Genomic DNA, 288358 nt, shown 5'->3' with positions numbered 1-288358 from the left:
AGCCCCATACACAACAAACCGACATTCACTGTGTGTTCTGACACCTTTCTATCAGAACCAGCATTAACATTTTCAGTTATCTGAGCTACAGTAGCTCTCCTATTGGATCAGACAATATGGGCCAGCCTTCGTTCCCCACATGCACCAATAAGCCTTGGCTCCCAATGACCCTTTGGGCAGTTAGCCAGTTTTCCTTACTTGATCTATGCTCTGACCACTGTAGACTGGGAACATCCCACAAGAGCTGCAGTTTTGGGGTTGCTCTGACCCAATTCTCTAGCCATGACAATTTGGCCCTTGTCAAAGTTGCTCAAATCCTTAAGCTTGCCCATTTTTTCTGCTTTCAACACATCAACTTTCACATGTTAATACAGTATGTTGTCTAATATAGCCCAACCACTTTCAGAAGCCATTGTAATGAGATAATCAATGTTAGTCACTTTACACCTCAGTGGTCATATGCCCCGTACACACGATCGGACATTGATCGGACATTCCGACAACAAAATCCATGGATTTTTTCCGACGGATGTTGCCTCAAAGTTGTTTTGCGTACACACGGTCGCACAAAGTTGTCGGAATTTCCGATCGCCAAGAACGCGGTGACGTACACCACGTATGACGAGACTAGAAAAGGCCCTTTCAGAACCAAGTGCGACACCCTTTGGGCTCCTTTTGCTAATCTCGTGTTAGTAAAAGTTTGGTGAGAGACGATTTGCACTTTTTCAGACTCGTGGTTTTCAGATCGTTTTCTGCTGTTCAGTTTGTGCTTGTGGGTTTGTATCTGCTGTTCAGTGCGTGCAGCAAGTGACGCGTGACTCTTGTCATTCTGTTCTTGTTCGTTCGTTACTGTTTTTCAGGTCGCTCTTCACAGGCCTTGCTGTTCTTCAGTGCGTTCTGTTACTTCTGAGCAGCCGACCGTTTTCTAGCCATGTTGCGTATATGTACTCCTTGTAGAGTTCGTGCTGTGCGGGGGCTTGGTGTTGGGGTCCTGACCTTGACACAAGTCCAGTCCATGAACAGGGTGGGGAGGAGTTCATGGACCAAGAATTGGTTGCTTCAGCGTGACCAGTTCTGTCATATGCCTTTGCTCCGTGAGATCCATGAGAATAATCTTGATGATTTCAGGAACATTCTCCGGATGACAGACCCCGTATTTCACCGTTTGTTGGCTTTGCTGACCCCTTATATCAGCAGGCAGGATACCTGCATGAGGCAAGCCATCACTCCAGAGCAGAGGCTGGTCGCCACCCTCCGGTACTTGGCGACGGGGAGAAGCCTGCAGGACCTCAAGTTCTCAACAGGCATCTCCCCCCAGGCTCTGGGGATCATTATCCCAGAGACCTGTTCTGCCATCATTCAGGTCCTGCAGAAGGAGTATATTAAGGTAAGATTTTTATCCTTTAATATCACATTTTATTGTATTTAATGTTTGCTAATGTATTGTATTTCTTTCCTCATTCCCTAATTACCATGATTGTAATATGCTGTGAATGTCCCCTTTGTCCTCATGTATGCTGGCTTTTTAGGTAATTATTTTTTTTTCTCCTTCATACATATTTTCCTTCACTTACCTCCCCAGCATGGTCTCCTGGCCCTATATTCACCTCATGTAGTCACTTAACAATGTATTTTATCAGCTCCATAGTAGTGCTTTACCCCAAACACCCTAAAATGTTTTAAAATGTGATTTGTGCTTTAAATTCAGGCAGAGTGCCAGAGGCTTTTTTTGGGGGGTCCCCAAATTATTTTTAACCCTCCCTCCCCCCAACTGCTAAGTCAGCTGATACCAATTCTCTATCTATCCTCAGTCATCTATCTGCTGACTTTGCCAAACCAATACACACTATACTCACCTCTTTTGTGGTCAGATTTATGGATGAATTCCCCAAAGCATGTAGTGCAAGGGCCTGCCTGTATACTTTCAAATGGTACTGTTTGAACTTTCTGTATACTATTATTATCTTGATAGGTAATAGCAGAATGTCCAAATGTGCTCAAATGTGTACAATGTGTATTTATATCTTTGTATTATGACACTTCTTACCTGTCCAGTGGGCTGCCAATAGTGTAACTAAAGAGGGGCTGTTCAAAGTAATACCCATTATTTAGGCATTCATCTCTCAATGAAGTGGAGAGGGTTACCTGTCCAAGAGTCCCCCCCCTAACGACTAATTTTTTTTTGTTTGACTCCACAGTTTCCTTCCACGCCACAGGAATGGCAGACTGCCTCCTACTTTGCCCAGTGGTGGGACTTTCCTAACTGCGGAGGGGCAATTGATGGGAAACACATCCACATCGTCCCACCACCCAACTCGGGGTCGTACTATTATAATTATAAGGGGTTCAATAGTATTGTGATGTTGGCGGTGGTGTCGGCTACTTATGAGTTCCTGTATGTGGACGTGGGGAAGAATAGCCGGATGTCCGATGGTGGAGTCATCGCCCAGACGGAGTTCTACAGGCGTCTCCAGAATGGCAGCTTGGACTTGCCACCTCCAGAAGACAATGTGGAAGGACTCCCATTCGTCTTCGTTGCAGATGAAGCGTTTGCGCTGGGGGACCATCTTATGCGGCCATTCCCGATGAGGACCCTCACCCCGGACCAGAGGGTTTTTAATTACCGGCTGGCCAGAGCCAGAAGAGTGGTGGAGAACACGTTTGGAATCATGGCCAGCCGGTTCTGCTTATTTCTTACACCCATACACATGGCGGAGTACAAACTGAATCATATCATCCTGGCGTGCTGTGTTCTACACAACTTTTTACGGAAACATTCTGACAATTATGCTGGCTCAGTTGGGCCTGAGGTCGGAATTCAAAATGAACCAACCCTGACGGCGCTTAAAGTGGCCGTCCTGGCTTGCCCCCCCTGAGTGCCCGTGATGTCCGTCTAAGATACCTTGAATACTTTGCGGGTAGGGGGGCTATCAATATGCCAGACAATGTCTGAAACCTTTTTCAAATAAAAAAAAAATTACCTACTAAAATCTTTGGTGACATTTACTGCTTGTGTTTCTTTTAGCTGACCCTGACAGAAATGTGGTGAGTCCTGAAAATGGCGTGATTGTGTATAACATTACAAAGCATTGTTGGGTGTTATTTACTAAAGGCAAAGACACTTTGCACTACAAGTGCACTTGAAACTGCACTGAAACTGCACTTGTAGTGCAAAGTGGATTTGCCCTTAGGAAATAACACCCATTGTCACAGAAAACACCAATTAGAGCACCACAAAAGTGTAGTAGCGTTGAGACAATAATCCACACATTCTTGATTAACAATCTTTTTAATACCAGCACAATCACATGTGCATTTAGAAAAGGTTTTTTAAAACAAACCAACATGTTTGTTGTATAACAATTTTTGGAGTCACATTAGAAAAAGTAGAAATGTCCATTTAAGATAAAACAGGCATGTTTAAAACCAACAAGAAAGACACAAATCTTGAACTTACAAAGTTCACTTTTGGTATAACTTGAAGGCAATATCAGACATGAGTATTTACAAACTGTGTTTGATATTGCGTTCAGATGGGGTGAGGTCACCCCAGGAAAAGCCAAATTTTGAAGATGCACACAAATTTACGAATGTCAACATGTGCTACCTGCCATCACGGGGGATCAAAGGACGTGTTTGGGGGTGCAACCCCTTCCTCACAGCTACTTTATTATTGAGGAAGGGGTTGCACCCCCAAAACGCGTCCATTGATCTCCCGTGATGGCAGATAGCACATGTTGACACACTGTGAGCCTCTTCAAAATTTGGCTTTTCTCTAATTTGTCAAAAAATGTAAAAAATTTGTAGCACACAAAAAAACAAAGGGATTTGGAGAGGTTTTAAACTCTCCCTAAAACATCAATGATGTTCTTCATTTTTTGAAGAACATCATTGATGTTTTTCTTGATGTTTTCCAAGTCCCTATTACACCCCATGATCTCCCCGATCAGGATCTGTGCACTTTCCGAGGTGAAAGGATCTGGATCCACAACATCACAATCACCTAAAAAGATAGAAACCAAAAAACACCATGTATTATAAATATGCCAGCATCCATCTCTTACCTGAGCCTGTGGTCGCAGACACTCACCTGTTGTGGTGCCAATTTCCACCACGTCTTCCTCCTCCTGCTCTGCTGGTCTTGGGTGGATTTCCCCTTCTTCCAGAGGTGGGGGGTCTGTGGTCTCCTCGGATGAGGGGTGTCCTCCGAGTCTTTTCTCCCCTATGTAAAAAAAAATTGGTGTACTTAGCACACAGATATTTGATGGCAGAACTATAAACATGAAACATTGCTTGGAAGTGGGGTACAATTGTCTATTTTGGCAGAGTTCCAAGATGTAGAATTTTTAGTGTCCTTTGTCAAGCTTCAATACTTTACCTGTTTTGTACAAGCTTCAGAGATGGAGACACCCCTATAGTATACACTGGAGCACCTGTATGGTCCCCCTAATAAAAAGGGTGTTCTTGTGTCCCACACTAGTGCTCCAGCGTCCAGATGTGTAACCAGCTGCTGAGTGTCCTCTCCTTACACAGAATCTAGTTTGCATTTCATTCTAGTAACAAACACATCTACACAACCAAATTAGTTTCAGACAAGTAGGCCCTAAAATGTGGGCAAATGCATATGGCCAAAACAAATGGTGTTTTCTAGGCCGAACGAACAATGTTTTATACGAACGAATAATGTGCCCATGAACATATAAGTTGCCTTTTGAAACTGGATAACAGTTAGGAAAAGCACATGGAGCAGCACGAACGTAATAAACATAAAGAATAGGAACACAGGACAACTACTTACTTTTTTGCAGCACTCTCCGGATCTTTCTGTACTGCTCATGCTCTCTCTCTAATTTGAGGTCCGACCACCGTTTCCTGAGCTGATCTTTCGATCGTCGTACCCCGAAATTCCGGTGCAGACTCTTGACCACTTTCGCCATGATCTTGGCCTTTCTGACATTGGGGTTGGGGTACGGTCCATACTTCCCCTCATAGTCGGCCTTCTTCAGGATGTCGACCATCTCCAACATCTCCCCAAAGGACATATTCGATGCCTTAAATCTTCTCCTTCTGGATCCAGATGTTTCAGGCTCCGGGCTTTCCTCCCCCTCCTCCTCGTTGCTGTAATTAGCACGCACCTGCTGTGTCTCCGCCAAGTGCTCTTTCCCCTCTGCCCCGAACGAAAAGGGGCGGGGAATAGACTAGAAAGAACGTCAGGGTCAGGCGGAGTTACACGCATGCACAGTGTGTATAAAGCGTAACACACGTGCGTAGTACGTACGATCTGTGAGCGGAGGAAGGTGTATCGGAGGCGCCGATCGTGATAACGAAGGTAAGATCTAAACTTGGGCCTATACTGCTTCTACATTGAGGCCTATATTGTAACAAGTTTAGAAGAGTTTTGCCTGACATTAGGGTTTGTCTCGTGTTGTGTTTTGCAGAGAAAATGGATGGCTTCAATGACCACAACTTCCTCCCCTGTTCATAGATAAGTACAGGGAGCTGCCCTGTCTGTGGCAGGTGAAACATCCACATTATAATCATAAACAAAAGAGGCAGACAACGCTGGAAAAACTGCTGGAGTTGGTGAAGCCATTGGTCGCCATGGCAACCATCCCCTATTTAAAAGCCAAAATTAGTGGCCTGAGGAGCACGTATCTTAGGGAGCGCAAGAAGGTCACAGATTCCCAGAGATCAGGAGCTGCAGCAGATGACGTTTATGTCCCCAGGTTGTGGTACTATGACAGACTGTGATTTCTGTCAGACCAGACTGGAGTCAGGGACTCCCTCTCCACTCTTCCTTCCACTCTTCCTTCCACCCCAGCTGAGGCTTCCGATGTCCAACCTGGGACTTCCAGCCAGGAAGAAGTGGATTAGCCCAGATGGAGCCAGGTATAGCATTGTTCTACAGATTTCTGGTCAAGAAATAAATGATGTTTACTAGATGTTATTATTGATCACTAATTTGCTGATTTAATACAGTTTTTTACATATCAATAGACAGTAGTGGGCAAAAATAATTGGGACAAGAATGAAAAATGCTGGGCTCAGAAGGATAGTCTGTTATATTTGTTAACATTCAATTTGCAACAGTCATGAGGTGAAAACTGTGTGTGATTGATGAAGAAAAAACTAAAACTGTCCCTTTTCATACACAGGAAGACCTCAGCCAGGATGAGGCTCTGGAATGTGGCACACAGGAGGAGGCTCTGGAATGTGGCACACAGGAGGAGGCTGTGGAATGTGGGAGCCAGGAGGAGGCGGGGGTTAGTGGCAGCCAGGAGGAGGCGGGGCTAAGTGGCAGCCAGGAGAAGCCTGGGACCAGTAGGAGCCTGACTGAATCGCAAGTTCCTCCCCTCCGCCTTCCAAACAAAAGACCCAGGAAGGGGAGTCACGTGCAGGATTCAGCACTCAGGCTCATTCAGGAGGCTTCTGCATCCCTCAGAGCCTTACCCACTCCTGAAGAGGCCTTTGCCTGCATGGCTGCCACCAAACTGAAGGGCATGCAGGAGGGTCAACGTCTCATGTGTGAGAAACTTCTTTATAAAGTCCTAACTAAGGGGGTGAGTGGCGAAATCACACCTAATACCGACGTGATTGAGTTGGACCATCCTCCTCCTCCTCCTCCTCCTCCTCCTCCTGCCACAACTACACCACCACGGCCACAGCGTGGGAGGAAGCGTGGAAGGAAGACCAGAGAGTGATGGCCCTGGGTTCAGTCTGGTGTGACAAAAGATGCAGTCTCTTGTATGACCACAGCCTGGGGACACAGATGTCTTCTGCTGCTTTCAGGATCTCTGGGACTTCTGGACCAGACTGCACTCCCTTATATATGGACTCCTCAGGCCACCAATTTTGCTGGAAAAGAATTGAGCGTTGCCTCCCTCTTTGTTTGGTTCTGAGCCCTTAATAAAGGAATTTTTGTTTCAGTTATACTCGCCTATGTGTGTTTTCCTTCAAAAAGGACAGTTTGTTTGTGAGGAGGCAGGTACATTTCAAAAATACAATGTGAAATTAACAAGGGACACCAAAACCAAGCAATCTCCTTGAGATTAAATAATACAAGATATCAATGGTGTTGTGGTAACTTGACACACAAAACACACACAAAAATATTATGAAGTAAAACCCCCAAAAAAATAAAAAAATACATCAGCCTGGAAAAAAATACATCAGCCTGGAAAAAAATACAAACACAAAAAAAAAAAAATCAGCCTTGAAAAAAATACAAAACAAAAATAAAACAACAAAAAAGAAATTTGGTCAGATGTGACAAATCAAAATATATTGAGGGAATCATGATAAATAATAAAGAAAGAAGTTTGTGAGAAGTCTGTGTGAATATGAGCAGCAAAACTACTTAATTCTTCTCACATTATAAAGAAGAAGAGAGTGCGCTGTATTAAACAATTTAAAACATTGCAGCGTGGCGAAAGTGCTGTATCCATTCCGAATGCTAATTTTACCAGACCGAGCTGTTCCGTCTCAGAATTTCTTCTGAGCATGCGTGGCACTTTGTGCGTCGGAATTGTCCACACACGGTCGGAATTGACGCGATCGGATTTTGTTGTCGGAAAATTTTATAGCCTGCTCTCAAACTTCGTGTGTCGGAAAATCCGATGGAAAATGTCCGATGGAGCCCACACACCGTTGGAATTTCCGACAACACGCTCCGATCGCACATTTTCCGTCAGAAAATCCGACCGTGTGTACGTACGGGGCAATAAAGTTATGGTTGATTAGTGTATGTTTAAATAGCATGCTTTGCAAAAAAAAAATAGAATCTTATAATAAAGCAGCGCTGTCTCCATTCTTCTTTAACAATCTGACCTTAAACTTATTAAAGTGGAAACTACCTTTTTAATCTTTTCCCCAAATTAAAGTTCAACATACATACATGATATCAATACTTGTTAGGTCATCAACACCTCTCTTTCTTCAATATTTTGGCAACTGACGTAAACTTGCACGTGTTCAGTTTTCTATCCTTTCCATGCCATGTCAGAATCTTCACAGAGCTTTGCCAGGATGACAAAGTTCCAGCATGGCCACTCATTCTTGTGCACTTAACAGTTTGCCTTTAGGCTTAGCTCTGTTGTTTTGCAGATACGCAGGGATTTTGGATGATGTCCATTGTGGGTGAAATGATGCTGGCTTCAGGAGGAGCAGGGACTGTGTGGGCTAAATCATTACTATGGGTAAGATAGCAAATATTTCCCTACTGATCATTTAGAAGAAAATTGCATTAAAAAAATCTATTGGGTTTGAGGTTTATTTGCTTGTTGAAGGGAAAGTTCACTTTACAACTTTAACTAATTGTTTAGTCAATTCATCTGGAAAAAAGTTGTAAGAGGATCAGTTGCTTAATATTTATTTATTTATTTTAGGTACTTTATATAGCGCCGTCAATTTACGCAGCGCTTTACATATACATTGTACATTCATATCAGTCCCTACTCTCAAGGAGCTTACAACCTAAGGTCCCTAACACACATTCATACATACTAGGGCCAATTTAGACAGGATCCGATTAACCTACCAGCATGTCTTTGGAGTGTGGGAGGAAACTGGAGTACCCGGAGGAAACCCACCCAGGCACAGGGAGAACATGTAAAATCCAGGCAGATGGTGTCATGGTCGGGATTCGAACCAGCGACCTTTTTTTGCTGCTAGGTGAATGTGTTAACCATTACACCACTGTGCTGCCCACAATACGCCCACAATACGCCCACAATACGCCCACAACAACCCACTAATGCATGTTTAAATCTCCCAAATGTAGAACAATATAACCATGCCTCTTCCCTCAGAATTATTAAAGATTGGACTCATAGTTTATCCTAATATACAAATGTTAATACAAATTGTTACTTAAATCTACCTCTACACCCCTACTGCCATGCTTCACATACATAAAGAACTTCTACTACAAAAAACAGTCTATAATCCTCTTATTCATTTATTTGGGCTCTTTGGCATTAACTGCAAACAAATTCACTCAAAGATACATACATTCAGTGTTGTTGTTTTTTTTGGGGGGGGTGGCAGCAAACAATCCACCCGCCTCCACCCCCCACCCCCGGTCAGTTGGGTCATGGACGGCACCCACCACCCCGGTCAGTCGGCCAGCTGGATCACGAGGGTCACGGGCAGCACCCCTCCCAGGTCGGTCAGTCAGTAGTTGGGGCCCCGCACTTACCCCATCTCGCGGGCAGCGCTCCGGCGGCTTCTCTCCAGGCTGTGGGACGCTGCTTCCTCGCTTCCCCTGCGTCTCCTCCCTACTCCTCCTTTCGGCCATTCCGATTGGATCTCCTTTCAGCCAATTGGGTGACGGGTCTCAGGACCCGCTTCCTGATTGGCTGGGAATCAGCGTTACAATCGCGAATATGCATTCGTTATTGTCACACAACTGGGTGGACATCTGGCGCAGTGCTCTGCGTCCCAAGCCCACCCTTTTTTGAAGCCTATTAGAGCCACTGGCTCTAATCATGTGCTTAAAAAAACCCTGATTGGAATCCATGCGTCTGGCGTCCTGCATGTAGATCAGGGGGCTGACACATGGATGGGGGGGTGGCACCCATGCGCCCCCATGGACGGGTTGCCACTGCATACATCCTTATTCCTACCCATGTTAGGAAATGACAGCTTTATGCCATGCTGCAAAACATGAATAATCCAACACTGGTATAATGAGTAAATGATGGCATCTTGCTAACACAGATACCTATGAAGCTCTTGCTATATCTACAATCCTCTAACATCCATGCTATCTTTCAAGCTAATTCAGATGTCTCAAAACTTTAAACCAGAGAATGTAACAACCCACTTGATAAATTATTTGCTTCTAAAGTCAATACCAAATACTACCTATTTGTCAGGGATATATTAGACTAATCCAAATGTACCATGGGATTCTCAAAATGAATACTACATTTGCTTCAAATTCATGGCACTCAACTACTTAACATATATAACCTTTGTTGGAAAACACCACCCTCAGCTCAAAACAAATAAATGTTTTTTTCACTCACTGTATAGAGCGTGTACAGGTGCATCTCAAAAAATTTGAATATCATCAAAAAGCTTATTTGAGCAATTAAATTCAAAAAGTGAAACTAGTTTATTATATAGATTCATTACACACAGAGTGATATATTTCAAGCATTTATTTCTTTTAATTTGGATGATTATCGCTTACAGCTAGTGAAAACCCAAAATTCAGTAACTTAAAAAGATAGAATATTACATAAGACCAATAAAAAAAATGATTTTTAATACAGAAATGTTGGCTTACTGAAAAGTATGTCCATGTACAGTATTGTATGCACTCAATACTTGGTCGAGGCTCCTTTTGCACGAATTACTGCATCAATGCAGCGTGGCATTGAGGCAATCAGCCTCTGGCACTGCTGAGGTGTTATAGAAGCCCAGGTTGCTTTGATAAGGGCCTTCAGCTCATCTGCATTGTTGAGTCTGGTGTCTCTCATCTTCCTCTTGACAATACCCCACAGATTCTCTGTGGGGTTTAGGTCAGGCGAGTTTGCTGGCCAATCAAGCACAGTGATACCATGGTCATTAAACCAGGTATTGGTACTTTTGGCAGTGTGGGAAGGTGCCAAGTCCTGCTGGAAAATGAAATCAGCATCTCCATAAAGCTGGTCAGCGAGGGAAGCATGAAGTGCTCTAGAATTTCCTGGTAGAGGGCTGTGCTGACTTTGGACTTGATAAAACACAGTGGACCAACACCAGCAGATGACATGGCTGCCCAAATCATCACTGACTGTGGAAACTTCACACTAGACATCATGCAACATGCATCTGTGCCTTTCTCTTCCTCCAGACTTTGGGACCTTGATTTCCAAATGAAATGCAAAATTTACTTTCATCCGAAAAGAGGACTTTGGAACACTGAGCAACAGTCGAGTCTTTTTTCTCCTTAGTCCAGGTAAGACGCTCTTGACCTTGTCTTTGGTTCAGGAGTGGCTTGACACAAGGAATGTGACAGTTGTAGCCCATGTCCTGGATATGTCTGTGTGTGGTGGCTCTTGAAGCACTGACACCAGTTGTAGTCCACTCCTTGTGAATCTCCCCCAAATTCTTGAACGTCCTTTGCTTCACAATCCTGTCAAAACTGCGGTTATCCCTGTTGCTTGTGCACCTTTTTCTACCACACTTTTTCCTTCCACTCAACTTTCCATTAATATGCTTGGAGACAGCAATCTGTGAACAGCCAGCTTCTTTAGCAATGACCTTTTGTGACTTTTGCCCCATACACACGATCAGAAATTCTGCCAGCCAAAACGGATGTTAGCTTTTGGTCAGAAATTCCGACCATGTGTATGCTCCATCGGACTTTTGCTGGCAGAATTGCAGCCAGCAAAAGATTGAGAGCAGGTTCTCTATTTTTTGGTCGGAAAAAGTTCCTATCCGAAAATGCATTTGTCTGTATGCAATTCGGATGCGCAAAAAATCACGCATGCTCGGAAACAATTAGACGCATGCTCGGAAGCATTGAACTTCATTTTCTCGGCTCGTCATAGTGTTGTACGTCACTGCGTTCTTGACGGTCGAAAGTTCAGAGAACTTTTGTGTGACCGTGTGTATGCAAGGCAAGCTTGAGTGGAATTCTGTCTTAAAAACCATTCAAGTTTTTTCTGACGGAATTTCTGATCGTGTGTGATCGGGGCATTACCCTTCTTGTGGAGGGTGTCAATGACTGTCTTCTGGACAATTCTCAACTCAGCAGTCTCCCCCGTGATTGTGTATTGTAATTGTGGAACCAGACTGAGAGACCATTTAAAGGCTCAGGAATTCTTTACATGTGCTTTGAGTTAATTAGCTGGTTAGAGTGTGACACCATGAGTCTACAATATTTAACTTTTTCACAATATTCTAATTTTCTGAGATGTAGAATTTTGGGTTTTCACTAGCTGTAAGCCATAATCATCGAAATTAAAAGAAAGAACTGCTTCAAATATATCACTTTGTGTTTAATTAATCTATATAATATACGAGTTTCACTTTTTGAATTGACTTACAAAAATAAATACATTTTTTGATGATATTCTATTTTTTTTTTTTTTTAGATGCATCTGTATATCTCCATTAAAATTGCACTGACTTAAATTATTGCCTTAAATGCAACACAACACAGGCAGACCTTTTTTTTTTGTTTGTTTTTTTTGGGGGGGTTGCCAACTAATAAATGATTCTGGCAGCAGATAGTTCAAAACTCTCACACGTATTGTTTCTTTGAGACATGGGAGAGCTTCACAATTACTTTGGATACACGTACCAAGCAAAAACTACATCAATGCTTTAAATCCATCACATAATGTTTAGAAAGACTTTGCAAATGAAACTTTCAAATCTCTTAAAGTGTAAGTAAACCCTAATAATAAACATCTCTTATTTGCTCCTTTTGGTCTATTTAATATACCATTGGAACGATTTTGTTATGTCTGTTTGATAAGTGCAAATAAATTGTTAGAAATTCAGAGCTGTCCTGTGTCTTGTGTCAAACTTTCTGTGTTATCTCAAAGAGCCCTCCTAGTTCTTATCTTGGAATACAGAATGATTAGCCTTTATCTTGTAGAAATCTGAGAGTGGGAGTGGATAAGTAGTTTAGCAAAAGATACTGGGCTGACAGCACACAGGGAAATGTGCATGCATTACAGAAATGTACTGCATATATATTTTTTTTCTTTTAATTAGCTTTGTCTTGACATACTCTTTAACCTTGCCACAATATTGGTGCTCCTCAAGGATGTGTGTAGTAGGGACCAGCTTGCAGCCAATGCATATAGACCAGCCTTTCTAAACCTTTTTTAATAAGAAGGAACCCTTGAAATAACTTTTTGCTTTCAGGGAACCCCTGCTAATAATTATTATATTTACAGCTCCCAGTACATTAGTGTGGTGGTCAGTGTAAAGAATGCTCCTTACATTTGTGATCATTAGGAAGAATTGTAAAAAGAAAAAGACTAATACCGTGCTTGAACTAAAAAACAAGAATAGCAGCAACTAATATATGGAATACATACATATATACAAAATGAAAAAACAATAGCTGCGCTAAAAATTGGTATACCCACTGGTGATAAATCAATGTGGAACAAATTGAGTGAGAAATGAATATAAAAATAGAAACGAGTTGTGATAATATATGTGATAAATCTAGGATAATAAATGACAACCCAAAAAAGAAAAGAAAAAGTGGGTAAATATCAAATAAAATATGATAAAGGTGATAATTAAAAATACAAAAAAATTTTAAATGTCCTATGAAGATGATGTGACAATGAAGTGTAATCTTCCACCACCATTGAGTGCTGATCACGGTAAAAAATACACGCTTACCAGAAGGCAAGCAAAATACAGCTTGCGGCTAAACATCCAGCCAGGGCCTTTGCTGTGGGGATCCTTGATGAATAACTCAGAAGCATCGAACCGGGACTCAGTAGAGCCGACAACCCGCTAGGATGTATGAATCTCCCGATTGGGTACCAGGTATTGCCCGAAAATACAAAAACGGAGCTGGAAAAAACAAAAATTGTGCCCATGTCCAAATATACATGGACCTAACGGTATGAGCATGAGAGGTTTCCTTCGAGATAGGATTATCTCAGTGTTTTCTTTGCCTTTGAAAGAAAACACTGAGATAATCCTATCTCGAAGGACACCTCTCATGCTCATACCGTTAGGTCCATATATATTTGGACACAGGCACAATTTTTGTTTTTTCCAGCTCCGTTTTTGTATTTTCGGCCAATACCTGGTACCCAATCAGGAGATTCCATACATCCTAGCGGGTTGTCATGCTTGCAGAAGTACAATGACACCCCCTTTTGCATCCCCACTCACCAGAACAGGATGACCCCCAGCTTTGCAGTCTGGGGGTCACTTGAGGCTTGTTAATGGTGTCACACACGTGGATTGGTGTAAAAACATCAGATAATGGATCGGTGTAGACATCACATGATAGATTTCCAATAGAAGGCTCTCAACAGGATATGCAGGCACCCAGAAATAAAAAGAGGATGGACTGATAGTGAAGTACTGTTATAAAAGTAGATTTAATGCTCATAGGGATCGGTACTGACAAGACACAATTAAAAACAAGCATGGATATGGAGCTGTAGATACAGGAAGCAGCTGTTCGTAGCGTGCGTTCCATGGGCTGGAAGTGACGTCAATCAAAACAGGAAATTATGTCAATGCATTTCGCCCTCCCTCAGGGCGTCATCAAGGACCTTATTTCCTGCTGATAGAGCAGAACTTAAATACTGGGAGAGAGAGAGAAACTCCCCTACTGAGAGCCAATCAAAAAGGCATTGCGGCCATCTTGTTGGTTGGATAAAACCTGTCGCTACCATGGATGAAGCATAGTCCATAGAAGAGACAAGGTCACCATGGACCTGGTTAGAAAAAACTTACTTAGAAAAACCTTGACGTCAATTCCGGTGACATGATAAAATTGGTGCCAAATATGAACATACAAAAATATATATATACTAAAACTGATAAGACAAATAGAAAATAAATATATGAAAATAAAAATAAAAATGAAAAAAGAAATTGAAATAAAAATAAATAGAAATAATAATAATAATATTATTTCTATTTTTATTTCAATTTATTTTTTCATTTTTATTTTTATTTTCATATATTTTCTGAGGAGCAGAGCGGAGAGCTGCTGATTGACAGTCAGCAGCCCTCTGGGCGGGGAGCTGTGAGAACCGAGCCATCAGCGATGTTCGTCTGCTCAGTTCTCAGTGTAGAGGGGCCGGGGGACAGATGCAGCATTGGACCAAACTACCTAGGTAAGTATATTGGATATATACTTCTGTTTTAAGTTATTGCAAAGCAGTCCTGATAGCATATGGCATACCTCAATAAATAGTTGGATTTCTCAGACTATTACTTCTGATGGTAATCCAGTTGGATTCTATTAACAACACAATTTTTAAGTTCCCAAAGCAGTGTAAAACTCCAGAACAAGCAAATCAATGTAATACTATGGAAATAGATTGAGCATTTCTCTAGCACTCCATGAAAGACTGAAAATGATCCTCGTCAGAAGGAAAATGGGGTTGATTTACTAAAGAAAAACAGACTACACTTGCAGTTGCACTCTGCAAGTGTAGTTGCTCCAGAGCTTAGTAAATGAGCAGAAGCTCTGCTGACTTCCACCATCCAATCACGCGCAAGCAAAAATGCATTTTTAAAAAAAAAATTCCTTGCATGTGATTGGGTATTCTTTGCAAAGTTTACTCATTTACTAGTCTCTGGAGCAACTGCACTTACAGAGTGCAACTACACTTTGCAAACTGTACAGTCTATTTGCCTTTAGTAAATCAACCCCAATCTGTCTGTCATGAAGCCCAACATTTACTTTATAAACTGATCAGAACAGCATTTGGAAGCTAATTAAAATCTGCTTCAGCGAAACTTCCACAGTGGTGCCACTTCTGTATGTATGATTTATGAAATGCTCTTCTGCTTGATTACGTCTTAAATCCATACCAAATTAACCAATTTAAATACGTTAAATCAAACCAAATTAAAGTTTATACTTTCGGTTTACTTTACAATCTATTCTCATGAGATTATGTTCAGTAGTACCGTGTAAGCAAAATATTATTTTTGTCAGATGTCCCAGAAGCCTAAAACAATATTGACTAGAAACCAGATTGTTCACTTCCAAATAAATTTTGAATTTACTCTGGGCTCCTGCCAGGTGGTTTTCCTCTGCTGTGCAAACAGCTGTGCCGACCGTAATCTTTACTTAATATATAAATAAATCAATAATAATTTAAAGGATACCTGTAGATTTGTTTAAATAAGGATTGCTAATGTAGGCAGCTGATATGCTGCAAATTATAAGGATAAATGTGTACCAGTTATCTAAAGACCTCCCTATACCTGCCTAGCCTTGCCTGTACAGGGCTGGTATAATGTAATGTCCTCCAGCACTCCCTGTAGTGTATACAGACTCACTGCACTCACAAATGATAGGATAGCTAGTTATAATTATTGGAAAACCTGACACACACCTTCTCCTCAGAGTTTATGCTTGAGCTGTATGCTGTCCGCATGGGTGGGCACACTCATACATTTTTAAAGCTGAGCTCCAGGTACATCCTAATTGCATACTTACATTGGTCCAGCTTGGCACAATGTAAGTATGCATTTCTCATACCCTGGGGACCTCCAAGAAGTCAACAGTCGCTGTAGGAGTTGGTGTTACTAAGATGAGCACCAACGTCTTCCAAGTCCTGGGCTGAGCGGTTGACCCACTGAACACTGACCACAGGGGATCACTTGCTCGGAAATGCCATTGTTCACAGAATGCCTTGTAATTCTCATACCTTGGGGACCGCTTGGGAAGTTAATAATCATTGTTGGGGTTGGTGTTACTACAGTGATCATCGCTGTCTTCCAGGTCCTGGGCTGAGCGGTTGACCCACTGCACACTGACCACAGGGGATCGCTTGCTCAGAAATGCCATTGTTCACAGAATGTCTTGTAATTCTCATACCTTGGGGACCTCTGGGGAAGTCCACAATCTCTGTAGGAGTCGATGTTACTACATTGATCATTATTCTCTTCCAGGTCCTGGGCTGAGCGGTTGACCTACTGCACACTGACCACAGGGGATCCCTTGCTCAAAAAATAAACCATTTTTTACAGAATGTCTTGTATTCTCTTTAATGATGCATTCTCTGATTGAACAAGGTGGAGAGGAGGGGTGGTGTCATCACAATTTCCACCTCATCCATTCAGATAGCTCCTTGTAATTTTTAAAAGAAATGCAAGGGGTTCTGTAAATGGTGGCAGTGCTGGTACAGGACCTGGAAAATCGTAGTGTTGACTGCAGTATTGCCGACTACCACAATGATTGTAGGCTTCCACAGCAGTCACCCAGTTATGGGATATGCATACTTACATTTGCAACGCTGTATCCTGGCCTAGGCCAACAAGGCCCAGGCTTAGGGCAGCACTTTGCATGGGGGCAGCACGGAAAGAGTCCCCACCAGCTCACGTTAGTTAGTGTAGCGCCAGTCTTATGGGGCAGACTGGGCTGAGAGGCAAATTAGTCTAGCACCCCCATAAAGCGGCCGCACTGCTTCCGGTATGCGGCGGCTGGCATTTCGCAACTGGGGGGGGGGGCACCGCTTCTAATAGTCCTATCATCCTGGACCACAAACGTTCCTTACTGTGCTATATGTTTTCTGCTGCAGATGGTTATATCTTCTTAATCTTCGCCATCAAATTTTCAGAAACTGTGCTTAAAGTAGAACTATAGGCAACACTTATTTTTTCATTTTGGATAGAATAAGGGAGGGTCATAGCCCATGTCAGTTTATTTTTTACCATCCCTGTCTCATTGCAGAGATTTCCCTTCACTTCCTGCCCCATAGCCAATCAGGAAGTGAGAGGAAATCTATGCAAATTAAGGGAATCCCTTGACGCCGCCCCCCCCCCCCCCCCCCCCCCCCCAGGCCCACAGAACTAGTGTCCCCACTTGAAAATTTCAGGACGGGTCTTAAACAGCAAGGATTTGTGGCCTTGACAGGAAGGGGTGGGTCATAATTACATTAGGGGGTGCACAAGTTTAATCAGCCCTAGGACAGCACAAAACCTAAATACACTACTGTACATTGGTCCAATCTCAGAAAGAGAGAAGTGTGCCAGTGTTGAACTGTAGCTCTTGTATGATAAGTTGGCCATATGTGCAGTAGTAAGAAGATGATAACTCAAGCATAGAGAGCCACATGTGTAAGTGTTGGCTTGTGGGATTTGAAAAGCTCTTATAATGATTTTTTTAAGGAATGAACATATTCCACAGTTATTCATTTTTATGCTTTAATCATGTTCACCTTAAAGCTGGACAAACATCTAAAAACACAATTGACTTATAATGCAGCCCTTCCTTCTCCCAGTTAGAGTGCTGCTGTGCATAAGATTACCATTTTCTGATACCAAGATTGATACAGGCACTTTCCATAGCTGTAAGGCATCATTCTCACGAGGCGGATCCGCTGCCTCGGAGCCCGCCTCTGCCCGCCAGCTCAGCGGGAGATCTCTCCGTTGATGACAGGTCCCTCTCTGCTCACTGAGCGGGGAGGGGCTTGTCGAGCACTGCTAGTTACTATGGAGAGATCAGACGAAAACGGACAGCATGTCCGTTTTCATCAGATCTCACCCGATCCGATCCCTCAGGGACGGATGCGAACGTAGGGGCATCCGTCTGATTTTAGCGGATCAGACGGGGTCGGATGTCAGCGGACATGTCACCTCTAATATCCGTCACTCCATAGACTAGCATGGACCGCCCGTTCAGGTCCGCCGTCAAAACTGACAGGCGGACCTGAACGGTCCGACAGTGTGAAAGGGGCCTAAAACTACATATATTTCTCAGTGTATCTATGTCAAGGTTTTATTGTAGCACCCACTAGTGTGTGCTACTTGTATCGGTAGAATAGGCAAAGTATATTCTGGCCAGGAATAACCTGAGTCAATAAATTGGGTCAGGGTTATTAGAGGCCTCTTCTTTGCAGCTCTCTCTGGAGAACCTTCTAGAACTAGAGGGTAGGAGTTAGGAGGCACTGCAATTAATATTTGTGGGGCCTCAGCCAATCCCCAGAGTTGGGCTGGCAAGGGAGGCAGAGACGACCCCATAAATAGACATGGACCAATTGGGTCAGGGTTATTAGAGGCCTCTTCTTTGCAGCTCTCTCTGGAGAACCTTCTAGAACTAGAGGGTAGGAGTTAGGAGGCACTGCAATGAATATTTGTGGGGCCTCAGCCAATCCCCAGAGTTGGGCTGGCAAGGGGGCAGAGACGACCCCATAAATAGACATGGACCATGCCAGCAGGGAAGTCGGGTGGAAGATGGAGATGAAGTGTTCAGAAGGTTGTTGGTATCCCTGAGGGGTACCCACTAGTCTGGGGGGTGTCCTTCCCTGGGCTGGGGTTTGCGTTCTGGAAGACACAAGGGAGGAAGTTTTCCTGGAGGCACAGGAGCAAAGAGAGGACAGAGTGAGTAGTTCAACACTGGTGGGGACCAACAAAGGGGGGAAACTGCCACATGTAGCCAGTCTCCTTTGATGACAGCGGTGGGCTTAAGTCTTCTACCTTTCCCCTGAGAGATCACCAGAGAGTTAGCCGGGTGGTGAAGAGTCAGTCGGGCAGACTGGTGTAGAGAAGGACAGCTGGGAGGGCTGGTGAAAGAGGCAGCTGCAGCCAGGTGGGCTAGTATTGCCTGAAGAGGTGGTGCTGGGATCAGTGACCACAAAGGAAGCAGGGGGGGTAGTTACTTGCTGTGTCACTCCACACGTGCTATTGTTAGGGGACTGTGAGTTCCTGCCTGTAATGGGATGCTGCTGAACTGACAAGGCATCTGTGAAGTTCCCCCAGAAGTGAACCAGCAGAGGCTGAGCGAGAGAAAAGCAAAGTATGTGCAGGAGGAATGGTTGAAGAGGAGTCTGTATATAGCTGTATATAGGAAGTTGTCCCTGAAGTTTGCTGAAGTCAATTGGGATCCCCCACTCCTGGCTGTGCAGGAGTGGGGGACCCCTGTCCATCTGCTGCTCCTACATTATTATTGAATGGAGCTCAAATTTAATACAGTAAAGGAAATAAACCACATGATGGATGCTGTGAATAGCTAAGAAAAGGAATTTAAATGCGTTCATTCACTTTATGGCTGAAGCTTTGTTTGCATGTCTTTGTTAGCAAATGTACATAGGCATGGCTTATTGCTTCATTTTCAGTTTGTGTAACCTGTTCTTTCTCTGTTATATAAATAGTAGCAGCATGCCAATTAGTGTGCATCCATGCATATACCGCTATGTGTTACAGTCTACAGGCTAAATCCAGAGCACATGATCATTCTTAAAGAGGAACTTCATTCATCTTTACAAAAAAATTTAATTTAGCAGCTACACGTGTTATATTGGGGTGTCAGAACAAGTATGCTGTCATCCTGGCCTGGAATGAGGAAGTTGGAGTAAATACCTGCAGAATAAGGTACTTGCCCCCCCCCCCCAAATAAAACAATTTCCAAATGTGTAAAGGACTGTTGTCTAGTGCTCATTATTTTAATATAGAACCTAATTTTGAATTAAATTATATAGTGCCTGTATATTATACAGACCTTTTCATAGAGCATTACCACTTGAGTGCTGTTTCATAATCAGAAAAAAATATTCAACTAAGGTGCAGCGCTCTTTCATGGAACCTTCTAGTACTGTATGTGCAAATTAAAGTGCCAAATAACTAACACTGCCACTGACCGAAATCCTGGTTGTGTGAACCAACACAAATAATCTAAATAAATAAATCAAATATAACTCTGATAATGTGGGCGACAGTGATATAAGTGATTGGAACCTCTTAAATAAAGTGCTAATATGAATATATCACTGTGCCCATAGTATCGGTAACGGTGGCAAAAAAATATGCAATAATCAAAAGAGCAAACTGTCCACAATCGTGTTTTGATCTTTGGCAATTAAATAATCCAAAACTGTGGCACACTTCACATTTAAAGTGTTACTAAACCCACAACAGTAAAATCAGTCTGTATTATGCAGTAAAGCATGCAGTCACTGTGGAACCTAAAGGGTTTATCCTGCGCATTGTGTAAAAAGACTGTTTGATCCTGTCTTCTCTGATCCTCCTCCCTTCTTCCAAAGTCCCCAACCTATCTGCTGATAGAACCTTGGGGACAAGCTGCACATGCTCATTTTAGTGTGTATTGCTAGAGAGCTTTTGTTTTTAGTTGAAAGAGTGCATGTGATCAGCACAGGGCCAATCAGCACTGCCCAGACAAGGGGCCAGGGGTCCTGCAGCCTCATAGGACAATCAGAGGAGAATGAAAACTCCTTCTACAAGCTTTAACCAGACACCGATAGAAGTCACAAGAATACTCTAACTGCTGATGAGAAAAGGTATTTAGCAGTTTAGATTTGCTAAAATAATTGCATTTCCATGTTCTGTGTACTGTGGGAGACCAGATATAGTGAATGCAGGGTCCTGGGTTTAGTAACACTTTAACACCACAGCTCCAAAAGTTTCCCTCTGTCATCTTATCAGTGCCTTAAAGGCTAAGTTCACCTTTGTTCAAATTTTTTATTCCAGGTCCCCTATGTACCAATATAGTATTAATGTACTTATTTTGCAAAGATAAAACAGCTTTCCATTAATTCTACACAGGCTTACCTCACTCTCTTCATAGCTGTTTAAAAACAGAGCTGTATTACTTCTGCCTTACTTCCTGAACAGACTTTAGGTCATGACACAGGAAGGAGTTGACCAGCTGAGGTTAGATGATGCAGGGTGTGTGCTAATGAGATCAGCTGGTCACCTCCTTCCTGTTTCATGATCTAAAGTCTGTCCACGAAGTAAGGCAGAAGTAATCAAGCAGCTATGAAGAGAGTGAGATAAGCTGGTGTAGAATTAATAGAAAGCTGTTTTAATTTTGCAAAATAAGCACATTAATGCTATATTGATACATAGGAGAGCTAGAATTTAGAAGAAAAAAAAATGGTGAACAAAGATGAACTTAGCGCAATCCTGCAGACATTTATGAAGGAGTGGGTCAATAAGCACTTTCAGGATTTCCAGGTAATCTCTACTGTTTCACTCTCCTCATCATCATATCAGGAAGCAAGAACAAGGGAAAGTGCTCATTGCTTAATACAGTCTTTATCAAAAATGTAAAAAATAAAACCAATTGCCCTCACAGATTAATGTGCCTCTCTGGCGGCTAGGATGACAGGCATTATATACAGTAGTTAGAACCCTGTTCTACTCATCCTCACTGGGTGCCAGTGTGCATTCAAGGCGAGCAGAAGTGACATCAAAGCTGGTGCCCCACCCAACGCGTTTAATTTTCCAAAAAAGCTGTCACCAGGAGTGGGGAATGGCACAGTGACAGTATCTATTTGTCCCAGCACCATTTTAAAATGGCACAGGGAATCAGGAGTCTGAGCAGGTTGAAGCAATCAGCTCCTGGGTGTCTGAACTTACTTCATAGGTTCAATCAGATGCAGCACTCCAGAGCATCCAATCAGATGCAGCCACTGTTGGGACAACGATTTCCTGCCTGGCTCCTTGGACTTATTTTAAACAACGGATGTTGGGATCGAGGGGCCGACAGGGCCTCATACTAAGCAAATTTCATCCGGCTCATCAGGAACTTGCCCAGATTTACATAATGCATGGGCAGCTTTAAAATGAATTAATACAATAATCTTACCACACCACCTGCAGCCCGCTGATTAAGCAATGAAGGATCACCAACACATACCAGCTCACTTTGCTCTTTTTATGAAAATGTGCATGTAGCTGAGCCTAAATAAGTTTTAGCGCTGCCCCTTCTCGCAGATTGAGAGTTGCGAGGCAAGGGATGACAGGAAGTTGATACTAAGAAATATTGGTTGTATGGAAAAATACTTTCAAAGAGTAACTTCAATTTTCATTAGAAAAAAAATACATTGTTTGTTTATCTGTGTCCATGTACAAAATGAATGTGAATGGGAGTGGTTTTATCATTTTCAATCAGCTGCTGCACTTGCAGGTTTCTAATGAGGAAAGTGGCAGGTCCTGCATCCCTTTAGACTTGATTTTCCTTTGGGAGTATCTCACCAAAAATTACATTTTTGTTGCAGGGGATGCTCAAAATCTGACTTGTATCCTAGTGAAGATTCCTGGGAAAATCAGTAAGCCAATCACACAAGCAGGAAATGACATTTCTTGGGGGGGGGGGGGGGGGTTCTGTACACCAAGTGTGTACAGGACACCTCCAGGTCCAGGTAGCCATATTGCATTGCATTTTACAGAAAATTACAGAGCTGCTGTTAAGGAAAGGTCAATTTTAATAACATTCTATTACAATATGACTTGTGTGTCAATTGTATATGCTGTATAATTTTTTTTTATTTGCTATTGTTTATCCCATGAAAGTGGAGTTACTCTTTAACCCTTTCGCTGCCAAGTCTGTACGTCGTACAGCCACCGGGATTTTGTAAATCTGACAAGCAGGTGGAAGCATGTTTGCCTTCACTTCTGAATGCGCCTCTCAGTGTCCTTGGCCAGCATCTACATTGCATTACATTCAGTGGAGCACATTGGAGACATCTGGGGTCTTTTAGACCCCAGATGTCTCCGTAAAGAGAACCTGTCACCAAAATAACATCACATAGGGGCTTTTTTTATTAAATGTTAAGTAAAAAAATATATATATAATAATAATATAATAAATAAATATATATATTTTTTGAAATTGTAAAAATTTAAGTTCCACTTAAGCACATAAAATCCCCCCCCAAAAATTTTTTTGAGGCCCCCTTAACCCCCACATATACACACGTGGAAAAACATAAACGCGCGCTTTGGGGGCGCCTAGGCATGAAAACGTTGATTGCGATATGTAACAGATGTTACACATCGCCGCGTATGCCAGAGTGTTCACTTTTGGAGCGCCACATTATTGGTTTATATGTTTTTTTGCACTATATGTCTAGTAGATTGTTGGCAGCCTATCAGTTTCTATGCGCAATATTAACCACTTCACATCCCGGCTATTGTCAAATGACATCCTCAGGAGGGATCTCCCATCTTGGGCAGGTGTCATATGATGTCCTGGGCTTCCCGGCCGTCTATGTCCGCCGGGCACCCGCAATTGCGGTAACAGCCGGGACGTGGATCCGTGTGTGTACACACACAGATCCACATCCTGTCAGGGGAGAGGAGACTGATCATGTGTTCTCAGTATAGAGGAACACTGATCGGTCTCCTCCCCTTGTGAGTCTCTTCCTTCTACAGTTAAAATTGCTCCCTAGTTAACACATTTAACCCCTTGATCGCCCCCTAGTGTTAACCCCTTCCCTGCCAGTGACATTTATACAGTAATCAGTGCATTTTTATAGCACTGATCGCTGTATAAATGTGAATGGTCCCAAAATAGTGTCAAAAGTGTCCGATGTGTCTGCCGCAATGTCACAGTCATGATAAAAATCGCAGATCGCTGCTACTAGAAAAAAAAATGCCATAAATCTATCCCCTATTTTGTAGATGCTATAACTTTTGCGCAAACCAATCAATATACGCTTATTGCGATTTTTTTTTACCAAAAATATGTAGAAGAATACATATTAGCCTAAACTGTGGAAAAAATGTGTTGTTTTTTTTTTTAATTGGGATATTTATTATAGCAAAAAATATTGTGTTTTTTTCAAACTTGTCACTCTTCTTTTGTTTATAGCTCAAGAAATAAAAACCCCAGAGGTGATCAAATACTACCAAAAGAAAGCTCTATTTGTGGGAAAAAAAAAATTATAAAAATTTCATTTGGTTACAGTGTTGCATGACCACGCAATTGTTATTCAAAATGCGACAGCGCTGAAAACTGAAAAATCGCCTGGGCAGGAAGGGGGTCAAAATGCCCTGTATTGAAGTGGTTAAGGAGCAGCACAGGCTTAGTTCCCAGCATAGCTAGAGAACTGGCCACAGTGTAGATTTACTAAAACTGGTGCACTCAGAATATGTGCAGCTGTGCATGGTAGCCAATCATTTTCTAACTTCAGGTTGTTCAATTAGAGCCGGTTCACACTAGAAGCGGCACGACTTGCAGGTCGCCTCACCCAGGCGACCTGCACACGACTGCCACGACGACTTGCAAAACTACTTCTGTATAGAAGTCTATGCAAGTCGCCCCCAAAGTAGTACAGGAACCTTTTTTCTAAGTCGGAGCGACGCAACGGTTCCATTGTACAGAACGGGAGGCGACTTGTCAGGCGGCTAGGTCGCCTGACAAGTCGCCCCGGGTGAACCGGCTCTCAAGCTTTGGCAATAAAACCTGGAAGCTGATTGGTTTCTGTGCAGATTTGCACCAGATTTTGCACTCTCAAACCTTAATAAATATCCCCCACTGTGTTCTCCTGCTTAGTGTGGTCAGTTTTTCACTTTCAATAGATTTTTTATTGAACATTTTAAAGTACAAAATATAGCGTAAATGGACTTTTTGTACTTGACAAGAAGCTGTTACACAGCTGGAACGTAGCTGCCGAGAATGTAATAACATCCAACAGTATAAATAGCATATTAATATAGAGTGGTCAATTTTTAATAGAAAAGCAGAGGGACTGGCAGAAACAGCAGGGATTTCACATAAAGGAAGTAATACAAAGAGAACAGGATACTTTTTCGTACAAGTACATGGTACATGTACCTTCAATCACAGATGACGCCTTGTATGGGAAAATGCGTCAGACAGAGCAAACAGCGCGTATCGGAACTGTTTGCTTATTAAATATCTATAGTCTGTAAGTGCAATATTTTTTATAAATAAACCTCCTAAATGCAGTATAGCACTATGAGTTCTCCTCCTTGTTTCTAATCCATGCATATGTGGGAGCTGGTTGGTGGAGTTCACCATGGCAAGTGGTGACTGATCAAGACAGTGAAAGTATTGGTCCTCCAAAGGGGAATACTTTTAAGCGCTGATGATTTCCTTATGTGAGATCTTATTGGTGTGGTAAGCGGCCTGTTTGCCCTGAGGAGTACAGTTGTGACACAGAAGCACTTTATAAAATTTTCCATCACAGAGCACTTTTTCTTGCACTTAGATGGACTTTATTTGGACTTTATCTGGATTTTTTATTTGTTTATGAATTAATAGGTTAGCATTTATTTTTATTCACTTTTTGCACTTTGCACTTTTATGTGGAATGTCTTTATGTGGAATGTTATTTAAATTTTTACACTGGATTTGCAATATATTTGTTATTATATATTGTCAATTCAGCAGAAGATATAGCACACTTTATAATATTATGTATTATTGGAATATTTATTATTAATTAACATGTGACACTTTAAGAGACAGCGCATTATTTTTTTAAAACCAAATTTGCAGAGGTCCTGTATTCAGGAATTTGTTTAGTGCAACGGTCTCACCCCAACGGCTGAGCACGAGTCCCCTAAATCCCCTAAAACGAATCTCCTAAATCTCATTAAAGAGAAAACATCTTTGCCATTATGAAACTTCCCTCCAACCACTTTGCTGCTGCCTATTCATTTCCTGGATTTACACAGATATACAGAGGCACACCTCCAGCTCTGCAGCTCTCATTGGCCCTCTTATGACTTATCCCCCCTCCCTTCTTGGCAAACTCTCACGGGAGTGAGAGAGGTGTGCATGATGTTATAAGCCTAGGCTTTTTACCAGACAAGAAACAGGAAGTGGGTTGTGTAAAGGTATTTACTGACAGAAAAAAAAATGTTTTACTATTCAAAGTTAAAACAACAAGGGCAGAAGATTTAATAGATGGAAAGTTGAAAAAATGACTGAAGTTCCACCTAAAGTACACGGTACAGCAGGCACATACCAGGAATATGAAATGTTGGGTTTACATATTCTCTAATTCTGGACCCCAATTAGAGTGTCCTTGTACCAAGGCGATTTAGTCTTCTACCCAAGTACAGAAAGGACGGACTGCTTCTCTGGATAATGTACTTTTTGTACTCAAAGATTTAGCTGTTCTTTAACCACTTGCCGTCCGCTCTATAGCCAAAAGACGGCTACAGCGCGGACTTAATTTGCCGGGAGGGCATCCCTGGACGTCCTCCCGTGCTTGAATGGCCTGCGCGCCCCCTGCAGAGCTCGCGTGGCGTGCTCTGCGATCAGCGAGTCTATGAGACTTGCCTGATCACAAATCGGCGTAAGGGGTTGATCCCAACCCCTTACCATGTGATCAGCTGTCAGCCAATGACAGCTGATCATGTGATGTAAACAGAGCCGGTAACCGGCTATTTTTCCTCCTCACGCTGATAGTGTGAGGAGGAAAAAAAAAGCCGATCACCGGCGGCTGCGAGAGGGACATCGCTCCCGATCGTGGAGGTGTCACCAGCGTCACCTACCAGTGCCCACCAGCGCTACCTACCAGTGCCTACAGTACCACCCATCAGTGCCCACAGTGTCATCCATCAGTGCCCACAGTGCCGCCTATCAGTGCCCACAGTGCCGCCTATAAATCACCAATCAGTGCGTCATTACCAGTGCTGCCTATCAATACCACCTACCAGTGCCCATCAGTGACATCCATCAGTGCCACCCATCAGTGCCACTCATCAGTGACACCCATCAGTGCCACCCATCAGGGCCCATCAGTGCCGTCTTATCAGTGCCCATCATTGTCATCTTATCTGTGCCTATCAGGGTCGCCTTATCTGTGCCTATCAGTGTTGCCTTATCTGTGCCCATCAGTGCAGCCCATCAGTGCCCATCAGTGCAGCCTCATCGGCGAATATCAATAAAGGAGAAAAATTACCCGTTTGCAAAATTTTATAACAAACTATGAAATATGTTTTTTTTTTTTTTTTTTTTTCAAAAATGTCTGTCTTTTTTTGTTTGTTTAGCAAAAAATAAAAACCCAAATGATGATTAAATTCCACTAAAAGAAAGCTCTATTTGTGTGAAAAAAGATTATAAAAATGTCATTTTAGTACAGTGTAGCTTGACCGCGCAATTGTCATTCAAAGTGTGACAGCGCTGAAAGCTGAAAATTGGTCTGGGCAGGAGGGGGGTTTAAGTGCCCAGTAAGCAAGAGGTTAAACACTGTCTGCTAACCTGGACTGGAAAAATTGTTCTGAACTCCAGTAGGGTACTACAGTATAGCTTACTTTAAGATGCATTGGATACATGAAGTTCTTGATTTCTTTTTTCATCCATAAGGTTATTTCTATTACATGTCACATTAGTACATTATCTGTATAGTATTACATAACACTGTAGAATGGTTTATTACACATACAGTATGTGTTTATACAGAATGAAATGAATGTCACATTGACATTGATAAAAGCCTGTCCCAAAGTCACTTATGCTACATTGTAATAGAACACTCTGCCAACACACGTCACAAACACACACAGAAAATAAACATTACATTAGTCGACTCACAAAACAAACATATGCAAAAATGTAAAACCTAAGTAATAACACAAAGCAATCATATCTATCTTTTCTACAGGATCTTTCAAAGTATAACCAGTGTTTTAACCGCATATCTCTGTTTACACTGGATTTAGTCAAAAATACAGTATATATTATATCTATTTTGTAATATTGAGTGCCTTGTTGGGGATTTTGCAAGCACACCTGTATAAGCAGTAGACAATATTATGCATTACTATTATAAGTGAAAAACTGTGTGTAAGGGGGCGCTAGTTATTTTTTGATTATTGCATTTTATGTCGTCACACGTTGTTAATAAGTTAAATAGCTATAGGTAGAGGTCTATTACAATAGCGCCCCCTTACACATATTTTTTCACTTATCATAGTATTGGTCACCTACACTAATGGGAAGCAGCTTATTTAGTATTTTTTATGTCTCAGTGTTTAAACCCATAGGCGCGAGGTTAAAACAAATATTATGCATTAGGCTCCTTTGACATCATTGGATAGAAAAAAGAAGATTGCGCAAACCTAAAAACACATTATTAAATAATCATGCAAAGACACATAACATGTGAGTGAATCAGCCCATGTGAATCAATTGTTAATGTGTTAAAAAGGCCCGAAAAACCACAAAAAACACAGCAAAATGTTTTTTAAAAATTGTGACAAATGAAAGCAACTTCTGATTATTTTGTTACAAAAGTCCCAAATCACACGAAAAAAAATTAAGTAACAATGAAGGCAACATCTGGTGCAGCACCTAGAAATCTGCAATGGAAACTGGTCAGTACTTTATATCCAAACGGAGAAGAAGAAGTAAGCTAAAAAGCCAGATGGCCTCTTGCTGTACACAATGGACCCCAAGTTATAGGGATCAAGCTTGCCTGATATGCACAGTAATCAGCTGTGATGTTCCATCTGCTCCACTCCAAACACTAGCCACTCTCCTCCGTCAGGGACAACAAGATGTTTTAGTAAATTTCCCACCTTCCAGTTACTCTGCCCGATGCTCATCCAGTAGGTATAAAAGATTTAGAAGAAAAGCAACTTCATGGTGCATAAAATTATTTCTTAGGCTCAGCGAAGAAATACGATACAAAGACACAGCTACAGGTTTTCAGACTGCCAGCTGGTGCGTGGTGACGTCACAAGATTCTCTCCAACCGACGCATTTCCCTGTAACAAGCATTCTCTGTGATGTTGACAAAGGCGAAGGCAGAGATCAAGTGAGCTGGACGACTTTAAGTAGGCAGGACTGACGGACAGAATCAACAACAGCTGGGTAACTGTGGAGAGAGAAGGGAGCTGGCATATAGCTGACAGCTGAGCGGCCAGCTCAGAGAAGGAAGGGCTGAGCCCAGCCCTGACACATTTGCAGTTTGCGAGAAGCCATGTGGGGGGACACAGCAAGAAAGTGCTGCAAAAGACTTGAGACTGGGACGGAGGTTCACCTTCCACCAGGACAACGACCCTAAACATACAGCCATATGTTACAATGGAATGGAATGTTTTAGATCAAAGCATATTCATGTGTTAGAATGGCCCAGTCAAAGTCCAGACCTAAATCCAATTGAGAATCTGTGGCAAGACTTGAAAATTGCTGTTCACAGACACTCTCCATCCAATCTGACAGAGCTTGAGCTATTTTGCAAAGAAGAACGGGCACAAATGTCACTCTCTAGATGTGCAAAGTTGGTAGAGACAGCAGAGTGGCACAGTGGTGTAGTGGTAGCACTCTCGCCTAGCAGTAAGAAGGGTCACTGGTTCAAATCCCAACCACGACACTACCTGCTTGGAGTTTGCATGTTCTCCCTGTGCCTGCGTGGGTTTCCTCTGGGTACTCTGGTTTCCTCCCACACTCCAAAGACATGCTGGTGGGTTAATTAGATCCTGTCTAAATTGTCCCTAGTATGTATGAATGTGAGTTAGGGACCTTAGATTGTAAGCTCCTTGAGGGTAGGGACTGATGTGAATGTACAATGTATATGTAAAGCGCTGCATAAATTGACGGTGCTATATAAGTACCTGAAATAAATAAAAATAAATAAAAAATAGAGACATACCCAAAAAGACTTGCAGCTGTAATTGCAGTGAAAGGTGGTTCTACAAAGTATTGACTCAGGGGACTGAATACAAATGGACACCACACTTTTCACATATTTATTTGTAAAAAAATATTGAAAACCATTTATCATTTACCTTCCACTTCACAATTATGTGCCACTTTGTGTTGGTCTATCACATAAAATCCCAATAAAGTACATTTACATTTTTGGTTGTAACATGACAAAATGTGGAAAATTTTAAAGGGGTATATATACTTTATATACTCTATATAAGTACCTTAAATAAATAGGTAAAACTTCTTTTTTTTTTAGTTTTGGATAAAGTATAGAGGGATTAGAACACCTGTCAGATGTTATTGCTGTCTGTGCCCCCGTTGGGGAGATTCACCTTCTTTATTTGTCCTGTTTACGATTATCATCACATCAAAAGTGAAAGTAAAAAAAAATCATAAATTTTGGGCTGACACCAGAACAGTAATAGGAGGAAAATCTGCCAATGGTGACACTAGTTCTGGTGATCCTGGTGACAACCCAGGATTCTCTCACTTTGGAGGGACTTTATCTCACTTCCCTTCGGCTGTGGGACAGGAAGTGAATCTACCCAATGGGACAAAAACATGCAGGAGTTATAATCTTCCCTAACTCTATCCAAAATGAAAGAAAAAAAGTTTTGCCTTTAGGTGAAAAAAAAGGAACAAATTAACCACTTCAGCCCCAGAAGGATTTACCCCCCCTTCCTGACCAGAGCACTTTTTACAATTTGGCACTGCGTCGCTTTAACTGCTAATTGCGCGGTCATGCAATGCTGTACCCAAACGAAATTTGCGTCCTTTTGTTCCCACAAATAGAGCTTTCTTTTGATGGTATTTGATCACCTCTGTGGTTTTTATTTTTTGCGCTATAAACAGAAAAAGACTGAAAATTTTGAAAAAAAAACGATATTTTCTACTTTTTGTTATAAAAAAATCCAATAAACTCAATTTTAGTCATACATTTAGTCCAAAATGTATTCAGCCACATGTCTTTGGTAAAAAAATGTCAATAAGCATATATTTATTGGTTTGTGCAAAAGTTATAGCGTCTACAAACTAGGGTACATTTTCTGGAATTTACACAGCTTTTATTTTATGACTGCCTATGTCATTTCTTGAGGTGCTAAAATGACCCCATTTTGGAAAGTAGACACCTCAAGTAAATTGCTGAGAGGCATGTTGAGCCCATTGAATATTAATTTTTTTTGTCCCAAGTGATTGAATAATGACAAAAAAAAAAAAAAAATTACAAAAAGTTGTCACTAAATGATATATTGCTCAAACAAGCCATGGGCATATGTGGAATTACACCCCAAAATACATTTAGCTGCTTCTCCTGAGTATGGGGATACCACATGTGTGGGACTTTTTGGGAGTCTAGCCGCGTACGGGGCCCCGAAAACCAATCACCGCCTTCAGGATTTCTAAGGGCTTAAATTTTTGATTTCACTCCCCACTACCTATCACAGTTTTGAAGGCTATAAAATGCCAAGATGGCACAACCCCCCCCCCCAATGACCCCATTTTGGAAAGTAGACACCCCAAGCTATTTGCTGAGATGGTGAGTATTTTGCAGCTATCATCTGTTTTTGAAAATGAAGAAAGAAAAGAAAAATGTATTTTTTTTTTCTTTTTTCAATTTTCAAAACTTTGTGACAAAAAGCGAAAATACTCACCATACCTCTCAGCAAAAAGCTTGGGGTGTCTACTTTCCAAAATGTGGTCATTTTGTGCCATCTGGGCATTCCATGGCCTCCGAAACTGTGATAGGCAGTGAGGAGTGAAATCAAAAATTTACACCCTTAGAAACCCTGAAGGCAGTGCTTGGTTTTTGGGGTCCCGTATGTGGCTAGGCCCCCAAAAAGTCTCACACATGTGGTATCCCCGTACTCAGGAGAAGCAACAGAATGTATTTTGGGGTGTAATTTCACATATTCCCATGGCATGTTTGAGCAATATATCATTTAGTGACAACTTTGTGCAAAAAAAAAAAAAAAAAGTGTCTTTTTCCCGCAACTTGTGTCACAATATAAAATATTCCATGGACTCGACATGCCTCTCAGCAAATAGCTCGGGGTGTCTACTTTCCAAAATGGGGTCATTTGGGGGGGTTTTGAACTGTCCTGGCATTTTATGCATAACATTTAGAAGCTTATGTCACACATCACCCACTCTTCTAACCACTTGAAGACAAAGCCCTTTCTGACACTATTTGTTTACATGAAAAAATATTTTTTTTTTTGCAAGAAAATTACTTTGAACCCCCAAACATTATATATTTTTTTAAAGCAAAGACCCTACAGATTAAAATGGTGGGTGTTTCATTTTTTTTTCAAACAGTATTTGCGGAGCGATTTTTCAAACGCTTTTTTTGGGGTAAAAACACACTTTTTTTAATTTTAATGCACTAAAACACACTAATTGTCCAAATGTTTGATGAAATAAAAAAGATGATCTTAGGCCGAGTACATGGATACCAAACATGACATGCTTTAAAATTGCGCACAAACGTGTAGTGGCGACAAACTACATACATTTTTAAAAGCCTTTAAAAGCCTTTACAGGTTACCACTTTAGATTTACAGAGGAGGTCTACTGCTAAAATTACTGCCCTCGATCTGACCTTTGCGGTGATACCTCACATGCATGGTGCAATTGCTGTTTACATTTGACGCCAGACCAACACTTGCGTTCGCCTTTGCGCGAGAGCAGCGGGGGACAGGGGTGCTTTTTTTTTTTTTTTTATTCTTTATTATTTTTGCTTTTTTATCTTATTTTTAAACTGTTCCTTTCATTTTTTTAAATCATTTTTATTGTTATGTCAGGGAATGTAAATATTCCCTATGATAGAAATAGGTAGTGACTCTTTTTTGAAAAAAATGGGGTTTATTAGACCCTAGATCTCTCCTCTGTCCTCAAAGCATCTGACCACACCAAGATCAGTGTGATAAAATGCTTTCCCAATTTCCCAATGGCGCTGTTTACATCCGGCAAAGTCATAAAATGCTCGTAGCTTCCGGTCTCTTAGAGATGATTGGAGTCACTCTGGTCTCTGATCAGCTCTATGGTCAGCTGGTCGAATCACCAGCTGCATTCTCAGGTTCCCTGTTGGGACAGGAGAGCCAGAGAAAAACATGGAAAACGGTGGGAGTGGGGTTATTCCCTCCCACTGCTTGTAAAAGCAGTCTAGAGGCTAATTAGCCACTAGGATTGCTTTTACATGAAAGCCGACCACTGGCTGAAAAGAATGATACCAAGATGATACCTAAACCTGCAGGCATCATTCTGGTATAACCACTCAAAGTCCAGCAACATACCAGTACGTTGCTGGTCCTTGTTGGGCATATATTGTAATCTTTTTTTTTCATGCAGCCTGTGGGCTGAACGAAAAAAAGAGATTGATTGGTGGGTATGCCCACCATTAGAATACCTCCTTTCATCCACCCACTTCTAATGATGGGCACACATGCACCATTTATATATGCCGAAGCGATGGAGTCACAGCTTTATGTATCGTGGGAGCAAACGCTGTTGCTGTCAAGATAATAAATCCGCGCTGTAGCTGAATGGCGTACCTGAAGACAAAAAAATGGTTAACAATAAAACACAGTAAACAGTAAAGTATAAAAAATTGCATACCTGAAAAGCAAACATGATAAAACATAGCAACAATAAAACATTGCAGAATAGAATACAGTAAAAAAAGAGCAGAACAATGTTTTTTTTTTTTTTTTTTACACTTTTTTTTGTAACTGCAACTTTTATAACTGTAACCGGTTCCAGGTTTGGGGTCTCTCAAAATGCGATGGCATCTTGGGAGACCCTGTGAAAGTGTGCCTAGTCTGTGCAGTGCTGTACCCTACGCTAATACTCAACTAGTGTATGGTAGCGTTCAAAACATTCACCAATGCAAAGACCAGGATTGTCAGGACAGGAGGGACAATAATAGCGGGTGTCATGTCTATATCCGCGCTTGCTGCAAACACAACATCTTTTTTGGGGGGGTTCGTTGGGTAGGGGTACTCGGGACGACATAAAGAAAATGCCTCTCATGCAGCTGACTGCATTTGGTTGGGGATGTGAATGGGGGAAGTACGGGTGCTGCAGAAGTGGTAGGTTCCCAATTAGGATTGGTGAATGCAGCAGGAAGGGCACTATGGGCACGACGGGCCTGTGTTTGTCTTCTTCTTGGTGGCAGCGGGACACTACTTGTGCTTGCCACCTCACCAGCTTGAACTGCATTTATGGGACTCGCCACGTCACCAAGTGTTACTGCAGTGCTGGTTTGACTACGACCGGGGTGTACTAGGCCGCTGGTGCTTGCCAGTTCACCAAAACGCTACCAAAAAAACTGTTAGCGATCGCAGGGATCAGACCTGACTCTGCAAACGCTGCAGTTATGCGTTTAGTGTTTTGTAAGTGACAGTGATCGATCGATACTGCACTTGGGTGTGCTGGGCTGGGCCGGGGGGAGGGGCTAAAAGCAGGTGCTAGCAGGTATCTGGGCTGATCCCACTAACACTGCGTTTTTGGGAACCCTAAACTGCTGAGGACGCTAGTATAGATCTGATCGGATCAGATATTGATCCGTTCAGATACTGTACCACTAAGGGAGGTGTACGGTGCGTGCGTGGGTGTTAGCGGTACTGGCACTAACCTGACGCTGCCTGGGGCTGGTGCTTGCCAGTTCACCAAAACGCTACCAAAAAAACTGTTAGCGATCGCAGGGATCAGGCCTGACTCTGCGAATGCTGCAGTTATGCGTTTAGTATTTTGTAAGTGACAGTGATCGATCGATACTGCACTTGGGTGGGCTGGGCTGGGCGGAGGGGCAAAACGCAGGTGCTAGGAGGTATCTGGGCTGATCCCGCTAACACTGCGTTTTTGGGAACCCTAAACTGCTGAGGACGCTAGTATAGATCTGATCGGATCAGATATTGATCCGTTCAGATACTACACCACTAAGGGAGGTGTATGGTGCGTGCGTGGGTGTTAGCGGGACTGGAGCTAACCTGACGCTGCCTGGGGCGACGCAGACCCTATCTGACCCTAAAACCTAACTTATATCACCGCCGGACGATCAGGGGGCTAAACCTTTATTAAGTAATAAACGGCGGGTGCCCTGACACTATAAAAAATAAACTAACCAGCATCACTTCTAACAGTTATACGGTGATCAGTGGTGAAAGGATTAACTAGGGGGCAATCAAGGGGTTAAAACCTTTATTAGGTAGTATATGGGGGTCCCTGACGCTATAAAACGCTGACGGCGAACCTATATGTTTACCTCCCTAACTAGCGTCGCCAGTGACACGAATACAGCGATCAGAAAAACGATCGCTTAGTGACACTGGCGACGGGGGGTGATCAAGGGGTTAAAACTTTATTAGGGGGGGTTAGGGGGGTATCCTAGACCTAAAGGGGGCCTAACACTAACTACCCTACCACTTCTAACTGTCACAAACTGACACCAATGCAGTAATCAGAAAAAACAAACAAGCTGCTATTGGTGTCTTGGGGGTGATCGGGGGGGTGATATGTGTGTCAGAAAATTTTGGGTACTGAAGTCTGTCACTGTTTCACGGGCAGGTGCAAGGTTTATGCTTTACCTATTGGGTATCTTTTTATTCAGAGCAACCAAATCTTTTATACATTAGTGTATTTTCACTGAAACATAAACACCTCTTCACCACCTGTCAAATGCCTCTGAAAAGCAATCCACCGCAGAACATTTTTCAGAGCAATGTCGCTATTGTAAGCCCCTGTTCACACCGATGCCACTTGTCAAGCAATTTGACATATCGCACTCTATTGTCGGCAATGGAACTGTTCAAATCTGTGTGATGCCAACTTTGCGGTGCCGCACCGATTTGAGAAAGAGGTTCCTGCACGATTTTTGGCGATTTCAGCTACGACTTGCATAGACATCTGTGCATGAAGTCACACAGATGTCAGCCAAGTGGCACCTGAAGTCGCACTGACATGCGGCTTTGAAATTGTGTGATTTCATACGATTTCAAAGTCAGATTCGGTGTGAATGGGGGCTAAGCCTTGCTGAGCTTAGCTTCAGATAATCTCTGATGCCCCATACACAGGATCAGAAATTCTGCCAGTAAAAGTCGGATGTGAGCTTTTGGTCAGAAATTCCGACCGTGTGTATGCTCCATCGGACTTTTGCTGGCAGAATTCCAGCCAGCAAAATATTGAGGGCAGGTTCTCTATTTTTTGGTCGGAAAAAGTTCCTATCCGAAATGCGTTAGTCTGTATGCAATTCGGGCGTGCAAAAAATCACGTATGCTCGGGAAAACAATTGAACTTCGTTTTCTCGGCTCGTCGTAGTGTTGTATGTCACCGCCTTCTTGACGGTCGAAAGTTCAGAGAACTTTTGTGTGACCGTGTGTATGCAAGGCAAGCTTGAGAGGAATTCCGTCGGAAAAACCATCCAAGTTTTTTCTGACGGAATTTCTCATTGTGTGTATGGGGCATAATACTGCGCTTTCAGTAAGCACACATCTGGGTGAGTTGTAAGCACCGTCCCCAGTTGTGTACTGTGGTTCCATCTGCTGGCCCTTACTTCACTACTGTGTCCTATAGTGATATAGGGATGTTGGATAGAACCACAGTGCATGGTGTGGTATCTGACATCTGGCACTTTCAGAATCATCGGATGTAGATTCTTCAACCACTGTAACTCATATAATAAATAAATATAAATACGCTGCCAATATTCCTCAATATGTCCTCATTGAGAAGATACTATACTTTACCTTTAAAGCAGAACTAGAGGTAACTAATTAAAACTATGAGCAGTCAGCTGTTTATTGAAGAAACATGCAATGTCTGCAGCCTGCTCACAGTCTTCTAGTGATTTAATACTGTATTTCACTTTAACAGGGAGATTAAAGCGGCCAAGTCAAATGAACAGCTCCCTCTAGTGGTTATTCTACAAATCTCTAGTACCATAAATATAAAGCAGTGTTTCTCAACCTTTTTTTTTTCAGTCAAGGCACCCTTTAAAATTCTGCACAGTCTCGAGGCACCCCATTCTAAAATGAAAAAAATAAAACTAATAGTTTTACATAACTCAGCAGCATCTACACACATAGGACACCCAATGTTAGAGGCGTTTTATTCTTTCCCCCTGTAGTTTCTCTTCCTCACTACTGTGACCCCAGACCTGACAGAGAGGGGTGGAAGAGAAGCAAGAGAGGATGCTGTGCAGGCTCCCAGCATCCTCTTTATCAGCCGTTTACATCATTGGTTATTAGGACGCCAGCGGCTAGAAGGTTGTAATGGTGTACAATCAAAACCTGTGGCTTTGTGTAACTAAAAGGCAGACTTCATCCACCCACTAGTTTGTATACAATTTTTGGGCAACCTTTAGGCATTTTGCCAAGGTACCCCTGAAGAAATCTGAAGGCACCCCAGGATGACTGGGCACCCTGATTGAAAAAGCTGTTACAGAGAAGCAAGAGGTTAAAACATGAAAGTCATATCATAAATAAATATAAATACTCTGCCAATATTCTTCAATATGTCCTCTTCAATATGTCCTCATTGAGAAGATACTATACTACTATACAGAACTAGAGGTACTGTAACTAATAAAAACTATGAGCAGGCAGCTGTTTATTGCAGAAGAGACATACAATGTTTGCAGCCTGCTCACAGTCTTCTAGTGATTGTACACTGAGCTGCGCATGCAACTGCATACACTGTGCCGGAATTACGGATTTCTGTGCAATGCCATCATACCGCCACTGGCCAATTCAGAGGCTGAAAACCCGGCACCTGGGGAGAAGATGACAGTGTCCAGCGAGGGATTTAACTGTCCCATCACTGAATTTAAAAGGTATTTCTTTCAGTTTAGTTCTGCTTTAAGCCTAACCTTACCCCTTAGACCCCTTTTCACACTGACGTTGTTTTTCAGGCGTTTTAGCGCTAGAAATAGTGTCTGTAAAGCGCCTGAAATCCGCCTCCCTTTCATTTCAGTGTGACTTTTCACACTGGGACGGAGTGCTTGTGGAACATTAGGAAAAGTCCTGCAAGCTGCATACAGCGCTCCCAAAACGCCCTGCCCATTGAAATGAATGGCCAGTGCTTCCAAAGCGCCTGAAAAGCAACACAGGCGCTTTTAACACCTCCTCTGGCCGCTAGTGGGGGGTTAAAAGTGCGGTAAAGCGCCGCTCGCTTTAGGGGCACTTTACCTCTAACGCACTGTGGCCCCAGTGTGAAAGGGGTCTAAAAGGCTAAGTGCAGCCAAAAAAAAACCCCACAAAAATCAGTGTCCTTTGTGCTGATGCCTCTTCTGTTGGGTGAAATCTTCTGTCCACGCCCCACCCCTGTTGCCGTAATCTTCAAATGTGGCAGGGGTTAATAAAAGTAAGGGGCTGTCACAGGCTCTTATCACGAGTGACTGACTATGCCCACCTTTTCCGACCAGCTCTGCCTATCAAAAAAAACATACTACAGCATCTATGAATGAAAAGGGAACTATGAATGGAGGACGGGCAGAGGAATTCGCCGATATTTTCTAAAGGTGGCTGGCACTGCTAGCTAAACAGAAAGTTGATTATTCAACTGACTTTTGTCAAAGGATCTGAGCTGAAAATTGTCCACCGAACAACAACTGCAGCCATTCAGCGCTAGGGAATGTCTGACCATGTGTGTGGATGGAGGAATCTATCATATTTTTTGTTCAGCCCACAGACAAGAAAACTATTAATTTATGTCCAGATTTACACTATATTTACACCTCTGTGTTTTAGAGGCTGGCAATCCCACTTGCTGGATCTTCAATTTTCAGCTAAATTCAACTAATAACGCAAAACGTAATGAAATTATAACATTTGTAAAACAGGTCTGAGACACATTGCACCCCATTTCTCTCTAGAAGCAAAAGGCTCAGTGTTGTTATTGTTATTTGCCTTTCTCTTACTTCTGACAAACTACAAGTCCCAGAATACCATATTTGCATTGCTTCTGTCTCTGGCAAAAATGCAAATCCCAGCACACACTGTTTTCTTTTGGGACTTATAGAGAAATGACATATGCAAATATAGAATGCTGGAATTTGTATGTTCTCAAAGAGAAGAGAAGTGCAAGTAAATGTTTCACTCCCTATAGCAGTGTTTTTTTTTTTACCGTCAGGTAAAACCCTGGCAAAAAATCTGAGATCTCGAGGAACCCCTGAAATAATGTTCAGATCTACAGCTTTATTTTCTGCACAGATTCTCAATTCTGGGTCTGCTTGGAGATAAGCAGCGTACAGGGGGCAGCAGGGCAGAGCACAGGAGGTCAGGAGATAATACAGGGGGGACAGCAGGGCACATTATGGGACACGTTACATGAGGGCAGCAGGGCACATTATGGGGCACACAGCAGAACATGAGGCACATCAAGGGGCATACAGCAGAGTACAGGGAACATTACAGGACTCACAGCAGAGCATTGGGCACACCATGGGGCACACAGCAGAACATGGGGAACATAATAAGGACACACAGCAGAACATGGAGTGCACAGTAGAAAATGGGGAACATCATGGGGCAAACAGCAGAACATGGGGCACATCAAGGGACACACAGCAGAGCACATTACAGGGCTCACAGCAGGGCATGGGGCACATGGCACATTACAGGGCTTACAGCAGGGCATGGTGCACATTAAGGGACACACAGCAGGACACATCAAGGGACACACAGCAGAACATGAGGCACATCAAAGGGCACACAGCAGGACATGGGGCACATCATGGAGTATACAGCAGAACATGGGGCACAAGGGGCATACAGCAGGGCACAATACAGAACATGGGGCACATCAAGGGACACACAGCAGGGCACGTGCCACATTACAGGGCTCGCAGCAGGGCACTGGGCACATTAAGGGACAAACAGCAGGACACAGGGCACATTATGGGACTCACAGCAGTACATAGGGCACACAGCAGAACATGGGGCATACAACAGAAAATGGGGCACATCATGGAGCACACAGCAGAACATGGGGCACACAGCAGAAAATGGGGAACATCATGGGCCAAACAGCAGAAAATGGGGCACATTGTGGGCCACACAGCAGGATATGGGGCACATCATGGGGCACACAGCAGGACATAGGGCACATTATGGGGCTCACAGCAGGACACAGGGCATTTTACGGGACTCACGCATCTAATAGGATCGCCTGGCGCTTTGGCCAATCGGGAAACAGATCTCACTGACCTACCTCCTGATTGGCGGGGAGGCACTATGGTGTGAAATTAGTGAAAACGAATTCCCTATGGTCACACAATTGGGTGAGATCAGGGCGCACTCTCTGCACCCCGAGCCCACCCTTTTTTTAAGCCTATTAGAGCCTCTGGCTCTAATCAGGTGCTTAAAAAAAACCCACCCCCGCCATAGGAGTCCATGCGTCCGGCGTCCTGAAAGGGGCCAGGCGCATGGATAGGGAGGCGGCGGCAGGGATAGGTGGGGCGGCGCCCGTGTGGCCACAATGCACGGGCCGCCACTGTTCCATACCCTCCTGTGTCATTTTGCAGTCCTTTACTACTACAGAACGAGCGTCTGTTTCCCTATGCACTGAAAGCCACCGGTATAAAACGTAACCTTTATAAAGGAATTTTTATAAAATGTATATTGATATATTGATTACTGTGTGTATGCTTTTTCATTTTAAGGGGGGGAGGGGGTTGTCCCAGACTTCAGACAAAATTAAATGATATGATATTGGTGGCCCAAAAGAAAAAAGTCCACACTGTACCGCAAAATGCAGGTACATAAATCACTTTATGTAGGTTGGCGGAATTTTATGGGGTGACTTCACATCCAAATGGAGGACCCTGTATTTCAAAGCCATCCTATGTGGGAATAACTTGCACCCCCAAACAACATACTTTTTTTATTTTCTTCACTTATGTTGGTGGTTCCTTTATATTACCGTATTTAGTGGCGTATAGCACGCACTTTTTTCCCCTCAAATCAGGGGAAAATCATGGGTGCAAGTTATACGCCGATCCCTGCCGATCTCCGCTGATTGTGAGCGGAGCGGAACGATCGCACCGAGATACACATAGCCAAGTGTACTCGGCTCTTCTTGGCTCCGCTCACAGTCACGCCCAGTCCCTCCAATGGACCTGTGTTATGTCCATCATAGGGCGGGACTGGGCGTGACTGTGAGCGGAGCCGAGAAGAGCCGAGTACACTCGGCTATGTGTATCTCGGCTCCACCCAGTCCCTGCGATCTCGGCGGTGCTCGCTCTGCTCCGCCGAGTCCCTGTGATCTCGGCCACGCCATATTTTAATCTGGACAAGGCTGCAATGGACACTGTGGGCAAGGCTGCACTTACAAGGCTGCAATGGACACTGGAGCAAGGCTGCAATGGACACTGGGGAATGCTGCACTGACAAGGCTGCACTGACAAGGCTGCAATGACAAAGGCTGCAATGGACACTGGGGCAAGGCTGCACTGACACTGACAAGACTGCAGATGGACACTGATAAGGCTGCATTGATGGGCATTTAAATGTAAGTTTTTTTTTCCTTAACCACTTGCCGCCCGCCATATAGCAGAATGACAGCGGCAAAGTGGCTTCAATATCCTGACTGGGCGTCATATGACGTCCTCCCCTGGGGGCGCGCATAGCGGCGATCGTTGTTGCGGTGTGTCAGTCTGAAACCCCGCAACACCGATCTAGGTAAAGAATCTCTGAGGAAGACTCTGTACCACGTGATCAGCCGTGTCCAATCACGGCTAATCACAATGTAAATAGGAAGAGCCAGTGATCGGCAGCTGCCAATCAGTGCCCACTCCAATGCCTACCACTGCCAGTGCCACCAGGGATGCCTGTCAGTGCCGCGTATCAGTGCCCATTAGTGCCACGTATCAGTGCTGCCTATCAGTGCCCAGCAGTGCCGCCTATTAGTGCCCATCAGTGCGCCTATCAGTGCCCAACAGTGCCACCCATAAGAACCCATCTTTGCAGCCTTTCAGTGCCCATCAGTGTCGCCTATCAGTGCCCACCAGTGCCACCCAATGCCACCCATGAGTGCCCATCAGTGCCGCCTATCAATGCCCATCAGTGCTGCATATCAATGCCACCCATCAGTGCCGCCTACCAGTGCCCATCAGTGCCGCATATCAGTGCCCATCGTCAGTGCCTGTCAGTGCCCGCTCATTGGTGCCACCTCACCGCTGCCGCCTTATCAGTGCCTGTCAGTGCCACCTTATCAGTGCCCATCAGTGAAAGAGAAAACCTACTTATCTACAAACTTTTTAAACAGAAACAAAAGCAAAACTTTTATTTTTTTCAAAATTTTCGGTATTTTTTTATTTGTTTCGCAAAAAAATAAAAACCGCAGAGGTGATCAAATACCACCAAAAGAAAGCTCTATTTGTGGGAACAAAATGATAAAAATTTAGTTTGGGTACAGTGTAGCATGACCGCGCAATTGTCATTCAAACTGCGACAGCGCTGAAAGCTGAAAATTGGTCTGGGCAGGAAGGTGTATAAGTGCCCGGTATTGAAGTGGTTAAACTTCCCTCTTAAAAATTTTTTTCCTTAAAATTCCCTCCTAAACTTGGGGTGCGTGTCCCTCCTAAACTTTAAGCGAAACATATAGGGTTCTTTTTTGGAATATTATTTTGGGGCTACATATGGTTCCATGGAGAGGGGGTTTTGATGACCCCTATATATTAAGTGGACCTTTGAAGTAGTCCAGTTGCTACGGGAGCACAGTGAATAGGGAGGTTAATATTGTGTACCTCTAGCCACTAAGCCCTTTTCATCTGTTACTAGATACCTTCATTGCCAAGTTGTTATTTTTTGTATAGGTTTTACATTGTGCCATACATACATCAGGGTAAATGAAGATTTGTCACCGTTTGAATCAATTAGGTATGAATGTACCTATGGCATGACTTTGAAATACAGGGACAGTGATTTTGTGGTACTGCAGTGGGAAAAATGTTCAATATGATATTGACCATCAATATCATATCATCGCACAGTTATCAATACACATTTTATAAAAAGTCCTTAAAACTGCGTTTCACCCAAAAGGGGAAGCTCTGCTTGTTTGCCTCCTCCTCCCCGCCGCTGTCACATTTGGCATCTTTTGGGGGGGCGGGTGTACCTGGTTATGACAGGTCGCCGTGGGTAACTGAGCTGGAATTTTGGTCCTCTCCTCGTTCCCCCGCAACTGTCCCATTCGCAAAGTGCTGCACGTTTCATGCATGCGCTGTAAGTAACCAGCTGTGAAGCCTTAAGGCTTCACTGCCAGTTTCCCTTAGTCAAGAGGGTGGCACCAGAACCTGATAGCCGATAGAAAAATCAGCTTGGGTGAGGGCACTGCTGGATTCCTAGACAGGTAAGTGCCCTTATATCAAAACTCAGTAGCTACAGCTGCTGACTTTTATTTTTTTGTTAAGGAGCCTGGAGCTCTGCTTTAATAAAGGTCAAGTTTTAAACCGGTGGCTTCCAGTGCGTAGGGAAACGTACCTTTGTTCTGTGGTAGTAAACAATTGCCACAATGGTGAATAATTTATAGATTTTTCAAGGCCTGTGTTAGTAGATTTTATCTTGCAGTCCACTTGTTTGTCTTTTAATACAATCACTGGGTGTAGCTGAGATCTGTAGCTCTATATAGAAGAGAAGAATACAGGTGTAGTGTGCAGGTGCTTGTGGTTGTACAGAGGCAGAACTAGAACACAAGCCGCTATCATTTTTTTTCTTCTGCTTGTTCCCTCTTGTGCTCTAAAGGGGCACAAATTTGCTAGTGTAAATAACACAGGCGGTTCCCTTTGGAAAACTTAAAGCATATGTAATCTCTCACCTTGTAAAACAACCTATTCAGTTAAAACATTTGTGTATATATATATAGATCTATAGATATAGATCTATAGATATAGATCTATATCTATAGATCTATATATATATCTATATATATACAGTGGGGATAGAAAGTATTCGGATCCCCTTTAATTTTTCACTCTTTGTTATATTGAAGCCATTTGTTAAAATCATTTAAGTTCATTTTTTTTCCTCATTAATGTACACACAGTACCCCATATTGACAGAAAAACACAGTATTGTTGACATTTTTGCAGATTTATTAAAAAAGAAAAACTAAAATATCACATGGTCCTAAGTATTCAGACCCTTTGCTCAGTATTTAGTAGAAGCACCCTTTTGATCTAATACAATAGATATAATAATGAGTCTTTTTGGAAAGATGCAACAAGTTTTTCACACCTGGATTTGGGGATCCTCTGCCATTCCTCCTTGAAGATCCTTTCCAGTTCTGTCAGGTTGGATGGTAAACGTTGGTGGACAGCCATTTTTAGGTCTCTCCAGAGATGCTCAATTGGGTTTAAGTCAGGGCTCTGGCTGGGCCATTCAAGAACAGTCACGGAGTTGTTGTGAAGCCACTCCTTCATTATTTTAGCTGTGTGCTTAGGGTCATTGTCTTGTTGGAAGGTAAACCTTCGGTCCAGTCGGAGGTCCTGAGCACTCTGGAGAAGGTTTTCGTCCAGGATATCCCTGTACTTTGCGGCATTCATCTTTCCCTCGATTGCAACCAGTCGTCCTGTCCCTGCAGCTGAAAAACACCCCCACAGCATGATGCTGCCACCACCATGCTTCACTGTTGGGACTGTATTGGACAGGTGATGAGCAGTGCCTGGTTTTCTCCACACATACCGCTTAGAATTAAGGCCAAAAAGTTCTATCTTGGTCTCATTAGACCAAAGAATCTTATTTCTCACCATCTTGGAGTCCTTCAGGTGTTTTTTTAGCAAACTCCATGCGGGCTTTCATGTGTCTTGCACTGAGGAGAGGCTTCCGTCGGGCCACTCTGCCATAAAGCCCCGACTGGTGGAGGGCTGCAGTGATGGTTGACTTTCTACAACTTTCTCCCATCTCCCGACTGCATCTCTGGAGCTCAGCCACAGTGATCTTTGGGTTCTTCTTTACCTCTCTCACCAAGGTTCTTCTCCCCCAATAGCTCAGTTTGGCTGGATGGCCAGCTCTAGGAAGGGTTCTGGTCGTCCCAAACGTCTTCCATTTAAGGATTATGGAGGCCACTGTGCTCTTAGGAACCTTAAGTGCAGCAGAAATGTTTTTGTAACCTTGGCCAGATCTGTGCCTTGCCACAATTCTGCCTCTGAGCTCTTCAGGCAGTTCCTTTGACCTCATGATTCTCATTTGCTCTGACATGCACTGTGAGCTGTAAGGTCTTATATAGACAGGTGTGTGGCTTTCCTAATCAAGTCCAATCAGTATAATCAAACACAGCTGGACTCAAATGAAGGTGTAGAACCATCTCAAGGATGATCAGAAGAAATGGACAGCACCTGAGTTAAATATGTGAGTGTCACAGCAAAGGGTCTGAATACTTAGGACCATGTGATATTTCAGTTTTTCTTTTTTAATAAATCTGCAAAAATGTCAACAATTCTGTGTTTTTCTGTCAATATGGGGTGCTGTGTGTACATTAATGAGGAAAAAAATGAACTTAAATGTGTAGCGCTGGTAGATTTGCGATCTACCATATGTTAGGTAAATTTAGTAATTTGTTCGTTAGGAAGGTTAGGTTTGCCTCTGTTCCAGCTTGGCTGACGTTGTGTGTGTTTCCGGACTGACCAGTGGGTGTCACTGTTATCACTGGTCAGTGTTGGAAAGGCAACGCGTCGAAGCATATGGATGCTCTTCTGTCCCGGAGACAACTCGGTGGAGGTGGTCCTCCGAGTTGCATTCTGGGCGAGGGTATTTATGGGACAGATGCCATACTGTGGGGTTTCGTTTTACAGCCACCTGCTGGCCCTCCTGGCCAACAGGTATGCGTTAGAGAGCAATCTCGTGGTCCTCCGTTCCGGAGGCCCAAGCCGCTGCGGCGCATGGGTGGGCCCAGAAGCTTGTCTGGGGCCTACCACAGCAGCAGAGGAATGGTCCTGAGCTGTCTTTCCAGAGTGAAGGAGCTGGACAACCGAGGAGATCCCAGGGGAGGACCCATCATGGAAGGATCACGCAGCGTGCTGGTCTGGAGAGGGGCCTGGTGACTCGGTTGGAGGACGTATCCTAAAGTAACTATACAGCATAGTGTTGCCAGGTTGGCTTAAAGGTTCAAGCACTGTGACTGACATTCACCGCAAAACCAATACATCCTGTGGCAGAGGATAGTACAGGTTTATCCCAAACAAGTCTGTGGCAGAGACTTTTGTACGTGCTACGTACTGGCTGCTAGGCAAGTGAGAGAGGCCTATCCAGGCGAGCAAAGAGTGTGTCCCACGAGGGGAGCGCATTCCATTGTAATATCCAAATTTTACCCGGAAATTTGTCAAGAATCTTACAAGAAGATATTTGAGTCTCTTCTGCAGTTTCCCTTCTGCCTCTTTCCTGCTACTTTCTTAGTAAATTGTTTAATAAAGCATTGAAAACGTACTCAAGTGTTGGTGCATGTATCGTCCAGAGGTAAACTCAACGGAACCCTACAACTGGTGCCAGTAAAACAGAGGGAAGGAGAGTGACGGTAACAAGCCCGCTTAAACCAGCAGCTCCACCGAGAGTTATTGCTGCAAATGATTTTAGCAAATGGCTGCAATATAACAAAGAGTGAAAAATTTAAGGGGATCTGAATACTTTCCTTCCCCACTGTATATATATATATATATATATAAATATATATATATATATATTGTGAAGGTGTGAAGGTGCAAGACCCTGCCATGGTGTGAGATCAGGAAATTAATGTAAAGATGACACAGGATTCTCAAATTTTAAGGATGTGAAGCTCAAGTGTGTTTATTGTGAGCAGAGAAAACGGTGTAAATTTTACAGTGATTCTGTACTTGCCAAATATGCTGCAGAAATCTCCCTCCACTAAGTCTGGCTGCAGCCATTTTAACTGTGGGCAGCTGAAGCTGCTGCCTGTTCAATTCCTGGATTTACATAGACACACAGAGGCACACCTCCAGCTCTGCAGCTCTCATTGGCCCTCTTATGACTCATCCACCCTCCCTTCCTGGCAAACTCTCACAAGAGTGTGAGAGAGAGCTGTGCATGATGTCATAAGCCTAGGCTTTTTACCAGACAAGAAACAGACCAATTTTCAGCTTTCAGCGCTGTCGCAATTTGAATGACAATTGCGCGGTCATGTTACACTGTACCCAAACAAATTTTTTATCATTTTGTTCCCACAAATACAGCTTTCTTTTGGTGGTATTTGATCACCTCTGCGGTTTTTATTTTTTGCGCAACAAATAAAAAAAGACCGAAAATTTTGAAAAAAAAAAACAAGTTTTTCTTTGTTTCTGTTAAAACTTTTTTGTAAATAAGTATGTTTTCTTCTTCAATGACGGGCACTGATATGGCTGCACTGACGGGCACTGATACGGCGGCACTGATGGGCACCAATGAGGTGGCACCAATGAGGTGGCACTGATGAGGTGGCACTGACGGGCACTGATGATGGGCACTGATAGGCGGCACTGATGGGCACTGATAGGCGGCACTGATGGGCACTGATAGGTGGCACTGGTATGCGGCACTGATGGGCACTCATAGGTGGCACAGATGGGCACTTTTAGGCGGCACTGATGGGCACTCATAGGTGGCATTGATGGGCACTCATAGGTGGCATTGATGGTTACTTATGGGTGGCACTGATAGTTGGCACAGATGGGCATGGATGGGCACTGATAGATGGGCACGGATGGGCACTGACAGGTGGCATGAATGGACACTGATGGGTGGCACTGATGGCACTGCTTGTTTGCAGTGATGCCCCTAAGGGTGGCATTGCTGGGCATCACTGCAACATAATGGTGCCAATCAGTGCCCATTTGTGGGCACTGATTGGCACAGATTTGGCACACTGGGCACATGTGGATGGCCATGGGGTACATACCTGGCCATCCACATGTTGCCCCTTCCCTGGTGATCCTAGTGGCGATCCCTGGTGGTCCAGTGTGGTGATCTGAGGGGGGGCTGCGCTGATAAACAATCAGCGCAGACCCCCCCTGCCAGGAGAGCCGCCGATCGGCTCTTCTCTAATCGCGTCTGTCAGACGCGAGTGAGGAAGAGCCGATCAACGGCTCTTCCTATTGACAACGTGATCAGCCGTGATTGGACACGGCTGATCACGTGGTAAAGAGCCTCCGGCGGAGGCTTTTTACCAAGATCAGTGTAGCGGTGTGTCAGACTGACACACCGCTCCACCGATCGCCGCGATGCGTGCCCCCGGGGGCGCGCTGCGGCATGTTATCCTGCTGGACGTCATATGACGTCCATTCAGGATAACAGAACCACTTCCCGAACGTCAATCCGCTATAGGGCGGGCGGGAAGTGGTTAAGGTCCAATTTCAGTCCGAATTTTTGGCTGAATTCTGACCTGAAACGGACCAGAAGACGCACAAGACTCCTGTGCAATTCGCACCGGAGCCACTCCGGAGATCCTGACATGTGAATTGGATGTTCGCAGCATCCAATTCGCAATAGTGTGAACCCAGCCTTAAAGTTTCCAAAATGTCTTGGGTGGGATGGAACCTTCAAACTCGTGTCCAGCTTCTGCTGGATGCTTGCGGCCTGTATGAGTATGCAGGTGTCACGTACCTGGTCCAAGGCAGAAGTGACTCCATTGTAGCTTCCATTGTAGCTGAGTGCACAGTACCCCTGAGAGTGGTGACAGGGGATTCTGAGCCCAGAAAAGCATGGGTTGCCGGAGGGATCTGCACTTCCTGGAGACAGGCCAGACTGGAAGGTAGATGGTTATGAAGGCACACTAGATGTGCAGGCAAGTCTGGAACAGCAGGGCTGGACAGAAGCAAAGTCAGGAGCGGTAAAACACAGAGAAAAAGTAAGAGCAACTATGTGGAAGCAAGCCAGGGTCGGTAACAGGAAATCCAAAAATACTGAGCACATCTGAAGACCAATCAGCAATATTTGCATGTATCTGCATCCTTATAAAGGCCACATGGTGCAAGGCCTGTAGTGTATGGTGTGCGTCAATGCGCATATGTGTGCCCCAGTGCGCACAAGCGCATCCTGGAGGCTTTCCAATACGCCTGTGTGCATTTTTGCGCAAGTGTGACCATGTTGGACTTTGGAAATTGCGTTCTGTCTTCTTGCAGCCCTCCTCTGGTTAGCACCCTGACAACAGATGTACAGGGTCGTTATAAGTGTTAGTTATGTGATAAGATGAGACACAGATCTTGAGGAATGTAGAATTCAGCTTTACTTGCATAGGAAAACAGCCTACGAGTGTGAGAACAGCATTACAGGAGAGAGCAGAGAGAAAAAAAGCCTTTCTTCCTGTGCAGAATATACAAGCATAAAGAAACACACAGACGCTAGTATATCACTACAGCACCATCTATAGTTAGGAGTGCATAGTACATGATGTTGCACTTCCAACAGGGCTCCCATTTTGGAGACAGGAGGTCTCAGACAGGGATCAGGCATGCCCCAGCACAGGAGTCAGGTGGGCTCCTATCAAGAGGTCAGAGTGTGGACCTGTGCAGCATGGAGCTGTGGATCAGAGAACCAAGGAAGCAGTAAGGGAAACGCAGAGCCTGGAGTCTCTGAGACGGCTGTCTCAAGGCAGAAGCCTATACAGCCAAGTTGGCATTTTGTGTTTGCTGGAATATGAAAGGAGTCCACAGAGAGAGTGGTGCTGCTGACCATGTTTCAGCTGTTTGCTTTGTGAAGTTAAAACCCCTACGAAGGAAACTATTTTGCATGGAACTTAAAAAGGTTGTAATGCCAAAAAAAGATCATGTTCCCTTTTAGCAGGTTAAACAGCATAGTGCCTGTGCTCTCTAATGTGTCCCTTTCTACCCTGTTTCCCCGAAAATAAGACCTAGCGTGATTGTCGTGATGGCTGCAATATAAGCCCTACCCCCCAAATAAGCCCTAGTTAAAGTCCTTGTAGGTCTTATTTTCAGGGAAGGGCTTATTTTCGGGGAAACAGGGTAGGGCTTATTTGGGGGGTAGGGCTTATATTGCAGCCATCACTGACAATCACGCTAGGTCTTATTTTCGGGGAAACAGAGTATACTGTAAAAAACTATGCCCATAACAGGTAAAACGTGTCAGTGAAAAATGGCAGTGATGGTTTGCTCTGTGTAGTTCCGAAGCCGACTGAGCCAAGACCATCAGAGCGTGTGTTCTGAGTTGCGCTGGAGCAAGACACCATTCACTGGGATCTGTACCAGGAGGCTCCATTGAAAAAGGAAGGCTATCCGTCCTCTCTCCTCACTAAGGATGGGCTCGGGCGTGTTCGCACAACCCACGTGCAGAGCCCGCCAGGAAGTCGGCACGGCGCTGCGCTAATCACAGGCAGTGAGACATTTTTCCGATGTGCGGCTGCAGAGATCGGGAAATGTCTCACGGCCCGTGATTAGCGCAGCACCATACCAACTTCCTGGTGGGCTCTGCACGTGGAGTGTGCGAACACGCCTGAGCCCATCCTTACTCCTCCCACTTCACTGATAGACAAGCTCAGACCCATGCACCCAGACATGGTGCTCAGCAAGTCGGTGGCCTGGCTCAGCGAGCAGATCCAGCTGGCCGAGAGGCCCAAGGACAGGGGCTGCAAGCCGTACTACCTGGAAGGTACATATCTACTGGAGCGCACTGACCAACAGAGGGACAGGCTGCAGGATTACAGGGATCAAAGACAGCAGGGATGGTCTGCACCATGACAGGGACACAGGAGGGACAGTCTGCAGTAGTACAGGGACCCCAAAGAGGAGGAATAATCTACACTGGAACCCCAAAGAGTAGGGATAGTCTGCACCATGACAGGCACACAGGAGGGATAGTTTGCATTGGGACAGGGACACCAAAGAGGAGGGATAGTCTGCACAGGGACCAGGATACGGAAGGGATAGTCTGTGTCAGGACTCCAAAGAGGAGGGAAAGTCTGCACGGGGACCAGGATACGGGAGGGATAGTCTGTGTCGGGACTCTAAAGAGGAGGGATAGTCTGTAAAGGGACCAAGATATGGTAGGGATAGTCTGTGCCGGGACTCCAAAGAGAGGGGACAGTCTGCACAAGTACAGGGACCAAAAAGAGGAGGGATAGTCTGCACAAGTACAGGGACCCCAAAGAGTAGGAATAGTCTGCACAGGGACCAGAATATGGAAGGGATAGTCTGTATCATGATAGGGCCCATGAGGGACAGTCTGCATCCAGGGTCAAAGCCAGCAGTAAGACATCAATTGTCTTTCTTGGTTGTGTATAAGGCCCCTTTCACACGCTCGGCCCACTCAGATCCAATTGTCTGTTTTTCAGGCGGACCCGAGCGGGCCACCCATTGATGTCTATGGGCGGGCAGATGGCAGCGGAGATGTGTCCACTGACACCTGCCTACCATCCGATCTGACAAGTTTCGCTCAAAACAGACGGATGGCAATGCGTTCGCCATCCATCCAGCGGATTGGATGAAAAAGGACAGGCTGCTCGTTTTCATCTGATCTCCCCATAGAGAACAGCGGAGATCTGACAGGTCCGTCCCTGCACAGTGAGCAGAGACGGACCTGTCATCCGCCTGCTCAGCGGGGATCAACAGAGCGATCTCCGGCTGAGCTAGCGGAGTCTGTCCAGAGGATCCGCCCCATGTGAAAGGGGTCTTAGGGTGGCACTCTGATAACCACTATAATGGTTTCATTCTTCCTACTGATTATCAATATAGTGTAAATACTAAAATTTGCACTTAAAGTGGTTGTAAAGGCACAAGGTTTTCTATGCATTAAGATAAAAAACCTTCTATGTGCAGCAACCCCCCTAATATCTACCTCAGCTCCCTCTTGTTTCAGAGATGTCCATAAGAGCCTTGCCTCTCCAGGGACTCGCACTCCTGATTGGCTTTTGGCAGGAGCCATTGGCTCCTGCTACTGTCAATCACAGCCAGTGAGCCAAACAGGAGGGGGTGAGGCCGAGCCGCGGCTCCGAGTGTGAATGGACACACAGATCTGTGGGTCAGGAGCATTTCTGGTTGGGTGACCCCAGAGCAAGCTGCTTAATGTGGGGGCACCCAGCAGAAGGAAGCAGCCAGGAGCGCTGAAGAGGGACCCGATAAGAGGAGGATCTGAGCTGTTCTGTGCAAAACCAACTGCATAGAGCAGGTAAGTATAACATGTTTATTATAAAGAAAAAAACAAGGCTTTAATATCACTTTAAAACTGTAATTTATGGAAATGCCAGTAAATTTTGGATGTTGTGTCAGTAAATGTCAATCTGTTAGGTTGGTAACACTGACTGTGAGCTTCTCCCTGTGTGCTGTCACATAGAGTCTGTCTGATTACATGGAGAACACCCAGCATCATCTAGAGATCCAGTGATGTCATCTATCCGTATAATGTCATCAGAAAGGTTTCATTAAACATATATCAGCATGTTCATGAGGACAGAAAAGGGAATCAGGGAAGGCAAAATAAACAGAGTGCACAGTCCTGGATCTAGAATGGAGGCGGGGCAGGCCTGTGTCACATGACCTCCCCCTTCACCGCTCGAAGGTCGGGAGCCGAGGTGTCATACCCTGTACATGGGGGGGTGTCACCTCCATCCGCACCTATCCTAATACCACGTACGTTCACCAACAATGGCGACAACCCTTTCACTACAACTTCGCGACCATTTCACCACAGCGTTCGTACGTCACTCGGCGCGCCGTACGTCTGTCACCACATGCGCTCTTGTGTACGGAAAAGGCTGAGCCAATCACAGAGAAGACAGGACGTCCTCTGCGTTGAGCGACTGGAACTTCAGCCAGCGCATGTGCAATGCGGTGACCTCGGCAGACCGGCCAGAACATGGTTTCGGTGACAGAAAGCGGCTGGGCCGGGTGAGTGGGTGACAGTGGAGGGGCGAGGTCAGTGCTCGACTCTGGGACCTGCATGAGGAAGGGAGCCGGGGTAGTGATATTAGTGCATGGGTGACAGTGCAAGAGCCGGGTCATTGTGGTTGTGTCAGTATTGTCATCGGATGTGTACTCCGCTATACATACACCGATATGGAGGAGGGATGGCATCTCTACATTGACAGCTCCGACATGGGGCACACCTGTGCTGGGAGACCTCTGTATTCTCATCTTATATCCCCCTATGTGATCACATCATTCCCCTGTGTCGTCCCCCATTATTCATGACATCATGCCCCATCTTCATACATCATTCCCCCTGTCTTCCCTTATTGATGACATCATGCCTCATCTTCATACATCATTCCCCCTGTCTTCCCTTATTGATAACATCATGCCTCATCTTCATACATCATTCCCCCGTCTCCCCTTATTGATGACATCATGCCTCATCTTCATACATCATTCCCCCTGTCTTCCCTTATTGATGACATCATGCCTCATCTTCATACATCATTCCCCCTGTCTTCCCTTATTGATAACATCATGCCTCATCTTCATACATCATTCCCCCTGTCTTCCCTTATTGATAACATCATGCCCCATCTTCATACATCATTCCCCCGTCTCCCCTTATTGATGACATCATGCCTCATCTTCATACATCATTCCCCCTGTCTTCTCTTATTGATGACATCATGCCTCATCTTCATACATCATTCCCCCTGTCTTCTCTTATTGATGACATCATGCCTCATCTTCATACATCATTCCCCCGTCTCCCCTTATTGATGACATCATGCCTCATCTTCATACATCATTCCCCCTGTCTTCTCTTATTGATAACATCATGCCTCATCTTCATACATCATTCCCCCTGTCTTCCCTTATTGATGACATCATGCCTCATCTTCATACATCATTCCCCCTGTCTTCTCTTATTGATGACATCATGCCTCATCTTCATACATCATTCCCCCTGTCTTCTCTTATTGATGACATCATGCCTCATCTTCATACATCATTCCCCCTGTCTTCTCTTATTGATGACATCATGCCTCATCTTCATACATCATTCCCCCTGTCTTCTCTTATTGATGACATCATGCCTCATCTTCATACATCATTCCCCCTGTCTTCCCTTATTGATAACATCATGCCTCATCTTCATACATCATTCCCCCGTCTCCCCTTATTGATGACATCATGCCTCATCTTCATACATCATTCCCCCTGTCTTCTCTTATTGATGACATCATGCCTCATCTTCATACATCATTCCCTCTGTCTTCTCTTATTGATGACATCATGCCTCATCTTCATACATCATTCCCCCTGTCTTCTCTTATTGATGACATCATGCCTCATCTTCATACATCATTCCCCCTGTCTTCTCTTATTGATAACATCATGCCTCATCTTCATACATCATTCCCCCTGTCTTCCCTTATTGATGACATCATGCCTCATCTTCATACATCATTCCCCCTGTCTTCTCTTATTGATGACATCATGCCTCATCTTCATACATCATTCCCCCTGTCTTCCCTTATTGATGACATCATTCCCCTTGTCTTCCCTTATTGATGACATCATGCCTCATCTTCATACATCATTCTCTCTGTCTTCCCTTATTGATGACATCATGCCCCATCTTCATACATCATTCCCTCTGTCTTCTCTTATTGATGACATCATTCCCCTTGTCATCCCTTATTGATGACATCATGCCCCATCTTCATACATCATTCCCCCTGTCTTCTATTATTGATGACATCGTGCCCCATCTTCATACATCATTCCTTTGTCTTCTTCCCTTATTGATGACATCATTCCCTCTGTCTTATTCCCTTAGTGATGACATCCTTCTCGGTCTTCATACATCATTCCCTCTGTCTTATTCCCTTATTGATGACATCATGCCCCATCTTCATACATCATTCCCTCTGTCTTCTTCCCTTATTGATGACATCATGCCCCATCTTCATACATCATTCCCTCTGTCTTATTCCCTTAGTGATGACATCCTTCTCGGTCTTCATACATGATTTCCTCTGTCTTCTTCCCTTAGAGATGACATCTTGCACACTTGCTTTGCAGGACCAGTTCTTCCCTGTATTGTTCTCTCATTCTTGTTGTAACTGTAAACTGATCCATTATTTCTTAAACAAGAGAACTTCCTGCTTGTGGGAACAAAGACCATTATGAAAACCATAGCAAACCCAAAGCATGTTCTCTATAGCAGTCCATCAGATTCCATTTTTGTTTGCATTCGAAGCATAAGCCTGGTTGTTTGTATGTCGGCTCCAACGTTTCTGCATTAGGGTTGTATGTGTACTACATTCCCCTCATCTCCTTAGGTTGGTGTAATTTGTAGTAGGGAGCCATGTCAGCAGTCAGTTTCTATCCGAGAAGAATACTGAACAGAAACATGGTATTCATTTGTAACTGTCACATTAGGTAACTTTGTTTTTCATGTTTCGTGTTGCAAAATGTAACTTTTATAAAACACATGGACTCCTTTCATGTATACAGAGGTAACAAGCAGCCATTTTTTTCCCCCCTGCTTTGATGACTATCGTCACTGACCCAATCCAAACTTTGTGTTTACATGTAGTCTGTCTGAATGACCAGGGACAAGAGAGGCTTAGGGCCCATTCACAGCGCTGGGTGAGCATTATGCTCAGTATTACATGTACCCACTGGTGGTGTGATTCATTGTTACAGCACATTGTACTGTTTACCTTTTTCTTTTTCTTCTAATGTCACAAAATGACATTTCATTAGACTCCGTGCAATGCACAGCACATTCAAATGCAGTCTGTCCACCGAAGTGCATTAATATGAAATAAATCAATTGGACGGAAAGCAGATTTCCTTGTCTATGCAGTGTGTGTGTGTGTGTGTGTATATATGTATGTGTGTGTGTGTGTGTGTGTGTGTGTGTATGTGTGTATATATATATATATATATATATATATATATATATATATATATATATATATATATATATATATATATATATTACACACACACATTCAACAAAGTGCCATAAAAGAAGGCATGAGAGTAGCTGTAGTGTACAGATCACAGATCTCTAGAACAGAACTGGAAAGAAGAGAGGCATCAGAGATGATGGGGGAGGGTGGAACCAAAGGTATTAAATCAAACGGGGGTGAGGCAAAGATATTAAGCCTGATTTAAAAAGGCAGGGTGAAAACAAGTTAAAAATGCATGGAAATCAATGCAGCTTTTTATTCATTATTACTTTGTTAAAGCAAAACTAAACCACCACCCCAAAAGAAAAATTGTGGCCCCCAGGAGCAGTATACAATAATGTTAGTATGCACAGTATATTATGGCACACTTACCTTGCATATGGTCCTCTCTAGCACTGTGGTGTCAGTGCTTCCTTCTGTTGCTAGGTGCTTCCCTCTTCTTCTCCTGGTGTTCTAGATCTGGGATATGCAATTAGCGGACCTCCAGCTGTTGCACAACTACAAGTCCCATGAGGCATAGCAAGGCTCTGACAGCCACAAGCATGACACCCAGAGGCATGATGGGACTTGTAGTTTTGCAACAGCTGGAGGTCCACCAATTGCATATCCCTGTAAGATGTTGAGTTCTCGGTCTCTTGATTGGCTGGGATGGCATAAATCCCATACATGCACATGACTGTTACTTCACTACAGCACAGTGCAGACTGTACATTGAGCTGCGCATGCGGGGCTCAGTGTGCACAAATGCTGACAGGCAAGGAGAAGCAGTTATGACAGAAGATGCATACAGAGTCTCTTCTGTCATAAAATCCTTTCCTGTCAGCAGGTTTTTAAAATTGGCTTTGCTATTTTGTAAAATGTATTTCATAGTGTATTTTCATTCTGGACCGAAACCAAAAATTCTCGATGCACTTAACCAAAGCCAAAAATGCACAGTTTTAAAATTAAAAAAAAAAAAAAAAATCAATTTTTTATACATAATTGTATTATATTCGATTTTTTTTTTTTTTTAATTGTTTTTGAAGTGCTTTGCACTAAAAAAAGCACAAGAAAAGCTCTAGAAAAATGCATCCCTTTTTAAATTCTTTCTATGTCTTCACACTGGTTCATTGCGCTTCTGTTGCGGTGAAAACACAGCAAGAATGCACCCATTTTGCATTTTTTTGATGCAGTTTTTGAGTGACATGAACTATAAAAATTTGTTTTGGTTGGTACATACTAAAGAACTGTGGGAGCAGGCAGGTAAGAAACCATATGTCTCTTCTGCCTTCCCTCTAGCAAAGTTTGTTTTCAGGTTCAGCATTAAAACCTGTTAATGTGTCCTAAAACTACAGTGGTCCTTTAACAATGTGTATTTACTGCTAACACAACCAGAAGTGAAGCACGTAGTCAGTTGTGTGCGGCGTTGTTTTCTGTTGATTTGCAGTGCAGCTGACTTGATAGTGGATATCCCCAGAAGTTAATATGGTTCTAAAGGATAACTGTTTGCTTGCATTAAGGTAAAAAAAAAAAAAAAACACCCCACTAACTGTTTCCAATCCCTAAACACTTACCTGGCTCTTCTCGCTGATCCACTGCTGTCCTGTCTGAAGCACCACTCTCCTTACTTCATGCTCTCCCAGGAGACAAAGGCAGCAGTGGAAGCCATAGGCTTTTGCTGCTGTCAGTCAAAACCTGTTAGCAGAGAGCAGGGAGTGCGTGTGTCTGTGGATGCGCACAGTTGCCCCTATAGAACAGGGCTTGCAATGGGGGCACCAATGGCAAGGAGTGAAGAGCACCTTCACACATACAGTGGATGTAAGCCCACTCTCATCCTTTCTAAACTACTGCCATAGGGGTTATCTATAAGGATATACACGCCTCCTGCATGTATCTTTACCTGTCAAATATCTCCCCTCTGTCTGTTATGAGACCCGAAAAACTGCAGCTTCTGTTGGTGGGCCTGTTGTCTGGAGCTCGGTGGGTGGAGTCGTGATGTCAGTACATTCCCCGCCCACCTCTACACTCCCCTCTCAACATGCATTTTCTCCTGTGTATTTCTTACACTGAACTTCTGCTATGATCACCAACATCCAGTCAAAACCCAGAAAAGTCACCACATGACTTCAGCATGTCCAATCATGCTGAGGTGTGGAGCAGCCAATCCTGGGAGAGTTGGAGAAGAAAGGAGGAGGGGATCTGAAGTACACAGAATGTCTATCTCTCAGGCTAGTGCATGAGATATGTAAATCGCCTGTCACTCACAGCAAGGGGGGAAGAACTGACTCCTATTTCTCTGTGTGTCAGTTTTTATCTTACTGAAAAAAGATAAGAGGACTGCTCAGGGCTGAATTAACTCTTTGTGGCAAGACTGGGCACAGATGACATGAAATCCTATACTGTACAAGGTGCAAGCCTTAATTGAAACATTTTTTTTTCGAGTTTACATCCACTTTAAGATAACCATCTTGTTTGTGGGTAGTAAACCACATAAAAAAAGCTCTAAAATCACTGGGATTGTAGTAGTCATGGTCCATCTCTTGTATCCAAATCCTCCTGAGCTACAGACCTGTCTGAAAGAAGCATGCAGTGACTGAGGTCATAGTGAAGTCAGACACACCGTTCTGCATTCTTGTTTTGGGCTATTGATTACAGTGGTGGTAAACCCTTACATATACCCAGTGAAGTGACTGGTCTCAGGTGATACACAAAGATGAAATTAAATCATCCTACATAAGTTGTACCTGTTTGTCTGCAGTCTTTTTTTTTTTCCTCTACATCTATTCAAAGTCAATAATTTTATGAAGCTTGTCTGAGCTTTCAGAAAATGGGGCAGAGAGCTAAAGTTATACTTAGCAGATCTCAGTGAGGAGAGCTGATTGAAGGGAAGGGACACCCCCCTCTCCACACAACACACAGGAACAGAGCTGAGGCTGTCAATCTGCTGGAGATCCCTCCCCGTCACCATCTTTCTCTTGGTGTCAGGAAAACTTGTCATAAGTGATTTATGTGGATAGCAGAGGAACAAAGCAGATAGAAATGATACTTAATGCTCTTAATTGAGACGAGTACAAACTATAGAGGGATATGCTTAGTTCATATTTCATGTCTGATGTTTACAACCACTTTAATAACATTGATGTCAAAGAATGAGCAGGACAGCTAAGCAGTGGCAACCACATATTTTCTTCAGATAGGTTAAAAAAAGAAAGGAAAAAAAACTTGGTCTGCTTGCTGATATCTCCTCCTTATGATTAGCCAGAAGGTGTTCTCTCAATTCATAATATGAACTCAAATGTACTGGTGACCTGTTAATGTTTATGCCTTGAGCTCTACCTAAAGGTTGGATCCCACTGCAGGTCTGGTGGTCTTATGACATCTTTGTCCATCTTTATTTTTAGCATTATCAAGTGTTTGGATCGGTTTTATTGTCCCTTTGGCTTTGATACTTTGTCACTGACTTGGAACCAGTTTGCAGATCAGAAAAGTCAGGAAGCCATATCTGCACCTTGTTCTGGTTTAACTCCAAGTATTTGTCATAAGGTCAGCATGGCAGGTCAGCCAAGAAACTAACCTTCAAAATGAGAATTTGGCAATGCCACTCTGTGGGTCTCCTAGGAAAGGTTTCCTTTGCATTTTAGTAACAAGTGAATTATTTCAGATTCAGGTGTACTGTGCTGTCATTATAAAGCTTCCACCGGTCATCCTAGTAGTAGTGTTTTTTTTTTTTTGTTTGTTTTTTTAAATATTTGTAGCAAAATCGTTTTGTGATAATACTGTAGCTACTTGGTCCCTGGAACAGGTCAGCAATGACTTTATGACTTTGGTTGTAGGAGATAATGAACAAACCTATAATCAACCATTTGTGACATTGGCCACTTTAGCCAACATGTTTGTGGTAACAGAGCACCAAGTGTCACTTGGGCCTCATTTACACAAATGGGTGAGGGGTGGTAAAAATGGTCTGGTAAACTGCGGTTTTACTGACCTCCGAGCAGCAAGTTAACATGCCCAGCATTATACAAGCTGTTGCAGGTGGTACTACCACCATCCGTGACGTGTGAGGCTGCGCTGTAACCACAAGAAAATGCTTGGCTCCCGGTTTCGGCTTTGTATCCCCATTTGGAAACCTTCCTTTGGCTAAAAAAAAAAAACAGCAATTCAGGAGGCTGCAGTATTGCCTCCTGAATATCTGTCTAGTAAGCTGCTACTTCACACCATGGGTCACTTTTCACAGGGAGGAGAGCGTTCCGCCCATTCTAATGGGTCTTTATGGAATAGAAAGAACTCTAGACAAACAATAACACTCAACTAAAATTTCCCTTAAATGCAAAAAAAAAAGCTTGTAGAAGAGCCAGATGGTAACTTGTGAAGATCTTATTGGTTGTTTCACTTGAGCTCCTTTTGGACAAAGTCAGCCTTTCCCTGTGCGAGGGGACCATTGCTGTTTATGTGTAAGCAGTGGTCTCTCTGCCACGCTCTGATGCACCCCTGTCAAGTCGGACCAATAACTCAGCATTCGGCAAAGTTTTTGATCTTTTGTGATTGGAGAGCTTTAGCTCTGACTTAGAAGGAGGCATGTCAGACCAGTGCTTACACACTGATAGCAGAGGTCCTCTCTCAGCTGAATGTTGTACAAATAACAAAGGGACATCTGCTGCCCATAGAGGAAAAAGTATCTTATCAGTGTTGGAAGACTGTGGTCTACCCTATCACAAGAGGTAGCAATGATTAATGATCTAATAATCAATGATCTAATAAAAGAAAAAAAAAAAAAAGTTTTAATTTGTTACAGCTGATTTCACCCAACGCAATGCTACTTCAAATCAAGTACTTGAATGCTTTTTTTTTAGTGGACTGCTGTAGCTTGTATGATATCTAACAAGATTTCTGGTACTATAATGTATTGTAGAACAATATCTGCTCTTTGTGTAGGTCTGCCTTTGATATTGATGGGTTTTTTGCTTTTCATCAGCTCAAAGTTTATGGGGTTCTGTTTGTTTCCTGCAGGCTACAGTCATAGAATTCTGACGCTTTCCCCCTACAATGGCTCAGTTTGGAGGACAGAAGACGCCCCCTCCATGGGCCACCCAGTTTACAGCGGCTGCTGTGTCACAGCCAGGTAAAGGAATGCTCCGATTTTGATTTTTCTCCATAGGTGCATACTTAAACCTGGCTCTCACTTATTTTCTGGACATGACCAGAGTGTGATTTACCTGCTTTAAGCATATGTCAGCAAGTAGAACATTTCTGTACAACTTCTTTTGATATTGTTGGCGATGAAGGTTTAAAGCAGTAGTAAACCGCATTAAAAAAAAAAAAAAAACGGTCCCCGGCAGTTTAATTCATAATGTGCTAGTATGCATCGCATACAGTGCTGTCACCACTGAAGGCGATTCCATCTTCACCCGGTCTTTCCAGGTTCGCAGGCTTCGGCTATCTCATTGGCCGAGCCGGCGATGACAATTTTGATGATGACTCTGTTTACAGCACGGCTCTGAAGGTACAACACAGGCATGCCATTCCTTCAGAGCACATGCGCCGGTGATCTCACCGGCTGCATCTAAAGTAAATATCTCCTAAACGGTGCACATTTAGGAGATATTTACAGTACCTATAGGTAAGCCTTATTATAGGCTTACCTATAGGCAAAAATCATAAATGGGAGTTTACTCCCACTTTTAATACATTTTGGTTTATGATGTTTGTGGTTAAACTTTTAAATATGTCTGAAAGTTGGAGTTGGGCTTTAAAGCTGGATACACACTATACAATTTTCTTTAGGATTTTTCCTCTAGATTTACCAAAACCATATAATAGGAGGTCAAACCTATGCATTAAGGTAAAAAAACTTCTGACACTGACCGGCCCCCAGCTGCCTCCCCCCCCCCCCCCCCTCGTTTTACTCACCTGAGCTCCTCGTTCCCTCAGCGGAGACACGCTCTTCCTCTCTGCCCGGGGTTCTCGGCTCTTGATTGGATAGATCAATAGCAGCGCAGCCATTGGCTCCCGTTGCTGTCAATCAAATCCAATGATGCAGGCGCCAGGGAGCAGGGCTGAGTCCGGCCTTCATTCTGTGTCTATAGACGCAAATGCTGGACTCGGGAACGCGCCCGCAAGGTAACCCCCAGGGAGAGCGCTCCTCCCAGGGGGTTTACCGATGCAAGGAGGAGCCACGAGCGCCACTGGGGGACCCCAGAAGAGGAGCTTCGGGGCTACACTGTGCAAAACGAACTGTATAGTGGAGGTAAGTATGATATGTTTGTTATTTAACCACTTGCCGCCCGCCATATAGCAATATGACATTGGCAAAGTGGTTGTGATATCCTGACCGGAGGTCATATGGCGTTCTCAGGATATCAAGCCGCTGGTACGCAGGGGGCACGCATCGCGGCGATCGTTGTTGCGGTATGTCAGTCTGATACACCGCAACTCCGATCTAGGTAAAGAGTCTCTGACAGAGACTCTTTATCACGTGATCAGCTGTGTCAAATCATGTGTGATCATGATGTAAACAGGAAGAGACGTTGATCGGCCTTTCCTCACTCGCGTCTGGCAGACGCGAGTAGAGGAGAGCCGATTGGCTGCTCTCCTGACGGGGGGTCTGTGCTGATTGTTTATCCGCCCAGGACCACCAGGATGCCGCCGGGACCACCAGGGATAGCCACCACACTGGACCACTAGGTATGCCACTCTAGACCACCAGGCAAATAACAATCAGTGCCCAGGCAGCTGCCAATTGGTGCCAGTGAAAAATGCCTACCAGTGCCCATCAATGCCTATCAGTGGCCAGCAGTGCCGTCTATCAGTGCCACCCATAAGTACCTATCAGTGCCATCTCATTGGTGCCGCCTTATCAGTGCAGCTTGTCAGTGCCCATCAGTGAAGGAGAAAACATACTTATTTACAAAATTTTATAACAAAAACAAAGAAACTTAAAAAAAAAAAAATTGTTCTTTTTTTTTTTTTTTCGCGTAGCAAAAAAATAAAAAACGCAGAGGTGATCAAATACCATCAAAAGAAAGCTCTATTTGTGGGAACAAAATGATAAATTAGTTTGGGTACAATGCAGCATGGCTATGCAATTGTCTTTTAAAAAGTGACAGCACTGAAAGCTGAAAATTGGCCTGGGCAGGAAGGTGCAAAAGTGCCCTGTATTGAAGTGGTTAAAAAAACAAAACGAAGGTTTAGTGTCACTTTTTAAGAGTTTCAATTTGTATTCACGCAGGCCCTTGCACTACATGGTTTAGGTAAATCTAAAGGAAATCAGACAACAAAAGTTGTATATTGTGTGCATGGGGTACAGTTGGGAGTATTCTCATTAAAGTACAACTAAAGGCAAAACTTTTGGACAGAATGGAGAGGGATTAGAACACCTGTCAGCTTTCATTGCTATTTTTCCCCCTTTTAGGGAGATTTAGCCTCTCTATTTGTCCTGTTTACCATTATTGTTGAAAGTGAAAGTAAAAGTAAAAGAAAATTCCAAATTTTGGGTTGTCCCGAGAAAAGAAATAAAAGGAAAATCTTCCAATGGGGACATTAGTTCTGGTGGTGACCTGGGGGTCCCCAAGGGATTCCCTTAATTTGCAGGGATTTCCTATCACTTCCTGTTTTTGGCTATGGGAAAAAAAATAGAAAAAAAAATCTCCCTATAGTTCCACTTTTAAAGTGGAATTCCAGGCAAAAATTAGAATCTGCAGAAGATTTCTATGATTAGTGACATTACATTTTGTATTGTCCACTATTTCCTATTACAAATGGCTGATTAGAAAAAATGAAATTGAATCCAATCAAGCCATTCAAGAGCCCTCCTCTCTCGGACAGACAACAGCTGGTTTGTGCACCTGAGAGCGGCTGCTTACTGACTTTTCTTTGTACGGATGTCAGTCCCAGCCAGCAGCCAGCTCCGTTTCCACCCTTGTGACATATGCATGTCACATGCTCCTCTACTGTTGTCAGTCCCTGTTCTCCCTAGCCAGTCAGCTCTGCCCTGCGTCACTCATTTCTGCCTTATTGTAACATTGCACATCACATGCCTAGAAGAGAATGTACACGCCCACCAGTTGCTCTATGGGTATCAATGCAGGGGCACTGCAGTCACGTGATGAACTATATTACCAGTTAAAAAAATTAGGAAAACAGCGATTTTTAGCTTTTTGGGGAGTATCCTAATGGTTAATGATTTGTTAGGATTGCGGTGGGCTTTTCAAGGTTGTAAGATTTTACATCCACTTTAATAACCTAAAAGGTAGAACTAAGGGCAAAACTTATTTCATTTTGGATAGATTAGAGAGGGTTATAACCCCTATCTGTTGTGGTGTTAGTTTTTTTTGCCATCCGTGTCCTATGGGGTATGTGGGATAGGGTCCTTAGCTTGTAAGTTCTTTGAGGGCCGGGACTGATGTGAATGTATAATATATGTAAAGTGTAAATTGATGGTACTATAAAAATACTTGTAATCAAATATTTATTATTTATTTATTTTAAGGCTTTTTTTATATACCTAATGCAAGAATACCATCTGCAGTTGTGCAGTGCTTACATTGAGCTGACTCCATAGGGATTGGGGGAGGGGAGAATTCATGTGGAAATGGCCGATTGTTATTAATGGCTGCTCGTCCCTGCTTCTGTATAGACAGCCTTTGATGTAAATACTGCATTGTCTCAGTGTTCCATTTTCTATTTGCCTTTTATAAAGGTCATAATTTGGAGTTTGCATGGCTAAAAATGTAGGTAAGACACTGAAGATCGATTCAAAGTGAACAGGCACCACAATGTAGGTGAATGCACACATAGCTGTGAGTCGTTCTTCGTTCATTTTACTGCTTCATGCTCGCTCCTTATTTTGTTAATAAGAGCTATACTTCAGCTTAGGGCAGGCTTTGGATTAATTCTTGTGGTTAGCCAAGCATATTCGAGATCACTGTAATACTTCTATTCATATCATAGAGTGGTCTGTGAAGACCTTTTTTTAAAGTGATGAGTGGTGAGAGGTTAATATCAGGGTAATATTCCCTTAGCTGGTATCCTAGATGACAAAACCCATTCCTGACATGGAGATCATGTTTATTAACTGAACAGGCATTGATGTCACTGTTGCTATGGGTTGTGTTTTCTGGCGAAGAACCTTTTAGCTGTATGTGATTTACCCCGGTTATTTTTATCAGAGCTCCTTATGGTAACTATTTGGCACAATGAAAGAAATAGAACATCTGTGAGTGGTAACAGATTTCTAGATGGTGTTAAATGCAAGCTGAAAGACATGATGTGTCAGACCCCTTTCAGGAGGTGTTACAAGAGATCTAAAGTCACGCTATAAAAACGTTCCTATTATAATGTTAACATGCTAGGTATATTGTACATAAAAATAATTCCTTACACCAGAGAGTGGTTTGTTCTCAAGCTATGTTTCAATGTTCACTCATTTTGGCCTTGTTCACAATGGCAAATGGCTCTTTACTGCATCTGAGCACCACAAACCTAAAATGCTATTTAATTCATTTTTAATATTCAAAGCAAACTTCCCCATCCATCCATGTCTTCATGCTTTATTTTGTTGACAAATCACTTTGAAAAACAACCCCCTAGCATCTCTGGTTGTGGCCATGTTGAATAAGGGCAAATCATTCATGTAGCATTTACTTCCTGAAATCTATCTGCCCTTAGCTCAGGCACGCATGCAGGGGAGTGTACTTAGCTGAGAAAAACCCTTCTCATCTTCTCCTCCTCCTCCATGAAGACTCCTGGAATGTATTACATCATTTGCCCAAGCAAGAAATCAGGAAGTAACTGAAGAAATGTAAAAAAAGAAAAAAAAGTTGTATGCATGAGGTTAAAAAACCTTCTGTGTGCAGTGCCCCCCCAATCCTTACCTGAGCTCCCTCCAGTCCAGCGATTTTCATGATAGCCTTGGCTGTCCCAGCACTCTCCCTCCTCATTGGCTGAGACAGCAGCGGGACACCATTGGCTCCCACTGCTATTAATCACAGCCTGTGAGCCAATGAGGAGAGAGCGGGGGGGGGGGAAGCTCTTAAGGATGCATAGAGCAGCAGCTCGGGGCAGTGGTGCCCCAAGGGCAAGCAGCTTTTTTTCTGGGGGCACTGCTTGAGGGGGCGGAGCCTGGTGTGGCGGCGGGGGACCTGAAAAGAAGAGGATCGAAGCTGCTCTGTGCAAAACCATTGCACAGTGCAGGTACTGTAAATTTAACATGTTTGTTATTTTAAAAAAATTAAGCTTTAATACTACCTTTTTAAAAGAAAAGTTATGGGCATTTACTCACATAGGTGGATGCAGTATAGATCCAAAGCTGCATCTGTCCCAGCTGCAGTGAGTACTGAGTGATCAAACACCACTGATTGCTCAGTTCTCCACTGTCAGTCACCAACTCTCTGTGCTGCCCCCCCCCCAGTGCTCACTGGAACACCCGGAGGTGGAGGAGGCTGGCTCAGGCTCAGATCTCTGAGAGACTGAGTCGGGTGCCACTCTGGGCATTTGGTTGGATCCTGACCATATGGTCGGGATTTTTCCTGAGCCTAGACCAGCTAAGTGATGTCAGTAAACAGCGGACTTTAGCCTGCTGTCGGCTGAAAACTGATCACAGAAGTGTAGAACAAACTGCACTCCTGTGACCTACAGGAGAAGTACAGCCAAAAGAGTTTTGGTTACTACTCCTTTTTAATATACTGAACCAGATTGAGTTCTTTTGCATAGTGCTACGTAAAGCAAACATCAGCAGTGAAGACCACTAGAAGCACAATGGCTATAATGGCACTTTGTAACCTGAACTATGGGAAATTTCACATATGTTTCCAATAAACTGTTCTAGCTACTGACATAATGACCTTGCTGGTTGTATTTGCAGAGATTCACCTTTATTCTATGAATCTTTGTAATAGATGCATATGACTGCAAAATGCAGCAATTCTAGAAGACGCTTTTGTCAGAACAAATGAAGCTAGAATGTAAAGCTGGAAGTCAGCACTGCATAATTAAAGGCTGACAGAGCGCTCACACAAGGAGCTGACAAGAGACCAGATGGTTGCTGTTGCCTGACTAACGACAGCGGTCTTGTGTGCTAATTTGGAAATTGTCAATATGACTCACTGTCAACACAGGCATCTTAATGGGCCCTCTGGCAATAAAGATTTCAGGATATCCTCTCGTGGACATAGTTATGGTTGATGCCATCTGTTATTATTGTAGGCATTTCTTTAAATCCTGCACTGTAATTTCTTTGATATCTAGTGGTATTTTTCTTCTTGTGTTTATATATTGGTGCTCTAATTTATTACCATTACCCCACTTTCTGTTTTATAGCAGCCAATCAATAATGAGGAATTAATGCATTCTGTTTAAAAATGAATGGTCCTTTGGAAGGGAAGAATGTTTTGACAGTTTCCTGGAGACAATACAGCTTTAAAAACATGTAATATATATTGATCCATTGTTATCATTGATATTCATATATAGATTGGGCCTTGGAAGGGCAGCCAAAAAAAAAAAAAGTGCTATTTTAGATCCCAGTAGTGTGCAGGGGCTGAGTCAGCTTCTGGCTTCTATACATCCTGAATACTCACAACTTGATATCACCCTGCCATAAATTGTTTTTTAATAGTCACAGCAGATGTGAAGACCCAGGAACTCCGGAGCAGAGATCTGTTCAATGGGGTGATAAGGTCAGGGATTTAATTTAGAGTTCTCACTTAATATGATGCCTACATGTAAATCTGTTTTTAACTTTTTGGCTGTTGAACCCAATTGAAGCTGCTTTTGTTGTCTTGTAACTATATTGCCATGGTGTTGAAGCTTGTGTTCGTAACCCAGGTGACTCCTGTTGTTGTTTACCCTTGCCCTGTGTGGGGGGGTTGTGCTAATGCTATTGTTTGTATAAAAGGCCTTGGAAAGATTAAAGAGCAGCAGTCCATTATGCTCAAGAACTGATACACGGATTTCTGACTCTGTGTCTTAATTCCTATATGAAGCAATAATTTGGCAAAGCAATATAAACTATAAGCAACTTATTTAACAGTTGCATCTAACATTTTGGCGCCCGGACGAGGAACTCACCGATGATACTACAAGAGGTGGATGAGCTACGCTGACAGAACAAAAGAAATAGGCATTCCGGGAATCACAGATCAAAAAAAACCTGCGCAGGTAAGAAAAAGCTTTATTTTTCTTATATTCTGTGCTCCCCTGATTTGTGCCTATCCGTTCTGTCAGTTACGGTTCTCCTGGTTTTAAAACACCAGCCTCTGTAGTGGTGAGTCTAGAATTACTGCATATTTTAGTTTATATTGCTGGAATTATTTGTTTGTTTTGTTATCTGTGTTTGTCTTGTCTGTCTTGTTGAGAAAGTGAATGAGCCTTGTCAAGGATGGTATGAGTTAGAAGGGGATTGCCAAACTAAGCAACAGAATGCGCCTTACCTCACACGATTGGGAACCTGAGGGCTTGTGAGCTTGGGGGTCTGACGCTTATGCTTAACCTCACATCTAACTCATAAACCATAGACGAGTTGAGAGTATAAGCCCTGTCTGCTCCATAAAGCAGGGATAAGAGTGTATGAGAGGGATTCCCAGATACGAGGGGGGGAATAAGGTCTCAACAAAGTCCCGAGATCTAGTCGGATACCTGGCCACTTAAAGGAATGCTTGTATATGTTGTAGCCGCATTTTTGTATATGTTGTAGCCGCATTCTGGTTTGTTATTGGGCTAGCATATAAAGTAATTATTTATTTTTGGGCTAGCATATAAAGTAATTCGGTTTCAGAAATCTCATTCCGGAGAGGTTTCTAGAATTCTAGCACCCTAGGAGGAAGGCAACGAGGAACTAGTGTAACTTAGCTGGTTTGCTATTGGGCTAGCATATAAAGTAATTATTCATTCTTGTATATGTTGTAGCCGCATTATATTGTACACTAAGTGTCCCACACGCTACCTAGGCAGGACTGTTAGAATGGGCCAGAGGAACACAAAACCCCGTCAGGGAATTGTAGCACATTACACAGTGCCACAGATAATTAAAAACATCTGTGGAGAAGATGAAGCACGGGACTTAAAGGATGTCCTTCGTAAATTTAAGGTGAAAGGAGCAGCGGGTTTAGACCCGGATGTATGGAGTGAAATAGTGAGAGAAAAAAAAAAAAAAAAAAAAGTGAAATAAAAAGGGACAGACAAGGAGAGGTGTTAGAGAAGCAATGGATGAGTCAGGTTCAATGCTTAATTAAGGTTTCAAATAGAGCGAAAGAAGAGGGGTGGAAGTATAATCCAGATTGTGATGGTTGGGATATGAAAGATAGAAGAACAAAAAATGTCGAGGCTCCCAGCTCAGCATCCCACCCCCATACACTGACGTAGAACGCAAACCACACAAGATATATCCGGTACTTGAGGGGAGAGGATGGGTTTGTCAGGATTGTGGAGCACAAAACCCAGAATGGGCAGTAGAATGTGTGCATTGTGGGGCACAAGAATTTCATTCAGAAACTGTAGCTCCCGTACGCACTGATACATGCATTATAGTAAAGCCAGCTGTTTTTTTGTAGATTTGTGACACAGTTAATGAATACACATGAAGCGACCTGGCAGGATGGGGAGGATCTATGCAGACACAAAATGACTCTGACCCTGTTTAACCAGTTTATGACAGAAATAGGTCCACACAGACCTGCAGGACAAGTTGATGGGGAGGGCAACCTGGAGGCAGGACATGTCAGACATATAGACTCAAGGGGCCCTTTTATTGCTAGATTAGAAGCTTTTTGTCAGGCAAAACAACAGGAGAGGGGGTCCATATCACCCATGAAGCAAATGCCAGGACAGACTGTATCGGAATTTTACTTATCTATGGAAAGTATGATGGCAGATGAGGGATTGGACTTGGCCCTGCCAGTCACAATCCGAGCCTTCAATGGACAATTTATGGAGGGATTAATTCCACAGATAAGTGAGAGACTGAAAGCCTGCACACCAGAGTGGAGGGCAACTAGAGATAGAGGGACGTTGTTACAAAAAGCGCAAGGCATAGAGGCGGACTTAGCAGAAACCAAAGGGAGGAAATCTCATGCTATCAACGCACTCGGGGGTCCCCAAGAGCAAGGTAGAGGTTCCTTTCGCAAACCCCTTACCTGTCACTACTGTAACAAGATTGGTCACATCAGACGCAACTGTAAGAAAAGAATAAGGGATGAAGGAGAGGAAGGTGTTGATTCTCCAGTTAATCAGAGAAGGAACCAGCCCAGGGACAACAAAAATAGTCATATCAGGCAGCAGGGAGATGGTCCACGAGCATGACTCACCCCGGTTTTAGAAAAATCCAAAACAACAATGCTTAAGACAAATATAACGGTTGGTAATAAGAAAATCTCTTGTTTAGTCGATACAGGAGCTTCACGCTCGTTACTTTCTGACTCTGAACTACTCCCTGGCCAAAAATCACCTGACACTTTACTAATAACTGGATATGATGGCATTTTAGCCGACGCCCCGCTTACAAAACCTCTGAAAGTTAAAGTAGGAAACCACATGTTCCTTTCACGCTTTCTGGTATCCAGAGGAGCCCCCACTAATTTGTTAGGAGCTGACATTTTGCAGAAAATAGGAGCTAACATTACCTATCACCCAGATGGCACTGTCACCTTAGCTATAGGGGATAATCAAGAACACATGGAAATGTGTAACCTGATACAATACCTAGAGGAGGAATCGGAATTGTCCGGTACACCTCCTTCAGACTTAGATCAGATTTTGTCGTCCCTTCCAGGAGAACTATGGGAAAAACATCCAGCTGATGTTGGACTTTTGCCCATACCTCCGGTTACCCTACAGCTGATTCCAGGAGCAGTGCTTCCCCAACAAAAGCAGTATCCACTTAGTGCACCCCAAGAGACGGCCATAGAAATGCAGGTCCAATCCTTCTTAAAAAGTGGAGTTCTAAAAGAGGTAAAATCACCGGCAAACACTCCCTTGTACCCGGTTAAAAAGAAATCAGTAGCCGGTAGTCCGGTTAAGTATAGAATGGTCCAAGACCTTAGAGCGGTCAACAAAATACTAGCCCCGATGACACCTTTAGTACCCAATCCACATACATTACTGTCACAAATACCATCAACCAGTATGTACTTTACGGTTATAGATTTAGCGAATGCTTTCTTTTCCGTCCCGCTTGCTGAAGAATGCCAACTTTGGTTCGCATTTTCAATAAAAAATCGGCAACTAACCTGGACACGCCTACCTCAGGGTATGGCGCATTCACCTACCTTGTATTCGCAAGCATTGCAAACGGTGTTGGGAGAATGGGTACCACCAGATTCCTGTGTATTGTTACAATATGTGGATGATTTATTGTTATGCTGCCCTGACAAAGAAACTTGTTTGGCCACCACCCTTGATTTGTTGCGATTTTTGGCAGAAAAAGGTTGCAAGGTTAATAAGAAAAAGTTACAAGTGTGTCAGGAAAAAGTTATCTTTTTGGGACATTGTATATCACAGGGTACGAGACATCTCACTGAGGAGAGGGTTCAAGTGATAAAGGGAATGTTACCCCCACGGAATTTCAAACAATTGCGTATGTTTTTAGGTATCGTGTCATATTGTAGACAGTGGATACCACATGCTAGCGCTTTGATGCAGCCATTATACGATTGTTTGAAAATTGTACCGTATATGCTTACAGAAATAGCTTATGAGTCGTTTATCACTTTGAAAAAGTTGTTGATTTCTGCCCCGGCTATTGGTATACCAGATTACACCAAGATATTTATTCTGTACATTGCTGAGATCACTGGACACGCCACAGGTGTTCTGACACAGGCACATGTAAAACAAAGACCAATCGCTTACTTTTCAGCAGCATTAGATCCAGTATCTAGAGGTTCACCGTCTTGTGTACGGGCGGTAGCTGCAGTGTCAATTATCATAGATAAGTCATCAGAGATTGTTCTAGACAATCCAGTCGTAGTGCATACCACACATGACATACATGCAATCTTGTCTCAGGTACAGCCCAAACACATTTCAATGGCTAGGCAATTAAGGTTACAGTGTACTTTACTCTTACCTCCAAATGTCACTTTTCAGCGCTGTACAACTTTAAATTTGGCCACCTTTTTGCCTCTTCAGTCACCAGATTTGGCAAGGGGGAATAATAGTACTAATAGTACTAGTGAGAAAGGAAATGAGGTACCTAAACACTCTTTTGTTTAAGGAAGTAAATGAGCACGATTGTTTTCAGCTCATGGAACAGGAGACAATGGGATTCCCACATGTTACAGATACACCAATTTTAAACGCTGAGCACACTTTGTACATAGATGGCAGTAGGTTTGCTGATGACAAGGGTAAATATCACACAGGGTATGCCGTAGTGACTGATACACAGGTGATTTAAGCATAGCCCTTACCAGCCCACATGTCAGCACAAGAAGCAGAATTAAAAGCTTTAGAACAAGCCTTAGAATACTTAAAAGGGCGAGAAGGGAATATTTACACTGACTCCGCTTACGCCTATGGTGTAGCGCATGATTATGGCCACATATGGAGGGCTAGAGGTTATCTGACAGCAGCAGGTACACCTGTAAAACATGGAGAAGGGATTAAGAGAGTCCTGAACAATCTTCAAAAGGTTAAACGAGTAGCCATTATGAAGATAGCGGCACACACGAGCGCAAAAACAATTGAGGCAAAAGGAAATGCATTTGCAGATTTGACTGCAAAACAGGCAGCTCTAGGGGAAGGAAGCACTGAGACCTTAGCAGCGGTAGAGGTGAGTATCCCAGAACCAACATGGCAGCAGCTGAGTAAATTACAGGAGCAAGCAGGGGAGAGCGAGAAAGATAAGTGGGTCAGAATGGGAGCAGCACCAGACCTTGACAATGTATGGAGGGAAGGGGGCAAAATATGCCTGCCTGCCTCTCTGTACCCAGCAATGGCAGCGGCAGTTCACCTACCCACACATGTCAGTTCCAATTCCATGTATAGGATTGTGAACCAAGGATGGCTCGCCCCCGGATTCAGTAGCACTGCAAGAAATTACTGTGCAGCCTGCCAAATCTGTCTCCTGAATAACCCAGGACAGAGAGTAAAAACCCCACGAAAACACCAGGTCCGGGCCCAATACCCCTTCCAGAGACTGCAAATTGATTACATACAAATGCCTAAGAGCGGCCCTTTTGAATTTGTCCTCGTGTGTATCGATTTATTCTCAGGTTGGCCTGAAAGTTATCCAGTAAAATCGGCTACAGCTAAAGCCACAGCTAAGAAACTGATCACTGAGTTAGTACCTAGGTTTGGTCTTCCTGAAACCATAGAATCAGATAGGGGGACACACTTTACAGGAGAAATCATGCAGAATGTGATGACCATGTTAGGGGTTCAACAAAGTTTTCACACCCCTTACCACCCACAGAGTTCAGGATCAGTGGAGAGAGTAAATGGGACAATAAAGTTAAAAATACAAAAAGCCATGCAAGAGTTAAACAAGCCTTGGCCAGAATGCCTGCCTTTGGCTTTGTTCTCTATAAGGTACACTCCAACAGGAAAGACAGGATTATCCCCATATGAGATACTTTTTGGGAATGCACCTAGATTGGGTTTATACTTTCCACAGAATATGCAATTGCAATGTGATAGTTTGACTGCATATGTGATACAATTACAACAACGTCTAACTAAGATCCACAAAAGTGTGTATTCTTCTCTTCCAGACCCTAATTCAATAACAGGTACACATACTCTGCTACCAGGGGATTATGTATATGTGAAGAAACACACCAGAAAGACATTGGAACCCAGGTTTGAAGGTCCTTACCAAGTACTCTTGACCACCGCCACCTCAGTAAAGCTGGAAGGAAAACCTACCTGGATACACGCATCACATTGCAAGAAACAACCCGAGAAAACAACATGATGAAATATCTACTTACATATTTTTTGTTGAAGATTGTTGTTTTACAAATATATGCATGGACTCCTGGTATTAATGTACTTGAAGTAGAGGAAACAACAACTTTCGAATGGGCTATAGATGATCCTAAAGTAGCAAATTATTATTGACAAAAGGTAGACTAGTACATCTTTCCTCACAGATACAACAGGATACTGCACCACATTGGTGGGATATATTTAGTGGAATGTCTTCTACAGCAACCAATACCTTTCACTGGTTGTTAAGTCCAATGGTAATTATTATTCTAATATTAATATCACTTACAATCACGAATATATGTGTATACAGGAAAATAAATAGGAAAATTAGGAGAATAGACAGGGTATACTGATAAATGTGTATTGACATCACCCTACTCCTATAAAACTCCTCTTCTTGAATTTTAAGATGTTGGTAATACCTAGGGAGATGGGTTCTACCCCTCTGACAACTCGCGGTCAGGGAAAGGACTCTGGGGAAAAACTGACTAGAACTTATTCATGAGGACCCAGGGGGAAGGAGAGGATGATGTCAAAGGGGGAAATTGATAAGGTCAGGGATTTAATTTAGAGTTCTCACTTAATATGATGCCTACATGTAAATCTGTTTTTAACTTTTTGGCTGTTGAACCCAATTGAAGCTGCTTTTGTTGTCTTGTAACTATATTGCCATGGTGTTGAAGCTTGTGTTCGTAACCCAGGTGACTCCTGTTGTTGTTTACCCTTGCCCTGTGTGGGGGGGTTGTGCTAATGCTATTGTTTGTATAAAAGGCCTTGGAAAGATTAAAGAGCAGCAGTCCATTATGCTCAAGAACTGATACACGGATTTCTGACTCTGTGTCTTAATTCCTATATGAAGCAATAATTTGGCAAAGCAATATAAACTATAAGCAACTTATTTAACAGTTGCATCTAACATTTGTTACTGAAAGATATGGGTGTTAGATGGTATATTACAGCTTACCAAGATAGTAATATGCAACCCTGCCCCTCTCCTCTCCTCCATAACAGAGGGGTGAGGTTCTGTAGTCCCCAGAAATAGCTGCTAAAAAATATAATTTATAATCGTTCGCAGAGAACATAGGCAGCTATCAGATGACATGATTCCTGGTAAAATCATTTTTTTTTAAAAACATATTAAGCAGATATAGCAAACCACTTTCAATGGTAAATTTTACAGACCAGAAAAGATGAGAGAAGTGTAATGTTGAGGTTTACATCAGGGTGGATTTGATTTAAATCAAGTCAATTTAAATCCACAATTTAAATCATGATTTAAGTCACTAGTAAAAAGGCTTGATTTAAATCATAAGAGAGCAACTGTCATCTCTGTCCTGCAGCAGATCCTTCTCTGACCCGCTGTTGACTCCCCGACAGTCCCATTCACATTAATGGGACGGCTCGTGATGCAGCTGTGACACTAAAGGGGAGGGACGCTGCGGCAGCAGGTGAGTGGATGCCTGCTAACAGGCACTGCCATGATGGATCTGAAATGACAGGTGCTCTTTAAATGTAAGGACTCATTCTTGCTGGTAATTAGAATGTTTAATATTTGCAAACAAAATGGTTTACTATTTAGATCAATAAGCTGCCGGGTTAGTAAAACAGCGATATCAGAACCGATTCAATCATACAGTTTGTAGTGTACATAGATTTGCAAAACAAAGGGATATTCCTGAACTTTGGTTTATTTCATGATTACTGTGAAATTATGTGAATGCATCAATGCAGTGCATGTTACCTCAGCTTGCAGAGTTTGGATTAATTGAATGAGTTTACCAAAAATGTAAATATTGCAAAATATACAGCCACAAAACCATCTTTAGATAGATTTTTACTACAAAAGCATGTTATTAAAATAAATTTGATAAAAATCAAAAAAATCAGATTTTTTTTTTTTTTTTTTTTTTTTTTGATTTAAAAAAAAAAAAATTGAATTTATATCCACCCTGGTTTACATCCACTTTTTAACGAATATCTCTGTTTTAACAGCTGGGGCAGATTGAAAATGATTTCTGGCCTTTAGGAGAAGGTCCCTTTCTTTTGTATTGCATTTCTAATTAACTACACTACAGAGTAATCGGGTGGTAATTGGAACACCAAAAATTATAAGACCCTGTCTATATAAGGTCCCACAGTTAACAGTGCATGTCAGAGCACAAACCAAGCCATGTAGTCCAAGGAATTGTCTGTAGACCTCCGAGATAGGACTGTATGGGGGCACAGATCTGGGGAAGGGTACAGAAACATTTCTGCAGCATTGAAAGTCCCAATGAGCACAGTGGCCTCCACCATCCATAAATGGAAGAAGTTTGGAACCACCAGGACTCTTCCTAGAGCGTGCTGCCAGGGCAAACTGAGCGATTGGGGGAGAAGGTCCTTAATCAGAGAGGTGATCAAGAACTCGATGGTCACTCTGACAGAGCTCCAGCATTTCTCTGTGGAGAGAGGAGAACCTTCCAGAAGAACAACCATCTCTGCAGCTCTCCACCGATCAGGCTTGAATGGAAAAGTGACCAGACGGGAGCCACTCCTCAGTAAAAGGCACATGACAGCCCACCTGGAGTTTGCCAAAAGGCACCTGAAGGACTCTGACCACGAGAAACAAAATTCTCTGGTCTGATGAAACAAAGTTTGAACTCTTTGGCTTGAATGGCAAGTTTCATGTCTGGAGGAAACCAGGCACCGCATATCACCTGGCTAAAACCACCCCTACAGTTAAGCATGGTGGTGGCGGCATCATGATGTGGGGATGTTTTTGAGTGGCAGGGACTGGGAGACTAGTCAGGATCGATGGAAAGATGAAAGCAGCAATGTACAGAGACATCCCTCAAGAAAACCTGCTCCAGAGCGCTCTGGACCTCAGACTGGGGCAAAGGTTCATCTTCCAACAGGACAACGACCCTAAGCACGCAGCCAAGATAACAAAGGAGTGGCTATAGGACAACTCTTTGAATGTCCTTGAGTGGCCCAGCCAGAGCCCAGATTTGAACCCAATTGAACATCTCTGGAGAGATCTGAAAATGGCTGCTCCACATCCAACCTAATGGAGCTTGAGAGGTCCTGCAAAGAAGAATGGGAGAAACTGCCCAAAAATAGGTGTGCCAAGCTTGTAGTATCATACTCTAAAAGACCTGAGGCTGCAATTGGTGCCAAAGTATTGAGCAAAGACTGTGAATACTTATGTACATGTGTGTTTTGTTTTAGAATTTTTCTTTTTTGTTTGTAGAATTTTGAGGAAAACAATGAATGTAATTCATTTTGGAATAAGGCTATAATCTAACAAATTGTGTAAAAAGTTAAGCACTGTGAGTACTTTTTGGATGCACTGTATCAATATTAAAAGCTTTTTGACTGTCAGATTTGTATTTTTTTTGCCCTTATAGAGGGGATGCACCTCTTTCTAATTGTCCTAAACACCAATGTCGTCATAAATAAAAGTGACAGTAATTCCTGTTCTGGTGGCAACTCAAAATGTTGGAAGGGGAAATCTTCCAATGGGGACACTTGTTCCTGTGACAAAGGGGATATCCATTCAAGGCATGCTGTGGATGACTGTCACAGTCGCTTGTGTTCCCAACTGGGCTCTCAAGCTATCCAATGGTTGGTGTCATAACTGATCTTGTGTGCAACACTATGACAATTGCAGATCAAACCGAGACTAAAATGGCAGCTTCCTTCCTGTAAAGGATTCGGCTTTAACTAGACCTGCAGCTGTAATTAAAACTTTTTGTGTGCATGTGTAATATGGCTTGTTTTTCCTTTGTGTTGGCTCTGTTGTGGCGGTAAAGCTGATTATCATTTTTCTCATACTGTATGTTGTTTAAAGGATTTATAGTAAACCCTGGTATAAGTGTAGTTTGCCCTGCTTTTTTGCACTGTGCATTGTATAACGTGTTGTTGTGCTGTATCAGCTCCATTAGGTGTCCAACAACCATCACTACTGGGAGCTTCACCTACCATCTACACGCAGTCAGCATTGGCAGCAGCCGGCCTCAGCACCCCTTCTCAAGCAAACTATCAACTCTCTCAGACTGCAGCACTCCAACAACATGCTGCAGCCGCCGCCGCAGCCGCTGCTCTCCAGCAGGTGAGTCAGTAATTCTTTATTACTGTCTTCTTTTTATTTTATTTAAATGCTATTGAGTCATACAAGGCTCTTGTTGGAAGCAACCCTGTTCACCCTGTGTCAGTGTAAAATTATATATAAGGGCTTATTCACACAGCACCAGTTCAGGGGCACCAGGCTGTAGTGTAATGCATGTTTCAGTGTACCCCATTATATTTATTTTTTATTTTTTTTTACTTTTATATGAATCATTATACAGTGCCTTCCAGTGTGCTGTGGTAAAAAGCTATGTCTGCCTATTACCACAGCTCAACGCACCTCACCTCCTGGCTGCATTGAAGTGTGAACAACCGTTTTCTATGTACCCTTGTGATGCCCTGGGTTGATCCAGTGCAGAAAAAAGCCGGTTACCGCACTGTGTGTGACAAAGCTCCAAAATGTACGCACACTTCGGCATTCTCAAATGCGTATTATTCTTTTGTGATGTTTACGTCTTTGTTGACTTGACTGAAGTCCCTTACAAGCGAGCCAGGGGAATAGAGCAGACCTGAGGGGGCCCGGGGGCGGGGACGGGGCTGGAGCAGGTGGCAGATGGTTGGGCAGTGTTCCGGACACTGGGCTGGAGGGGTGTCGTATCATCTATGATTGGCCAGTACACACCTGTGTGCTGCCAATGGTACAGGGATACCTCCTGGGGGTTTATACACTGGGGGGCAGGGGGACTACAAATCCCAGCATGTGTTGTACCTCCTCTTGCTATGATTTTAAATGTACTAAGTCCTTAGGGATCCTAAGAAGGTTAATAGGCATAACTATGTGTAAACCTGTGTCGTACATCTGTAAAGATCCACAACAGTGCTACATAAGAGAAGGTGGTTTCCTCATTGAAAATAAAGCTTTGTTAGTTAAAATTAAAAAAAAGGGCTCCTATCTTTTGTTAGCTGGCTTCTAGATTCAAAGCAAATTTGTCAAGTTCTGCAGTAATATTATAGCTAATAAAAAAAAAAAAAAAAAAAAAAAAAAAAAAGTCAGTTTCCTAACTTTTTTTTTTAAATTAATATTTCCTCCGCAGTCTTCACCATTTCTAACTAAAATCTAGTCCAATCTAATTAATTGCAGTTAATGCCTGTTTGCCATATTGGTTGCGTCTGACAGTTTGTAGTGACTGCCAGTATCCTACTCCGAGGTTGTCATCCTGCACATGGCCTTCCAATTTGTCACTGTAGAACATTCCATTATGTAGTTAATTTGTTTTACCCTTAGCAAGCTAGGGAAAATACTCAAAAGTATAGACAAGTTGTTTTATACTGCTCCTTTCAGAACTTCCATTCTGAGCAGCTTATTTTTTCTAAATGTAAATCATTACTAATTTAAAAATCTTGACCCATTACAAGTTCTTCCCATAGACCAGTGGCCATCAACCCTGTCCCCAGGGCCCACCAACAGGCCAGGTTTGCAAGATAACTGAAAAACATCACATGTGATATAATTTGCTGCTCAGTGATTGCAATATTCTAGTCTGCATCTCCCCAAGGTAATACATAGAATCTGGCCTGTTAGTGGGCCCTGAGGACAGGGTTGATGACCATTGTCATAGACTACTACATATCAGTCTGATGTTCATAGTGTATACTCTAGATCAGGGGTGTCCAGCCTGTGTCCTATGGGCCTCATGTGGCCTAAGACAGCTATGAATGCAACCCAACACAGGATCGTAAACTTACGTAAAAATCTTTTTTTTTTTTTTTTTTTTTTTTTTTTAAATGCATTTACACTCTGCGAACACACACATGCGACCAAAGAAAAATTTGACTGGCTTTCTTTACTGGACTTTTATACGTTTTATTTTCCCAAAGAGAAATATCCCACTCTTCACAATCCCACTCTTCACAATCGCGTCTTATTCATGTCACCAGTTTTTGGCAGCAACTATTTTGAAGGATGAAGCACATGAAGGACAAAATTAGCACCAAAATATCAGACTAGTACCTAATTTATTGAGAATTGCTACTCCGTCCGTCCAACCAGATATTGATGGGTTGGTTTATCAAAAACGGTGTCAAATATCGCATTAGTTTTATGTTGATGTCTTTTTACTTTTATAATAAAAAATATTACATAAAAATGAAGTTTTATTACTCAGGTAGGTACATTATCTATACCAGTGATCAATAACTTGTGATCTGCCCGACCTTTTTCTGCTCATCAGCTATTCTTATTGTTAGTGTATTTTATGTGTGGCCCAAGACCATTCCTCTTCTTCCAATGTGGCTCAGGAAGGTCAAATGTTGGGCAGCCCTGTTCTAGACGTTCTGAATGTTTTAGCTAAACTTTTTCCTTTTTTCCATCTTGTGCTGTAAAGCTTGCCAAATGTACAATGCTAGAATATTTGATATGTGAAGTAATTCAGGTAACCAGGGGATGTGTTTATGATAACCTAGTGAAGCTTGACAAATCATTTTTAAACTGCCTGTTAATTGCCTTATCTGTGTCATTTAAGTGTAACTGACCAGCTATGGACAATAAAATGTTGACAATATTCCCTACAAGCGGTAGGTTTGATTTAAAAGCAAACCTTCACTGACCTCTGTTGCCAAAGGGACTGCGGAGCAATTTACCCTCCATAGTGAAAACTTGCTATGTTATGGGGAACATTGAGAAACGTTAATTGTGCCTAAAACAGCATCCTGAAAATGTGCCTCCTAGATCTGAGGAGAACATGCAAGGAAAATGGAAAAAAAACAGCATTTTTGCTTGCACATGATTGGATGATGGAAATCAGCAGAGCTTTTCCTCATTTCAGAGCTTCCCCTCAGTTCTAGCACAACTGCACTTGCAAGTGCACAGACTATTTGCATTTACTAAATCAACCCCATTGAGTTTGGAGCAGAGTGATTTGAGCTGCTGACTTGGAACAGCTTTAGTGCTTATGTTATAAGTCTTGAGGATGTTTCTCTTCACAATGCCCGCAACTACAGGGGTTAGTGAAGGAAGGCTTTAACCCCCTCCCGCCGAGCGTACGCAGATGTGCGGCCTCGGCTTTCGGGGGTTATACTGGGATGATGCCCGCAGCTGCAGGCATCATCCCGGTACCATTTTGGAGAGCGGGCAATCGGCTTTCCAGGGATAACAACTGATGCGGCTAAAAGCCGCTCGGCTGTTATCCCGGAGGAGCGTGAGGGGACGAAAACGGCGATCTGAATACTTTGAAGTACGAAGGAGGGATTAGACCTTTTAGACCACCGATCCCTCCATAAAGAGTACCTGTCACCACCTATTACTGTCACAAGGGATGTTTACATTCCTTGTGACAGCAATAAAAGTGATCAAAAATGTTTTTTTTTTTTTAACCACTTGACAACTGGGCACTTAAACCCCCTTCCTAACCAGACCAATTTTCAGCTTTCGGTGCTCTCACGTTTTGAATGACAATTACTAAGTCATGCAACACTGTACCCATATGAAATTTTTGTCCTTTTTTTCACACAAATAGAGCTTTCTTTTGGTGGTATTTAATCACCGTTGGGTTTTTTATTTTTTGCGCTATAAAAGAAAAAAGACTGAAAATTCGGTAAAAAAATAAAATTTTCTTTGTTTCTGTTATAAAATTTAGCAAATGTAGCAATTTTTCTTCGTAAATTTTGGCCACAATTTATACTGCTACATATCTTTGGTAAAAATAAGTACAAATCGGTGTAAATTATTTGGTCTTTGTGAAAGTTATAGAGTCCAAAAGCTATGGTGCCAATATCTGAAAATTGATCACACCTGAATTACTGACAGCCTATCTATATTCTTGAGACCCTAACATGCCAGAAAAGTACAAATACCCCCCAAATGACCCCTTTTTGGAAAGAAGTCATTCCAAGGTATTTAGTAAGAGGCATGGTGAGTTTTTGAAGTTGTCATTTTTTTCCCACGATTCTTTGCAAAATCAAGATTTTTTTTTTTCTTTTTTTTTTTTTTTCCACAAAAATGTCATATTAGCAGGTTATTTCTCACACACCGCATATGCATACCACAAATTACACCCCAAAACACATTCTGCTATTACTCCCGAGTACGGCGATACCACATGTGTGAGACTTTTACACAGCGTGGCCACATACAGAGGCCCAACATGCAGGGGAGCACCTTCAGGCGTTCTGGAGTGCCCAGGCAAATTCTGACATTTCTCTCCTACATGTAAAAATCATCATTTATTTGCTAGAAAATTACATAGAACCCCAAAACATTATATATGTTTTTTTTTTAGCAAAGACCCTAGAGAATACAATGGCGGTTGTTGCAACTTTTTATCTTGCACGGTATTTGCGCAGCAATTTTTTGAACGCTTTTTTTGGGCTTGTTTTGTGCTTTAAAAAAAAACAAAAATAGTAAAGTTGGCCCAATGTTTTTGCATAATGTGAAAGATGAAGTTACACCGAGTAAATAGATACCTAACATGTCACTCTTCAAAATCGCACACGCTCGTGGAATGGCGCCAAACTTCGCTACTTAAAAATCCCCATAGGCGACGCTTTAAAATTTTTTACTGGTTACATGTTTTGAGTTACAGAGGAGGTCTAGGGCCAAAATTATTGCTCTCGCTCTAACGTTCGCACCGATACCTCACGTGTGGTTTGAACACCGTTTTCATATGTGGGCGGGACTTACGTATGCGTTCGCTTCTGCATGCGAGCACATGGACAGGGGCGCTTTAAAAATTTTTATTTTTTTTATTGTTCATTTTACTTTATTTATTATAGTTTGACACTTTTTTCCCCCAAAAAATTTTTTTGATCACTTTTATTCCTATTACAAGGAATGTAAACATCCCTTGTAATAGGAATATGGCATGACAGGTGCTCTTTACAGTGAGATATGGGGTCAATAAGACCCCACATCTCACCTCTAGGCTGGGAAGCCTGAAATAATAAAAAAAAAAAACCATCCTGGCTTTGATCGTAGCGGTGAGACGGTAGAAGCACCGGAGGGCGGCGGGAAGGGGGGGAGGTCCCCTCTCGCCTCCCATAAGAACGATCAAGCAGTGGAACAGCTGCTATGATCATTCCTATGGTATAGGGAATCGCCGGCTGAAAAAGCTGATATCTGAATGATACCTGTAGCTGCACCCATCATTCAGATATCCCTGCACAAAGTCAAGGATGTTGTATGACGGCCGGCGGGCCGGAAGTGGTTAAAACACATTTTTTTTTTTTTTTTTTTTTAACACAAAGTTGTCCATTTATACAATATTTCTAACACATAACATGTACATACCAAAAATGACACCCCGAAATAGATTCTCCTACTCCTCCTGAGTACGGCGATACCACATGTGTGAGACTTCCACAGCCTGGCCACATACAGAGGCCGAGTACAGCTGAATATGGCCGAGCATGGTTGGGTATGGCTGCGCAGGGTATCGCCGGGTATGGCTGGGTATTGCAGGATATTGCGGGGTGTTGCAGAGTAGTGCGGGGTGTTGCGGAGTAGTACAGTGTATTGCGGGGTGTTGCAGAGTATTGCGGGGTATTGCAGAATATTGCGGGGTATTGCGGAGTAGTGCAGAGTAGTGCAGAGTAGTGCAGAGTATTGTGGGGTATTGTGGGGTATTGTGGGGTATGGCAGAGTATTGTGGGGTATGGCAGAGTATTGTGGGGTATGGCAGAGTATTGTGGGGTATGGCAGAGTATTGTGGGGTATTGCATGGCATTGCAGGGTATTATATTATGGAGGGATGGCTGAGCATGGAGGGATGGATGGATGGATGTGACTGTATTTGTCACAGAGCAGCGTTGTGGGCACTACAGATGCAGCCCACAACGCTGCTACCATCCGATCCCTCCCCCGCTCCTCCCCCTCTGTACCGATCGGTACACAGAGGGGAGGGAGGAACCGGCGTCATGACATGACGCCGGTTTGTTTACATGTGATCGCTCCGTCACCGTTCACCGTGATGTGCCGGGTCCTCTGGACCCGGCGGTCACGGAAGTTCTCGGGTGCGCGCCCCAGGGGGCGCGCAAGAGCAGTATTCTGGGAGGGCGTCCCAGGGACGTCCACCCAGGATAACCCGACCGCGCTGTGGCCGTCTTTTGGCTATGGACCGGTCAGTATGTGGTTAAACACAATTTAATAATATAAAAATAAATAAGAACATTTTTTTTTTTTTTTTTAAAGCGCCCCCGTCCCCGCGAGCTCACGCATATGGAAGTCTCGCCCGCATATGTAAACGGTGTTCAAATCACATGTGAGGTATCGCCGCGATCGTCAGAGTGAGAGCAATAATTCTAGCACTAGACCTCCTCTGTAACTCTAACCTGGTAACCGTAAAAAAAAATTTAAAGCGTTGCCTATGGAAATTCTTAGGTACCGTAGTTTGTCGCCATTCCACGAGTGCGTGCAATTCTAAAGCGTGACATGTTTGGTATCTATTTACTCGACGTAACATCATCTTTCACATTATACAAAAAAATTGGGCTAACTTTACTGTTTCGTTTTTTTAAAATTCATGAAAGTGTCCCTTTTCCCAAAAAGTTGCGTTTAAAACACCACTGCACAAATACCGTGTGACATAGAATATTGCAACAATCGCCATTTTATTCTCTAGATTCTCTGCTAAAAAAAAAATATATATATAATGTTTGGGGGCTCTAAGTAATTTTCTAGCAAAAAATACGGATTTTAACTTGTAAACACCAAATGTCAGAAATAGGCTTAGTCATGAAAGGGTTAAAAAAGCTCCTTTGGCACTTGTAAATGCGAAAGTAAACCCATCCATAAAACTGTTTCATTTCCGGTACGTGCCGGAAATGTAACACTCCCATTGGTTGCGCTCTCAACCAAACTTCCAAACCATCCAATGGCTGGTGTCTAAACTGATCACATGTGTAGCATCATGGCAGTTGTAGATTAAACGGAGGCAAAGATGTCAGCTTCCTTGGCTGAAAGCGATAGGGGAGTTTACTTACACTTTAAGAATATACAGTGGGGACGGAAAGTATTCAGACCCCCTTAAATTTTTCACTCTTTGTTATATTGCAGCCATTTGCTAAAATCATTTAAGTTCGTTTTTTTTTTCTTCATTAATGTACACACAGCACCCCATATTGACAGAAAAACACAGTATTGTTGACATTTTTGCAGATTTATTAAAAAAGAAAAACTTAACCACTTGACCACTGGGCACTTAAACCCCCTTAATAACCAGACCAATTTTCAGCTTTTGGTGCTCTCACATTTTGAATGACAATTACTCAGTCATGCAACACTGTATCTATATGAATTTTTTGTCCTTTTTTTCACACAAATAGAGCTTTCTTTTGGTGGTATTTAATCACCGCTGGGTTCTTTATTTTTTGCGCTATAAAAGAAAAAAGACCGAAAAATCTGTAAAAAAATAAATTTTTCTTCGTTTCTGTTATAAAATTTTGAAAATTAGTAATTTTTCTTCATATATTTTGGCCAAAATTTATACCGCTACATATATCTTTGGTAAAAATAACCCAAATTAGTGTATATTATTTGGTCTTTGTGAAAGTTATAGCGTCCACAAGCTATGGTACCAATATCTGAAAATTGATCACACCTGAAGTACTGACGGCCTATCTCATTTCTTGAGACCCTAACATGCCAGAAAAGTACAAATACCCCCCAAATGACCCCTTTTTGAAAAGAAGACATTCCAAGGTATTTAGAAAGATGCATGATGAGTTTTTTGAAGTTGTCATTTTTTCCCACAATTCTTTGCAAAATCAAGTTTTTTTTTTTTTTTTTTCACAAAATTGTCATATTAGCAGGTTATTTCTCACACACAGCATATGCATACCACAAATTACACCCCAAAACACATTCTGCTATTACTCCCGAGTATGGTGATACCACATGTGTGAGACTTTTACACAGCGTGGCCACATACAGAGGCCCAACATGCAGGGGAGCACCTTCAGGCGTTCTGGAGCACCCAGGCCAATTCTGACATTTCTCTCCTACATGTAAAAATCATCGTTTATTTGCTAGAAAATTACATAGAACCCCAAAACATTATATATGTTTTTTTAGCAAAGACCCTAGAGAATACAATAGCGGTCATTGCAACTTTTTATCTCGCACGATATTTGCGCAGCAATTTTTGGAACGCGTTTTTTTTGGAAAAAAAACTGTTTTTTGCTTTAAAAAAAAACAAAACAGTAAGGTTAGCCCAATGTTTTTGCATAATATGAAAGATGAAGTTACGCCGAGTTAATAGATACCTAACATGTCACCTTTCAAAATTGCACACGCTTGTGGAATGGCGCCAAACTTCACCACTTAAAAATCCCCATAGGCGACGCTTTAAAATTTTTTACTGGTTACAAATTTTGAGTTACAGAGGAGGTCTAGGGCCAAAATTATTGCTCTCGCTCTACCGATCGCAGCGATACCTCACATGTGTGGTTTGAACACCGTTTTCATATGTGGGCGGGACTTACGTATGCGTTCGCTTCTGCATGCGAGCACACGGACAGGGGCGCTTTAAAAAATTTTTATTTTTTTTTTATTGTTCATTTTACTTTATTTATTTTAGTTTGACACTTTTTTCCAAAAAAAAAAAATTTTTGATCACTTTTATTCCTATTACAAGGAATGTAAACATCCCTTGTAATAGGAATATGGCATGACAGGTCCTCTTTACAGTGAGATATGGGGTCAATAAGACCCCACATCTCACCTCTAGGCTGTTCCTGAAATAAAAAAAAAAAAAAAAAAAAAAAAAAGATCCTGGCTTCGATCATAGCGGTGAGTCGGTAGAAGCACCGGAGGGCGGCGGGAGGGGGGGACGTCTCCTCTTGCCTCCCGTAAGAACGATCAAGCAGTGTAACAGCCGCTACGATCATTCTTATGGTGTAGGGAATCGCCGGCTGAAAAAGATGATATCTGAATGATGCCTGTAGCTGCACCCATCATTCAGATATCCCCGCACAAAGTCAAGGACGTCGTATGACGGAAGGCGGGAAGTGGTTAAAACGCTTTTTTTTTTTTTTAACACAAAGTTGTCCATTTATACAATATTTCTAACACATAGCATGTATATACCAAAAATGACCCCCCAAAATAGATTCTCCTACTATTCCTGAGTACGGCGATACCACATGTGTGAGACTTCCACAGCCTGGCCACATACAGAGGCTGGGTACGGCTGAGCATGGCTGGGTATTGCAGAGTATCGCCGAGTATGACTGGGTATGGCAGAGTATGGCTGGGTATCACCGAGTATTGCAGAGTATGGCTGGGTATTGCAGAGTATGGCTGGGTATCACCGAGTATTGCAGAGTATGGCTGGGTATGGCAGAGTATGGCTGGGTATGGCAGAGTATGGCTGGGTATGGCAGAGTATGGCTGGGTATGGCAGAGTATGGCTGGGTATGGCAGAGTATGGCTGGGTATGGCAGAGTATGGCTGGGTATGGCAGAGTATGGCTGGGTATGGCAGAGTATGGCTGGGTATGGCAGAGTATGGCTGGGTATGGCAGAGTATGGCTGGGTATGGCAGAGTATGGCTGGGTATGGCAGAGTATGGCTGGGTATGGCAGAGTATGGCTGGGTATGGCAGAGTATGGCTGGGTATGGCAGAGTATGGCTGGGTATGGCAGAGTATGGCTGGGTATGGCAGAGTATGGCTGGGTATGGCAGAGTATGGCTGGGTATGGCAGAGTATGGCTGGGTATGGCAGAGTATGGCTGGGTATGGCAGAGTATGGCTGGGTATGGCAGAGTATGGCTGGGTATGGCAGAGTATTGCGGGGTATGGCAGAGTATTGCGGGGTATGGCAGAGTATTGCGGGGTATGGCAGAGTATTGCGGGGTATGGCAGAGTATTGCGGGGTATGGCAGAGTATTGCGGGGTATGGCAGAGTATTGCGGGGTATGGCAGAGTATTGCGGGGTATGGCAGGGTATGGCAGAGTATTGCGGGGTATTGCAGGGTATTGCAGAGTATTTCGGGGTATTGCAGGGTATGGCAGAGTATTGCGGGGTATGGCAGAGTATTGCGGGGTATGGCAGGGTATAGCAGAGTATTGCGGGGTATGGCAGAGTATTGCGGGGTATGGCAGAGTATTGCGGGGTATGGCAGAGTATTGCGGGGTATGGCAGAGTATTGCGGGGTATGGCAGAGTATTGCGGGGTATTGCGGGGTATGGCAGAGTATTGCGGGGTATGGCAGAGTATTGCGGGGTATGGCAGAGTATTGCGGGGTATGGCAGAGTATTGCGGGGTATGGCAGAGTATTGCGGGGTATGGCAGAGTATTGCGGGGTATGGCAGAGTATTGCGGGGTATGGCAGAGTATTGCGGGGTATGGCAGAGTATTGCGGGGTATGGCAGAGTATTGCGGGGTATGGCAGAGTATTGCGGGGTATGGCAGAGTATTGCGGGGTATGGCAGAGTATTGCGGGGTATGGCGGGGTATTGCAGGGTATGGCAGGGTATTGCAGAGTATTTCGGGGTATTGCAGGGTATGGCAGAGTATTGCGGGGTATTGCAGGGTATGGCAGAGTATTGCGGGGTATGGCAGAGTATTGCGGGGTATGGCAGAGTATTGCGGGGTATGGCAGAGTATTGCGGGGTATGGCAGAGTATTGCGGGGTATTGCGGGGTATGGCAGAGTATTGCGGGGTATGGCAGAGTATTGCGGGGTATGGCAGAGTATTGCGGGGTATGGCAGAGTATTGCGGGGTATGGCAGAGTATTGCGGGGTATGGCAGAGTATTGCGGGGTATGGCAGGGTATTGCGGGGTATGGCGGGGTATTGCAGGGTATGGCAGGGTATTGCAGAGTATTTCGGGGTATTGCAGGGTATGGCAGAGTATTGCGGGGTATTGCAGGGTATGGCAGAGTATTGCGGGGTATGGCAGAGTATTGCGGGGTATGGCGGGGTATTGCAGGGTATGGCAGGGTATTGCAGAGTATTTCGGGGTATTGCAGGGTATGGCAGAGTATTGCGGGGTATTGCGGGGTATGGCAGAGTATTGCGGGGTATGGCAGAGTATTGCGGGGTATGGCGGGGTATTGCAGGGTATGGCAGGGTATTGCAGAGTATTTCGGGGTATTGCAGGGTATGGCAGAGTATTGCGGGGTATTGCAGGGTATGGCAGAGTATTGCGGGGTATGGCAGAGTATTGCGGGGTATGGCAGAGTATTGCGGGGTATGGCAGAGTATTGCGGGGTATGGCAGAGTATTGCGGGGTATTGCGGGGTATGGCAGAGTATTGCGGGGTATGGCAGAGTATTGCGGGGTATGGCAGAGTATTGCGGGGTATGGCAGAGTATTGCGGGGTATGGCAGAGTATTGCGGGGTATGGCAGAGTATTGCGGGGTATGGCGGGGTATTGCGGGGTATGGCGGGGTATTGCAGGGTATGGCAGGGTATTGCAGAGTATTTCGGGGTATTGCAGGGTATGGCAGAGTATTGCGGGGTATTGCAGGGTATGGCAGAGTATTTCGGGGTATTGCAGGGTATGGCAGAGTATTTCGGGGTATTTCGGGGTATTGCAGGGTATGGCAGGGTATTGCAGAGTATTTCGGGGTATTGCGGGGTATGGCAGAGTATTGCGGGGTATGGCAGAGTATTGCGGGGTATGGCAGAGTATTGCGGGGTATGGCAGAGTATTGCGGGGTATGGCAGGGTATGGCAGAGTATTGCGGGGTATGGCAGAGTATTGCGGGGTATGGCAGAGTATTGCGGGGTATGGCAGAGTATTGCGGGGTATTGCGGGGTATGGCAGAGTATTGCGGGGTATGGCAGAGTATTGCGGGGTATGGCAGAGTATTGCGGGGTATGGCAGAGTATTGCGGGGTATGGCAGAGTATTGCGGGGTATGGCAGAGTATTGCGGGGTATGGCAGAGTATTGCGGGGTATGGCAGAGTATTGCGGGGTATGGCAGAGTATTGCGGGGTATGGCGGGGTATTGCAGGGTATTGCAGAGTATTTCGGGGTATTGCAGGGTATGGCAGAGTATTGCGGGGTATTGCAGGGTATTGCAGAGTATTTCGGGGTATTGCAGGGTATGGCAGAGTATTGCGGGGTATTGCAGGGTATGGCAGAGTATTGCAGGGTATGGCAGGGTATGGCAGAGTATTGCGGGGTATTGCAGGGTATGGCAGAGTATTGCGGGGTATTGCAGGGTATGGCAGAGTATTGCGGGGTATGGCAGAGTATTGCGGGGTATGGCAGAGTATTGCGGGGTATGGCAGAGTATTGCGGGGTATGGCAGAGTATTGCGGGGTATGGCAGAGTATTGCGGGGTATTGCGGGGTATTGCAGGGTATGGCAGGGTATTGCAGAGTATTTCGGGGTATTGCAGGGTATGGCAGAGTATTGCGGGGTATTGCGGGGTATTGCAGGGTATGGCAGGGTATTGCAGAGTATTGCGGGGTATTGCAGAGTATTGCAGGGTATTGCGGGGTATGGCGGGGTATTGCAGGGTATGGCAGGGTATTGCAGAGTATTTCGGGGTATTGCAGGGTATGGCAGAGTATTGCGGGGTATTGCAGGGTATGGCAGAGTATTTCGGGGTATTGCAGGGTATGGCAGAGTATTTCGGGGTATTGCAGGGTATTGCAGAGTATTTCGGGGTATTGCAGGGTATGGCAGAGTATTGCGGGGTATTGCAGGGTATGGCAGAGTATTGCAGGGTATGGCAGGGTATGGCAGAGTATTGCGGGGTATTGCAGGGTATGGCAGAGTATTGCGGGGTATTGCAGGGTATGGCAGAGTATTGCGGGGTATGGCAGAGTATTGCGGGGTATGGCGGGGTATTGCAGGGTATTGCAGAGTATTTCGGGGTATTGCAGGGTATGGCAGAGTATTGCGGGGTATTGCAGGGTATTGCAGAGTATTTCGGGGTATTGCAGGGTATGGCAGAGTATTGCGGGGTATTGCAGGGTATGGCAGAGTATTGCAGGGTATGGCAGAGTATTGCGGGGTATTGCAGGGTATGGCAGAGTATTGCGGGGTATTGCAGGGTATGGCAGAGTATTGCGGGGTATGGCAGAGTATTGCGGGGTATGGCAGAGTATTGCGGGGTATGGCAGAGTATTGCGGGGTATGGCAGAGTATTGCGGGGTATTGCGGGGTATTGCAGGGTATGGCAGGGTATTGCAGAGTATTTCGGGGTATTGCAGGGTATGGCAGAGTATTGCGGGGTATTGCGGGGTATTGCAGGGTATGGCAGGGTATTGCAGAGTATTGCGGGGTATTGCAGAGTATTGCAGGGTATTGCGGGGTATTGCGGGGTATTGCAGGGTATGGCAGGGTATTGCAGAGTATTTCGGGGTATTGCAGGGTATTGCAGAGTATTTCGGGGTATTGCAGGGTATTGCAGAGTATTTCGGGGTATTGCAGGGTATGGCAGAGTATTGCGGGGTATTGCAGGGTATTGCAGAGTATTTCGGGGTATTGCAGGGTATGGCAGAGTATTGCGGGGTATTGCGGGGTATTGCGGGGTATTGCGGGGTATGGCAGGGTATTGCAGAGTATTTCGGGGTATTGCAGGGTATGGCAGAGTATTGCGGGGTATTGCAGGGTATTGCAGAGTATTTCGGGGTATTGCAGGGTATGGCAGAGTATTGTGGGGTATTGCAGGGTATGGCAGAGTATTGCGGGGTATTGCAGGGTATGGCAGAGTATTGCGGGGTATTGCAGGGTATGGCAGGGTATGGCAGAGTATTGCGGGGTATTGCAGGGTATGGCAGAGTATTTCGGGGTATTGCAGGGTATGGCAGAGTATTGCGGGGTATTGCAGGGTATGGCAGAGTATTGTGGGGTATTGCAGGGTATGGCAGAGTATTGCGGGGTATGGCAGAGTATTGCGGGGTATGGCAGAGTATTGCGGGGTATGGCAGAGTATTGCGGGGTATGGCAGGGTATGGCAGAGTATTGCGGGGTATTGCGGGGTATGGCAGAGTATTGCGGGGTATGGCAGAGTATTGCGGGGTATGGCAGAGTATTGCGGGGTATTGCGGGGTATGGCAGAGTATTGCGGGGTATGGCAGAGTATTGCGGGGTATGGCAGAGTATTGCGGGGTATGGCAGAGTATTGCGGGGTATTGCAGGGTATTGCAGAGGGAATTGCAGAGTATTGCACAGCATTGCAGGGCATACAGAGTAGTAGGGATGGTTGAGCATGGATGGATGGATGGCTGGATGTCTCTGTGCAGCGCTGTGGGCACTACAGATGCAGCCCACAACGCTGCAGCCATCCATCCATCCGCCCGCCTCTTCGGTCACTGTGTACCGATCGGTACACAGGAGGGTAGGAGAGGGGGAGGAGAGGAACCGGCGTCATCAGATGACGCCGGTTTGTTTACATGTGATCGCTCCGTCATTTGACGGAGCGATCACATGGTAAACGGCCGCGATCAGCGGCCATTTACCGGGATCTGTGATGCGCCGGGTCCTCTGGACCCGGCGATCACGGATGCTCTCGAGTGCGCGCCCTAGGGGGCGCGCGAGAGCAGAATTCTGGGAGGACGTCCCTGGACGTCCTCCCAGAGTTAAACAACCGCCCTGTAGCCGTCATTTGGCTATGGGCCGGTTGTTAAGTGGTTAAATATCACATGGTCCTAAGTATTCAGACCCTTTGCTCAGTGTTTAGTAGAAGCACCCTTTTGATCTAATACAGCCATGAGTCTTTTTGGGAAAGATGCAACAAGTTTTTCACACCTGGATTTGGGGATCCTCTCCAGTTCTATCAGGTTGGAAGGTAAACGTTGGTGGACAGCCATTTTTAGGTCTCTCCAGAGATGCTCAATTGGGTTTAAGTCAGGGCTCTGGTTGGGCCATTCTAGTACAGTCACTGAATTGTTGTGAAGCCACTCCTTTGTTATTTTAGCTGTGTGCTTAGGGTCATTGTCTTGTTGGAAGGTAAACCTTCGGTCTGAGGTCCTGAGTACTCTGGAGAAGGTTTTCGTCCAGGATATCCCTGTACTTGGCCACATTCATCTTTCCCTCCATTGCAACCAATCATCCTGTCCCTGCAGCAGAAAAACACCCCCACAGCATGATGCTGCCACCACCATGATTCACTGTTGGGACTGTATTGGACAGGTGATGAGCAGTGCCTGGTTTTCTCCACACATACAGCTTAGAATTAAGGCCAAAAAAGTTATATCTTGGTCTCATCAGACCAGAGAATCTTATTTCACCATCTTGGAGTCCTTCAGGTGTTTTTTTTTAGCAAACTCCATACGGGCTTTCATGTGTCTTGCACTGAGGAGAGGCTTCCGTCGGGCCACTCTGCCATAAAGCCCCGACTGGTGGAGGGCTGCAGTGATGGTTGACTTTCTACAACTTTCTCCCATCTCCCGACTGCATCTCTGGAGCTCAGCCCCAGTGATCTTTGGGTTCTTCTTTGCCTCTCTAACCAAGGCTCTTCTCCCCCGATAGCTCAGTTTGGCTGGACGGCCAGCTCTAGGAAGGGTTCTGGTCATCCAAAACGTCTTCCATTTAAGGATTATGAAGGCCACTGTGCTCTTAGGAACCTTAAGTGCAGCAGAAATTTTTTTGTAACCTTGGCCAGATCTGTGCCTTTTCCACAATTCTGTTTCTGAGCTCTTCAGGCAGTTCCTCTGACCTCATGATTCTCATTTGCTCTGACATGCACTGTGAGCTGTAAGGTCTTTTATAGACAGGTGTGTGGCTTTCCTAATCAAGTCCACTCAGTATAATCAAACACAGCTGGACTCAAATGAAGGTGTAGAACCATCACAAGGATGATCAGAAGAAATGGACAGCACCTGAGTTAAATATGAGTGTCACAGCAAAGGGTCTGAATACTTAGGACCATATGATATTTCAGTTTTTCTTTTTTAATAAATCTGTCAACAATTCTGTGTTTTTCTGTCAATATGGGGTGCTGTGTGTACATTAATGAGGAAAAAAAATGAACTTAAATGATTTTAGCAAATGGCTGAAATATAACAAAGAGTGAAAAATTTAAGGGGGTCTGAATACTTTCCATCCCCACTGTATAAATACTTGGGTGTCCATACAGGACAAAGGTTCACTTTAAAATGAGTGTGTTTATAAACACCTGTGTAAAAAAAAAAAAAAAAAAAAGCCCTATTTTGGGCTGCATTCAGCAGCAGTGGTGCATTCTATTTGAAATAGTTTGGTTTCGCTTGTTTGGAACTAATGTGTGGGTCAACTTCTTTGTGAGCCTTCTTGGCAGGTTCCCTTTGAGTAAACTTAATTTTGTTAGACCATTTGCATATAACTTTATTGCTTTCTTAGCTACTTGTATTTTGTTGTCTAACAGCTAAAGAAAACACGAGTAGAAAAAAAATAATTTATAAATAATAATTTTTTTTTTTTATCTTAATGCATTAAGATAAAAAGCCTTCTGTGTGCAGCAGCCCCCCTAATTCTTACCTGAGCCCCATCTTGATCCAGCAATGTTGCAATAGAGGCTCGGCTGCCCTGGACTCTCTCTCCTCATTGGCTAAGACGGCAGCAGTGCGTCATTGGCTCCCGCTGCTGTCAATCAAAGTCAGTGAGCCAGTGAGGAGAGAGGGGGCGGGGCCTAGCCACGGTTTTCTGTCTGAATTGTTACACAGAGCTGTGACTCGGCCCATGTGCCCCCATAGCAAGCTGCTTGCTAAGGGCGCACTCAGCAGGAGGGAAGGGCCAGGAGTTCCGGAGAAGGACCCAAGAAGATGAGGATCAGAACTGCTTTGTGCAAAACCGCTGCATAGCGCAGGTAAGTATAACATGTTAGTTATTTTTAAACACAAAATAACAAGACTTTAGTATCACTTTAACTTTTAGGGCTAAACAACATGAAAGATTGCAATCTCAATCTATGGAGTGATACAACTTCTTGTAGACAATTGCCTTATTTTCAGCACTTCAAAATGAATGTGCCACAAATGGAGTCTCTGGTAACAAGACATGAAGTCACTTTATAGCAATGAGGCTGCCGTTGTCCTCTCATTCTAAAAAGTCTAGAAGATGAACTGAATGAATTCAGCAAGAGACAGCCAGGCAACTAGTATTGTTAGGAGGTCAGCAATAAAAAACCCCTGCATTTCTGCCATTACAGACTACCTTTAAAAGGAACCTATTGTGCTAAAAGTATGGTAGCTATCATTGTGTTTTGTTTTTCTTTTATTTATTTAAAAGGTGCATGCTCTTGAACTGTTATCCTGATTTCTCTATTTGGAAAGTCACTGACCCAGAACAAATGTATGCTTTTCAAAAGCCCCAACATTTCTATATGTGCATGCTGGTTGCAGGTCAACGACAAAGTTGTAAAGCAATCATGAGGATGACTTGCACCTTTTTTCAAGAAAACCTACACTTATTGCTTCCCTCTGTACCAGCAACTCCCTGACATGATCATATTGTAAATACTGTATTTATTGGCGTTTAACACACCTATTTTCACCCTGAAAATCTGGTGCAAATAGTGTGTGCGTGTTATACGCCAATACTGCAATTTGGGCTGCCTAGAAGGGGACAGGAAGGGGGCGAGACGAGCGCCGTCAGATTACATACAGCGAGAATCTCTTGTTTACTCAGTGGCCTCTGTAATAGGAAGTCCCGTCTCCTGGGCCAGCAGAAGCCGGTCCAGGAGGCAGGACTTTGTATTAAAGAGGCCACTGAGTGAATGGGAGATTCTCGCTGTATGTAATCTGACGGTGCTCGTCCCACCCCCCTCCCTGTCCCCTCTGAGGCAGCAGTAATCTGAGGTGAGGCTGCAGATGGGCATTGATCAGGCTGCATTTATGGCAATGGTAAGGCTGCATATGGGCATTGATCAAGCTGCATTGATGGGCAATTGTGAGGCTGCAGATGGGCATTGATCAAGCTGTATTGATGGGCAATTGTGAGGCTGCAGATGGCATTGATCAGGCTGCAGATGGGCAATGGTGAGGCTGCATTGATGGGCACTGATCCTTATTTTGCTTCAAAGTTCTTTATTTAAAATTTAAGTTTTTTTCCTGAAGGTGCGTGTTATACGCCTGTGTGTGTTTATATGCCGATAAATACGGTAATATAAATCTGAAGCATATATCAAAGGTCAGAGCTTGTTTCACAATTTTATTGATTTGTTTACTACTATTACCTATGGGGAATTTCATTGTTGCTTTTCCAAATAATAAGTTGGGTGTTCTGACCTCACAAGCTGCATGCTTTTAGGCCAGGTGTCGCATACCTGGTGGTGGAACTTGACATGAAGAGGTAGGCGTATATTACACCTAAAGCTCAGTTCACCCGGTAAGGTAACAGAAGGCACAAGAATGCAGAGTGGCACAAGTGCCTGACAGTTCTTGCGGTGATAGGTGCAGAAGAGTCGTCTGTACGTTTCCAGGTGCAGGCTGGACCATGATTGCCGTACATCAGAGATGACAGGCTGTGGGTGCATGGTAGAGGCTGGCAGCTCACTGACAGACAGCAGGCACTGGCAGACTGGTGGTAACTGGGTGCAGGTGGCAGGCACAGAGCAGAGAGCAGAGTCAAGCAAACTGGATCGGTAACTTGTGAATAGGTCAGGAGACAGAAGAGTCCAGGCCTGGGTTGGTAACAAAAAGGCAGATCAGCATAAGGAGCACACAGAGACGTAAACCAGTGACAAGACAGGGGTCAGCGCAGGCAGAGTTCAGACGTAGTCAGGGACACATCAGGTCAGCAGCAGCAGGTCAAATGCAGGAACTGGTAGCAGGTATACAGGAAATGTTATAGACCAGGGGTCTCCAAACTTTCTAAACAAAGAGCCAGGTTACTGTCATTCAAACTTTAGGGGGGCTGTACTGTGGCCAGTGGGAGAAGACTATGTCCTGGCTTTAGTGTGCATAAACAATGATCCATAATTGGTATTGGGGGGTATAATGGAACCCCATCATTGGTATCAATGGGAAGAATAGTGCCCCATCATTGGTGTCAATGGGAGAATTAGTGCCCTGTTGTTGGTGTCAGTGGCAGGAACTATGTCAGCAACAGTAGAGGGAATAATGCCCCAAGGGCCAGATAAAAGCAAGCAAAGGGCCGCAGTTTGGAGACAACTGTTATAGACCATACGGCAAGGACCCAGTGTATCTCGATAGTCCTTTCCTGATTCCAGGTAACTAGAATTGTCAGAAGAGGTATGTAGTGGCAGCTTACATATTACCATTAGAATACGTTTTTTCTTTAGAGTTGCAAGGCAGTATCCATGCTATGTGTTTCTCCCATGACTTTCCTGAAGTTGCAGCTCCCATATTTTGTATCACAACAGTTGCACCCGCTTTCACAATTTAAAAAAAAAAATACGGTCGTGCAAGGCTTCGCCCACCTGGCCGCATCACTCATTCACAAACGTCTGTGAATGGGAGAACTACAACTATCGTCAGCCATTGCTGCTCTCAGCTTGTAGTTCTCAGTGAACTACCAGGGCACGGATGAGTGCTCTAGATTCTAGTTCATTGATACTCTCTGTCATTCAGTAACTGCCTGCCCGTACCTTGTACACTGCTAGTCAGCAGAAGCCTGAGATTGCACCCGTGATCAGCTGATCACGGGTGCAATGCTTTGCAGGCTCTTAATAAAAAAATAAAATTTAAATGCACATTTTTTTTTTACCTGCAAAAAAGATGGCCTATTATTATTATTATTATTATTATTCTTATTTATTTTTTATAAAGGTGAACTTAGCCTTTTAAGTGTGTGAGGTCATTATGACATCACACCACTAAAACAAGAAGGGCTTGCTGTCTTCAACCTATAACTTTCTGGATCTTTAGGGAAACAATAAACAACAATGCTGTCACTCAGCTGAAGCTGCATCATTTGATCTAACAAAAACTAGCCACATACAATTTTTTTTTTTTTTTTTTTAAACCAGGATTGGTCTTTATTGAGAAAACGGCATGATACAATAACCTCAAATTACATGTCAATACAAAACAAAGTAGTGATACGGTTACCTATGAACAGAATCGTTATGGCGTACACAGCAAGTAGGTTGCAAGTATGCAGACAACTTATCAAAACCACAAGCATTCTGAGAAAGGGAGGCCAGCATTGTAAAAGAGAATAACTTAATTGCTAAGGCAAAGCAGACAATAACTTGTGCAGGAGAAATATTCATTGCGTCGTCTATGGCTACCAAACCTTTTCATATTTTCTAGGGCACCCCATACTAATGTACATCAATTTGTACATGGGTAACAAGCCACATACATTACAATCTGAGCAATTTGCTTTTGATTTTGCAAAACTATGTAATAGGAGGGCCGCCTACCCAAACAAACTGTTCAATTTGCACCCAATCACACGCTCTTGCACTGCATAGTTGGTGGTTCTAAAGGATGATTGAATGGGGGGCATTTAACAATTCTGTTGCATAGCAAGGAAATGCAAAACAGGATCAGTGCGACAAGGAGGCTGATTTACTAAAGAAGCTTAAAATCTTCACTAAAATAATGTGTGAATATTCACTGTTTATCAAATCATGTGAAAAGTATTTGAACTGGAATTTGCTTTTCATGTTTGAACAATTGAAGTGATTTTTTTTCACACCTTTTTTACAAAAAAATAAAATAAATATTTTAGAGGAAATCTGCCACAGAATTTAACTACAAGGTTATACTTGATTCATAAAATCCCTCTGCTACTCTAAAGTTGTAGTGTAACAGAATGAAAGCTGTTTCTGTCTGTTTATAGAGAAAATCTGTTGCATTCTTCTATGTGTTGGCTGCCCAGAAAAAGTCAGAAAAAGTGTCACATAGCCTTTTCAACGAGAGAGAGAGTGACTATTTTTTTTTTTTTTTTTTTTTTATTACTGTACCCCATTATAACCCTTGTACATTCTTCTGCCCTTTTAAAATATATGGTGGGGAGAGCATTCCAAGACTGAAAGCATGATTTTTCTCTTTCAGCAATACAGTCAGCCGCAACAAATCTACAGTGTACAGCAGCAGGTATGTAGGTTTTTTTTTTCTTCTTCTTCCAAAAAGATGGAAATTATTAATAGTAAATAATTAGTGTTATGAACGTTTAACTTCCGAACTTTCAAAGATGAGAATATGTGTCTACATGTCCAATCATGTAAAGCTGGGTACACACACTCACACTCAGTTTATTTTTCGTTCAACCCCGCGGGCTGATTGCAATGTTGGTGTGGCAATCCCCCCCCCGCTGTGTTATTGTGTTCTGGCAGGGGGATTCCCCCCACCAGAACACACTGATCAGCTCTTGCAGCTGTTGTCTGCAAGCACTGATCTTTGTTAGACTTACGAACAAGTTGGACTTATGAATGAGCTCCTGGACTAAAACCGGTTTGTAAGTAGAGGACTTACTGCATATAATTTAATTTTATAGTTTTTTTTTTGCATCTACCATCTAGAACATAAAGTGGAAAATAGGCCTTGTCCTCTTATGCCTTGTCTGTGTTCTGTCTGGCATAGGGTAAAGTTGGTGTAAACGGCTCCAATATATACACATCTAGAACATACATGTATGAACTGTTTTAATGTTCAAACTTTTTTTTTTTTCTCTTCCATTCATTGAAGGGCACAGCTTGAATCCATTAGATCATGACCAATGTTATAACGCCACCTGCAGGACTAGGGTAGCTAGGTACAAGCAAAAGAACAGGTTGGGGCAGCCAAACTCCAATCTTCAGTAACAGCCCAATTTTAGTCAACTGCTGTGCTGCTGTTTTTTTTTTTTCCCAGTTAACTGCTGTGCTGGGTGGCAAGTCAGATATATAGATTCTGGTAATGCCCCCAGCACAGCCTACAAGCGCTTGCAGTTCTCTTTTCCTGGGGGACCAGTTTTGACAGCTCTGCCTTGGCAAAGCAGCCTGGAAAGGTTTCTAGTTCTCTGATGATCTGTCACTGCATCACATGTGCCAGTGGCGCCCGTACTCCAGTAAAAGCCATTCCACTCATACTCTGGAGTTTCTGAGCCCCATCCTGTTTCAAAGGACATGGAGGTCATGGGTTTAAAACTGAAATGGCCTTACCATGTCTGTGGAACTACTAGGTTCAGCATGCCTAGCTTGAGGACACCTTTAACATGACCCCCAGGAGGATTGGGTGCACTGGCTTCCCCAGGATTGCCACATTGGATTGCCTATTCTGCTGTGTTCACAGGCTTTATTTGACATCAAGGATGCCTACGCAAAGGCCCCCCTCGCCAACTTGTTTGAGTTGTGAAGAATGTGAGGCCACATCTCTAGTGACTTACTTTGCCTTGCCTAGAAAAGTCCTCTATCCTTAAAAGAGAAGTTGAGATTTTTATTTTTTGGAGAAATAATACTTGCCTAGGTGGATGCAGCATCAGTCCCAGAACCGAGCGATCAAACACCGCTGGTTGCTCAGTCCTCAGTGCTCCGTGAGCAGAGACCTGGTGACTGTCAGTCACTGACTCCCTGCTCTGCTCCCCCCCCCCCCCCCCACGCTCACTGGAGTGCTGGGCTGTAGAGGGGGCAGGAGCGACTGGCTCAGGCTCGCTGAGAGCCTGTGCCTGAGCCGGGTGCCAGTCCAGGCAACTAGGTGGATCCCGACCATATGGTCGCAATCTTTCCCCAGCCTGGACCAGCTCTCTGATGTCCTCTGTTTGCTGAAAATGGGTCACAGGACTGCAGAATAAACCATGATCTATAGGAGAATAGAGGGAGATTGCTGTCACATGTACCACACAGCCAGTTCTTGCCTGATATTACTTCAGCTCTTTTGATGTTGCTGTAGGCCTGTTGGCAGCCTCCTTGACCAGTTTTCTTCTTGTCTTTTCATCAATTTTGGAGGGACATCCAGTTTTTGGTAATGCCACTGCTGTGTCATATTTTCTCCACTTGATGACTGTCTTCACTGTGTTCCATGTCTATATCTAATGCCTTGGAAATTATTTTGTACCCTTTTCCTGATTACCTTTTAACATTGAGATCCCTCTGATGCTTTGGAATCTCTCTGCAGACCATGACTTTTGGTGTAGGATGCGACTAAGAAAATGTCAGGAAAGACCTAGAACAGCTGAACTTTATTTGGGGTTAATCAGATGCGCTTTAAATGATGGCAAGAGTGTACAGACTCCTATTTAACATGAGTTTGAATGTGATTGCTTAATTCTGAACACAGATACATCCCCAGTTATAAGAGGGTGTGCACACTTATGCAACCACATTATTTTAGTTTTTTAAATTTTAGTCAGTTTGATTTTTAATTGAGTTGTACAGTTAATAGGTCACTTTAAAAGTGGAAGAAGTTTTGAAATGATTTATTTTTGTCTCATTTTTTTACATCTCAGAAACCTGACATTTTAACAGGGGTGTGTAGACTTTTTCTATCCACTGTAAGTGTCTCCTTTTCATGTGAATGAAGAGATTACTTTGCCTTCCCCTTACCCCAGTCCTTCTCACTCTTAAGAAGTGGCCCTTCTTTTATCAGGATGTGATTAGTGCTGTTGGGGGTCTACCTGAATGCTAGTGCTTTTATCCAGAAGACTTTCACATTTTATAGTCATGGAGAGTCATGGGGAGGAACAGGCTGCCCCATCATCTCCATTACATGCTGGATTTGTCAGATTGGGCCTAAGTTGGCTCAGGCTGGGGAACCCCATTTCCCCCTTATTGCTCACTCTTCTAGGTCTGTGAGTGCATCCTGGGCCTTATAATGCCATGTTTCTGTTTTTCCAGTTTGCGAACAGCTGCATAGTTGTCAGTTCATAGCTTTACCAGATAATACAAGGTTGACATTGCTGCTTCTGCAGATAATTATAGCTATAGCTGCAAGGTTTAGCAGGCAGTGGTGTGAGTGTTTTGGCTGGAGGTGCTTTATTCTACTTTTGTTGGCCTTTTATGTTTGGTCCCACTTTCTATTTTACCCACAGCTTTTGTTTGTACCTAGCATTCTACACCTGCAGGTAACATTGGGTCAAGATCTACTATATTCAAGCATGTCCTTGAATGAATGCAGAGAAGGATTTTATGGCGAGTACAAAAATCCTGATTTTTAATTCTGTTCAGTTATTGTTTTGATTTACAGACACTTGCATGGTATGGCCAGAAGGGAAGCTTTGTAGCTTCTGATGTCACCTGTCTGCACTTTATACAGAGAATGAACTTGATGGCACTACTCAGTTCCTCCTGTGCAGCCTAAGCCCCCCCTCGGCTCACAGTGCAAAAGTCTTAACGGCTTCTACCAGTTTAATAATAATAATAATAATAATAATTAAAAAAAAAAATAGATTATCTGTCTAATAAGCAGGCCCCTGCAATAGAGAAGCTCTGTCCCAGTTATTAGCTTCTGTAGGATTATTTGGCATGCAGCACTTTAGGACGTATCAGATGCCTATATCCCCTGCCACGCACTGTGGTTCCATCCTCCCAAGACTCAGCAGTGATATAAGGATTTCAGGAAGGAACCACAATGTGCAGCAGGGGATGCAGGTACCTAACTTTACCAGAAGTGTTAAATGCTAAACAGTCTTATGGAGGGTGCAGCATTGTGTGCAGTTAGCATTGTCTTTTGTACACCGTTTTGTTGTGCATTTTTGGTATGACATGAAATTACACTGTGGTAAGTGTGCTAATTGTATCATCTGTTCTTTATGCAGTTGCAGCAGCCTCAACAGACTTTAATAACTCAGGTGAGTGCTTGTCTGTGATACTTAAAATTCAAATGTATTGTATAAGCATGCAGCAAAGAGTTCAGTGAGTATATGTCATTAATACTGCCAATATTGTATTTCTGTGTTTTGCAGCCTGCTGTTGCACTGCCAACAAGCCTCGCCCTGTCCACTCCCCAACAGGCTGCACAGATAACAGTCTCTTACCCTACTCCCCGCTCCAGCCAGCAACAATCCCAGCCTCAGAAACAGAGGGTCTTCACTGGAGTTGTTACCAAGCTCCATGAAACGTTTGGCTTCGTGGATGAAGATGTGTTCTTTCAACTTACGTATGTATTAATCTCATCATGAACTAGAGGCATTATCTTATGTATAATTTAGCTCCTTCTGCATGTTTATTTTTTTAAGCACAGTGTTCCCTTGAGACTATAGTTTTTAGTTTGTAATTAGATTTACATACAAAATGCAGCCTAATAAGCTGTTATTGGCTGTTTTTAGCTAAAGACTGGCTTAATATGGTGGTTTGTATCGCACATCAATCTCAATGACAGGATTGTAGACAATATAAGGTGTTGGATGTTAAGATGCAATCAACCTTAAAATGGAATTGGTTGTCCAGTATAGGGCAAAAACTGTTGGCACCACGTCTATCATGAAGGCTCTATGTTTAGTTTGACCAGAAAAAACACAATAGCCAGACTTTTATTCTGGGTCTACTGGCTGAGGTCTGTTTGAAGTCAATATGTGTATAGGTAAAGTGGAGCAAGAATCCTCTGATGTCCATGGGCATCTTTCTATTATCCCCATTATCGCTTGTTTATTGTTTCATTTTAAAAATACTGTTTTTGGCATTTCCATCGCACCTCTTTTTATGCTTTATGGGCACCATACATTTGTAAGGGGTCTTTAAAGTAGAACTATAGGCAAAACTTTTTTTTTTCATTTTGAATACAGTAGGAGAGAGTTATAACCTGTCAGATTTTTTTCGCCATCTGTGTCCCATTGCTTAGATTTTCCTTCACTTCCTGTCCCATAGCTAAACAGGAAGTGAGAGTAAATCCCTGCAAATTAAGGGAGTTCCTTGGGGAATTGCTTTTATTTTGCCAACCTCTTTAGAGTTTTTCTTTTTTTCTCCAGTGCTGTTAAGGGTAAGTCCCCACAAGTCGGAGATCGGGTTTTGGTGGAAGCTACGTACAATCCTAACATGCCATTTAAATGGAATGCACAAAGGATTCAGACACTTCCAAATCAGGTACGTGAATACCCTCTGCTCTTCCCATCTAACTTGGTTGTTATGATATTTACACAGATTGCTTTTTCTTGCTGTAGAACCCTGCTCAAGCACAGACTTTAATGAAGAACCCAACAGCAGTTATGCCACCTGTTGCACAGCAGCCTGCTTTTGGGGTTCAGACTCAGCCGCCTCCACAAGCACAAACCTTGCTGCAGGCACAAATTTCTGCTGCTTCACTAAATCCATTACTTCAGGCACAGCCTTCTCAGCTGTTACAGCAACAGCAGCCTAAAGGTACACCGTATTTTCCTGTTTAGCTCCAGATTTATTCTGCCACTATACTACTCTAAGGCCTCCTGCACACAATGAGAATATTGGACAAATGATCATCCTTTGTTTTGTTTGTATTTTTATTGTTTTATTTTTATTTTTTTTGCATGATGGTCTCATATCGAATACCATTAGGTTACGAAAATTTTCGTACGACGAATACAACTTCAGAAGTGATGTATTGTAATGTATTCTTTCATTTCCAAGCGTGCGTGGTCTTGGTCTTTCGATTTTGATTTTTTTTACAGGCGAATACTGTACTGATTAAACTAAAATTGATTTGTTCTGGTATCGTATAAGAGTTTTTCGCGTTTGTCCCTTCGGATAATTTAATAAAAGGCTGTGTGCTAACGATCAGATTATCGTACGATCGCTTTGAAAGTGGTATTTTTCATCTGATTTTCTCATCGTGTGTGCTAGGCAAAAGCCATTCATGTCTGAAAAGCATAATTTTAACCATGTAGTTTGTCAAATACATGTAAAATTGAAAATTGGTCCTTTTTCCCCTTTGTTTGCCAACTGCTGGCAATGTAATTTTTCTCCAGGCACATAACTCGCCAAACTAAAGTGATACTGGTCATTTTTATTAAATCTAATGCTGGAATGGGCAAAACCCTTCATTAAATCAATCATCCAAAATACTAGTCATACACTGCTTGATTTTACTGCTGAATCGGCTGAAAATTGGGCTGTTTGTGGCTTTATTGGACCCTCCCTACTTGACAAATTTTGGGTTGAAACATTTGAAGGAGTGGAAAATTGTCGGCTGAATAGTGATTACATTCAATCTGTTGCCAGTTGTTGGAATACAATAGCTGGCAGGGAAGATTCCTCCATCCATGCTGTTTTTAGTGTGTTTGGAGAAATTGAAGCATGTATGGCTAGTCTTTGCCTTATGAAATGATTGTAGAAGGGAATCTCCTTGTTGCCCTTAGTAGTAACCAGTCAGCTTCTCCATCTCATTTTCTGAGCTGCTCTAGAAATCTAATAGTAAACTCGGATTTGTTGCAATTCACAAGACAGACAGTTGCGGCCCTGGGAGGAACTTTGAGATTCAATGAAAATTTATTTTCTAATGAGATTGGGGGGACCTTTTAAAATCGGGCATCAAGAAATTTCCTTTTATATATAACATAAATGGTTGTATATCTTTGTACTTTTATCTGTTACATTAACATATACAGTAATAAATCTTTTATTTTTTTAAGTAAGCGCTCATATATCTACTTTGCGGGACCATCTTGGTTTTCCTGATGTTGGTACGTTACTGTACAGCTGCTGTAATAATTACTTGAAGTTTTTTCCTATCTGTGTTAAGGATCCTGCCTTATTGCAGTTGATAATTCTGTTGTACCTTACCATGTTCTTTCTCTTCCCCCTCTTAGCTGGTTTGTTACAAACCCCTGTTCGCATCGTATCCCAGCCACAGCCGGTGCGGAGGATTGAGCCGCCATCCAGATTTTCTGTCAGGAGTGATCGAGGGGATTCTATTTCCAGTAGAAAAGATGACAGGAAGTGAGTTTCACTTAACAGAAAGCAACTCCAGTCTCAAAATTGTTACCCAACTTTTTGGTAATGGATTGTGTCCTGACTAATTGTAGAGTTCGGGATTCTGCGACACCCCCAGCTTCCATGTTATTGTTGAGAGGCTAGTGTGTATTGCTTCTTCCTACCCATGGCCCAGCGAGCGCACAGACTCCTGTGTAGCCTGAAAGGTTATGTCACTGCAAAATTAAGGGGGTCCAAAAATTACCTTTAGGATGATTGGCGGGGGAGGTATTAAATATCTTGTACCTGGAGTTTTATGTGGGCATGTGCACGGTATGTGTAATAATAATAAAAATAAAAAACTGAATGTGTGAAAACTCTGCGTTTGACATTGTACATGACCATATATTTGTGTTGCTAAACTAAACGTAGCTTTTACATGTTTTCCATTGTTTCCATTCCATTGCAAAGGCTGCCACATGTGTAGTCTTAGCCTTAGTGGCCTGTCTTGAGCAAAGTAAGTCAGTGCAATGGTTGACCTCCTGAAAAGGCTTGTTCATAACTGCTGTACTGATTCTGACTTCAGTCAATGCCTGCAAGAAATATGCAAGCGAAACTGAAACAAGCTAATATGTTTACCTGTTTCAATGCATGATCAACATGACTTTCCAGCAACTAGCATTTTCAAATCTTTCATGACAGGTTTCCGTTAATTAAAAACTTGGAGATCTATAAAGAATGCTCTTATCTAGTATAGATTGAGTGTTCTGTAAATGTAGATCTAGACATCCCAATGGACTGTTCATATTACTGCAGTCTATTGATATACTTATTGGATGAAATAGATGAGCTTGTTCTGTGCTTGCTGTACTCTTCGGGATCTTCTGTTCCTCTAGTCTCATCACAGTATTTATAGAACAAGTATATAAATAGCTAATTCATCAGCCTAATAATTTAACCTAATTTTGATTTGGCATCCTATGTCGATGAAATATTTGCATTGGCTTGGTATTTTTTAGCTGAGTTCAATAAAGAAGTTACTATTTGAGTAGAATTATAGTGTTTTTATTTTTTTATTTACAGTGTATACACAAATATCATATGGGATCTGTACATTATACATATTTATAAAACTTGTGAGGGCAAAATAAGCAATGCAGATATAGTATCTCACAAAAGTGCGTACACCCCTCACATTTTTGTAAATATTTTATTCTATCTTTTCATGTGACAACTCTGAAGTGACCAGTAAGAGAAAGAGTGATAACCCCTAATTTAACACACTTGCTCCCCATTCACACCTGAGACCTTGTAACACTAACGAGTCACATGACATCGGGGAGGGAAAATTGCTAATTGGGCTCAATTTGTACATTTTCACAGAGGAGTGTACTCACTTTTGTTGCCAGTGGTTTAGACATTAATGGCTGTGTGTTGAGTTATTTTGAGGGAACAGCAAATTTACACTAATATACAAGCTGTACACTCACTACTTTACATTGTAGCAAAGTGTCATTTCTACAGTGTTGTCACATGAAAAGATAGAATAAAGTATTTACAAAAATGTGAGGGGTGTACTCACTTTTGTGAGATTCTATATACTTGCTTTATTTATGTGTCGTCGTAAAGCTATTATATAAACCTATGTGATCTCTATGTTCTGAAAGATTGTAATCTTTTCTTAGCCGAGAGAGAGATCGTGACAGACGCAGGTCACGTGATCGTTCTCCTCAGAGAAAGCGGTCAAGAGAGAGATCTCCACGGCGTGAAAGGGAGAGATCACCTCGCAGACCCAGACGTGTTGTTCCTCGCTATACTGTTCAGTTCTCCAAGTTTTCCCTGGACTGGTATGTAGGCTGCACACTACTTCATCAGCTCGTTATCCTGCTTTAAAAGTCCATTGGTGCTAGTTTAAGGATTATATGCTTGCATATAGCCAGTTATTGATTTACTTATAAGAAGCTCTGCCGACCCTCGCCTTGTTAGTTTGCATGCTACGTATTGATTGAATGTATGAAAAACTACAAATCTGCGTAGTAGATCTTTCTTAATTGTAAATCATATGATACTTCTTTTTTAATTTCTACTTGGGTTATGCTGCCACCTTCAGGTGACTAGAGCATGTGACCACCCGAAAAAGCCATGTAATGTAATACTGGACAAAAAAGCAAAAATTGTCCCCCCCGGTACTAGTGGGACTTTCAGGCAACGATGAAGGCACAGAAATATAGATATTACAAAAGTATAAATGTAAAACAGGTGAATACATCACCAATAAAGAAATAAGTATGTACATATGTGAGTCCCACATATTGAAGAATGACTGTTGTCAAGTCTTTGAAATTGTCCTTTGAGCCCAACGCTCATAGGGTCATAGGTCCATTTCAAAGCCTGATAAAGGAGCCATGCATGCTTCGAATGCACGCTCCTCCCCGCTCTCTCTCCAACCGGAAGTGACATACACTGATGTCTGTGAGCTGTCCTGAGTGTCTGGAAGCGCTGGGAACCACCGGCATCCCTGGACCCATCAGCTGCCTCTTCACCAGTGAGAAGATCGTCTTTCCCCACGAGCGTATGAACCACATTATTAATCCCACATGATCTGACATCTCGTACATCTTGTGAGTTACCAATTGTCTTTTATGGAATAAATTGTCTTAATAATGCTGCACTTAGATGGCACTGCTCTCCTTCTGTCATTTCAAAGGACTTGACAACAATATAGAAAAAAGAAGAAATTCTTGAAGAAATGGGATTCTCAGGTTGTTGACCCAGTTATTTCCTGTTTGAATAAGACCGTTCGGGGCATTGGACCCAGGAGATCCTGCCATCTGGCAATTACTGAAAGGCCCTTAAGGAGCAAATGCTTGTTTGGACCATCCTTAGATGTCTTCAGTCAGAAGATGACTGGAGAAAAGCTCACTGTTACCCCTATAGAAGGTAGCAAAGGTGACAGAAACTGGTGATGCTTTATTCATCCAAAGAGAGTTCCTTTTGTAAGCAACAAGCCTTTGGCTCTAATTAGAAGTCTACATCCCAATTCTGTAAGAATAACCAGACCCCCAAGTCCTTTGGTTCTAGAAGCAAGCTCTCTTCACAGTGAGGGGATGTCTATCAGCATTCACAGTCATTTGGACTCAGGAAGTGGGTCTGCAGAATGGTATCCAGAGGTTACAAGCTGGTGTTTTGCTTTTGATGCCTTTCCCCCTCCAAGCTTCATGAGCCAGTATCTTCAGAGCCACAAAAAGAGTGGGTTTTCTTTGCAGCTCTGGAAAAATCTGCTGTCACAGGGGACATTGTACCCATGCTGGAAGGTCTCACAGCTTCTGTTCCCTACCTTGGTAGGGAATACCTGCCCTTTTTTTTTGCCAATGTCTATTCACTTGAAGGTGACAGCATAACCCAAGTAGTCATGAATATGAAGTGTCCTGTAATAACAATTTAATAAGAAGGATGGAGGACCTCAGTTATATGAGGATTGATTACACAGATTACAGCTACTCACTCTGAAAAGGACACATGGCCACAATTGGAGGTTAGTCATCTGTAGGAAGAGAGGATGTCGGGACTGCCGGCGGGGACAGGACTGGATTGAGTAGTGTCAGGTAGGTGTTTTGGGGCGGGGGGAAAATGCACGGTCAGATGAAGGTTTTGTACCTTAATGCAGAGAATGCATTTATGTAAAAACTCTTTTTGCCTTTGCAACCACTATAAACTTAGATAAACCTTTACTGTTAGAGCAGTAAAAATGTAGAACTCCCTCCCCCAAGAAATGGTACTAGCTAAGAGAGTGGTGACAACTTCAAAAAATCTTTAGATGTCTTCCTCAGGAAGTAGAATATACAGGGCATTGGGAATTGTTCAAATAAAAATCACACACACACTTGTTAAACTGCAGTGAACCCGTGTCTTTTTTTTCTTCCACCTTTTTATAAACCTATATTTTCAAGTTTTTTTTTACAATTTTAAACAATACATTGTTTTAATTTGTTACTTATTTTGTTTTTTTTTTGTTTTTGTCCTTAATGGTATTCTAGCAAATGTTTCCTCATATAAAATGGGTATCTACGTGTTTTAAGGGACAGCTATTAAATTTGCATAAGTGGGTTAAGTACACCAACAAAGTATCCAGTGATTAATTTAGTGTCTGCAGTGTCTCATTTGTGAAAGGAAAAGTAAATATTGCTGTGGTCTTTGGCATTCATTTCGGTACTGACAAGTATTCTCTAACTTGTGCTCAAAAGGTGCCATCTCTGACCATGGAGGAAATTATTTTAAATTTTTTTCAGTCTACTTGCAGCTTCAGTGTTGGTTGTGAATGTTGACAGTGTTGATTACAATGATGTACTGTGTATACTGGGAAACTTTGTAAGGGGCCTTACACAGGGGACGGGCTCCATTGGAATACTCAGCCGGGGTATCTGTCTGCTGCAGGCGGCTGGTTGGTCCGTGTCAACTCCGCTTATGCAGAGCGGACACAGACACAGCCCTCTATCCTCTATGGGCAGTTGGATGTAAATGGACCGCCTTTCCATTTACACCCGTCTGCCACCCTATCCGCCCCAATGGATGGGTATTGGGTAACCATCTGTTTTTAGCGGATTGGATGTCAACGGGTGTCAGCGGACATAGGGGAGACTGGAGGGTCCGACCAGGTCTGCTTGAAAAACTGGCAGGCGGACCTGATCAGTTCACTGGTTTGAAAGGGGCCTTAGGCACTGTCAGGGAACTGCTGAACTTAGAACAGGTAGCATGGAAATTTTTTTGTCATTATGAGGTGTGTATGAAATGTTAATCCAAAGAAAAAAGACCCAAGTGGGTAAATCTGAAAAGGATTCAGTAATTTTGAGAATACTCTTGCATGCTGCATACTATATTTTTGAGAGTGCTGTACTTTTTCGTTTCTGTTATAGTCCCGGATGTGACATGATGGAGCTGAGGAGACGTTATCAGAACTTATACATTCCCAGTGATTTCTTCAATGCCCAGTTCACATGGGTGGATGCTTTTCCTATGTCTCGTCCTTTTCAGCTTGGTAGCTACAGTAACTTCTATGTAATACACAAGGAAGTGGACCCTCTTGATAAAAATACTGCTGTACTGGACCCTCCTGATGTGGATCACACATACAGTGCAAAGGTGTGGTGTTCATTGGTATACGTGGAAAAGATTTTATTACTATAAACTTGTTATATGGAATAACTTGGGAAATGCCCTGGTGTGTTTTTGTGTATATGTGCAAAGGATGGGGAGGGGAGGAAGTAACTATCCAAACACATCCCTGGAAGTTACATTTCACTCTTGACAACTAAGCTTACCATTAAAAATGATTCTGTCACAGAGAGTATACATTATACATATTGTGATTTATTTAAAACCAGTATACAGTATTGCCTTTAAACATTTAAATGCAAAGAATTACACACTTCAGAGTCCACTTATGTATCTATTACTGACACAGTGGATGTATAATGTATTCTTCACGACTGTAAACTACATTTTAACTACTCCTAGCTTTGAATTTCTAGTAAACGTAGTTTCACAATAGTTATCTGCTCCAGTGTCTGTTCTGCAGGTCTTAAAGCCACACAATCCTTCATATCTCTGGAAGCAAGTGCTCATTCTGGCTACTCTCCACCCACAGATCTTCGGTTAGGCGCCAGCTTCAATTAGGCTGCTGCACAAGTTCCCAACAAGACAAGTGTCTGTACAATCCTTGTCTCTCCTTGTACAAACCACATTACATACCAGTCTTGGGTTACAGTATCATATGCCTCATTTGAGAAACTTAAAATTGAAGGGCCAATCATGGTTTTTGGCACATGCTATCTTCATCTGGGTGCATGTGATGCATTTGGTAATTTAGTCAAGTAAAGCACTCTATGCAATATCTTAAAGTAGGGCTGCAACTAACGATTATTTTCATAATCAATTAGTTGGCCGATTATTGTTTCGATTAATCGGTTAATAACCTTAAAAAAAAAAAGTGGTGTATAATTTAGTTAATATGTAAAGTTTTAAAAAAAGGCAATTTATTCTTAAATATCTCTATGCAGTGGTAAATAAAAATAGCCAACTATATGTTAGGGAGCAAAATATCTAATCCACTCTGAGAATAACAGACAGAAGAGATATACTGTATATACTATAAGAGGAGATATACTGTATATACTATTAGAGGAGAGATAAGAACGTTCGTTCGATTTTCTAATCGTTAGTGGGGTCAAATCGACGTTCATTTTCAACCACAGTAATGGGAAAATTTGGAAATAATAATAAACTTCTTGGTGAAAGGAATTATCAGACAGTGTATGTGGTTTTCGTTCAGAAATTACAATTATTTTAAAAACAATGTTAAAAACAAGTGAAAATTTCAAACATTCTTTCATTCAGCACATGTACAAAGATTTTATGTCTGAATATTCTCATCTGAAAATTGATCAGTGTGGCCAGCATAAGGCTCGGTGCACACCTATGCAGTTTGCTTTTGATCTGTTTCTGCAGTGCTCTTTGCTGTGCTTTTTGCGCACGCGATTTTGCTGCGATTTGTGTTTTTGCATGTTTTTTGGCCAATTTGTTGGGAAGATTAAAAAACACAAATTGCTGCAAAAACGCATTACATGCTTTTCTGCAGCTTCTCCATTGAAGTATATTGAACCAAAAAAGCACCATTTTGCATTAAAAAAAAGTCACTGACGCTTTCCAAATACGCAGTGGCTGAAAAAGCATAGATGTGAACGTGTCCCATAGGAAACCATGTAAATGAACTGTAGTGCGTTTCTGCAAAAAGCACCAAAAAAACACAGATGTGAACCAGATGTAAGACGTTTAGTAACATAATGGGGTTAAAAAAATGAATATTAGCCCTTTTATAGTACAAAAAAAGCAAATAATCACTACTGTAAGGGGTTCATTTTTTTTTTTTTACTGTAGAACTGTGAAAGAAATAGTTACAGTAGCGATCATTTGCTCTTTTTGTACTATAAAGGGCTCATTTTAGGGTTTTTTTTTTTTTTTTTTTTAACCACATTATGTTACTGGCCGATTAATAGATTATGAAAATAGTAATCGATTAATTTCATAATCGATGAGTTATCGATTAGTTGTTTCAGCCCTTTCTTAAAGCATACCATGTTTGCCTGAATCCCCAACCACCTCCTAGCATTTTTTCCACTGGGAGCTGAAGGAAATATCAGTTGTGAATCGCCCCATGTGACATCTCTGCCACATAGAGAGTCCATAGTCCTGTGTAAACGACAACTTAGAGGAAGTAAAGCCTCTAAAAAAAAAATAAATAATACACAATAATGCAATAGACAAAGGCATAATGAGCTAGTATGCATAGCATACTAGCTCATTATGAATTACTTACCTGAGATCGAAGCCCCCGCATTGGCCCTCCGACGCCGCCATCTATCCCGGAGTGACTTCTGGGTATCGCGGCTCCAGCGGTGTGACTGCCGGAGCCGCAATGACATCACTCCTGCGCATGCGCGCTGGTGCCGTCACTAACAGCATGATCGCCGTTAGAAACGGCAAGTTCAGTGCGCCTGTAGACATTGGTGCCACTATTTCTGCAAATATCTTTTACGTTTGGGAGATGTTTCTTGCACCTACAGGTAAGCCTTAATCTACTTGTAGGTTAAAGTGGTTGTAATGGGTTTACAAACACTTTCAGTGACTTGTCAGGGGTTTCCCTTTGCTCCCAGCAACTAAACAATGTGGCAGGAAAGTGAAAGGAGGGTGAGTATATGGTGCTGAAGGGTTAGGTAGTAAAGGGAATCTGTTTTGCCCTGCGTGAGGTAAAGCACAGATTCACTCAAAAGTTGTCATAGTATATAATGGAAAAGGTACACCTGGAAGACAAGTTTTTTTATCACAATATTGGGATTGCAAGTGGATACTCTTGTCTGAAACCTGTGCAGACAATGAGATCCAAGCTGTAACCAGAGAGAGAAGGGTGCCTCTAGGAGTGTAGCCAGAAATGGGGTTTGTAGAACCTTCTGCAGTAAGACTTTGAGCTACAGGTTAAACGGCGGAATTTAAATTGATGTTTTACCGTGTTAAATCTGTTGTTTATTGATCATTCAGGAAACACTAATGTGACAGCTTGGGGGATACATTATACCAGTGGTCTCCAAACAGTGGCCCTGGGGCCAGATGAAGCCCTTTTCTTGCCTGCCCTTGGGGAACTATTCTTCCCACTGACACCAACAATGGGGCGCTTTTCCTCTTCCTGACCCCAATGATGGGGCGCTCTTCCTCTCCCTGCCCCCCGAACGATGGGGCGCTCTTTCTCTCCCTGCCCCCCAACGATGGGGCGCTTGTTATCGACACCAGGACATTTTCTACTCCCACTGGTCACAGTCCAGCCCCTCTTAAGTCTGAAGGATAGTAAACTGGTCCTTTTGTTTAGAAAGTTTGGCGATTCCCAGCATTATAACATTACTGTTTGTTCCAGTGTAAGATCTAGAACAGGATTCTAGAATGTAGAACTGTGAATATTATTTTTTTTTTTTTTTTTTTTACTAAAGATTTACCCACCTGGTTTTTCCTTTTGTGCTCTTATTAGGTCATGATGTTGGCAAGTCCATCTTTGGAGGATTTATATCACAAGTCATGCGCTCTTGCTGAGGACCCAGTGGAAGTTAAAGAAGGCTTCCAGCATCCTGCAAGGCTAATTAAGGTATATATCAACAGACACATGTGTTGATTTGAATTACATATCATAAAAAAATCTATTGTTTGAGAAGCCAAACAGGGTCACTCGCAGAGAACCGGAAATGTCAGAGGCTGGTAAGACCCAGAAGGAGACTGCACCAGTAAACTGGTATTTCAGAGCATATTGGAGGTTGCAGACTGAAAGACTTTTGCTTTTAAAAGCAAATCTGTAACAAAAGAGAGCGAGATGGAGGTGGTCTTTGCTGACCTCTTCCAAAAAAACGCTAGCTGCACGACAGTTTATTATTTTATGAGTCGCTTACATCTGGTGAAGTCAGAGCAAAGTCCAAACTCCTGATCTTAATTTTTGTTCCAGTTCTGCAACTCAAAATAATGACACAAAATAATTTGTATTACAGCCAGAAAACTGGTTTCTTCACATCCTCTATACTTCTATTACCACAGGTTTATTTTAAGGCTGGGCACACAGCGGCTACCTGCTTCCCCTCTTTGTGGCTAAGAAAATCATAACAATTTTTTTGTTGTATTCCTAACGTTAACATTTTTAAAGTAATCTTGTTTTATCAGCTTTTCAGCATCAAAATAGATAGTGCCAATCACTTTTCCGATTGTGTCTAGAGATTCAAGTAAAGTCTACAGAGGTTGATGGCCGTGGATTTTTGGGGCATAAATTCTGACTGGTCCGAGTGGATAATGGAGGAGATGACCCCGTTAAGTTGTAGGGCCAAGACCTTTGCCAGAATTTTGATATCGCTCCGTATGAGCCCGGGTCTAATGGGTCTTTACCCGGTTTTAAGAGAAGTACAATGTTAGCTCTAGTCATGGAGTCAGGCAGGTGCTGGCATTCTCTAGCATAATTAAGGATCTTTAACAAACGCGGCAGGATAATTCCCCCATATTGTTTGAAAACTTCCATGGGAAGACCATGTCAATCACTTTTAATGCTTCTCTATGAAATGTTGCAGCAATCGCTATGCTTATCTACAAATCACTGAAGTAAATGCTGTAGCAAATCACTAGCGACTTCAGTGATTTAAGTTGCTCGCTACAAATCACTGTTAATCAATGGTATTAGCAATTTGAAGCAGCAATTTAATCTCTGCAAAAAGAAATCCTAAAGCAGAACACCAGGGTAAACACACAGCAACCCTTGTAGTGGGCCCCATTTGCACTGCAAGTCAAGTGAAATATTCCCAAAGTACACTTTCCCAGAAATGACTTGAATTAGCTGGATGCTATAGCAGTTACCAGCTGGGAGCCGGTATCAACACAAGTCAAAGAATATATCGCCAGCACACCATGGAGCTTCAGGATAGTGTCCAAAACTTTGTGATCACATCAATGAAGTAAAATGTGATGAACTCGCACCCAATGAAGGGACCTTTGTTCTGCAAAGGTTAGCTTCTTGTTTAGTCCAGGGATAGAAGAATAAGCAGAAATACCTTATTGATTTCTCCTCTGGTAGCCACTGCTAATCCCTCTCTCTTCCATTCCGGAATGGGGATGAGCCCCTCAAGTCCTCGTGTATTGTTTGTGAAGGACGTTGGAAAAGCGACAAAGAGAAGCTACTTCGGGGAGTGGTCATGTACCTGGGAGGAAGCCTGCGAGGGAGAAGGTAAGTATTTGTTTTATTTCTCTACTCTGAGACAAAACGAGTATGTGACCCATTACAGTGCAGATGGGGACACACTGCAAGAATTTACTTTTTTTTTTTTTTTTCCCCTACTTGGAAAGAACCCCCTCTGAGTGAAATATTAATGCTGCCTTTGCTGACGGCTTCTGAAAATAGTTATGTGGCTTTCATGCTGATCAAAAGTACTTTCTTTCTCGAACATCACGGGACACAGAGCCACAGTAATTACTGATGGGTTATATAGGTATCACTGGTGATTGGACACTGGCACACCCTATCAGGAAGTTCAACCCCCTATATAATCCCTCCCCCTTGCAGGGATACCTCAGTTTTTACGCCAGTGTCTTAGGTGATGGACGTGTAAAGATGTCCTGTGCTGAGCTCCAAAGGGAATATCCTAAGATCCTATACTGGGGCAAGCCAGGCGAACCGGATCCATTCAAAGTGTCTTTTCATGGCCGAATTGAATGGTACCCGGGCCTCGTGTCCGAAGAAACGAGGTTTTACCCGTAATGCTTCTCTTTTTAGAGAGCTGGACCCCGCAGATCAGAAAATGGCTTTAAACTTCCTAATTTCTGGCGAGGTGCTTTACGGTCCCAGAACTGTTGGATCCCCCTACTGATGGGGGCCCCAGTCTCTGATGGTTTTTTCAAACGGAGCCCACCGTGAGAGGTGAAGATTGGGTCTGTGTAAACGGCACCCTGCGGCTGGATAAGGTAAGAGGAGATTCCACAGAATTTTTGAGTTCTAGTGGCTTTTCTCCTTTAAGGTAAATGCATGCTATGCCTATTGTGACCACCGGGGGCTGCCAAGAGCACAAACCTACACATGCTGAATGTCTGTCTCAGGTGTTGTAATCGCTGTTTATGTCCCAGCGTATCAAGCAGGCTGCAAGCAGGTAAGGTGGATGGGGGGATTTCTCATGTTTGAATGTTCCCCCCAGGCTAGAGAGGGGCCACAGGGGTCTAGAAAGTGGTTATACCACCCGGGCTCTGTGGCCTAATGGCCACCATCTCTGAAGATAGCCGTTCAGGCAAATCTTGTTACCAGTCTCCCTCCTTCCCCCCCCCCCCATCCCCAGCCTTTTCTCCAGAGCATGACAGGAGAGTCGGCAGTGCGGGAAGCGCTCGTTTTTTTCAAAACTCGAGGGGGGGGGGGCGGTAGAGGAGGGGGCGGGATGTCAGCACAGAGTGTTTAGACTCCCACTCAGGCCAGCTGCAGGCTATTAAAGGCACTCTGTACAGGTGCACTCAGCCTTCTGAGAGACACAGAGCTGACGGTCGCATGTAAGGTGGGACACAGGCATTCTCCTAGGCAGCATTTACTGAAGTAACACCAGACTGAGCATTGGGTAGCAAGGCTTTTAGCCAGACTACATCGCTCAGCGGACAGTGTTCATTTGTATACCTCACACCTTGTTGCTTTGCACTATGGGTAGAAGAGGTTCAAGCACCCCAGGAACCAGAGACACTAGGGGATCTCGTTCAGGTTCTGAGGGCCCCCTGTCGGCAGCATCCTTCCCCCCTAAAGATGGGCCAGGGACGGCTAGCCAGGGAGAGCCATCGGGGTCAGGGGCTACACCTGCTTCTGGCACTTCAGCCCCTGTATATATTACACAAGAGGTTTTTTCCTCAACCATTAATGGTCTAGAGGAAAGATTAATGGCCGTGATTACGTCTTCACTCAGTGGAAGAAAACGCACTAGGCTTTCCTCTGTTCCCCAAGACCCTCAGACAGAGGAGCTCTGGGATAAAGGAGATGAATCCCTTTCAGAGGATCGGTATGGGATGGATGATTCCTCTTCGGAGGATTCAGGTGGAGAGGGACCCTCTGCGACTTCCCAAGAGGAGAAAGTCTTAGTGCAGATCCTCACGGGATTGGTCCGCTCTACATTTAAGTTGCCCATACCTGAAACTGCTAAAGAATCCTCTTCTGCTTTGGGGTCACTGAAACCTTTCCAAGCAGCACATGCTTTTCCTGTTCATACTTTACTTGAAAAGCTTATTTATTCTGAGTGGGATCACCCAGACAAACGTTTTTTTCCGCCGAGAAAGTTTTCAACACTTTATCCGATGGAAGAAAAGTTTATTAAAATGTGGGGAATACCAGCTATTGATGCCGCCATTTCCTCCATAAATAATAGCCTGACTTGTCCTGTAGACAATGCTCAGATGCTCAGGGATCCTGTAGATAAAAGGATGGAATCCCTATTGAAGGATGTTTTCTCCTTAGCAGGATCAGTGGCCCAACCTGCAATAGCAGCGATTGGAGTCTGTCAATACTTAAGAGACCATGTTAAGCAGGTCATCAAAGTATTACCTGAACAGCAGGCCCAGGGGTTTGCTAACCTTCCAGCGGCCTTATGCTTTGTGGTTGACGCCATTAGAGATTCTATCGTGCAAACCTCCTGTCTTTCACTGGGGTTGGTGCATATACGTAGAATCCTATGGTTGAAAGATTGGTCAGCCGAAGCACCATGTAAGAAGCTACTGGCTGGGTTTCCATTTCGTGGTGCAAGGTTGTTTGGAGAGGACTTGGATAACTATATCAAGAGAATCTCTTGTGGGAAAAGCACTCTCTTACCTGTCAAGAAGAAGAGTAAGCGTCCCTCTTTCAAACGGACTCTTTCCCCAGGGCCGGGGGCTTCAGCCTCCAGGCAGTCTCGACGGCCGCCTCCATCGGGGTCCAGAGACAAGAGTCAACCCCAGGGACAAAAGAAGTCCTGGGGAAAGAAGCCTACTAGGCAAAACACTAAGACCTCTGCATGAGGGGGCGCCCCCGCTCACTCGAGTGGGGGGAAGACTGCGACAATTCTCAGAGCTCTGGCAGGAGGACTTCCAGGACAGATGGGTAGTCTCCACGGTAACCTTAGGGTACAAGCTGGAGTTTCAGGAATTCCCTTCTCCTCGGTTCCTCAGATCAAATGTTCCCAGAGACCCAGAGAAGAAGCAGTCGCTCCTTCTAGCGTTAGAGCGACTTTTGTCGCAGGAGGTCATTATGATAGTTCCCGCAAAGGACCAGGGATTGGGCTTCTATTCCAACCTTTTTACGGTCCAAAAGCCAAATGGGGATGTCAGGCCCATTTTGGACTTAAGGGATCTGAACCGATTCCTAAGGATTCAATCCTTCCGCATGGAATCAATTCGAACAGTAGTTCCCACCCTGCAGGGAGGAGAATTTCTGGCATCAATAGACATCAGAGATGCATATCTGCATGTGCCCATTTTTCCTGCTCATCAGAAGTTTCTGCGCTTCGAGGTAGGAGGGCGCCATTTCCAGTTTATGGCTCTGCCCTTTGGGATAGCCACTGCACCTCGAGTGTTCACAAAGATCTTGGCTCCTCCTCTGGCCAGATTAAGGGCTCAGGGTATAGCTGTCATAGCATACCTAGACGACCTGCTCTTGATAGACCGGTCGGTAGCCTCTTTGAATGGAAACTTGAGGACCACGGTCAGGTATCTAGAACACCTGGGTTGGATCCTCAACTTAGAAAAGTCTTTCCTAAAACCAGTAAGAAGACTGGAATATTTAGGTCTGATTATACATACAAGCCAGGAGAAAATATTTCTACCCCAGGCAAAGATCACTGCTTTGAGAGAGCTGATTCTGACAGTAAGGACCAAGAAGGGTCCCTCAGTCCGCCTTTGTATCAGGCTACTAGGGAAGATGGTGTCTTCATTCGAAGCAGTTCCCTATGCTCAGTTTCACTCAAGAATGCTGCAACACAGTATTCTGTCGACCTGGAACAAGAAGGTTCAGGCATTAGACTTTCCGATGCACCTGTCGCATGTGGTGCGTCAGAGCCTCAATTGGTGGCTCATACCCGAAAACCTGCAGAAGGGGAAATCCTTTCTACCGGTTACCTGGACGGTGGTAACAACAGATGCCAGTCTGTCAGGTTGGGGAGCAGTTCTGGAACAGGCTGCGGTCCAAGGAGTATGGTCCAAGACAGAGAGGACCTTACCCATCAACATTCTGGAGATCCGGGCGATACATCTAGCTCTAAAAGCCTGGACTATCAGGCTACAGGGTTGTCCGGTCAGGATCCAGTCCGACAATGCCACAGCAGTGGCTTATGTCAATCAGGGAGGCACCCGGAGCCGAGCTGCTCAAAAAGAGGTGAACCAGATCTTAGTCTGGGCAGAGATGCATGTGCCATGCATATCGGCAGTTTTCATCCCGGGAATAGAGAATTGGCAGGCGGACTATCTAAGTCGCCAGCAGTTACTTCCAGGGGAATGGTCTCTGCATCCCGACGTCTTTTGGGCCATATGCCAAAGATGGGGGGTTCCAGATGTAGATCTCTTTGCATCCCGATTCAACAAAAAGATAGACAGATTTGTGGCAAGGACAAAAGATCCTCTTGTATGCGGGACGGATGCGTTGGTGATTCCGTGGCATCGGTTCTCACTGATTTACGCATTCCCGCCTATTCTGCTACTACCACGACTCCTTCGCAGGATCAGGCAGGAAAGGAAGTCGGTACTTCTGGTGGCCCCCGCTTGGCCCAGAAGGACTTGGTATGCAGAAATAGTAAGGATGACGGTAGGTTCCCCGTGGACACTACCGGAACTCCCAGACCTGTTATCTCAAGGTCCAGTGTTCCATCCTGCCTTACAAACGCTAAATTTGACGGTTTGGCTATTGAGACCCACGTTCTGAAGAGTCGTGGGCTCTCAGGTCCTGTCATATCTACCTTGATTAATGCAAGGAAGCCAGCTTCCAGGATGATTTATCATAGAGTCTGGAAAGCTTATATAACCTGGTGTGAATCCAGAGGTTGGCATCCCAGGAAATATGTCATAGGTAGAATCCTTGATTTTCTACAGATGGGATTAGAGATGAAGCTGGCCTTGAGTACCATCAAGGGCCAGGTCTCTGCTTTATCAGTATTATTTCAGCGGCCACTTGCTTCGCATTCTTTGGTCCGAAACTTTATGCAGGGGGTGATGCGTCTTAATCCTCCGGTTAAAGCGCCCCTAAACCCCTGGGACTTGAATTTGGTCCTGGCTGTGTTACAGAAACGGCCTTTTGAACCAATAAGTCAGATTCCTTTGGTCTTGTTGACAAGGAAATTAATTTTTCTGGTGGCCATCTCTTCTGCTAGAAGAGTATCAGAATTAGCAGCTCTTTCCTGTAAGGAGCCTTATTTGATTATACACAAGGATAGAGTGGTACTACGCCCTCATCCTAGTTTTTTACCGAAGGTGGTTTCTGATTTTCATTTAAACCAAGACATTGTTCTACCTTCCTTTTTTCCAGATCCCTGTTCTCCGGAAGAGAGATCTCTACATTCGTTGGATGTAGTAAGAGCAGTTAAGGCCTATCTAGGGGCAACTACTCAGATCCGCAAGACGGATGTTTTGTTTGTGCTGCCAGAGGGTCCCAATAGAGGACAGGCAGCGTCAAAAGCTACCATTTCTAAATGGATTCGACAGTTGATCATTCAAGCTTACGGTTTGAAACAGAAGATTCCTCCGTTTCAGATCAGGGCACATTCCACAAGGGCTATTGGTGCTTCTTGGGCAGTGCATCACCGGGCCTCTATGGCTCAAATCTGCAAGGCCGCAACCTGGTCTTCAGTTCATACATTCACCAGATTCTATCAGGTGGATGTGAGAAGGCATGAGGATATCGCCTTTGGGCGTAGTGTGCTGCAGGCAGCGGTACAGGGTCCTCAGGTCTGATTGCACCCTACTTGGTCGTGGTTCCCCCCCCTCAGGTAGCATTGCTCTGGGACATCCCATCAGTAATTACTGTGGCTCTGTGTCCCGTGATGTTCGAGAAAGAAAATAGGATTTTTTAAAACAGCTTACCTGTAAAATCCTTTTCTTTCGAAGGACATCACGGGACACAGAGGTCCCACCCCTCTTCTAATACACTATATTGCTTGGCTACAAAACTGAGGTATCCCTGCAAGGGGGAGGGATTATATAGGGGGTTGAACTTCCTGATAGGGTGTGCCAGTGTCCAATCACCAGTGATACCTATATAACCCATCAGTAATTACTGTGGCTCTGTGTCCCGTGATGTCCTTCGAAAGAAAAGGATTTTACAGGTAAGCTGTTTTAAAAAATCCTATTTTGAGTCTGTTACTCAGACAAATTATATTAATACGGATTCTGACTTCAATTTTTACATGTTTACTCCAGGTTAGTTATTTATTGTCAGATGATCAGCATGACTGCCAGGGAAGTACTATTCTCAGTAAAAGACCAATAATGATGGTCCCTGTATTTCACTGTAGCATAGGTTTTCTTTAAAGTATTAGTAAAGAAAAACTTAAAAAAAAAAATAAAGTATTGGATAGAGTGGAGAGCGATTAGAACACCTGTCATGTTTTTATTGCTGTCTATGTCCTTTTTATGGAGATCCACCCTCTCTGTCTTGTTGACCATTATCACCAAAAGTGAAGAAAATCACAAATTTGGGATTGTCAAAAGAACAGGAATAGAGGGGGAAATCTTCCAGTGGGGACATGAGCTTTTATGACCGAGGTGACAACTAGGGATTCCCTTACTTTTGAAGGAATTTCCTCTCACTTCCTGTTTTGGCTATGGGACAAGAAGTGAAGGGAAATCTCCCCAGTGGGAAACAGTTGGCAAAAACAAAACTGACAGGAGGTAAAACCCTCCCTTACTCTATTCAAAATGAAAAGTTTTTGCTTTTAGTTCTACTTTAAGCATGTAAGGAAAAAAAATGCAATGCAGCAACATAACTGCAACTGACAAATACAGGATCTGTAAAGCGATTTGTGAATCGTGTTGTTTTGTCCAGTCTTACTAATGTATCGGAAATGCTTTTGAATGTCCAGTTGCTGCTAATGTGAAGTCCTTTGCCACCCATACAGGTTACACTTCAACTCAACCAGCCTAACCTGGCCTAATAAAATAAATATACTGCATACCTAGATGCATTTTTCCTGCTGAGATATATATATATATATATATATATATATATATATATATATATATATATATATATATATATATATAAATTATTATTGTATATATTTTATTTTATTTTTTTCTGGACTCAGCGGTTTAAAGCTCTACTAATTTTTTGATTTAGTAGAGTAGGTAAGTGTCAGAACTATCAAGTTTTTTTTTTTTTTTTTTCTTTTCGCTTCCTCACTGGGGCAGGAAGAGAGAACAACAAAAATCTGTCAAATGTTCTACATTCCCATTCTACTAAATGTGCTTTTATTGCTTTCTATGTCCCCATTAGAGAGAGGGATCCCTTGTACTTGTGAAACCCTGGGACAGGAAATGGGGGCACACATTGCAAAAAAAGCCCTAGCCATGTACCTCTCTGGTCAAAATTAAAGTATTGACTTGGTTCTAACTGAATCTCAGGAATGCTTGTATAATATCATTTGAGTTTTTTAAGAAACAGATTCCTTTCTTTTTTTGCATGCTTAGTATTTTGAGTAAGCAGTTCAGACTTAATTGTTCTTGTTATTTGTTTTCTTGTACAGTTTTTAGTGGGGATGAAGGGTAAGGATGAGGCAATGGCAATTGGAGGACACTGGTCTCCTTCTTTGGATGGACCGCATCCAGATAAAGACTCTTCAGTGCTCATCAAAACTGCTGTGCGTTGTTGTAAGGCCCTGACTGGCATTGACCTGAGCTTGTGCACACAGTGGTAAGTACATTTCTTACCCCGGGACATGTCTCCCTTATCAACAGCTTCCCTTCCCCCAAGCTATGCAGGTGCTCTAGTTATGCCAGATTTGGTATGTCTGTCAGATACAGAGGAGGAGCGGGGGAGTTTACGTTTTGTATTGCTATTTTACTTAATATTAAATGTTTCTGTGCATTTTGAAGACTTTGATTTTTTTTTTTTTCATGCTCAGCTGCAGATCGTCCAGAAGATTACAACTTACACTATCTAAAAACAGAGTTGTGTTGCCGTGTTTTCTAATGGTATTTCGAGCTTTGTTGACACTTTTCTCCGAAAATTTTATTTTTCTGCTGAAATTACATTGCCTGAAGTTAATATGCTTGATATTATGGAGTACTGTCCACATACATTCTCGCAAATTGATGTAAAGTTCAGTATTGACAACCATTCATTCTGTCTTATATACTGTATTCGAAACAATGCTTCGACTTACCTGAAGAAAATCAATGGCCTTTATATAATTGTGTTTTTTTTATTTTCTTTTTGTAGACAACCCAGAGCTAGCTGTTCTTGATGTGCTGCAGGAAAACTAGGTTCTTATGTTCAATGCATTCTAGATTTTGTTTTTCCAACATGCTTCTTCCCTTGCAACAGGTACCGATTTGCAGAGATTCGCTACCATCGCCCTGAGGAGACCCACAAGGGGCGTTCGGTTCCTGCTCATGTGGAGACAGTGGTTTTATTTTTCCCGGATGTTTGGCATTGCCTTCCCACCCGCTCAGAGTGGGAAAACCTGTGCCGAGGATACAAGCAGCAGCTGACCGACAAGCTTCAGGGTGAACGCAAAGAAGCTGATGGAGAACAGGCACTGAACGCTAATCCCTTTTTCTATTTCCGCTTCTCGCAGGCACAGGAACACAGGCACAATGCACCGCACACACTAAACACACTCCCCAAAAAGAACACTCCTTGTGTGACTTTCACCTATACCAGCTTCCTAACATGGGAAAAAAATTATATTTACGTTCTATTTCTATATATCAATTAATTTTATAATTTTTTTTTTTTTTGCCTATAGTAGAATTAGCTTGTGGGGTCAGTTGTATTTAGTGACACTTGGACCTTTTCACCATCTTCCCATCTCTGTGAAGGTTCACATTAATTTTCATCCCTAAATCTGTAAATAATAAAATCTGAACCTTGTGATTCTTTGGCTATAAAGGAATAGTTATCACCTGGAATTAACACAGGGTGGCTTAAGTTGCAGACGTGGGACTATGCACACTGTGCAGTCTATGCAGACGAGCAGTGGCTGTACATACTTTTATTGCTTTTCCTGTTCATCCTCCCTTTGTTTCACAGATCTGACTCTGACTGACTTAGTGGTCAGTGAAAGTGCTAGAATGTGTGTATGTGCCTCAACAAAGCTTTAGGAGAAGACAATGAACATTGTGACCTTGCTACTTGCACGGACCTACGACAGAATTCATTGCTCCAATAGTAGTTTACTAACCATGTTCTTGTACATTTGTGTTAGGAAGAAGACGACAAAGATGATGGGGATGCAAAGGAAATCTGTACTCCTACTCACTGGTCCAAACTTGATCCGAAGATCATGAAGGTAAATTCCTGTTCTTTTTATAGAAAACAATATCCATTTCTGTTGTTTGTTCTTTTTTTTTTTCAAGACAGAGGAAAGCATAACTTATTTACTAAGACTGGTGCACACAGAATCTGGTACAACTGTGTGTAGTAATCTAACTTCAGCTTGTTCAATTAAGCTTTGACAATAAAACCTACAAGCTGATTGGTTACTATGCACAGCTGCACCAGATACTGAGTGCTCCAGTCTTATGCCGCGTACACACGATCGGACATTCCGACAACAAATTCGTGGATTTTTTTCCAACGGATGTTGGCTCAAACTTGTCTTGCATACACACGGTCACACAAATGTTGTCGGAAATTCCGAACGTCGAGAACGCGGTGACGTACAAGACGTATGACGAGCCGAGAAAATGAAGTTCAATAGCCAGTGCGGCTCTTCTGCTTGATTCCGAGCATGCATGGCATTTTGTGCGTCGGAATTGTGTACACACGCTCAGAATTTCCGACAACAAGTTTTGTTGCCGTAAAATTTAAGAACCAGCTCTCAAACATTTGTTGTCAAAAATTCCGACAGCAAATGTCCGATGGAGCATGCACACGGTCGGATTTTCCGACAACCAGCTCACATCGAACATGTGTTGTCGGAAATTCCGACCATGTGTACGCAGCATAAGTATTTCCCCCGCCTCTCTGATTTGAAACTTCAGATAGAGCAGTCTGAAAAATACAAAGTTGGGATGGGACTTCTCTGACTCATTAAATTGTATATGTAAATTTCATCATGAGCTGTAACTGGCTTTATTTAGTAAAGCAGACAAGGATAACTTGGACACACCTGGGAAGTTAAACTTTACTGAAAACATTTGTAAAGTCACGTTTTTTTTTTTTTTTTACTCACCTGCTCTGTGCAATGCTACTGCATAGAGCGGCCCCCAATCCCCCTCTTCTCTGGTGCCCTGCCGGTGTTCTTGGCTCCTCCTCTTCTCGGTGTGCCACCATAGCAAGCTGCCTCCTATAGTGCCACACCTGCGGGCTTGATTCCAAGCCGTGCTACTTGTGTCTATAGACGCAGACAGCGAGGTTCAGCCCCACCCTTTCTCCTTTGTCATAGAATTAGACTGACAGCAGTGAGGGCCAATGCCTTCTGCTGCTCTGAAGCCCTGTGAGAGTGAGGAGAAGAGGAGAGAGCCACTAAAGACTGGCACAGCACTGGATCAAGATCGGGCACAGGTAAGTATAAGTGGGGTGAGGGGGCGATGCATATACTGAAACATTTTTTTGCATTAAGAAAAAAAATGTTTAGGCTTTACAACCATTTTACAAGTCCCAGAAAGGACCTGCTTTGATTTGGCTTCCGCTAAGTTTTGTCTACTTACTTTCCCTATACAATTTTTAAGAACATAAACATACTCTACATTTTATATTGGAGTACCAAACTGTGAGCCATTGTATCATTAGTGTGCCTAGAGATCCATTTTAATTTGTTTAGGGGTGAAGCTTTAGGACAGTTTCATGCGGGCGGTCCACCCGACGGACTCTGCTTTGCTCAGCGAGGGATCGATCCGCTGATCCCCGCTGAGCAGGTGGATGACAGGTCCGTCTCGGCTCACTGTGCTGAGACGGACCTGTCAGAGCCCCTCTCTCCTCTATGGGGGATCGGATGAAAACAGACCGCCTGTCCCTTTTCGTCCAATCCGATCCTGCAGAAGGACGGAAAATAGGGTCACCATCCATCTGAATTTCATGGACAGGATCAGATCAGAAATCGGCGGATGTCACCACTGACATCCGCCACTCCATAGAGGTGAATGAAGTGTCCAATCGGGCGGACCTGATCGGAAAGCCTGTGTTAAAGGGGCTTTAAGCATTCACCACAGTATTTTGCATACAATCAGTGAGCAATTTGTTAACACAAAAAGCTATGCTAATTATGTGCAAAGAACAAGACTGTCTATAGCTTATAGCAGCCAATGCCAGTGAAATCAAGTCAATCTGTTTGTCACGTAGCTGCTGGTGGTTGTACTTTAGAGCACATCATTGGCCTTAATGCTATAAATATGTATGTCTGAATAAATGTAATACAATGGAAAGCACTATTCTATACTGTATATTTAGGGTTAAACATGTTCTGTATGACTCTGATTAAACAATTCAATAACAAAATATTTACATACAGTATATTTTACTTGCATAAGAGCATCCTTCTTCATCTGGCTAGAATATCTTACACTTTAGCTTCAATTTCTGTTAAAGCTAAACTCCAGCTAAACTCACCTGTATTTGTTTTTCTGTCTATTCTCCTTGCACAGCTAGATGAATGACACCACTAATAGTTAAAGTGGAACTTCACCCTAAAGGGAAAGCTCCACTTTATGTACTCCTTCCCCCTCCTCTAGCACATTTGGCACATAATTAGTTTTTGGGAGCAGGTACCTAGTTTGCATAAATATCTGCTATCATTTAAAAAGGTCACTCTCCCCTAAAAAGCCTTCTGTGTGCAGCAACCCCCTTCAGCCCCTGTAAATATTTACCTGACGTCTCTCTAGATCCAGTGATTTTGCAGGAATGTCTTAGCTGCCCGGGACTCCCCTCCTCATTGGCTGAGACAGCAGCATGGCGCCATTGGCTCCCGTTGGTGTCAATCAAAGTTAGTCAGCCAATGAGGGGAGAATGGGGCCAGGCCACAGCTCCTTGTCTAAATGGACAGAGGGAGCTATGGCTCAGGTGCCCCCATAGCATGCTGCTTGCTGTGGGGGCACCTCAACAGGAGGAAGGGGCCAGGAGCACCGAAGAGGGATCCGAGCAGAGGAGGATCTGAGCTGCTCTGTGCAAAACCACTGCACAGAGAAGGTAAGTATAACATGTTTATTATTTTTAACTGAAAAAAAAGGCTTTACAATCACTTTGACCCTTGCAGTGTGGGAACAGTACCACTGCATGGGAGAACATTTTTTGTTTTTTGTTTTTCATGGAGTAGTTCTTTAAGGAACATGATGGTGCCCTCTCTTCCCTGGAGCCTAGTTATTGGACGTTGAAAGAGCTGCACCAGACAGAGGTCATCCCTCTGCTCACGAATTCTATCAGCATCTTCCATGTTAATACATATACATGTACATATGATTGGCTCATGGTTCTGCTGCTCACTTTCCCACTCTGAGGGCTGTTTTTATAAGGCGTATTAAAGAGGCTGCTAGGTCAAATTTAGGTACACACACTAGTTGCATTTTGTAGAAAAAAAATATTTTATTAATAAATGAAGAGCTGCCTTAAGTTGTTATTTTACATCTGCCTGCAAATCAGTTTAATAATTTTTCTCTCTCTACATCTGATGGCAAGATCACCACATGGGGTCATTGAGTCTGCCATTTGTGAAGTTACTATTACACAGCCATGCAAGATCTCTTTTCTACTGTGTTTATAATGTAGACTACAGTGGAAAGCTTGAGACCTGATTGTAATGGCTGGACTGTTGAGGAGGAGGAGAGATTCAGATAGCCTGTATATAGCCAGTACATGGATATCAGTTTTTTTTTTTTTGTGGTTCTGCCCTTTTAAAGGGCGTTTTTAAGGTTAAAGCGGAGTTCCACCCATAAAATGAACGAAATTTTTTTTTTGTAATTACTAATTAAGGGCTGTTGCTATGGGGTTCCTTGTAATCTGCCACTAGGTCACCACGGCCCTTGACGTCATTTCCCTCGGCGCCTGTGCTCGCTAGTGCTCCTGGGAGAATTATGCGTGCCATCATTTCCTAGGAGTCAGTGGGCAGCGCCCAAGGCTAGAATTTTACGGTATTTCATATCATGGTTGCCATCACAACGGGGCGGGCGATGCTGCCCGTTGTGATGGCAACATCAGAAGTTTCCTGCGTCGCTTGCTGTGCTTGCTGCACATGCACGAGAATGGGCGGTGCATGCTGGTAATACAGCAGCGCCGTATCCTGGAAGTTTATGCTTGTGGGCTTCACATGCCCACAAGTAAGATAGGAATTCCCTAACAGCAAAAATATAAGGTAATTTTTCTTATAAAATATGCACAAAAGCGGCGCTAATAACAAGACTATCCATTAGTAAATATACATTGGATGATAGTAAGATATATTAAAAAAAAAAAAAATCATACATGTGGTTGGAACTCCGCTTTAAGTACAGGCAATAAATGAATTTCACACTTGCATGGTAGGCACTTTGTGCTGCCTGAAAGCCCTTCTATTAAATCTTAAATCCTTCCAGGGCACCTGTGGCCACTGAGTGGGAGCAGAATGTCTTAATTTCAGCACCTATTTACTGCATAGGTTTTCCTACTGATTAATCCGGTGAGAACTACTTCAGCTTGTATATGCGCTCACACCTGATTGTTAAATGACCTTGGACTGGGCTTGGCTCCTTATCAGAATGATAGGGTAGTCCCTTGTATACATTATGTACTATGACATGTACCTAAACATACTGGAAATTGATTAAGATTTAACAAAGGTACTTACATATTCACAAGGTGTACTTCATTTGTTGCTTTTAATTCACAGACAGGTTTGAAGTGCAGAACTTTAAAGAAGATCTATTATTATAATTTTTTTATTTTGCAGCTCTGTCCCCTATGGGACAAAGTACATACAGTACTTCAAATAAAGTGCTGTGCTACTACAGAAAAATAATGCAAAACCAATAAAAATTCCTTATTGTATGAATCCCATAAAGCCTGTGAGTGTATACAAAAAGTGGTGTTAAAACATCCAGTGAAGAATCAATGTGAAATCAATCCAAGCAAGTGAAGAAGGTATCTGAAAGTTGAAAGCCTCCACCACAATGGGTCCCTTTTGGGTGCACTCTCAACTCCAATATATTGACCTTCGCAGCAATGGTCTAAGCACGCTCCCAAGTGATGTGACGCCTCCTCAGCTTGGTTATCTCAAAATCAAATCCTGTTCTACCCTCTGGAACACTGATCATCACCAGAAACTCGGGTGGTGAATGGATGGCTCAGTCCAAGTCACAAGTTTAAAATACAATACAAGCCAACACTGCTATTTTATTATTAAAATCATAAAAATAACATGCCACTCGCAATGTTAAATGAAGAAACAAAAGCATATACTGTATATGGCTTTAAATTTCACTCATCGATTGTTACTGGGGCAGATGATTGTGGATGTTATTAGAGAATCCAGCTCCCATAGCCAATAGCTCTCTCTCACTCAGTTCCATATAGCCATATAGCATTTCATCAGTCTGTTTTCCCCGATGATCTTGTTAAAACAAAACGCATAGGGTGTGGTTACACCGAGAGAGAGCGAGAGAGTGGCATTTTATTTTTAATTATATAAAGCAGTGTGCATCATGTTGGCTTTTAATGTGTTTTGAACATGTGAATTGCACTGACCCATTCGTTCACCACCCCAGTTACTTGTGATGATCAGAGTTCCAGAGGATACAACAGGATTTGTTTTTGAGATGACCAAGCTGAGAAGGTGTAGCTCTGAGTGTTCACATAGGAATGTGCTTTGACCTTTGTTGCGAGGGTCAATATATTGAGGTAAGAGTACACCCAAAGGGGTCCATGGTGGTAGAGGCTTTCAAGTACCTTCACTTGCTTGGAGTGATTTCACATTTGATTTTCTTCACTGGATGTTTTACCACAAATTTTTGTATACACTCATAGACTTTATTAGATTCATACAATAAGGATTTTCTATTGATTTTAGATTTTATTGTGCATTATTGATTTATTGCACTGTGTTGACTTTTTTTGCGTATTGTGTTAATAGCACATATACATGCTTCTGCGTTATTTTTCTTTAGTAGTGCAGCACTTTGTTTTAGGGTGCTATATTTCTTCTTTTTTGCTTGCAGCTTTTTTTTTTTGGCACTGGTGCACAGGATATTTATTCACATGCAATACTTTGCCCGTTTTTCTAAGAGCTTTCTAACCCTAGTTATGCGTACTGACCTTGCAACCCCCCACCCCACCCATCCTGATCTGACAACAGCCGTGAAGGAGATACGCTGATATATAGCTGCAGCTTGCCTTGGCTGTGAGCACTTTCTCAAGAGAATCAGCGGCAAGAGGAATGCCGAAGCTGACATATCCCCCCTCCTTATGCATTCCTCCATCTCCCTCTTAGCTGTTGATGGAGCAGCTACGGCAAGAAGTGATGGGGGGCAGGTCAGACTCCATAACTAGTGTTAAAAAGCACTTAGAAACATGGGGCACAGTACTATATGTACTTTGTCCCATATCGGGACAGAACTGTAAAATGAAAATTATGATAGATCGTCTTTAAACAATGCAATAATTCTTAGTTATGATGTGCAGTGTGATTTTTCTATGTATAAAAATTTTTTGGACAGGTAAATGATTTGCGAAAAGAGCTAGAAAGTCGAACACTTAGTTCCAAGGGACTAAAATCTCAGTTGATTGCTCGATTAACAAAGCAGCTTCGGGTTGAAGAACAAAAAGAGGAGCAGAAGGAGCAAGAAAAGTGTGAAAAAGAAGAGGAGGAGGAGGAAGAGCGGAAATCTGAAGATGATAAAGAGGTTTGTGTCCTATGTAATCTTTAGTCCTACATTAAACTACTACCTAAATGAAATTGTAACAAATTAACGTGCTGGTTTTGTTGCTAGGAAGAAGAGCGAAAACGTCAGGAGGAAGTGGAGCGACAACGAAGAGAAAAGAGATACATCTTACCTGAAGAGCCAGCAATTATTGTACATCCAAACTGGTTAGCAAAAAATGGGAAGTTTGACTGCAGCATCATGTCTCTAAGCGTCCTGTTGGACTACAGGATAGAGGACAATAAGGAACACTCATTTGAGGTATGTGCTGTAAAATGTTTATACTTTGTGGCAGGAATATGGTCCTAAAAAGATGGCAGTGGCTAAAAAAATGTTTTTTTTTTTTACTGGTGTCATTGCTCCATGCGTTTTTACTTTTTTTTTTTTAAGGCCTCGCTTGCATAGGCAATGAGCCATATCAGATTAATCATCCATACACACGGCTGTACCTTCTAATGTCTGGTACAGTGATGAGTTGCATTTTGTGTGCACAATCTCTCCATGCTTATACAGCTCAGTGGAGGCTGTTGAATGAGCTCACATGGTTCTTTGTATGAATCAAGCCTAATGGCCTATAGCAGGGGTAGGCAACCTTTTGAGCACAGTGTGCCGAAATTTTTTTTCAAAGAAATTGAGTGTGCCGTTTTTTTAACAAAAAAATGTCAACTTCACACTCTCAATCACGAAAAGGAGTTTTTATAAAGTAAATGCTGTAAACTGCTTTAGTAGTGTGAAATTAACACCCCGCACTCTCACACCTCAGATCAGCCCCAATTCCTGCAACTCCACACCTCAGATCACTGTCCTCCCTGCACATCTGTTACACCACTGTAAGCCCCTGCACATCTGCCCCACCACTGTAACCCCCTGCACATCTGCCCCACCACTGTAACCCCCTGCACATCTGCCCCACCACTGTAACCCCCTGCACATCTGCCCCACCACTGTAACCCCCTGCACATCTGCCCCACCACTGTAACCCCCTGCACATCTGCCCCACCACTGTAACCCCCTGCACATCTGCCCCACCACTGTACAACCCCCTGCACATCTGCCCCACCACTGTACAACCCTCTGCACATCTGCCCCACCACTGTACAACCCTCTGCACATCTGCCCCACCACTGTACAACCCTCTGTACATCTGCCCCACCACTGTACAACCCTCTGTACATCTGCCCCACCACTGTACAACCCTCTGTACATCTGCCCCACCACTGTACAACCCTCTGTACATCTGCCCCACCACTGTACAACCCTCTGTACATCTGCCCCACCACTGTACAACCCTCTGTACATCTGCCCCACCACTGTACAACCTTCTGTACATCTGCCCCACCACTGTACAACCCTCTGTACATCTGCCCCACCACTGTACAACCCTCTGTACATCTGCCCCACCACTGTACAACCCTCTGTACATCTGCCCCACCACTGTACAACCCTCTGTACATCTGCCCCACCACTGTACAACCCTCTGTACATCTGCCCCACCACTGTACAACCCTCTGTACATCTGCCCCACCACTGTACAACCCTCTGTACATCTGCCCCACCACTGTACAACCCTGCTCATCTGCCCCACCAATGTACCCCCCTTCTCATTAGCCCCACCAATGTACCCCCTTTCTCATCTGGCCCACCAATGTACCCCCTTTCTCATCTGGCCCACCACTGTAACCCCCTGCACATCTGCCCCACCTCTGTACGCCCTTGCTCATCTGTCCCACCACTGTACCTCATTGCACGTCTGCTCCACCACTGAACCATTTTCTCATCTGTCCTAACACCAAACGTATCTGCTCATCTGCCCCACCTCTGTTCCCCCTGCCCATGTGTTCCACCGATGTACCTCCTTTCTCCTCTGCACATCTGCTCCACTGCTGTAACCCCTGCTCATCTGTTACACCAATGTACTTCCTTTCTCCTCTGCCACAACACTGAACCCCCTTGGCTCATTTTTCTCACCACTGTAACCCTCTTCGCACTCTCACACCTCAGATCAGCCCCAATTCCTGCAACTCCACACCTCAGATCACTGTCCTCCCTGCAAATCTGTTACACCACTGTAACCCTGTGCTCATCTGCCCCACCACTGTAACCCCCTGCACATCTGCCCCACCACTGTAACCTCCTGCACATCTGCCCCACCACTGTAACCCCCTGCACATCTGCCCCACCACTGTAAGCCCCTGCACATCTGCCCCACCACTGTAAGCCCCTGCACATCTGCCCCACCACTGTAAGCCCCTGCACATCTGCCCCACCACTGTAAGCCCCTGCACATCTGCCCCACCACTGTAAGCCCCTGCACATCTGCCCCACCACTGTAAGCCCCTGCACCTCTGCCCCACCACTGTAAGCCCCTGCACCTCTGCCCCACCACTGTAAGCCCCTGCACCTCTGCCCCACCACTGTAAGCCCCTGCACCTCTGCCCCACCACTGTAAGCCCCTGCACCTCTGCCCCACCACTGTAAGCCCCTGCACCTCTGCCCCACCACTGTAAGCCCCTGCACCTCTGCCCCACCACTGTAAGCCCCTGCACCTCTGCCCCACCACTGTAAGCCCCTGCACCTCTGCCCCACCACTGTAAGCCCCTGCACCTCTGCCCCACCACTGTAAGCCCCTGCACCTCTGCCCCACCACTGTAAGCCCCTGCACCTCTGCCCCACCACTGTAAGCCCCTGCACCTCTGCCCCACCACTGTAAGCCCCTGCACCTCTGCCCCACCACTGTAAGCCCCTGCACCTCTGCCCCACCACTGTAAGCCCCTGCACCTCTGCCCCACCACTGTAAGCCCCTGCACCTCTGCCCCACCACTGTAAGCCCCTGCACCTCTGCCCCACCACTGTAAGCCCCTGCACCTCTGCCCCACCACTGTAAGCCCCTGCACCTCTGCCCCACCACTGTAAGCCCCTGCACCTCTGCCCCACCACTGTAAGCCCCTGCACCTCTGCCCCACCACTGTAAGCCCCTGCACCTCTGCCCCACCACTGTAAGCCCCTGCACCTCTGCCCCACCACTGTAAGCCCCTGCACCTCTGCCCCACCACTGTAAGCCCCTGCACCTCTGCCCCACCACTGTAAGACCCTGCACCTCTGCCCCACCACTGTAAGCCCCTGCACCTCTGCCCCACCACTGTAAGCCCCTGCACCTCTGCCCCACCACTGTAAGCCCCTGCACCTCTGCCCCACCACTGTAAGCCCCTGCACCTCTGCCCCACCACTGTAAGCCCCTGCACCTCTGCCCCACCACTGTAAGCCCCTGCACCTCTGCCCCACCACTGTAAGCCCCTGCACCTCTGCCCCACCACTGTAAGCCCCTGCACCTCTGCCCCACCACTGTAAGCCCCTGCACCTCTGCCCCACCACTGTAAGCCCCTGCACCTCTGCCCCACCACTGTAAGCCCCTGCACCTCTGCCCCACCACTGTAAGCCCCTGCACCTCTGCCCCACCACTGTAAGCCCCTGCACCTCTGCCCCACCACTGTAAGCCCCTGCACCTCTGCCCCACCACTGTAAGCCCCTGCACCTCTGCCCCACCACTGTAAGCCCCTGCACCTCTGCCCCACCACTGTAAGCCCCTGCTCCTCTGCCCCACCACTGTAAGCCCCTGCTCCTCTGCCCCACCACTGTAAGCCCCTGCTCCTCTGCCCCACCACTGTAAGCCCCTGCTCCTCTGCCCCACCACTGTACGCCCCTGCTCCTCTGCCCCACCACTGTACGCCCCTGCTCCTCTGCCCCACCACTGTACGCCCCTGCTCCTCTGCCCCACCACTGTACGCCCCTGCTCCTCTGCCCCACCACTGTACGCCCCTGCTCCTCTGCCCCACCACTGTACGCCCCTGCTCCTCTGCCCCACCACTGTACGCCCCTGCTCCTCTGCCCCACCACTGTACGCCCCTGCTCCTCTGCTCCACCACAGAAACCCTCTGTACATCTGCCCCACCAATGTACCCCCTTTCTCATCTGGCCCACCAATGTACCCCCTTTCTCATCTGGCCCACCAATGTACCCCCTTTCTCATCTGGCCCACCACTGTACTACCCTGCACATCTGCCCCACCTCTGTACGCCCCTGCTCATCTGTCCCACCACTGTAACCTCCTGTACATCTGCCCCACCAGTGTTCCCCCTTTCTCATCTGCCCCACCACCAAACTTATCTGCTCATCTGCCCCACAACTGTACCTCCTGTGCATCTGTCCCACCTCTGTTCCCCCTGCCCATGTGTTACACCAATGTACCTCCTTTCTCATCTTTCTCACCACTGTAACCTTCTTCTCATTTGGCCCAACACTGAACCCCCCCGTGCTCATCTAGCCCATCACTCTACCCCCCTGCTCTTCTGTCCCACTGCTGAACCCCCTTCTCATCTCTTCCACCACTGTACCTCCCTGCACCACTCCTGCTCTTCTCTTTCACTTCTGAACCCCTCCTGCTCATTTTCCCCACCGCTGTACCCTTCTGCTCATCTGCTCCAGCGATGTACCCTCTTCTCATCTATGATATGCGTGATATGCAGAGTGGTGAAAGGAAGCAAATTTGAGACACATCTACCTGTCCTGGCACACTCATCCTGCTGATCAAACTCTCGCATCCAGCCCATGTGCTTGTAGGTGATGTAAGTGATGTCACATACAAGCATATGGAATGGATGCACAATGATGAGATCAGGTCAGGGGCATTTTCTGAAAGCAGTGGGCCTGTGTGCAGGATCATAAGTTGGGCCCCCGCAGCTGAGAAAAAGTGGTTGGGTGTGATTTTCATTGCGCTGAATACTGGCTGTGGCTTAAAGGGACACAGAGTGCAGGAGTTCAGTAGTGATGCAAAGGTTCAGGAATAATTTCCATAAAGTTCCCAGAAACTCAACCGTAATTCCACAAACTGTCACCTGATTGTGGTTTTCTCAATCACAGTGAAATCCCTTCTTTCTGAGATTGGTAGTGGCAACCAAGCAAGTCATCTTCCCCCAGATGGTGGGCGGGGCTAGCAGGACTGTGATTGGCTTTAGCAGCGGACAATGACAGTCGTCCTCCTCCTCCTCCCTTCCCAGGGAGCGCCCCCCCCCCCCCCCCCAGTAGAACGCACCCAATCTCTTCATCGACACAAAAGCTGATGATCGTAGCTATAGCAAAGTTAGAGAACCAAACAATGTTTTCCATCTTTTACAATGTGTGGGGGCACAGTGCCTCCCTCTCTGTGCAGGTGCAGCATGGGGAATTCTGAAATTGGAATGCATTAGTGTTTCAATGACTCTTCCCTGCGCTGCTCTGCTGATGGGGAGGGAGTCGAGTGCCGGCAAAAGAGGCTTTGCGTGCCGCTTGCTGCACCAGTGCTGGGGGTTGCCTACCCCTGGCCTATGGAAATGCAGGTAATGCTTATTAATTCCTGGAAAGATGCACACTTGTGCTTATATTTTGTGACATCTACATTGATTGGCAATAACATGTAGCGATCTTCCTTTTTTTGTGCGTTGTATCAAATCAAACCAAAGGAATACTCATCTTATGTGTTTGGGAATGGACAGCAACACAAGGGCCTGTGTCAATGGGCTTTGAGCTTGTGCTGATGGCATCACTTTGGCATCAGTTTAAGATGTTTCTGAGATCATTCAGAATACATTGACAGGTGCATTTGACCCACAATTGGCCAACTGCTGATCTGCATTTAATCTTCTCTAAGCGGGATTTGCATTCGCTTGGATTTGTATAGGAATGCAAAACCCGCTTCAATTGAATAGAATCTCATCAATAGAGACTCTAGTTGTGAGAACCACAAGCTTAATAGAAAATGTCATATTTTGGACAAATATTATGCCCAAATTTCTTAGAGGACAAGTTCACCTTTTGTAACATGTTACACCTGTATTTAGGGTGTAACATGTTACTTTGCAGCAGCCCCGCACCCCCCTGATCCCCCCTCCTGGTGACAGCGGGCCGGGGGATCCTCTCCCCACACCTGCTGTTACAATTTAAAAAAAAAAAGTTATGTGAATGGGAGAACTACAAGTATCAACAGCCTTTGTGGCTGTCGGCTTATAGTTCTTAATGAACTACCGTGGCACTGTTGAGCGCTGTGGTAGTTCATTGATTCTTCCTGTCATTGTGTAACTGCTTGCCGGTACCAGCAGACAGATACACTGACAGTCTGCAAGAGCATGAGGTTGCACCCGTGATCTGCTGATGATGAGTGCAATGCTTTACAGGCTCCTAATAAAAAAAAAAAAAATCACTTTTTTTTTCCTGCAAAAAGATTTTACATTTATTTATTTTTTTTTACAAAGGTGAACTTATTCTTAATTCTTTTATTTATTAAATCTAAAACCACCTTAGATATGGTGGCTGCATTAGTTTCCTTTTTTAGGGCTTTTTTCCTCTATATTCCCACTAGTGATCTGGCTAGTAACACACCTTTGCTGTATTAGAGCGCTCTGGATAAATGAGCACAGGGGGCACATTTGAACAGCAGCATTGTCAGTCTGAAGAGGGGATAGTGTTAGGTATTAGCAGATTTAAAGTGGTATTAAACCCAAAAGAAAACCTTTATTATATTGCAGCTTACCAATTCTTAGATGTGATGGCTGTATTAGTTTCCTTTTTTTATGCTTTCTTTCTTGTATTTTCATCTGGTGATCCATCCAGTAAGTCTGTTATTTTTCAGAAGCACACACTCTTCCACAGAATGTATTAGTATACACGGAGGAGACAAAACATTTAACACTGACAGGGGTGAATAAAATGATCACTATTTTTTATTCATTTAAAACCTTCATCCCATAAGGGAAAATCTGTTTGCCTAACTGATTGTAAAGTGTGAGCTGGAGTTTGGCTTCAGTTAGTGTATTTAAATCTGCTAATACATTTAACACGCCACTCACCCCCAGACTGACAATGCTGTCTGCTGTGCCTCCTGTGCTCAGTTGTGTTTCTAATGCAGGAGTTGTGTTGTTGGCTTGATCATCAGGTGAGCAGAGGGAAAAAAGACAAAGAAAATAAAATAAAACTGATTCAGCCACCATATTTAATGATTGGTAAGCTGCAATATATTACTACTTTGGTTTTGGGTTTAATACCATTTTAAATACACTAACAAATTTAAGGTAAACTCCAGCTAACACTTTATAAGCAGTTTTCCTTTTGAGATAAAGAATTTACATAAATAAAACTGAGCATTGCAAGCATCCCTGCCAGTGTTGAATGGTTTGTCTCATCCCTGTAACTAATACATCTGCAAGTGTGCTTGTTCTTTTGAAAAACAACAGACTTGCTGACCAGATCACCAGAAAGCCTAAAAAGGCAAACTACTGCAGCCATCACATATAAGAATTGGTAAGCTGCAATATAATGTGTGCTTTTGGGTTTAATACCAAATTTAGGGTGTAACACGGTGCAAATGGGACTCCCTGCTCCAGACAGTGTGTTCAGGGGTAGTTCTTCCCTGCAGCAGCTATCACTTTTGAAACCAGTGTGGCAGTCTTGTTCTCAATGAAGCACGAGTGGGGTAATCACTGCATTGGTAATCCATTGATGACATGTTTTAAATCTCTCCCATTGAAAGCTCATACCTTGGTACAGACAGGGAGCTGGAAGAAGAGTCTGCAGTGACCAAGCATTGCACCCATAATGCTTTGCAGGCTGCTATGGAAAAAAAATAATACATGCACATTTTTTTCCCCTGCAAATATACAGTGTATATAATAAGTCAACACACCCCTGTAGACTTAAAATGTCAGGTTTCTGTGACGTAAAAAAATGAGACAAAGATAAATCATTTCAGAAATTTTTCCACCTTTTAATGTGACCTATAAACTGTACAACTCAGTTAAACAACAAACTGGAGTCTTTTAGGTGGAGAGAAGTAAAAATAAAATAATATGGTTGCATAAGTGTGCGCACCCTATAAAGGCTTCAGCCCCGGAAGGATTTACCCCCTTCCTGACCAGAACATTTTTTGCAATTCTGTACTGCGTCGCTTTAACTGACAATTAGGCGGTCGTGCGACATTGTACCCAAACAAAATTGACTTCCTTTTTTTTCCACAAATAGAGCTTTATTTTGGTGGTATTTGATCACCTCTGCGGTTTTTATTTTTTGCACTATAAACAAAAAAAAAAAAGCGACAATTTTGGAAAAAAAAGCAATATTTTTTACTTTTTGCTATAATAAATATCCCCAACAAAAATATAAAAAAAACACATTTCTTCCACAGTTTAGGCCGATATGTATTCTTCTACATATTTTTGGTAAAAAAAATCGCAATAAGTGTATATTGATTGGTTTGCGCAAAAGTTATAGTGTCTACAAAATAGGGGATAGATTTATGGCATTTTTTTTTTTTTACTAGTAATGGTGGCAATCTGCGATTTTTTTTTTTTTTATCGGGACTGCGACATTATGGTGGACACATCAGACACTTTTGACACTATTTTGGGACCATTGTCATTCATACAGCGATCAGAGCTACAAATAGCCACTGATTACTGTATAAATGACACAAGCAGGGAAGAGGTTAAACACCTGGGGGTGATCAAGGGGTTAAGTGTGTCCTAGGAAGTGATTCTAACTGTGGGGGGTGGGGGGGGGGGCTCACTACAACATGACAGAGATCACTGCTCCCGATGACAGGGAGCAGTAGATCCCTGTCATGTTGCTAGGCAGAACAGGGAAATGCCTTGTTTACATCTCCCGTTCTGCCTCTCCTCGCCACAATTGTGGCCCGCCGGCGAACATCAAGATTGCGGGACCTGCGGGCACGATCGCGCGCTGCCAGCGGCAAATTCAAGGGAAGGTACAGGTACGCCCATTTGCCTGCCTGTGCCATTCTGCCAACGTGTATGTGTGTGCGGCGGTCGGCAAGTGGTTAAACTAAAACGCCTTTTGATTTTATTACAGCACTCAGTCTTTTTGGTTATGAGTCTATCAACATGGCACATCTTGACTTGGCAATATTTGCCCACTCTTCTTTGCAAAAACACTCCAATCCAGATAGCAAGGATAACTTGCCACACATTTGTGGCAGTATTGAATTGTAAGTCTTGTGAACTTGCTGCACATCTTCCCTGGCAAATTGTACACTTGCAGAGCACTTGAAGCACAAGTTCTAGTTGACACTTTTCCAATTTGTAGCAAATTTGCGTGGCAAGTCTCTAGCAAGAGCAAAGTTGCAGTGGTAAGCAGGGGGGTACATAGAGCATCTGGCACCCGGGGCGGATCCTATATCTGCCACCCAACCAACCCCCCCCCCCCCCCCAACTTTAAAATGTAAAAACACCCCACTGTGCTCCCTGCATACCTCTGCACCTCTGGACCCCTTTACATTACACAGCCCCCCGCAGCTCTGGACCCTTTTACTGCACATTACACAGCACACACACACACACACACACACACACACACACACTGTCTCTGGATCCCTGCAAATTACACAGCCCCCCCCCCCCCCCCCCCCCCCAGCTCTGGTCCCCTGCACATTACACAGCCCCCTCCCAGCTCTGGTCCCCTGCATATTACACAGCCCCCCCCAGCTCTGGTCCCCTGCATATTACACATTCCCCCCCAGTTCTGGACCCCTGCACATTGCCCCTTCCTACTTTACTCAGGCATACATGCAGAGCTGGAGACACAGCAGCACAGAACAGAGGAACTGCTGGAATTAATTTTTCATATTAACAAGCTAATGATTGGCTATTGACCTAGCAACCCATAACCTGCTGATTAACTTGAAAAGTTAAGTCCAGCAGTTGCCATCCTCTCTTCAGCACTGCTCACTGTCTCTGTCCCCTGCTGTGCGGCACAGAGTGAATCCGGCAGCCCGCACTGGGTGTCAGTCACCCGGGTAAGGTCCGCACATGGGAGCCCCCACACCCTGTCACAGCTCACCTTTCCCTGCCCTGGATGTCACAGCAACGCTGCCTGTGCCTAGCGCCCCGCTGTCACAGCTTTGCTCGTGGGGGGGCGGAGGGCGCCCAGGTGACAACCCCCTCAATGTTTGGCACCCGCGGTGGACCACCCCCCTCCTGTTGGTAAACCACTGGTGGTTAGTCTGTGCTGTGTACAGTAAGGGATTAGATTAATAGCAGTGTGTTCACTATCACCAGATTGTGGGATTATAGATTTGTGCTGCTTGCTTCTTTTTTCTTGCCAATTAACTGGTGATCATAGGCATGCACAGGGGGTGTGCCTGGGCACACCCTAATCACCCCAAGTGCATTAGCATTATTGCTCTGTGTGCATCTCCCTCTGACCAGTTCTGCCATTCTTGACGTGCTCCTGTACTTCTTTCACTGTACCGGCTCTAACATAAGAGTGTGTGTGTGTGTGTGTGTGTATGTATATGTATGTATATATCCTACATAAATATCTATATCTATATATATATATATATATATATATATATATATATATATAGATATATCTATATATATATATATATATAGATATATATATATCTCACATATACACACACGTGTGTGATCTTTGGGGTGCGCGCTCTAATGCAATAAGCTACACACACCTATGCTGGTGTTTCACTGGTACTTAGGTGGTAGAAATCTTATTTAATCCCTTGATCTTCCATTAATATCTTTGGCACTAGTTTTTCTTGTCGTTTGTCCAAGTGTCTGTTTTTATCGGGTCTATTCTCTTATAAGTGAAGAGAGATGAATTGTCAGAAAAATTGCAAAATCTAAGCCAAAGTGGCTGAAGTAGAATACAAAAAAAAAAAAAAATCTCTCATTGAAATATTTTTAGTTCAGCTTTTTTGGCCTATATTTTACCATTTTCCTAAAAAATGTACCCCAGTTCACTGAATAGTACATTAAGACAAAACTGATCTTTATAAAAACATTTATTAAAATATTTGAATAAAATCAATACATAACACTGGATTACATCTTAGTTATTTTTTTATTAGGGTGAACATTTTAACAAAACATAAAAAAGAACATTTATAATATGAAAAAGAACATTCTCAAAAACATTAAAAATGATACAATAAAAAAAAAAAATTGCAGTAATATGCGATACTATGTGAAACAGTGATAAAGTGCACTAATTCAAGAAGCTAAACATGATTAATAAATGATTATCCCTAATTTAAAAAAAATACAATAATATGTGAAACAGTGATTAAAAGTGCTCGAATCAAAAGCAGGTATTCATCTGATTTTACATAAAAAAAAAATAAAATAAGTCCCAAATAATAAAGTGCATGTGCATCAAAAAGTGATGAGATGTGAAGATCACATGCTCAAAAAACAGTTCTTGAAAGTTGTGAAAACAATTGTTTCCACCATCCAGGCATCCACCAGGAGTGTGCCCTAGCAGTTCACCTTAAAGAAAGACCACAACAGGTCTAGTGGTGCTTTGGTATACAAATCCTTAATGCCAGTTCATGTTCCGCTCTCCTCTCCTCGCCTGCATCGAAATCCACAGCTGGTCTGATAAGGCTTTAATATATGGATCCTTTATGGAAAATCACATTCCACTCTCCTCTCCTAAAAGCGCCACTAGACCTGTTGTGGTCTAGCATAATAAACAAGGATAATTAAAACATTTCAAAATGTGCTCCACCAATGGGATATTAGGATTCGACTCCATCTCTGATCTCATGGATACCACTCACCTCTCTGGACACCACACCCCAGCACCAAATAAAGAAAAATCTTACACACGCAGCAGGGAGCCATGATGAAAATTCAGCCCCAGTGACCCCTGTGGTGGGATGATTATTACACAACATAACTGAACCAGAACTTGTAGCAGACTTGCAGAATGTTTGCAAAGAAAGTTGATCTGGAGTCACGCAATGCAGACTTGCTGCAATTGTGCAACAAACTTGTGAAGCTTGGCAAGTCTAGCAAGAGCTTAGCAAACTTGCAGCACAATTACTTGCTATCTGGGAAATCTGTCAGATGGTGAGGGCATCTCCTGTGCACAGCCCTCTTCACATCACCCCATTGATTTTCAATTGGATTCAGGTCTGGGGCTCTGGCTGGGCCATTCCAAAACTTTAATCTCATTCTGTTGAAGCCATTCCTTTGATTTGGATGTATGCTTTGGGTCGGTGTCATGCTGAAAGATGAAGTTCCTCTTCTTCATATTCAGCTTTCTAGCAGAAGCCTGAAGGTTTTGTACCAATATTGACTGGTATTTGGAACGGTTCACAATTCCCTCCTATCTTGACTAACCTCAAGGTTGTCTTCAGTCCAGGGCCATCCATTCTCCCCACATGAGTTTCAGCATTCCACCTCAATGAAGACATTGTCCTCCCATCCATATGCCCTGCTCCTAAACCTCCAAAGTAGTTTCTCTACATTGCCTGGATGTAGTCATAGCCACATTCCACCAGATCGGTGGGAATTTCATGGGCACCATTTTGGCAGCCTATGTACCCCAGATATGTAAGGCCGCCATCTGGGCATTCCGTTCATACTTTCCAAAGTTTTATCAGTTGGACATCTAATCTTGTGTGGATGCAGCTGTTGGCTACAAGATTATCCCAGTAGTTCTATGAGTTGGGGTCTTCTGACAATTGTTGTTTGGCTTTTTTGGACAGCTCTGTTTGTCTCATTGTTGCTCACTGTTCCTATTCATTGCTTGGGGCTGTCCCATGGTGTATGAGTACTCTGCCTTAGCCCTGTACTGTACGATTAGGATGAGAGGAATTTTGACTTACCTGCAAATTCATATCTTGGAGTACAGGACACCCTCCTTTCCATTCTTTGGTTTAATCTCCATTGCTTGCTAAATAACTTGGGGTACTGGGATAAGGTTATAGGGGTAGGCACTCAGAGGGTGTGTCCTCTAAAGCTCAGCCAGTGCTTCATCACCTGAAGGTACATGTCTATGACCCATGGTTTATGAAATCTCTACTTGTGTCCTGTACTGTACTCCAAAATATGCAATTTATTGGTAAGTCATAATTCGCCTTGTTACTCCTGGCTACACCATTTTTATATAAGTGTTTGAAAGTAATTTGTTTCATTGAATGTTGTACTGTATCTGAGCAGAGCCTAATTGCTTTTTGCTCCCTCAACATTTATTCAGTGAAAATGCTATTCTTGCTTTCAGAATTAAAAGTTCCCTAAAGCTGGCCATACATTTATATAATTTTCTTATTCAGTAACCTTTAGGTTTACCTTCAACTATATAGTGCAAGGGCCTGCCTGATTGCAGACAAATTGAAAGTGTTTAGATTGCACCTTATCATATATGGTTTTGGTAAATCTAAAGGAAAATTGTATGATGTATAGCTAGCCTAAATTGTCCTGTTTGTTTTTTCTTCCCCTCAGGTGTCTCTTTTTGCAGAGTTGTTCAATGAAATGCTCCAGAGAGACTTTGGGGTGCGGATATATAAAGAGCTTTTAACCCTCCCTGAAAAAGAAGATAAGCGAGACAAAAAAATTAAGAAGGAAGACCGGAGAGACAAGAAAGATGACAAGGATGACGATGAAGAACCAAAACTCAAACGCAGAAAATCTTCAGATGAAAAACTAAGATCAGAAGAAAGAGATGACCGAAAGGTTTGTGTTTTTACAGTTTGGATGTTCTACTAAAGGAAAGATGTCAGCATTACAGCAACATTTTCAGCCTGCCCATCATTTTCATGTAAAATGAATTGTGAACTGACTGCTATCACCACATGCACTGCAGATTGTGAAACAATTTACTGTACATACTTCATCACAGACATTGATCCACAATTACTAGTACTTTTTTAGGTTCTAGTGAACATATTCTGTAGAAGTGTAGCAACCAGACTATGTTTAAATGTCCCAATATGTATTGCTACTTTTGCATTTTGCATAAATCGTATACTCAAACTGTAGAGATCTGGATGACAGGTATAGCACTGGGTTGCCACAGTTTGCCAGTTGTGGCTTTTTTTTTTGTTCTGTTTATATGCAGACTCAAAGTTTCTATTATTGCAGAGGGATGACAGAAAGCGAGACGATTACAGAGATGATGAAGAAATAGATGACGACATCCAAGAGGATTATGAGCCTATTGGAGCAGAAGAAGATGACGGTGACTATGAAGGTGTGTATGACTGAGGAACTTAAATGCTGGTGCTGTACAGATTACTTATACATGCTCTTCACATGTTTAGATCTTGTAAGCAGTAGAAGCTTATTCTGCTAACAGTTTTTGCTTTAATATAATAACCAACAGGCCAGTAGTTGAAATTGGCATTCTCTTGCCCAATCCCAGACTTAAAGTTTCTCCGGGTTTTAAAGTGGTAGTAAACTCCGCTTTTGAAATTGTACTTACAGGCAAGCCTATAATAAGGCTTACCTGTAGGTTCAGTGGATCTCTCCTAAACGTGTTTAGGAGATATTCACACTGGATGTAACCGGTGACGTCACCAGCTCATGCTCTCATACCCATGCCATCCCTTCAGTGCTGTGGGCCATACCATGCGCATGCTCGGGAGTTGCGTCATTGCAGCTCATACATTCTCAGGATCAGAGCCGATGAACCCCAAAAGGAAGACCATGGGAAGATGTGAGCAGTGACAGCCCACCGCTGGAGGGCTTAGTTCTAAGGTAAGTATTTCATAATGTACTAGTATGCGATGCATATTATGCCATTGCCTTGCAGGGTTTTTTTTTTTTTTTTTTTAAGTGCGCAAGCCTATTTGTAGAACAAATCCCAATTCTTGTATTGCTGACATTCTTAACACAAACCTGTCCAACAGCAGCAGTATGCATCTAACAAACACAGTAGTATATTTTGTAGTGTCAAGTTCTCTTTAGGCTCGGTTTACACTATTGCCAATTGGATGTGGATTTCCCCACATCAAATTTGCATGTTAGGAGATTGTTGTCCGGCTCTCAATGTAGCTGGTTCACCCATCTCTGGAGCAAATTGCACAGGAGTCCTGTGTGTCTTCTGGTCCGTTTCATGTCCGAATTCAGCCAAAAACTCAGACCGAAATCGGACCAGAAATGGTGAACAGACACGCATCGGACCCATGCTGTGAGCTGCTCCGTACTGCAGTGTGAACCCAGCCCTAAACAAAACCTTGGCTGAGCAAAATACAAAGGCTGCCAATGGCGTGTACTGATCCAGTAGCTTCCGTACTTTTGTTTCTTGAGCCGGAGTAAGTATGCAGATAAGGAGCTTGATGCCAGTTGATTCTAGGACAGTACGTCAGAATTTACACCATTGCATCAGCATTGCTTCAAGGCATTTTCAGAAGGAGGTCAGCAGATTTCCTTAAATTTGTTTTAGCTTTTGTGGGAACAGAACCTACAGTATATTATCATTTAGCTCCTGCTCAGCTCAGTTGCCATTTTCACTAATGACCATGTGTTGTGAGGCTTCTTGAATAAATATCTTCATTTTATCTAGTATCTCTACCATATGACTGTACCATTGTGTATGCATAATGGATGTCGTTATGCAGATGTTCTTCAATGGAGCTAATTTCAGAGAATTGGAGCAATGAAAGTGTAAGCAAAACAAATCTGGCTCTTCCTCCTATGGACACAGCAGCTCCACATATTCTCTAGGTTTCATTGCTCTACTTAACACTGCTCAGCCTCTTTGCTCTAAGAAATAGCTTTAAGCAGAGCTCCACCCTAAAGAGTAAGCTCCGCTTATCTGCCTCCCCCCCCCCCCCACCCCCACCCTTCTGCTGCCACGTTTTGGCACCTTTTGGGGGGGTACCTGGTTTTGACAGGTACCCTCTCCCACTTGGCAAACTCAGCTGGAAGGTCACCCCCCTCCTCCTTTCCCTGCAGCCAGCCCATTCACAGAGCGCAGCAGGGTTTCCCTTAGTGAAGATGGTGGTGGCCATTTTCAGATTTTCAGTTGTACTGTGCTCAGCTCACTTAGAAGCATAGTTTTAGTAAAAAGTCCTTTGGTCCTCAATATTGTGTTTTTTATTTTAAATAAATAACATGAACCAGCACACCTTTTATCACAGACAGGGAAGACGATGATGATGACTCGAGCACGAAGGATAAACGTGAAGACAAGAGGGAAAACAGATACAGCAAGGAGTGCCTATCCAAAGACAAGGTATATTACTTATAAACTGTATTTCTCTACTAATTTATGTAGCACTAATGTATGTAGCACTTTATAACATTAGATTCTTGTATGTAGCACCTGATGTATTTAACATACTCCCCAAAAATCTGTATGTTGCCAAAAACCATTTAATTTATATACTTATTTTCAGTGTGCTGTCTAAAAATACACTCCTGTCAAAAGTGAAAGTCAATCATTCCAGCACACAAGGGGGGCACAGCCTTCCTGTTCAGTACTACTTTTATTTATCCAGGCATTGCTAGATTGTTCCAGTGTACCCCACTGTCACTAAACTGAGAGCCCCCCTTGTGCAGGGAAGCTGTGGCCAAACACATCCACTGCAGACTACTGAAAATCTTTCTCTCATGCAGAAAAAAGTCAGTAGTTTAAGGTTTGCCAATGCTCCTAATTAGATTCAGACCTGAAATAAAAATTTAAATGTGAATAATTTTACAGGAAGCAGAGAGTGTAAAAGTTACATAGATATAGTTGTTTAAGCCTACCAGTGAATATCCTTACTGACCAATATGGGGGCAAGATGTCAGAATTCCTTATCCACATACTAACTCCGGGTAAGTAACTTAAGTGGAACTACAGCCTGCGTTACTTCAACTCCAACGCTCCCCTAATGCCGCTGATGACTTCACCCAGTCTTTTGGGTTTGGCCATCCTAATTGGCCATCCTCAAATGATTTGCATCCCACACATGATGCTCAGGGTGGTTAAAGGATACCCAAACCTAAGAACAAAAATGTAATACATTGCAGCTTACTAGGCCTTAGATGTGACAGCTTTTCAAGCTTATCTTTTGTGAAATCCACAACTCCTCAATTTGTGTGAAGGTGTTTGTAGTCCAAATCAGGATGGCAGTCTAGAGTGACAATTCATAGATACAGTAAATTGAGTGAGCATTGTCATCCTAGGACAGCCACTACTGGTGAGCTGCACTATAGAAAACAATGTTTTTTGGGTCTAGAAACATGTTGAAGGCTAACTTCACCTTTTCATAAAAATGAGAAGGTGAACAAGTTCTCAGCAGCCGCCTCCTTATTGCAGTCTCTTCTGCAATAAAACTGTCCTGCTAGAATTTTGATTTTGAGTTTAATGTTTAACAGAGCAAAAGGTTTAGCAGGACAGCCAGGACACTAGCATTTTCAAGAGAGATCAGCAAAAGCAACCTTTATGATTCTCTTATGACAGGATGCATTTAATCTTTGCTTAATGTATCATCCCTCCAGGAAGTCACTGCCTTTCTACTTCTGAGTAAGCACCCCCCGGGACTTCAGTTTCTATAATTTAGTGCAACATCCATATCCTTTAAAAAGGAGAGCTCAGCAGATTTCCTCTTGATAAAGCTGGACATAGATGATTCAGTCAGGGGGCTGAAAGCAAAATACACTGATCACAGTCAACTTCTGTCAAACAGGAATGCCTCATATGGATTAAACAGAAAAATTCCAATCCATCTATGGACAGTCAGTTAAGTAAGCGCAAACTCAAAGCCCTATGACAAAGCTGATGTGGTCACTGGTAGATTAAAGCGAAACTTCACACAAAAGGGCAGATTTTGCTTTAAGTCCTCCTCCCCTGCCACATTTGCATGTCATTTTTTTTAGGGGTGGAAAGGGGTACTTAGTTTTGACAGGTACCCCCTTCCGCTTGGATCACCTCTCCCGTTCCCTCCCCGCAGTCTTCTGGGACACATTCACAAAGCACAGCAGTCAGCCGGCTGTGAAGCCACATAGCCGGCTACACAGTTAGGATGCCAGCGCCAGGAACCCGAGGGCTAGTGAAGAACTAACCCGGGTGAGGACGGCACTGGATCCCTGGACAGGTAAACGTCCTTTTATTAAAAGTCAGAAGCTACAGGATATATTTGTTACAGAGTGAACCTCCTCTTTAAAGAAGATCTAATAGCCCTAGATGGGCTTCTGTTTTTTGACTGAAATGTGATGAGTGTGATCCTCCTTCTATCTAGCCCTTGATGTCTTTTATTTATTATATCAACAGTGAGCTAGCAGGGTGCTTATATCTTTATTGATCACTATAATGCCTTGTTGTTCCAAACACCTGGCAGATATAGTTGTTTGCCAACTTCCAATATTTCATGCACATGTTGGCTTACTGCTTGGGGACTTCTGCTTCTCCATGTCTGGATCTTGCTAAAAACTGGTTTCATTTAATTTGAAATTAAAATATATATTTTTTTAAAACAGTATAGAGCCAATTCTGGCTCAGAATGTCTTATATATTTTCAAAATCAAAAAGTGTGTTTTTGCATTTCTAGATGAATTGAAAATTTCAATATGTGACTTTTTTCCAGGAGAAAGAAAAGAAACTGATGGTTACAGTAAACAAGGATCTTCTAATGGCGTTTGTATATTTTGATCAAAGTCATTGTGGCTATTTATTGGAGAAGGACTTAGAAGAAATTATTTATACCCTCGGATTGCATCTGTCAAGAGCACAGGTACTAAACCCTTCTGTTAGGTGTGTTCCCAATTTCTGCCTCTGGAAAGTGTTTGCTCACCTGTTGGAGATTTCTCCTTTTTGGGAAGCGAGGGCATTAGGTCTCCTGCTGGGTTTTTACTGCTACCCCAGACTGCAGAGGGCCGATTGTCCCCCACTTCTGACACAGCTTTGAGTGTTATTTCTCCAAACCATCTACAGGCAGGTAAATGATGCACCATTTTATGTCCTATTCTTTTGATTGCTTTTATTCAGTCCTTTGCTTGATCCTTATCACTGATCACCTGTCACAGTTGTGATGAGGAGAACTCTGCTTTATAGATGAGTTTAAGCGGAGCCTCACCCAGAAGGGGATGATCCGCCTTAAGGCCTCCACTTGGTTTTCGCCTAAGCGATCCAAATGGAAGTTCTTCTCCCCTCCTCCCTCCCCGCAGTCTTCTGGGACACATCATAGGTCCCAGAAGATTGCAGCACCATAAACAATGTGCAGCGATGCTCGTACATGTGCAGTGGGCACCCGGCTGTGAAGCCGCAAGCTATCACGGCCAAAAAACAGCTTGGGTGAGCATATCGCTGGATCCTGGGACAGATGAGTGTCTGTTTTTAAAAGTCTTTTTAGTAGACTTTTTTTTGTAGCTGATGACTTTTAAAAAACACAAATATGACTGGAGTTCCTCTTTAAGCTGTCCATAGATTGATCGAAATTCAGCTGGTTCAGGAAGGGCCGGCTGACTTTCAATCCATCTATGGGAAGTCTAGTTATACAGAAGCCAATCTCTCAATTGACTTCTGTACAACCACCCTGTAGGTTTTTTTTTTTTTCCTGATTACTGCCACCCGCTGTAGCTGATAACGCTGATCATTGTATTCTGCCAGGGGGGAATGCTCCCCCCTGGCAGATTACATTAGCACAGCGGGAGGATTCCCCCATCCACATTGAATGGGTGGATGGGGGAAATCTGCACTGTTTTTCGTTCAGCCTGCTGATAAAAAATGTATAATGTATACTGTATGCCTTACTGTTGTCACCAGTCCATTCTGCTTTCTGTGTAATGTAAAGGCTTACCAGATGCAGATTGAATAGTTTGTTTACGTAGATCCTCACACTACATAGTGGTTAGACAATCTGAAGGACACAGAACGATTCGATTTTAATGTTTGTGGCCACACTTGGGAATGAGGCTGTTTTGGCTTGGATGCAGCTTCATTCATTTGCAGATAGATTCTGCATTAGTGATTTACATGTGATCAGCTTTGAAGAGCTGTGGGCCTGCGATTACTTCCAATGGTGCTTCCTGCATGCAACTAATAGCAGGGAACCCCCCACAGGGTCTCCTACAGCTAATCGAAAACAGCATCATTGGCAAGTGCAAATAGGGCCTTAGATGGCTCTCACACCCATTGTTTGAAAACTCCACAGGAAGTTGTGCAGGTGTTCTATAAGTATATTGTATGGTGTGTTGGCAGCTTTTCAGAATCAATGTGCACTGTATTGTGTGTAATAGTTGTCAAAACATCAGGCCATACTTGTGTATTAGTAGGCAGCTGCATGTTCTTGTCTGTGGACCGGCCTGGGATCAAGGGGCTCTACAGGAATTGAGTTGAAGTCCTGCACAAGTACTTGTCTGCCCTTTGGCACTGGCACCAGGTTCATTTTTACCATCCTTGATTTATTTAACCAATTCATGATCTCAATAAAATTTTGTTGCAGGTGAAAAAACTGTTAAGCAAAGTTTTGCTGAAGGAATCCTTATGTTACCGGAAGTTTACAGATACTTGCACAGATGATGGGAGTCATGAAGAGACTGATATTTGTAATGAAGATATTCTAGGTATTCTGTGAACTGTTGTACCTTGGTGTTTGCCGTCCATTGCAGGTTAAAAAGCATGCCCTGCAGATTTCTTAGATTAAAGTATGATTAGATTTACGAATGTAAAGGCAATTTTTTTTTTTCTTTTTAGTCTAGGACAGAGTGGAGAGAGGTTAGAAAACTTGTCAGGTTTTTATATCTGCCTATGCCCCCGTTAGGGAGGTTAAACCTCTCTATTTGTCATTGTAACTGCTATCACTGAAAGTAAAAGAAAATCCCAGATCTTGGGTTGCCCCCAGAACAATAATAGCGGGGAAATCTTCCAATGGGGACAACCAGGGATTTCCGCTCACTGTGTGGGAGATAAAGCAGAACTTTACCCTTATTTATGAGTTCCCTCCTCCCTATCCGCCCCCTCCACTGCACAGCTATCTGTTTTGTTTGTGTTTTTTTGTTCTTTCTACTTTAGTTTATTTTTTCATGGAGACTGATTTCTTCCCGACCCCTCTTCTGTCATTCGCCCAGGCAAATTATGTCAGCGCTCCTTGCTGTCTCCCTCGAGAAATGTGATTTGGATATCCGGAGAGGCACCGGGAGCATCCATTCACTAAAGTAGGAGGGGGGGGGGGCGGGCCTAGCCACGCATCATTGGGAGGAGTGCCTGTGCCTCCTGATGACGTCCCAGAAGAAGATGGCATTGTGGGACCCGAGTGCTGGCTACAGAGGATTGCAGCAGGACAATGCTGGATCCACTGGGTGGGTGATTATCCTTCTTGTGCAGAACACCGCATCTGGTAGGCAAGGGAAGAAAAATTTTTTTTTTAGAGCGGCACAGTGGTGCAGTGGGTAGCACTCTCACCTAGCAGTAAGAAGGGTCGCTGGTTCAAATCCCGACCACGACACTACCTGCCTGGAGTTTGCATGTTCTCCCTGTGTCTGCGTGGGTTTCCTCCGGGTACTCTGGTTTCCTCCCACACTCCAAAGACATGCTGGTAGGTTAATTGGATCCTGTCTAAATTGGCCCTAGTATAGGTATGAATGTGAGATAGGGACCTTAGATTGTAAGCTCCTTGAGGGTATAGGGACTGATGTGAATGTATAATATATATATATATATATATATATATATATATATATATATATATATATATATATATATATATATATATATATATATATATATATATATGTATATATATATATGTAAAGTGCTGCGTAAATTGACGGCGCTATATAAGTACCTGAAATAAATAAATAAATAAATAGAGGGGTTGTGTAAAGTTCCACTTTTTTTTTTTAACAGAAATGTAAAGTTCCACTTTAAAGTGGTTGTAAGGGTTCAAGGTTTTTTATCTTCATGCATTCTATGCATGAAGGTAAAAAATCTTCTGTGTGCAGCAGCCCCCCCACATACTTACCCGAGCCTAACCCATGAAAGCCTCAGCTCTCCCTCCTCATTGGTTGAGACAGCAGTGGTAGCCATTGGCTCCTGCTACTGTCAGTCACAGCCAGTGAGAAGAGAGCATGGGCGAGGGCCAAGCCACGCTCCGTATGTGAATGGACACATGGAGCAGCGGCTCAGGAGCCACCATAGCAAGCTGCTTGCTATGGGCGCACTAGGCAGGAGGGAGGGGTCTGGAGCGCCGGTGAGGGACCCGAGAAGAGGAGGATCTGGGCTGCTCTGTGCAAAACCACTGCACAGAGTAGGTAAGTATAACATGTTTGTTATTTTTTACAAAAATCAACCTTTAATATCACTTTAATGTTAATCTCCCCAATGGGACACAGATGTCAAATCTGACAGGGTTTAAAATCCTCCCTTATTCTACCAAAATTGCAAAAAAAATTTTGCCTTTTTAGTTTTTAGTTTTACTTTAAATTGATTGACTTTCTCCAATTATTTCTTTACCAGGAAACAGATTGCTTTTGCCGTCCAAAATTGCACGATCTGGAGTGTCCTCTGTGGAAGAAAATGGTGGACTGATTGTGTACAACGGTGCGATGGTTGATGTGGGAAGTCTTCTGCAGAAGCTAGAAAAGAGTGAGAAGGCAAGAACAGAGCTGGAGCAGAGGCTTCAGGCTCTCCAGTCTAAAACAGGTATTCTATTTAAAAAAAAAAGGTGAAATCCCATCTTTGTATGTATGGCCTGTAATACATAGACTGGAAAAGGGAAACTGCAGTTTTAAACAATCTTATTTCAGGGTGTGCAGAATCCATGGTGATCTGTCACAAAGAGTGATGAGGCTGTGGTGGTAGCAGTCTTTTAATGACTCACTTTCCACAAAATAATTGTATCATCAAAGCTAAAGTTTTCACCATGTGTTATATATACAGTATGTACCACATAGAACAGCATAAGCGTATGTTTGGTATTTAATGAATTTACTTCCTAATTGGCCTAAAAACGATATACAATCAGTAGTTGTTCTGGCACCTTCCTACTACAGCTTGTTTTAGAGAATCTCAGCCCCATATGCTGCATCAGTACAAAAATGGTGATAACCAACAAGTCTGTTGGTGATGGTGTACACAAAACTGCCATCTGTAGCTATGGGATGGCGCTTTTTTTTTCTTTTTTTTTTTTTTTCGGTCCGTGCCAGTGGTCAGTTTTTCTAGGCAATGTGCCCTTGAAAAATATTTTCAGTCTCAAAGCATCCCAGTCTAGTGGCTAGTACACACGAGAAAATTTTATGGCCAGCTTTACTCTACCAGGATGCCACAGCACCCCTGATGACCTCGGGTGGCACTCCAGTTGTGGTCAAAGACCACAAAAAAAAGTTGGTGGGGTTTTAACCTAGTTTCTTTTTCTTTAATGGGGACAATAAATGAGTGATATGGAAAACTGAGGGACAGTCTCCAAAAGGTACAGAAAGAACCTGACTAAGTGAATTTCAAGCAAGAATTTTTTTTTTTTTTTAATGTAGTGGAGGAGGCAGTAAGTTAGGGTATGTATGTATGTAGCTCTTTCTCTCACCATTTCAGTTCAGCTCTGGACAACCAAAAACGTCACATCTGTTCCCAAGGTGCTGTGTTTGTGCAAAGCTTTCTTTTACCCTCAGACACTTGGTTTTATAGGCTTCTCAATGCATTTTGTGGATGACTCATTTGTTAGTCTGTGTGGATCACTGCTGTATTTTGTTTGCCGCAGAGGTAGATGAAAAGACCATCTCTCAGCTAGAAGCTTCTAATAAAAGTTTATCTGGGGAGCTGAAAGAAACAAAGAGTGACCTCAGTCATTCACGGGAAAGCCTGAAATCCCTGGAAGACACAAACTGCCAATATGAGGACCAGCTGACTAAAACCATTCGAGAGCTTTCTGCAACCATGGAGGGGATCCAAACTGTTCTCAGCAGAGTAAGTTTGTGGATACAGTGCACGGAATCTTCCCTCCAGTGGGATTTTGCTAAATAAAGTGAACATGACTGTATAGTTAGTCTGGTCACTTGTATCAAATTGCCGATACAAAGTAAATTAATGCTCCGAGCCACTACTGATGTACAATAGGTGTTTGATTTTTGCACAGCACAACGTAGATCCTTGTAATGCTGCTGACTCGGTTAAATTGATGATAGGCAACTCCTATCCTCATATTGATTAGTGGTTCCAAATTATTAATAACTACTGCAGTAGGGAACAGACACAAATGATACGCTCCGCATCTTTCCAAATAACTGTTCCCTACTGTAGTAGTTATTAATAATTTGGAACCACTAATCAATATGAAGATAGGAGTTGCCTATCATCAATTTAACCGAGTCAGCATGGCGAGCCAGCCAGGAGGGGATTCCAGGTGACCCTGAGTATCTGAAACGAGGAGCTTGAGACAATCCAGGAATTTCTGATAATCAGCCGGCTGAGGTAAGCCTTTTGCTTACATTTGAGTTATCAGACTTCCTTGATCGGTAAGGCATTTTCGGGACAAAGGGTACCTATTTTACTCCCCTTAATCGAACTGTATTGATTAGTGGTTATATGTTATGTTGTCCCTGTCTATTGTCCATCGGAGTGTTATAGATAAGAAAGGGTAGAATAGTGCTGTTCACAGGTATATGTAGTACATCTGCTAGATAAAGTAGTTTAGAGGCAAGAGGGTATAGGCACATGTAGAGAAGACTGGCCAGTCATTATGGGCATTGAATTAAGTAAGGGAATGAAGGGTAAGAGACCCTCAAAAATGCCCAGCGCAAGAGGAGCGCTATATATGAACCGAAGGTGCGGTTCCGCCTATACTGAGCCCCTAGATTAATGGTTAAAGTGCACAGGGATCCACAATGGGTAACTGCGTTACCAAGGTCCACAGGGACTAAGAATCAGAGTAAACAGCTAGAGAAACAGCTATGTGAGCAGGATGGATCAAGGGTGACATTAGCACTAGACAGAAAGGGACATTTTCATGTTAAGTTGTGGGATGAATTTGGGGTCAGGCACTACAACTAGTAAAGTCAGAAACAGAGAAATGAGAATTAAAACAGAATACTTTATATGTTGTCAGAGAGGGAAGATGGGATGAGCACTCTGGCTGCCCATCTGATCATAGAAGCTAGATATAAAAGATATCTGAACAAAATAAGGAAAGCAGAATTTAGGCAGGGAAATATTATTGAGAGTTAAAAGAAAGTGAGAGAATGATATGCATGTGTTGTGTACAAATGGGAAAAATGTAAGCGATTTAAGAGAGATATTGGTGTATGTGTGTGCGAATGCTGAGACCTTTAGTTCTATTGCTTGTGTGTGTCAGGTACGCAGATGTGACCCCCTCCTTTGTGCTCTCCTGAAAGACTGTGGTCAGTGATAAGCTGGAAGGACACCATGCCAATTCCAGTTTTTTAGACAAAACATTTATAACAAAATGTGCCGGGTTAACGAATCTAATGGTAAACAATGTGATCACAATTATTTTGAATCTGTTTTCCAGACATGGTAAAATGAAGGTTACATTAAACCGTGTATTGCACAAATTGAATATCCTTTGATAGTGGAAACCGTGCATTTATAAAAGGGAAATTAAAGTAAAATTAAGTAATAATGAGTATTCATTTCTAATATGAGTTTAACAATTTTATTAATAATATAGATATATTGAAACTGGTTTAGACAACCTTTGGTTGGAAATGAAATTCAGGTTATTGGGGAAATTTGTAAAAATGGGGATTAGTTTAGATTAAGATAACATTTTTTTTTTTAATTTTACATTTATACAATAAGCCCTTATTGAGAGAAAAAAGATTAAGATGAGGTTGTTATTTGCAATACAGCTGCCATAATATTTAACAAAGCCAAGATGGATGGGATACATAAGAAGTTTTTCTACAAAAATGACATTTTAAGGTTTTTGATAATAACTTGATGTGCGGTCCATGATGTGAGAGTAATAATAAATACAATTTAAATATAACAGACCCATCACATCAAGTCCACACAACCTGTTAGGATAGATGCCACGTGCAGCCAGTTGTTTTTTATACTTTCTGGTCCATCATACAGATTGTTGGTCCTTTTGTTTTTATTTATTTTTATTTTTGAAATCCAAAGCAGAATGTGTGGATTGTGAAATGATGTGCCCCTTTTCCTTGTAAGTGCAGTGGTATAAGCAGAAGAATAAGTCTTTGAAACATGAGACTGGAGTTCTTACACAAACAGCGTGATAGAAAACAAGCCATTGTAATATATTTATGCAAGCTGGACCCAGTAATGAAGGGTTCACCCCGATATATCAGAGCTGCAGCTTTTATGCAAAGGTGCTATTAGACAAAGTTAGATATTGTTTTGGTCAAACATTTAATTTTTAACAGTCCGACATTCTGTGCAGCAAAAATACAGCTAACTAAATGTTTGTCTAATGAAAGGTTTAAAATATGAGTTTATTTATGTACAAATCTACCAATGAAAAATGTGTACATTTGAATCCAGCCACCTTATTGCCTCTATTGGAGGAGGCTGGAGACAAAGGAAGTCACATGTGTTAAATTGATGACGTAGGAATCAGCTGCTGTGAGCCCCGTGCAGGACACACTCCCTGAAGACCCAGATGTTAAATTTTTTTGTAGATTTGAGGATGCAGTTTATCACCCAGAAGGATACTCTGTATTCAAAGTCATTGGATCCTTTTTCCCCAGCTCAAGAAGCAGAGCTCCATGTTTTAGAAAAGCCTGTGAGCTATAAAAAGAGTATATATTTATATAGATAGTCGAGATATAGAGAGCTTTTGGTTCCATTTGAAGGGCCAGAAGTTTGTTTTTACTTCGGCAGGTAAACCAATAAAGCATGCCAAGTTAATTTGATTGGCTGTTTTCAGCCTTCCAGGTTCTTGTTGAGGTAGCCATATTAACTTTCACACATGGAAGCAGACCAGGTGACTAAGGATGCTGCATTACAGCCCCGAACACTTGATGGGTCTGTGCAACTCACAGATTCCACCCTAGTTCTGGCCCAGTATAGCTGGGATTAATAATTCAACTTTAAGGACCCCAGAACAAGAAGTGGTCCACAGGGGGAAAGTTCTTATGAAACAGGACTTTGGAAAAGGTGATCATTTAGGTCTGCCAGCCACTCTTTTCCCTCCAGCTTGATACATGGACCGTGTCATCAGTCACAAGCAGTTATGGCTGCCTTAGTAAATGAGCGTGGGATAGAGCCAGGGTTCTCCACAGTTGTTTTTATAACATACCACTTCTTGTTTTACCTGTTACCAAAGGTGTTACCAAAAGCTGAACATCCCTTCCAGAGATTACAAAAAGATATATCCAGATACCCAAGTTAGGATCTTACAAGTATGCATTTTGTCTGTATGGACATGTTTTTTGGATGTCCAGTGGCAAATGCTATTGCAAAGGCCACAGTAAAAGGTGTTATCAGAAGTAGTTTGTAAAGATAGAGTGCAGAAAGTACAGAGAGTAACAGAGGAAATCATTTTTATAGGAGAGTCCTTACTAGAAGTTTTGAGGTTTTATTTTTACACCCCCTACTGTCTACAATGTAGCGAACAAAGTAGAGTAAGAAACTAGAAAACGTCTAGTAAGGACTCTCCTATAAAAATGACACTTATCCTCATATTGATTAGTGGTTCCAAATTAATATTAACTACTGCAGTAGGGAACAGACACAAAAGATACGATCAGCATCTTTCAAATAACTGTTCTGCTTTATTATGACGCAATTGAAGGTTTTATGCACATGATTACGTAGGTATCACATTAACATTACAATTGTACGTTTATGGTAACAAGGGGCGTTACATAGGCAGGCTAATTCTAATCAGAACTCAAAAGAATGTAAACATGTACTGAAAACATTATTAGTGCCGTGTGCACAGTGAGGGCAGTGTGCAATACATACAAAATAGAATACAATTATATACAGAACCTACACATTTCCATTACACTGCATGCACACGCTCGGAATTTCTGTCAAAAAAAGTGTAATGGGAGCTTTTGGTTGGATATTACAACCGTGTGCATGCTTCATCCAACTTTTTCTGTCTGAATTTCCGCCAGCAAAAGATTGAGATCTGGTTCTGTATTTTTCCGACTGAAAAAGTTCTTGACGGAAATTCAGTTCGTCTGTATGCAATTCCGACGCGCAAAAACCATGCATGCTCGGAAACAATTTGATGCATGCTCGAAAGCATTGAACTTCATTTTCTCGGCTCGTCGTAATGTTGTACGTCACAGCGTTCTTGACGGTCGAAAGTTCAGAGAACTTTTGCGCGACCATGTGTATGCAAGGCAAGCTTGAGTGGAATTCCGTCAGAAAAACCATCCAAGATTTTTTTGACGGAAATTCCGCTCGTGTGTATGGGGCATTAGCATTGTATTGGTCAGTGGAAGTTCTCATAGGGGGCAGTTGAATGGTGGGGGAACTATGCTGAGTGGGTGGGGCTTCACTCCCAAGTCTGACAAAATTGAACATCAAGAAATCCGATACACCGGAATAGATTGAATTGAATGGTTTTTGCCCTTATAATAGTTTAGTCAGCTAAGTGGTGGTGTAGTGGGCTTACATAAGGCTTACCTGCCACACTTTGTGCTTTTATTATGAGTATGGAATGTGTTTTGGCCTGCTTCCTGTTGAAACACCAGTCCAGTGCTTACTGGCATACTTACTTGAAGTATTTCTATAGCTCTAAGCGTGCACAGTATGATGCCAGCATGGGCAGCTATTAGAGGAAGTGTGTCCTATAATACGGGAGCTGCCATCACCAACCTGTCCTTTTGTTACCTGGCTGTTATGGTGAGCCAAATGCTTTCTGAGTAACTGACCCAGAACAAGTATGCAAATCATGGACTTTTCTGACTCTACTAGCTGCACGATCGGTCCAGACCAGTGATTCAAAGTATGGAGCACAGAGACTGTTGAGTAACTGGTATTTTCAGAAGGAAGTTGGCAATAGGCAACTTCTTAATTTCTCTCTGCCTGCATTGGCAGGTAATTTAATTTTATATGAAAATCTGTACAGAGAGATATCGGCTGCCAATTCTGACTTCATCTTTTGGAAATGATCAATGTCTGGCTTTCATAACCCCACCTCTTTAATACTTTGAGTCAGAGAGTGTCTCCTCCCATTAGGCCCTCTGTTGTATTTAAAGCACAACTAGGGTTAAAATGTTTTGTTTTTCCCCCTGCACTGCATGGGATGACTGCTCATTTTGTCTAGGGGGTGAACACAAAGCCTATACTCATCTGATCATCCAGAAATTGGCGATTCCCCCGCGTCCAGTGGTGGTCTGTTCCTCGCGTCTTCACGTCTGGAGTCAGTCTATAATAGGCATGATGACGTCAGGTACATTCCACCGTACTAGACCCATGGTGCTGGAAAGATCAGAGGATTAGGTGAGTTTTTCTTGGCTCTCCACTCTCCTAGATAAAAATGAGGAAAAAAAAATTGCCCGAGTTCAGCTTTAAACTTAAGACCCACTTCACTAGACAAGCATCTCCTCCCACTGTTGTACATGAACCAAATATTAACTTTACTAGATGACAAGTTTCCTTCAACTATGTCCCTGCCGTACCAACACCAAATACCCCCTTCAGTTGCCGAGCATCTTCTCCAACTTTACATTATCTTGTACACCAACCATCTTTAATTTGTTCACAGAATCCCCTGGCATCTGAAGATCAGAAGTCAAAAGAGAATGGATCCAGTTTTTGATGCAACTTTCACTTTGTTTTGGAAAAAAAAAATACCATGCTAAGTAATTTAATGCAATTTATGATTTTCCAGTGTGAAGAGAGATGGGATGTAGTTTTGCTTAATATTTAATGGAGGAGAACTGTAAATAGTCTTATGAATGAGTGAGATGCGTTGTGGTGATTTGCCTGTAATTAACAGCAGAATATACATTTTTGAAATAAGTTTAGGATAACATAAATGTTAGCAATTGAACTAGATTATATAATAAATACAATCTATATATATATATTTTCTTTTGCTATCCCTCTTTTTTATGTATATATTAAATAACTGAAAGGTCTTAATTATTTTTATCTGGTCTTTTAGTATGTATTTCCATTTGTTGTGAGGAAATAATAGCTACACAACCTAGATTGACAGTACTCAGCAATAAAACTCTAGCCAAATCATGTCAGCTAATGCATTGGAATTACTTGTATTAATAACTTGCATTGTCTGTTTAATTTCTTCCCCTGTGTATAAATAAATGCAAGCAGTATTCAACTATTATTGTACAATAAAAGGCCAGTCTAAATTAATAAAATGCCTCATGACAAATTATCTTTCTGCTTTTTTGTGCCAGTTGTTTGTGTCTGCCCCAAATTTTAGAGAGTAATTGAATTCTGGGTCAAACCTTACTGTATCTGAGCACCACAAACTGAAATGCTAATTAATTGTAATATTCAAAGAAAACCCATCTATCCATGTCTTCACTTTGACCCCCCCAGCATTTCTTGCAGCAATGAACTTGAGTAAGGACAGATGATTCATGGAGCATTTACTTCCTGGCATCTACCTGCCCTTAGCTCAGGCAGGAGAGTGAAGCCATGAAGACTTTCAAGAAAAACAAAGTTTAAAGTAAGAATATAATATACCTTCTTATCTATTTAATAAGACCAGCAGCATAAGGATTAAAAATAGTTGAATGAATGTTTATGTTTAGTTCAACTTTAACCACTTCAATACAGGGCACTTAAACACCTTCCCGCCCAGACCAATTTTCAGCTTTCAGTACTCTCACACTTTGAATGACAATTACTCTGTCATGCTATACTGTATCCAAACAACATTTTTATCATTTTTTTCTCACAATTAGAGCTTTCTTTTGGTGGTATTTAATCACCTCTGGGTTTTTTCTTTTTTGTGATATAAGCGAAAAAAGAGCGAAAATTTTGAAAAAAAACCCACTTTTTTTTTTAGCTTCTATTGTAAAATTTTGCAAATAAGTCATTTTTCTTCATAAATTTGGGCCAAAATTTATACGGCTACATATCTTTGGTAAAAATTACCCAAATTAGTGGATATTATTTAGTCTGTGTGAAAGTTAGAGTCTACAAGTTAGGGTGAAAATCACTGAAAATAGTAGTTAGTTTCTTGAGACACTAACAATCAAGGAAAGTACAAATACCCCCCAAATGACCCCTTTTTGGAAAGTAGACATTCCAAGGTATTTAGTAAGAGGCATGGTGAGTTTTTTGAAGTTGTAATTTTTTCCCACAATTCTTGGGAAAGAATACTACTACTCCTGAGTATGGCGATATGTGTGAGACTTTTACACAGCCTGGCCACATACAGAGGCCTAACATCCAAGTAGCACCTCTAGGCATTCTAGGAGCAAAATTACACATATAATTTTATGACGAGCTATCTCCCTTTTGAAGGCCCTGGAGCACCAGGACAATGGAAACGCCCACAAAATGACCCCATTTTGGAAAGCAAACACCCCAACGTATAATCTATGAGGCATAATGAGTCTTTTGAACTGTTCATTTTTTTCCAGAAGTTTTCGGAAAACGTGGGGAAAAAATGAAAACGCTTTTTTTTTTTTTTTTTACACAAAGTTTCCATTTATAAGATATTTCGAACACATAGCATGTACATAGCAAAAATGACACCCCAAAATACATTCTACTACTCCTCCTGAGTATGGCAATACCACATGTGTGAGACTTTTACACAGCCTGGCCACATACAGAGGCCCAATATCCAAATAGCACCTCCAGTCGTTCTAGGAGCATAAATTACACATATAATTGCATGACTACCGATCATATTTTTGAAGGCCCTTCATATTTCTAATACATAACATGTACATACCAAATAACAAACGATTATCTGTGGTTTTAGTAGTTTAGTGGTCCACAGAGGAGAGCATCAGTCCAGGCAGCAGGCAGGGATGTGGTCAGCGACAGCAAAAGCAATCGTCCAGGCAGCAATACTGTCCATAGTTAGTTCAGGCAGAGATACTGTCAGCACAGCCAAAACATTGGTCCACGTAGCAGGCAGAGATGTCCAGGCAAAAATACTGTCTATAGTCAGTAGAGGCAGCAGGCCGAGATATGGTCAACACAGCCAAAGTATTGGTCCAGGCAGCAGAAATAAACAGTCCATAAAGTCCTGGGTCATTACAGGCAGCGATATGGTCAGCACAGCCAAAGTATTGGTCCAGGCAGCAGGAAGGACCATCAAGCTTAGGGCCAGGGGGACAGGGGTAGAGGCTTCTCCCACCCAAATCTCTGAAGCCTCCGGGCAACCAGACCCTGTTCTGGGAACACAGAAAACCAAAAACTGATTTTCTCTACTCAGAACGTTATTCTGAAGCCCCTCACATATGTGAGACCCCTGTGTACTGAAGTAGAAGGGCAAAAGATCAGTCCAAGTGGCAGGCAAAAACATGGTCGATTTAACAGGCCGAGGTCGGTGCACGTGGAAGTCAGAAAGGTGGTTAAAACGGCAGGCAAAGGCATCGTCGGTAAACAGGCTGAGGTCGGTGCACATGGAAGTCAAACGTGGTTAAAATGGCAGGCAAAGGCATCGTCGGTAAACAGGCTGAGGTCGGTGCACATGGACGTCAAACGTGGTTAAAATGGCAGGCAAAGGCATCGTCGGTAAATAGGCTGAAGGTCGGTGTACATGGAAGTCAAACGTGGTTAAAACGGCAGGCAAAGACATTGTCGGTAAACAGGCCAGGGTCAGTTAACATGGAAGGTAGAAACATGGTGGCAGGCAAATGATGCACACAGGTAATTGAAATGGGGAAATGGCAGTCTGTTACCAATAAGGGGAACTAATATCTGATGGATGTGTGATAATTTTTGAAGCAATCATCGATACACAGGCCAGGTTGGGAGGGACATTGGGGACAATAAAAACTTGTATCTCTTCTAGCTCCTCCACTTGAGCATACACGACATCTCTTTTGGCGTCTTCTTCCGGATTCTGTGGGGGGAATGTTATAGGGAAAATGTTGCTCATGAAGTCGACTTACACTCTCAGAGCGAATGCTTCCTGGGGCGGGTCCTTGCTGGTAAATAAGGGCAGTGACAATGTTTTCAAAGTATTTGAGGTAGGTGATGGGTTGGTTTTCGGGTGATTTTTTGATAGCAGACAAATGAATTGAACATGGCCATATGAAACCGATGAAATGCAACTTTTTTATACCAATATTTGGACTTGTGGGTTGACAAATATGGTTGCAGCATCTGATCATTTAAATCCACCCCCCCCATATACAGATTGTAGTCATGGACACATTCAGGCTTTACTACGGGGCCACGTCTTCTCTGAACCTCCACCAAGGTGTCATTGTGAATGGTAGTCATCATGTGAACATCCTTCTTGTCCCGCCACTTCGTGGCCAACACCTCCTCATTCCTCATGAATGCGGCTTCCCCTTTTGTAGCCGTTTTGCTAGTAAATTCTGTGGGAAACCCTTACTATTTTTTCGGTGTCAAGGTGTCATTGTGAGTGGTAGTCATCATGTGAACATCCTTCTTGTCCCGCCACTTCGAGGCCAACACCTCCTCATTCCTCATGAATGCGGCTTCCCCTTTTGTAGCCGTTTTGCTAGTAAATTCTGTGGGAAACCCTTACTATTTTTTCGGAAGGTACCACAGGCAAGCGTTTTTTCACAATATAGGTGACGGAAAAGGGGCAGGCTGCTGTAGTAATTATCTACATATAAGTGGTAACCTTTTTTGAACAGGGGGTATGCAAGGTCCCACACAATTTTACCACTGGTTCCTATGTATGTGGGGCACTCACGGGGCTGGAGCTGGGAGTCTTTTCCCTCATAAATGCGAAATGAGTACACGTAACCAGTGGCTCGCTCACATAATTTGTTCAATTTCACTCCGTACCTGGCTCTCTTACTTGGGATATACTGTTTGATATTCAGCCGGCCAGTAAAGTGGATAAGGGATTCGTCTACACAAATATTTTGGTCAGGGATAAAGACTTCAGAAAATCATTTGGTAAAAGAATTTATTAGGGGGCGAAGCTTATATAATTTGTCGTGGTTGGGATGATCTTGGGGAGGGCACTGCGAATTATCGTTGAAATGTAGGAAACGCATTATCATATCGTACCGTGTCCTGGATATAACAGAAGAATATAGGGGCATGTTGTGGATGGGGTGGGTGGACCAGTAGGCATGCAGTTCGTTTTTCTTTGTAAGCCCCATATTAAAAGTAAGGCCCAAGAACAATTTGAATTCGTCTAGTGTGAGACGTCGCCAATGGAACATACGGGCGTAGGACGAACTGGGGTTGGCAGCAATAAATTGCTCTGCATAGAGATTTGTTTGGTCCACCATGTACTGCAACAAATCTTCTGGGAAAAACAAATGGAAATAGTCCAAATATTAAAAATTTGAAGTGTTCAGCTGCACACCTGGCTGTGCAGTGAAAGGGGGGATTGTAGCGGATCCTGAGTTGGCAGGCAACCATAAGGGGTTTGCCAGGGCATCGGGAAGGTAGGACTGGGCCCGGATTCTTTGGGCTGGATGTGCAATTCCAGTACTTGTACTGGGCTCCTCTTCCTGGGGTCTGGCGCTGCTGGTGGTAGGCAGGTTTTCGGATCTCGGTCCTGATCTCCTTACTCTTTTAGGAGGGGCAGTTTCCTCTGCTGACTTGGACTCCGATCCGCTATCCTCCACTGGCTCGTATTCCGAACCAGAATCGGATAATGATAGCTCCCCGCTGCTCTCATCATCCGACATGGTAAGGATGTTATATGCCTCCTCAGGTGTATAAACTCTTTGGGACATGATGGTGGTACTTTTGGCGGGATTGTGCGATGGTAGTGATGGTGGGCCTGTGTGACAGATGGGCTGTCAGATTCAGACATTACCGATGGCGGTACTAATAGTGGTACTGTTAATGGTACTGATGGTGGCCTGTGTGACAGATGGGCTGTCAGATCCAGATGGTGCTGATGGCGGTGCTGATGGTGGTACCGATGACAGGCTGTGACAGGTTCTCTTTATTGATGGGGGGGGGGGGGTTCGTGTTGTGCAGACAGTAGACTATAGAACAGATGTAGACAGTAGAAATAGATGTTTTACTCACTGATCAGATCTCTCCTTCTCTCTCCTCACACGATCGGTGTGTGAGGAGAGCGAAGGAGAGATCCCTGGAAACCGCCACAGTGTTTATACTTGTGACCGGCTGTGATTGGACACAGCTGATCACATGGGTAAACAGCCATTTCATTGGCTGTTTACCCTGATCGGAGATGCGCTGTGTCCGAGGGACACTCGCCTTCTCTGATCGGCAGCGGCGCGCATTGTGCGTGCCTGATTTGTTATGACAGGTGACCGGCTGTGATTGGACACAGCCGATCACATGGGTAAACAGCCATTTCATTGGCTGTTTACCCTGATCGGGGATGCGCTGTGTCCGATGGACAAGTGTCATCCCCGATCGCCGTGGTGCGCGCCCCTGGGGGCGAGCAATAGCGGATAATCCTGATCACGTCCGATCAGGATTATCAAACCACTTTGTCGCCGTCAATATGTAATAGGGCAGGTGGCAAGTGGTTAAATTAGTTATCCCATGCAAAATACACAATTTAAACTTGTGTGTGAGCATGATATACAAATGTCATGGTAACTTCTTTAAAGTATTTAAAGTGGGCCTTCACCGTAAACTAATTCTCATATTGATGTATATTAATAGTTTTTGCACAGCCTCACTAAATATTTATAGGGCTTTTTGGACTCTCATAGTATGTCTCTGTGTGATGTGATGGCCTACTGCTGGGCAAAAGGCTGGCCACTGGCAGAACTCTAAAACGCTACACTATAATCCTAAAAGTATTGGGACGTCTGCCTTTACACGTACATGAACTTTAATGGTATCCCAGTCTTAGTCCGTTGGGTTCAATATTGAGTTTGCCCACCTTTTGCAGCTATAACAGCTTCAACTCCTTTGGGAAGGCTGTCCACAAGGTTTAGGAGTGTGTCTATGGGAATGTTTGACAATTCTTCCAGAAGGGCATTTGAGAGGTCAGGCACTAATTGGATGAGAAGGCCTGGCTCACCGTCTCCACTCTAATTCATCCCAAAGGTGCTCTATCGTGTTGAGGTCAGGACTCTGTGTAGGCCAGTCAAGTTCCTCCACCCCAAACTCACTCAGGAGCGGCGGACAAATTTGACACCTAACATTCTGCCTCTCCCCGGAACTATTGTGGGTAACCGGCGGACATAGTCCGCCAGACCCACTGATTGGCATCCCCTGTGCCCAATTGTAGCACGCCTCCCAGTGGTTATTGCACGAAATGACGTACATGTATGTCGTTTCAGGCAATAGAGCCAACCTGCCGCAGTACAGCTGCGGTCGGCAAATGGTTAAGCAATCACATTCAAACTCATGTTAAATAAGAGTCAGTATACACCTGACATCATTTAAAGTGCCTCTGATTAACTCCAAATAAAGTTCAGCTGTTCTAGTAGGTCTTTCCTGACATTTTCTTAGTCGACTCCTACAGCAAAAGCCATGGTCTGCAGACAGCTTCCAAAGCATCAGAGGGGATCTCATGGTTAAGGTATCAGGAGAAGGGTACAAAAGAACTTCCAAAGCATTTGATATACCATGGAGTGAAGACCGTAATCAAGTGGAGAAAATATGGCACAACAGTGACGTCCCTCCAAAATTGACGAGAAGAAAACTGGTCAGAGAGGCTGCTAGGAGGCTTACAGCAACATTAACTACTTCAGCCCTGGAAGGATTTACCCACTTCCTGACCAGGCCATTTTTTGCGATACAGCACTGTGTCGCTTTAACTGACATGCTGTACCCAATCAAAATCGATTTTTTTCCCCACTAATAGAGCTTTCTTTTGGGATTTGGTCACCTTCTGTGGTTTTTATTTTTTGAGCTACAAACCAAAAAAAAAGCGACATTTATGGGGGAAAAAAACTGTACTTTCTGCTATAAAACATTTCCCGTAAAAAAAAATTTATTAGTTTAGGCCATCATGTATTCTGCTACATATTTTTAATTAAAAAAAAAAAAATTACGACGTTTTGCGTCACTTTCTGGCGGCTGCTAGAACGGTTCTGTCCAGACATTGGAAGTTGACGAGCATGCCTCCCAGGGGGATTGGGCAATTGAAGTGGACCAAATCAATAGCTTGGAACGAATGTACGGAAACTGGTAAAGAGGAGCAATTCTCCAAGACCTGGACCTCGTGGTCTATGTTTCGATACCCCTCAGAATTTATTCCATGGCACACAGAGGACTCCACCGACGCACCTGTGTAGCCAGGGTGGAATGTCTCTCTTACTCTCTACATTCCTTACTGCCTTGACCCCTCTATCCCCACTCTCTCTCTCTTTTTCTCCTTTCCCTTTAAATGTTGCAGTGTTACACAATCACCTAAATCACATTCTCTAGTCTCATCAGACCGGAACAGTGGCACACACAGAGCTTCCCTCTCAGAGAAAATGCGTTCAGCACAGCAACAAAAGCCCTAGCCTACTTGTTGAGTTGATAGTGGTGCTCACCTACCCTTAAAAAGCCAGGTTAGACGCTGTAGGTATACAGGCTTATATACCACACTAAATGAATCGAAGCTCACAAATTATCTAAACCATGAGACGGTATGACACCAGTGTTGCAAGGATGTATATTTTGGTTTATGTGATATTGAATGACATATATGTCTATTGTACAAGTTTTCTATCTCAAAAAAATAAGATTGGATTAAAAAAAAAAAAAATCACAATAAGCGTATATTGATTGGTTTGCAGAAAAAGTTATCACGTCTACAAAATAGGGGATAGATTTATGGCATTTTTATTATTTTTTTTTTTTTACTAGTAATGGCGGCGATCTGTGATTTTTAGCGGAACTGACATTGCGGCGGAAAGATCGGACATCTGACATTTTTTAAAAACTTTTTGGGAATCAGTGACATTATTACAGTAATCAGTGCTAAAAATATGCACTGTTATTGTACTAATGACACTGGCAGGGAAGGGGTTACCATTGGCGATCAAGGGGTTAAATGTGTTCCCTGCAGGTGTTTTCTAACTGTATGGGGGACTGTGTGACTGGGGAAACACACAGATCCATCTTCCTGCTTAGCAGAAAGATAGGATCTGTGTGATCGCCCCTGTCAGAACAGGGATTTGCCTTGTTTACACAGGCAGGTCCCCATTCTGTCACTGCGGGGACCAATCGTGGGTGGCCGGCGGAACATCGAGTCCGCTGGACCTGCTGATTAGCTCCCTAGCTGGCAAATGGGAGCACGCACGTGCCCACAAAAGCGAGTTCCCCAGCCGACGTACAGCTGCGGCGATTTGGGGGATCGTGCCACCTTGCCACTGTATAATGACGGCAGCTGGTCGGCAAGCAGTTAAAGAAGCTGCAGGAATCTGACATATACTGTCAGTGTGGTACATGTGACAACAATCTCCCATAGTCTACATATGTCTGGACTACGGGGTAGACTGGCAAAATGGAAGTCTTTTCTTATGAAGAAAAACATCCAAGCCCGGCTAAATTTTGCAAAAACACATCTGAAGTCTCCGAAAAGCACGTGGGAAAAGTGTGTTTTGGTCTGATGAAACCAAGGTTGAACTTTTTGGCCATAATTTCAAAAGATACAGTATCTCACAATGTATTTTATTATATCTTTTCATGTGACAAGACTGAAGAAATGACACTTTGCTACATTGTAAAGTAGTAAGTGTACAGCTTGTATAACAGTGTAAATTTGCTGTCCCCTCAAAATAACGCAACACACAGCCATTAATGTCTAAACCGCTGGCAACAAAAGCGAGTACACCCCTAAGTGAAAATGTCTAAATTGGGCCCAAAGTTGTCAATATTTTGTATGGCCACCATTATTTTCCAGCACTGCCTTAAACCTCTTGGGCATGGATTTCACTATAGCTTCACAGGTTGCCACTGGAGTCCTCTTCCACTCCTCCATGACGACACTGGTGCGCTCCTCCACCTTTCCTTTGAGGATGCCCCACAGATGCTCAATAGGGTTTAGAGCTGGAGCCATGCTTGGCCAGTCCATCACCTTTACCCTCAGCTTCTTTAGCAAGGCGGTGGTCATCTTGGAGTTGTGTTTGGGGTCGTTGTCATACTGGCCTGCAGCCCAGTCTCTGAAGGGAGGGGATCATGCTCTGCTTCAGTATGTCACAGTACATGTTGGCATTCATGGTTCCCTGTAGCTCCCCAGTGCCGGCAGAACTCATGCAGCCCCAGACCATGACACTCCCACCACCATGCTTGACTGTAGGTAAGACACACTTGTCTTTGTACTTCATCTCACCTGGTTGCAGACACACACGCTTGACACTATCTGAACCAAATAAGTTTATCTTGGTCTCATCAGACCACAGTACATGGTTCCAGTAATCCATATCCTATGTCTGCTTGTCTTCAGCAAACTGTTTGCGGGCTTTCTTGTGCATCATCTTTAGAAGAGGCTTCCTCCTGGGAAGACAGCCATGCAGAGTGTGGGGTATGGTCTAAACGCTGACAGGCTGACCCCCTCACTCCTTCAACCTCTGCAGCAATGCTGGATATAAAAATTATATGCCTATAAAAATTAATGTTTACCTTTTGCTCTTCTAGGGTCCCTCGGCAGTTCTCTCGGCTCCTCCCCACATCAGATAAACCCCCCCAGGAGAAGCGCTCTCCTGGGGGGGGGGGGGGGGGGTTACCTTGCGGGCCCGCTCCCGAGTCCAACATTCGGCATCCATAGACACCGAATGCAGGACTTGGCCCCTGCCCCCCCCCCCCCCCCGGCGGGCCACATCATTTGATTTGATTGACAGCAGCAGGAGCCAATGGCTGTGCTGCTATCAATCTATCCAATCAACAGCCGAGAACCCCCTAGCAGAAAGACAGCACGTCCCCATGGGACAAGTTTGAGGGTTCAGGTCACCGACGGGTGTTTTTCCACCTTAATGCCTAGGATGCATTAAAGGTGAACACAAGCCTTTACAACCCCTTTAAGTGCCTCAAACCACCAGGCCCAGACAGTTTCTCTGTACATGATCAAATCAGACAGCCCCTTGCACTACATAGTTGAGGGTAGAGCTGCAACTAACGATTATTTTTATAATTGATTAGTTGGCCGATTTAAGTGTGGTGTATAATTTAGTTAATAGGTAAAGTTTTTTTTTTTTTGTTTTTTTTTTTTAAAAAGGTGATTTATTGTTAAATATCTCTATTCAGTGGTAAATATAAATAACCAACTATATGGTTAGAGAGCAAAATATCTAATCCACTCTGAGAATAACAGACAGAAGAGATATACTGTATATACTATTAAAGGGTGAATGTGGTAAATACCATCAGACTCAGATTTTTATTTTATTAAAAACAAAAAATGTCTTCCTTCAAAAAAAAAAAAAAAAGTCATTTTAAGAACGTTCGTTCGATTTTCTAATCGTTAGTGGGGGCAAATCGACGTTCATTTTCAACCACAGTGACGGGAAAATTTGGAAATAGAAAACTTGTATGCGGTTTTTGTTCAGAAATTACATGCATTTTAAAAACAGAATGTTAAAAACAAGTGAAAATTTCAAACATTCTTTCATTCAGCGAATGTACAAAGATTTTTCTTCTGAATATTGATCCGTGTGGCCAGCATAAGGCTTGGTACACACCTATGCAGTTTGCTTTTGATCTGTTTCTGCAGTGATTTTTGAACACGTGATTTTGCTGCGATTTGCGTTTTTGCAAATTTTTTTGGCCAATTTGTTGTTGGGCAGTTTAAAAAACACAAATTTCTGCAAAAACACCTTTTATGCTTTTCTGCAGCATCTTCATTGAAGTATATTGAACCAAAAATGCACCGTTTTGCCTTAAAAAAAGTCCGACCATTTCCAAATACGCAGCGACTGGGGAAAAAAAAAAAAAAGCATAGATGTGAACGTGTCCCATATGAAACCATGTTAATGAACTGTAGTGCGTTTCTGCAAAAAGCACCAAAAAACACATAGTGAACTAGCTCACAGCAGCAAAGAGCTTCATCCCACTGTGCTGGAAGCAGACACAGCCACTGGCAGTTTGCCATCTGTTTGAAAAAAAAGAAAAAGTAGCCGAGATCAACGCAATGGCAGACCTGGTGGCCACGGATCGCACAAATTCATCTATTCTGAGGAGCATGCGGAGTTGGTGACTTAACTCCCCTGGGAGATGGGACCAATGTAAAGGCTCCCCAGATGTGGTTGGAGGTGCTGGCTGGTTGTTGACCTTCCCTCCCCCTTCCATCTCTCTTTTCATTACTTTTGCTATTGCTCTCCTTGCTGATTGGCCCTCTGGGTCTTACCTGCTGTCTCAATCCTTTTTTTAACAAAATAAAATGGTGTTAACGGTTAAAAACCGTGCGGGATACGGAGACTTCCTAGCCCTTGAAGCCCACTGTCTGAAATGCATGTCATATGTTTACCTAATGATGACACTGATGACCGAGCATGTGACCTTATAGGTGGAGATGATCCACTGTATGTTTAATATTGTTGATCTCTCTGTATAACTGTACACCCTATTGAAGAATTATTAAAAAAATGCTTAATCTTTTCTGAACCAGAACTATATTCATAGTATATTGTTACATAGGGGAGCTGGAATTTAGAGAGAGAAGTAAACCTGGCCTTTAAATTGCTAGCCAAAATTGTGGCCAACAGACAACTCCTTTCAAGGTTCCCTGATCCAGAGAGCATGTTGGCTTTGTTGCCAATAGACAAGCCCCTGACAATATACACAAGGTAATACATAATCTCCGCCACAATCTACAGGGCATGTTTTTGTCACCCAACATACTGTTGTGCTCAAAATGTTTTCATACCCTGGCAACCTTGAAATGTTGGCATCAATATTGAAAATATGACTGATCATGCCAAAAAACTGTCTTATTTAACCACCTCAATGCAGGACACTTTGACCCCCTTCCTGCCCAGGCCAATTTTCAGCTTTTAGCCCCGTCACACTTTGACCAAGAATTAGTCATGAAACATTCCCCATATGAAATGTGTATATTCTTTACCACAAAAAGAAAGCTCTATTTGTGTGACATTTATTCACTGCTGGATTTTTTATTTTTTGCGCTACAAATGAAAAAAAGACTTTTTTTTTTTTTTTTTTTTTTAATTATTGGTGGGACACAGGTACACTGAAGGTTTGTTGATAGTCCACAGGCGAACACAGACAGATGATGCTGTCACAATGGAACACTATTAAAGATGTTTTGTGCACTAATACAGATGTGATGGGACATTGTGAAAGATGTTCATTGGACAGGGGCAGTGGTGCTCAGTGTACTGTGTGGGGATGGCTGCAGTCTGACAGTGCTGTGTGTAAAATCATCCTTACACACAGAGCTGTCATAAAAACTGCAGTTTCCCCTGCTTGGAGCTCAGCCAAGAGAACTGTCACAGAGACACGTGTCTGTTTACCCTGTGATTGGACTGCTGACTTTTTTTTTTTTTAACTGCTTGCCGACCAGCCACCGTCGTTATATGGCAGCAGGTTGGCTCTCCTGCGCAAATCGCCATAGCTGTACAGCGGCTTGTGCAGGCTCGATAGCAGGTGCGTGCGAGTCGGGCGCACTCTACGCCTGCCGGCGACCTGCGATTTTGGTATACAGAGGCAGAATGGGGATCTGCCTTTGTAAACAAGAAGGATCCCCATTCTGACAGGAGACATGATCTGTCATGTCCCTGCCAGCCCCAACCCCCCCCCCCCCCCCCCACAGTTAGAACACACTTAGGGAACACATTTAACCCTTTCCCTGCCAGTGTCATTTTTACATTGATCAGTGCATTTTTATAGCACTGATCAATGTAATAATGTCACTGGTCCCCAAAAAAAGTGTCATTTGGGGTCAGATTTGTCCGCTGCAAACAAAAATCATGCCATTACTAGTAAAAACAATGAAAAAAAAAAAAAAACCAAAAAAAAACCCCAAAAAACACCTCTCAAAAGTGTCACTCTGATTATAGCGCAAAAAAAAAAATACCGCAAAGGTGATCAAAAACCACCAAAAGAAAGCTCTATTTTTGGGCAAGGTCAATTTTGTTTGCACGACCGCGCAAATGTCAGTTAAAGCGATGCAGTGCCGTATCACAAAAAATGGCCTGGTCATTAAGGGGGCAAATCCTTCCGTGGCTGAAGTGGTAAAAAAAAAAAAAAAAAACACTTTGAAGTATACAATAAAAATATTGAAATTGGAAAAAAAAAAAAAAAAATAAAAAAAAACACCTTCCCTCACAAAACAAAAAACTTTTGACTGGAGTACCACTTTTTTTTTTTCTTTAATTCTGTGGCCCTTGACAAACTTAGTCTGGAATAGTAAAAGATAACAAAAAAGGCAGCAAAGTTAAACAGGTCAGATTTTCTGTACTGTTAGGACTTTTTTCCCCCCTATATACTGACATCCAAAAGGGAGATTTCACATCACCACAAGTACAGTCAGGCCATGCTCTGAGGAAGGGACTTTCATTGTTTACAACTGGCCACACAGGTTACAGTTTGACTGCATTGTCTCCCTAAGGCCGGGTTCACACCTATGCGAATTAAATGAGGGTTTCCCCCGCACCCAACTCGCATAGCAGGAGAATGTGACTGGCTCCCTATGGAGCGGGTTCACATACCTCCGTTGCGGCTGCGGAGCGCACTGCACAGAAACGCTGTGCATCTTTGGCTCAGTTTTAGGGCCGAATTGAGGCAAAGATTCTGCCCTGATTCGTCCCTGAAACTGAGAACAGGGACGGACAGCGTTGCTGTGCGATCCATAGCCGGTTTAGGTGTGAACGAAGCCTAAAGCAGAGCTCCAGTCTCTGAAGTGAAAATTTAAAGTTAGCAGCTACAAAAACTTGGTAAATCTTAACAGCCTGTTCCATTTACATCTGATCAGGCAGGCTCTTAAAGCGGGGTTCCGGCCGCAAAAATTTATTTTTTTTAAAGTCAGCAGCTACAAACACTGTAGCTGCTGAATTTAAATAAGTAGACTTACCTGTCCTGGGTGCCTGCGATGTCAGCCGCCCGAGGCCAACCCGTCCCTCGGGTCCCGGCACCGCCATCCTAACTAAGGGAAACAGGCAGTGGAGCCTTGCGGCTTGGCTTTGCTGCCAGTTTTCTACGGCGCGGCGCTCTGTGAATGGCCCCGTGGTTTTCTGGGAAGACACACAGTTCCCAGAAGGCAACGGGGCCACTCACTGAGGAGCAGGACATGCCGCAGAATAGGAAAAGGCAGATTAGGAAGACTGCCTAGCAACAAGGGTTTCAGGTAAGTAAATTTTTTTATCACATTTTTTTAAAAAAATTTTTGCAGATTTTTGGTGCAATTTTTTTTTTTTAGGGTGGCCCTCCACTTTAAACTATATGATTGCTGGTAGATCTAAAGGAGATTGTACAATTATATAGCCAGTTAAAAGGGACCTTCAGTCATTTTTTTTTAACTTTCCATCCATTAAATCTCCTGCCATTGTTTTAACTCTGGATAGTAAAACTTTTTCTGCCAGCAAATACCTTATACAGCCCACTTCCTCTTTCTTGTCTGGTCATTAGCCTAGACTTATGACATCATGCACAGCTCTGAGAGTTTGCCAGGAAGGGAGGGGGGATGAGTCATAAGAGGGCCAATGAGAGCTGCAGAGCAGGTGGTGTGCCTGCGTAAATCCAGGGAGCGAACACGCAGGAGCTTCAGCTGCCCACAGTTAAAATGCGTGCAGCCAAACTTAGTAGAGGGAGATTTCTGCAGCATATTCGGCAAGTACAGAATCACGGTATATATAAAATATACAAAAGTGGTTGGAGGGAAGCTTCAGAATGGCAAAAATGTTTTTATTACAAATTATGTGAGCAGACTGCAGTTCCTCTTTAAGACCATCTTTTTTTTTTTTTTGTATAAGCTATGTACCAGACAATTAAACATTCACTTACAATGCATAGAGAGGGCAAAGCCTGCCTATATAATGCCTCCACTTTTTATCCAGGAATAGCTGTAATGAATTAGGCCACCCTGCCCTTGAAAATTGCTTTGCAGCTTAGTTATCCAATGTGCTGGAAGCAACAGGCAAGCCAAGTAAATAGACAGCCCTCCACAACCATTGTAGGATCTTTGTTGATCATGTGACAAAAAGCTGCAGTCCTGTTCAGTGTATAACACACAGATTTCACTTGTTGCCCTTAACCACCCATTGTCAGCAACCACTTCTTGGAATGACAATTCTAAGTCATCTAGACCACTGAATAATTTACATGTAGGAAAATAATGCACAACTACATGCAGGACATAATTATTTTTTTAAACTTATTTTTATTGCTTATCATAACAGCTGCAACTTGAATCATTTTCTTCAAAACATGTCTAAATATGAAAAAAAAAAATTACACGTTTTGATATTGTACAAAATTTTACAAAATTTACAGAATAAAAACTTGACAATAGACAGAAAACAGTTTATGTAAAATATATCCCCAACCTCCTCCTGATTTTACGTCATGTTTAATACAAAATAAAGCACTTTCTGTCCAACGTGGAGGATTGATTGGACGCCTTGTTTCCATTAAAATGAATGCTTGTTTTCCAGTATACAGAACCAAAAGGAAAATATTTTCCTGATTGCCACAGCATGGCAGTATGCAAAAGGTTAAGGCACATTAAAATATCTTGTTTCCCGTTAAACATTTAGGTTGGCATTAAGTATAGTGTAATTTTCCTAATTGTGTTTAAAGGAAAGTGGGCAAAGTGATGCAGTTTATTACTTATAAATTAAGTTATGCTGGCAGCTGAAACTATTCACAATTAGAGTATGTAGTATATAAAAACACATTAAAAAAAAAAAAAAAGGAGTAGTCCAGCCTGAGCATCTCCTATGGGTCACAGGAGTGCAATCCATTTTGCACTCCTGTGACCCATCTTCAGCAGAGAGCGGTTTTAAAGCGGGGTTCCACTCAAATTTTTAACTTAATCTTACCCCTTCAGTTAATTGCATAGATGTTCAAATGCCGCATCGCTGTAATTACCTTAATATTGTACTTTATTGTGGCACTTCCTGTCTCTCCTCCCATGGGAGTAGGCATGTTTATTGCCTTTCCCCGGCGCCGCACTGTCTCCTGGGAGCTTAGTGTCAGGCTTCCCAAGATTCAGTGCGGGAACAATGATCATGCTTGTGAACAATCTGTGAATGAACAGCATTCACCGCATCCAGGAAATCAATGCTTGTGGGCTTCACATGCCCACAAGCAAGATGGAAACAGCCAGCATCACATTTTTAAAGTTATTCTTCAGTACGAAAACAGACATAGGTGGAAATATTACACCCAAACTGAGTATTATTTTGGGATTAGCAAAGTGTCTCAATGACCTAAAAAAAAAAAAAAAAAAAAAAAGGATTGGTCGCCGGACTCTCACTTTAAGTCTGCTCTCTGCTGACTTCACACAGATCAGTCTAGACACCGCGTCATCCCGACTCTGGATCCCGCCAGGTGCCTGGACTGTTAGCAGTCTCAGCCCTTCAGTGAGCCGCCGAGACAGCCGCTCCCCGCCCCTCCACAGCTCAGCACTCCAATGAGGGTGGAGGAGCAGAGCAGGAGAGCTGGTGATTGACAGGCAGCAGCTCTCTGCTCAGGGAGCTGAGAGAACCGAGCCATCGGCAATGTTCAATGGCTCATTTCTCACGCAGAGGCGGCAGGGGGCAGATGCTGCATCCACCTAGGTAAGTATTAATCTGAAAAAAAAAAAAAAAAATTTAACCCATACTTCTCTTTTAACACTCCAGAAATGCATGCTGAAATTTAGTAAAGATGGAACCTTGGCTGCAGTTGTTGATCAATGTTTGCATATGCCCCATATGAGTATGAGGAGAATTTAGACCCAAGCTAAAGGTTTATTCACACCAGCTGTGTTGTCATGCATCAGCTATAGGCTCTTTTCACACGGACGGACCAATCAGGTCTGCCTGAGTTTTTCAGGTAGATCTGATCACACCATCAATTCCTCTCTATGGAGCAGCAGATGTCAACTGGCACATGTCCGTTAACACTTGCCGACATCCCATCTGAAAAACAGACAGATGGGGATCTATTTTCCATGTGTCTGGCCATTGGGTGTAAATGGACAGGCGGTCCGTTACCATCCGACAGCCCATAGAGGACAGCGGGCTGTGTGCAGAGCAGACACGAACCTGTCATCCACCTGCCCAGCAGAAAGATCCCCCGCTGAGCAGGCAGATCCGTTGGCGGACTCCGACAACATGATTTCAGTAGAGCCTGTTCCAAAACAACCATTAGTTTAAAAAATAAAAAAAGTCCTGCATGCTGCCTTTTGGTTGTGTTTTGATATGCATTCTACCAGTTCAAGTAAATTGGATAAAGTTCTGATGTATCAGAAGACACATGGCAATGCAGATACATCTTTGCCTTAAATCTTAAGCACGATACGAAAATCAGATGGAAAAATTAGTACGACGAGCTGTCTGAAGATTTTCGGATCGTTAGTACGGTTCTTTCGACAGTCGATTTTGCTTTTTTGTCAGACAAAAGCTGGATGTGCAGAATAACATTTTTGTCAGATATGTACACAACGCCCCATTTTCATTTCATTAGTACAGTTTTCATACTAAAAAAAAAAAGTAAAAAAAAAGTAACCGAAAAAAACGTAAAAGCAAGACTAGGCATAGAATACATACAAAACTATCCAACACATTACGTCACTTCTGACATTGTATTCTGTCATCCGAAAATGTTGGTATTGCGAGTAACCGCTTCACTTTCGACATGAGACTAGCATGCCACAAAAAACTGACTTTCAGTCGTCCGAAAATCTAAGCGTGTGTACAAGGCTTTAGTCTCACCAATTGAAGTTGATTTGACTGAAAAATAAAAACTATCACACATGAGATTGACTGCATATGCTGACAAAACTAAAAACATAAGTCAGGTAAACCTGCTAGTAAATTAATTTTAAAAGCTGGACACAATTACACAAAAACGAAAGCGTAAGTATAACTGTGCCAGTTAGGTAATTAATAAACGGGACTTTCCCCCCCATTTGAGTTGAATGGGGAAGAACTAGAATCCAGCCATATTTTTATTCAGGTTCTTATTGGAGAGATAATTCCTGGCTGAGTGACAACAAAAGAAAGGAGATCTACTCAGTGGCAACATATGCAGCAAAAACTCAATGGAGGTTCAATGCCTAAAGTGCTTTTATTGCCATCTAAATGCTGTGGACTGACTTCCTTGCCTGGTGTACTTGATGTGATTGTAGCCGTATTAGTGCAATTGTGACAGAGAAAATTGAGTACTGTCCGTGATACTTTTTTTTTTATTTGCACTAACATCCAGTTTTTTAGGACAAGCTTTCAGGGTATGTCCCCTTTTTCAAGGTCCAAGCAATACTGATTCAAATTTTTTTAGAAAATGTCGCTGCTGACCTGTGTTTCCTTTGTGATCAGGTTGGTTAACTGCTTCTTTATGCCTGGTGTAAAAAGCAAAAAGGATGAGGAAATCTTCTGCCCACCTGGGACAAAGACCAGAAAAAAAAAAAATCTGGGAGGAAAGGCTCTAATCCTTCCCCATTATTATTAAAATGAACATATGAAAAGTTTATCTGTATTAAAAAGGTAATTTTCACCACCCCCCCCAACTGCAGCTTTTCTCCCCTCTTACGGAACTCAAAGACTTTGCTGATAGCAGTGGGAGCCATTGGCCTGCTGTGATCAATCAATTCCTGTGAGGGAGGAGTGGGGGCTGAGCCTGTGTACCTATAGACGCACACAGCCCGGCTCAGGATCAAGCCAGTATGAGTGCCCTCATAGCATGTGGCTTGCTTTGAGAACACTCAGAGCGCTGGTGGGGGGCCCCAAAAGAGGTGGTTTGGGGCCGCTCTGTGCAAAACCACTGCACAGACCTGGTGTGCGGGTAGAGATGGGTGACACCTGCTTTTGTGCTGGTAGAGATGGGTGATCTGATGTCTCACACTGCACAGCTCAGAGTGGAGAGCTAAGTGTAATCTGAGAACCAAGTGGAGGGAATGGACACCCCCTCTACACAGTCTAATAGGAAAACATACTAACGCTGCCAATCACAGCCCCCCCCACATCCATCTCTTGGAATTCTGCACAACCTGTCAGATGACTTATGAAGATAGCAGAGGAACAAGATTGCAAACAGAAATCACACTTGGTGCCTTGTTAATTTTTCAAGTCAGAGGCTCACAACCACTTTAAAGCTGGCCATACACTGCACAAATTTAAGCTGGTTCCTGATGAACCAGTCAAAATTCTCTTAGTGGGTAGCCCTGTCAGCACTACTCCACCTGACATCCTTTGCCAAACAAACAAAAAAAAAAAAAAAAAAAAAAAAAAAATGGGAGAAGGAAGGAGACTGGATAGAAACATGACAACCAAACAGTGGCTGCATCTCATTGGATGTAGCCACTCTTCAGGTATTCTGGCAGTCAACAGTTGTTTGGATCTTTGAAATTTTCTTCTAAAGAAAACTGCGAGGCGCTAACAGTGTGCACTGAAGTCAGTAAGTAATTTCAGTACAGAAGGGGAGGCCATACAAGTGTGAAAAACTGATGGTAAGGCTTGAGTTAAGCTTTTCGTTAATCTGAACATGTACATCACGAAAAAAAGACTGTAGGGCTTTTTCAAAGCAAACTTGTGCCGTCTCTAACTGAAGTAACAGAGCTACCACAGCCAGAACAATTGTACTAAATGGGTTCTTCAGAAGCCAACAGCTGGTTCACAGAGGGAAAAGCAGATTAAAGTTACATTTATATAAAATGTAATGCCCCTGAGCTCCCCTTTACACACATGTGAGACACAGGGCTTGGCTAAACCAGCACTATTCCACCATGTGATCTGAAATGGATGACAAGCTATAAGCCAAGTTACATGGGAGATCCTACCCACAATCGCTGGCCAAGAAGGGAGGGTTACAGTTCCTGAATAGCTAGGGACAACAATTGTATTGCAATCACAAACAGACTGTGAACACTTTTTGCTGACAAAAGCATAACAGACTGCTGATAAATCAAGGGCATCACATTTTGTTCAGGGAATGTCCCTATAAGACACAAGAATGGTAATGGGGCCTACATTTAAAGCAGAACTCCAGCCAAAAAGATGATAAAAAGATAAAACCAGCTTTTGCTGCAATATTCCTGAATGCCCCGTCAGCCCACTTCTTCTAATTCTAGGTCGTCCTCGACTCATCACACTCTGTGTCTGGACAGTGAGCTAGAAGCAAAAAAAAGTGATAAGCTAATTTCTCTGTCAATCTACTTTCTCTTCCAATCAGCATGCTTCTTGTCAGCACATGAACGAATTGGCTCCCTGTACTGCTTTTTCCTCTCACTTTTTTTACTCTACTATAAAGAGATAAAAAAAAAAAAAAAAAAAAAAGTTTTACCCGGTCAAATTAAGGTATTTAAACTTCTTGCCTTAAAAAAATAAATTTAAAAAAATGCATTAATAAATGACTCCATGATATGTTGGAAACAACCAATCATATTTGATATTACAAAAATAATATTTGTGTAACAAAATTGGTTGGTTACCGTGGGTTTCTGCACTTTTCCTTTTTAAATAAAGATTGGCACGCGTCACATTGAAGCACCTACCTCATTTCTGATACATGAACTTTTACTGTGTTTGGCTACATTAACTGCTTCCTGACCGCCGCACGCCGATGTACGTCAGCAAAATAGCACAGGTGCACAAAAGGCGTACCCGTACGTCCCTTCATATTCCCGGGATAATGTCCGCCGGTGGCCCGCGGTTGCGGCGAAGAGAGGCAGAATGGGGAAATGCCAAGGCAAGGCATTTCCCCATTTTGCCTAGTGACATGACAGGGATCTTCTGTTTCCTGTCATCGGGAACAGTGATCTGTCATGTCAGTGGTAGCCCATTCCCCCTACAGTTAGAACACGCTGAGGGAACACATTTAACCCCTTGATCGCCTCTAGTGTTTAACCCCTTCCCTGCCAGTGACATTTCTACAGTAATCAGTGGCTATTTTTAGCACTGATAGCTGTATAAATGTCAATGGTCCCAAAATAGTGTCAAAAGTGTCCGATTTGTCCGACACAATGTCGCAGTCCCGATAAAAATCGCAGATCACCGCCTAATAAAAAAAAACAAAAAAAACACCACGAACGAATTAATGTTACCGATCTTGTGGAAGGTTAAAAAAATGTTCCTCTTATGAAAGTATATTTGGTATGGTTATGAACACAGCTTACTGAATACAGAAGAGTATCCAGTGCAGTGTAATTTGGGAAGCAATGTGTCTGTATTGGGACCTCTCATGGCAGTCCAAGCAATAGACTATAAATTGTGTCCCGCACTGCTGACCACTAGGTGTATTGAGCCATTTAGCTTATTACACGCATGCTTGTGGCAGGTGTCGAAACAGCCTGGCGTGCACAGGAAAAAAAAACCTGTTTGGGTGCGATTGTTTTGGGGCCAAACTATCATGTCTGAGTTGTAAAAGGTTTACAACAAGCTACTGCAGCCATGAACTTGTATTTGTTTTCTTCAGCCAGCTCCTGCCTGTAATGTAAAAGTGATCCAGGCAGCTGTAAAGCTGCCGGATCACTTTTTAGTGCTGATGGTGTGACACCCCTCATTCCCGATGTCTCCATAAACAGGACCTGTCACATGCCCAATGCTATCACACAGGGTGCTTGTTAGCCGTTCCCTCAGAAGAAGTTTATCCAGATATCTCAGCAACGCAAAGCAATAACCGGAACTAGCACCTTGGTGAAGACCAGATGTGCAGTGGACAGGCCAAAGAGAAAAGGCAACAAATTGGCAATGTCGCATGCCCACAGCAAACTGCAGATAGTGTTGATGGGCTGGGAGGTTATGAACATGCAAGTATGCATCCTTGAGATCCAGAGAGGCTAAAAGGTCTTCAAGATAGAGGGAAGCAACAACTGGCCTGGTGGATATCATGCAAAAATTTTCCACAAGGAGGAAGATGTTGCTAGATGAAAAAAGAATCTTGATAATTAAAACAAAAGCCTTTTCTTCTCTCATGGGAGAATAGACATCTATTCTCCCGCGACAGTAACAAAAGTCAGCCTTGAAGTGCGAGAGGTCAACCCTTTCAGCTTTGCTTGCCAGTGTCCAGTCTATTGAAAGCAGCAGCAGCATACCCAAGGTATATGAATACTCCATCCTATGTCCCTTGTACAATTAAGACACAATTGTTTCAATCCTTTGTTACTTTCCTCAGAAGCCGGGCTTCATACAAGAAACAAAGTGCAGTTGTCACAGAGACAAGAAGGGAGAGGCAGCAATAAAAACATTTTTCCAAGTTCTAACCCTTCCCCACTTTACTAAACAGGTTTTTGCTGTTGTCTGTCTGTTAAAGACATTTCCCATCACTCACATAAAATCTTCACAGGTGGAGCTATAATCTGGCAGGGGCTCCAACCCTTTCCCACTATCCAAAACAAAAATAAATATTTCGTCTAGAGTTGGGCTTCTTACCAACAAGCAAGAATGAGCAGTTAAGATCTGTAGCTTTGGTCACAGAAATCTCCCTGAATAATTTAGAGTCAGCAATTGTTACACGATAGATAGTTGCAACTAAAGATCTGTGCACAGTTGGCCAGCTTGAATGAAAAATAAATATATAAAAATTGATAAGTTGTTTAGGTAGTTTTCCTTGTATGCAAATTAATTTGGGTCCTTGAAATTATAGAACAAAGATCCTCCTAAGGCATACCAGAAAGTTTTGTAAAATACATAAATATATCAAGGCCATCTTGGTATTTATGGAAAAAAGCACCTTACCTACCAGAAAACCAAGGAGTAAAAATAAATACATTTCTTTTCTCATTTAAAAAACATGCAAAAGCAAAAAGTGTGTTGGTTGTATACTATACATTCATAGCTGGGGTCAGCTTCATTAATGAGCTGGCAGTAAGCAGTCCATCATTTTTGTTACTGACGTTTATTTCCAGATTCTGTAGAAATGTCCTTTTCTTCAAAGTTTCCAAAATCACAGAGTTGCTTGATGCAAGACTTATCCGAGTTCTAAAAGAGAAGGAAATGCAGACTGAGAACCAATTTGTATTTTTGAAAACACATTCAATGCTGGAACATGGAACAAAAGTAATTATTAGCCCAATGCTATCACATAGGAGGCTTGTTGGCTCCCTTGTGGTAGAAATAAAGCGGTTGTATTCTATGCACAAAGGTAAGCAGCAGCGCCCCCACAGCCCCCTCTCGATCCAGCAATGTCCATGAGAGCCTTGCCTCTCCGGGGGACTTGCACTCCTGATTGGCTTTTGGCAGCCAAACAGTAGACAAAGTGTGTGGGGTCGAGCCGCAAATCAGTGTGTGAATAAACACACAGAGCCGCGGCTCAGGAGCGCACACCTGCTTGGGTGCCTCCAGAGCAAGCTGCTTGCTCTGGGGGCACCTGGCAGGAGCAGCACCAGCGTGGGCCCCCAAGAAGGATCAATGCTGCTCTGTTCAAAACCACTGCACAGAGCAGGCAAGTATAACATGTTATAAAAAAAAAGAAAAAAAAAAAAAACCTTTAATATCGCTTTAAGGGAAAATGATTGTTTAAAAAGTAAAAAAATATAATAAAATAAATTTTTTAAAAAAGCACCCGTCACCCCACACACAGACATAGGAATACAAAAGCACACATAGGTGTATGCGTTACATATGTATGCAACACGTATAGGAGAGATAGATATAGATAATGCTAGGTCCCTCATTTACTATTGGCTCTAAACTGGAGAGCTATGAAAGCATTTATCCCCTTCCCACTTGCGGTATAGCTGAAAGACAGCTACAGCGCGGGCTAAATTGCCGTGAGGGCGTCCATATACGTCCTCCCATGGTCGAGCAGCCTGCGCGCCCCCTGCGGGGCACACACGGCACGCTCTGTGATCAGCGCGTAAGGGAGACTCGGCTGATCCCAACCCCTTACCACGTGATCAGCTGTCAGCCAATGACAGCTGATCACGTGATGTAAACAGATAGTAATCAGCTATTTTTTTTTCTCCTCACACTGACAGCGCGTGGAGAAAAACACCCCACCGATCACTGGCTACTGTCAGAGGGACATCGGTCCCTCACACAGAGCCACCGCCGCCTTATCTGTGCTCACTAGTGCCACCTATCAATGCCCACCAGTGCCTTCTACCAATGCCCACCAGTGCCACCTATCAGTGCTGCCTATCAGTGTTACCTACCAGTGCCACCTATTAGTGCAGCCTCATCAGTGCACATCAATGAAGGAGAAAAATTACCGGTTTTCAAAATTGTATAACTATGAAAACTTTTTTTCTTCAAAAATTTTCAGTCTTTGACTAGCAAAACAAAAACTCCAGTAGTGAATAAAGAAGTCCAGCCTGAGCTTTTTAGGCTGGGCTTCTCCTAAGGGTCACAGGAGTGCAATTTTGTTTTGCACTCCTGTGACCCGTTTTCAGCAACAACACACACACACCCCCTTTTAAATACCACCAAGAGAAAGCTCTATTCATGTGAAAAAAAAAAATGATAAAAATTTAATTTGGGTACAGTATTGCATGATCCCGCAATTGTCAAAGTGCGACAGTGCTGAAAGCTGAAAATTGGCCTTGGCAGGAAGGGGGTTTAAGTTCCCAGCAGGCAAGTGGTTAAAGCGTCACCTATTTATAATTTTGAGTATCATGATTTTTGGCAGGCACACACAGTTTAGAGGCTTGACATATTCAATGTGTTTACACCATCCAATCTCATTTATATTTTGTACAAAAAATATTTCAGTTTTTACTGAAAAATTTAGATTTGAAAAATGATTGTTCACATATTGTACGACAGAAAAAAAAAAAAATTTAGCTCATCTTTTTATTCTATAGGACCTCTGCTTTGAGAAAAATAGGATTTTTGACTTACCGTAAAATCCATTTCTCTGAGTTCATTGACAGACACAGCCTTCCTTATTCAGAACTATAGGGTTATATTGCCCCCTACAGGAGTAGGACACCAAGCAGAAAAAAAGACTTGGTTACGCCCATGGGCAGTCCTAGGTGATATACACCCCCCTCTCTGCTATAGGCCTTCAGTTATGTAACAAGCAGTATCAGAAGTATTACAACTCCATAGAGGGGCGGGTTCTGTGACTGTCAATGAACACAGAGAAATGGATTTTACGGCAAGTCAAAAATCCTATTTTCTCATTCATTCATTGACAGACACAGCCTTCTTTATTCAGAACCATAGGGATGTCCCAAAGCAGTGCCAAACATGAGGGGTGGGGCAGCCAACAAAAAACCAGACAACCTGAAGCTCAGCAAAAACAACCTGGAGCCCACCTGACCAGAGAAAAAAAAAAAACCCTTCACGAAGGAAAAAACCCCTAGACCGTAGCCTGCAGAACCTTGCGGCCAAAAGAAGCATTCACAGATGCCAGTACATCCACCTTGTAAAATTTTGTGAAAGTGTGCACCGACAACCAGGTGGCCGCCTTGCAAACTTGCATTACTGATGCCTGATGACGGAAGGCCCAGGAGGCACTCAGCACCCGAGTCGAGTACGCCTTTACAGGGAAGGGAGGAACCCGACCCTTGATAGAATAGGCCTGAGTCACCGTCAACCTGATCCATCTTTGGTCCGTCCGTGATCACGAACAGGGAGTCTGACTTTCGAAGAGACTCAGCGGCCACCAAATACACCCTGACAGCCCGTACCACATCTAAGGTGTGCAAGGCAAATGCCCTCAGATGTTGCAGGCTGGGACACAGAGAAGGCAACACTAGGTCTTCATTTAAATGGAAACCAGAGACAACCTTTGGAAGGAAAGAAGGACAAAAGGACAAAGCACCACCTTGCCCCAATGAATCACCAAGTAGGGCGTGCGACAGGATATCGCCAACTCTGACACCCTGCGAGCAGAAGCAATAGCCTCCAAGAAGGCCACCTTCTGTGATAGCATGAGCAGGGGAATTTCTCAAATATTTTCAAACGGAGGCTTCTGTAGAACCGAAAGTACAAGATTCAAGTCCCATGGTGGCAAGGGAGATCGCACCGATGGAACCCCATGTCGCACTCCCTGAATGAAGGTACGCACCAGGGAATGCAAAGCAAAAGAACGTTGAAAGAAAACTGCCAAGGCCGACACCTGGCACTTGACAGTACTCCAGGCAAAATTCTTTGACGCCCCTCTGAAGAAAAGTCAAAATCAGAGTCACCGAAAAGGAACGTGGGTGAAACCCCACTGACTCACACCATGAAATGTACGCTTTCCACGTCCGATAATATACCTTCCTGGAAGTAGACTTTTTAGCTTTGAGCAGCATCGGAATCACTGACACATATAAGCCCCCATCCTTCAACACCTGGCTTTCAACAGCCAGGTAAAGCCAGCGACGGTAAAGCAGGGTGGAAGATCGGCCCTTGGGATAGCAGATCCTCCCTGAGAGGCAGCCACCAGGGGGACGCCTGCGACCAGACGCACCAGGTCAATGTACAAGGGCCGACGAGGCCAGTCCAGGGCCACTGGAATGACTGGAATTCCATCGGCCTCGATCCTGCGCAACAGCCACAGCAGAAGCTTGAGAGTAAGATAGCCTACAGCACCTGGTATTCCCATCCAGGTAACCAGGCCAGACCCAGCTTAGCCTCCAAGATCAGAAACCTTCCAGGACACGGCGCAACAGCTTCGCCCATTCTGTCAGCGTTTGCGACACCAGAGCAATAGCCAAAACCGGCCAAACCCGCAATAGAGAACATAGTGCGGCCCAGAGACTCTGCCTTCCTGTTAGCCAGGTCTTTAAAGGCCGGAGAGTCCTCAACCGGAATCATAGTGGTTTTGTTCAACCGAGAAATCCATTGTCCAGACTCTCCTCAAAAGGGATAACGCACAGCGAAACACTTTGGGATCACAAAGGGGCGTTTTGGACGCTCCCATTCTTTATAGACAAACTTGTCAAAAAAGGAGGGATAATGGAACACTGTTGCTGCGTGAGGCGGCTTGTGGGTGGCAAAGGGAACCGGCGCCTCCACCGCAGCCGTGGCTGCATCCTCCATTTTTAAAGTTTCACACACAGAAGCAATCAGTGCGTCCAGCAGCGCTTTCTCCTGCACAGCCACGGGGGCAGAGGAATCAGCCTCACTGTCCGAAAGATCTAGGAGCGTGGCCGCAGACCCTGCAGGGTGGGCCCTGTCCATGGCAACCGAATCAGATTCAGGATCTGATGAGACAGATGAAGGGGGAGGCTTCTTGCTAGTCTGTGTCCCAGGTGGAGGTGGCTCTTGGACGGCGAAGGACTCCAGGGTCGCCGTCAGTGCGTCAACGGATGACTGGGACCTGCAGCCTCTGACAGGTGGGGAAATATGCTCCTGAGACTTCATAGGAGAGAAAAAAAAAAAAAAAACGAACCCCACACCATGAGTGACCACTACAATGGGACCCCCCCCCCCACACCGGTAGTGGTACCGGACCACCAGGACACCCCACCTGCAGCAGAGAGGGAGGAGGGATCCCCCCAGACTCACCACCCCACCAGCGTAGCCCTGCATACACGTAGCGTCCAAGGGAGAAGAAAACACAGGAGTCAGCGCAGGGTTAAAAGGAGGAGCTTCCGCCTGCCGTTGCCTGAGCCAAAATCCACCATATCATGGCCGCCGGCCATAGGAAGTCATCAGGGACTAAGGAAAAGGATGCTGGCTATGGCAAAATGGAGGGAGAATCCGGGCACTGGACCCATTCCCCCCCTCCCCGGTAAGCACAGCACCCCCAAGCCCACCCCTATTCAACCCCGTCCCCCATGACCCACTACCCCATAGAGCAGAAAGCAGAAAGGGGGGTTACCAAGAGACCTCCAGGGCCAGGAAAGGACAGAGGGGACCCTCAGCATTGACCGACCTGGGGAGGGGCCCGCGTCCGCCACAAAAACCACCTAAGGGGAGAGGGGGACATTCACTCACCATACCAGGACCAAGCGGGCATCGCTCCAGACAGAACCTCCTCACCACCGAAGTGGGGGGGGCTGTCGGCCATGAGAGATGCTACGACTCGAGCCAAGACCCGGCCGTATGCGACCTGGCGAGACGTTTAACTCGTGGGCCTATGTCGTGGCCGACCTAGCGAGTAGCTACGTTCTGCACATGCTCGCTGGCCAGACTGGGGCAACCACTGGATCGAACGTCCAGCCCGTCGCCCAGCCAGGCAGTTGATTGCAGATCTCACCGGAAAAATCCAAAAAAAAAAAAAATCGCCAGGACAAGAGATCCCAGCAGGGAACTGGGTCCTTACTCCTGATTAGGCAGAAAAAAAAAAAAACTGAAGGCCTATAGCAGAGAGGGGGGTGTATATCACCTAGGACTGCCCATGGGCGTAGCCAAGTCTTTTTCTACCTAGTGTCCTTCTCCTTTAGGGGGAGATATAACCCTATGGTCCTGAATAAAGAAGGCTGTGTCTGTCAATGAACAAATGAGAAATAAAGGTTTGGGATTTTAAGTAATTTTCTGGTCTAAAAAATTTAACCTGCACGAAAAATGAAAAATTGATTCTGTAGCCAACAATTAAACTGAAGCTCCAAAAATCTTTCTAGTTTTGGATTGGAGTAAAAGGTTAGAAACTCAGTCATGTTTTGTCCCCATTGGTGAGACTTCCTACATTTGATAGTTTTCCCTGGAACAGGTGCCACTAATATGAGGTTTCCAGTCCCCTTTTTCTCTACTCTGTTAGCGACAGCAGTCACCAGGAATGGAAATTAAGTGAAATATTTTTGCCGTATTGGAAATATTCAAGTGGACAGTTAACTATGGCTCATTAGGGATAGTTAAAGCAGAGCTATACTTACCTTCCTTCTCTATAGCGATGTGGCATCCCAGAACTCCCCATCGCTCGCTGACATTTGGCAGCAGGCTTCCATATCGATCTCAGGCTGCTTTCATTGGCTGGGATGAGATGACATGGCTTCTGCACATGTATGAGAGCACAGTCATCTTGGCATTGCTGAACTTGTAAAAGGAGCTGCGTGTGCACAGATTACTATACAAGGGTGAACAGGCAGGGACAGGCCAGTAACTTTAATGCAGAAGAGCCAAAACATGTCTCTTCTGCATTAAAAATCCTGCCTGTTCACCAGTTTTCTTCATATGAGGAGTCAGGAACATCAAGTATAATATTGACAACGAATACCACAGAAGAAAATGAATGGGTACTCTTACCGAAACTAGTGGACCTGGATGTCAGCGACACCAGGTCAAACAGGCATAGATAACCAACACCTCAATGTGGCAGGAACGGTTCGGAGTGTCCTGAAAGCATAATGGAAAGGCTATGCAAAAAAGAAGGCGGCTCCCAATGGTGAAGAGCAAAAACAAAATCGGGTATTTATTTTCATAAAGAACAGCATACAATTAAAAATGTGATCACAGATAAAAAAAGGCAATGTGGAGAGCGGAAAAGCCAAGCCCAGGGCTTGGCTTTTCCGCTCTCCACATTGCCTTTTTTATTTATGATTAAAAAAAAGCCTTCTTTTTTGCATATCCTTTCCATTATGAGCCCGCCTGATCCATCCATCTGGCCACCTATGGCCCAGTGGCTGGCTCTTCTGTTGTAATCATATTGGGAGAATACTGGACCCCCGAGGACATCGGTGTCGGCTTCAGTCCCTTTGCTGGATACTTCAGGACACTCCGAACCGTTTGAGGTGTCGGCCATCTATTCCTGTTTGACCTGGTGTCGTTGACATCCAGGTCCACTAGTTCCGGTAAGAGTACCCATTCATTTTCTTCTGTGGTATTCGTTGTCAATATTTTACCTAGTGTTCCTGACTCCTCATATGAAGAAAACCTCAGTTTGTGCTGCCCTTGGCTCCTATAGCCCACTCTTAACTGACATCACAGAGCCAATCCAGACTCTGCAAGGAACCCAAGGTCTAATGTTTAAGGTTGACAGTCACTGTTCTCTGCTCAGTGAAGACCGAGAAGTGAGCGATCATTGGTCATGTGATCACTCAGTTCTCAGTCTTAGAGCTGGTGGGGTATGGCTGCAGTATTGCACCGATGATACAGCCATATAGGTGAGATCGTATGCTTTTATTTCCTGCACTTCTCCATTAACCAAAATAAGCTGCTGTGAAGTGCATGTACTTTCAAATGCCTGTGTGTACCTTCAAAATAAGTAAGCAGTCTTGGGATCCACAGGTCCCAGCCCACTCAAATCTGCAACCATGGTGTTGAAAAGTGTCTACCTCCAACACATGCAAAGCCTCATTGGAAGGGGTGGACTGAAATAGTATCAAAGTTTTCACACTGAAGCAGAATAGGGGTCTTGCAGTACTCTTACTGAAGGTATGTGTCGGCATCTCTTAGAGACACGCAATTTATAGCCATGTCCAATTACATGGTAAACTGATACTTTCAGTCAGGACTGTAAAAGGACTCATCCTTTAAAGAACTACAAAAAAACATGTTTTTGTTGCTGAAAGATGTGCTTTATAATATCAACCTGGAAAACAAACATTTTAAAAAGGTTGAGTTACCATTAAACAGGTACATAAGGAATCATGGCATTAGATAGATTTGAACCCAAGGCAAAATTCTTACCGTGGAGACTCAATTCCACTGTCTCCTGTAGTGCTATGATTCTCATTAGGGTTTGACTCCAGTGGGCTGCTATTTGCATTAAATAACTTCATCGCATGCTCATAGCAGGCTTGCATTTCCCCAGGTAGCTGCTCTGGCTCTTCTGCATGTTTCTCATCACTTCCTTTAATGGATGTCTGCACAGTTTCTGCCATGGAATTACAGTCACTGGAATTGCAGTAGTCGAAAATGCTGCCATCCACCAGCTCTGGAGGCGGAATAGACTCTGCAGTATCAACCTCCAGCTCAGGATGGTTGAGGAGATAGTGTGAAAACGGCCGGCTGGTGCTTGCTTTGATGTGCAGAGCAGGTTTAGTACAACAGCTTGAAGAGAACACAGAACGAGTGCAATCGTCTTGGGGTTGGCTACCAGAAGATGTACACTGATGTACATGGGATCTCTTTGGCTCCCAGTGGCTTGCAGAAGTGATGGATGCACTATGGCTTTCATCATGTACATTATTCCAATTAAGAGTATTCATATTTTGTATGCAAATTTCAAGATTCTGACCTATCTCAACATGTTCATCGGTGTCATCTTCAATTGAGAAAGAGCAAGAAGCATCCTCGTTACCCACATTTTTGTAAATCGCCTGGTCACTTTCAGGATTTCCTTCTCTTTGAGAAGGGTGTGTTGAATAATTTGGTAAATCTTTAAAGTTTACTCCACTGGCTGTACAATAGCCACTTTGTTCAGATTTTGCTTCCCCTAATGAACCAACGTATGGTCGCCCATAATGCTTTGAGGCATTAATGTTTCTACAAAGATTTGTTTGGCTGTGTTGTAAAGGTCCATTAATAGCGCTAATCTTACCACAATAAAGGCCTGACGAATAAGAGTTTCCTCTTTCGCTTTCCCAAGTCATGTCCGATTGTAAAACCACATTAGTTTGATTGTCTCCAAAAAGAGGAGTCCCAGCCTCACAAGACAGAGAACTCTGCTCTTTATTTTGTTTAAACTTGTCATCTATCCTTAGAGTACTGCACTGTGGGTAATTAGGAGGATATTCTGTCAAATCATCTTTATCATTAACAGGTACCATCTGATCCTGAAACAGCGCCTCATTATAATAATCATCTACAGGCCGCTCACTTTTAAAATGTTGTGTTCCAGCCTCGGCATTTGATCCTGGGCAGTCTAAAGACTTTGACCTTGGCATATTTTTTCTATTTTTTCCAAAGTTGATTCTTTTCATCTCTTTTACAGATTTGTGTCCACTGATGTTACCGTTTTCCCTATAAGAAATACCCTCAAAAGGGTTTTGAATTTGCTTTTTATAAAGGACTTCATTTTTTTCAACATCTGCATTAGCTGTAGTGAAGACGTCTGGAACCAATATGTCATCCATTCCACCAGTCTGTTGAAAGGACTTTTTTACCACATTAGTCTCCCCATGAAAAGCTGACCTTTGGACAGAGCTGTCCTTTTTTGCTTTTTCTTTACAGGCTTGAACTTTTTTATGGTACTTTGACATTCTACCGTTTTTCTTCTTATTGCTGCTTTTACCATTATGCCCATTTTTGTTTCTGATTATATCTGTTGAGGTCCCTTTACTAAAGTACTTTTTCTGTTCCTCCATTTTCTGCATCAGCATTGTATGTTTTATCAAGTTGTCCACAGTGAGAATTGGATTGATGCGTTTAATTATTTCATGTTCTATATCACGCGGGATATTGTCCAAGTTATCTTCATCTCTCACCGGCCACTCTTCTGGTGGAAACTGTGCAGAGAAGCTCCCTAGTTCTTTTTTGGATTTCTCTTTTTTAGAAACATTTCTCCAGAAGAGACTGATGCCAAATTTCTTATTGCACTTTTCTTTTTCTTTTAATGAGAGTTGTGGCTTTGTTTTAGCACATGTATGTTGGTCCCGAGAAGTGGAGGTGGCTTGGTTTTGAACAGCTGTTTTTGAATCCTTGACGCTTTTATGTTCCTTTGGATTACCCTCATTGATTGACTGCTGTCCTAGTATGTTCTGAGTGGAGTTTTCAGAGAAGCAGCTGCAAGAACGGCAGTGGGACACAGAGGGGACATTAACTTTGGTCAAGTCTGCACAGCTCTCCATGCTCACAAGATAAGTAACAGTTGGTGGAGAGGCAGAAATGTCTTCAGTTGCACCACACTTGTGTGAAAGTGGCTTTCTAGTGATGAAGTATGTCTGCGGAGTGACAATGAAATAACCCTCTCCAGTGTGGAAGATTTTTCTCTCTTTGATTAGAGTCCCAAGAGTAGAATAAAGAATTTCCTGGGATGGGGTTGCAATACCTATAAAAGAAGAAGAAAAAAAAAAAAAAAAAATCAGCATTTAGTAAACTTGAAAAATTTAAACAAACCACAAATTCTTAAAAGGAACTACAGTCTGCTCACATAATAATTTGCAATAAAAACATCTTTGGCAAGTACAGAATCACAGTATATATAAAATATGCAAAGTGGTTGGAGGGAAGCTTCAGAATGGCAAATATGCTGCAGAAATCTCCCTCCACTGAGTCCGGCTGCAACCATTCTAACTGTGGGCAGCTGAAGCTGCTGTCTGTTTACTTCCTGGATTTACACAGGAGGCACACCTCCAGCTCTGCAGCTCTCATTGGCCCTCTTATGAATCATCCCCCCTCCCTTCCTGGTAAACTCTCACAAGAGCGAGAGAGACAGCTGTGCATGTCGTCATAAGCCTAGGTTTTTTACCAGACAAGTAACAGGAAGCGGGCTGTATAAGGCATTTACTGGCAGAAAAAAAAATGTTTTTACTGTGCAAAGTTAAAACAACAAGGGCAGAAGATTTAATAGATGGAAAGTTGGAAAAAAATTACTGAAGGTCCACTTTAAAAGTACTCTTCTGGTGCTATTCTTATTTGTGTGTACAGTTTAGATGCAGTAGTAATTAAGGATAGGAACAGGTTAGTAACAGCCACTAAGATTCCCAGGCCCATTCCCACCTGAGTGTTTGTAGCTCTAAGCTCCAAAATGCTCAACATCCAAAATTCCATGGTTTTTAATTGTGCCTGGTCACACCTGAGTTAGTGTCACTTGTAGCTTAAAGAGTATATGAGCTTCAAGCTTAAAGCATTTTTGGCTACCAATAGACTTAAATTGAAACCCGTGAAAACCACATATTGTGGGGGCATTACCATTAGCTTGTGGATGGACAGCCACGCCCTGTGGCGTAAGTGGCAGAGCCAGTGACGCAAGACATCTTTCCAATACAGTGGGGTGGAAGAGAATACTGGAGGTACCTGTAAGCCATAGCAAGCAGAATCAAAACTTTAAGGGGACAGTAGCAAGCAATCCATCCACAAGCTGCAGCCATTAATGGTGATGCCCCCTATGGTGGTCTGAGCAATTGTACATTCACGTTATCTGTTGTGCACCAGTGTCAGTGCACTTTTATATGCAAGTGTGTTGTATTCTTAGCTTTTAAATAAATGTGTGGTTTATATGGAAATCACTATGATGGTCTGCATGTTTTGCCTCTGAGTGTTATGAGTAGAATTGTGGGAATTAGACCCCTTTCACACAGAAGGCGATTTTCAGGCGTTTTAGCACTAAAAAATAGTGCCTGTAAAAGCGCCTCTCATGTCTCCCCAGTGTGAAAGCCTCTCACACTGGGGTGGTGTGCTTGCAGGACGGGGGAAAAAAAAAAAAAAGTCCTGCAAGCAGCATCTTTGGGGCGGTTTGGGAGAAGCATATACACTGCTCCCAAAAACGCCCTGCCCATTAAAATGCCTGCTAAGCATTTTGGCAGCTTCGCAACACAGGCACTTTTAACCCTTTGTTCACCTGCTAGCGGGGGTTAAAAGCACCCTGCTAGTGGCCGAAAAGTACCGCGGGCCCCAGTGTGAAAGGGGTCTTTTAGGATTGATAATTTAAAAAATGTATTATATACATACATACATACCAATCCTTTTATCTATCTGGATCCAGAGGAGAGTGGTTTTATAGATGGCTACATCTGGTAACATCTCTTAAAGGGACATGCGCATTTGACTTCAAATTGGGAGGTGAGCTACTATTGGTGGTAGTGGGTGCAGCACATGGTGTGTTAATGTCACAGAAGAAATATTCAAAGGATCTGAGGAATATTTTGAAGAGCACTACACTTGGACTTTTATATAATTTCTTTTTTTTAAAAAAACACTAATAGGTGGATATATTTATATTCATTCTTTTATTGTTCCATCAACTTTATTGGTCTATTAGTTGATATTTCACATATACACTGTTTATTAGCAGTTTAGTGCCGAGTTACTATCAATTTGCGGTGCAAACCCTGGGGACTTCTCTCTGAACCCCAGTGTGCTATGGATTTGCAGAGAGGGGGTAGGAAGTATACCGTTCTTTTCTGCGCTGTTCCCCACCAGTCCTCCTCCTCTGTCTGTCCCAGGCTCTTGTATGCGATATCACCTGGGATGGACAAGAGGCGAGCTAGCGAGAATCAAGGGAAAAAAGCAAGCTACAACAGCAGCTTCCCTGCATGTGGAGGAAAGCAACTCCCTGTGCGCTTATTTCAACTTCGAACCACAATTGAGCAAGCCCAAGTTTCACATTGAGGAGGTAAGTAATTTTAAATAATTTAATCTATTACTGTTTGTTAGTTGTTGTTATAGCTACAGCCCACTGATCAGATACAAATGTTCTGTGAGCTGTAGATCTGAAAATGTGTTTCAGGAGGTTCTACGAAACCTCAAACTTTTAGGCAAAAGAAAGTTTGAGAAATCTCGTTCTATAGGTACCATCAGTTTATATGTAAATATATAGTTATACCAACGAATTCAAATTTTGCAATAATATGGCATAATGGTGGCACACATGGGTCAGTTCTCACAGGCAGTAAAACATTTTCTAAAAATACCTGAAAAATTATTCTCTTATCATAGAAGACAAATCATTTTTACACTACATGTAAACTGGTGCTCTACATGTACTAACCTAATGCACTACATGTAGCCTCAAATCAAAAAATGTCACATATAGCTTTAATCTGCAGAATAAAAAAAAATAAATAAATAAAAATAAAAAAATAAAAAAAAGCTACACACAAAACGAATATTTTAGTTTTAGGTGCACACCAGTTTGCATTTCTATTCCTTCCACGAGGCCATAAAGAAGGTGTCACGCTCTTCCATTTACATGATGCCAGTACTTTGTAATTTAAATCTATTTGTATGGACTAGCCTAAAAATGTGGCAGCAGGTTTATAGCACACATCATTTTAGTATATTCTTTTAAAAGGTGGTTTCTACTTTTCTGGCACTGGTTAAACCATTAAGTGTAGTTGTCTAAAACATCCACATTGATGCAGAGGTTTGTGTATGAAACATGGAGAGCTCCGGGCAAGATTTGGATTACACATATTGTAAACAAAGTTAGCAAATGGTCAGCACCTGGGTAATGTTTTACCAGCTGCTCCATGAGGGATTCTTGTGTTACTAAAATCTGTGCGGCATTCATATCGGATATTGCACAGCATAAGACTTCAGCCAGAGGGATGAACTGAGACTGAGACACGGGGCTCATCTGTACTGGAGAAACATCACCTGCAATGAGAGAGAGAATGAATGAAACACTGCAACACAAAAGGGCCTTAGGATCTAACAATATGACACATTATGTGATATGTCTAGTAACAAGTAAAAGGCATGCACGCACTGGCTGAACTTAAAGCCCAATTTTAGGCAAAAAACAAAAAAAAAAAAAAAAAAAAAAAAAAAATAAGCACGAGGACAACGCTTATGTTTAAAGAGAAGTGTTAAAATCCAAAGCCACCCCCTGGCAGCTATAATTTTCAAATGCTATATGAGTCAATACAAGACCTGGACCGGTCACAGGCACTTGTCAAACGTGCTGACTATGCCTGCCCTTTAGGCCACCCCCCCCCCCCCCCCCCCCTCCATTCACAGAAGATGTACCATTATATCTTAAGTGAAAAGTGATCTATGAATGGAGGACAGCCAGATTAGTGAAATGTCTGCCTACTACATATAGAGCGCTTCCTCACCACCTGCCCAGTGCCTATGGAAAGCAATCAATGGTAGGTGGATTGCTTTATGTCTAGAAGTGTGGCAAGAGCCCTTTGGATCACTCACCCCTTTCTTTTAGATTGTAAGCTCTTTTGAGCAGGGCCCTCCTAACCCTCATGCTTTTATTTGTATTGTAACTGCACTCTTTTTATATTGTAAAGTGCTGCACAAACTCTTGGTGCTTTATAAACCCTGTAAAATACTGTATTGGTATATTTAGCTGTGCACGAGTCTGGCAGTGTGTCACTGTGAACTGAAATCTGTTCGTTGAGCAGATAGAATACAGGGATTAAAACGGTCACATCCAGCTTTTTTATGTAAGAAAATAAACTGTGGTCGTCAAGCAATGAGATCGCACCATATATCTGTAGAGAACAGATGCACTTATGCACATCATTTGCACCACTATCCATACATTAGACTGCAACCTTCTTCCTGCTTCACTGCCTCCATCAAGCCATATAAAATGGCTTGATGGAGGCAGCGGTGCAGGAACAGGGTTCTAGCAGATGCATTGGAGAAGGGTTCACTACCGCGGGTCATTTACCAACTGCACTGCAAAACTACATACAATTAATGCAGAGTATGGAGAGTGGAATAGACTATCCTAAATATATACTCATTTAACCACTTGCTTACTGGGCACTTCAACCCCCCTCCTGCCCAGACCAATTTTGAGCTTTCAGCACTGTCGCACTTTGAATGACAATTGCGCGGTCATACAACACTGTACCCAAATGAAATTTTTATCATTTTTTTCCCACAAATAGAGCTTTCTTTTGGTGGTATTTGATCACATCTGGGATTTTTATTTTTTGCTAAACAAAAAAAGATGGACATTTTTGAAAAAAAAAAAAATCATGTTTCATAGTTTGTTATAAAATTTTGCAAACAGGTAATTTTTCTCCTTCATTGATATGCGCTGATGAGGCAGCACTGGTGGGCACTGATAGGCTGCACTGATGGGCACGGATAGGCACAGTTAAGGCGGCACTGATGGGCACAGTTAAGGCGGCACTGATGGGGACAGATGGGTGGCACTGATGGGGGGGCACTGATGGGGGGGCACTGATGGGCACTTATGGGCACTGATAGGTGACACTGATAGGTGACACTGATGTGGGTGCTGATGGGTGGCACTGATGTGGGTGCTGATGGGTGGCACTGTGGGCACTGATGGGTGGCGCTGATTGTTGGCACTGTGGGCACTGATGGGTGACGCTGGTGGGCACTGGTAGGCAGCACTGCTGCCTATTGCCTTGTGTTAGAAGATCACCGTGATCGGGACAGATGTCCCGATCACGGCCGCCGGTGATCGGGTTTTTTTTTTCCTCCTCGCGCTGTTAGCGCGAGGAGGAAAAATAGCCGATTACCGGCTCTGTTTACATCACATGATCAGCTGTCATTGGCTGACAGCTGATCATGTGGTAAGGGGTCGGGACCAACCCCTTACTCTGATCTGTGATCAGGCGAGTCTCATAGACTCGCTGATCACCGAGCGCGCCGCGCGCGCCCTGCAGGGGGCGCGCAGGCCGCTCATGCACGGGACAACGTCAATAGACGTCGTCCCGGCAATTTAGATCCGCGCTGTTGCCGTCATTTGGCAATGGCCCGGATCTGAAGTTGTTAAAAAAGGTCCTCAAAGCCCCTTAACAGGGTGGACATAAATCTATGATTAAAAAAAAAAAAAATGTAATCACATTTATTTTAATAAAATGCTTTTGGAGTAAAAATCTATCCATCCATAGTTTTCCCATTTAAGATATATTAATAATTTTGTTTATTTAGCATGAGTTATGTAGCATGAGGCTGTATATTCTGCAATATTTACATTTTTAGTAAACTCATTCAATGAATCCAAGCTCTGCAAGCTGAGATAACATGCACTGCACACAACATCGGGTCAGAGGAGGAGCTGCTGGGAGACAGAGATGGCAGTTGCCCCTTAAAAATTATAATTTAAAATCGAGTGGCTTTAAATCAAGCTATTTTACTAGTGATTTAAACCAGGATTTAAATTGTGATTTAAATTTACTTGATTTAAATCAAATCCACCCTGCCCCTTAACCAACCAAAATGTATAGACGTATGGCGGAGTCACCGATATACTTCCAAGTTATTATATCCAATCAATACAATAACAACCCGGCTTAGCCTTTACTCCACACTGCTCAAAAATGTAACAAAAAAACAAAAAAAAGTGAATAAAAAAATACATGCTAAAATTTCAGTGGACAGTTCTGCACCAACACATCAAAATCATTTATTCCTTATTACAGATAAAAAAAAAAAAAACACACACACACACACACACACACACACACACACACACACACACACACACACTAAAAATAAACAAAATTTGCCAGTGTATTAAAACAGAGCCTGGCCTCATTCTCCCCACCAAGGCGCTTATAAGGTTAGAATGGGGCTTAGATTCTCAAACAACTAATAAACCGTGTGGAACTTGGCTCTATATCCCAGAAGTATATGATGTAAACTGACGTGTAAAATCCTCCAAGGTTCAAATTATATTTTTGAAAGATACTCAATGTGCTCTCCACATGTCATGAGAGTAATCATAGTAGCCCCATCATCCTTGTACACAAGTACCAAGACTGCCCGACATTCAGGTTTAGATGCTGAAAATAGATAGTCCACCATCCAAAGTCTGCACTCAATAAATCACAGCTCAGGGCTTACTGCTGGAAATCCCGACAAGAAAGGAGTAAAATGCTCAGTGTCCATACATCTGTGCAATATTGGATGAAGAGGAGAGAATGAAAATGCCCCATCTGAACTAGAATAGGCCATAGTTCTTTACATAGAGGCCTATCCTCCACAAGAGCTGCACAGGGATAATACCAAGACCAATGACAAAGTACAAGATGCTTCCTACATGTCCTCTGCACTTTTGACATCAGATTTCATGACCAAGGATACACAAGCAATTGGGCATTCTGCTCTGCACTTTCTACACAAATTTTAAAGTGGAACTTTTGGCCTCTTTCACACCAGCGGACCGATCAGGTCCCCCTGTCCATTTTTCAGACAGACCCGATCGGGCAACCTATTGTTCTCTATGGAGCGGCAGATGTCAGCAGACACGTGTCCACTGTCACCCACCGGCATCCAATCAAATCAGAAGTATGGAGATACGTTTGCCATCTGTCGGGTGGATCGGATGACAATCCTATCGCCCCATATAGAACAGCATGCTGCGTCTGTTCGTTCTGCATAGCGGAGCAGACACGGACCTGTCAATGGCCTGCTCAGCAGACATTTCCCCTGCGGAGCAGATTGATTCCACCCTGTGTGAAAGGGGCCTTGGTCAGAAAATTAAGTGCTGCTAGATCACTTCAACTTTTGCAGGTATAGCTATGCAAAACATTAAAAATTAAGTGCCTATGTGGTTTAAAATAGAGTAATACAAGAGTAATACAATGGGGTTGATTAAAACTGGAGTGTGCAAAACATGATGCAGCCAGCATCAGCTTCTAACTTCAGCTTGTTCAATTAAACTTTGACAAAAAAAAAAAAAAAACTAACTGGAATATTTGGAACCGGATTGGTTTCCATGCAGAGTTGCACCATATTTTGCACTATCCAGTTTTAGTAACCAACCCCATTGTGGCACACCGCTCTGCACATGCTCAGTTGCTCTCTATTTTTAGGCACCGACGAGTTTGTAGAGGCCGCTCTGCTAACAGCCTAAAGATTTACTGCTGTTCATGGGTTCAGTGCTTCAGCAAAATGGCAGCCTCCAGCAAGAAGAAACAGGAGCAATGCTGGAGGAAATTTCTAGCACACACTGATTTTGGTAGCATAATTATTAATGTGAAATGTATGTTCCTTGCTAAAGAACATTTTTATCAAGTTATGGGTAAACTGTCACTTTAAGTGGTTTTGCAGGGTGACCAAAGACAAAGCAAGGGAGACCATGGCAAATTAAGCTGTCCAAAATTCTCTTATATCTGTAAAACTGGAAGAACGGATAGAAAGGTGCCCCCAGCTTCATTAAACATTTAGTAATATTTTTCTACATGGGAGAAAAAAAAAAAAAAATACTAAGTCTCTCTCTCTCATAACATTTTTGTGTTGGTCTTTGGACAAAATGTTAAAAAGAAATCCTTGGATGTGGTGGCTGTATTAGTTTGATGTCACTCCTCTCCACCTCATCCAAGTATAAAATATTTATTGAAAAAAAAAAAAATATATATAATATTAAGCATTCTCTAAAAATGGTACCTGTGCCAAGCGGCCAACCCCCTATGTTCACAATGCAGCAGCTCAGCACAGGACACAGAAGCTAGTGGCGATCACTGTCGTACAGGTGTCTATTACAGGGATATCCAGCTTGCAGGGGAATCTCACAGGTATGGTATATGCGTGAAATCATGTCAAAGCTATAACTGCAATTCTGCTTTAAGCATTTGGGGGGGGGGGGGGGGGGGGAGAATGTTGAGGTGGCACTAAAACTAGCCAGCATGTACCAAATAATGAAACATGATTTGGGTCAGCTGACCATTTACATGAGTCCTAAAAAAAAAAAAAAAGGAACAAAAAAAATTAAATGTTTGTTGTATAGGTTTATTTGCTGATCAGACATTAATGGCGGCAGCCTCATCTTAGGTACAAAACCAGAATCAGCTTGGAAAATCCACAAAATCCACCAGTTCCTCAGGACTGGTCAGCCAAGAGGGGGTGCATACATGAGCAGCAAATTGCCCAAAGACATAGAATTTTTTGATGCCATAACTGTCCAGATCAGGCGAGTGCTCACATATCTTAAAGGGGACCTCTACTTTCGTGGGAAAAAAAAATTGCTAAAAAGATAAGCATATACAATTGTTACACAAGTCATATTGTAATTAAAAGTTATTAAAATCTGAAGCTCTCATTTTCTGGGTGTGTTATGTACATAGATGTGTACAGAACACCCTCCAGAAACATTTCCTGCTTGTGTGATTGGCTTACTGATTTTCCCCAGAAGTCTGCACTAAGATACAAGTCAGATTTTGAGCGGCGGCACCCCCCCCAGACAAAAATGTAATTCAGTTACTGTCACTTTCCTCATTAGAACCGTGAATGTGCAGCAGCTGATAAGCATCATGCCTATTCACATCCACTTAACACATTTATACAGACAAACCGCTATGTCTTCAGATTACCAAAAAGGTAAGAATCTGCAACAAAAAGTTTGTTACATCCCCGGAAATGTATATAGATCACCCAAAGGGAGCAGTCCCCCCCCCCCCCACAACAAAATTGGGAGTTACTATTTAAAAGGTGTCTTTAGATTAGCCAGACATGGACATACCATCCAATGAAGTTTTTCAAACCAAAGTCCTTTTGTGATGCAGATTTCCCAAACTCCTTCTATCATGACTTAGAACATCCCTACAGATTATAGAGATTGTCAAAGCATTGCACCTACATATTTGCATTGTGGTCAATCTCCACTCATATGACTGACCACCTTGAGAAATGCTTATGTAGTTCTTGTCACAAAACAATCTGCTGAGAGATACAACAGTGGACATAGGATGGTCAACCTCCCACCTATTCCCAACATCTACAAAATAGTAAAACAAATAAATTCTAACAGCATAAAATCTGGAATAAATGGAATCCACATGAATTCCAAAATGGCTTTTTTATTATTGATCTAAAAAGAAAAAATTTCCTAGGCCATGCAAACACATTAATGTAATTATAAGTAGTACTTGATTAAGGGCTCCGTGTGCCTGGAGCTCAGAATTATGTTGGGTTCATTATCATTTGTCTTGGTAATAAATTCAATTCCCCCAGCATTGATTCCAGACATCCACAACAGAGTTTCATTTCCCTACACTGAGAGGCCCACCAAGGTTTCCTGAGGCCAATATGTCTGCTGTCGGGGATGCAAGAAAAAAATGAAAGCCGAGCTTGCAGATTGAATATCTGCATTTTAAGTCATCCTCTAGTACAAGGAGTGTAAAACAGGTTTGTTTGTTTGTTTTGTTTGTATGTTGCTCAAACACAGCCAAATATTATACCAATAAGTCTAGAATGAAATTTTCAAATAGACACCAAAGACTTGTAGAACATAAACCCATGTTAAAATGCATTGGTCATTTTTTGACAAATATCTACTTTCTAAACAATTTCGACATAACAGGTTTTTGACAATTCCCAGTATTTGTCTAGTTTCCCCAAATATTTCTTCATATTCATAATAATGAATTTACATCTACCTGTTTTTGACATCAGTGCATATATAGATTAAATTGCAAGCATAAAAATGTTATTCCACGTCTGACCTAGAAGAACTGATGCCCGGCTATGAACATTCAAGCTGTAAAACAAGCCCCGAGACCCCTGGAGCTGCAGGCACTACAGGAGTTGTCCGCCTTCAAAGTTTACACCAGAAAGCACCAGGAGAGATCAAGCTCCACGCTTCACAATCACATATGTGCCGACTTGGCTTGACTCCAATCATTTGTACCAGCAATAGGATGCCACACTCCATGAAGATAACCCCTTCCCGCCAAGCAAATAAATATTGTGGCCTTACAAAAGTGTGTTTTCCATGCATACATGACTCACTCTGTGCTGAGAGCTCTCACAGAGTACTGGGTCTTGTACTAAATGGGAACCAGGAGGCCTGGTACCGGATCACTGCGATAGCCTCCGATTGGCTATCCCAGTGATCAGTCACTGTATATCCTGCCCGTTTTTGTCTCCTCTTGGAGAAGTGGAGAAAAACTAAAACTACATTGGGGTTGATTCAGCAAAACCGGAGAGTGCAAAATCTGGTGCAGCTCTGTATAAAAGCCAATTAACTTCCATTTTTTTTTTTTGTCAAAGCTTTATTGAACAAGCTGAAGTTAGAAGCCAATTGACTACTATGCATAGCTGCACCAGATTTTGCACGCTACAGTTTCAGTATCTTCATCTAGGTCAGTGGCAGGGTTAGAATTAGGGTCAAGGTCATGGCCAATGTATTTTAGGTAGGATTAAAAAAAAAATGCATTTTTTAAATTTAAGCCACTGTGCTATAAGTAGGATAAAAACAAAACAAAAAAAAAAAAAAAAAAAAAAGCAAAAAAGATGTACGATTTCTCCCATAGTAGGGCCCAGGAACAAACAAATACTATACGAATATGTGGAGGAGAATTTACTTTGGTGGCAGGTTATGATAATAGTAAGAAATATACAGATGCATTTTAGAAAAATTTAAATAAATAAATATGTTATAAATCAGGAGACGTCCATTATGATCAAATGAAGCTACAATATGTACTGAAAAAAGCAATACAATTCATCTGAGTAAAATTGTAATTATGTGTATTAACACATGTCAAAGTTGCAGGCATTAATATTTGTTTTATGCTTCATCATCAAGTGGTTAAAATAGCCAGCATGAGCAATTTCTAGGTTTTATGCCAGGCACAGCACTCTGTTATTCTGATTTACCCTTTTCTAGTAGTGGGCTGATAGCCTTCCACTTTCTATACCCGAATGTAAACACAGAGCAGGTGCATATTAGGTGACTCGATACACTCCGTTCTTGTGAGCCAAACAAGAATTGTTCCACAGCGCATGCAGCTACAGTAGTCAGTGATGTCTTGATTTAAAGCTTCATTACTACATGTCAACAGCCTGGTCATAGATGTTTTAAAAAAAGGTACCCATGGCGAATAGTTAGATGAACATCATCTAAAACGAATACAGCAGAGCACCTTATAGCGTGTGCACAGCTCAGGCTCCCTCTGCAGGCTCTACTGGGCATAAATATGAATGCTAGGTTTCTGTTCCTGTATAACTGTAAATTTGCTGTCCCCTCCAAATAACACAGCCGTTAATGTCTAAACCACTGGCAACAAAAGCGAGTACACCACTAAGTGAAAAGGTCTAAATTGGGCCCAATTAGCCATTTTCCCTCCCTGGTGTCATAGGCTATAAGAAGATTGCCAAGATCCTAAAACTGAGCTACAGCATGGTGGCCAAGACCATACAGTGGTTTAACAGGACAGGTACCACTCAGAACAGGCCTCGCCATGGTCTACCAAAGTTGAGTTCATGTGCTCCGTATCATATCCAGAGGTTGTCTTTGGGAAATAGACGTATGAAGGGGTGGGGGGTTCAGCCTGTCAGTGCTCAGACCATACGCCGCAGACTGCATCAAATAGGTCTGCATGGCTATCGTCCCAGAAGGAAGCCTCTTCTAAAGATGATGCACGAGAAAGCCCGCAAACAGTTTGCTGAAGACAAGCAGACTAATGGATTACTGGAACCATACCCTGTGGTCTGATGAGACAAAGATAAAATGTATTTGGTTCAGATGGTGAGGAGTACAAAGACAAGTGTGTCTTGCCTACAGTCAAGCATGGTGGTGGGAGTGTCATGGTCTGGGGATGCATGAGTTCTGCTGGCACTGGGGAGCTACAGGTCATTGAGGGAACCATGGATGCAAACATGTACTGTGACATACTGAAGCACAGCATGATCCCCTACCTTCAGAGACTGGGCCACAGGGCAGTATTCCAACAGAACAACCCCAAACACACCTCCAAGACTACCACTGCCTTGCTAAAGAATCTGAGGGTAAAAGATGGACTGGCCAAGCATGTCTCCAGACCTAAATCCTATTGTGCATCTGTGAGGCTTCCTCAAAACGAAAGGTGGAGGGGTGCAAGGTCTCCCAACATCCACCAGTTCAGTGATATCATCGAAGAGTGTAAGAAGACTCCAAAAAAAATAGACACTTTAGGCCCAATTTGGACATTTTCACTTAGGGTGTACTCACTTTTGTTGCCAGTGGTTTAGAGACTTTAATAGCTGTGGGTTTAGTTATTTTGAAAGGACAGCTAATTTACACTGTTATAGAAGCTGTACACTCACTACATTACATTACAGCAAAGTGTAATTTATTCAGGGTTGTCACATGAAAAGATAATAAAATATTTACAAACAAATGTGAGAGGTGTACTCTCTTGTGAGATATTGTATTTATTGATAAAAAACAAAGTTAAAAACTACACTCAAATACGTGGAGAAATATCGCTTGAAAGGCCACCTAGTCATGGCAATCAGTCCTGAAACTGTCAGTCTCCAGATGGCAAAGGAGAAGACATCAGGGCCTTTGCTGGCTGATGCATAGCGAAGGAATAACTTCTTCCTCGGAGCCTCATTCACACCACAACCTGCCTGTTGAAGCGGCCCTCAATGTCCTAAAAAATTGTGGCTTTATCTTAGGTTGGGTACACACGGGCTGAAAGAAAAACGGACAAAAATGATCAGTTCAGCAGGAACCGGCTGACTTTCGGTCCATGTGTACAGCTCCCTGTCCCCATCAGAACACCATAGCTCAGCAGGGGAGATCGCCACACTAACATCACTTGTGTTAGTACTGCAATCTGTACCTTTTTTTTTATATTCAGCCCGTTGTGTGCCCAGCTTAAGCACCAGATATAGAAAAGATGTTTACAGTGTTTTATGCAGGGACCATGTGGATCTGGAGCAATTTATCCAATGTAAAATTTTTGACAAGCCACATCTTAGGTTTGTTAAATTACAGCTGACCTTTGTTTTACAGCCCGCCATTGTGAACTCTAACAAAGCCTGTTTATATAGAACGCCCAAGAACCTTTTATCCCAGGCAGTCGCTAGGATACCAGTCTCAGGTGTATAAATCCAGGGAAAGTCTTTGTACTGGGCAAAGACAGACAGACTGCAGATACCTTCTCTCCTGTGTGAACCCATGTCCTGCCTGAAATAGAATACTCACCACCACAAGACAGAAATGTCTTAAATACGGCACTTAAAATAGGTGAAAAAGGTAACCAACCTGATATGCAAAACAAAATAAGTGGCCTAGGAAAAAAAAAAAAAAAAAAGGCAGAGACCATTTCTACTCACTGGGATGAAGCTGTACCAAATATTTTAGTGCACATGAACATGAAAGCTGGTCTTACTACCTGTACCAATGAGGAATGAAAGGAGCAATGTAGTCCACAGTTGTGTAGAAAATGTATGCATGTGTGAAGGAACAGACAGGGGTGGGCATTGGTGACGTTTTGTAGTACAGCAGCCAGAGCGGTCAGGTTTTCAGCGTGGAAAAGTTGATTGGTCAGTCCAAACAGAAGGGTAAAACCTCAATGGACACAGAACACGACTGGGTGAGCACACTGCTGGATCGTGGAATAGGGGAGTGTCTGTTTATTAAAAGTCAGCAGCTACAGTTTTATAGCTGTGGACTTAATTTGCACTTCAGACACTGCTTTAAAGTATTACAAAAATAAATAAACCAATGTGCTCGTCTTTTTATAAGACTAAAATGTTATACTATGAAATATTGACAAAAAAAAACAAACAAAACAAATACATACCAGGAGGTTACAACATAGGAAAGAAGTACTGAAAGAACCTTGAATGCTGTCATCACTACTTAATACTTTCCAAGTAGCCCCCAAACTCCCCATTCCTCCTCCCTCTGCAGTTACTTACGTGCCTCCTTGAATGGCTATGGCACTAGATTTTTATGGGCCAGACTGCAGACAGCCATTAGAGGGGCTAAATGGTTGTATTGAGAGGCTAGGGTGGAGGGCTAGGTAAGATTTTGTCCTGAGACCTCGTTCATAAAAGTGTGTACTACAGTATGCTCCCATGGGTGTTGGCCAACACAGGGATGCTCAAACATTCCATGCAGTCAGTCCCTTTAATGTTAATTAGGATGCGACAGCCGCACGGACACAGCCGCTGCTCCCAATGTGACAGCCATGCAGGTGTTGGTGCACAGCCCAAAACCATGGCTTTTAAATTGGGAGCAGCGGCTGTGTTTGTGCAGTCACTGTGCCCCAACTGACATGAATAGGACTACCTGCAGGGGGTGCACACCTGTGCATTCCTATGTGGCCACAAACATGACCCTTGTACAGGTGTACGCTGCAGTATGCCCATGTGAATGAGGCTTTAAGCTCAACTTGTACTTTAAAAGATGTATGAGGGATTTTTTTTTTTTAAAGAATCATCCTTACCTAGGTGGATACAGTATTAGTCCGATGCTGCATTTTTGCTCCGGCGCCTCTAAGGTTGGCCATACATTATACAATCTTCTTGTACAACTTTCCTTTAGATTTACCAAAACCATATAATAGGAGGTCAAACGTAAACACTTTCAATTTTTATGCAATCAGGCAGGCATCTTGCACTACACAGTTGAAGGTAAAGCTAAAGAAAATTGAATAAGAAAATTGTATGATGTATGGCCAACTTAACACTGAGAACCGAACACCCCCGATCGCTCGGTTCTCACTGTCAGCACCTCTCTGCTCTGTCCCCCCCACACTCACTGGAGCGCTGGGCTGTGGAGGGGCGGCTGGCTCATGCTCTATTGTCACTAGTGTTGCCAATTTTTCTTCCAACCAAACCCTTTAGGAGGTGCACAGTAATTTTTTATTTTTTTATTTTAGTATACATTATAGGATTGTAACAGACCCGGGACACCTTTGGGTACTCCAAAGAATAATGTGGTGCATATAGTACCCCCTCACCCTCCTGTCAGGTCCTATTTCTGATCCACATTCCTGTCTGAATCATGTGTCCGGGTTTCAGGTGGACTGAAACCCGGACACACGATTCAAAACCCAGACTGTCCAGGTATATCCTGGACAGGTAGCAACCCTAACTGTCACAGTCTTGCCCGAGCCTGGACTGGATCTGTGACATCAGCTGACAGCGAGCTTCAGCCCGCTGTCTGCAAAAAACAGGTCACAGGAGTGCAGAACGAATTGCACTCCTGTGATCCATAGGAGAAATATAGCCAAACAAGCTTTGGCTGTACGTCTCCTTTAACTGAATTAGCTTTGCAACCAGGATATTAGCTAGGAACACCATGGCAGGTTATGCATATTAAACACAGGCTTCCTTTTAGCCATTCTAGATTTTACTTACACACTACAGCCAAGTTTAACCTGAGGTAACCCTGTTCCCCATTAACTAAATGATATATGTAGAAAAGGAATTTGTAATGTTATCCACTATGCTAAGTGACATCTAAGACAGCCAGGCATTATTCAGTTCACTAGACCAACTCAATTCTGAAAAGGGACACTATTGTCATCAGACGTTTGTTTGTACTGGGGAAATGGTAATATGCCTTATTTCCATTGCCAAGTGCAGTAAAACCTTTGTAATATACCAGTCTTGTTCATTTTGATAATTTGGCTTTAGTAAAAATCAGTTTAAAATACATATAATCATTTTCTTGGGGAAAAAAAAAAAAAAAAAGGATTGTGAGGGCGACAGGGAATTATCTTCTATGATATTTATCATATTATCCAGATTATATCTATTTAACCTATGGGTTTCATGTGTTTAATGGAAAATGATTTTATCCAGAATGCCGCCACGTCTTCCCTTAATGGTTTAAATAAACCTGTGACTGTTACTCTGGAGGGGATAATTTTGTTTTTTCAAGGATACGATCTGCTTAAATGTATACTTGCGTTATGTGATTGGAAACTTCTCACAACTAACCGGTGAATGGCTTCTTGGCTATTTGAAAATGTGTAAAAACTTGCTGTATTTACTGTATCTGGTCTCCCACAGTACACAGAACATGGAAATGCAATTATTTTAGTAAATATAAACTGCTAAATACCTTCTCTCATCAGAAGTATATAGCAGTCTTGTGACTTCGATCATTGTCCGGTCGAGCACTGGTTAAAGCTGGTAGGTGGAGTTTTCATTCGCCTCTGACTGTCCTATGTTGCATGACCCCTGGCCCTCTGTCTGGTCCTGTGCCGATCACATGCACCCTCCCAAGAAGGAAAGAAAAAAAAAAAACCCTCTAGCAATCCACACCAAGCTGAGCATGTGCAGAGTGCCCCAAAGGCTCTGTACTAACAGGAGGTGGATTGAGGACTGTGGAAGAAGGCGAGGATCAGAGAAGACAGGAACAGCCTTTTTACACAATGTGCAGGATTAACCCCTTAGCGAGTACAACAAGCATGCTTTACTGCATATACAGACTGATTTTACTGTTGTGGGTTTATTAACACTTTAAGCACTGCTACTATGCGCTGTTTGACCATTTCAATTAAAAGTGGTCAAATAAATTTGGTGACGAAGTTGAGCCACTGGGGTGTATTGTAAATGGTGTGAAGCACAGGCATGTCTACCACACTGGAAGCGAAGGTTGTTTCATCACGTTCTCGCTAGCATAACATAAGATTGTGGACTAGCTGGCTGCACTTAAAGCAGGGTTCCACCCAAATTTTGAACAATATCTGTATGTATTGTCTTCCTTGCCTAGATGCTGACATGCCGTTTAAAAAAAATTTAAATCGCCGTAATTACCTTTTATTTTTCTATTCTTCTTTGCACTTCCTGGTTCTCCTTCCATGGGAGTAGGCGTGTTTCTAGCCTCTCCCAGACTCCTGGGAGCTAGTCTCAGGCTTCCCAGGATGCCACTGAGCATGTGCGGGAATGAGCGGTGAATGCTGGGAGCACAGCATTCACCACATCCAGGAAATAAATGCTTGTGGGCTTCAAATGCCCACAATGAAGATGGAAACTGCCTGCAGTGAATAATATAAGTTATTCTTTCCGACGAAATCTGACACAGGCGGACCTATTACACACAATATGTGAGTATGTAATGCTGAGAAGAAAAGTTTGTGAATGAACTCAAAAAAAAAAAAAAAAACGAAAGATAGGTGGACCCCCGCTTTAAGGCCCCTTTCACACTTGTGTGACGAAAGTCTCACGATTTTGATTTGACTAAATAATGAGTCTGTGTAATCTTGAGGTCTATGGACAAAATCGCATCAAAGTCAGACCAAAAGACCAGGGACTACTTTGAAGTCATACAGATATGAATGGTGCTCACTGAAAATCATGGGGTACGACTTGTCATGCGGCTTTGCAGTCCCTGGTCGCACAAGTGTGAAAGGGATCCAACACTTCATTTTTATGATACTTATCTCTATGTGTATTGTTATTGGATTGATAATGCATGTTTTATGCATACCTCCCAACTTTCTGGGATGGGTTTGAGGGACACGTTAGCAAAAGTTAAAGCATAGGGGACACACTCTGCCACGACCCCTTAATAAGGATAATTGTACAAAAAAAAAAAAAAAAAAATATGATTGGTTAAACCTAGAAGTGCTTTTTTTTACCACTACTATTCCTTTATATTGGCTTTTAGAATTAACAAATGCAGCAATTTAGAAATTGGATGAAAGATGGGTAGTGCATTTTATATACAACTATATAGATCAGACCAAAATGAGGGACAAATGAGGAGGAAAGAGGGACAAATGAGGAGGAAAGAGGGACAAATGAGGAGGAAAGAGGGACAAATGAGGAGGAAAGAGGGACAGATGGACAGTCCCTCGAAATCAGGGACAACAGATCTACGATTTTATGTGCTTGCACTGTATGAGAAATTGAAAGTTTTTTTTCTATGCATTTATTCATTTTCTGGGCAACGCTGTAGTTTTTTTTTTTTTTTTTTTTTTTATTTATACACACACACGTTAATATTCTTTGTGATATTTATACAACTGCTTGGGTTTGGTGGCTTATTTAGGCAGGAGCACAGATATTCTGTTATTGCAATTTTAAACCAACTACTGCATCTAGAATTTCAGAATTTGATTTATTAAAACCATTTTTTTTTTTTTTTACACAGTTTTCATGGAAAAGATGTGGCTGTAAGGACACATTAAAGTGGAGTTCGGAGGCATGGCCAGGACCGGCATGTGAGCAGCTGCATCTCAGAGCTCCCGCAGGTTACCCTGATTTGACCCTGTTCTCGGCTCAGATACACAGGCACACGGACACCAGACCGCTCCAGAACCTCTTGTTACCCCACGGTATGCTTGGATCTGTGATGGTTACCCAGGGAAAAGGAAAAGGAGGACATCCAGCGTCCTGAGAACCAAAACGGCGATGCTGCAGTCCTCCAGCAGCGCGGACCTTATGGCACAGAGAAGCCTAAGGAATCCGTGAGTAAACCTCCAAAAAACGCTAACACTGGTGGGGATTTCCCCCCCCCCGCTGGGATGTTCCCCCAACTCCAAAGCACCGGGGGGAGGATGGTGTTCCTGCAGTGATGTATAAGCAACATGGCGAGACCCTATTGCCTAAATTGTTAGAGGTGTTCAATGAAGTAAACAAAATAAATAAATAAAATGGGTGCCTCCCACCCTCTGACTAAAGCCATTATTAGTCTTACTTCTAAAGCCTGATAAGGACCCCGGCTCATATAGACAGATATCCCTTCTTCAGAAACATGTGAAAATACTAGTAAAGGTGTTGGCCTAAGATTGAACAAGGTAATATCCTCCATAATTCATTCCGATCAAGCAGGATTTATGCCTCAGACAGGCACGGCTATAAATTTACGCAGGCCGTTTATTAATATACAGTCCAGGTCTGATAACATGGGATATAGAGCTTTTCTCTCGACGCCCACAAGGCCTTCGATTGTTTTGAATGGTCATATCTATGAGCTATCCTTCACAAATTTGGACTGGGGAAGGAATTTATGGTTCGGCCACTACTCTGGTTTAGTGATCAACTGGACCAAGTCTTCCCTTATGATGCTGGATAAGAAACCAAACCCACAATCAGTATCCCTAATGGATATCCCTGTATCCTCTGAGTTCAGGTATTTAGGTGTACAGGTCACACCCCACCCTCTGGAATACATCACCTTGAACCTGTCCCCGTTTCCAGGACAAGGTGTGGTCCCGATTGAAAATCTCTCCAGTAGGTAGGATAAACTTGATCAAAATGATCTCAATGTCACAGATCCTATACATACTCCACAACTCTGATTGTTGTTCTACTGAAGCAGTTTCACATCATTAATTCAATCTTCCAGTCTCTTATCTGGCACAATTCGACAGCCAGGGTGAAACTGGAACAGTTGCAGCGAAAGGAGACAGGTGGGTTGGCTCTTCCAAACCCATGTCTCTACTATCTGGCCTCGCAATTACAACACATAGCCAGAGTTCTAGGCCCAGATAAAGATCCGGTATTGAACTTGGTAAACCCAACTGCACAACTTCTCCGTATTACTACAGGGGGGAGGTTGCAGAGGGCCTGGAAGCATTGCAGTTTGCTAAATCAAATAAGCTGTGCCCCGCTTACAATTTGATGCAGAAAGTATGGAAGGGCAGTGCAACAAGTTGAGGGATACACCAGCTTCAGCCCAATTTGGGGGAATAAGCAGTACATGGAGTTGGAGAAACTACAATATAGCGCAAAATGGAAACAATATGGGATCACTCATATGACTCAAATTTGCACTCCCTTCATCGATGCAATTTTATTTTTACCAGCTTTAGCATTCCGTTAAGGCCCAAATGGAAATTGACGAGTGGACGCAGAGTCCCACACCAATTTTCAATTACATGCATGAGGTGACCTCTTATAAAAGGGTTTTATCTCATGCAGCTACTCCATGTTACTCAACAAGTCCCTTCCTGACAGCACTGCAGCAGTGATATCCAGATGGGAAAGAGATGTCTGAGCATTTGAAGAAGACCGATAGGAGGATGCTCTTGCGGAGGTTCCCGTGTTCTTTGAATGTGGCCCAAAGGTTATCCCAATTGTATGTGCTTTTACGTGTCCACTACACACCGGCTAAACTGGCGAGAATGGGGGTGCGTGATGATCCGTCTTGCACTAGATGCATGAGGGATCATGGCCACTTGATCCATATGTTATGGAGGTGGCCCAAATTGCACATATATTGGAAGGAGGCGATTTCAGATTCATCTTGTAGAACACCCGAAACTATGCCTGTTGGGTATTATAGATGAAGTCCTGGTGGAGGAGACCTCTAGACTATAGCCAGGGCCCTTTTCAAGGACAAATCGGTGGTGTTCGGTGGCTCGGTTCTCAGTGCAGAGACGCCGGGGGACAGCTGCAGCATCGATCTGATGCTACATCCACTGAGGTAAGTATGAATCAAAAAAAAAAAAAAAAAAAAAAACACCCCATACTTCTCTTAAGATAAGAATTCCCCAGAATACTCATGCCTTATGCACTGCAATAATGCTTTAAACTACCGTTTTCTTACTTTTTGAAGTTTCTGCACAGCCATCTCCAGTGTGGGCAACTGAAGCCACAGTGTCCTCCTTCCTGGATTCTGCGCATGCTAGTTACCCATCATGCACCTGCCAATATAGCGCATTTGCAGTGAGGTGCAATTTACGCCAATGTTAAATGATACTGGAGCTGTGCAATGCCAAGCTGACCAAGATCTCCAGCAGCCAATGCAAACCCGGAAATGTCTGCGGCTACCTAGGAGGAGGAAGTGAAATTAGATATCGGCATAAATCAGGTAAGTGAACATTTTAAGGATGCACATTGGTGCTGCATGGTGAGGAGTAAAAAAAATAAATAAATAAAATGTGTGCGGAACTCCGCTTTAAGCAGATCACTTGATATCACTGGCAGTTGGCATTTCTCCTGCTGCCTTGGGCATCCTTAGTGTACAAGCTGATGGAAGGGACCACAGGGCACTGTTGGGAGTAGCCAGTATTCTATACCGATTCGATAAGTGTTAAATACCTGCAGTGGCTGGAGATCAGCAAATCGGTAAACTCTTTAGAAAGGCATGTATAGCCTATTTCTTTACAGAATTTGCTTTGTTTACATTGGGCCTGTGATGAGTCATTTTACTGTAGTCAATTCACTCTGAATGGCCTCAATGCAAAAAAATTAGGAAAAACAAAACAGTATTCCTATTTGAGGCTGTTGATCTCTTGATATTTTTTAATGCAATTTGAGGGCAAATCTATTTTGTGTAATAAAATAGCAGCTATAAAAATAAGCATATCTGTGATTAAAACAGCTCGTCTAATTCAACCTCCAAAATTTTTGCAGGACATACAAAAATACAAGCTCACATTTGCAACACAATGGAGAAAAGAGGGTCACCATTTGTTTGCACAATCATGCAAATCTAGAACTGTTGCTCTGGTTGCCAAACAGACCTATTCCATTAAACCACTTGCTGACCAGCCACAGTACCTATACTGTGGCAGGTCGGCTCTATTGCTCAAAACGACCTACCTGTATGACGTTTCATGCAATAGATACTGTGGGCGTGCGTGGGTCCGGCGGACTCTATGTCCGCCAGCCACCCCTGATCACTCCAGAGGCAGAATGGGGATCTGCTTATGTAAACAAGGCAGATCCCTGTTCTGACGGGAGACAACATGGAGGAGATCTGCTGTTCCTGGTGATCAGGTACACGGATCTGTGTTGTCCCAGTGAACCCATCCCCACACAGTTAGAACACACCCAGGGAACAGTGTTAACCCTTCTCTGTCAGTGTCATTTATTACATTGATCAGTGCATTTTTTTTTAGCACTGATCACTAATAATGTCACTGGTCCCTAAAAATGTGTTACTTGGGGTCAAATTTGACCGCTGCAATGTCGCAGTGCCGCTAAAAATCATAGATTGCCGCCATTACCAGTAAAACCAAAAAATAAATAAAAGTCTATAAATCTATTCCCCATTTTGTAGACGCTATAACTTTTGTGCAAACCAATCAATATACGCTTATTGCGATTTTTTTTTACCAAAAACAAGAATACACATTGGCCTAAATTAGTTTAATTTTTTTGGATATGTATTATAGCAAAAAGTAAAAATTTGTTTTAAAAATTGTCTGACTTTGTTTATAGCGCAAAAAATAAACAAAAATGCAGAGGTGATCAAATACCACCAAAAGAAAGCTCCATTTGTGCTGCATCGCAAAAAATGGTCATTAAGGGGGTAAATCCTTCTGGGGCTGAAGTGGTTAAAGGGTCTGTCCAATCAAAAACCCTACATATTAAATACAGTAGATGACACGGAGGCAAATGTGACTTTACAGAGTTTAAGGTGTTTGTAATACTGCTTCCAAATGTTTAATAAAAAACATTTATAAATTTAATATAAGTAAAATTAAAAAAAAACTTTGCCAGTGAATAAAATTTGCATCACACCTAAATAATCCCCTATTTTGGTTACAACCTACTACTACCTTCCTACTGAGTTTGACCATCATATAGAAAACGGAAACTACAATGCATGGTAGAAATTTTGTTTTGACTTCTATGATCAACATCCTGTATCTATGGACAAGTTAGTCGTTTGGCTCAATAAATGATAGGTATGTCTATGTCTTTGGGGTCCATTCACACAGAAGGATGTGTTTATATATACTAAAGCTGATAAAAGTATGTTGTGTGCAATGCAAGTAGCCTCTTAAGTGGAATGTGGTTCCATGCAATGTCAAAAAGGTGAAGTGCACCATATTGGCTTCCATGAGTGTCAAAACCATTTTGTACATATAACCTAAACAGACTGGAATGAAATCTACATCTCTCCATTTAAAATAGAGATAGATCGATATCTATCTCCAATCACTACACTCCCATACTGTATAAGCTTTAACATTTAAATGCAATTTTAAGTCATGTTCAATATTTTTAAATATGCAACCTTCAATGGTTGTTCAATAGCTGCATATCCAGTAATGAGCCAACCCAGCCCTCAAACAACAAAGTTTCCACTCTTGCCTTCATTATCCGAAATGGACAGAAACCTGGTGGCAGCTTACACACACTGGTGTGATCTAAAACAAGCCATCTCTGCCACAAACCTGCACATGTGCGGGCAGAGATGTGTAGTACAACAGATTCCATCATCACCATGACAGTAGGGTCGTAATAGGGAAAACCGAGAGATTATGGAAACATCAGAAGTGTTTATGTTGTGTGGAGTATATCCAGTCCAATCAGGGAGAATTCTTTTTACTTTGTTGGAGACACAACAGGAAGAGGAACTCTCTAGGTGAAGGTAAAATTCCCCTGGAATAGTTATCAGCAGAACTGGTATCTACACTGGAAGAATTTGTCATCTTTTGTTGCAATGACAATCAGAACATTTTGGATTGCCCATCACTGTTCATTTCAGTGATAATGATAACCAGGAGAAATAGAGGGGAGAGATGGGGGACACAGGTAGTCCCAACCCTTCCTAAAAAAAAATTATATATATATATATATATATATATATATATATATATATATATATATATATATATATATATATATATATATATATATATATATATATATATATATATATATATATATATATATATATATATATATATATATTTTTTTTTTTTTTTTCCCGGTAAAGATACTTTAAAAGCTCCTCCTCCCCCCCCCCCCCCCCCCCAACTGATGACTAAAAGAAAAAAAAATCTAAATGCCCTTTTTACTTACCTAAAGTCATAGCCATGTGATGTTCTAGTCTTTTCTTCTGTTTATATAGGGTGGGGTCCATCTTCAGGTGTCCACATCTCTGACTGCGATGTGGAGACCTATTGACAGTCCAGCAGCAGGGTTCTCTCAAGATGCAGAAGGGGGCCCATCAGCACCAAGGGACTGTCAAGAACTGGCTGGTGCAGGAACATCTGCACTGCTAGATTAGTGGACCATGCACCTGGAAATGGTGTTGGTGAGGGACTTGGGCAGTGGGTTTAGGCAAGTATATCTTACTTCATGAGGTACTGAAAAAAAAAAAGAAATGGTTTAGGGGTTTCACATTTTTCATCAGGGCCAACACAGACCTTTGTTAAAGTCACAGCCTACATCTGTCAGCTACAAGCCGATTATTGTGCAGTTAACACATAAATGTGTTTTATTGACCTTGGGTCTGCCATTCGTGTGTCATTTGGTTACTGTTTATCAAACAAACCACCAGCAGTAATCACATGTAACACTGTGGTTAGCAAGTTGTGCATGTGGCCAAGAGAAGTGAGAGGCCCCATTTTGAAGTAGTGAATATGCGCCCGGAAACGCAGGGTTTAATTACAAAACAAAAACGGCAGTCTGTGGCTGCACATAAACCAGTTGTGTTCAGCTTCCTGGCCCTCTGATTTCTCAGCACAAACTAACCTAACGTGCACCACTGAGTCATCTGGAGATCCTCCTCCACTTCAAAAGGAAATAAGCAGCAATAGTACCATTCATTCACATTCTCCTTGATGCCTCCTACCAGTAATCATAACAAGGTTACTCTCATGTCATAGCACTAAGCTCCTGAATGTTTAGCATTTTTGCAAATGAAAAAACAGCTGTAGCCCAAATTATGACTTTTACTTCCTTGCTGGATTCTGCATCTGGTGCCTGTGTTTTTCCAAGGATGCGGACATATTCACTTTTACTTTGAGGAGGAAAAAAAAATTGACATAATTTATTACACTAAATAAAAAGAATGGTTGTATTATTCAGAATAAAAGAATAAAGATGGAAAAATCTAGACTCAAAATGTGTATGAATAGCAGCAGTCAGCCAATCAAAAGTAAACAATATTCAGATGCAGACTGCAACAAGCAGGCCGGGCAGCAACAAGATTTAGTAGCTTTTACTTTGTATGGCACTCCAGGGTCTTAAAATTGTTACATGCAGTCCAGGCTTCAAAAATGACCATGGTTTCAGCTTGGCATATGTGGTAGAGGTGACCATTACTTCTTATTGCACCTTACTAACCGATCCGTGACTACTGCCTCTCTGCCAGGCTCTTCATTGGCTTCCCCAATCGTATAAAATACAAAATACTAACCAAAACAAGGCCATCCACAACATCTACCCAGCTACATCACCAATCTCATCTGCAGATATCGCCCAAAGCATCCTCTCTGCTCCTCCTGCTCTCCATCTCCCTTGTTACCTCCTCCAATGCTCGCCTCCGGGACTTATCCAGAGCCTCTCCCATCCTCTGGAACTCCCTGCCCCAGTATGTCCAGTCAGCTCCCACCCTGTGCCCCTTTAGGTGATCCTTGAAAACTCACTTTGTCCCAGGATCGGAACACACAGGCTGATTTTTATAAGGATCTTTTGTGTCCGAAAACTTCCGGAAGGTAAGCAGGCAGTTCACACTGAGGTGGTGGTGACTTTCTGTCTGCACTTTTTTCATAATTTCATCTTTTCATTTTTATTTTTTTATAAATCACAGTCTAAGGATTTTTATTACAGTATTTTTATTACAGTATTTTTGGTAATTAGACACTATGGACATTTAACTAGATGTGGATATATATTTTTTTATCACTGTGGAATGGCTTTATAGGTTCTAGCGCACTATCAATTTAAAAGATGGTGTAGTAGAAAATCTGAGGTCATTACTAGTATTCAAAAAAGGAGCAAAAAAAAAAAAAAAAAAAAAAAAAAAAAAAAAAAAAAAAAAAGGTAGGCATAGTGAAGGGCTTAAACCCATGCATCCTGTAAATCTTCACCTCCAAACCGCCTGTCAGTTGTGAAACATTACATTATGAAAGAAGAAAATTGTACCAGCTATGGGATGAAAGAGGTTAGTTTAATATATTCTAAATAAGAAATAAAGATCTAGCCGTGCGAATGCCACCATATCAGTTGGTTTTTTTTTAGTTTCTGCACATTTTAACATGTATACTATGCATTGTGGTGGAGGGATTATTTTGTTGGTGGTGTTTAATGTGCTAGCCAGGTGCTGGCCATTAATGTGAAATTCTGGTGACCTTTTACTGCAGTTCAGGCATGCTGTTGTTTTTAGGACACTGCTGGTCTATAAAACCCAAGTTTAAAGGTAATCCATCATAGACGTGCTGCTTTGCCACATGCAAACAAATAGAAATATCCATTAACAGGGTAGTAGAGCTAAGAAGAATTGCACATTTCCTCTTTACAAATAGTCTTTGGCTCCAACATTGAGAAAAGCGAAGAGCTTTGTATTGATCTTTTCCTAGGGAGTTGCATCTGTACTCTAAAAATGGATGTAGATGGATTTAGAAACGTCATTGTTGCCAATTCCACATGCAGAAGAAACGACTGAATAAACCGGCAATCAATTGTTTTTAGCAACTGGAAATGTCTGCTTCATAACAGGCATCACAGACAGTTCACAATTCCGGCCCAGAGAACATATGCCACAGATCTCTGAATAGTCTTTGAGGGAAAAAACTTACTGTAAGGACAGACAAATTATTTTACAACACAGGTAAAGCTGGTCATACACTAGAAGGATTTTCAAAGGAACGTTCATATTGGGCAGCACAGTGGTGTAGTGGGAGGCACTCTCGCCTAGCCGTAAAAAAAGGGTTGCTGGTTCGAATCCCAACCACGACACTACCTGCCTGGAGTTTGCATGTTCTCCCTGTGCCTGCGTGGGTTTCCTCCGGGTACTCCGGCTTCCTCCCACACATTTCAAAGACATGCTGGTAGGTTACTTGGCTTCTGTCCAAATTGGCCCTAGAATATGAATGTGAGAGTTAGGGACCTTAGATTGTAAGCTCCTTGAGGGTAGGGACCGATGTGAATGTACATTGTATATGTAAAGCGCTGCATAAAATTGACAGCACTATACAAATAATAAATAATAATATCACCACCAATATTCATACAAACAATTCATGCAGAAATTCTGAGTACATTCAATGACTGGACGAATGTTGTTCAAAACATACTTCAAAATGAATTTTTTTTACATTCAATTTTGGAATGATTGTCATTTTAATTAAAAAAAAAAAAAAAAAAAACACACATTGATAGAAATTCATGAGAAAAAAATGTTTTCATCTGGTTCCTTCAAATTTTCTCATCATTAAAAAGCCAAAGAATGTTCTGAAAAGAAAAATTCAAACTAAAATGTTACTGCTCTATAGCCAGATTAAAGAAGATGGCACCTCAAATTTGGGGGGACAGGAAGAATTTTGAAATTGGATTATTCATTGTGAAATTTATATTTCGGTTCTGCAAATTATTTGGCTTGCTAACTCGAATTAAAAGACATGCATACATACATACATACATACACACACACGTTACGCAGCTGATTAAATCAAATCTAAAAACCACCAAGGTACCTGTGGTACTTGGAAGTATCTAATAAAATTAATTGGAGACCCTGCTGATGACTCTTCAAATCCTGGAGTTTCCAGTACTCGCTTATCTTTTCCATGTCACCGTAATGTCAGATTTCTCTAGCGCCAATTGCATTGGAAACTTAGAATTCTGATGCGCTCACCAAGTTTCAAAAATGATTTATATCCGAAGCTGATCTTAGGCTAGCCATTTGCCTTGCAATCTTTGCTAGTGATGTGATCAAGGTAAATGTATGGCATAAAGTGACAAATTCCAAGCACAGAGACAGTAAAAGTCATACAAATTGCAGAGTGAGGAATACTCTCCAGTAATCAACACATTAGTTCTGTTCAGAGTTGTGTATTACTAACATCTCTAGTGTGTCTACAAACAAATACATTTCTCCCATGGGACTTTTCACGACAATGAAAAAAACATTACACATTTTATTCATACAATTTTAAAATATATTTAGATAAATTGGATTTTCTTCACAAGTGCCCCCTTCTAGAGAAACCCAACGCATTTCAATTTGTTCTTTATAAATCTTCAAGGGGAAGGTTATGACAATCTATGAAAAAGTTACGTAACCTATTGTAAGAAACTTAGATAAACACATAGTACACAAGCAGTAGGATGGACCAGTTATGGAAGAGACTGCATATTTTCATCAACTGACTCTGAACCTACACAATTGTCCACTGAAATCTATTTTTAGGCCTGAAAATCCCAACACACACACACACACACACATACCCCTACGAGTATGTTTTCATGTGACACGCAGACACCTATCATGCCTCTTAAATCAGAAGAGCAATAAAGTTATCACTGGGAAAATGACAGCCTTTCACCAAAGAAGCAATGCCAACGGTGCTAGCCTACTGCCATGTTCCAAAGTTTGATTGTCTGGACTGCATGCATTGTGAATTGTACCATACATTTTATCCTAAAAAGAGGAACACCATTATGTGACGGCTAGCACAGTGATGAAAGTTCCCTAATCAAAAGTGTAATCACAGTTCCTTTAAAGCCAAAACTTTTTGTTTAGTGTGAGTGACAAGGGGAGAAGGTTTGTCGATCTGTTTTTTACTGCTGTCCAAGTCCCCAGCGGGAGATCCACTCTCTGTATGCCCTGGTGAAAATCATCACCAGGATTGAAAGTGAATCCAACATTTTGGCTGTCACCACAACAGGAATAGAGCTTCCAATGGTGACACGTTACACTAACAAAATGTGTAAGAATATTTAGCTTACATTAAAGAGATTCTCTCATTTATGATTGTGCCTACAGGAGAGGAATTGAGCAGAAATCTCTGATAGGACATAGATGGCAAACAAAATTATCAGGGGTTTTAACCCAATTCTTACTCCATCAAAAAAAAAAAAAAAAAAAAAAAAAAAAAAAAAAGGAGGTTCACTTAGACTCTCCATTCATACTTTTTCAAACAGTAGATTCAGGCTGGGTTCAAACTTGTGCAATGCCAGAAATTGCACGCGATTTTGCACATCACATGCGATGTCCGTGTGATGCAAATTCAGCCATATTATTTGTATGGCTGACTATGCATCGCATTTGGACCAAAATGGTGCAGGACTTTTTTTGGTCCGCACTGGTCCCATCACTCCCATGCCATCCTTTTCCTGCCTGATTTCACAGTTCGTGCTGCGATTCGATTTGGGGGTATCATTAACTTTACATTGACACTTGCAGCGGTTCGCAGAAATCAGTGTGAACTGCCTACAAGTGAGATGCGATGCAGGAACCCGCACTGGAATCATCATGGGTTCCCGCATCGCACAAGGGATGATGAAATCACATACATATCTCAATTTGAAATCCACTTCAATACATTTAGTGGATGCTGAGAAACATGTTCTTGAACATGGAATCAAGGGTCAGGAGGAGTTAGACCATGGCTACACACAACTGTTTACTCGCTTCAAGGAGAAGCAGAATTACCACTTTGCTCCATAAATCTTTCCACAAAAGAGCAATCAAAAACAGTCCCATCACAGTAGCCTCATGGTTTACAACCCAATATCTACCTTTACTGCAGTTTGTTTAAACTTCCCGACCAAAGTACACAGTTTACTATGTGATTTTTTCCTTTTAAACAGCAGCCCCATGAAGTGGAAAGACTCCAACATATAGTAATTTCATTCAAAACACATGCTCACAGCTAATATATGCCTAGGAATTCCAGAAGCAGCGGCTCCTGGGCTATCCCCGAGCCACACTAACATGAAAGCTGCCAAATGTGAATGGAAAGAACAGAAGAGGCCTCCTGTGGCTTTACCACCCCAGAGAGGTTTATGTGTTTCTGCTTATCCCGGGACACAACACAAACCATGCCAAATGGCCCAAAGGGACTGTAGAGAAGGGGAGGGGGGAGAGCTCAAGAAACAAATATTAGATTTAAAAGCAGAGGAAGACCCCTTTCACACTGCAGTGCAGCTAAAACACCAATAGTTTTTGCAGCCCTTTTCGGGGCAGATTTTTAAGGTCAGGTGACAACGTGACCAAAAAAAAAAAAAAGGCCAGTTTTGCAGCACTTTCAAGGTGCTTTGGAAGCGCTGCCCATTCTTTTAAATAAGCAGGGGTGTTTTGGCAGGGCTATAACTCCCAAGCCGCCCCAAAGATGCTGCTTGCAAGACTTTTCCCAACACACCGCCTGAGTGCGAAAGCACTCATTACAAAGAATGGGAGGCAGTTTAGAGGCAATTTCTAGCGCTAAAACGCCTGAAAACTGCCTTGGTGTGAAAGGGGTCTAAGAGCCCTTACAAACAAAAAAAAGAATTAAATTAGAGGTATATTTTTAGATCCTTACAATTAGAGGCGCACCGAAAAGGAAATTTTGATGTCCAAACCAAAAATACAGGGGGCACTTGGCCGAACACAGAATATGACAGTTTTAAAAAAGTATTATATATAAATAAAATATAATATAATATACACACACCTTTTTAATATCAATAATTTAAATATGAATTTGTCCACCATTATCAGTACCTTTAGCTAGGGGTTCCACGGATCTTCGCCGATCCGTGCGGATCAACCTCCGCAGAACGGCACACCCGCGATCCGCGGAGCACTCTGCGGCCTCAGCCATAGGAAAGGCCGTGGCTTCGGCCTAGCTCCGGAGCGGCGGCCATCTTGGTACACCTGGAAGCGGCCGCTGTCTCGTCAGGAAGTGACGTTTCGTCGCCGCCATCTTGCTACACCTCACACTCCTGCACAGTACAGTAATGATAGAGTGAGAAGGGGACAAGCGGACATCTTGTTACACCCACCGGAGTTTTAGATTTAAAAGCTATTTTCAACACAAAACCGAGCTTATATGCATAAATACAGTATTTGTAGATCGGACGGACGGTTTAGATGTTAGATTTTAAAAGCAACAGCAAACCTGCTGACCTTACATGGTTGCTAATGTGACAGAACACCTCTGATTTTCACATTTATGTCAGTCCGATCTACAAATACTGTATTTATGCATATAAGCTCGGTTTTGTGTTGAAAATAGCTTTTAAATCTAAAACTCCGATGGGTGTAACAAGATTTGTGTGGTTTTTTTTTTTGTTTTTTTTTTGCTGATCCGAAAATGATCCGATCCGTGACTCTGATCCGAGGATCGATCCGATCCGTGAGTTTTTTGATCCCTTGCACCCCTACCTTTAGCCCAAGAAAAGTTCAAGACAAAATGTATCACTTTAAACTATCAAGATTGGGAGAGTAAGCCTCAAGGGATTATAGTACCAAAAGAGGAAAAAGGATGATAAGAAAGGTACCATCATCCTAGTGAACTGAAAATTGGGGGGTAGAGACAGTTCCCCAAACTAGTCTCCACTGAGAAAATAAGGACTATCTTGGTACCAATAGGACAATATACACGTTAGATAAAAAATGTATTTTACATTTAAAAAAAAAAAACAATACATGATTTCCAATAATCAAGACAAAACTATAAAATCAAGGAGTGTTGATACAGTTATGTAGATACTTATTAAGCTCCAAGGTTGGAGTCAAAAGTATGGAATGTCCTCCATGGGACATGTGGTCCTCCTACATGTTTTGCGGTCAATGACCACTTCATCAGGAGGATAAATCTACAATAGAAGTAACAAATTATATAACGCAATTACAAAGAGAATACTTGTACGTGGGTATAGTAAGGCCACACACACACACACACACACACACACACACACAGGTTAGGTATAAAGTGTTTTTAATAACACGAGGGGAAAAGCAAAAATTATTATTTTTGCTTTCCCCTCATGTTATTAAAAACACTGTATACCCAACATGTATAACCGTTTGGGGAACTGTCTCTACCCCCCAAATCTTTAAATTATATGTATGTCTTCACACTGGTCCATTGCACTTCCGTTGTGGTGTTATAAATCCTGCTTGTGAGACTTAGGCCCCTTTCACACTGGGGCGGTGGGGGCGTCGGCGGTAAAACGCAATTTTTAGCGCTGTTTTACTGTCGTTTTTGCAGCTATATTCGGCCGCTAGCGGTGCGGTTTTAAACCCCGCTGGTGGCCGAAAAAGGGTTAAACCCGCTCGTACAGCCGCGCTGTCCCATTGATTTCAATGGGCAGGAGCGGTTTAGGAGCGGTGAACACACCGCTCCTTCACCGCTCCAAAGATTCGGCTCGCAGGACTTTTTTTACCGTCCTGCCAGCGCACCGCTTCAGTGTGAAAGCCCTCGGGCTTTCACACTGAACAAACAGCGGAGGCTGTTTAGGAGCGGTTTGCAGGCGGTATTTTTAGCGCAATAACGCCTGCAAACCGCCCCAGTGTGAAAGGGGCCTAAGGGTACTGAGCATATGATTTCTTAAAAAAGGAGGTTGTAAAATTCCAAAAAATGAAAAAACAACCTGCAAGACAAAGGCATAATGAGCTAGTAGTCGTATGCATCACATACTAGCTCATTATGAAATGCTTACCTTGGAGCGATGCCCTGCAGTGCCACCTGCACTCCGCTCCCACGGCCGACATCTTTCCCGGAGTTCATTCTGGGTTTGCGGGCTTTGGCGCTGTGATCGGCAGGAGCAACAATGACGTCACTCCCGCGTACGCCGCTGGTCAGAGCACGGGTCCTGAAGAAACGGCACGAGCAATCCAATCCTTCAGTGTGCATGCGCCGATGACATCAGTGGCAGAGTATATAGCAAATATCTCCTAAACGGTGCAAGTTTAGGAGATATTTATTAGTACCTACAGGCAAGCCTTACTATAGGCTTACCTGTAGGTACAATTAAAGAGGAAGACTTTACTTCCTCTTAAATCTATTTGGAATTTTGGTACACTCCTCGTTTTTAGAATTAACAGTACCTGGATACCCTCCTCTATGGTTCCATGTTCAGTCTCTTGTGTTCTCATGCATATGTTTTGTCTAATGGAGGTTCCACTTAATTGTCAAATTTGTCTGCCTTTGGATTACTACTGGTATCATGTCCATTTTATACCTTTTGTTACAATCTTTAGTAAAACACTGAAACGAAAAAAAAAGAAATAATTCTGCTTGCTGCATTTTTGGTCAGTTAAAGAAACCGCACCAAAAAACGCACCTCCCTGTTAAAATGCATTGAAAACGCAGCAAGAACGCATCAATTACGCACCCCTGTTACGTTTTTGATGCAGTTTGAGTCACATGACCTATGAAAAAAACACACCATAAGCATAGTAAAGTCTCGGTAAAGTCTTGTGCGTTTTTTTGGCGTTATTAAATCGGCACCTTTTTTTCTTATCGGCAAAATGCTGATAAACACTTTGACTTTTTGGCCAAGATCAAGTGTAGTATCTGTTCTTATCAGAGGAGGCGCTGTGCAACTCCCGAGAGTGGGGAGGGCACATGCAAATCCAATGGTGTCATTGGACCTGGAAGGGCGGTTCGGCAGTGCCGGTGTCTGGACGTCTTTTGTTGGAGTCAGCGGGGCCGAGTGAGCCGTCCGAAAGTGTGCTCCTGGTGAGAATGGGTGCTGCGTTTGGGTCTGATCCAGAGGGTCGGGTCCCTGTCCTTCTGGCCTAGATTGGGGTAGTTCTAGCTCCAGACAGTTTTTTGGGAGAGAGCGTTTGCTTGCCTACAGCACCGGGGCGGAGCGGTTAGTACTTTCCGAACGTAATCAGGTAGGAGTGACAGGAGGGTTGAGCTTGTTGAGGTTCAGGCTCTCCCCAAGCTTCCAGAATTTCAGGCCTTCCTGCCTGGTGTGGGGGCTGCTGTGGTTTGGGTTGTTCCGAAAGTCTATGGTGTATGTGCCCCTGGAGTGGCAGTCCAGGGGTGCCATAAAATCACTGAGGGTCACTTTGATTTGTGGCACCACGGTCACTTCACCATTACACGCTTTTTTTGCACCCGCCTCTTGGGCCGGGCCTTTTGGCTGGGACCGGAGGAATTTTTTTTATTCCTGGCCGGAGGGCCTGGCCATTGTATTGCACAATGGACACTTTTTCACTCTCCTCTACTTCCTTCTCCCCCACTTTCTATTTCCTTTGTGTGTCACTTTGTGTTGTACACAGTTTGTTGCACTGTGTGATTAGTAGGGTTGCAGGTCCTCGGGCCTGCCCTGAAAGTCTTGGGAGGGGGTGGACATGGCCTTTTGGCTTAGTTCGGCCTCTCATGGGGTCTTCCATCAGGGGAGCCCCACCGAGTACTTGGGTGGGTCTGTTTCGGCAGGCCCTCCAGAGAAAGGGGTCCATCTGGTTTTGGCCAGATGGGCCAAGTGTAAGTACCCTTGTCCCCGGGGGATTCAGGGCAAGGCCCTTTGATTTTAGAGGGCTTGTGTACCTGTTGCACTTTGTGTTTCACTCTGTGTGTGCACATTTTTTTGGCACCGGGTGAAGTTTTTGAGTGCGTTTCACACGCCATGGGCTTAAAAAAAAAATAAAAAAAAAAAAAAAAAAAAAAAAAAAACACACCAGTTTTGGCCGCCAATATTTCGGTGTATCTCTAACTACAATGTTTTGCACATTTACATTGGTCATCTTTGCATACTTACAACTAGGGATGAGTCAGATGTTCGCCTGTTCGAACAGCGAACATTATGCAGTGTTCGCTGCAAAGTTGAAAGCTGCAGAACACCGTTAAAGTCTATGGGACATTAACATTAAAAACCAAAAGTGCTCATTCTAAAGGCTTATATGCAAGTTATTGTCATGAAAAGTGTTTGGGGACCCAGGTCCTGCCCCAGGGGATATGAATCAATGCAAAAAAAAAAAAAAAAAAAAAAAAAAAAAAAAGTTTTAAAAAACAGCCGAAATTTTTTTTTTTTTTTTTTCGGGAGCAGTGATTTTAATAATGCTTAAAGTGTAACAATAAAAAAATGAAATATTCCTTTGAATATCGTGCCTGGGGGGTGTCTAAAGTATTCCTGCACAGTGGTGCAGTTTTCCCGTGTTTAGAACAATACCACAGCAAAATTACATTTCTAAAAAGGGAAAAAAAAAAAGTCATTTAAAAACTGCTCGCGGCTGTAATGAATTGTCGGGTCTCGGCAATATAGATAAAACTCATTGAAAAGAAACAGCATGGGTCCCCCCTCCCATCCATTACCAGGCCCTTTGGGTCTGGTATGAATATTAGGGGAATCCCAAACCAAAAAAAAAAAGTGGGGGTCCCTCAAAATCCATACCAGGCTCCTCAGGTCTGGTATGGATTTTAAGGGGAACCCTGCGGCAAAAAAAATAAATAAAAGGCGTAGGGGTCCCCCCAAAATCCATACCAGACCCTTATCCGAACACGTAACCTGGCAGGCCGCAGGAAACAAAGGGACCCCCAGATCCCCCCCCATGTGAATTGGTAAAGGGTACATTGTACCCCTACCATTTCACAAAAAAAAAAAAAAAAAAAAAAAAAAAAAAAGTGTCAAAAATAGTAAAAGACAGGACTTTGGGACAAGTTCCTTATTTAAAGATTAAAAAAATATTAAAATATCCCGCGATGTAGATCCATCTCACACCGCTCGACGAGCCAAAAAGTAAAAAACAAAGCCGCAACAGCTCCGCCTCCATGGGAAGCTCACGCCGAGTGACGCTTCTTCTCGGTGACAGCTGTTATATAGCTGGAGGCGGGGCCACTTGGTGACGTAAACGGGTGGCCCCTCCCTCAGCTATATCACAGCTGTCACCGAGAAGAAGCGTCACTCGGCGGGAGCCTCCCATGGAGGCGGAGCTGTTGTGGCTTTTTTTGGCTCGTCTGCAGCATGAGATAGATTTACATCACGGGACATTTTTTTTTTCCATCTTTTAATAAAGGACTTGTCCCAAAGTGTGTATATTTTTACCATTTTTGACACTTTTTGTGAAATGGTAGGGGTACAATGTACTAGGGCTGCAACCAACGATTATTTTCATAATCGATTAGTTGCCAGATTGTTTCGATTAATCAGATAACCTTAAAGTGTGGTGTATAAATTTAGTTAAACTTTACATTTATTAAAAAAATAAAATAAATAAAAAACAAACACCACAAACACACACTGAAGTAGCATGACCTCAAAGCTGCATTTCCATGTGAACCTGGGCTAAAACCTGTATTGTTTCAGAACAATTTTACAGGTTTTTCCAGCTAAAGCATTCTTGCACACCAACATCTAATGCTTAGGTAGCACGTGTATCATCAGTCCAGCATGGATACCACATGCTTGACTGTATACTTGGAACAGCTGTCAGTTGTGGAACCCTTGGGATTCGCAGAGGTGGCCTGGAAGTGAGAATACATAGCACACAAAGCCAACATACAAAAGCTCAGCTGGATATAGGAAATCCTAATTCTCATCAGGGGGACACCCGACTGCAGGGACAGCTCTCTCCCTAGCTTTCTGGCTTGTGCACACCAAAATGCATACGTCTTTTCACCAACATGCATTTGGGATCTATTTTCTTGTGTTGAGACTACATTACCTAGACTTTTTTTTTTTTTGCACCATCTACAATATATTGATATACTGCAAGAACATAGGCTGTGTAGTAGGATGTGGTACTTGATCAAACAACTAGTTTTTGTGTCAGTTTTATACATTGTAATTTTAGGTTCATAAATCTTTTTTTTTTTTTTTTTTTTTTTTATACAAATTAGGTGGTTAACTATATTTTACAACAAATCCCTTTGTATAGATCAATAAAAACCAGACCAAAATGTAAATCTGAATTCCAGCTATGGCTATTTTATTTTAAATTTCACCGAATGTCAATAAAAAAAAAAAAAAAAAAAAAAAAAAAAAAAAAAAATTTACCAATGCAAAAATAAAAAAACTTTCAAAGAAACGCACAAAATCTAGTTATTGGTGCAAGTACTGTGCCCCATTAAACAGCCTCCATACATACAGTATCTAATTGTGCACAAGCTGGGGGGGGGGGGGGAGTAAAAATCAATGTGATTCCAAGTATCTGCAAAGAGAAGAAAGTCTTGCTGCTTTAGACAAATTTTGCCTGGTGTGTTAAGGAACCAGCTGACAATTTGTACAGTATATGGCCAGCTTTATTCACCTGTTTGTTTTACTTTTATAAAATGAATCTGAAAGGAATACTTTATGAAAGTAACGCAAAAACTGAAGAGCGAATAAAGCTAACCATATACTGTAAGAATTGTGGCTGGTTCTGATGAACTAGATAAAAGTTAATTTAGTGGGGGCCCGGTTAGCGCCGCCCAACATTCTTTGATTGAAAAATTGAATAAACTTGGAAAAAAATTGTTGGTCAAAAAGCATCTGCATCTAAATCAGATGCAGCCGCTGTTTGGGTGGGTCAGCTGTCAAAATACAATAGTTGCAAGAAGAGATGCATCCATCTTTGTTATATAGCGTTGGAGGAATCTGCAGTAGTGATGAACACAGACACGCAAGGTAAATACTGAGCAACCAGGACATTCAGGAACGCTTACGATACACCCTAAGGCTCCGTTTCAACTACTGCGAGTTGTGCGACTTGACACGTGAAGTCGCATGACCCATGTATTTCAATGGTCCCCATTCTAATTGGTGCAGTGACTCCAAAAAAGGTTTTTGCACTACTTTGTTCTGACTTCGGAGTGACTTGTTCTCACATGGTTCTCATCGGCCGCATGACATTGCATCGTCACACTGTAAAACGCGCAACTTTGAGGTCGCAATAGTGGAAGCCTAGCCTAAACTAGTCTTTTGGGTGTATTTAAATAAAGGTGATTGTTCCGCACTTAAAACTTCCACGACTGACTACTTTCATCAATATCACTACCAGGGGTGCCTCTGCCATGACAACATTAAACAGTTTTTTTCATTGCACCTTCCATAAGCACATTACAATCTGACTGCATAATTTCCAAATATTAAGTGCAAGAGCCAATCTAAAAAACATACCATTAACTTTTCATCCAGTCAACTTAGCCCTCATTACTATAACATGGTCTGTAAACATTTACCAGCCTCTTACAGTCCCTGTGCAGCAGAGCTTGGAACGGGGGGGGGGGGGGGGGGGGGGGCAAGGAGGCAATTAGTTTGAGTTTTAGTGCTCAAGGTTTACCATATCATTAATAAAAGCTTTAAACCCCTATATCATGCCCACTGTGTTATGTGGTATGCCATTGCTTCCCCACTCTAGCTGAAGTCAGTGCCATCTTCGATTATATCTAGTCTTTACTTTCCATATGCCTGCTTCTGCCAATGTCATCCGTATCCAGCCAGGGCCAAGTCTCTTTCAATGCCAAGTGTACTGAACCCAGCAACTTAGTCACATGGGGTGGAAGAGAAGAATGGTGACCAGAATGCCAGGATTAAGCCCACTCAGGGCCGGTGCTACCACTAGGCAAACTAGGCAGCCACCTAGGGCGCACTGCTGCCTAGGGGCACCCGGCCGCTGGTTTCCCTCCACGTCTGCATGCTCTGCAGGCTGCAGCATGTAATTAACTTAGTCTAAGGGCAACTGCTCCGGCCTACTGGTAGTGTAATTAGAGGCGCAGTGCAGCACTGGAGCCAGCGCTAGAGGAAGCAGAGCCGATGCTTCCTGTATAGCGGGACCTTCTGTCACATGGGCAGGGCAGAGGAGGTAGAGTCAGGGGTGGGGCCAATGGGGGCAGCAAAATTAGGTTTCGCCTAGGGTGTCAAAAATCCTTGCACCAGCCCTGAGCCCACTACTGCACATGCCCCAGTTACCTCACCACAAACAGAAACAGCAATATCTCAGCATGAGGAAGGATGTGGGCCAGCATGAGCCCAACAATGGGATGTATAATATGCTTTTGGATAGCATAAAGTTGAAGAACTTATGCTTTTAAGTACTTTGAATTTGAAATAAGGTTTTTTAAAACAATATAAATATATTAAAGAAAACCTGACAGTTTGTGCTTAGCTTTCTGACAATATAAAGTAAACAAGAAATCATAAAAGCACATTACCAGGAAGCACTTGGCTGCTTCTACATAAATGTACACAACACTTCAGCCAACTACATTTTAGGGCAGGGCTACCTGTACACAAATGGTTGTCATCAAGCCCAAGGGTCACAGTTCCAAAGCCACTCACAGTAAATCTGTAAGCCAAGTAGACCTCAACTATACCACAATTATTGCCCCACTTATGGACCCTAAATAAGTTCTAGCTTCTAGGAGGTTTGTATTTATATATACCACCTATCACCAGTTTTGTTCCAGAAATGCCAACCACTGGTAACTATACGAAGCCTGGTGCTCCTAAATCTATAGTATTACAACATTTGAGAGCTTTCGAGAATTAGAGAACAGCAGTTGAGAGCTTGATTTATGGATAAATTTGGATTACTGCATAAAATGACAAAAAAAAAAAAAAAAAAAAAAAAAAAGATTTTATTCAAGTCATTATATTAAAAACCATTTAAAAATGACAGACATTTCGAAACAGAGCTTCCTTTGATCTAAGGTCAAAAATACAAGGTATGTAAAATGTTTAGATTTACTAACTAGTGAAATCTCTACAACAGTGCAAACCATTCTCTCTCACTTCTACCCACCTTCCAGAAGTTCCAGTACTGCCCCTTTTAGAGAAAACAGAACAGAATATTTTGTGGTGCCACATAATTGGTATGGAATTTTGTTATAACAAGGAAACCAGTAAAATGGACCCCCTGCAGCCAGCAACAATAGCCACCCCACCAACAATAGATCCCATGCAACAAAATACCTCCCCAGAAACAGATCCACCCCAGGAACAAAAGACCCCCTCCAGCAACAATAGATATCCCAGGAGCCAACTACCTCAACAAGTGCTGCAGCACTGTGATCCATTGGTCAAACATTCATTGTGTACAGTGCCTTGCAAAATAATTCACCCCCCCTTGGCATTTTTCATGTTTTGTTGCCTCACAACCTGGAATGAACATGGATTGTTTGAGGATTTGCATCATTTAATTTACAGAACATGCCCACAACTTTGAAGATTTTTTTTTTATTGTGAAGCAAACAATTAGGACAAAATAACAGAAAAAGTCAATGTGCATAACTATTCACCCCCCTAAAGTCAATACTTTGTAGAGCCACCTTTTGCGGCTATCACAGCTCCAAGTCGCTTTGGATAAGTCTCTATGAGCTTGCCACATCTCACCACTGGGATTTTTGCCCATTCCTCCTGGCAAAACTGCTCCAGCTCCTTCAAATTGGATGGTTTGCACGCGAACAGCATTCATCAAGTCTGACCACAGATTTTCTATTGGATTGAGGTCTGGGCTTTGACTAGGCCATTCCAACACATTTACATGTTTCCCCTTAAACCACTCAAGTGTTGCTTTAGCAGTGTGTTTGGGGTCATTGTGCTGCTGGAAGGTGAACCTCCATCCTAGCCTCAAATCATACACAGAATGGTACAGGTTTTGCTCAAGAATATCCCTGTATTTAGCACCATCCATCTTTCCCTCAACTATGACCAGTTTCCCAGTCCCGACTGCTGAAAAACATCCCACAGCATGATGCTGCCACCACCATGTTTCACTGTGGGGATAGCGTTCTTTGGGTGATGTGATGAGTTTGCGCCAGACGTAGCATTTTCTTTGATGGCCAAAAAGTTCAATTTTAGTCTCATCAGAACAGAGCACCTTCCTCCATATTTTTTGGGAGTTTCCCACATGTCTTTTCGCAAACTCAGAACGTGCCATTTTGTTTTTTGCTGAAAGTAATGGCTTTCTTCTGGCCACTCTGCCATAAAGCCCAACTCTATGAAGCTTACGGCTTTTTGTCGTCCTATGTACAGATACTCCAGTCTCTGCTGTGGAACTCTGCAGCTCCTCCAGGGTTACCTTAGGTCTCTGATTAATGCCCTCCTTGCCCGGTCCGTGAGTTTTGGTGTGTGGCAGTCTCTTGGCAGGTTTGCTGTTGTGCCATGTTCTTTCCATTTGGTTATGATAGATTTGATGGTGCTCCTAGGGATCAACAAAGATTTGGATTTTTTTTTTTTTTATAACCTAACCCCGACTTGTACCTCAACAACATTGTCTCTTGCTTGTTTGGTCCTTGGTCTTCATGACAGTGTTTGGTTAGTGGTGCCCCTTGCTTAGGTGTTGAGCCTCTGGGGCCTTTCAAAAAGGTGTGTATATGTAATGACAAATCATGTAACACTTAGATTGCACACAGGTGGACATCATTTCACTAATTATGTGACTTCTGAAGGTAATTGGTTGCACCAGAGCTTTTTATGGGCTTCATAACAAAGGGGGTGAATACCTATGCACATGCCAATTAGTAGTTTTTTATTTCTGAAAAATAGTTTTATGTATATATTTTTCTAATTCACCAACTTAGATATTGTGTTTTGACCCTTCATATAGAATTCAGAAAATACATTGAACTAAATTTCAGTTAAAGGGAATTAAAAAAAAAAAAAAAAATTAAAAATACACACATGGCCATTCACTGAAACTGGGAGAAGTGGGGTTAACCCTAAACTGCATAGAGGGTTCTTTACTGCCAGAGCAGTAAGGATGTGGAATTCTCTTCCACAAGCAGTGGTATCAGCAGGGAGCGTTGATCGTTTCAAAAAACTATTAAATGGGCACCTTTATGATCACAACATACAGGGATATACGATGTACTATTGACAAACACACTTTCACACCACAGGTTAAACTGGATGGACTGGTGCCTTTTTTCAGCCTGACTATGTAACTATGCAAGAGTAAAAGATAACTCAGAGCTACAGCCCTGTATAATGTTTCTGTGGCTGCTTTTACTCCATACCGGCCACTGGCAGATATTGTACACAGAGCCACAGGTCTATGACTTTTCATAACTGAAAGTGCTTAGTACCTCATATGGTTTTGTAAATCTAAAAAGGTGCATTTGTGGGACAATGGGGCCAGAGTAGGATCAAGTGTCATATGCACTTGTCCCCTGGCGTGTTCGATACAACAGTTAGTCTTCAAATATACCATGAAAAGGGATTTGTTATATCTGTATGAGAAGTGTAAAAGCAAATACCTGGAGATCATGTCAGAAATCCAGGGTTATCCTGTGTCCACTTCCTGTGCTTCAAGGAAAGTAATTAGCTTTACTTAAGCTGGGACTACAGAATAATTAACCTTTACGCTGTGGAGACAGAAGAGTTGGTGGGCCTCAGTAGTTTGGAAAGTAGTAGTCTGGAAAACTGGGCTGAATTAACAATACTTACAAAAATTGTATTTGTTGTCAACCCACAACAGAACTCAGGAATGAAGTGCATTTCGAGCCGATCAACATGTATTTTTCTGTACTTAGACAAAACATGAGAAAATACTCATGCACACAGATGTCTTTCACTTATACTTATTTTTTGTCTTTGACTACATTAAGGACTTTAAAGTACTGCCCTTACACTGAGCTTTTGTAAAGATCAGACACATTGCTAGAGGCTGGAGTCTTCAGACATCCTTTTGTAACCCTTTCCAGTACTTTTGAACTTCCAAGTACATCTATTTACAAACCGACACGGATTATCTTCTCAAGATATCCTTGAAGGTAAAGCATACTTCCATAATTGACCTTGACCAAGTCCTTAAAACGTTTAACGCTACTTTTGTTGGGGGGAAAAAATAAATAGCAAATGCAAAAAAAATTTAAATACGCATATACAATATGAACAAATCAGCGGTTTTACTTTTCAGTTGACACCAGGCCACAACATATAGATTTGAAATCATTCCCTTTCCATTAAGTGATCAAATGCCATTTTGTTGCAATGGTTTCTCCACAAAAATCTGAGATCAGTAAAGCATTCTGACACTTGTGTTTGCTTATTATTGCTTAGGAAATAATACTGCATGATTGCTGTAGAAGACTGTCAAAATGGCTGCATAAATGGTGTATCCTGAACTACGCAAAACGTGCCAAAAAGCAGACAGACGCGCCAACAAGTAATAGACTAGAAAATCAGATTATATTATATTTTCTACTGTATAGTCATAACTGCTAGTCAGTCATGATCACTAAGTGCTTGCAGATACTAAATAAAAATAAAGCTGCATTTGGTTCTTTTGTTGTACAACCATTGAGTGCTTGTTGCATTCTATGTTCATACTTCAGAAATCAGAGGCTATATACAGCACAGGATCCATTCATCAGCAGAATGACACCATGTGTGCCCCTGTCATAGCAAAGCAGTTGGACAATGTATTGAAGCTTTGTTTTTACAGCTCAAATATTTCACTTCTTGTGTTACATGGTTCCTTAAAGCCATCCACTAATGGGAAGCATGAAACATAATATACTGTAATAATATGCACGCAAAACTTGTGGCGACATGTGATAAGTGCCAGGAAAATCCTGAAAACCAAATATACATTACGAATTATGGTATTCATGTCCTCAAACCAACATTACCATTTTTAGTGGTCGCAAGCTAAAAATCACCACAAAAAGGCTTTAGTTGATTTCAATCTGGAGCAGGACAACTGCGCACACACAGCACTACTACACTTGCTTATAAACATTTGTCCCATCTACAGACAAACCTTGCTGCCCATCTCTGAAGTATCCATACAATGGGAAGAAAGAACTTGCCTAACCTGTGTGGTAAAAGACAGGGTTTAGCATGCAAAAATGGCTAAATTGAAGAATTTGTCTCAATGATTTTAAGATTACCTCTAATGTCTGCTGACCATCTAAAAAGTGCTAATCTACAACCCCAATTCCAAAAAAACATTTGGGATATGTCAAATCTACATAGAAACAGAATGCAAATATTCACAAACATATACAAAAGAAAGGAAAAATCTATCAAATGTTTAAAACAAAGCAAATGTACCATATTAAGAAAAAAAATAAGGTATTTTTGAAATGGATGGCAGCAACATTTCTTAAAAAAGTTGGGACATGGCAACAAAAGGCTGAAAATGGTACAAACAAGGAAGAGCTGGAAGAACATTTTGCAACTAATTTATTGGCAACAGGTCATTAACATGATTGGGTATAAAAAGAGCAACTAAGGCTCGAGTCACATCTGTGCATGTTGCTTTTGACAGTTTCTGCAGTGCTTTCCGAGTTTTTTTTAACCATGTTTTGCTGTTTTTTTTTGTTTTTTGCATTCACTGTATATAGCCAGTTGCTAAGAAGTGGGCCACCAAAAAATTATAGTGTGACAAAAGACAAGACAGTTTTTGACCAGTCCTTTATTAAAAAGTTCTCCTCCTTCCCCCGCTTCTTCCTCCGGACTTTTCTTTGGTCTTTTCTCCACCGCCAACCCGCTGAAAATAAAATTTTATATATATATATATATATATATATATATATATATATATATATATATATATATATATATATATATATATATATATATATATATATATATATATATATATATATAAAGATCCTCCTCCAATGCAGCGTCCATCGATCTGTCCACTTTGATGTTGCAGATGTCAAATATGGGGCGGCGATCCCGTCCCCTTGTGATGTCGGACCCATCATGCTCCGGGCAGTAAAGTCACTGGGGCAGGGTCTCTGAATGACATAATCCGCCCCATTGCAGAGTCGGAGGAGGTGTGTTTTTATTTTCAGCAGGTTGGCGGTGGGACTGAAGGAAGAAGACCGGAGAAAGAAGATAACATTTTTAATAAAGGACTTCAAAAACGGTCTATTGTCTTGTCACACTACACTACTTTTTTTGGTGAATGAGTAGGGGTACAATGTACCCAATCCCGTATTCACATGGGGCTTCCGGATTCTAATAAGCCGCCACCCGAAGATGCCAACCACCAGCCAGGGTTGTGGGAAAGAGGCCCTTGCCCCCAACATGAGGACAAGGTGCTTTGGGGAAGGGGTGCGCTCGTGTCCTCCCTTTCCTGACCTGCATGCTCAGGTAATTGTGAATTTTTTTGCCGGCAATATTTTTCCTTTTTACATTCAGCTGTCAGCGGGGAAGCCTGACGATAGCTGATGAGTCATCGGTTGTTAAAGCGGGGTTACACCCTAATTTTGAACAATATCTGTATGTATTCTCTTCCTTGCCTAGATGCTGACATGCCATTTAAAAAAATTTAAATCGCCGTAATTACCTTTTATTTTTCTATTCTTCTTTGCACTTCCTGGTTCTCCTCCCGTGGGAGTAGGCGTGTTTCTAGCCTCTCCCAGACTCCTGGGAGCTAGTCTCAGGCTTCCCAGGATGCCACTGAGCATGTGCGGGAACGAGCGGTGAATGCTGGGAGCACAGCATTCACCACATCCAGGAAATAAATGCTTGTGTGCTTCAAATGCCCACAATGAAGATGGAAACCGCCTGCAGTGAATAATATAAGTTATTCTTTCTGATGAAATCTGACACAGGCGGACCTATTACACACAATATGTGAGTATGTAATGCTGAGAAGAAAAGTTTGTGAATGAACAAAAAAAAAAAAAACCACGATAGATAGGTGGACCCCCGCTTTAAGTACGCGGCAGCCGGCTTCCTGGCCCACTCCTTAGCAACCAGCTATATACAGTGAAGAAAAAAAAAAAAAAAAAAAAAGCACACACAAATTCGCAAGACTCAAGTCCCTGTAAAAAAAAGCAGTATTTGAGTTTCGGGATGCGGGTCCATTGAAGCCTATTACATGCAAAACAATGCATTTTGTGGGGGAAAAAAAAAAAAAAAAAAAGTCCAGACCTTTTCTAAAAACGCAGGAGGCACAAAAATGCATTCATATGAACCCATGTTAAAAAAGTGAACGGAGTTTCTGCAAAAAGCATTAAAAAAAACGCATTAGTGAGAATCAAGCCTTCGAGAGTCAGTGTCTCAGAAGTGAAGATGGGCAGAGGTTCAAACTAAAAATTGTCAATTCAGAATAAGACCTTGTTCACATTGAATGCAGCTTTGAAATCAGCGACTTCATCTGAAATCGCAAAATTTCGAAGCCGTATGTCAGTGAGACTTCAGGTGCGACTTTGAAGACATGCATGTGGCTTAATGCAGAGATGGTTATTCAGGTCATACCTGAAATCGCCAAAAGTAGTGCATGTACTATTTTTTCAAATCGATGCGGCAACGCAAAGTCGGCATTACATCGATTTGACATGGCCATTGCTGACAATAGGGGCAACTTGACCTGTCAAATCGCAATGCAAGTCACTCCAATGTGAACAATGTCTCAATGTTCAATGTAAAATTGCAAAGACCTAAAGTGTTTATTAACCCATATATGACAAACACTGCCAGACCCTCTATTAGAGCCTGGCATAGCACACTGAATTAGTCTTTTATAAAAACGAAGCATGTAAATACCGGTTAAGAACGATCTTCAGGCTGGTCACATGACTCGCGGCTGCTATATACCTCCAATATATGACTTCTGCAGGAGGGACCGAGATCTCCCTCTGACATCAGCTGGGGAGATCACGTGGCAACTCAGCCCCTCCTGCAGTAGCCCTGGAAACCAGCCGAGAGTCACGTGACCGCCCTAAAGATCACGCTAAATTTCTATTTACAATGCTCATTAAAAAATGCTATACAAGGTTGTAATAGAGGGGTTGGCAGGGACCATTTAGAATAGAATTTTACTAATAGCAGTGGGGGGTGGAGACGGAGACACCGACACGGAGCCGACAGGCAGAGAGGAGGGGGTGAGGGTGTGGAGAGAGCTGAGAGCAGGGCTGCGTATGATGGAGGATCGCACTCTGACCATGGTGGTCAGGGCTCAGCAGCCCTGATTATCGTGGTCAGTACAAAGAGGGGATACAGAAAGTGGCAGGTTCTTTTTAACAGTTTAGAGGGTGGCAGATTACACAGCACAAGCACTATGCGGTTTAATCTGCTTTCACCTGCCAGGCCCTGTGCTCCATTTTGTACACTTAGGTGTCCAGACCACTTTTGCAATTTATATTGGCAAAAAAACAGCTAATCTTACAAAATTCCTGCTAAATCCATACTAAATGTAAAAGGTTAACCTGTATGGAGGTAATGACAAATATTTGTAAGTTTTAAATTGCGCTTTTTTGCAAAATGATGAAAATCGAAACGTACCCACTCACTGTTCTCTATGGAGAGACTGATGTAAATGGACATGTGTCCGTTTACACCCACCTGCATCCGATCCAGTCCGCTAAAAACAGACGGATGGGGATTCCATTCCCCATCCATCTAGTAGATCGGATGGTATCCGATGGAAAAAATGGACAGGCGGTCCGTTTCCATCCAACCGTCCCATAGAGAATAGCGTGCTGTGTCCATGTCCCTTCTGCATCAGCAGCGCAGACATGGACCTGTCATCCAAAGTCACCGTGGAAGAGTGTGGGCGGACATATGGGGGGGGAGGGGTCTTACTAGGTTTGTATTTTTTTTTTTAATTTACATTTTACAGTCTTTTTTTGGGGGGGGGGGGGCTGGGGGAGTCTTTGGTGAGATATCAGAGGTCTAAACAGACCCCCATATATCTAATTTTTTAAACAGAGAAAGGGACTGGAGGTAGTCTCTTTTCTCTGCAGCACTTTACTTGAACGAATAGAATCTGTATAGAGAGATTCCATACATTCAGAAAATTACTGATATATTGTAACCACGAGTGTTACACTGTATCAGCTGTCACTGGGCACATAGCAGTGATCAGTAATGAGCCTTTACATCCACTTTAAAGTGGATGTAAACCAGAAAAAAAAAAAAAAAAAAAAATTTAATGAAGACTTCTACCTGGTACAGTAGAGGATGTCAAGTCATCTGTGCCCAGTCTTGCCACGAAGAATTAATCCAGCTCTGAGAAATCCGCTTGTCTTTTTAGTAAGATAAAAAGATGACTACAAGTTTGTGTCACCACATCCCCACTGCTGTGACTGTAATCTCATTAACGAGTAGAGTGTTATGATTCCAGCTTCACATCCCTCCCCCCCTCCTTTCTTCCCCAGCTCTCTCAGGATTGGCTGCTCCACACCCTAGTACGATTGGGCATGCTGAAGTTATGTGGTGCCTTTCCTGAGTTTTGACTGGATGTTACTCATCATGGGGCATGATCAATGTGACTTAGGAGTGTATAGAGGTGGGCGGGTAGTCTTGGGACATCACGACTCCGCCCACCAAGCTCCAGCAAAGAGACCCACCCACTGATTCAAGAGTATTGCGGAGCTGCTGAAGGGGGCGACGCTTGCATGTATATATAAATTAATACTGTGCCATTAGTTTATACTGGGTGAGTGGTGGGTTTACATCCACTTTAACCACTTCCATACAGGGCCTATTCTGGCACTCCTCTCTTACATGTAAAAATCATCTTTTTGCTAGAAAATTACTCCCAAACATATTTTTTTAGCAGACACCATCGGTCGTTGCAACTTTTTATGTCACACGGTATTTGAGCGTCAATTTTTCCAACGCTTTTTTTGGGAAAACAAAAAACAGTTTCATGAATAAAGAAAAATACAGTAAAGTTAGCCCAATTTTTAGTATAATGCAAAAGATGTTAAGCCGAGTAAATACCCAACATGTCATGCTTTAAAATTGCGCACACTTGTGGAATGGTGCCAAACTTTGGTACTTAAAAAATCTCCATAGACGCTTTAACAATTTTTACAGGTTACCAGTTTAGAGTTACAGAGGAGGTCTAGTGCTAGAAATGTTGCTCTCGCTCTAACGCAAGTGGTGATACCGCACATGTGTGGTTTGAAAGGCGTTACTTGTGTGTTCGCTTCTGTGAGCGAGCACACGGGGACACTTTAAAATTTTCTTTATTTTACTTTCTCTTTACATTTTTTTTGATCACTTTTATTCCTGTTACAAGGAATGCAAACATCCCTTGTAATAGGAATGGTGCGTGACAGGTCCCCTTAGTGCCGGTTCACACAGGGGCGACTTGTCAGGCGACCTAGCCGCCTGACAAGTCGCCTCCAGTTCTGTACAATGGAACCGTTCTAATAGGAGCCTGTACTACTTTGGGGGCGACTTGAGGCGACTTGCATAGACTTCTATACAGAAGTCGTTTTGCAAGTCGCCGTGGAAGTCGTGTGCAGTCGTGCCGCCCTGGTGTGAACTGAGGCTTATTGGAGAGATGTGGGGTCTATAAGATCCCATGTTTCCTCCAGGCTGGAAAGCATCAGATCAAAAAAATAAATAAATTTTAAAAAATTGAATGATTCACTGCTTTCCAGCCGAGATCTCAGCTTTGTTTACATCCACAACCTGGACGTGACGTCATAACAACGGTCATAGAGATGACTGGTGACCATTTGGTCACCGGAAATCTGTATGCTCTTCATCCGGCGGATTCTTTCTCCGGGTCCCCAATCGCCCGCGCAAGCCTGGAGAAGCACCAGAGAGTGGGGGTCTGTCTTACCTCCGCCGGTAAGAAAGATCAAGAAGCTGAACTGCCGCTATGATTGTTCTTACGGTGCACAAAAATCTCTGGCTGAAAAAGATATCTGAATGAGGCTGCAGGCCTCATTCAGATATCACCACTGAAAGTCAAAGACGTATGTCATATGATGTCCTTGGGCTGGGAGTGGTTAAATATTTTATCTACTACAGTAAAGATCATCACGAGATTCAGAAAATCTTGAGAAATTTCTGTGCGCAAGAGAAGGCCGAAATGCAACATTGGATGCCCTTGATCGTCGGGCTCTCAAGAAAAGCTCTGTCATGCAAAGAAGTCATATCGAAACACAGGATCCGGAAAAGCCACCATCTTCTCTGGGTCAAAGCTTATTCAAAATGGTCTGCTGCAAAGTGGAAAACTGCTCTGTAGTCAGTAAATTGAAAACCAACGTTCTTTTTTGGCAACCATGGGCGCTGTGTCCTCCGGACTGAAGAGTAGAGGGACCTTCAGGCTTGTCATCAGCGCTCAGTTCAAAAGACTGCATCTGATTGTATGGGGGTGCATTAGTGTGTATGGAATGGGCAGCTTCCACATCTGGAGAGGCACCATCAATGCTGAAAGATATTGGCAGAGTTTAGAGAAGCATATGCTCCCATCCAGACATTTTTTATTGTCCTGCATATATTTCTACAGAACAATGCTAAACCACATACTGTATCTATGACAACAGCATGGCTTCGTAGTAGAAGAGTCCGGGTGCTTAACTGGCCTGCCTGAAGGCTAGACCTGTCAACTGAAAATATTTGGTACCTCTTTAAGAAGACAAAAAATACAATAGACACAAACAGTTAGAATCCTATAATCAGGCAAGAATGGGACAACATTCCTCTCACAAAAATCCAACAATTGGTCTTTTAAGTTTCCAGATGTTTACAGAGTGTTATTAAAACTGAGTGGGGATGCTACACCATAGTAAGCGTGTGTGGGTTAAGGTTTTCAGCAGACCTAGTAGGAAAGCAATGTGCCTCCCCTTCCCCCACAGATTCATAGGTACCGGTTAAAAAACAGCTGAAGCCCTTAAGAATGGAGCTTCCAAAGAACTAAGTTTTAGTTCCATGCATGACAATGACCTGAATGAAGAGAGTACTCTGAACACTCCTCAAGGTTTCTTGAATAGGGTATGCTGAAATCTGAGCACAAATAGGTTATATTTAAAAAATTCGCACATAAGACCGACCTTGATCCCGCTACCTATGTAGACCTTTCCAACGCTACTCCACATTCTAGACGCACACTCCCTCATAGCTCTTCCCAAATACATAGGCCCCTCACCCCCGAGGTATTGCAGGTGCCTTTCAACATTACTCCCAACTATATAATCTCCTCACATGGACTGGACCGACCCATAGGGGAGACCCACACCATCCCGACATGCAAAACTTTATCTCATAAATAGCTCTAACACAAATAGATACCTCTAAATCTGCAGACTTAGATAACCCCTTGACGGTGTCAGACTTTTTATCCGCTATTAAGGGACTTGGGTAAATGTCAGAGTACGGACGGATTTTCCCCTAGATTCTACAAATCGTTCGCACAGCCCCTCGCCCCACTACTTACCACAGCTTTCAACCACATAGATGATTCCCACACCCACCTTCTAGAGACCTATCTGCCAATATTTCAGTCATACCCAAACCAGGCAAAGACCCCTCCTAGTGCAGTAGTTACCGACCGATTTCCCTCCTTAACCCGGATGTTAAACTTTTCGCAAAAGTCTTAGCAAACCGCCTCTCACCTCTTCTGCCCTCCATTATCCACAAAGATCAGGTGGGATTTGTCCCTGGCCAGGAGGCCAGGGGCTACGCCACTAAAACAATCCACCTCATTTCCTACATTCGTCGACACAACCTGAAGGCATGTATTCTATCCTTTGACGCCGAAAAGGCATTTGACCGAGTCAACTGGCAGTTTTTATGCCTTTTCCTGGAACAGATAGGCCTTGGCCCCGCCTTTGTGTCCAAGGTTATGGCACTATACTCCCGCTCCTCAGCTTCTGTCCTGTTCAATGGCTCCTCATCTACTCCGTTCCCAATTTCTAATGGAACCTCGCCAGGGATGTGCTCTATCCCCCCCTACTTTTTGTCTTAGTGATAGAACACTTGGCAACAGCCATTAGACAAAACGAAAATATAGTGGGGATCCAGACACCCTCCTCAGTTCACAAACTCACTCTACGTGGATGATCTCCTCGTTTACATTCAACAGCCTCACACATCCCTACCTTCTCTGATGCAAGAATTTCACAGATTTGGATTACTTAGTAATTTTAGACTTAAGATGTCAAAGACAGAAGCTCTTAACATATCCCCACAACCCTTACTCAAGTACAGGCCAATTTCCCATTCCAGTAGGGATCCAAGGGCATCTCATATCTTGGGATAAAGATCCCATCCGACCTCTCAGACCTCTATAATCTCAACTATCTCCCCTTACAGACTGGACTCCAAAAGGAACTAGACACATGGAACACATCACCGCTGCCTTGATTTGGTATTAACTAGGGTTGACCCGATACCACTTTTTCAGGACCGAGTACAAGTACCGATACTTTTTTTCCAAGTACTCGCCGATACCGAATACCGATACTTTTTTTTATGTCACGTGACAGTGTTTTTTTTTATTTTATTTTTTTAACAGTGCTTTTTTTTTTTTTTTTGGGGGGGGGGGGGGTGAACGGTGTGTGTGTGTGTGTGTGTGTTTTGTTTTTTTTAAATTTACAATTTTTATTTTTTACAATAATTTTTTTTTTTATTCTTTATTGCAATATGTGTTTTTTTTGTTTTTGTTTTTTTTAATCAGCCCTGTTGGGGGGCTTTGGTGAGATATCAGGGGTCTTAACAGACCTCTGATATCTCCCCCTTGAGACAGAGAAAGAGACAGAGGATAGAGATTCCCCAGTCCCTTTCTCTGCAGCCTCAGCTGCACTGAGAATGAATGGAGAGAAGACAGCGGCTCCTCTCCATTCATAAACTGACAGCTGTCAGCTGACTCTGTCTATTCACAAAGGAAGGAGGAGGAGGAGGACGGCGGAATGGAGGGGGAGAACGGAGGGGGAGAACGGAGGGGGACAGAGAAGGAGGGGGGAACGGAGGGGGACAGCGGAGAGGCACAGAGGAGGAAAGAGGAACGGCACAGAGGAGGAAAGAGGAACGGCACAGAGGAGGGGCACAGAGGAGGAAAGAGGAACAGAGGAGGAAAGAGGAACGGAGGGGGACAGCGGAGAGGCACAGGGAAGGAAAGAGGAACGGAGGGGACAGCGGAGAGGCACAGAGGAGGAAAGAGGAACGGAGGGGACAGCGGAGGGGGACAGAAAAGGAGAGAAGAACGGAGGGGGACAGCGGAGAGGCACAGAGGAAAGGAGGGGGCATGGAGGATAATGCAGTGACAGTCAGCGGTGAGCGATCACCGCTGTGTCACTAAAGCAGCTGAAAGCCGCTGGGGGAGAAGCTTGTATCTCCCCCATGCGCCGATCACTGCTGACTTTTAGGTATCGGGGAAGCATCGGGAGCATTTGCCCGAGTACAAGTACTTGGGCAAATGCTCGGTATCGGTGCCGATACCGATACTAGTATCGGTATCGGGACAACCCTAGTATTAACACTCAAAATGGACACCCTCCCCAAATTACTTTATTTGTTCCAGACAGTGCCTATCACCGTCCCCAAACATTTCTTCAACTCCCTACGATCCATGTCCATACGCTTCATCTGGCACCAAGGGCTATCCCATATCAGTCACACCCTGCTCACATACCCCAAAACGAAAGGTGGAGCAGGCCTCCCAGACTTTGAATTATACCACAAGGCTGCCATACTATCCAGGATCCTGGAAGGGTTCCCTCGACCCTTTCCTAAAGCAACCACCATGGTGGAACAAGATCGCTCCACCCTCGACCCCCGGGCATTACTATGGGGGGTATGGGCAGAAACTGCACCTCCTGTCCCCCCCCCCGTTAACAACTGCAGCACTACACCTGTGGTATAAAAAAAAATGGACCATCGTTGCTGTTGTCCACAGATCCTTCGCCAATCACATTATTTGATCACCCAGCCCTCCTCCAGGGCATGGGCTCCAGTACGGTGGGCCCATATCTCCACGCTACATGGCCTACAACAAGTTCATTTGTGCACTAAACCTTAGGTATACCTGTTGTACCTGGAGACCAGGTTAACTGGCTTACAGCTCTACGCATAAACTCCTTCTGCTTAGACCTATTCTCATCTTCCCATAGGCCCTTCACAGGCTATGAACAGCTGTGCTCTCTTTCAGACACCTGCTCTTCACCATTTATAAGCTACAATACTCACTGACCCATGACCAACCCCCCTCTTACACTAGAAGGTGGGCCACGGACCTGGGAAGAGAACTCTTCTCGGCTGACTGGCAAAAGTCATTCCACTTCACACACAAATCCTCTACCTTTGTTATACACAGAAGAATTTTAAACTCCTATCCAGGTGGTACAAGGACCCTCAATCTCTCCATAAAATCTTCCCCTCTGTCCCTACTACATGTTGGAGATGTGGCAATCCAGAGGGAAATTACCTCCACATTTGGTGGAAGTGTAAGGCCATACAACCCCTCTGGTCTCAGGTTTTCGCCATATACAGTAGCCTATATGATCGACCAACAACACCTACCCCAGAGATAGCTCTATTATCTATGTTACCGGGCTCCATAACCTCTCAAAAACGTTCTTTTACGCTTTTTCCTGTCAGCCAACTTATACCCCTTTTTTGGAAGGCCACTACCACCCCTCCCCTGTCCTCCTGGGTCTCAGTGGTCAACGACATTATGCGCATGGGAGATGATAGCCTTGGACTATGATACCTTATAAATTTAAAATTCTCTGGCTCACTTGGATAGAATATTCTATTCCCTGAAAGCCCGGTTAACTCCCCACAGCTAAGCTGAACACACATTATGTTCCTGACTTCCCGATTTGTTGCACCAGGACCTGCTCATCCCCCTCTATTCTCCCTTTCCTCCTGCCACACCTACCCTTACCCTCCCAACCTCCAAACCCCCTTTCCCTCTCTATCTTTCTCACTTCCTTCTCCCCCCAATTCTATGTTGCCATGACTAGAATGTAGACGTTTTCATCCTCATCTCTCATATTGTGATTCGCAGTACACTGCGGACTAAGCCGATACTTTTTAGATAAGGATCACTCCACCGGTCTATAGCCTAGAGTATACCAAATACAAAACCTACAATGTATTGTTTCCTGTACTGAACATCCAGCTATTATGTATATTATGTTATTTCATTCTGTTAAACACAATAAAAACATTTGACAAAAAAAAAAAAAAAAAAAAAAAATTCTATTGTCTGAATCATCAAAAATCAAAGTGAAAGCAAGTAATCAGTGGTTACTGTAAATACACGAGGGTACAACTTGCAGTTGGAATAAAAGACAACCTTGAGCTGGGAAAAGAGTTCAGTGCAGGTGCAGTAACCAGTTTGCCACAGACCTCTGGTTCTTTTGGACAGCGCATTGTTAGAAGAAAGGAGGCTTGGATGCTTTCCTAAAAGATTTGTGAATTCAAATCACAAAAATACATCAGAATGTTGATCCCTGAACTGGGGGTAATGGAAGTAGTTACCCCAATAAAATCAATCTGCAACATGTTTAATAAGAGGTTTTTGTTTTTCTCTGGCTCAATTAGGGTTCTTAACAGTGTCACTTTTTTTGTTAAAAGCTTACATCAAACAACTTCATAAACATTTTTTTTTTTTTTAGAGTAACTATGCAACTGAAGGGGGGGGGGGGATAAAAAAAAATAACTAAAAAGCACAATGCTTTAAGCAAGAAAAAGATGTAAAGCCATAATTATTATACCAGAGCACACTTCCTCCAGCTCATTGTGGTTTGCTACAGCTTGCTTCTTTTCTCACAATAGCATGTAATTACAAAAGTGTGTGGTGCTAGCTCTGCTATGGATAACTTTCTAGCTGACCACCCACATCATAAAACAAGCCCTCCTATCCCTGATCAGCAGTCATATAGTTAGTTGCATGACTGACATCTATATAAGAATAGTAGATTTATAAAAAAAGGTGTGCCACTTAAAAGCAGTAGTAAACTCCACTTTGCAACTTTCACCTACAGGTAAGCTTATAAATTATAGGTAGTTATTATAGCGCCATCAATTTACGCAGCTCTTTACATATATATTTATTAGAGCTGCAAGAAAATTGCAATCTCGATTTAACCCCTCTCACGATCGTAAAGCAGAGTTCCAGCAATTTCTGTGTTTATTAAAAGTCAGCAGCTACAAAAAGTGTAGCTGCTGACTTGATTCACCTGTCCTGCAGTCCAGCAATGCGACCGCCTGAAGCCTCGCTTCTCTCCTCCTCTCTGCGGCACCGGCATTGCAAGTGTGGGCACCCAGCTGTGACAGCTTGCAACTTTACAGCCAGGTGCGCACTGCGCATGCGCAAGTCATGCTGCACGTTCTAAAAGGCCAGGAAATGTTCTGGGACATGTCCCAGAAGATTGCAGGGAGGGGGGAGGGGGAGAGGAGAACTTTGGCTCGGCGCCAGGAGCGGAAGTGGGAGCTGGGTACCTGTCAAAGCTAGGTATCCGGCCCCCCCCCCAAAAAAAAAAAAAAAAAAAACCACGTGGCATGTCAGGGGGTCAGGATTACTTAAAGCCAAAGTTCCATATTTGTCCAAAAAAAAAAAAAAAAGCCAGCTAAAGTTAATCAACATTGCTCAGCGATAACTATGAACAACGTAACATTTGGTTCTATTTGATCAGGGGTAGGCAACCTTTTCAGCACAGTGTGTCGAAAAATGTTTTCAAAGAAATTGAGCGTGCCGATTTGATAACAAAAAAAAAAAAAATGTCAACTTCATACGCTCAATCACAAAAAGGATTTTTTCTAAAGTAAATGCTGTAACCTACTTTAGTAGTGAGATATTAACATCCTGCACTCACACCTCAGATCAGCCCCAATTTATGCACCTTCACACCTCAGATCACTATACCCCCCCTGCTAATCTGCCCCACCACTGTACCAACTTCTCATCTGTCCCAACACTGAACTTATCTGCTCGCCTGGCCCACCACTGTAACCCACTTTCTCATCTGCCCCAGGACTGTACCTCCTACACATTTGCCCCACCTCTGTTCCCCCTGCTCTTCTGCCCCACCACTGTAAAATCCCTGCTCATGTGTTCCACCGATGTACCTCCTTTCTCCTCTGCACATCTGCCCCACCGCTATAACCCCCTGCTCATCATGCACCACCACTGCAACCCCCTGCTCATCATGCCCCACCACTGTACCTCGCCTGCTCATCTGTCCCATCAATGTACCCCATTTCTCATCTGCTCCACCGCCGTATCCCCACACTCTTCTGTCTCGCTACTGAATCACCTTCCCATCTACTTTAACACTGAACCCATCCGCTCATCTGTCGCACCACTGTAGCCCACATTCTCATCTGCCCCACCAATGTACCTCCTGCACATCTGTCTCACCTCTGTACCCCCCTGCTCTCCTGCCCTACCACTAACCCCCCGCTCATCTGCCCCTCCGCCCTGCTCTTCTGGCCCAACACTGTACCTCCCTGAACATCCGCCCCACCGCTGTACCCCCCTGGTCTACACGCAGCGGAGAAAAAGTGGTTGGGTGTGATTTTCATTGCGCTGAATACTGGCTGTGGCTTAGAGGGACACAGAGTGCAGGAGTTCAGTAGTGACGCAAAGGTTCAGGAATAAACTTAGTTACCAGAAGCTTAACAGTAATTCCACAAACTCACCTGATTGTGGTTTTCTCAATCACAGTGAAATCCCTTCTGAGATTTAGCGGCAACCAAGCGAGTCCTCTTCCTCCAGATGGTGGGTGGGGCTAGCAGGACTGCGATTGGCTTTAGCAGTGACCAAGACAGTCCTCCTGGAAACGGGGGGACCCCCCCTTAGCAGAACTGCACCCAATCTCTTCCACATCACAAAAGCTGACAATCGCAGCTACAGCAAAGTTAAAGAATCAAACGTTTCCCATCTTTTACAATGTGTGAGGGCACAGTGCATTAGTGTCTCACTGACACTTGCCTGCGCTGCTCTGCTGATGGGGAGGGAATTGATGGCCAGCAAAAGAGGCTTTGTGTGGCACCAGTGTGGGGGGGTTGCCTACCCCTGTTTTAGATCAAAGGGATGAACTTCGGTCTGCAAATGAGGTCATTTCATCCATTTAAAGACTAAGCCTTTTTCTGACACTTGTTGATTACATGTTAAAATCTGTATTTTTTGCTAGAAAATTACTTAGAACCTCCAAACATTTATATATTTTTTAGCAGAGACCCTAGAGAATAAAATGGTGGCTGTTGCAATATTTTATGTCAGCATGTCTGCGCAGCAGTATTTCAAGTGCAATTTTTGGGGGAAAAAAAAAAAAAAAAAAAAAAATACACTTCAACGATCAAAAAAAAAAAAAAAAAAAAACCCCCACACAGCAAAGTTATCCCAATTTTTTTGTATAATGTGAAAGAGGTTACGCCACGAGAATCATGATCTTTAGTCCAAGCAACAACAAAAAAAAAAAAAACAAACTCATTTTAGCCAGAATTGTGCAGCTCTAATACACACACACACACACACACACACACACACACACACACACACACACACACACAAACGCACAAACATCCCTGCCCTCAAGGAGCTTACAATCTAAGGTGTAAAGCTTACCTGTAGGGAAAATGACTATCTCCTAAACGTGCACCATTTTAGGGGATATTGAAAGTTTTGCAGCCTGTGATATTACCGGCATATACGAACTGCAAGGCCTGCATACAGAGTATGCTGTCTCTTCAGAGCGCTGTGCCGCAATTGTGGCTCCTGTGAACATGTGCAGGCGTGAGGTTATCTTGGCTTGACCAGTCAGAGACCGTGAACCCTGAAGAAAGACTGGGTGAAGATGTAAGCCCTGGCAGTGGTGACAGCATACCACTGGAGGGTTTCGTTCCAAGGCAAGTCAGTCATAATGTGCTAGTATGTGATGCACACTAAAACATTATGTCATTACCATACAGAGGGACCAGAAATTTCCCCTCAACTGTCAGAGGGGAGCGCTAGCAGCAGGAGGTATGTGTATGGAAGCATGTTACACTCTAAATATGGTTGTAACATGCTTCTAAAGAAAAAAAAAAAAAAAAAAAAAAAAAAGGTGAACGTAGTCATTAAAAACAAGCAGTGAAGAAAGAAGCAGCACAGAAGCCAGTAAGGAGCATGCAGAGAAGGAGAGAGCAGAGTGATAAAAATACTCAGTCAGCTGCCTTACCTTTCCATGTTCAGTCAGTCGCAAGAAGGGATGGGACCTGGTATGTCGTGCACACACGACCGGACTTTCCGGCAGAAAAGGTCCGACGGAATCATTCCATCAGACATTCCGATCGTGTGTGCGCTTCATCGGACTTTTTCTTTCTAAAATTCTGAAAGACCTAGAAGTAGAACATGTTTCAAATCTTTCTGACGGAATCAGTTCCTATCGGGAAAAACGCTCGTCTGTATGCTAGTCCGGACCGACCAAAAACCACGCAAGGGCAACTATTGGCTACTTGCTATTGAACTTCTCTTCTAGTCCCGTCGTACGTCATCGCGTTCTAAACGATTGGACTTTGGTGTGATCGCGTGTAGGCAAGTTCGTTTCTGCGGAACTCGTCGGAAATACCGTCGGAGTCTATTCTGACGGAAAGTCCGGTCGTGTGTACGCGGCATAAGTGAAAGTGAAACTGCAGCAGAGAAAACCAGGTCCCGTCCCTGTGCTGTGGGACACAGCTGTGTATATTTCAAAACCAGATGGACAGGAATACTGTAGAATTCCTTTTGGCAGGTCAAACATCTTTCTTATAAGTATTTTAGCTGTGTAATTAGCCATTAGCCTGGTATTCGGCTATTGTTTTCTACAATATATACACTTAAGAAAAGCTGAGAATTTCAATTAACTTATCCAACAAAATCTTTTAAAACCCCCCATTGCCGTATTTATCGTTAAAGGCCAAACTGGGCAAGGTAAGCTTCATTTGCAAAGGAGTCTAATTGTTGTGTGTTTACATAGGAAAAGCCTATATTAAGAAGATTGAAGTCAGATGTTAATGCTCAGGCTATTTTTATTAAGCTGTATATTTTTTAGAGAACCCTTTCAGCATTAACATGCACCAGACTGATCTGCTGGTTTCCATCAGAAGGTTTCCATAAGGAGTAAAAAAAACATAGCCTGTGGGTACGCTCTATGTCCTTAGCCACTCCGCTGCAAATGCCAGGAATGGGATGCATTAGCATATTCACAGCAGTGGTCCAGGCAATTAGCAGTTCTCCGTGGCTGCCACACAAAAATCCTGCCTTTGTCTGTAGTAAACACATCTTGACACTTCTCTATAAAGCATTAGGAAATGCACTCCACAGGTAAAAACTCCATTTAAAAAGGATGTGAGATTTAACATTCACAAATGGAATACAGCAGGACCCAAGGGAAACAGATTTAAGCCAGATACAGTACACAGATCGTGTTACCCAGACAAAGTTAATTTAGAATAACTTTGAAACTCAGGAATATGCAAATCTAGAGAATGTGGCAGAAATAGTTGTATGTGGAATTACGGGAAAGTGGAGATGCACTATGGGTGAATGCACACTGGTAATCAAATATATCTACAGTGCGGGAAATTATTTGATCCCCTACAGATTTTGTAAGTTTGCCCACTTACAAAGAAATGAGGGTCTATAATTTTTATTATAGGTGTATTTTACATGATAGAGACAGAATATCAACCAAAAATCCAGGAAAAAAAGAAATGATACAAATGTTATAAATTGAGGCGCAGTTCAGTGAGTAACATAAGTATTTGATCCCCCACCAATAATTTGTTCCCACAGACTGGCTACAGTATGTGCCCACGTGGTACACAGATTAGTCCTGTCAATTTAAGAAGGTGCTCCTAACGACAACTCACTATGTGTATAAAAAAAGCTGTCGAAAGGACGTCAGGGACAAGATTGTAGACCTGCACAAGGCTGGAATGGGCTACAAGACCATCAGCAAGAAGCCTGGTGAGAAGGAGACAACTGTTAGAGCGATTATTCTCAAATGGAAGAAATTCGAAATAACCATTATTCTCCCTCAGTCTGGAGCTCCATGCAGGATTTCACCTCATGGTAGAGCTGCACCATCGTAAAAAAAAAAAAAAAAAAAAAACACACACAACACAAATCTCCATTCAAGCCCCATCCACAACCCCCCCCCCCCCCCCTCTCGATCTTAATTCGACATTTGCATGACTATGTAACAAGTGCAGAGCCGTTCTCTGCTCAAAGCTCTCAAAAAAAAAAAAAAAAAAAAAAAGCCAGCAAATGTTTATCAACATTGCTCAGCGCTAATAAAAAAAAAAAAGTGAGGGATTAGCCCAGAACTACACGGAAGGAGCTTGTGGATGATCTCCAGGCAGTTGAGACCACAGTCAACAAACAAACCATTGGTAACACAATACACCGCCATGGTTTGACATTCTGCAGCACCCACAAGGTCCCCCTCTTCAAGAAGGTACATGTACAGGCCCATCTGAAGTTTGCCAATGAACATCTAAATGATTCGGAGAAGGATTGGGAGAAAGTGCTGTGGTCAGATAAGACCAAAATTGAGCTCTTTGGCATTACCTTGATTCGCCATGTTTGGAGGAAGAAAAATGCTATGACCCCAAGAACACCATCCCTACAGTCAAGCATGAAGGTGGAAACATTATGCTTTGGGGCGGTTTCTCTGCTAAAAGGTACAATCAGACTTTGCCACATTGAGGGGCCAATGGACGGAGCCATGTATTGTTGGGGGGTGGCTTTGGTGAGATGTCAGGGGTCTGTTTAGACCCCTGATATCTCCTTTTTGAGACAGGGAAATTGACTGAGGACACAGATTCCCCAGTCCCTTTCTCTGCAGCCTCAGCTGCCATGATAATGAATGGATGAATGGACAGGAGACACAGTTTACGATGCTCAGTTATGAATGGACAAAGTCAGTAATCCCTGACTCTGCATTCAGAAAAGGAAGGAGCCGGTGAATTACATATTTACCGGCTCCTTCCTCCGCTCTACATTATGACAGATCTGGGAAGATGGGGAGGACCAGAGGAGGACCCTGGTAGCCAGTGGAGGACACAGGAGACACAACCAAAAATCCAGAAAAGATGCAGCAGTGGGGGCAGTTACAAGCACTGATCTCCCTGTATAGCTTTTAATAAAGCAGCCGACAGCCGCTTCTCTTCCTCTCCCTCCCGTGGCTGTCAGCTGCTTTATTGAAAGCTTTAAAAGAGAGATTGGTGCTTGTAACTGTGCCCAACACCGCACCGATCTGTGAGATTGCCCGGCCCCAGTACAAATCGGTATCAGATTAAGCATCGGAGCATTTGCACAAGTACTTGTGCAAATGCTCAGTATCAATGCAACCCTAATTTGTATCATGTGTCTTTTCTGGATTTTTGGTTGATATTCTGTCTCTATCGTTTAAAATACACCTATGATAAATTAAATTATAGACCCTTCATTTGTTTGTAAATGTGCAAAATTACAAAATCTGCAGGGGATCAAATATATTTTCCCCATTGTACGCATGCCTTCTAAAAAAGGGAGTGTGTTTCCTCCTCTTCAGCTCAATGCAATTCATCATTGCTTTATGACAGCATAAAGATTACAATGAAAAGCAGTTTTGCTGCCATATGAAACCATATTTACTGTATACAGAATCACACAAAAGGTTTCAGTGGAAGAACAAGAAATGCAATTCCTATCAAGAGGTTTCCTAAACAAAGACAGCAGCATACTATAAATAATTCTGCACCTTTAAATGGTTGAAATTCTGTCTCTCCATTTCCATGTTTTTTATACAAAAAAAAAAAAAAAAAAAAACTTTTTTTTTGTTACACAAAGAAGAGGGGGGACTTATCAGTGCTAAACATTTTTTATTGCTAGAAATGCTTTCACAGTAGCATCAAAGTGAGCCCCCTTCTATTTTTATAGGTCACCCCTTTACTTTCTTTATCTTACGGGAATAGCTGAGATCTCACAACTTGGGGATTAGTGCTCATTGTTTTTTGTATTAGATAAGACTCAATAGGGGAACCTTGCTAATGGTGTACGTAAGGTTTGAAGCAACATTTCAATTAAATCTCCTTCAACCCATAATTGAAATATTTGTTTTGGGTAGACCGTCTTTCAAAAGCTAATAAAGGAAAAGCAATGCAAATAGCATGTAAACCACAAAACTAAATGAAGATCTCATGACAAGTTGAATTTGGAAGAGCACAGTCACTTTTTTACATAGTTCTCTAAAAAGAAAACAAGTCTGCTTTTATAGTCACTTAACAAAAAAAGACCCCACCCAAATCATTTATTCCAACAACAATCTTCTCACAAGATGTGCATTTAACACCTTAGGTCCCTTCCACACAGTGCAGGCTCCGTTGGAGTCTGCCTGCTCAGCATGGAATCTGTCCACTGATCCCGCTGAGCGTGCAGATGGCGGGTCCATGTTCACTCCGCTAATGCGGACACAGCCTGCTCTTCTCTGTGTGGTCGGATGTAAATGGACCGCTTGTTCATTTATACCCACCTACCATCCGATAGAAAGATGGGGAACAAACCCCCCATCTGTTTTTAGCAGACAGATATTGGTGGGTGTCAATGGACACAAGTCAGTTGACACCCAGCGGTCCATAGAGGAGACTGGAGGGTCTGATCGGGTCCACCTGTTAGTTTTTCAGCCTGTGTGAAAGGACCCTAATGCATAAAATTTACAATGCATCCAGAAAGTATTCACAGCGCTTCATTTTTTCCACATTTTGTTATGTTACAGTCTTATTCCAAAATGAAATAAATTAATTATTTTCCACAAAAAAAAAGTCCCATGTACATAAGTATTCACAGCCTTTGCTCAATACTTTGTTGAAGCACCTTTGGCACGAATTACAGCCTCAAATCTTTTTGAGTATGATGCTACAAGCTTGGCACACCTTATTTTGGGCAGTTTCTCCCATTCTTCTTTTAAAGACCTCTCCAGCTCCATCAGGTTGGATGGGGAGTGTCTGTGCACAGCCATTTTCAGATCTCTCCAGAGATGTTCAATCAAGTTCAAGTCTGGGCCACACAGAGTTGTCCTGTAGCCACTCGTGTCACCTTGGCTGTGTGCTTAGGGCCATTGTTCTGTTGGAAGATGGACCTTCATCCCAGAGCAGGTTTTTATCAAGGATGTCTCTGCACATTGCTGCATCTATCTTTCCCTCGATCCTGACTAGTCTCCCAGTTCCTGCCACTGAAAAACCATCCCCACAGCATTATTGCCAACACCACTGTAGGGATGGTATTGACCAGATGATGAGCAGTGCCTGGTTACCTCTAGACATGACACTTGCCATTCAGTCCAAGAGTTCATTCTTTGTTTCATCAGACCACATAATTTTGTTTCTCATGGTCTGAGTGTCATTCAGGTGCCTTTTGGCAAACGTGCCTTTTACTGAGGAGTGGCTTCTATCTGGCCACTCTACCATACGGGCCTGATTGGTTGAGAGCTGCAGAGATGGTTGTTCTTCTGGAAGATTCTCCTCTCGCCACAGAGAAACACTGTAGCTCTGTCAGAGTGACCTTCAGATGCTTGTCACCTCCCTGACTAATTCCCTTCTCCCCCGATCGCTCAGTTTGGCCTGGTGGCCCACTCTAGGAAGAGTCCTGGTGGTTCCAAACTTCTTCTATTTACAGATAATGGTGGCCACTGTGCTCATTGGAACCTTCAATTAAGCAGAAATTTTTTTTGCACCCTTCCCAAGATCTGTGCCTCCATACAATCCCGTCGGAGGTCTAAAAGACCATTGCTTGGACTTCATGGCTTGGTTTGTGCTCTGACATGCACTGTTAACTGTGAGACCTTTTATAGACAGTGTGTCTTTCCAAATCATGGCCAATTAACTGAATTTACCACAGGTGAACTCCAAACAATTTGTATAAACATCTCAAGGATGATCAATGGAAACAGGATGCACCTGAGCTCAATTTTGAGTGTCATGGCAAAGGCTGTAAATACTTATGTACAGTGCTGGTAAAGTATTTGATCCCCTGCTGATTTTGTACGTTTGCCCGCTGACTAAGAAATTATCAGTCTAATCATTTTAATGGCAGGTTTATTTTACCAGTGAGAGACAGAACAAAAATATCCAGAAAAGCACATTTCAAAAAAATTATAAATGGGATTTGCATTTTAATGCATGAAATAAGTATTTGATCCCCTGTCAGCAAGATTTGTCTCCCAGGTGTCTTCTATACAGGTAACAAGCTGAGATTAGGAGCACTCAAAGGGAGTGCTCCTAATCTCAGCTTGTTACCTGTAAAAAGACACTTGTCCACAGAAGCAATCAGATTCCAATCTCCACCATCGCCAAGAGCTGTCCAAGGATGTCAAGGACAAGATTGTAGACCTACAAGACCAAATCGCCAAGCAGCTTGGTGAGAGGGTGACAACAATTGGTGAGATTTTTCACAAATGGAAGAAACACAAAATAACTGTCGATCTCCCTCAGTCTGAGGCTCCAAGCAAGATCTCACCTTGTGGATGTGGTTTCAATGATCATGAGAACGGTGAAGAATCACCAGCACTACAGAGGAGAATTTGGTCAATGATCTCAAGGCAGCTGGGACTATAGTCCAAGAAAACAAATTGGTAACACGCTATGCCATGAAGGACTGAAATCCTGAGCGTCCGCAAGGTCCCCCTGCTCAAGAAAGCACATGTAATGGTCCGTGTGACTTTGCTAATGAACATCTGAATGATTCAGAGGAGAACTGGGTGAAAGTGTTGGGGTACGAGGAGACCAAAAATCAAGCTCTTTGGCATCAACTCAACTTGCCATGTTTGGAGGAGGAATGCTACTTATGACCCCAAGAACACCATCCCCTCCATCAAACATGGAGATAGAAGCATTTTTCTTTGAAGTTGTTTTTCTGCTAAGGGGACAGGACAACTTCACCGCATGAAAAGGGACAATGGACGGGGCCATGCACCATCAAATCTTGGGTGAGAACCTCATTCCCTCAGCCAGGGCATTAAAAATGGGTCGTGGATGGGTATTCCAGCATGACAATGACCCAAAACACACGGCCAAGCCAACAAAACGAGTGGCTCAAGAAGGAGCACATTAAGGTCCTGGAGTGGCCTAGCCAGTCTCCAGACCTTAATCCCATAGAAAATATGTGGAGGGAGCTAAAGGTTCGTGTTACCAAATGCCAGCCTCAAAACCTTAATGACTTGGAGAGGATCTGCAAAGAGGAGTGGGACAAAATCCCTCCTGAGATGTGTGCAAACCTGGTGGCCACCTACAAGAAACGTCTGACCTCTGATTGCCAACAAGGCTTTTTCCACCAAGTACTAAGTCATGTTTTGCAAAGGGGTCAAATACTTATTTCACTCATTAAAATACAAATCAATTTATAAAACTTTTTTCAAATGCATTTTTCTGGATTTTTTTGTTATTCTGTCTCACGGGTAAAATAAACCCCCCCCCCCTCACTGTACATATGACTTAGTTTTTTTTAGTTTTAATAAATTTGCAAAGATTTCAAACAAACTTCTTTCATGTTGTCAATATAGGGTATTTGTATAACTGAGGAAAATAATTCATTTATTCCATTTTGGAAAAAGGCTGTAACAAAACAATGTGGAAAAGGTGAAGCGATGTGAATACCTTCTGCATGCACTGTGATTGTAAAAGCTTCCCTTGTGTCAACTTCCAAAAGGCTTGAGATTGCTGATAGGTGCCGCAATCTTGGATGTGATGTCAGCAGACTCAGATCTGTATTCCCCTTCCGCCCCCCCAGCAGCTACATAAAAGATGTAGAGAAGGGAAGAGGTGGAAGAGCTAGGCCAGCACAGACAGTAATTAGACCCTCCCCAGAATGTGAGAGGATTTATGACATGGCTGAAGGGATGGGGAATTGTGGCTTCACTGGTGAATCAAGTCATCTTGAAGTCCCTAACACATTGCACTAGAATAAAAAGAATTGTTGTTATATCAAGGAAAAACAGAGTAATCATTTAGAACACCTGATTTTTCTGTGCTTTTATCTGCAATGTTTTAGGTTGGTGGCAGGGTCTAACAGAAGCCATGATCTAGTTCTAGAAGAGAATGGTGTATCCCATTACTGAACAACAATCTTGAGTGGGCTGCTAAATGTGTAGATTTTCTCTGAAGATTCTGATCCGTGGTGTTCAGTGTGCCGTTACAACACACCTAACTTTGAAAGCTTTCTGCATTACTAGAGATATAGATATAATCTCCGTTTGAGGTTGAACACTTGCCAAATGTAATGCAACTAGAACTACACAATTATTCCAAAAGCATGCAACACTGGAGGGAAACAAGTATATGCTATCTGGCTTCTCAGATCTTGGCAAATGCATATGCTAAACCTGTCTTCGTAAGATATGCAATTAAGAAAATCACAGACATTAGTCACCAAGCTGACCTATATTATAAACAAGCAATGGGAAAATGGAAGGTGACATTTTCTTCTGTCAGTGCAGAATACTTTAGTAGACAAGATAATCTCCAGACAAACTGATGATGCTACATATTGTAAGTCCTGTGTGCAGTTCAGATACAACTCATGACAAGATCACTCACAGGTAGATAACAGGCAAAAGAAAAGCAAATTGCACACCAATGTGTCTGAGAATCTGCTCTTTGCACTAATATTGTATACACTGGAAGAGATTTTTCTGGGTTATTATATCTGTATACATAAGTGAATGCAACAAGCAGTTTGTTAGAGAGCTCCAACAAGGGTTGTAGGAACATGAATAAAGAAGGGACATAGGAGGGGTCAGTGGATAGGCGGGTGGTTGGTGTATATTGCCAGCTTTAGTGTGTTTATAGAATTATTGTTCTAGCAGGAGTAAGCAACCTTCAGCCATCCAGTTGTGGAGCTACAAGTTCCAAGGAACATTGCAAGACTGACAGCCACAGACATGGCTCCTAGAAGCAGACACGTGATGGGATCTAGAGTTTCACCACAGCTGGAGTGCCAAACCCTGCCTATCCCTCTCCTAAAAGATGGTCAGTGCAGACACATCATTTCTGGTAACCTCAAGCATCTGTGCAGCCAAACAGTGGTGTGAACCAGGCACATAGGAGACCAGGCAGTTTGCCTTGTCCATACTATGGTACAGCGCTGGAATAGACGCCCAACGCAGCCCCACAGAATCAGGTGTGAACCAGCCCTAACCTAAGGTGCATATCAATGCACTTTGAGGGATTTGCTCATAGTAGATGGTTAGGTACTCTTAAAGCTGCCCAGGAAACAGAGATAAAATATGAAGCATCAGGCTGAATGTACCAAGATGATCGATCAACATGGGTACAACCAGCCTGCCGGATTCACTTGCGATTATCGCAGGCAGCTGTTGCAATCACAGTCTTCTCCCGGCAGGGAAGGCTTCCCCCGCCTCCCACACCAGGAAAAAAGAATTGCTCGGCAGGAGGGATTCCCGTCAGCACTGTGTTGATGGGGGAATCATGCGCATTTCTTTCCTGTGATTGCACACTGATCAAACATTTTCCGACAAGCCCATTCATGAAAGGTCAATCATTAGATTGACTTCTCACCAACATGAAGAATCATAGATGGATAGAAATTCAGCCAGTCCTTGCTGAGCCAACTAAATTTCGATCCATCCACAACCAGCTTTACAGAAGATCTTAATATACATACAGCCAAAAGGTCAACAACAAGTTTTTTGATAAGAGATTTCCAGCTATTACCTACCTAGGAGAGCAGATAGGAAGAGTTTTGTAAAATACACACATACTGTATATGAAGAAAAAGCAACATCTCCTCCCTCCCCAACATGACAATCACCGGCAGACAGCAAGGTCCATATAATATCAAAAACGTATTTCATCATCATCATCATCTTTAATATTCCACCACTGTTACTTACATTAAATTGTGACTTTAATGAATTTATATTTAGATCAAGCAATTTAGATTTTTTTCTTAGGTTTGTTTAATCACAAGTACAGAATCTGCTCAATGTTTCCTTATTTCTTTCAAAGCCTCATCTGAAAAAGACACAAGCTTGCCACTTTCCATTTGATCTAAGTGGGTGCCTCGGCTTTAATCATAGGAGGCAAAATATACATATGTGATTTTTCAATGGCAAATATATTTTCCATAATAAGTGGGATATTGAAAGCCTGTGAAAGAGCCGAGCCACATGCTATAAGGAAAACATATCACATTTAATAAGCAGAAGGCATCTGACATTCTGAAATAATCCCGGGGCATGTAGGTCTACAGTGGAATGCTTTTGGAAATAAAATGTTAACATAACGATAATTATATTTACACTTCAACCGGTCCCCTCGGAGATGGATGTTGGTGCAAGGTCAAGCTCTTCCAAAAAGAAGGTCACCACTTTGGTTAGCATATTTTTACAATTATACATGGACGGTCTGAGACTCTCCTTTATCCAGTGTAATTTTCAGACCCAAATTATAATGATTGCATTCCACAAAACTCCCTGGGCAGCTAAATGAGGGGAGTTACCCAGAAATTTGATCAGCCTTCCTTCAAAGCACAAAGGACAAGCTATCGCTGTACTACCAACAGGTATAGAACAAAAACATCAATGAAAGTCATACAGAGTTTTCTTTTTTTGCTTGAACATTCATCCTTATCAGTGGAATTCTGTGTTTTACCAGCTCTTTTCTGCTGCATTTATTATTGCTTCATATCATATCAGCATCATCTGCCTATAGTATCCTGCAGCTCTCTGTAAACTACTTAAGCCTAGTACACGAGGGGCGAATGTCGGGTGGCATCGGGCCCCCTTCAATAGAAACCGTCCGACATTCGACCCATATGTACTGGAGCGGGTCCGACAAAAGCCCGACATTCAGATGGTTTCTTTTGAAGGGGCATTACTGAAAAAAGGTCTGCCGATCGCCTCCTGATAAGCGCTCTCAACCAATGAAACAGAATCTTCAGATCGGCAGCACACTTACACAGAAAGTAAAGTATAAAGCCTTTATTGAAGCAGAATTCTTAAAAGCACTGGATGGGTACAGGCAGAGGAAATGCAGGTAGGTTGACGCGTTTCACACTATAGAAGTGGTTTTGACAGCCACTTAATATTTATACTTCAATAAAGACTTTATAAAGTGGTTGTCAAAACCACTTCTATAGTGTGAAACGCGTCAACCTACCTGCATTTCCCCTGCCTGTACCCATCCAGTGCTTTTAAGAATTCTGCTTCAATAAAGACTTTATACTTTACTTTCTGTGTGGGTGTGCTGCCGATGCAAAGATTCTCTGTTCCATGTTTTCTGCTGCAGTGGCAGGGCGTGCACCTCACCTCACATAAGCAACATTGGATTTTTACCGATTGCATCACCTGTGAGTGGCGATCTCTTTTTCCGCTCTCAACCAATGGCTGAGAGCGCTGACCGGAGTGTTCTGGCGGAAGGGCCATCTCCGTGTCAGAACACAATAGAATAGCAGGGGGAGATCGCTTAACTAACATCAGATTGTTAATACAGCGGCTCCTCCTGAGCTGTCAAGTTTCTTTCACCGCTGCTAGGTTGAACGAAAAACAAACTAAACTACAGTGTGTACAAGGCTTTAGGGTCCCATACACAATGGCTTAACCACTTGCCGACCGCTGCACGCTGATATACATCGGCACAATAGCAGAGGTGGGCAAATGGGCGTACCTGTACATCCCCTTTAAGAGGCGGGGAAAGCAGGTGCTTGCGCCGCATACAGCATGAACGTGTCCCCGTGAGACTCGATGTCCGCTGGTCTCCTGGCGATAGGTGTCACGGAGCTGCAGAACGGGGAAGTACCTATGTAAACAAGGCATTTCCACATTCTGCCTTGTGTCATGACCGAGATCACTGCTCCTTGTCATCGGGAACAGGGATCGCTGTCAAGTGAGTTGAAGCCCACCCCCCAGCAAACGGGTAGAATCACTCCCTAGGACACACTTAACCCCTTCCCTGCCAGTGTCATTTACACAGTAATCAGTGCATTTTTATAACACTGATCGCTGTATAAATGAAAATGGACCCAAAATGGTGTAAAAAAAAAAAAAAGTGTTCGATGTGTCCGCCATAATGTTGCAGTTCGATAAATTTTTTTTTTTTTTTTTTTATAAAAATGCCATAAAACTATCCCCTATTTTGTAGACACTATAACTTTTGAGCAAACCAGTCAATATACACTTAGAGATTTTTTTACCAAAAATTATGTAGAAGAATACATATTGGCCTAAACTGAGGAAAAAAAAAAAAAAAAAAAAAGTATATTTTTGGGGACATTGATTATAGCAAAAAGTAAAAAGCTATTGCGTTTGTTTCAAAATGGTCTTTTTTTTTTTTAAAAACGCACAATTGTCAGTTAAAGTGACGCAGTGACAAATCCCAAAAAGTGCTCTGATCAGGAAGGGGGTAAAATCTTCTGGGGCTGAAGCGGTTAAAGAACACCGCTTCCACAGTAGAAGCAGCTCAAGGTTATCCTATGTGTCCACGCAAATTAGGATGTTGCTTTCCGACCACCCGCTGCAGTTGTGCTGCTGCAAGGTGGCAGGATACCGTGAATTGCTGTCATTGTATGTTGGCTTGTTTAAGTGATCTAGTGCATGTGCCCAGCGGACTCTATGTCCGCCAGTGATCGCGATGTACAGAGTCAGAATGGGGGATCTGCCTATGTAAACAAGGCAGATCCCCGTTCTGACAGGGGACATGTCAGATCTTCTGTTTCCAGTCATCGGGAACAGCAATCTCTCATGACAGCCCATCCCCCCTACAGTTGGGACACGCTGAGGCAATTGTCATTTATACATCAGTGCATTTTTATAGCACTGATCAATGTAATAACATCACTGGTCCCTAACAAGTGTAATTTGGGGGTCAGATTTGTCCTCCACAATGTCGCAGTCCCAAAAAAAAAAAAAAAAAAAAGCCGATTGCCGCCATTACCTGTAAAAACAATATAAAAGTCCCTAAATCTATCCCAGTGTTTGTAGACACGATAACTTTTGTGCAAATCAATACACGCCTATTGCGCATATATTATATTATAATATATATATATATATATATATATATATATATATATATATATATATATATATATATATATATATATATATATATATATATATATATATATATATATATATATATATATATATATATATATATATAGTTTTTTGGATATAATATAGCAGAATGTAAAAAAAAAAAATATAGGTTTTCTTCAAAATTGTCACTTTTTCTTGTTTATAGTACAAAAAAAATTAAATAAATTGCTGAGGTGATCAAATACCACCAAAAGAAAGCTCTATTTGTGGAAAAAAAGGACTTCAGTTTTGTTTGGGTACAGTGTCACATGACCACGCAATTGCCAGTTAAAGCAACGTAGTGCCATATCACAAAAAATGGCCTGGTCAGGAAGTGGGTACATGCTTCCGGTCCTTAAATGGTTAAAGGGATATTTTAAGCTCAGCGTTTAGAGGCAGGAAGAAACCCTTCTGAATTGCGTTTTTGATTGGAGCTTTCTGGCAGGAAAAAAAAAAAAGGCGCACTGAATACCCCTAAAACGTACCAAAACATGTGTATAAAAATGCTCTATGTGAGCATTTTTTCCCTGCCAAGGGAAGTGGCATTTTTTAGAGCCCAGTGTGCATGGAGCCTTAATATGTATATGAAAGCCAACAAATAGGCTGGTTTTATTTGCAACCTTTTGGTGTGTTAAATATACCGCAAAAAGTGTTTTGATATATCTGCTCAATAAGTAAATAAAATACCTTTTGATTAGGTCAATAATTCTTAGTGGTCTTTGCACACTTTCTGCGTTAGCTCAAGGAGTCGAATGAGCCCTCCAAGTTCTCATCTTAAAGTGGATGTAAACTCAATGTCATCCTTTCTAAACTACTGCCACAGGTGTTATCTATAAGGATATACATGCCTCCTGCATGTATCTTTACCTGTCAAATGTCTCCCCTCTGTCTGTTATGAGCCCTGAAAAACTGCATATTCTGTGGGTGGGTCTGTTGTCCAGAGCTCTGTGGGTGGAGTCGTGATGTCAGTAGACTCCCCGCCCACCTCTACACTCCCCTTGTCAATATGCATTTTCTCCTGTGTATTTCTTACACTGAACTCCTGCTATGATCTCTAACATCCAGTGAAAAGACAGGAAAGTAACCACATGACTTCAGCATGCCAAATCATGGTGAGGTGTGGAACAGCCAATCCTTGCGGAGCTGCTGAAGAAAGGAGTGGGGGAGGGAATTAAAAAATAATGCATGTCTTAGGCTAGTGCACGAGATATGCAAATCACCTGTCACTCACAGCAAGGGGAGAGGATTTGACAAAGTTTTTCTCTGTTTGTCAAGATTTATCTCACCGAACAATAAAAGAGGATTGCTCAGAGATGGATTAAAGGGGTTGTAAAGGTAAAAATTTTTTCACCTTAATGCATTCTATGCATTAAGGTGAAAAAACTTTTGACAGTACCGCCGCCCCCAGCCCCCCCGTTTTACTTACCTGACGCCTCGAATCTTCGCTCCTCGTCCTCGTCAGCTTCATTGCAGCTCAGCCTGGTCGCTGATTGGCTGCAGTGGATGGATTGAAAGCAGCGCAGCCATTGGCTCGCGCTGCTGTCAATCACATCCGATGACGCGGCGCGCCGGGGGGCGGGGCCGAGTGATACAGCGAGCGGCTATAGCCGCCTGCTGTATCACGGGAGCGCGCCCGCAAGCACTCACCACCGTGCGAGGGAGCTCGCATGAAGGTGGTAAATGCTTGCGGGGAGGAGCTGAAACAGCCGCCGAGGGACCCCAGAAGACCAGGTTCGGGGCCACTCTGTGCAGAACGAGCTGCACAGTGAAGGTAAGTATAACATGTTTGTTATTTTAAAAAAAAAAAAAAAAACAACTTTACAACCCCTTTAACTTTGTGGCAAGACTGGGCTCAAATGATAGGAAATCTTATACTCTACATTACGACACCAAAAAGAAAAAAATAAAATAAAATTTTCGGGTTTACATCCACTTTAAAGCTACAGAATAATTACTGTCTATGTTGAAGAAACGAGAAGGAGAGGGTTTAAGTAATTTAGCAAAAAATTATTGGCAATAAGTAACAAACTAGAACTCGGCAGGGCTGACACTGCACAGGTCACAAAAATGCCATGTTGTAGGCGCACAACAGGGATTTTTATGCACTTGCAGGGGGTGATGTGCATGTATTGTGGCAATTTAATGCACTTTCTTTGGTCCTGACATACACTTAAAGGATTGTACAGTATTGCCCTTACACTAAAACATGAGAAAATCTACATATATTGCATGGTAATACTGGGTGTTTTCAACACTTCTATATCTACATGTTAGCTCTTGCCTTTGCATCTATGCAATACCTTGCATTTTCCAATCATGTGTAAACACCATGCTAAAAGTAATCAAAGCTTTGTTTCATTTGATAGAGTGGAAAGATGGATAAAAACCCCTTTTGACAAATCTGATTTTCCATAAGTTCCTTAACCAGATAAACAGAAACAGAGGAAAGGTCTCCAAAATTAACATAATCTCTCCTCTTAGACATTGGTCACCAGATGAGAACCATGAATTTAGAAATTGCCCCCAAGGTTGTCCAAAGCTTAAAAAAAAAAAAAAAAAAAAAAAAAGGGTCGAGAGAAGGCACAACCTACAATGAGTTGAATTTTTACTAGTAAGAAGCCACCTAAAAAGCAAAATCCTCATAGAAGGAAGACATATGTCCTTGGGGAGATCACATACACATAAGAAACCAAAGGACACCAAAGATGGAAATGTTGAACATTTTGGAATTTGTCATTTGTCAATACAATGGACCCTGAAAAATGCCAAAGTACCTCAGCTCACAATGTGCGTACTATGGAGGCTTCTTTAGCGTGTGGCACACAGCTTGCGTGTCAAACAGAAGTAAATAGGAAGATCACGGTGGTTATTTACGAAAGGCAAATCCACTTTGCACTACAAGTGCAAACTATAAGTGCAAAGTGCACTTGAAAATTACACTGAAAGTGCACTTGGAAGTGCAGTCGCTGTAAATCTGAGCGGTAGATCTAAAATGCGGGGAAGCTCTGCTTGTAGTTTGCACTTGTAGTGCAAAGTGGATTTGCCTTTCGTAAATAACCTCAAAATGTTTGATAAAATCTCAATTTCTGTTGCAACCTAAAGTTGACAACATTAAAATTTTTGCCGATGCTGTAAATTCATCCTTTGAATCTCTGTGATGATGTAACGGCATTAGGAATATATCTCAGGACCTCTTAGGGCAGAACTATAATCAACTAAAAACAAACTAACTTTCTCTTTGCATGTACACTGCACAGCAAAATGCCCAGTGTAGAGACTGGGACAATTAAACTTCTGTGCGAGTGTGCAGCAGTTACATCTTCAATGGCCATCCAATGGCAAAGAGGGGTGCCACAGGGCCAGTAAGAAGCGGTGGGGGAGATGGCAGACAGGTTGGTGGCTGGATCTGTCACTGCTCAAGGAGGGCACCGTGCAAGATACGTATGCCAAAATGTGCAAACTATGTATAGGATCAAATTCACACAGGAAACGTGGAGGTTGCCATCACCGAGCTCTCCTTCTGAACAGGCTAGTTGATTGCGATTCCTCTCACTTTTCAGATCATTTTATGGTAAGCACCCCCTAATTAGGTACTAGATAGGTGTCCTTTATACATTTCTGATTGTATATACAACCACCAGGTGTTATCCATTATATGCAGATGGTGTTTCTGGATTATTAATGCATATCCCTTACTTCCTCCCTTTCAGTTCAAGTCTATGAGGGAATTTACTAAGGACTGAACAAAAATCAGGAATTAGCCGTGCATAGTAACCAGCTTCTACTTTCAGCTTAGCTTTGAAAATGAAAGATAGAAGCCGACTGGTTGCCATGCACAGCTGCTACAGATGCTGTCTGCACCAGTTTTCATCAATTCCCCTCTATGAGTCAGGACTGACTAACTGAACACAAATGGACATGTGGATCTTCACCCAGATCTTATAAAAGTAAAGCAAAAAGCACCTTTACTATCCAATGTGATATTTTCTCTTTCCTTGAGCCCTGGTTCACATTGATGCGGGATTGAAATCGTGCGAGTTCAGCTGAACTCACATCATTTCATTCCAGCATGTCAGTCCGACGATTTCAGAGACATCTGTGCGGTTTCCTGCCCGGGATCTATTGAAATCGTACCTGAAATCACCAAAAGTAGTAGAAAAACTACTTTTGGGAATTGGTGCTGCGCCGCAAAGTCGGCATTGCACAGATTCGGACGGTTCCGTTGCAGGCAATAGCCCCCGATTTGACATGTCAAATCTCATCAATGTGAACCAGGGCCAAATCTATCAATCTTGTTATACCCAAGGCTTTTCTACAAGCTGCCATTTTTTGACTATCTCCCTTTATATTCTGGAGTTCTTCTCTGGAGGGTGCTGGTGATGTAGCCCTCCCTGGAGGATCTGTGAGGCCCTGGGTACATCACCAGTGCCTGACCAGACCAGGAAATTGAATGTAAATAAATGTAAGCAATCAAATAAAAGTTTGCTTCAAAATTGCCTGTTTTGGAATAGCATTGCCAGTTGTATGTACCTGGGATTTTAAATGTTCGGGGGGGGGGATTTTACCAGAGTATCTCATAATCTTAGGCTTATACCAGTCTCAGCTACACAGATCACCATAAAAATTCAATAATCTGCATATAAAAAAAGTGTACTCATGAAAATTGAAAGTGAAAAGCACATCTAACATCCCTTCAGGTAAACATTAGAACTCAAAATTTGTACCCACTGAAAATACAAATGTTTCTCTTTAATAAGACCCATTCACAATGACAGCTGCTAATTTGTAATACAGATCTGCCAATATAAAATTATTTAGCAGATAATAGGGATGCACCGATATTAGTACCGATACTGTGTATTTTCACGAGTATTCGTGAAAAGGTTGCAGATTCTTGAAACCGATACTTTGTGGTGCAATTTGCATGCAATCAAAATCAATGGGTGCAATTCGTACTGCAAAGAACTGCATGCAATTGTGGTGCGATTCCTGTCCGTATTGCATACGGTTTCCCGCACTGCTCCTGTGTGAACCCAGGCTGAAATCACTATGACAAGCCTGGGTTCACAGGAGCGGTGGGGAAACCACATGCAATTCGGACAGGAATCACGGCGCATTGCTGTTTAAATTGCATGAGATTCTTTGCAGTGTGATTTGTGTCCATTTTGTATGGATGCAAATCACATCGCAAAGTATCGGTACTTGGTAACAGCGAATATGCGACCAAAAGTATCGGTACTTGTACTTGCCGATAAAATTAAGGTATCGGTGCATCCCTAGCAGATAATCAGGTGACCAGTTCCAATAAATGTTGTTTTCTGTGTCCTCACCTCCCAGCCTCCAGTCACTGCTTGTTTGGCTGATGCTTTTCTCATCAACCATTGTAAGCTAAAAGAGGCTCTGCATTGCTTGGAGTATATGACAGAGTAGGTAATATGTGAAGGAAGACATTTCAAGCAAAGATAAGAACTTTATCTTGTTTAATTGAAATTTAACTCTGAGTGTTTGTTATTTAAGCTCTATATTTATGAACTCTCGGTTACAATTCAAGCTAGGATTACACTGAAATACATGAACCAACTTCCTTATTTATACTGGGAACACACAACAAAATGGTTGGACTTCTCCAGTACCTCGTAGGCCAATAGACAAGAACAAACAGTACAAGCAGCAGGCAGTCAGATTATGTTACCAGCGCTATACAAAACACGCCTCTGAATACGGACTATGCTGATCACATCACGCACTACCTACGAGAACAGAATATATTATTCCTTACATTTACAGATCATATAGCTGAATTATGTGGTACAGGTAACTCTTGGCTGGCTTTCTAGAACTGGTGTCATATGACCATACAAACCCTAACACCAACAAATATACTTACTAAGTGGGAAAATCTGTCTGGTCTTCAAGTCATGCACAGCAGCAACTGGCCCACCACAAAACTTTGTGGAGGCCCCTAGGCAGATGAAATCTTGGGGTCCCCCTCACAGGTTTCTTGTACACATGCTCTAGTGGGATGACATTGAGCCAAGTAGTGTGCAACTCTGCCGTTAGATGGTGATGACCACCACTATTGTACATTACACATGTAGATTGCACCAAATTTGTTTACAAACTGACAGCTGAAAGAAGATGAACTTTAAGAGACAAACTAATGTGAACTTAATGTCTATGGTTTATGTACTCTAAAGTGGTTGTAAAAGCACAAGATTTTTTTTTATCTGCAAGCATTCTATGCATGAAGATAAACCCGCGTTCAGCAGCCGCCGCCCTAACCCGAACCTGATCTTCCTCTTGATCCACCGACGTCCGCAAGAGCCTTGGCTCTCTGGGGACATGCACTCCCGATTGGCTTTTTGTTAGCAGGGAGAACATATTGATTATTGCTAGCGTCTATGGAGTTGGCAAAAATTGCAATCAACCTATCAATAGATAGTTTGAATCTCAGCCAGTCCCTGCTGAACCGCCTGAGATTTGAACCATCTATGGCTGGCTTAGAGCTGTTGTAAAGTCAGGCTTTTTTTTTTATCTTAATGCATCAAGATAAAATACCTTCTGTGTGCAGCAGCCCCCCTAATACTTACCTGAGCCCCATCTCTATCCAGCGATGTCCACGAGTCCCTCGGCCGCCCGGAACTCTCCCTCACGTTTGGCACCCGCTGCTGTGAATCAAACTCAGTTAGCCAATCAGGAGAGAGAGGGGGCGAGGTCAAAACACAGCTCCGTGTCTGAATGGACACACGGAGCTGAGGCTCGGGTGCCTCCATAGCAAGGTGCTTGCTGCCGGGGCACTCAACAGAAGGGAGGGGCCAGGAGCTCCAGCCAAGGACCTGAGAAGAGGAGGAGGATCTGGGCTGCTCTGTGCAAAACCAACTGCACAGAGCAGGTAAGTACAACAGGTTTTTTTTTTCTTCTTTTCAATTAAAATAACAAAACACGGGACTTTACAATCACTTTAAGATGGAGGGGCCCTTCTGTTAATAAGCACAATGGGCACCATCCCTAACAATAAATGGGTCTCCCCCACAACAGCCATTAAGGAGGGAATAACCAATTGGGACTTTAAACGTGCCACAAAGGGGTTATATACAAAAATATAAAAAATAAAATATTTGCAGTCTTCATTTGTACATCTATAAAACACCATTAAAATACAGCCATAGCCAGTGTATAACATGGAGATAATCATCTGTATTGAGCAACAATTTGTTAGTTATTCCCACCAATGTAAAGCACTTCCATATACACTAGCATCCCATAGTGATTAATGATCTTTCACTGGGGAAGTCAGGGACTTCTGCTCTTTGCACGGATGGAGACAGTACGACACATAAAAGAATTGTAATTTTCCCAGCACATTTCAAAATAATGTGCACAATGTCCAGCTGTGTGATGGCAGTATATCTGTCCATCCATCCAGAGTAAAGCCGACCATAGACTGATCAAAATTTAGTAGGTTTCAATCAGTCTATGGACAGGCTGGTTGTACTGAAGTTAATCTCTAAAGCTGGTCATACATGGATAGAAAATCTACTGAAAAAAAAAAAAAAAAAAAAACAAAAACACATTTGATAAGCCCGATTGTTCGACTTTAGAAACATTAGTGGGCGCACTTAGATTCTCGAAAAGCAAAGGTTTCTGCCAAAAGAAAGAGGTCTGAATTTTGCTGCATAAAGCGAACAATTTTCTAAAAATTAGTAGGGAAATCAAGCGCAAATAGTTCGAAAAAATGTACAGCGCATTGATTGACAAAAAAGTTACCATTTATGTCGATATTGATTGAGAATGTGGAAAACAATTTGATATGATGGCGCTAACACACTGTCGTTCGACAGATCTTTATCAAAAACAAACGTTTTTTCGAACTATTTTATCTAGTCTATACACACAGTGATAAACAGCTGTCAAGTGCAGGTCAGACAGCAGAGACATACAGTGGTACATCTCATTACAAGCTGATTGTTATGTAAATCCTCTTTCAGATATCAAGTTGCATACAGGAACAAACTACATGAAAGGCTTACCCTGCTTTTACTGCCCAGCATGAGGATTCACTTTTGTAATTACAGTCTGAAAGCAGATCTCTGCAGCCACATACATTAGACATGGTGGATAGATCCGCCTGCAGGAAGGGCTTTGTGGTTACTGGGAGGCACATAAGACATTACAAGTGAGCTGCATTGCTGGAAGCAGTGGTGCTCTTCTCATCTGGGGAACAATAAGTCAACAGTTTCTGGAAACTGCATGATTGCTCTGCAAAGCAAACCCGTATTGAGAAAGTTATGTATGCTGCGATTGATTGTTGACCTCTCCTTATGAAAATACTAGTGGTGTAATTTAAAAGTGACCCAGTAAATAATTTAAAAAACTCAGACAATAACCCTACAAAAAAAAAAAAAAAAAACTGTACAGACATCCCTTTCTAGATGCCTGTGCATCACTACTGTGTGGCAACGTGCCAGTCACCAGGAGGAACCACCAAGTACTTCGGGAGACACAGGGGACCAGCACTCTGAGAAGTCTTAGTTGTCTATTGACTTTTGGGGAACCATTCCACTTGAACAAAGTGGTGTTTGGCATTGTCCGCTTTTAAAGGGTATATCTTTGAGCATGTGTTTAAAGTTCACGACCGGGCCTCTTTAAGGTTTCCAGCGATAGGAATGAAAAATTTGTCAAGAACTGGACAAGTGTTCCAAGCAGTTGGTGCCTCAACAAACATACCAGACATTGAGCTCAACTCACTAAGCCATGGCGGTCATTTTTAGCCATATGGCTGTTATTTTCTGCTCTAATTGGCTTCATTGCTGAAAACAAGTCATGGTAGCAAATGATTGTTATGGTTTAGGGAATTCAGCCAAGTATCTGCTGACTATGTTGACCTAGGCATCTATGGATGAAAAGCACGTCTCCATTGTCATTTGACATTTTAAATTTGCCCTTCCGTGAAAAAAATAGACTTGTTCATCTACATGTTGTGACAGGATCAGTGCTGGTGACTGCATTGTCTTCTGTGTACCCGGATTACACCACAGCCCTGGTGTCATTTTTAAAAAAGCAGACATACAATTTTACACAGTGCACTGGAAGTTACTGCACTGTTGATACCTGAATGCAGTGTACACTTCCAATAAAGCTCTATCAAAACTGATGTACCACCCAGCAAACATACAGAAGCCTGCATGCTAAAAAAGGGTTTTAGCTTGGAGGCAGCCTGAGCAGGTCTCAAAGGGTGGTTTGTGAGTGCTGCATTTTACTGGTATTTTTAATAAATATGTTATATGAAGGTGTCACACAATGTTGCATTCAGTACCACCCACTGAACGCAACCCATTTAACTGAAAGGGGGCAACCCTCAACCATGTGCAACATGTAGTTGCAGCATGCTAGAGCAGAGTTCAAGGGGCTACAGGAGGCAGTGAGAGGCGATCTACCGCCTGTACAGACACTAACTCATGGATGTGGCCAGGCTCATTTATCAAGAGAATAGTTTCAGAGAATCTGCTTATTGTGGCACAAATTTGTTTTAATCTTTAGTTTTTTTTGCCCTTTTTCCCCCCCTGATGATCCAGTCTGTAACACTTCCCGTCTTAAGGTGTGCTGAGCTCACTCTAAGCAACAGAACCACCCTTAGACATCAGCATTGTCAAACCCTGTTGTGAAGAGGGTAGTGTCATTCAGAGGAAGCTTTGAATTCATTCATAGAACACAAACCTTTCTGTGAATGGCTGAGCAACACCCAGACCAACTCTAGTTTGTCCCGGGAGTGAGATGGTAAGTTTACATGCCACAGCCAGAACACAGAGCTTTATACCATATCTACCCTGTTTCCCCAAAAAGAAGACCTAGCGTGATAGTCAGTGATGGCTGCAATATAAGCCCTACCCCCCCAAATAAGCCCTACCCCGTTTCCCCTAAAACAAGCCCTAACCTGAAAATAAGACCTATAAGGATTTTAACTAGGGCTTATATTACAGCCATCACCGACAATCACACTAGGTCTTATTTTCGGGGAAACAGGGTAGCTAAGGCAACACAACGCACACAGTGGGCACATCCAGTACTGAAGTAGTTTGGATGAGCTTGGTCTAAACAAACTACAAAAAAAAAAAAAAAAAATTAATAATATTTCACTAAAAGCTAGAGATCAGCTTTAATTCTACTTTAAGCAGTGAAAGCAAAAAAAAAAATAATAAAAATAAATTTTTTCCCTTTTGGGATAAAAATTTTACATAAATGAATAAAAGCCGATCATTCATTGTAAGCACCCCTGTAAGTAGTAAATGGGTTGCCTCGACCCTCTAACATCCACTTTTGCTGACAGGGTGACAAGGAGAAAAAAAAAGTAAAAAAAAAAAGTCTATAAAAAATAAAACGAACGTAGCCAACACATTTAGGCTCCGTTCACACTAGTGAGATCTGAGATACAGCTTGAGTTGCATATAATCACATAACAATGGAAATCATATTGTTTTCAATAGTGCCCATTCACATCAATGCAACTAGCACAGTGCAATTTTGGAAAAGGTTCCTCTACTACTTTGGTGCAATTCCAGCACAATTTTTGACTCATAAAATATACAAACCCATTTCAAGTTGCACTACATAATTGCACTGAAAGATGGATCAAAATTGGATTGGAGCAGTATGAATATAGCCTTAGAGATATCTTAACTGAAATATATTACACTTTTGCTTTAGGGTTTAGATACACGTTAGCCCCTGTTCACACCAGTGCGATTTGGAACTGTCAATTTACACTACAAGTCGCACCCCATTTTCGGCAATTAAAAATTGTTCAAATTGATGCGATTAATGCCACAAAATCTTCCTGCACTACTTTTTGCAGATTTCATTGCAACTTGCATAGACTTCTGTTGTATGAAGTCACAATGAAATTGGCAGTGCAAATCACACTGATGTGCAGCTTCAAAATAGCACGATTTCAAAGCCACACCGGTGTGAGCGGGGGCTTAATGTGGTTATAAAGTCAAGACATTTTTTTACCCTAATTCACTCCCTGCATGAAGGTAAAAAATGTCCCAGTAGTATCGCCTCCCTATACACTTACCTAAATCCTCTCTCAATCCAGCATAGTGCCTGTCTGCACCAGGGTTGGTCTCTCTTCCTTTCCTGACAGGACACAGAGGCAGCAGGAGGAGCCATTGGCTGTTTCTGTCAATCAAGTCCTGTGAGGCAGGAGGCAGGGCTGAGCTGTGTGTGTCTATGAACGCACAGCCCGACTCAGAAACAAGCCCACAGGTGTGTCCCCATAGCATGGGGCTTTCTATAGGGGGAACACACAGAAGAGGACCAGAGAGCACTAGTGGGGAACCCCAGAAGATGAGGTTTGGGGCCACTAAGCAATACCATTGCACAAAGCAGTTAATTATACCATTTTTTGTTTTGATATTTTTTTTATATAATTAAAACACCTTTACACCCGCTTTAAATTCTCATCTGCAGGCTACCAGTAAAACACACAAGGATGAAAGGAGTAAATAGTATGACTGGTTGTTACCCAACAAGACTGAGTAAATTCCACTTCGTTAAACTAAGCCCAGCGTCTCCATTAAATGTGAACAAACTGATGTGTGTGGCCAATTACACACAGTTTTCTGCACACTTTGGAAGAATTCCAAGAGACACTCATAGCGACGGACTCAACGGTCACAGACAAGCTGTGTCAGCAGATGAACAAACTAATTCACACCAAAGAGGCAGAAAGAGGGCTTTGACTTTTACAGATGAAAAGGTATTGCACTTGTGTACTGGACACACCTTCCCAATAAATGTGCTGACCGCTACTCAGGACAACACTAATCCTGCCTTGAAATGCATGATTATTAAGGATGAGCTCCGGAGCGCATTCTTAATGATTATATAGAGAGTGACAAGCCCCGTGTACACAGTGGGTAACAGAAGATGAGGGGGGGGGAATTGGGCATAGGCTAAACTACTAAATTTGTAGGCAACAAGTGAAAGCAATCACTCAGCTACCAAGGCACTTCTATAACTATAGCAGGTGTAAATGTCAAACTGGTCCCAGGACTAAGCTGTTACCACCTAAGGATGCCTGCACCTACAGCAGTCTGGGGTTTAAAATCCCTCCCAGTCTCCCTTTCTTTGTGAAAGTATTCCAGGCCAGATCAGAGCAATGCTCTGTGCCAGTGTTAACCAATCACTCTGATCTGCCGCAGAAGCCCTGCAGAAAGAAGGGGGGGGTGAACAGGGAATACAAATCCCCGGACCGCTCCACTGGCTGCATTAGGTTGCAATAAAAACCTGACAGACGTTCTAATTACTCACCGCTTTTTTTTTTGCTTTGAACAAACACCAAGCTGCACCGCATTCCCATTCAATGCACATGACACTCAGTGCGGTCCGATTTGAGCCTATTCATTTTGCATGGGCTCAGACTGTATCGCACCAAAGTCGTGCATGCACTAATTTTGGAACCGCACGGTACATTTGTGCCATGCAATCAGGTGCAGGCAAACACACCGTTTGCAACTTGCGTTTGGGGTGTCGTTAAGATTGCACTGACACCCACTCCAGATCACAAGTGCAGTGCGATCTGAATGATGTGAGGAAAAAACACACAGATCACTGGATTTCCTGACCAGATTAGCGTGAGCCTAAGCTCAGTTACAGACATGGCCAAATAAATTGGCACCCCTGCATTTGTCAGCTAATGCACCACTGCACCCAGAAAATTGTTGGAACAAAATGTTTCGGCATTATGTTTTTTTTTCCCTTTGTTTGTATTGGTATGGCACAAAGTGGAGAAACAAAAAGCCAAATCTGACACTTTCCACGCAAAACAACAATGGACTGGACAAAATGATTGGTACCCTCAATTTAATATTTGGTAGCTCACCCGTTGGAAGACAAATAACTGAAATCAATTGCTTCCTATAACCTCCAATGAGTTTCTTACACCTCTTTTGCCAACTGCTCCATATCCCTCAGATGATTGGAAGGGCTCCTTTTCCCCAACTGCTGTTTGGAGATCTCTCCACAGGTGCTCTATGGGATTTAGATCTGGACTCATTGCTGGCCAGTTCAGTACTCTCCAGCGCTTTCTCTTAAACCATTTCTGGGTGCTTTTCGACGTGTGCTTTGGGTCATTGTCCTGCTGTAAGCCCCATTACCTCTGAGGGAGACCCAACTTTCTGACACTGGGCTCTACAATGCACCCCAGAATTCTTTGATAGTTTTCAGATTTCATAATGCCATGCACATGGTCAAGACATCCAGTGCCCATTTTACCATTTTACCTGGTTGCCGGTGTGATTTCTATATTGTCAGCACATGGTAACCCCTTTGAGCCGATGCCTCCCAGCCCTTTAATGGGTTAAGGATGCTGGGAGGGGTTATGATCATGTGACCACTGATTGGCTGTCACTGCGGTCGCATAATTGGGAGCTTTCCATTAACCGCCGGTAACTGTGCTAGGAGTGCGTTTTTGGCACAGCTGTATTTGCACTAATGCATGCAAATATGCGACCACTCAGTGCATATTTGTGTGCGGCCGGTGCCAAGAGGTTTATCGATACAGGTGAGTTCTATTACAAATTACAGGAGCATCACAAATTTGGAATGTAATTATTTCTTACAATTTTAGGAAGGTGTCAATAATTTTGCCCAGTCCAGTTTTAGACTTTTGCGTGGAATGTGTCAGAGCCTAGGGGTTCACACTGAATGCGGGTTTGAAGTCATGCAAGTTCAGCTGAACTAGCACGATTTCAAACTGGAATTTCAGTCCGACTTCAGGGCGATTTGAGAGACATCTGTGCGGGTTCATGCACAGATGTCTATTGAAATAAAAGTAGTGCAGGAACTACTTTTGGGAATCAGTGCGGCACCACAAAGTTGGCGTCACACTGATTAAGATGGTGCCATTGCCGGCAATAGCCTCCGCATGTCATATCTGCCCGATGTGAACAGGGGCAGATTTGGATTTGTGTGTTATACCAATACAGTACAAACAAAAGAAATTAACACAAGAATGCCTAAATATTTGTAATTGCAACAATTTTCTGGGCAAAGTGGTACATTATCTGACAGGTGCGGGGCTGCCAATATTTTTGGCCATGGCTGTATGCTTCAAAGCAATGCATGCTAACGAACTGCAAAGTCGTTAAGGTGGCCCCAGAGTATTGAATGCAGGCCCATATTTCCTCATGCCTTGTACATGCCTACTGGTCTGTATAATCTGTGGCAAATTTATATTTAGAGAATTCCTCACCAAGTCACTAAAGCCAGACACCATCAGACCATTCATTTCAACATTAATCTTTGTAAAGATCCATAGATGCCATATCACATTAAGCATACAACAGGAGCATTGACTACGCTGTTATTTCCAATCTATATCCAAAAGAACACTTTCATGTACATGCACCACTGAGCCATGAAGCAGCTGATGTTCATAAATACACACAAGACGTCAGTACCCAGAATAATGAGAAGGTGGGGCCAGTACATGATCGAAGGAGGAACCAAACATTTCAGGGGTAAAGAAAAAAAAAAAAAAAAAACACAACAAACACACTTTTTTTACCTGTAAAAGCCTCCCTTGTGTAGACGTCCAAAAAGATCTGAATGCTGCTACTAGGCGCCACCCTCATGGATGTTATATTAGCAGCCTCAGTCACTCAAGTGACACTTTATAGTATTCCCCCTCGCTTTTTTTTTTTTTTTTCTTTCTGCCAAGAATCTGATGTTCATATATCAGTATCATCATAAAATTCTGTCAGCTGCCAGTCACATATGCCAGATGGAGGTATTTGGGGGGCAGCAATTTTATGCCAGTATTCACTGATCATTATGCAGGAACTTCTGTGGTAGGATTAAAAAAAAAAAAAAAAAAAAAAAACCACACACAACACACACACGTGTAATGGGAGCCGTAAAACGTTTCCTGCCCATGTGAATATAGCCCTAAATTCTACTTATCACACATGTTTTTCTAGCGCAGAAGCTCCTGTGTAATGATCAGTACCAATACCTGCATCTGGCATACCTGTCCTCAGATGCAGATTTTTGGGTTTTGCATTATGGATCTGAACCCAGTGCATGTTCACGCATTTCTGTCAATGTCTCTACTGAAAACTAGGCAGCTGCATTAAGATATGTAAAAAAAAAAAAAAAAAAAAAAAAAAGCAAATATGTATTTTTTGCACTTTTTGCCACACTAAAAAACACACCTTTCCAGCACGACAAAAGCGCATGAAAAATATTCCTCTTTAAATCCTATGTAACACTACACACCACTGAAAAGTCCTGTATGCTCCATATTGGGTGCAGTTTTTTGAACAGCACACTTTCCATTGTAAATCTATGGGAACAGACCAAAAACTCACAGTTTGTGTTATTTTGAGTCACATGTCCATGTTTCACAGGTGCATGCTGGGAGTCAGGCAACCAGAAAATGCACAAAAAAACCCCACGCATCAAAAACGTGATTTACATTTTTCTAGAACATAGCGCCAGTATGAGAGAACCTGTTAAAAAAAAAAAAAAAAAAAAAACACACCAAAAACTGCACCTTCCATAATATTCAATAGAAATGAAACAAAGCACACTTTTTTCATGCAGTTTTTGATTGACCTGTCAATGTTTTCCCAGGTGACAAGGGATGAAAACGCATACAAAATGCATGGTGCAGTGCCTTACATTTTAACACAACAAATTAGAAACACATATCACATTTTACATCACAGCGGTGTGAATGGGCGCTTACAGAGCTAAATGAAAATATAATAAAATATAAATACAAAACACAAAGTGCTTTAACAAGTTTTCCAAGTAGTAGAATGATGGAGCGGGATGTACAGAGGTCAGTCTATGATGGGGAGTAGTATATAGATGGGGAGTAGTGTATATAGAGGTCAGGTAGTGGGGTGTACAGGGGTCAGTAGTATATAGAGGTCAGGTAGTGGGGTGTACAGGGGTCAGTAGTATACAGAGGTCAGGTAGTGGGGTGTACAGGGGTCCGTAGTATACAGAGGTCAGGTAGTGGGGTGTAAAGGGGTCAGCAGTATACAGAGGTCAGGTAGTGGGGTGAACAGGGGTCCGTAGTATATAGATGGGGAGTAGTATATAGAGGGCAGGTAGTGGGGTGTACAGGGGTCAGTAGTATATAGAGGGCAGGTAGTGGGGTGTACAGGGGTCAGTAGTATATAGAGGGCAGGTAGTGGGGTGTACAGGGGTCAGTAGTATATAGAGGGCAGGTAGTGGGGTGTACAGGGATCAGTAGTATATAGAGGGCAGGTAGTGGGGTGTACAGGGATCAGTAGTATATAGAGGGCAGGTAGTGGGGTGTACAGGGATCAGTAGTATATAGAGGGCAGGTAGTGGGGTGTACAGGGATCAGTAGTATATAGAGGTCAGGTAGTGGGGTGTACAGGGGTTCGTAGTATATAGATGGGGAGTAGTATATAGAGGTCAGGTAGTGGGGTGTACAGGGGTCAGTAGTATATAGATGGGGAGTAGTATATAGAGGTCAGGTAGTGGGGTGTACAGGGGTCAGTAGTATATAGATGGGGAGTAGTATATAGAGGGCAGGTAGTGGGGTGTACAGGGGTTCGTAGTATATAGAGGGCAGGTAGTGGGGTGTACAGGGGTCAGTAGTATATAGAGGTCAGGTAGTGGGTCAGCAGTATACAGAGGTCAGGTAGTGGGGTGTAAAGGGGTCAGCAGTATACAGAGGTCAGGTAGTGGGGTGTACAGGGGTCCGTAGTATATAGATGGGGAGTAGTATATAGAGGTCAGGTAGTGGGGTGTACAGGGGTCAGTAGTATATAGAGGGCAGGTAGTGGGGTGTACAGGGATCAGTAGTATATAAAGGTCAGGTAGTGGGGTGAACAGGGGTCAGCAGTATATAGAGGTCAGGTAGTGGGGTGTACAGGGGTCAGCAGTATATAGAGGTCAGGTAGTGGGGTGTACAGGGGTCCGTAGTATATAGATGGGGAGTAGTATATAGAGGGCAGGTAGTGGGGTGTACAGGGGTCAGTAGTATATAGAGGGCAGGTAGTGGGGTGTACAGGGGTCAGTAGTATATAGAGGGCAGGTAGTGGGGTGTACAGGGGTCAGTAGTATATAGAGGGCAGGTAGTGGGGTGTACAGGGATCAGTAGTATATAGAGGGCAGGTAGTGGGGTGTACAGGGATCAGTAGTATATAGAGGGCAGGTAGTGGGGTGTACAGGGATCAGTAGTATATAGAGGGCAGGTAGTGGGGTGTACAGGGATCAGTAGTATATAGAGGTCAGGTAGTGGGGTGTACAGGGGTTCGTAGTATATAGATGGGGAGTAGTATATAGAGGTCAGGTAGTGGGGTGTACAGGGGTCAGTAGTATATAGATGGGGAGTAGTATATAGAGGTCAGGTAGTGGGGTGTACAGGGGTTCGTAGTATATAGATGGGGAGTAGTATATAGAGGTCAGGTAGTGGGGTGTACAGGGGTCAGTAGTATATAGATGGGGAGTAGTATATAGAGGGCAGGTAGTGGGGTGTACAGGGGTTCGTAGTATATAGAGGGCAGGTAGTGGGGTGTACAGGGGTCAGTAGTATATAGAGGTCAGGTAGTGGGTCAGCAGTATACAGAGGTCAGGTAGTGGGGTGTAAAGGGGTCAGCAGTATACAGAGGTCAGGTAGTGGGGTGTACAGGGGTCCGTAGTATATAGATGGGGAGTAGTATATAGAGGTCAGGTAGTGGGGTGTACAGGGGTCAGTAGTATATAGAGGGCAGGTAGTGGGGTGTACAGGGATCAGTAGTATATAAAGGTCAGGTAGTGGGGTGAACAGGGGTCAGCAGTATATAGAGGTCAGGTAGTGGGGTGTAAAGGGGTCAGCAGTATACAGAGGTCAGGTAGTGGGGTGTAAAGGGGTCAGCAGTATACAGAGGTCAGGTAGTGGGGTGTACAGGGGTCCGTAGTATATAGATGGGGAGTAGTATATAGAGGTCAGGTAGTGGGGTGTACAGGGGTCAGTAGTATATAGAGGTCAGGTAGTGGGGTGTACAGGGGTCAGTAGTATATAGAGGGCAGGTAGTGGGGTGTAAAGGGGTCAGCAGTATACAGAGGTCAGGTAGTGGGGTGTACAGGGGTCCGTAGTATATAGATGGGGAGTAGTATATAGAGGTCAGGTAGTGGGGTGTACAGGGGTCAGTAGTATATAGAGGTCAGGTAGTGGGGTGTACAGGGGTCAGTAGTATATAGAGGGCAGGTAGTGGGGTGTACAGGGATCAGTAGTATATAAAGGTCAGGTAGTGGGGTGAACAGGGGTCAGCAGTATATAGAGGTCAGGTAGTGGGGTGTAAAGGGGTCAGCAGTATATAGAGGTCAGGTAGTGGGGTGTAAAGGGGTCAGCAGTATATAGAGGTCAGGTAGTGGGGTGTAAAGGGGTCAGCAGTATATAGAGGTCAGGTAGTGGGGTGTAAAGGGGTCAGCAGTATACAGAGGTCAGGTAGTGGGGTGTACAGGGGTCCGTAGTATATAGATGGGGAGTAGTATATAGAGGTCAGGTAGTGGGGTGTACAGGGGTCAGTAGTATATAGAGGTCAGGTAGTGGGGTGTAAAGGGGTCAGTAGTATATAGAGGTCAGGTAGTGGGGTGTACAGGGGTCAGTAGTATATAGAGGTCAGGTAGTGGGGTGTACAGGGGTCAGTAGTATATAGATGGGGAGTAGTATATAGAGGTCAGGTAGTGGGGTGTACAGGGGTCAGCAGTATATAGAGGTCAGGTAGTGGGGTGTAAAGGGGTCAGCAGTATACAGAGGTCAGGTAGTGGGGTGTACAGGGGTCCGTAGTATATAGATGGGGAGTAGTATATAGAGGTCAGGTAGTGGGGTGTACAGGGGTCAGTAGTATATAGAGGTCAGGTAGTGGGGTGTACAGGGGTCCGTAGTATAGGGGTGTAGAGACCAGTGTAGGGTCCCCCTGACTCACCCAATGCAGTGATGATGAATCCTCTGGGGGGTCTCAGGGCTCTCCTGACCCAGGCATCCCTCAGTATCTCCAGGTTGGCACTCTGCCCCTGGACCAGCAGCACCCAGCTCTCCAGCCAGCCCTGGAAGGACACCTCACACACGGCTCGGACCAGCCTCTTGTTCCAGAAGCACTTGGCGTTGGCCGCCTGGAAGTCCTGGAAGACCTGGCTGCCCTTCTCGCCCTCCCCGGTGCCGTCCAGCTTACAAAGAACCAAGGATAGAGAGGATGGGGCTAGCTGGACCGGCCTGTCCCGGGACATGGTGCTGAGCTCAGAGCGGAGCGCTCACATACATAGAACACGGAGTTCTCCTCACTGCTAAGATCAATGACTGACCGCTGCCCAGGAGACGGCGAGCACTGAGGGGCCGAGCCAAGCCACCATCTGCTCTACAGCCAATCAGGGGGCTGCGGAGACGGGGGCGTGACACAGCTGAGCACCTTGGCTTTTGTGAGTGTAGTAGAAGTGGGCGGGGATAGGGGCGGTTCGTCCCGTGCTGGGGCAGTAAGGTGTGCACGTATCACCTACCGATCTTCATCATTACTGCTCGCAAGTCTTTAGAAGTTTATCACAATAATGACCAAACCCAGGATAAGAGCAGAAATGTGATATGGTGCAACTCATGAGTCCCTAGTTGTAGCCACATTACTTTAAGTTTTTTGTTTCCTCTATTTTCACCCGGTGATCCTGCCAGTAACACACTTCCTGTTCTAGGGTGAAAACACTCACTTCACTCTACTACATACTGGCCAATATGTATCGTTTTCCAGGTTACACAGTCCTTTGCACTTGGAAATTCTTTGTTAATGTAATTGAATTGCTATATATTATTATTATTATTATTATTATTATTCAGGATTTATATAGCGCCAACAGTTTACGCAGCGCTTTACAATATAAAAGGGAGACAATACAGTTATAATATAATACAATACATCCATCTATATATCCATCGTCGTGCGCATAGGGTGTGTCAAATGTGCCTGGGCACACCCTACTCACCCCATGTGCATTAACATTATCCAGGGTCAGCACCTGGTAAGTGATAGTGGCCATTGTAAATGTCCCCATTATATCCAAGGCTAGGTTCAACTTTAGGAACAGGTTACAGCAAGTGGCGCTCCTGTGTGTTTGAGCTTTGGGGTGCACACCCTAATGCAATAGGCTGCCCACACCTATGTAATATCCATTTACAGTTTGATAGCAGCCGCATTTATATCTTATTGTTTGTTACACTTTGGTTAGAAGCAGTGGATGTCTTCCCTGGTCTCCTGAGGATGCGGCTTGGGCCGCGAAACATGTTGAGAAGCACATTGCCCTGCAAGTGAAGTTTCCCTATGCACTGTTCTTATATACTCCAGGAATATTTTGCAAGCTGTACACAATGTATCTAGGGAAAACATTCAGTTTAGGCATATATTGATGGGGTTCTTTCTTTCTTTCTTTCTTTCTTTCTTTCTTTCTTTCTTTCTTTCTTTCTTTCTTTCTTTCTTTCTTTCTCAGTAATCAACATGGTCATCTACCCTATGCAGCGTCACCTCCAGAAGCCACATCTGTGACTTAGGCCTTGTTTACACAGGGTGTACTATACTAGGTGTTGTATACATCCCTGTGTAGGCAATCCCATTGATGTCAATTGGGTCACTGAGGCTGGATGCACAAAGCTGCTGTGTCCCAATATGACATCTTTGTGGGTGCAGGTCCGTGTCCTCAAACTCACACTGTTTACTTTGAGGGACACGCACCCTCACCCACATGGATGTCATATTGGGACACAGAGGCTGTGTTGGTGCAGTCACAGTGTTCCAAGTGACATCAATAAAACACCTGTGCATCTCCATGTGAGCAAAGTTGGCCCTGCACAGGTGTGGTATTCTATGCCTGGTGCGAATGAGGTCTTAAGCCTAGTACACATAGGCTGAATGTTGAGCAGCATCGGTCAGTTCAATAGAAACTGGCTGACAATCAACCCATGTGTACTGCAGCCTGTCCACCTTCTATCGATGTCGGGGCATGATTGAATCGGCTCCCAATCAGCTCTCTCAGCTAATGGCTGAGAGCTCTGACCGCCGAAGTGTTCTGGCGGGGGGGTGAGTCCCCCTGTCAAAACACAATAGCACAGCAGGGGAGATTGCTGTACTAACATTGCATAGTTAGTACAGCAGCTCCTGAGCTGTCAGTTTTTTTTATCATTCAGCCCTGCTGGGTTGAACAAATAAAAAAATAAAAAAATAATAAAAAATAATAATAATAATAAAAAACGAACTAAGCTGGAAGTTCAGCCCTTGCCGCAGCCGACCCATTGAGAAAGCTTCACTGCTGTTTTCCCTTACCCAAGATGGCGGAATCGGCTTGGGTGAGGACACCATAGAATCCCTGGACAGGTAAGTGCCATGATAGTAAATGTCAGCAGCTACAGCATTTGTAGCTGCTGACTTTTAATTTTTTTTGGGGGGGGGGGGGGCTGGACCTCGGCTTGAAAGAAGCTATTGATATGCAGTTTGTTGTAAAATAACTAAATCTTTGTTTTAGAAATTCCCCTGAGTATGATGTAATGAAAGAGGATACCATTACTGATAGAAAAGGAAATTTAGTTCTCTCTCTCATCTAAAAAATGTGTTTTTTTAAGTGCTTTGCATTGAACTGAGTCATGTACCTGTTATGTAATTGAAGACAGGTTTGTGTATTGTAGTCCCAGTTGTCGTCTGGACACATTTATGTGCTGTGTGAATTGGAGGCCTGGGGGAACACATTCAGATGGGCTATTACCTTCCTGTGGCTCTTAGCTTACAGTCAAGAAAAAAACGAAAACATAAAAATCCAGACATCTAGGCTTAAAAGGCTTTTTTATTCAGATGTTTCCTCTCTTCATCAAAGACAGTCTGATTCAGCTTTCTTGTCTTCCTTTCACTGAATAAGGATCTTGCAAAAAAGCAATTATAGTGTGTGTGGAAGAACAATTTCCACATTTCTCCTTCATGATGTCTGTGTTGGAAGTTCTGTTTTGGAGGGGCTTCCAGTGCAGACATCTGCCATGGAGGGGCTTCCAGCTCAGGACTCTACCATGCCACCATACAGTGGGGAAGGAAAGTATTCAGACCCCTTAAATTTTTCACTCTTTGTTATATTGCAGCCATTTGCTAAAATCATTTAAGTTCATTTTTTTTCCTCATTAATGTACACACAGCACCCCATATTGACAGAAAAACACAGAATTGTTGACATTTTTGCAGATTTATGAAAAAAGAAAAACTGAAATATCACATGGTCCTAAGTATTCAGACCCTTTGCTCAGTATTTAGTAGAAGCACCCTTTAGATCGAATACAGCCATGAGTCTTTTTGGGAAAGATGCAACAAGTTTTTCACACCTGGATTTGGGGATCCTCTGCCATTCCTCCTTGCAGATCCTCTCCAGTTCAGTCAGGTTGGATGGTAAACGTTGGTAGACAGCCATTTTTAGGTCCCTCCAGAGATGCTCAATTGGGTTTAAGTCAGTTCTCTGGCTGGGCCATTCAAGAACAGTCACGGAGTTGTTGTGAA

At 42.9% G+C, this 288358-nt stretch overlaps 2 protein-coding genes across 6 annotated transcripts; one reads left to right on the top strand and one right to left on the bottom strand.

The window, feature by feature from the left end:
* The first annotated feature begins 52767 nt into the window (after positions 1 to 52767).
* Positions 52768 to 161663, top strand: CCAR1 (cell division cycle and apoptosis regulator 1). 5 transcript variants are annotated; one of them, XM_073596480.1, is made up of 26 exons: positions 52768 to 52913; positions 60917 to 61028; positions 77746 to 77921; positions 98778 to 98819; positions 102457 to 102489; positions 102604 to 102797; positions 103606 to 103720; positions 103798 to 103996; positions 105241 to 105291; positions 105418 to 105547; positions 107206 to 107367; positions 110434 to 110659; positions 114093 to 114206; positions 123313 to 123479; positions 124113 to 124323; positions 124996 to 125079; positions 131498 to 131596; positions 131684 to 131875; positions 144907 to 145137; positions 145546 to 145654; positions 147546 to 147640; positions 149976 to 150122; positions 151833 to 151953; positions 153845 to 154030; positions 155082 to 155287; positions 161028 to 161663. In XM_073596480.1, the coding sequence occupies exons 2-26, from the start codon at positions 60953 to 60955 to the stop codon at positions 161079 to 161081; spliced, it is 3420 nt and encodes a 1139-aa protein (XP_073452581.1). In that variant the 5' UTR covers positions 52768 to 52913; positions 60917 to 60952; the 3' UTR covers positions 161082 to 161663. The 5 variants fall into 5 exon arrangements, with proteins under 5 accessions (XP_073452581.1, XP_073452580.1, XP_073452577.1 ...); XM_073596479.1 differs by having other exon boundaries at positions 131495 to 131596; XM_073596476.1 differs by having other exon boundaries at positions 131411 to 131596.
* Positions 161664 to 184178: 22515 nt separating this feature from the next.
* Positions 184179 to 285142, bottom strand: STOX1 (storkhead box 1). The gene is made up of 4 exons (XM_073596475.1): positions 284777 to 285142; positions 197356 to 197508; positions 191938 to 194239; positions 184179 to 184413 (listed from the first exon to the last, which is right to left on the bottom strand). The coding sequence occupies exons 1-4, from the start codon at positions 285075 to 285077 to the stop codon at positions 184257 to 184259; spliced, it is 2913 nt and encodes a 970-aa protein (XP_073452576.1). The 5' UTR covers positions 285078 to 285142; the 3' UTR covers positions 184179 to 184256.
* Positions 285143 to 288358: the final 3216 nt, after the last annotated feature.

Source organism: Aquarana catesbeiana, linkage group LG08, assembly GCF_042186555.1.
Source record: "Aquarana catesbeiana isolate 2022-GZ linkage group LG08, ASM4218655v1, whole genome shotgun sequence".
NCBI lineage: Eukaryota > Metazoa > Chordata > Amphibia > Anura > Ranidae > Aquarana > Aquarana catesbeiana.
Note: the sequence above shows the minus strand (reverse complement) of the source record. Positions and strands in the feature narration are given on the sequence as shown.

Excerpts from the sequence above, each read along its gene's own strand:
- CCAR1 (XM_073596476.1), top strand. The coding sequence starts at position 60,953 with ATGGCTCAGTTTGGAGGACAGAAGACGCCCCCTCCATGGGCCACCCAG. Across the intron at positions 105,292-105,417 it reads TCTTGGTTTTCCTGATGTTG|CTGGTTTGTTACAAACCCCT; the intron begins GTACGTTACTGT and ends TCCCCCTCTTAG. Across the intron at positions 131,597-131,683 it reads AATCTGAAGATGATAAAGAG|GAAGAAGAGCGAAAACGTCA; the intron begins GTTTGTGTCCTA and ends TTTTGTTGCTAG.
- STOX1 (XM_073596475.1), bottom strand. The coding sequence starts at position 285,077 with ATGTCCCGGGACAGGCCGGTCCAGCTAGCCCCATCCTCTCTATCCTTG. Across the intron at positions 197,509-284,776 it reads ATTCATCATCACTGCATTGG|GTGATGTTTCTCCAGTACAG; the intron begins GTGAGTCAGGGG and ends CTCTCATTGCAG. Across the intron at positions 194,240-197,355 it reads GCTGGTAAAACATTACCCAG|GTATTGCAACCCCATCCCAG; the intron begins GTGCTGACCATT and ends CTTCTTTTATAG.